The following is a 288,358-nucleotide window of genomic DNA, read 5'->3' on the forward strand; positions in this document are numbered from 1 at the left end:
AAGTTTTCAGTTTGTGGGTGTAGGGGTATTTGTAGGGTTCAGGGTCAGTTTTCAGTTTGTGGGTAAAGGGGTATTTGTAGGGTTCAGGGTCAGTTTTCAGTTTGTGGGAAAATGAGTATTTGTAGGGTTCAGGGTCAGTTTTCAGTTTGTGGGTGAAGGGCTATTTGTAGGGTTCAGGGTCAGTTTTCAGTTTGTGGGTAAAGGGGTATTTGTAGTGTTCAGGGTTAGTTTTCAGTTTGTGGGTAAAGGGGTATTTGTAGGGTTCAGGGTCAGTTTTCAGTTTGTTGGGAAAGGAGTATTTGTAGGGTTCAGGGTCAGTTTTCAGTTTGTGGGTGTAGGGGTATTTGTAGGGTTCAGGGTCAGTTTTCAGTTTGTTGGGAAAGGAGTATTTGTAGGGTTCAGGGTCAGTTTTCAGTTTGTGGTTGTAGGGGTATTTGTAGGGTTCAGGGTCAGTTTTCAGTTCGTGGGTAAAGGGGTATTTGTAGAGTTCAGGGTCAGTTTTCAGTTTGTTGGGAAAGGAGTATTTGTAGGGTTCAGGGTCAGTTTTCAGTTTGTTGGGAAAGGAGTATTTGTAGGGTTCAGGGTCAGTTTTCAGTTTGTGGGTAAAGGGGTATTTGTAGGGTTCAGGGTCAGTTTTCAGTTTGTGGGTAAAGGAGTATTTGTAGGGTTCTGGGTCAGTTTTTAGTTTGTGGGTAAAGGGGTATTTGTAGGGTTCAGGGTCAGTTTTCAGTTTGTGGGTAAAGGGGTATTTGTAGGGTTCAGGGTCAGTTTTCAGTTTGTGGGTAAAGGGGTATTTGTAGGGTTCAGGGTCAGTTTTCAGTTTGTTGATAAAGGGGTATTTGTAGGGTTCTGGGTCAGTTTTGGCCTTTAGGGTCAAGGGGTCTTTTTAGTGTTTTGGGACAGTTTTGGGTATTTTAGAGTGCTGATGTATAGTTTAACTTAACAGTGATACATTAAATTTATTACACGAAAATAGATATTATTATAACTTTACATTAGTACACTTTATTTAGATAAAAACAATTTATGTATTAGCATGTTTCCAGACAGTAGCTAGAGTGGAGTTGGAATTCTAATTATTAATTGGTTGGTGTCCAGCACCATCAGTAATATTACCAACACTGGAGTTGGATTAATAAAAATACATTGGTTAGTCTCCACCACATTTTATGGTATTACCTTGAGTGTAGTAGGAATAGTAAAATAATTTTTGCTAGTGTCCTGCAGCTTCTATGATTTTAGATTGACTGGAGTAGTAACAATACATATAAAATTGGTCAGTGTGCAGCACATTTGTATACATTTGTTCATTACTGTGTTTTAATAATAAAAAATTATGCAACATAGATGTTTTCAAATTAGTTTATTAAACAATTTTTAATTTTTTTATTGTGTACTACAATAAAATCAAAAACAAATATAACATCACATTTTTTTTTACTTTTATTATTCACACAATAACATCTTTACATTTATATACATGTGGTCAATGTAAACAATAATTTGGATTACTAGATTCTTTCAGTAAATTTTACATATTCCCATCAGTCATTTACAATTTAAAGTATTTATATAGAAATACATTAAACAATGATTTGTTATATATTTCTTACATTAATATTTAATAATGTTAATATTAAATATTAATATAATAAAATATATAATACATATTTCTTTTTAACAAGTAACATGACTATTATTACATTTCTTAGGATAAATTGAAATACCAAAATAAATTTTCTTGGTGTATATTTCACACAATGTTGTTTTTACATAAAACATATAAATCGCTTTGGTTGTAAAGTTTATAATTGTATAGGGAAACAATATGTTTAATTATAATATCTGGTATTTATCAAATATTAGTAAAGCAATTATATAATTTTGTTATAATTAGAAATAATTATATAATCTTTTTTTACTAATTAATAAAAATAATAATTATTTTAATAATTATTATTATTATTAATTAATAAACATAAACATTCATTGATTATTAACAAAAATATATATATTCACAGATAAAATAGAGACTTTTTTCAGGCCATTCTTTATATACTAAATGGTTCTACTTGTTATATTAATAACAATAAATAAGTTATATTATTTATCATTATTAATTATTCCCATAAACATTTATAATGTTTTATACAAATTATACACAAAATTATTCATATAAATATACAGAATAACTAAATATTTACATCTTTTATTCAAAGTTTTACATAATTATTTTATATTATTAATATATAATACATATTATATATTAATTTATATTAAATATATTATTTTTTGTTAATAAAGGAAAATTGTCATGAGTATAGTGTATTAATTTGTTACATTATACATGTGTATGTATTATATATTTTTTATTTCACATTGTTTATTCTATTATCCTTTTACACAAATGGGTTAAGGGGACTACTTTTTTACCGCGTAAGGTTATTGCGCTCCATTCAGGACTGGAGAAGCTCGCGGTTGGGAGTTGCTTCGCGTGGAGAGAGGTAAGGTTATTTTTTAATACAAATTATAAGTAAGTGGTCATGTTTGAGGGTGTAATCAAACTCTGTAGTGTTTTTTGGTGTATGTATTATTAGTTTAAGTAGCGTTTGGGTGAAAAGTCTGCGTTATAGATGTGTCGTGCTTTTTTTCCTTCAAGTCTAATTTTAAGTGTTCGGAAATGTCTTCTTACATGGTTAATGTTAATTGTTAGTATATTTACAAATGTGAAGGGGGTATTTGTGGGTGGCTTTCGTTATGTATGTTATTTTACAGGTTTCGGTTCCTCGCATGAAAACTACATGGAAGGAAGCGTGTTTTTTAACGGAGAAACAAATGTTTAAGTTATTATGCTTATATTTTGACTTTTATCTCCTATTTTTCGTGTTTGCCTGGAGCGGTTTTTTCACTTTTTAAACCTTTTTCGGGTTTTTTGGAGGGTTTCGAATCGGATTGATACTTTGATATGCGTGACCGTTTTTTTAAAATTGTGTGTATATAACTTTAAATCCTAACGTGTACACACTACTGTTTTCGGGATTTCCTGGAGCGTTTTTTTACGTTTTACAATTTATTTTCGGGTTTTTGAGGGTTTCCCATATTGGAATTGTAAGATATTGGATTGGATTGTATGGATTGATTTTTCCTTGATTGCGTCTCTCAATTCCAAAAATTGTAAGTATTTATTTTACAATTTTGATTGGGTGGGAAATGTCGATTTCTAATGTTATGTGTATGTTATAAAAAATTATAAACATTGCATATTTGTTACGAATTTTTTTACATATTTTTTAAAAGTTTGTCAAACAAATATGTTTTATTTATAATTCATTATATATGTTTATGACATGTGATTTTTATTAGTATTGTAAGAAGACATTCGTATCTTTACTTGACATTTTTATAGAAGACTTTTTGCTATTATTGCCAGGTATTCTAAACCTCTAGTTGTAGGGTATAATGTGACTTGACTTTGAAGTAGTTGGAACATTTGTTGGGTTTGTTTAGTGAGTTTGGGCCCTATTTGTGACACTGATTGTTCCATTCTTAGTTCCTGATAGCTTTGTTCTTTTTTCAAAGCTTCAAGAAGGTTGTGGAATGTGGGTTTGCCTCTGTTTGTAGTTGCTTGGAAAGCATTATGCCACCCTTCAACACTGTTGTTGGTTTTCGCCTCTTGGTTTAAAGTACTGAGATAGACATTCCACCAAGGGATTTGGAATTTGGGCTGGCGTCGATGTCCTGATCTGTGCAATCTTCCCACCCAAGTGTCTTCAAAATAGTCTAGCAATGGTGTTAGCTTATCCTCATTCCTCTTATAATATGCGCTGTCAATTAATAAATTGTAATGTTCAGCAACATCTGTAACAGGGACGTAGGCCAGGGCTATTAACTTTTTAACTTGATAGGCAAAGGTGCTATCTGTAGAGTATAGTACACTTAAAGTAGATTTTTGGAGATGCCTCCATATACTCTGATTAAAATGATAATAGCAACCCTGGATTGCTGTGTGGGGAAATGTTCTCAAAATGCTATTTATCATAGCTAATTCGAAATCAATAATTATTTTTTCGGGAAAATAATTATTGATTTCCGTTTTGAGAACATTTAAAATTTCGGTGTAGGTTGTTTGCTGTTTGTTGGGTAGCAAACAGTAAATGAAAGGTATGTTAGAATGATGGTATAAACCGTGGATGGAATACAGTTGGTAAAAAGGTTTTGGGCAGGGTTTAAATGTTCCATCCATCATCCATTGGGGACACTGTTGGATTTTTCGTAAATTACTTGCAGTTGCAAACATAATTATTCTGTTTGTACTGCTTTCATTATCAAAAAGAATAAATTTATCTTTATTGTGTGTGATGGCCATTTCGGGTGAAATAATAATTTCTTCAAAACAAGTTGGGTTGGGTTGGGTTGTGCTAGTGAGTCGTTTGGTGCGTGCAATTGTGCGTTTCAGGGAATCAATAGAGGGTAGTTGCCCTGAAGCATGGTTAGGGATTTTTACCAGTTCTTCTTTAAGTATTTGGGTGGTGGGTTTGTCACTTTGTGTGCTAGCACTTTTAATACTTTCTAAGGCATCTCTAATTTCAATTTCGGTGACATTTGGGGGATGATTATGTTCTCTAGTAAATAGCACATTAGTTTCCTCGGTAGTGGCCCTCCCATAACATTTGTTGGAGTAATATTGTGTACACTTCCAAAAAACCTTTCTACCACTTTGTCTCTCCTGATTATACACATAACCCATGTAGCATAATAGCAATTTATTTTTCTGAGACATGACAAATTCTGCACCTTCAGTCATTTTGATTTACTTGTTCTAGGAAAGAGTAGAAAGAAACAAAATCAGTACACATTTTTTTACTTATGTGGTGCTAACATCATTAGTGATGCATTTATACTTACAGTTAATCAAAGTAGTAGTCACAGAAGCAGAAATGTCTTTTGAATGATGTTCTTGTATGTATGTCTTTATTTGCTGTTGGTATGAAAATATAGAAAAACAACGTTAATGTTTATATATAACAAACGTATTTCCTACTCAAAAGCAGTTGTCATTTTTGTCTACTAGTGCATTTGATGTAAACATTACATATACTTACTTGTTTAAATAGTAGAATAGTAGTAATTGCTGGAGTTCATCAATTTACTACAGGTATGATCTGTAGAGTAGATAGAAGAAATAAAAGCAAAATAATATAATTTTAATACTGAACCGTTTGGAAATGTAACAGATTTAAACGTATACTAACTTCTAAATATGTCGTTTTCTTTGTTGTAGGTAGAATAGCTGTATGATGTATTCAGAATATCTGTAGAGGAAATATAAAATAGATAAGATGTTGTTAAGAACATAGACTGTGTTATTTTCGGCAGTTTTACAGAAATGATAAATATACTTACATTTTTTACAAGGCGATTCTTCTATATTGGTATATTTTGTGTAGGATGTTTTCATATGATATGTAGAATAGATGTATGATGTTTTCTGAATATCTGTAGAGGCAATTTAAAATAAATAACATGGTGTTAAGAATATAGTTAGCGTTTTTTGTGCCCACATTTTAGCAAATAACAATTATACTTACATTTTTCTGAAGGGTATTTTTGTGTTTTGCTATAGTTGATCTTGGATCTTTCAAATGATCTATAGGGAAGATGTAAAAAGCAAGATATGTTGTTTAAAAATGTGCATTAATGAAATTGGCCGTTTTATAACAAACACATCTATACTTACATGTGTAATTAGGTTAGTTTTATCGTTTTTGCTGTAGAAATAGCACCATTTCTGTATATCTGTAAATATAATGTCAATGAAAAATAAATACTCTTGTAAATTAGTTTTTAAACAAAGCAGTTGGTGTGTAACAGATAATTATTATATACTTACTATCTGATTTTGCACATGAAGAAATATGACCATGTAATAGGAATTGTGTTGGAGTAGTTTCTATCAGAAAAGTAGGAAGACATGAAAATAAAATAAGTCTAAGAGTTAGGAGATGTAAGGAAAATAGTGCACTTCTAATGTAGTTTTCTACTAAAATGCTGTGTTACTTACTTGATTAATTAGCTAGTAAGCTGGATCTTTAAAGATGTTTATTCTGCAACAAAATCTTCAAAGTGTTGGCATCTACTTTCCAGATAGGTAGCAGCAACAAATGGTAGAATGCATGTAGCCCTTTTATAGTATATGTGTTATGTGTGCTTTGATTTGATTGGTTGTAGGATGTAAGGAAGCATAGTATAGGCTAGTTTGAATTTTTTTAAGTTAATTGGAGTGTTTGTTGATGTGAGAATGGTGGTATGTGGTTGTTCCCGCATTAAAGCAGGTTCGTGTTTAAATGAAATATATTTATATGTGAAAATAAGTAATGAAAATGTTATTTAAATGCAAAGAATAATAGAAAATGATAAAATGCATGTAATAGAATGTATAGTAAATGTGGATTAATAGTAATTTTATGTAAGAAACAGGTATTATATGTGAAAAGTTTTTTTTACTGAGAAATGACTTTTATTGATGATAAAGATGGTATTTTAGAAAGAAAAGTGTGCAAACATGAACTCGATATTATTTTTTTAACGATATTGTGGTAGTCTATATTTTTGTAGTCGATATTTTTGTAGTGTTAGGGCTAATTTCATGTCCAACGATATAATTGTAGTCGATATTTTTTTAAGCGATATTTATGTATTCGATATAGTTAGTACTCGATATTTTTTACTCGATATTTTTGTAGTTTGTGTAATAAGTATAGTAAGTCGATATGTTTGTTGTCGATAATTTGTCAACGATATTTTGGTAAGTCGATAATGTGTCCGTCGATAATATTTCAGTGATCCAGCCTGAAGGCCACAGATACAAGTACACGTGGGCCTTGTTTTCTTTGCTCATGCTGGGAGCATCACAGTATAAATCAGTGGCCATATTCTTTTAAGTGCTGATTTGAGAGACTAGAGACTATTTTTTATTTTTATGCTGAGAACGGCCTATTTACAAGACCTACTAAGAATTAAGTGCAACCTTGTTCTAAATGAAGTGTTTAACGTGCAACCTTTAAGCTAGAAATGCGATGTGTTTTAAAGAAGTGATTATCATGCAACTGCTTCATTTACATGCTGAAACTAGATAAAGTTATATTTTATATATACTTACCTGTGTGGTCTCAGTTTGTGGTGGATTGGGAATTACTGTTGTGTTAAGTGCAAATGTTATCCACATTGCCTCCGAGTTTAGCCTAGACTGCTCGCGCCATGCTACCTAGAGGGTGAGCAGGGGTTATCTCAGAGGGTTATTCCGTCGCCCTGACCAGAGCTAGGGGTCCCTACTTGGGCCAAGGTACTTACCTTTGCCAACCAGAGACTCCCGGTTCTAACAGTCGCATTTTATAAATCCTGATTGATTGATTGATTGATAAACGCAACTTTGCATTTGTAGGTTTTAGTGAGTATCCTATTTTAGTGGTTTGGTTATAATTGAGCACGTAGATGTTGTACTGAGCGGAAATTCACTCCGGCATCTCAACAGCTAGGACAGGGAGTATCCTTTAACTTGCTGATCATTGTCAAAGTAGCAATCACTTTTCCATTTGTTTATGTTTCAAAGAAAAAGATCAGAGCGCTGGTGCCGTTTGCAGGGTGCTATCATCATTACAATTACAGGTATTTTTTATCTGAAAATCATTGTAGTAATTGGTGGTAGGCCATTCCTATAGCTTGAGTTAACAGAGAGGTGCACAGTGCTATGGGTCATGTTTATGGCCAATTTATGCAATGCAGCATGTCACCTTTCTGCGCTGCACTGCATGACAGGGAAAGGGCATGAATGTGCCATATTTGAGTCAATCCAGCACGTTCCTGCCTTTTCCCCTGCTTTGGTGTCCTTTTGGCTGTCTAGCACCAACGCCTGCTTTGCAAGGTGGATTGTTTTTGTGCAGGAAAAGGGAATCATCCTGCAAAAAAGTAACCCCCTGAGGCTTTACCCTCTTTCTATATCTGCTGCAGAATGCAACAGACATAGAAAGAGGAAAAAACGAGGAGAAATTAATATATTTCTCCTGGTTACGCCTCACCTGGGGAGGCGCAGGTTTTTGGCTCATTCCTAGGTCTACCACCTCTGGTAAATCTGGGAATGCATCAAAATCTATGGATGGTGCATGTGAACACCCACGCAATGGCCATGGAAATGCTTTTCTGGCACACAGTAATGCAACCCAGCTATTTGTGCTGTGTTGCATTACTCGAGATTGATGAAGCCGCTCAGGGCCACGCAAGGTGGATGTGCGTGGCTTCATAAACCTCATTTTTAATTTGCGTCGCTCTTGCACCAGGTGCAATAACAACACAAAGGGGCTTGTAAATAAGCCTTTAGGTGCCATGAAAAGAGGGTTTTAAATGAAGAGGCGCGCTAGAGAGCAGTAGAATATCAAATCAAAGTGCTATTTTTCCTAATGGCTGTGAAGGCCAAACATTCTCAGTGTTCAAAAAATGAGGACAGTTGATAAAGGTTGGATGCCATAAATTATTTTGTTGCTGTACCGGGATACCTTTCAATGACAATGGGCGTCTATGTACTTGGCGATGTGCAAACGATGATTGTGAATTGCTCTGTTCAAGGATAAATAAAAAGAAGTTAAAAAAATATATATATGAAAGGTTCCCAAAGTGAATCATGGACACTAAAGGGCATATTTATCATTAAGTCAATCGGTGCAGGGTAGTGCAGAAAGCCACCTTGCTGCGCTGTATGACTTGGAAAGGGCTGGAATGCACCATGTTTAACATTTCCTGTCTTTTCCCAGCGCTGGCGCACAATGTGCTGCCTAGCACCAAAGCAGACACTCTTGCACCATGGTGCAAGGGTGCCTGTGTTGTAAGCCAGATTGTTTTTGTGCAGGAAGGGACACCTTCCTGAACAAAAACAATCCCCTGAGGCATTTTCCACTTTCTATGTGTGCTGCAGAAGGCAGAACACATAGAGTTAATAGGCGGAGAAATAAAGATATTTCTCCTAATTAAGCCTCCCCTGGGGATGCGTTGCATTTTGGCGCATTCTCAGGTCTATCAGTAATGGTAAATTTGGTAATGCACCAAGATCCATGGATGTTGCGTGGGAACACCCCGGTATCACCCATGGAACACCTCCCTGGTGCAGAATAATGCAACAAAGCGATTTGCGCTGAGTTGAGTTACTTTATCAAGCCACTGAAGACCACACAAGATGGCCTTGCATGGCTTGAAATATTGCACTTAAAGGTGGTAATTGCTTTTGCACCCTGCTGAGTGACACAAAAATCACGCAACCCTATAAAAAATATGCCCCTAAATCTCTGTTCAGTTAATTTATATCTGTGTGCAGAGGAACTCAGAAATATTATGTATTGATGTTGCCATCAACACCTGTGTGGAAATGTTTTGCGGAATTCAGGGCAGTCATAGGTTGCCGGGCTCAGATTGTGACAAAATAGAACCTCTTACCACTGGTTTACTGGAGCTAAAAGCTACTTTTCTTCGCCAGACTGAGCACAAGGTGCACAAATTTAACCCCTGACCCTCATGGTCGAGCCGTCCAAAACCTACTTTTGGAAGTGGTGTGGGGTTAGAGACTCGGAAGTCAATAGTACAAACAACATAAACTAATAACTACAACCCTCTACCTCAGGTATCAGTAGGATATAGAAAATATCAAATAGGTTACAGTGTGGTTAGGGCTTGTGTCACACACGCTCCCCACATATCCTCTAAGCACAGTGATACACCTATGTGACATCCATGAACCTGGATGCAGGCGAGCTGCAGACCAAATGTAGAAATGTGAGAGAGGCTGGTAGGTGACTCTCCCAGTCATGGACAGGCAAAAAGGGCCCCTTGCCATTATAATCTCATTGGTGTCCCTATTGTCAGCCCTCTACTGCCCAGCTAGCTGAAAGTTATCAGGCTTAGTAAGAAGAGCACACGTGGCCTTCACTTCACCACAGTGCAAGCCTCAATGCATGTGACGAACAATACCGTTAGCACACTTGCATGAACATGCTGACATGGGAGTCAGAAATCTAAAGCTTGATGCGATTAACTCAAGGCAGTGGAGCAAACTCTCTACTACCATGCAAAGGACCTTTCGCCATCCCAAAATCTTGTTTTAGACATTTTCAAAGTTACCTTTAACATTTTAGAACCGACATGTGCAGTGCTACTGGTATTCATATAGCCAGTCCATAAATGCCCTGTTAGAGTTCATTGTGATTTGCAATAGCTATTTTCACTCGTGATATTATACTCTTGGAAAACTAGGACTCGCCTGAACCTTGCTTATGTATTCTTTTGGAGTTCAGTGTGTGGATCTTCTACTTTCTTGCAAATACCCCACTTACACTTTTTTCCACGCCTGTCTTAATTGTGTGAGAAGTTGACACGATATGCCACATGTGGCTTCAGTGGCGGTTGGTGACTTACAAAAATGGTGGCCGCTATACAAAAAAAATACGTACATAAAATACATCAAAATAAACATTTAACAAATAAAAAATAAAACTTTCAGTTACCTTGGCCTGACCTGGGAAGAACTCTACCTCCTTCCACTTCCCCCCAAACCGGTTCCATGTTTAAATATCGATAACAAAAATATAGTTTACAAAAATATAGATGTAAAAATATCGATTACAAAAATATCGACTCCCTATAATTAAACAGGTAAGTACAATAATATCGACTCAAAAATATAGATATAAAAAATATCGACTTTAAAAAATATTATAACTTAAATTAAATAATATTAATATTATTAACAAAATAAATTACATTACATTTATATTTTAACTATTTATAACAAATACATTTAATTTAATCAATATAAACTTAATAAATGTGTACATATACATATATTTTCTTAAATACATTTTATTATTATCTTTATTTAATTGATAAACTTTAATAATTATATAAAAATAAAATAAAAACATATATAAAACATTTAGAATAAAATAAAATATTCTATATTTAATTAACACATAAAAGTATTTAAAAAATAATAATACATACATTTAATAACAAAATTAAAACATTAGTAGTTAACATTTGATAGCGAAGGGGTAAAAATTACTATTCCCACTCCAGAGGGTGCAACAGTAGGGAAAGCGTTGGATAGCATAGGGGTAAAAATTACTATTCCCACTCCAGAGGGTGAAACAGTAGGGAAAGCGTTGGATAGCGTAGGGGTAAAAATTACTATTCCCACTCCAGAGGGTGCAACAGTAGGGAAAGCGTTGGATAGCGTAAGGGTAAAAATTACTATTCCAACTCCAGTGAGTGCAACAGTAGGGAAAGCGTTGGATAGCGTAGTGTTAAAAATTACTATTCCCACTCCAAAGGGTGCAACAGTAGGGAAAGCGCTGGAAAGCGTAGGGGTAAAAATTACTATTCCCACTCCAGAGGGTGCAACAGTAGGGAAAGCGTTGGATAGCGTTGGGGTAAAAATTACTATTCCCACTCCAAAGGGTGCAACAGTAGGGAAAGCACTGGATAGCGTTAGGGTAAAAATTACTATTCCCACACCAGAGGGTGCAACAGTAGGGAAAGCGTTGGATAGCGTAGGGGTGAAAATGACTATTCCCACTCCAGAGTGTGCAACAGTAGGAAAAGCGTTGGATAGCGTTGGGGTAAAAATTACTATTCCAACTCCAGTGAGTGCAACAGTAGGGAAAGCGTTGGATAGCGTAGGGGTAAAAATTACTATTCCCACTCCAAAGGGTGCAACAGTAGGGAAAGCGCTGGATAGCGTAGGGGTAAATATTACTATTCCCACTCCAGAGGGTGCAACAGTAGGGAAAGCATTGGATAGCGTAGGGGTAAAAATTACTATTCCCACTCCAGAGGGTGCAACAGTAGGGAAAGCATTGGATAGCGTAGGGGGAAAAATTACTATTCCCACTCCAAAGGGTGCAACAGTAGGGAGAGCGTTGGATAGCGTAGGAGTAAAAATTACTATTCCCACTCCAGAGTGTGCAACTGTAGGGAAAGCGTTGGATAGCGTAGGGGTAAAAATTACTATTCCAACTGCAGTGAGTGCAACAGTAGGGAAAGCGTTGGATAGTGTAGGGGTAAAAACTACTATTCCCACTCCAGAGTGTGCAACAGTAGGGAAAGCATTGGATAGCGTAGGAGTAAAACTTACTATTCCCACTCCAGAGGGTGCAACAGTAGGGTAAGCATTGGATAGCGTAGGGGTAAAAATTACTATTCCCACTCCAAAGGGTGCAAAAGTAGGGAAAGCGTTGGATAGCGTAGGGGTAAAAATTACTATTCCCACTCCAGTGAGGGCAACAGTAGGGAAAGCGTTGGATAGCATAGGGGTAATAATTACTATTCCCACTCCACAGGGTATAACAGTAGGGAAAGCGCTGGAACCCAAAACAATAAAAATACAAACTATCACATTTTTTATTAAATTTAATTTCTAATATAAACATAATTAATATATACATTTAAATATATTATTATTAACAAAGATAATAACAGAATATTTAATTACACATTAATTAACACTATAATATCCACCACACACACCTAAAATTAATTACACATTTACATTTAATATTTACTAATTAATTAATGAAAATTAAAGTATTTTTTTAAATAATTAATTAATTATTTAATTGACAACTTTCACACCAAATACACTTATAAACACCACAACACAAACCTAAAATAATTATACATTTACAATTAATAATTACTAATTGATTAATGGTAATTAATTTATAAATTATTTAATAATTAATCTATAACAATGTAATTACTTCACACCATTTACACATATAAACTCCACTACACACACCTAAAATTAATTAAACAATTAACATAATTAATTAACATAATTAATTAATTAACACAATTAATTAATAATTGACTAATTGAAATTAATTAACAAATAATTAATAATTAATTAAACAATTAACATAATTAATGAACATAATTAATTAATTAACATAATTAATCAATAATTGACTAATTGAAATTAACTAACACATAATTATTAAACAATTATTAATAAATTAACACATTAATTAATCAATTAATTTTATATATTTAAATTACTTCCCACCCTACTCCCCTGTAAACCTACAACCCGCTACGGAACTATTAACACAAAATTCAACATAATATACATTAATAACTAATAGAATTCTACACGTAATAAAATGACAAACAATTCTCATTAAAAACACTAAAATACATAAATTTATTAAAAAATCGATATTTTTGTAAACGATATTTTTGTAAACGATATTTATTACAACTATATTATTGTTATCGATATTACTTACCTGTCAGTCGATATTCTGGTCAAACTATATTTTTGCTGTCGATATTTCTTCAATTCGATATTTCTGCGGGGATATTTATGTCAGACGATATTTCTCCGTCGATATTCCTGCTCTGCACCCCCAAACCACACCCTACAGTTACCATAAAAGCACAAGAGGTTAGCAAATAGCACATGCCTATTTATCTATGCCTGGGAAAAGTTTTTCATTATGCTTTTAGCCCAGTTCCCACTGTTTGCTGACAACTCATTGTGAGAACAGGGGCATGGCTTGGTTAATACTATTAGGGAGGGGGGGGGGGTGAGCCTGGGGTTTCCCAACAAATAACAGGGTTTACCCAACTACAAAGGACAAGGACAGTTGGTAGGAAGGGTAATGGGTGGGGGTAGGGATGGATAGGGTTAAAGGGCATGAGGTATTTGAAAAAAGTAGGGAGCATTCTTGGTAGTATTAATATATGCATATAAAGTCATGCGTTGATGGCAATAAAACTATTCACCTTTACAGCCGCTGAGAACAAAACTGAACACCATACCTAAGTACGTCCTACGATACAAATATATGGGGAATTGCAGCTAGAAACACTATAACCTTGCACCTCCTAGTGTCATGTTTACAAACTCCCATAATGCAATGCCATATCCACATTCACATGATAGGCACTATAACATATGCACTAAAGGCATTCAAATTCGACACTCTGTTGTGCACTTGGCTTGGTTCACTGAATTGTGCTATATTATAAAGGGTGCTTTAAAATAGGTCCCAGTTTTAAAAAGTGCTGATGCCATAGCTCAAACAATCCCACAGTGCATTTGTGGGATCCAGATGTGTTCTGCGCCAAACATGCCACCCTCTGTACAAAAGCTAACTACTGAGGTAGGAATTAATTCTTACCTGATATTAACATTGAAGTGTTTTCAGGCTGGACAGTGGGCTCGTCTCTTGCCTGGATGAAGTCATTTCTGGAGAAACTACCTACAATGTCCAGTTTGATTGTAAACCAGTCAGCACAGCACCAGGCTGGACTGACCTTGTCCACACAAGCCCATTTCCTTAGCAAAGGACTGTAGGGCATGGAGGCTTCAGAGAGAAAGCCTGGCACTAGCCTAATTCTAGCATCAGTAGACAAGAGTGATAGAGGGCAGCTAGAACAAGCATAGTAGGAGCCTCGGCAGGCCAGGCCTACTGTGGTGGAGTTGAAGTCCAGGAACAGTAGCAACAAGTCTTGGGGGTGGGGGGAGCCGAGGGATCATTCACAGACTAAATGAAAAACAAACATTACAAATGCTACTTGGTAAAACTTGTAGGGCAACAGTAAAAGCGGTTGTGTAACTAGCAGCATGCAACTACATAATGAACCCACATTTCCAGGGAAAATGTACGAAAGCTTCACAGTCCTCGGAGAGGTTACTGGTGATCATTGAAAGTGGTGAGCTGTAATATTTGTTCTAACTTGCAGTGGCCAAGACTGATTTTTTCAAGAAGGGTTCTACCTTAACAGGAAGCAATGTTACGTTACGTTAAAAGCATTTTTACCGCGCACGTTCACCAAGCGGTTTCATGGCGCTCCTGACAAAACGGCAACTTGGGCGGAAGGTTTACTCAAAAGCAGAATGAAACAGAAGGGTTTTTAGCAGTCTGCGAAAGCAGTCATAGCTAGGACAGAGGCGAAGCGCTGGAGGGAGGGAGTTCCAAATGGAAGGGGCCATGGCAGAGAAACTCAGACCTCCATGCTTTTTCCGTCTAGTTTTGGGAGCAACAAGTAAATTAAGAGATGCTGAACGGAGCTCTCTGGGGGGAACATAACGGGTCAAGCAAGAGGAGATAAAGGCAGGGGCTAGATCTGATAAGGCTTTAAAGATAGTACAAGCCAGCTTGAAAGTGCAGCGTTTGGTAACGGGGAGCCAATGGAGACTATGCAGAAACATGCTGATGTTTCGGCTGGTGGAAGATCAGGCGGGCTGCCTGGTTCTGTACCAGTTGTAGCCTGTGGAGGTGGAAAGCTGGGATCCCGACATATAGAGTGTTAGCATAGTCGAGTCTGGAGGTAATGAGAGCTAGAATGACTAGAATCAAGGCATCTCTGGTGAGGAACCTGCTAATTTTGCGGATCCTCCTTAAATAAAAAAAGCAGGATGAAGTGACTGCGTTGATTTGTGGCCTCATAGAGAGGTCATCAGAGATGACCACCCCCAGACTCTTCACAGTGCTAACAGGAGTGGGTGACACCCCTAGTGAAGAAGGCCAAAAGGTGGAATTCCATGGATTAGTGGGACCTCCCACTAGTACAAGCTCTGTTTTAGTGGGGTTGAGTTTCAATTGACTATGAAACATCCACTCTGCAATGTTAAGCATGGTAGACTGAAAAATAGAGCGGGAGGCAGGAAGGGAATCAATGGGGATAATTAACTGGAGATCGTCTGCATAATTGAAAATGGTGACCGGGGTGCTACGGAGGGAAGCTAAGAGGGGCTGTAAATACAAGTTAAACAATAAGAGTGAAAGCGCAGAGCCCTGGGGGACCCCGCAGGTTAGGGACGAGTAGGGTGCAGAGAAGGTGGATAGGTGCACCGCCTGAGTCCGGTGGTCCAGAAAGCATCTAAGCCAATCAAGGGCTACCCCCTGGATGCCGGCATTGTTGACACGGTCGATCAATATAGTATGATCGACCGTGTCAAAAGCCGCTGACAGATCCAAGAGGACAAGGGCCTGTGAGATGTTTTTATCGGCTCCTTTCCTAAGGGCATCCATGACGGCCACTATGACCGCCTCGGTGGAATGGAGGGGTCTGAAACCTGCTTGTTGGGCATCCAGGAAGGAGGAATCCTCAATAAAGGTGCTCAGTCAGCGGGTGACATATGTCTCCAAAACTTTTCCCAGATAGGGGAGAAGGGAGATGGGTCGATAATTGCTTAAAGTAGTGGGATCAGCATTAGTTTTTTTAAGAATAGGTATGACAGCTGCCTGTTTGAAAGAGCACAGGACCTCCCCAGTGGCTAAAGAGTTATTAAGCAGGGCCAATGGGGGGCCAGGGCATGCCAAAAAGGCCTCCCTCAGAATCTGAGGGGGGCAGCAATCGTTAGGGGAGCCTGATCTAACTTTCTGAAGTAGCGAAAAGAATTCTTCAGGAGAGATTGGCGGAAACTCTACCAATCGACTAGGGTTCATGGATGGAAGGGGTGGAGGAGAAAGGGATGAAGGGGAAGGAATATTGTTTTTAATAGTAACGATCTTGTCGGTAAAGTAAGAATTAAGGGAGTCACACAAGGTTTGGGTCGGTTGGGGTAGGGGTGTAACCCTGTCAGGCAAGGAGAGCTTGTTAACAATGGAGAAGATATCTTTTGCTTTATTGTTAGAGTCCAATATTTTTTGAGAGAAGTAGGCAGTTTTGGCTGATAAAATAGATTTTTTTGTAGATGTTCAAAGATTCAACATAGACAAGTCTAAGTTGGGGATCATAATTGCGCCTCCAACGGCGCTCTGCCTGCCGAAGAGCAAGTTTATCAACCTTAAGCTGGTCGGAAAACCACCGCTGAGCGTCATGAGGACGTTTAGCTTTAATAGTTTTATAAGGGGCAACTTTGTCGCAGGCAGATAACAGCCATTCTTCAAGGTGGACAGCCTGGTCAGCCACCGAAATCGAAGGTGTAGGGACGGTGGAGGCCAGTAAGGCATGGAAATCGGTCATGTTAACTTTCTTCCAGTTACGAGCAGAAAGATTGTTAATAGGAGGAGGGGGACAGGATATAGAAAGATAAAGAGAGAAAGATATAAAGCAATGGTCGGACCAAGAACAGGGAAGTACAGAGGGAAGTGAGGTGTCCAGATTGGCCGTCCAAAGTTGGTCTAGGATATGACCTTTACAATGAGTAGGAGTATTAATGTGCTGGTGAAAATTCATACCTGCTAACAAGTCAGTGAATTCCGCAGAGATATGGCTTTCGCGGGCGTCGGATGGCCAGTAATTAAAATCTCCAATGATCATGATACTAGCATGATTAATCGTGAGTTGGGAAATAAATTCACCGAAGAGTTGAGGGAAGAGGGGCATGTAGTCAGGGGGCCTATAGACCAGAACACAAACAAAGGCGGACTTAGGTGAGGAGAATTTAAGAGTGAGAGACTCGATTTTGGGAATACGAGTCATAGTCAACTCTGTGAATTTATGTTCAGAGCGAATAATGGCCGCCACCCCGCCACCGATCTTCCCGGCAGGTCGGTTGGCTTGCATGATATAATAACCAGCAGGGATTGCTGCGAGGATGTCAGGAGCTGAATCCTCGGTTAGCCATGTTTCGGCAAGAAGGAGGATATCAATAGCACTGTCATGCAATAATTGAAATATTTCAAGCTGATGGCTCACTAAGGAGCGGGTATTAAGATAAGACACCATCAGAGGAACAGGTTTCAGGGTCGTGGAAGGGGGAAGAAATAGAGAGGGTTCATGGTGGGAAGGGGTTTCCAGAGCAGGAAAATCAGAGGGGACAAGGATACCATTGGCCTGGGCTGCCCTGGCAGCACTAACAGAAATAGGCCCTGAGAAATTAAGTCTGTGGAGGTCGATGGAGGTATAAGTGTGAGCGTGGGCATTAGGAATGAGCCCTGGGCCCGGTCGGCCTCAGACGGGCTTGACTTATGCGCGACTTCGGCGCGAAGTCGGCGCTCCCGCTGCGCTCGTCCGCTGCGCTTCCGCCATACCGCCATTTTATACAAGAGGTGAGGGAACACTAGACCGCTAACCTGCGATGAGTGGGTGCAGGGCGGAAGTAGTGTCACGAGCAGGAAGTGACGCTCCTCTAGCTGACCCTCCGCACAAACGGCACAAGCCGAGGCGGAACGGGGCCACGAGCGAGTCAAAATGCAGGTAAGTAAGAGCGCACCAATATGCACACCATAAATGCAGAAATAATTTTTTTTTTAAAATAACATGTCAAAAGTGCTTTTAAAATCAGCAGTTTAAACGTCAAGCAGCATCCAGAGTATGCACGCTACCGCAGCCTAGCTCGCCGCGTTTGTCACTGGGCAGGTGCTGGGAGCGAGGAATAAAAATATAAAATATTACATGTGAAGTCCATATTTCGCATAACTTTGCCAAAATGCTGTAGGCTCTTGGAAAGCAATTCTGATTGTTCCCAGTACTTTCATGGTGTGGCAAGCAAACATGACCCTGTCCAGGACTGTTGCACCCTAAGATGACTTTGAAAATATAGTATACAAATTTTACAGTTTTTAGGGCAATTTCTAAAAAGCCAAATGTGACAGAAGCTGCACATAAAATATAATGTTACATGGCCTCTTATTCACCATGGTATCTAGTTACACTTCTAGATTTCACTCTGTTTCATTTTTCCAATCAGCTTCTTCCATATAGATTCTCTATCACATTTTGTGACTAAGAATGTCCTTGGAAGGGATGGGGAGAAAATACCAAAATAAACAAATCCTTCAATCTCAGGTAATCACACCCACTGAGTGAGAATGTGTTCATCCATGTGAAACCTGCACTCAGTAGTGAGACAGTTCACCAAGATGCAAGACTTAGATGAAATGAGTAAGTCAAATCAAAAATAAAAAGCATCTTTATTCGGCAGGAACACCCGCCATAAAAGCAGTCTAAAATGCATACAGAGACGATAAAAATATCAACATCAACGTCGAACAGCATGTATCATATAGAACATAAGTAAAAGCATGGCATACATAATAAATAGTCTAAAAAAGTACATGAGGTTAGTCAAAGTGCATAGTGCTTCTTCAGTGTTCGGATGCTTTGAGAAACAAACTTACACAATGACAGGCTTTAATGTCAGTTAATTCTTGAAAAAAACTAAACGTTTGTTGGCATTTGCGATCATTTATGAGCCTTACAAAAGGCGCTAAATACAGTCTTGTGAATAATTGGTAATATCCACCGAAGAAATTAAAGCGAATCATGGTTTGCTTAGATACATTGTTGTTCGGGTGAACTTGTGAGCACAAGATGTACTGGAAACCTCGCGGGAAGTAAAGGGAGTATGTCAAGGTCCCTGCTTTAAATCGAAATAAAAGCGAGCGCACCAAACTCCCACTAGTATTCATCAGGTAATCAGTTGGCACAGCACCAAACTGAGCAAGAATGCTATCCCCAATACTGGGTTTCCGTGCTTCCTCATGCAAGCTTATACCTTGCAATTTTTCTAACAACAGGCTTGTGCTCGCTTTCTGCTGGGTAGCTCACCTATAACTGACTCACAAACAGCAAACCTTACAGCAGCCCCTTCCAGTGACTTTATATAATAGGACAGCCAGGGAATAGAAAACCCTAAGTCACAGGCCAGGCAGTCAAAAAGCATCTTTCTAGTAAGTGAGGCTTCCACATTGCTCAAAACTGAGAGCCACAGCAACACAGAACGAATACGTATTTGGGCATGTAAATAATTTAATGCTAACTCTTTATGCAAATAAAATGTGAGGTCGATGCAGGCACCATTAATAAATGACTGCAGAAATTGCTTTCATACATTTGCAGTGACTGCGGGTCACTAAGCCCCATATTGAAATGAGTGAGTAAGTTTGTTCTTAAAGGTGTTGTATTCCCACCAAATGTGCATTAATTTGTGAGACTTACATCAAATAAGTGAGGTTATGTTAAAAAAAGTGTAAGTTGCAAGCCATTAGTGAGGCTTTTCCTTAAGAAGCGACTCTTCTCTAATGTAACAAACTCACACCCAATGGTGCAGTAAATTGTGACGCTCATATCCAGTGCAGGATACTTTGTACCAAGTTGAGGGACTTTAGGGTCATTAGCTTGAAACTGAGCTTTAGCAGGTTAGTTTTTAAACAGCCCCTGGAGCAACTGGATATTCATAGAATTTGAATCTTGAATGTGGTGGTAGTGGTCAAAATATTTGGGTGATCTGGGAGTGTAGTGTTTTGTGTGGGCAAGTTACATTTGACCTCAGTCGTCAACAGTTATTAAGCCAATAGATCTGTAGGAGTTTCAGAGAACATTTTTAGGTAGGGTCATTGGCCCCCAAAACTGGGGTACCCAGGAACACCAGAAAGGAATATGACATCTCTTGCTCAAGGCATGCAGGGCTTCACCAGTGTACACAATTGTAAACTTTGAAAGACTGTCCAAAATTCCCGATATTTCTGGACACTCTCAAAGCTTAACATAGGTAAGTTCTTGACCCTGCAGGATGGAGGCAGGTTGGGAGGCTGTGGTGCAAGATATACATGCCCTGAATGGGAGTTATTAGAAATAGGGGTCTCTAGTTGGCAGAGATAGGTACCTTTGTCCAAATAGTGACCCTTGCGTCTAGTCAGGGTAAGGGGGATACACACTTTAGATAACCCCTGCTCACCCCCTCGGTAGCTTGGCACGAGCAGACAGGCTTATCCCAAAGGCAATGTGTAAAGTATTTGTACCAACACGCACAGTAACACAGTGAAAACACCACAAAAGGAAACCACACCAGTTTAGAAAAATAAAGTATATTTATTTAAACTAAACCAGACCAAAATGACAAAAAAATCCAACATACAGAGTTAAAAATATGACTTTCAAAAGGTTTCAAGAACTTGTACCACAGAAAACTCTGGATGCGTGACTTTTCACCAAAGTACCTGTAGATACGTCAAAGTTCCAAGGCCAAAAAGCCGCAGAGTCGGAAAACAAAGAGATGCGACACTCCTGAGACCTTGGGGAGGCGATGCGACAGTTCTGCGACACGCAGAAGACGAGTTGCGTCGAATCCGGTCTGTATAGGGAGTGATGCGTTGATTCTTCATGATGGTTCCTGTTCGCAGGTGATGCATCGGGAAATGTGCTGCATAGGTACGATGTGTGGAAATCTGGGATGTGTCGGCAATCGATGGGGCGGCGTAGAGCAGCTCTGCATCGGTCCTCTTCAGCCGCGATCCCTCGATGCGTTGATTCTTGCAGCCACGACTGGTGCTGCAACAGTATTCACAGCAGCACAGCAATGCTTGGAAGTTCTTCTCGTGCCGTGGAGATGCGTTGAGAAAACAGCCGCAAGAACAGCAATGTGTCAGCTTTAGCAGTTCTTCACGTTTCTTCTTTCTTCCAGCTCCCAAACAGCAGCAACAACCTACAGAGGCCCAAAACTGGCACAGGCAATTCTAGGCAGGTCAGAACTCACAACAGCAGTGTTCAGGGGAGCTGGGGGTGAAGTCATTGTTTCCCTGAGACTTCTGAACAGGAGGCCAGCTCACTTCAGGCCCTTGGAGATCTCCTTCAAGCAGGGAACACAGGACACAACAATGTCCTTCTCCTTTCCTTGGCAGAAACAGCAACTGCAGGCCAACCCTAGACACACAGCAAGGGCAGTACTTCTCCTCAGTCTCTCCAGTTCTTCTCCTTGGCAATGGTTCCTCTTGATTTCCAGGAAGGATCTAAAGTCTGGAGTTTTGGGTCTGATACTTATACCCCAAAATGTCTTTGTTCTCTTGGTGCAAGGGACTCTGAGCTCAGTTCAAACCAGTTCTGGGGAACACTCTGCAAGTGCACAACAACATCCATTGTCACTGTGAGCCTTGACTCCAGACAGACCACAGGTGGCAGAGCCAGCATTGTGGAAGGCAGGCACAGCCCTATTCAAGTACGGGTGCTATTCCTCCCACCACTCCAAATGCAAATCAGGCCTATTCAGCCTAGTGCTGACCCATCCAGACTCATGGAGCCACTGCACCTCCCCAGCCTCTGCCACTCCAAAGCCAGACTGGCAATCCACAAACAGGCAGAGGCACACAGGATGGTTGAACAAGAAAATAGCAACTTTCTAAAAGTGATATTTTCAAGCACACAATTTAAAACCATCTTTACTAAAAAGGTGTGTTATTAAATCCTGGAACACTGCAGTTTTCCCTGATTCGTGTTTTCGTTCTGACCAGCAGCAGCGATCAGCGGCAGCAGCAGTAGTGAGCGAGCAAGCGGGAGGGCTGAATGAATCCCGATTCCCAGCTCCCGGCCCTCGCCGTGTCAGTTGTTCGGTCTTCTTCTGTTCTGGTTCCTCCGCCCAGTCGGGCACAGATTGAGGGGGGGGAACATGGATTTGGCTTTGGCGGGACACCAGTGAGCCAGCGAAGCGTTCTTCTGGGAAGCCGAAGGCATTGCCTGAGTGGGTCTCTGAGACCGACTGGTGGAGTCGGGACCACGCCAAGCAGCTGATAGTGGCTGGTAGGGAGGCGAAGCTGGGCTCAGTGAGGCGGGGCTCAGTGCCTGGAGCCAGCTGCCTGGAATCAGCAACACCACGCCACTCTTGTCCCAGAGCTCAAGTCCCGAGTGAGCTTAGATTTACAGCCAGCCAGCCAGTTACCTCCAACTGCTGCAGAGAGCGAGCCTCAAGGATCCACGGAGGTGGTTTGGTCAATGGCCGAGAACAGCCGGAATAGCGACCGGCACAGTGAGGGATCAGCCAGAGGTGAGGGGGCCGCAGCACAAAGCACCTGGGTGAGAGAGAGCAGAAAAAGCCTGAACGAACGCTGCCCCTCCCCCCTCACCTTCCCCACATAGCCCGGACCCGGCTCTGCTCCATCATGGTCCACTAACCACGCCAAAATCCTGCAGTGGAAAGAGGGAAGACTCTCACCAGGAGGGCCGGAGAAGCACAGGACATCTGGCTCGCGGCTACCAGTGGGGGTTCCTGGAGTAAGCAGTGTGGCAAACGGGAGTGCACGCAAAAGTACAAAGGGATAAAAGCACATAAGTAGTGTGACAACGGAGAAGGCTGCAGGAGTTAAGGCAGGAGTTAAGGCACTCTGAATTTAGGCTTACATAAACTGTGGGGCAAGGAGCTCGGCCTAAGCAGCGCACATAGAAGAGTGTGATCAGGAGCACCCTAAAAAGCTAAGGGAGTCGTTTTGCCAAATCCTTTTCTTCAAATCCCCAAACACCCTCTCCTGGTGCAGAGGGAAAATGCTTAATGGAAACCCGATCAAATCAAAGAGGTTGGACTCCGACGAAGATGCCCACAAGTGTCAAACAATAAGGGTGACAAGAAGTGCGGCTCGGAACTTTAGACAAGAGTCGCACAAAGCGAGCCCTCTTCTACAACCTCCCCCAACAAGGGCTCATCACCCATTACTTTCAGACGCCGGGCAGCTCGCCACACCTGGGTATGCCTGCTGGGGGGGTTGAAGAGCCGGAAGAGACCACTGCGAGTAACCCCCAAGCTTTGCGGCCCGGCCAGGCACTTATCAAGCAACTCAACAGCAAAAAAAACTATCTGGGGGAGGATGCCTCCGGCTGCCCGATGAAGGGGACCAGGACTGGGCGCAGGAAACAGGAGTACAGGGAGGCCCATATTCCCCCCTTCGAGAGGGCACAAAATGCAAGAGGCAGAGGAAAACAGTATAATATACAAAGAAAGTATTGGCAACACTGACCCCGGATGCTTCACAACAGTTGAAGGGATCGTAAGGAAGCCCACTGACACGCCACATAGTCTTGTTTCGATCAAAGCCCTGACCCATTGGCCTCAGGAGGAGGTCATGCAGGAAGTTATCAAGGGCAAAGACCCAGCGTGCATCAGCCCGCGAGATACCTCACCATCGAGCATAACAGCCTCATCTATTGGACACCGACAAATTGATTCGCCAGAGACAGGAGAACTCACCAATTCCGTTTTACAAAAATTAGAGCAAACAACTGAAATGACTTTGGACCTTATCCCCCACCTCATCGGGAGAGGGGACGTAGCAAATTGGAAGAATTGAAGGCAATAATCAATCACAACCAGGCAATGATAGCTCGGACAAGTTCATGTGCCGATATAATAGAAAAGTGGGCTGAGTTGCCGGAAATATTGGAGGATATAGTGGCATTAATCAAGAGCAAAGGTGAATCATCAAAGACACCAGAAACAATTGAATCGCTGGCTAAAGGCAATCACAAAGTGGTCACCAATGGAGAATACAGCCAAGCAAGGGATATGGAAACAAAAGCCAGAAGAAAATGAGCACAACAGCCAGGAGACTCTGGCACCCTGACAAAGAGTGATACTGAGGAAACCCTGGCAAGATCAGTCACAAAGGAAGTCGAAGAGCAGAAAGTGACCTTGGAGGGGGAAACTGGAGCTAGATCAGAAGCACCCCTAACAAGGAGAGCGCAGAAAAATCTGAAGAAACAGCTGAAGATATCAAAAATGAAAAGAAGATCTATCCTGCGGGCAATGCTGAACAGACAAAGACCCGAGGAGAAAAGCAACTCACTGCCACCCTATCCTATTTTTATTCTCAAACAGAAGATTAAGAGCCAACACATACCGGCAGACAAAGAAAAGGCAGAAGAAAGAGAAAGAGATGGTGTGACACAACAAGGCAGGGTTCATGAGGACCAGGCGGACCAGGTCGACCCACCACACCCAGCAGGGTTAACACCTTGGGCTACCCAGGTGACAACAAACAGGGTCAGCATGGGAAAGGAGGATGCCGCCACACAAATAAGGCTCTGTGATCTACTGGAACTGGAGGGTCACAAAGGCCTTATGGTGCACACTATATCTCCACTGATGGAGCAAAAGCAAAAAGCTAGCCCGCTGGGAAACAACAACAGGGCGGAGGGGGAACAACACTGGCGAACCTTGATCAACCCCCCCCCCCATAGTTTGAGATCACACAGCAAGTGCAATGGGGGGGCACACAAACAAAAACCTTGGTGAAACACCCACAATATAAGAGGTGGCGCTCACCCCCAGGTACCACATGGAAGGTCCTCACGACATCTTAAACAGAACTAACATCCTCTGACTTTTTGGCCGTGTCAAATCCCTGTCTCAGATCACTCCGGAAAATATAGAGTGGGTAAAGTTCAAAAGGTCACAAGGAGATAGCTATGTCGATTCAACCCTTCTGGGCTCTAGTGAACACTCTCTACAACTGGCAGTCCTCGGTGAAGCCCAACAGCTCACAAGCTGGACCATAGAAGTAACAGAACACAATCAGCCTAATTATCCCTTTGTCCTCATACCTCAAAAAGAGGGGCCGGGGGCCACATCAATCTTGAAAGGTACCACCTACAACAGTAAACGAGGAGAACATATCAACAAACGCCATAAAACACCAATAAATATTTCTATCTTTCAAAGAGATAACCTGCAAAGAGTGCTAATCGGTCAAACTAAGGCTACAAGAGGCGAGAGCTGGCAACAGCACCCCTAGCCAAAATCAAGTCCTCGTCAGAGAAGGAAGGGTAATGTCGGTGCGGGAAGATCAACACCAAGGCCATAACTCCCCCAAGAACTAATTCTTATATCATGGAACATCGCAGGATTAAATAAAAAAGCTGGGACGAAGGAAGTACAGGACTACCTCGCAAAAGGGGACATCGTTTGTTGTCAAGAAACTTGGTCAATGACTTCAACAACCATAGTGGGCTTCCATGAACATCAGATAAATGCAACAAAGAAAAACATCTTCGGATGTCCGTCTGGGTGCCTTTCAATCTTCATAAGCCATGTGCGTAAACTAAAATCTACAGAAATAAGAGTGTACTCCCCAGACCTGCAAGCAATGATAATCGTTGGGTCAAGGGAGGGTCACCTGCCGTATAATCTGCTGCTCATAAACTGCTACATCAACCTGGCACTGACCAACGCCAGTATGAAATCATTTACCAACACGCTGGAAGATATATTACTTAAATATAAGCACTACAATGTAATAATTGCAGGAAATTTTAATTTGAGAGGTTTGGAAAGTGCCCCGGGCAAACAAAACAAAGGGCACAAGGCAGGCCCATTGCTATGTCTTCTCAAAAACGTTAAACTCTACTCAACTCACTTCCTGATGAAACTACGATCACCCTGGTGTTGCCTCAAACCATCATTTCGGAACATATCCACTATTGACTACATTTTAATCAACGAGAAAACGGCCGATATGATGAAAGAATTTCAGGTTGATGATAGAGGGGAAAGTGACCATAGGTCTCTATGTGCAACATTCTACTTAGGAATGGAATCAGCAGACCCCCAGAAAATGATGGGAGAAGCCACAGGGGATGAACGCTTCAGAGCCATTAAAAGAATAAAATGAACAACCAATCTTGAAGGTAAAATGCAAGAGTGGGCACTAACGTGGCAAGCTCAAGGATTGTGGGAGACCCATTAAGAGGTGATTGGTCTCTGGGAAGCACTGACAGAAGACCTGTGGTGGAAGCTGGGTAAAAAACACTGTAAAACAACTCTTTACCACAAGGCCCCTTCTTCAAAGAACCCACAGATACCGAAGAGCTTGAGCCAATGTAAAGGTGTTCTTATGAAGACACTCAGAAGAAGGAAGAAAAGAGGAACATCGGCAGAGGGGGCCTCCATAGTTGCACTGAGAGCCACCTACAGGAGGAAAGTAGGCGAGCAGAAGAGGAAAAAAATGGAAGCAAAATGGCTCACAGTATTTGCCCTGTTAAAGTAAAAGAACAATGCCAAATTATGGAGGTATTGAATCGCCTGAGCACTCAGCCTAGGAGCAAGGAGAACAACATTGCGAGCAACGAATGGGAAGTGTATGTAAGGGGATTATACACTAGAGGTACAGCAGCTACTGAGTACGCTCCTGCTAAGAACATCTGGGAAACAGGCACTCACACAGACACTCTCCACAAGTACACAGATGAAGTTTGACAAACGACGTTTGAGGCCAATGGCTTCACAGAAGCAGAAATAACGAGGGAGATCAGAAAAATGAGGAACGATGGGGTGCCAAGCCCTAATGGTATTCCAGCCCTGGCATTTAAATTAGTCCAATCATTCTTTGCCACAGCCCTTACCCCTTTATATAACTTTGCTTACTCAATGGCAATAATTCCACAATCATAGAAAGGATCAATCCTCTTTCCTATTCATTAGAAAAGGCGACCACTCTAAACCCGCCAACTATAGGCTAGTGGCCCTGCTGGATGTAGAAGCCAAAGCCTTTGCCAAATTACTATTGAGAGATCTAGAGGACTGGGCTAATAACAACGAAATACTACCTTACTACTAGACCGGCTTCAGGACAAACAGCGCATCAACGGACAACATCATGGCCCTGGCTCACCTTTCAAAACGTGCTGTGAAAGACAGGCAAATGCTGTTGTTTTGCTGTTTTATTGACTACAGTGCCGCTTTTGATAGAGTTGACAGGGGCAAACTTTGGGGAAAACTGTCAGCCTGGGGGGGTCCATCTAAGCTATTGAAAGCCATCATATCCCTTCATGAGGGGACCTGGGTACAAGTTAAGATAAGCCCCACAGCTCTATCAGCAACAGTCAAAACCAACAACGGACTGAAGCAGGGCTTCGTCCTGGCCCCCCTATTATTTAACCTTTATACAGAAGACATGGGGGAGCTCTGAAAAAGGCAAGTCTAGTTCCAACGAGACTAGGCACGGCGAGACTGGCAATTCTTCAGTACGCAGATGACACCATAGTGATGGATAACACAAGGGTGGGCCTTCAAAGAGCATTAAAAGAGCTGGGGAAGTACAACAAGGAAAATCATTTGACAGTTAACCAAGGTAAAACAAAGATAATGATATTCGGCAGATACCCCCACAAAAAACAAGCAGTCTGGAATTTGGGAGATTGCTAAATTCGGACCACCACAGCCTATATTTATCTCGGGGTTTGGCTACACGAGAGGGCAACACCAGCAGCCCATATAAAACACTTAACTGCCAAAATCAACAGTGTTATTCTATCAATGAGACGCCTAAGTCAACGCTTGACCAGCCCTACAGCAGACCCCATGCTGAAGGTCCTCAGGGCAAAACTAATCCCGGAAATTAACTACGGTCATTTGGCATTTCCAGGAGCCTTAGACAAACTCATAGCAGCCGCGCACGTCAAAGCCCACTGGATCGTGCTGCAAGTACCCAGGTACAAAAGGAACACCAGGTTACGACTGAAACTAGGGCTCAGCAGACCTGAACTGGCCCTCCAAGGGGATCTAAAGTATTATATTAGGGTCCTTATAGCACCGTATAACTCTCTCAAACACCACCAGGTAACAATCTTCAGAGAAGAGGACTCTCCCTGGCACACCAAGTTGGGAAAAGCAGCAGAGAACCTAAACATCGAACCTAATAGTTTGTCCCTAACAGACATCCTGCATAAGGCCTGGTCAAACATCGTGAGACAGCAGTTCCGCTACATTTCGTATGAAAAGGATTTAACTACACTGCGACTTAAACATAACACCTTTATGAAGGCTTTGGACATATCTTACACCATGGGGAAAGCTCAACCATACCTAAGGGAAGCACTAGGGGCCCAGGCCTGCAAGAAAATCCTTTTTATGAGGCTAATGGCCCTTAGAACTGTGGAATTTAACCCAGCATGGGCGCGAGCAGATGGAGCCATTTTCTGCCGCCTATGTAACTACCAAAGGGAATCCTGGCCCCATTTATTATGTTGCTGCCCCAAATCGACCAGTGAATGACAAAGGCTGCTCCGTCCAATTTTTAGAGACCTTTGCATCAGAACATGCAAGGAGGCATCAGATTGGTGCTCTCAGAAATAAAAACCCACCAACGCAACTTAATTAAGCTCCCGGTATGAAGGAAAAAGGGATCTAGCAATACAAGATTGACTATCAGAATCAGGGTTTTTAAAGTTAATAGGAGGTCTGGGGAGTGGGGGCGGCAGGGGTGGACGGGCAAGGAGGGTTGGGTTTCAATTTCAGCATTCTTACTGTAATGATTTTAAATAATCGAACGGTTAACAATAAATCAACCAAATCCTGAGTTAAGGGATACCAAACTCCATTTTTCCATCTATCCTTGTGGGAAGATATGCTTGTAAAATGTTACAAAGCATCCCCCATTCTGTCCTATGGAGCAAGATAGCCTTTCAATAGTGAAAAACGAAATTGGCAATATTTCACTATCAGGACATGTTACATACACCAGTACATGTCCTACCTTTCACATACACTGCACCCTGCCCAGGGGGGTACCTTGGGCCTACCACAGGGTTGTCCTATGTGTAAGATTAGGTAAGGGTAGGGCCTGGCAAGTGGGTGCACTTGCCAAGTCGACATGGCAGTTAACAAATTGCGCACAGGCACCGCGGTGGCAGACCTGACACGTCTTTTCAGGGCTACCCATGTGGGTGGCTTAATCAGTGCTGCAGGCACCCTAGTAGCATTTGATTTACCAGCCCTGGCACACTGATTGCACTTTACTAGTGACCTACTGTTAAATCAAATATGCCAATAATGAATAACCAATCAGAATAACAATGTACACAGAGAGCATATGCCCTTTAGCACTGATCAGCAGTGGTAACGTGCCTAGAGTCCTACAGACAACAAACACAAGTCAGAAAAATAGGAGGAAGAAGCAAAATGTTTGGGAATAACCCTGCAATGAGGACCATTTCCAACAGGCGTCTACTTGGGAGGATTGGATAGTTCAGGGGCACCAGCTTGCCAGACAGTCACTAATCCAAAGATGATCGCTTGCACTCTTGTATATTTTTCTTATCATTCACCATAGACCTCTGGATCCACTCCACTGCTATCATTATTTAATTTATTCAGGCAGTGTCTGTGACTGCAGAGAAGGAGCTCTTTTAATCTTTTCTTGCCATCATGAGCAATATTCCAGATGAAGGGAGGTGGGCCACAAAGACTTTCACGTGTTGAGGGCAGGGCAAGTCCTGCAGGTGAACTTCAAGGTCAAATAGAGCTCCAATTAGATGATGAGCTTCATTCGAAAACTACTCTATGGACCAGAAAGTCAATGTCACTATTATGTTCTTTAGTTGGAATTGAAAACCAATGTCAACTGGAAATGGGTGTTGGTGCCCATTTTACAGCTAGACACATACAAAATAAACTATAAATTCTACTGTTGGAGGGATTTGTGGTACGGGCAAAAGGACAGGATTTCATAAGAACCCCTCCTGATGATGTTAGGATGGTCATATACAATACTGATCCTCCTCTTGAGAGTGACCGTGCCAACCTAGCCATAATACATGGACACCTTTGAAGGGGAAGGTGCGATTATAGTGGGGTAACAATACTCATTGCAGTGAGGAAGAGATCTCAGACGTGAACCTAGTTTAAAACGCATGCACGCATTAACATGCACAGCAATACATATAGTCTCCCTCCCTTTTCTCTTTTCACTCTATCTCTCTCTGATTGGTGGTGGCAACAGTGGACTTTACACAGATAGTCCCAGGAATACAAAAAAATGATGTACCCCTCACACCTCAAATCACAGTGCCCTCTCTACCAGCTGCGGTCTGTGCAGGTAACAGCGGTGGTGGGGCCGTGTAAGGGGGGATTTCGAGGGACGATGCAGAGGGAAAATTGATTATTATTGAATTTTCCCTCTGCATCGTCTCTCGAAATCCCCCTTACACGGCCCCACCGCTGTTACCTGCTCGGACCGCGGCTGCTATCTACACAGTGACAGTTAGTTTTATAAATTTCACTCCTGACTTTCAGAACGTCTGCAATCCAATCGGGTCACACACAGCTCTGCAGATTCCCTCCAGTCCTGACCCCCAGTGCGTCATGTTATTCCAATCCCAAGTCATAAACAAAGGGGTCTACCAACGCACCTTACTTGCAGCACCCTTTGGTATCTTTTTGAGTCACACACGATTGTGTCAATCCCCTCAGTACTGACTTGCAGGTCACAGCTCTTTCTCTCCCACACACTCACACACATGTTCTCTCTTTCACACACTCTTTCCCGGTTGACACACACAGTTCTGTCATGCACTTTCCAACATTTAGCATGCCCTGCTACTCAATGAAAAGCCACACAGTTCTGCAAGTGAACCATTTGCAGACCTACAGCACTCCACTTAACTCCAGTCCTGTGTGTAAGACAGGCTGCTAATTTGATAGGTGCAGCACAAACCCTTCTGATCTTTCTCCCTTTCTCTCACTCACTCCTGACACACAGAAACACAAAGCTCCACTTGTACACTCATGCCTGCCACTAGCTTTACATGCCGTTCTACACCTGATGGAAAGATGTGTCCAGTACAGCTCTATAGTCACAACCTGTTAAGCGCACTGACTCCTGAAGTTGTGAGTGCCAAACAGAGCTTAGCCCTGTCAGTTTTTTTTTTTTTGCAGAGTTTTATATAGCGCGAACTAGACCCGAACCGAATCAGGTATCAGAGCGCTTTACATTTTTTCCAGTTACGTTACATTTTACGTTTCCAGTTACTTTCATTTTAGGCACGGGGAGATTAAGTGATTTGCCCAGAATCACAGGAGGTTTTTGGCGTCGTTACCGAGACTCGAACCCAGATCCCCAGGTCCGAGGTCGAGCGCCCTAGCCGTTAGGCCAACTCCTCTTCCTCTTCTTTATTGGGGAGGTGAGAGGGTCGCTCACAGGAATCCAGAAAAGCATGCATGCTGCAAAGCTGTAGTTACAGGTAAGTAACCCTTTCCTTTTGCAACAAGAATCTTTTCTGAATTCACATGCTGTGCATATAACATACTGGGATTTGCTGGGTTTACAAGGTTGGGTTGAAGTCCTAATATGTGGTTGTAAACAGGCATTTCAGTACCTTCTACCTTACCTAAGCTTCTTCTTAGTGTGGATATCCACACAGTAGCATTTGTAGAAAAAGAATGGGCCATTGAGAATGAGGTAGCCTTGCAAATGTTGGCTATGAATGTGTTTGTCAAGTAGGCTGGTGTGGACTTTTTCCTTGGTAGAATTTGCACAAAGTAGGGGGTCTAAACTGGGGCTGCCATCTGCTGCTAGCAGCAGAGGCTGGGGGATCGCATTGCAAAGGCAGCAGGCCATTGAAGCTTTCCTCTCGAGCGCTGTGCCAATCCTGGGGGAGTAGGTGTGACACCTCCGCCCAGGATGTGCTTTGTTTTTGGTCCCAGAGAGCGCAGCTCTCGACCCAGGGGTCCGGAAAACATGTATGGTGGTGGCAGGCTGCCTAAAGTCAGTCTGCGACCACACCTCGGTTGTTGGGTTTTCAGTGGGCACTGCTGAGGTGCCTTCTGAGTACATGTTTGAATAAATCCCAAACTGTCATCAGTGTGGGTTTATTAAGAGGAGTTGTTTGGTACCAAACCAACATGGGTTCAGTGAAGCCATCAAGAGATGCTGGGGTTGCTTATCACCAAGGCTAACTAGTCTTGAGAATTCGAGTTGTCGAGTTTCCAGCCCATGTACTCTCCACAACTTCCCTGGCACTTACAGTATTTAAGAACAGACTTAAATATTGCAGGGGCATAACTGTTCATTCAGATATGCCCACCCGGAGATATAGTGCTCCCTGCCTTAGGGCTTGTAAGCCCTGCAAGAAGGGTGACTTACCTATACCTTAGGCAGTGCTGCTTGACACTGCCATGACAACTTTGTCATTTTTCTCTGCACCAAGGCATGCAGGCAGCAGTGGCAGTTTTCATGGCCTTGGTGAGGGATCCCTAGGGGGTCACTCTTCAGCCCCAATGCCTTAGGTACCAGGGTTTTCTGACTGGCTTTAGGCAGCTTGCCACCACCAGACAGGTTTCTAGGCTCCTGGGGTGAGAGGCCTTGCTCTCTGAGGCCAGAAACCATGCCCATCCTGGGCGCAGAAGTCACATCTTCTCACCCAGGAAGGCACAGTGCTTGGGAGGGAGGCTTCAAAGGCCTTGCCACCTTTGTTATGCAAATTCAAATTCAAAAAGTCTTTAATCGATATTTTTCAATCATAAAAAGACATTTTTACAAATTAACCCCCCCACACCCAGCAAAATGCAAGATCCACAATAATCCATTTCAGTTATATCTTAAAAAATAGCAAAATAGCTCATCCATATTTACAAAATTAAAATATATTATATTAAAATGAGTAAAACAGATATTAAAAGCAAAATTCATTCATGCTAAATGTTTCAGTTGCTTTATACAATGTCCAAAGTCGCATAGCAGCATATAACAACTGGGCCTAGCATTATTCCAAGCTTATTTTACGGGCCCGAATTATCCACATCCAATGAAGAAATTTCGACATGGCTATAACAACTGGCTGAGAGGTATCAGTTCTTAAAATCCTGATGGCCTCACTAGCCGTTTTAAATCCTAACTGGACACAAATCGGTTTTTGCCAAGATCGTCTGGGTGCGTTATATTCTGGACATGCAAACAACACATGCCCAATATTTTCCTTTTGATCAGGACAAAAAGAGCACCCCGAGATTTGGTTCCCATGCCATTTTACAGTTAAGGCATTTAGTGGTAATGTCCCCACCCTCAATTGATGATACTTCTTGCGATCCCCTGGGCTGGTAATCCAATCCCAATAAGGTTCTAGGGCCGGTGCATGCTTGAGTTCTAAGAAATCAGTAGTAAAGGACGGTTCGATACGACCTCCAAATCTCTTAGCCACAACCATGCTCCAGTACAAATCACGAAGTATTTTCTTAGGTGGAAAGACATTCCTCACAGGGTCATCCCATAATGAAGATAGACCCATAGCCATATAGATTGTCTTAACCTCTCAAATCCATAAAATTTTATGAGCTTTATCTGAGGCTCTAACCTCAAGGAAGCCTTGGGCATACTGGGAGAGTTCCGGAGTTACCCACAATCTCCTCCAGTAGGCAACCAACCTGTATTTGGCCATATCCTCAAAACTATGAGTTCCCAGGTCATAGTGGAGAGGTATCAAAGGAGTGGATATTGGTAAACCAGTAATGTTACGTAATTTTTTTTTTGGGGCAACCGTCAACTTTGTAAGGTTACTGGGCCCCCAGAGTTCAGCCCCATAGAGGACTGCTGCACCAAACTTTGCATTGTAGATCTTCAAGACCGGAGTAATAGGTCTAGTGCGTGAGGAATAAAATCCCTTGGTGAGTGCTCCTGTCAATTGTGCATGCCTCGTAACCTGCTGGTTAGTGTGCTGTGACCAATCTAGCTTGTATGACTGGGTAATGCCCAAATAATTAAAAACTTGAGTCTGTTCTAATTGGACCCCGTCCATGGTCACCTTCCCTCTGACATGTTTCTGTTTGTGCGGAACCATGAATTTCTGCCAGGTGTAGGTGACTAGCTGCTCTAGTCTAGGATTTTTCTTTACATTCTAGGACTTGTAGTCTTGTTTATCCCACTATAAAACCAGGACTACTTGTCCCAGAATGCCACATAAATTTGGACAATTGCACTAGCCAGTCATACGTAGACCTTGGAAACCTTTCAATTCTTGAGTTTTGATAATGAAACCGGTCCAGATCTCTGTCTGTCTGTCTCTCTCACCCTCTACCTCTCATCCACTCTCCTCCCTCTCTCTCTTTAGTCATGCAAGAAGAGTTGTGCCAAAAGTCTCTCCTGGACCACAAAAAGCATCTACCTCCCAGCCTGGATAAGTCATTGGTATCTATTCCTCAATGACAAATGATTAGCTTTGCCATGACACTTAAGACGACTGCTAAGTCTTGCCATTCTGAGCTAACAGTCAGGCATGCAAGTTGAGACCAATGAATGAAGACACACGCACTGTTATAAATACAAACAGGCACATAACCAGGAATACTATTTAAGATGGATTTAAACCAGTGACAGGAGATTAAACACATAGCTCCCCAGCATGTGCATTAACCACTTGAGTTACTGAGTACCACTGGCAAACATTCATTATTTACCACTCTTTAGCATCAAAATGGGAGCCCTGATAAACAATTACTATCTGCTACAACTTCCTGGTTATACTAGTGCCTATCTCCAAGAACGAAATGACTGGTGTGCTTAAATGTTTAGACATGGCGACATCCTTAGCATCCGAGGCCCACTGCCTGAATATCAAGTGCAGGGAGGGAAGGCTGCACCACAATTGTGGTGCCCACTAGAAGCAGTAGGGGACAGTGCTGTGGGCACTCTCTTATCCGACTGCTTAGACTGTGTCTAACTGACATGCAGTAACATAGAGTGAGAAGAAGCTCCCCTCACAAAGATGTGCGCTCAGTGACGTGTGGAACCTATCGTTCCTTCGAGTTTCAAAACTGATTATGATCCAAACAATAATCCTCTTTTTGATGATTTAAACGTTTATTTTCATGTTCCAACATTCATAATGGTCATCTTATGATATTTTCATCATTTTCTTCATTTTCCCAATCTTCCAAAAACCCTATGCATTTCGGGTCAAACCAAAAGGACCCTTCCTCAGGGGTCTTTAGACTCGTACACTGCTGCTCCGTTTCTCTGCTTTGTGAGGGGAGCTTCTTCTCACTCTATGTTACTGTTGTTCTAAGGCACGGATTGACGACGTGCAACAGACGTAGCGCCAACCAGAACGTTTGAAAATGTTATTAAAGTGTAATACAAAACGAGTGCACAGGGATAATACAGATTGGATAACTGACATGCAGACCACAGAGAGGGGGCATCATAACGCCTTCCAACTCCAGCAGCTGCATTTTAGTTAAAACACTGGGGTCAGAGAGGGGGCGGTGTGAATGTCCAAGGGCTGACTGAAAAAAACGTTTCTAAATTGGACCACCGTCACACACTGACAGGGCAAACGCTCACCCTGCAGCAGCACACTCTATAACTTGACACTAGGATCAACCCTACTAGCACAGCACACCAGACATTTTACCTGACTACAAGCATTTTTTTTGGGGGGGGGGGTGGTGGGGGTTGTTCCACACCATACCCCCCTAAAGATACACCCCTGTGTGACAAAGTGGCGTATTAGTTTAAATTAATGGTAGTCCTCGTGAATTAGTAATGGCACTGTACCTTAGTAGGCCCAGTTAGGTCTCGATAATTTAGATCTGAGCTTAAGAGCACCTGTCTCACTTTTCCAATACCATGCAGCCTGCCCACTGGGCATTTAGGAACTACCTTAGAGATGAGTTGTAAGCATTAAAAAAGAAGGTTTAGGCCTAGCAACAGGTTTACTTTACTAGGTCAATCTGCAATTTTAAAACCTGCACAGTCAGGCTACAGAGGGAGGCACGAAGACCTGCTTTGCATTGTCACTTTAGTGGTGGCACAATAGGTGATATTTAACTTATAGGCCCTGGGTACACTGGGTATCATATACTAGGTAGGTTATATCTGCCAAACAGGATTCTAACCAACTCAACAAGTTCTTATGGGTCACAGCACATGCACTGGGGCCTGGTTAGCAGGGTCCCAGCGTACAGGGTCCAAAAACCAACAGCATCAGTTAAAAACATTGGGTTGACCATGCAAAAAGAGTCATGCTCTCACACTCATGTTACTCGTTTTACTCAAGGCTTACCTAACATAACAAGTCATATGAGATACTGCCAGGAGAGTGGTTTACGCCAAAAATGTCTCTCAGTGAGACACTTTATACAAAAACTGATCTACTGCACGAGAAACTTTAGCAGAATTGCTGAACACAAAATTTCAAGAAAGTGTTTGAACTGCACGTAACACTGGATTCGAAAATGTAACAAACTATGCAGCATCATTAAAAATTCGCTCGAAAGGGTCTGTGTTGAGGGAGCAATATTCTTCTATGGTTACTCTAAATGTTGGGAGGTATACTTAGGGAGAGGTCTGTAATACGTGCAAACTTGAGAATGGCCTACCGTCTGCTCAACTAGCAACACATCAGCCGGACACTTTTCTAGAGTGTAAAAATTGCCTTGAGTGTTGCAATCTCATTTTGGATGCTATCCCATTTGACCCCCTCTTCTGGTGATCAGATGCTTGTCCCATGGTTAGTGACCTCAAGGCCTTCAAAATTGTATGTCTGGATTCAAAATGCAATACTGATATCCACAAAATGAAAGGGATGTATTGTGCAAGTGCGTTTGTTATACTTGGCAGTGATCTGCAGTACACAGTAGTTCAAAGACAGCAAGACAGTAATTTACTGTTCAGACCTAAACTGAGCTGTGTTTTTGTGGCCTAAGCGGTACATTTCAAGTGAATGATTTTTAGAATAATCACTCACTTGTAATATTCTTGCGTGATGGTTTGAAATATTTCTCAAAAGCAATATCACATGATTAAAAAAGAGCATAACAGAAAAGAGGTCATCCTCCCTGAGAAAATCACAGTGGCTGAAAACATTTTCCTACTTCAGTTGGTCCTTTTTCTTACTGAGATGCCCCTAAGTGCAAAAGGTATAAGGAACAGGGGCAGCCCAAACATAATCTGCAACCAGAGGCATACAAACACATCCGCAACAAAGGTTCCAAGTGGAATAATGAGATATATTTAGGTTAAACAATCAAACAGATAATAAAGTTTATCATATGTATTAATAATTGCAATTGTAATTGCATTTGTTTAGCGCTTCCTAGCCCTGTCAAGGCATCAAAGCTCTTTTCGGCGAGCAGCACGCTACTCCAGAACCCCAAAAAAGGATTAGTGGTGAATTAGTATAGGGAAATATGAATTATTTTGAGTGGTGGACATATGAGTCAGTTAGTTGGATTGAAAAGGATAATGGAAGGGTAGAAGAGAGATGGGCCTAGAAAGTGTTTCTTTAGAGATCATAGAAGTAGGAAGAGGTTTGGGAGGGGTAAAGCAGAGATGGTGGGGGAAGAGTATCGAGAAGTGGATTAGGGAGAGAGATCATGTTTCGCAGGAGTCTAGGAGGGATACATGAGAGAAGGGTTTAGAAAGGCTTGTTTGGGAGCTCTCAATAGTAAAAGAGATTTGAGATGATGCAAGGAGGGGTAGAGGAGGGAAGAGTCGAGAAAGGGTTATTTTGGGGTTCCTAGTAGTAGAATGAGGTTTGGGATGAGTCTGAGAGCGGAGGTAGAGGATATATTGAGAGAGGTATAGGGTGAGAAATAGAGTAGTGCATTGGAGAGGCTGAATTAGATTTTTTAACAGTAGGAGTAAAGTAATAAATATTGAAATACATAAGTACGTGGAAGGTATATATGTATACAGAAGGTAAAATATCAATATTTAAGTTATATTTAATAAACTCTGACTTTCAAGTGTTGCTGTACTTTGAGGTAATGTATTTGTGTTTAATTGTGTAATTCTTTTCTTGTTTTCTGTTAATAAATCGATAGTGAAGTAATTGTAGATAAATAGTTAGGATACAATTTACATATTGTGATAGATAAATAAATGGGTAACCATAAGCATCTAATCAAATAATTTACATGTAAACTATGCAGTGAACTAGATACATGTTAAGCATAGAATAATATAACCATAAGTAATATGTACATTTGTTAAGCAGACCTAATTAATATCTATATATTTATAAACATAATTATTATACACTTTTATACACAGGAATACTCATATCTAAGTACAGATATATAATCCAAATAAAGGCTTACATATGCAGGGATATGCTGCATATTTATGTTTGAGTATGGTGGTTATATAGGGAAGAGCCAACTCTTGAGTAGTCTTTTGAAGATGAGGTAGTTATCTGTAGATCTTATGTTCGGGGTAAAGAGTTCCATGGTTTGCCAGCTTGAACAGAGAAGGATGTGCCACCTATGGTTTTTTCATGTATGTGGGATTTTGAGACTAGAATGGATGTTCCTGATGAAGAGTGACCCTGTTCCATGTATTGTGTCCTGGGTGATACAAAGCAGCTTTAATGTGGATCTTCTGGCAACCAGTAACCATTATAGGGCCCTCAAGGTAGGGGAGATGTGGGCATGTGGCTTTACATGTAGGAGTAGTCTGGCAGCAGAGTTCTGAATCCGTTGTAGTCTTTTCATAGTTGATAAAAATGATCCGTGGTGGAGGCCATTTGCATATTTGAGTTTAGACAGTACAAGAGAGTTAGTAGCCTGGACCCTGTGTGGAAATACCAGGTGGAGGAAGATGAGTCACAGAGTTTTATAGTAATGAAGCTTGATCTTGCTAATTTGTCCATTTGGGAATTCATTGATAGCTTCGAGTCCATGGTAATTCCAAGGTTTCTTCCTTCCTTAGATACTGTAGGGAGTGTTCCCAGATCAGGCCAGGCGGCAAGTGGGTCATCATTTTTCCAATTGTCACATATGAGTGTTTCCGTTTTGGAAGCATTCAATTTGAGATGGCTCCATGTCATCCAGTTATCAACGGATCTAAGGCAACTGAAAATGTGTGAGTATCCAATGTCTTTGTGGCTTTCCATGTTTAAGGAGTATTTGTTTGTCATCAGCATTGTTATAGTATGTGAGATGAAATTAATTGGACAGTGCCAGTAATGATTTAATGTAGATGTTGAAAAGCATGGTTGAGATGCTAGATCCTTGAGAGACCCCTGCTTTTATGAAGTATGGGTTGGATGAGAAAGGCGAGATATGGATGACATTTGTTCTGTTTTGAAGGTTAGCTGTGCTCCAGTCGAGAGCAGTGCCCTCTATTCCGGAAAGATACAGAAAAAGAAAAGGTTGGACACAATCATTCAATTTATAGTATAACGTTTATTGGTAACAACTTGGGACAAGATTGTTCTGTGCTCAGGTGATCACACACTGAAGAGTACCAAATTAGCTTGGACCAGTATGTACAAAGCATATGACAATGAATTAATATAAAGCAATAGCATTCAGAGCATTTCTCTGGTCCTGAGGGGCAAACAGTCCATCAAGTCTTATGTTCACATTATTATGGTTGTCAATCGTGTTTCAATCTTTTATCACTAGAGGGTCATCAACAAGACTAGCAGCATTTCAGTGATGCAAGTGCAATGTTGGAAAAAGTTCACTGGGGTATGAATTGACAAGTAAATCTAGTAATTTCATAGAACATATTATCAAGGGTCCTAACTCAATTGATAGGATCTTTGAAAAGCAGTTTAGCATGCCAGAATGGGCGTGCTCTCTACTCCACGTACCATCAGCTGATCCTTCAAATCCAATCCAACAAAATGGCAAATGCACTTTTGGAAAAGAGGTTCTTATCAATCCAGTGGAAATTTCCATATGGAGGATTCAGCCCTCTGTGATGGGGAGTGGTTGGAGACAAGGGCCTCTACCAAACCAGAGGGATAATGCACTGTCTTCTGCCAGCCTATAAATGAGATGCCAGTCATTTAGTGGCTAGCAAGTGGCTGGGAGAACATTTGCAACCCCTGGCACCTATTAAAAATAATTGCTGTACTGGGGCATCCTAATATTCTTCGACAAAACTGGAATATGTTTTAGATGAATTAAATATATTTTGAAGTGGAGAGGAATTTGCTGAAATATTCTAACTTGCTTGAAAACTAGAGAACTCATAAGACACCTTTGGCTGGAACTAGAGACAAATATTAAAAAGGGATACCTACTACTATATAAATACCCCCATCTGAAACTTGCATTCCTTTATAGTCCAAGAGTTCTCAAATTCCACTGAATATTACCATAGACATTAATGTTGAGGAAATTATACCGCTCCTAGACTCAATTGACTAATCCAACTTTGTTCCCCATTCTGCTTTGAAAGCGTCATACACTTTTTACACCCCAGTAGCCTCCACTCCTCATGTTCAACCTTGGATTATAGCCCACAATTTGTGTTTTAGGAAATTGCCTGTGTTTAAAAACAACACTTTAATCGCCCCATGACTATGAAATCCATCTATTATGCAGTCAACACTCATAGCCAATGGCCTTGCAACCTTTTTCTCCTAAATATTCCAAAATCACCATCTTCTATCTGATTCTCCTGTTATTCCCTCCACATTCACTCTCTATACACTCTTAGTAGCTGAACTAATTTCTCTCCTTCTTATCCCACAGCCTCTCATGGCTTTTTGACTATCATCATTAATTTGTACCTACCTCCCTCCCCGCATTTCAGGACCACAGTTGATAAGTCTATACCTAAAATCCAGCAGCTGCTCGGTGGCCACTTCATTTAGACCAAATCATCCCATAACTTGCCTCGAAGATCCTGAAGATACCAGCCTTTGGCTCACCACCAATAATCTCTGCAACCTGGATTAGTTAGGGATGTGTAGATTGTATTCAAATGAGGAAGCTCCCTTTCTCTACATGTTTGATTAAGGTGAGCAATATAATATTAACATGTGTCCTATATGCACTATGGACATTGTAGTCTATGGGTTTGCTTCTAAACTGGCAGATTACTATTGCTTTACACTGTAGTAAAAATGTAATGTTTTCAGCTTTAGCCATACCATAAATAAATACCAGTTTACAACAGCTACATAATATGTACAAGTAAAGATATACAGTTCCAACCAACTCTATGACACTCAATTAAAAAGAAACATAATAAAATGATTGCATGGATGTGGCATCCATACTTAAAAAGGAATACCCATTACTATTCTTTCCTTGGCATGAACCGTGCAGACCATAAAAAAGAAGCGACTTGCGAAAACAAGTGAGACGTCGACAGTCCTGTGACATAATGGTACAGCGCCAGGATACTGCCTACCCCATTGTTCTGAACTAAAGAGAAAAGCCACTTCCCTCTTAGGCCATCAGTTTAAGAACATAAGAGCATAAAAAGGAATATTGTTTCTCTACCCCCTTGCGTACAATTACAGAGCTGTGACAATTTGTGCATCCCAAATTGAATGGTAATCTCTGAAGATGCACCCATAGTTGCCGGTCTTTCGGTTCCTGTGCTACTTTATGCAGACGATGCTGTACTGATGTCAAGAACTACCATCGGCCTGCAGAGGCTGATGGACACGTTAGTTAATTTTATGGATGGGAAGAAACTGAAGATTAATAGCACTAAGACATTCATGGTGATCAATGGGAAAACGCCCTGAAATGTAGAGTCCATTTCATAAAAGGCTTCCCTATGGTGAGGGTTAACATGTTTAATTATCTGATCATATTATGTGCTAGCAATGGTTCATGGGAAAATCATGTAGCAAACCTTAGATAAAAAATAAGCAAGACTTCCAAGGCCGTATTTAGATTATCTAGTATGCATGGTAGTCACCCTATCAGATAAATGATTAACATATTTAAAGACAAAGCATTATCAGTTGCTATGTATGGAGGAGGCATCTGCGGCCATGCACCGTGTGCCCTTCACAGGCTGAAGAGAATGCCTTCAACAAACGTTTGTTAAGTATCCCTTCCACTACTCTGACATATATCACCCTTAAAGAAGTCAGGCTAACCTATCTTGAAGATTTACCTACACTTAAGCCTATTTTGCTTTGGTGGTCAATTTGGGCCAAACCCTAAACGTCCTATACATGATATATCATCATGGATTGCTTAGCCCTTGATCATGCCTTTAACATTCCCTAGGTACCCACATTAATGTTACCCTTAGTGAGTTGCATTGCCCAACTATGATTACATCTCCCATAGTGTGTTGGCCTTGCATAAGAAAGAAATTAAAGCCCTATATTTAGGCAAACTGTCAGAGAATAGGACGATGAGTGAGGGCATAAAACCTATGGTTGTACTGTATATGTCAAATCCCTCTGAGGAAGGCTTTCAATAATATCTGATCATGGCTTCACACACCAGCACCGATTTGTTTTGACCAGGTAGTGTATAGATATATTAAACTTTTTAGTATCCTTTCTGGTCGTGAAAGAGCGACCCAGCGATAGGATCCAGTGCCCATGCAACGGCATCTCAAAACAGATGACTATGCACTTTATCCTTTTCTGCAGGTTCTATTGCGGACTGCAGAGATATTATCTGAAAACATTTGCTGTCGCAAAATATTTCAGGAATTATAAGACTGCCCTAAAACTTGTACTCCTATCAATTGTTATGTTTCAGTATTGCCTCATTGGTATGGTATGCAGTTCACATTAGGGAAATCATTATCTTATAAGTTTTTTAGGTCGATAGCAGTGGGCGGAGCCGAAGATTTTATGATTCTTAGAGGGGGCTTCTCCATTGGTTGGCTTCTTAAACGGAGGCCAGCCATCGGAGGAGAGGGGCATCACTCCTTTTAAGCTTGCTCCATGTGGCAGTTGGAGGGACTGGTTTTTGCAGCCAATCCAGCCCCTGCAGAACCCTGCGGTCAGCCCAGCCAAACCCCCACCCCCTTCCCGCTGCACGGAGGGGCCAGTTGGACCAAAGCGAGGCCAAATAGTTAAGGAGCCAAGGAGTTAAAGGGGGTGCCTACTCCTCTACAATCTAGACCGACCTCCCTTAAACCGCCTGGGAATCATTGAGGACCATTGGTGGTGCACCGGAGGGCCAGAAGACAGTAGCAGCAGGCAAGCTCCATCTTCAGTTGGGTCCTCCATAGTTAAGAGAGTGACAGGCCCCGGGACACAACTTACACCAATGTTCCGTTTCAGAGCACAACCACACTAACTCAACACTTAACCACCTGAGATTCACTCCAGCGCTAATCATTCACCAGACAGTCACCGCCATAGCTCCCATAGCCTACTGAGTAGAAGACTTATCCTTTTCATCAAGAGCTACCGTACGAGGAAGCGAAGGCAAAGGCTGTATCAAGGGCACCACTAAGGACAGCATCAAGGGCGCCCAGGTTTGTACATAGCAAGTGGGAGAAGTAGGCGCAACCAGCCTCAGTTATAGCTACAACCACTGCATGATGAAGTCAAGAAGAGTACGGAAAGAATCAGCAAAACACCGTAAGAAACCCAGTACAGAACCCACCATAGACTCCCCGAATCCGGAGGGGATTTTAATGCCCTCTACGTCAGTGTAACGCACCTTGCCTCCCGGGCATTCAGCATCCATACCCCAGATCCCTGTCCATAACTGGACCCCTCATACTCTTGGTTGTACAACAGTCGTGGAAACAGACACCCTAACAAGTTATATTATGTTATGTTAAATGGATATTTGTAAAGCGCGCAGCCACTCATTTGAGTGTCCCGACGCTGAGGCGTGATGACTACATTAACTGTGCGCTATGACCACCAGGTTGAGTATTATAGCTGGAATAATCAAGTTTTCAGTAATTTCCTGAATGCAAGAAAATCCTGCGTCAGTCTTAGTTCCGATTTTGGAAAAGGGGGGTGGTGATGGACAGAGTTTCTGAATGATGCAGAATACTCTTACCAAGTCAAGAGATCGTGAATTTAATCCATCACTGTTTTTTAGCTCAATGCACCATCCCAGCTCAGAACTTGGCTATATGCAAATTAGTCTGTTCCTGTCCCAGTGCATGCTGGGAACAGGGCAAACCAAACTACCAAGCCAATTCTTATACTGGGAAGGAAACAAGCTTCCGGGGACCGGTTTCTGGCATCACAGCCTTCTTCGGCCCGGCTTGCTTGAATCCTGATGGTGCAAAGAGCAAGGGACTCACGTCTGAGCATACCCTCCCACACATAGTGTGGATAAAACCGATTTTGGAAAAGGGGGGTGGTGATGGACAGAGTTTCTGAATGATGCAGAATACTCTTACCAAGTCAAGAGATCGTGGTTTCAATCCATCACCGTTTTTTAGCTCAATGCACCATCCCAGCTCAGAACTTGGCTATATGCAAATTAGTCTGTTCCTGTCCCAGTGCATGCTGGGAACAGGGCAAACCAAACTACCAAGCCAATTCTTATACTGGGAAGGAAACAAGCTTCCGGGGACCGGTTTCTGGCATCACAGCCTTCTTCGGCCCGGCTTGCTTGAATCCTGATGGTGCAATGAGCAAGGGACTCACGTCTGAGCATACCCTCCCACACATAGTGTGGATAAAACCGATTTTGGAAAAGGGGGGTGGTGATGGACAGAGTTTCTGAATGATGCAGAATACTCTTACCAAGTCAAGAGATCGTGGTTTTAATCCATCACCGTTTTTAGCTCAATGCACCATCCCAGCTCAGAACTTGGCTATATGCAAATTAGTCTGTTCCTGTCCCAGTGCATGCTGGGAACAGGGCAAACCAAACTACCAAGCCAATTCTTATCCTGGGAAGGAAACAAGCTTCCGGGGACCGGTTTCTGTCATCACAGCCTTCTTCGGCCCGGCTTGCTTGAATCCTGATGGTGCAATGAGCAAGGGACTCACGTCTGAGCATACCCTCCCACACATAGTGTGGATAAAACCGATTTTGGAAAAGGGGGGTGGTGATGGACAGAGTTTCTGAATGATGCAGAATACTCTTACCAAGTCAAGAGATCGTGGTTTTAATCCATCACCGTTTTTTAGCTCAATGCACCATCCCAGCTCAGAACTTGGCTATATGCAAATTAGTCTGTTCCTGTCCCAGTGCATGCTGGGAACAGGGCAAACCAAACTACCAAGCCAATTCTTATACTGGGAAGGAAACAAGCTTCCGGGGACCGGTTTCTGGCATCACAGCCTTCTTCGGCCCGGCTTGCTTGAATCCTGATGGTGCAATGAGCAAGGGACTCACGTCTGAGCATACCCTCCCACACATAGTGTGGATAAAACCGATTTTGGAAAAGGGGGGTGGTGATGGACAGAGTTTCTGAATGATGCAGAATACTCTTACCAAGTCAAGAGATCGTGGTTTTAATCCATCACCGTTTTTTAGCTCAATGCACCATCCCAGCTCAGAACTTGGCTATATGCAAATTAGTCTGTTCCTGTCCCAGTGCATGCTGGGAACAGGGCAAACCAAACTACCAAGCCAATTCTTATCCTGGGAAGGAAACAAGCTTCCGGGGACCGGTTTCTGGCATCACAGCCTTCTTCGGCCCGGCTTGCTTGAATCCTGATGGTGCAATGAGCAAGGGACTCACGTCTGAGCATACCCTCCCACACATAGTGTGGATAAAACCGATTTTGGAAAAGGGGGGTGGTGATGGACAGAGTTTCTGAATGATGCAGAATACTCTTACCAAGTCAAGAGATCGTGGTTTTAATCCATCACCGTTTTTTAGCTCAATGCACCATCCCAGCTCAGAACTTGTCTATATGCAAATGAGTCTGTTCCTGTCCCAGTGCATGCTGGGAACAGGGCAAACCAAACTACCAAGCCAATTCTTATCCTGGGAAGGAAACAAGCTTCCGGGACCGGTGTCTGGCATCACAGCCTTCTTCGGCCCGGCTTGCTTGAATCCTGATGGTGCAATGAGCAAGGGACTCACGTCTGAGCATACCCTCCCACACATAGTGTGGATAAAACCGATTTTGGAAAAGGGGGGTGGTGATGGACAGAGTTTCTGAATGATGCAGAATACTCTTACCAAGTCAAGAGATCGTGGTTTTAATCCATCACCGTTTTTTAGCTCAATGCACCATCCCAGCTCAGAACTTGGCTATATGCAAATTAGTCTGTTCCTGTCCCAGTGCATGCTAGGAACAGGGCAAACCAAACTACCAAGCCAATTCTTATACTGGGAAGGAAACAAGCTTCCGGGGACCGGTTTCTGGCATCACAGCCTTCTTCGGCCCGGCTTGCTTGAATCCTGATGGTGCAATGAGCAAGGGACTCACGTCTGAGCATACCCTCCCACACATAGTGTGGATAAAACCGATTTTGGAAAAGGGGGGTGGTGATGGACAGAGTTTCTGAATGATGCAGAATACTCTTACCAAGTCACGAGATCGTGGTTTTAATCCATCACCGTTTTTTAGCTCAATGCACCATCCCAGCTCAGAACTTGGCTATATACAAATTAGTCTGTTCCTGTCCCAGTGCATGCTGGGAACAGGGCAAACCAAACTACCAAGCCAATTCTTATACTGGGAAGGAAACAAGCTTCCGGGGACCGGTTTCTGGCATCACAGCCTTCTTCGGCCCGGCTTGCTTGAATCCTGATGGTGCAATGAGCAAGGGACTCACGTCTGAGCATACCCTCCCACACATAGTGTGGATAAAACCGATTTTGGAAAAGGGGGTGGTGATGGACAGAGTTTCTGAATGATGCAGAATACTCTTACCAAGTCAAGAGATCGTGGTTTTAATCCATCACCGTTTTTTAGCTCAATGCACCATCCCAGCTCAGAACTTGGCTATATGCAAATTAGTCTGTTCCTGTCCCAGTGCATGCTGGGAACAGGGCAAACCAAACTACCAAGCCAATTCTTATACTGGGAAGGAAACAAGCTTCCGGGGACCGGTTTCTGGCATCACAGCCTTCTTCGGCCCGGCTTGCTTGAATCCTGATGGTGCAATGAGCAAGGGACTCACGTCTGAGCATACCCTCCCACACATAGCTTGTTTCCTTCCCAGTATAAGAATTGGCTTGGTATTATCAGGATTAATGAGACCCGCAGCACTGATAACCCGAATGGCATGAATTAAAAGCAACAGCCAGTCAGATGGGGCCTCCGGGCCAAATGGCTTACCTCAGGTTTGGTACAAGGTGGACATCGACTTGTAGGCTAAACATCTGGCACCCCTATTAACCTATTGTTGGTCCAGCCAGCAATTTCCAGAGTCCTGGCATGGAGCCACAATCCATCCAACCTTTAAAGGAGAGCTGACCCTAACATTACTGGATGATAGCCCTTTTGGACGTTGAATCCAAATACTACGCTAGTCTTTTGCTTGAAGAGCTGTCGTCCTGGGCCACCGACAATCACCCCTTACTCTTTAACCAGACTAACTTCGTGGCAAAACCAGGAATCACAACAAACCTGCTCGCTCTATCAGTACTAACAGAGAAAGCATCGACCTCAAGAATGCCACTCCATTGTTGCTTTGTCGACTTCAAGGCAGCCTTTGACCATGTGCCCAGGGGTCTTCTATGGCAAAAATAGGGGATCCCCACCACGCTCCTAAAGGCCATAATCCAGCTTCACTCTAACACCTGGATCCGTCTAAAATTGGGAGTCGGATCCCACATCCCAAGGAAAGTACAAACATCCTGTGGGGTAAAACAAGGGTGCGTGTTGGCACCCTTCTTTTTAACCTCTTCATCCCAGATTTAACATAGCTACTAGATGGAGTTAATTCCCATCTTCGAAAACTTGGTGGTACCCACGTAAGCAACCTGCTATATGCAGATGATCTCGTCTTGCTCAGCCACACAAGGGTTGACTTGCAGAGGCTTCTCGACCAGCTGCTCTCCTACACAATCTGCAACGAGCTGGAATTAAATCTATCAAAGACAAAAACAATAACCTTTAGGAAAAGGAAGCTGCTTAGTGGATGGTAGCGTTTCAATGGCACAAGCATCGAAAGTACCGCCTCTTAAAAATATCTGGGGATATATGTGAACTCAAGGGGCACTTTCTCCAAACAGAGGGAAGTGGTCAGGGCAAAGGCTCTGTAAATCAAGGTAGCACTTACAAAACTTGGGAGGCAGTTATCCGGCCCAAGTGTGTCCCCTCTTTTAACTGTCATGAAGGCCAAAACCCTTCAACTACTTATCTTATGGCCAGGAGATTAAGCTGGGGAAAGACTACTGTCTGGTGAACAAGATAAAAATAAGACTCGAGTTCGGCCTCCTAGACCATCAAGGGGTTGGGGCCAGCGCTTTTATCAAGCTGTGCAACAAACTGCGCACTTCAAGTGAAGGAAGCCTGAAGGTTATACTGTTGCAAGAAATATCAACCAGCCAAGTGAGTTGAAAACACCGCTGCTATTTAGAACACTCACTGCAAATGCTGGTCGTGACTAGAAATGTAGGGAATTAACCTATCCTAGCAGGCCCTTAAAACGTACATTTATAAAAGAGTCTGGCTCTGGTCCTTTCACTCTGACAGGGCACAACTGACAAAACACAAACATGCCTGGATGGTTTTAACAGGGTTAAAGCCAGGGACCGCATCGCCATGTCGATTGTGCACCTATGGAGTAGCATGGAAAAAAGATTTCTAGCCCTCAGGATAGGTGAAGGGCCTTTCTTGCACCAGCTACCAGATTGGTGCCGCTCAAATGATAATACAATGTGCAGGGGGTGTGGGTGTACTACAGAGTCGAATGAGCATGTTGTGTGCGTTTGCCCTGCCATACTCGACGACGGAACGTTGCTACTACGGGGCAAATTGAATAAACTTGGTGTTTGCTCCTGCCGCTAAGCCGTCTTAGCAGCCATGAACCCAGAGAACCAGATGCTCAATATCCAATTCACCAAGTTCCTCAAAAGAGCGGCAAAAAGGTTAACACAGTGGGAGAGCCAGTAACCAAATCTCCATCTTATTGCACTGCGTCTCTGCCTACTCATAAATGCAGTCAGACGCCACCTTTTTTTCTCTGGACCAACATGTTAGCGGCCCTGTGTGGTTTACTGGCTACCCACTTCACTTCATGGCCCCGAATATTTAGCCGAGTTACCACAGTGTCCTCCCCTCTCCATGTAGGGCCCATCCTCCTTTTAGGTTGAGCCCTTAAGTTAGTGGATCGGCCAGTTAGACTTTTCTGGTCTTGTGCCTTGTCCGTTTCTTTTTCTGTATTTTAACGGTATGGCTTCTTTTTAGCAACAAAGTTACTCTGGCCTTCATGGCACATTTTCTTTTACAGAAACCACATGCTGTCAAGAAAATTAAGAAAAATTAGATCCGGTATCACCTTGGCTCTATGTAATTATGCTCCGTCAAACATTTTAACTTTTGTATTACCAAATCTCTTTTTATTATCAGAGTGTTTTCTTATTGTAAAGATTTAAATTAATTGAACAATAAAGTTCTTCTTACTCTCCCATGCATGCGCCAATTGAGAATACAGTGAAAATGCATGCCTACATGGTCAAAGTGATCTACCCTTTCAAGTGGCACACGGTTTATTTCAACTGATCTTTTTAGAGGTAGGACAGTTTTTTTCAGCATGATCTTGGTTTTATGCACATGAATGGACACATCCTTCTTCCTGCAATAAATATAGAATTTCTCTATCATATCATGAGTGTTCTGTCAGGGATAGTAAAACTACATCATCTGAATATAGCAAACTTGGCACTTCGATACCAAGCAGCTTAGGGACATGATAACTGAATTTTAAAGTTTATAATTAGGCTAAATAAAAGGGGGCTAATACATGGCCTTGGCGTACTCCAGATGGAACTGAGAAAGAGGCACTACATTATCGATTAGGCCTAAAATAGACCTGAGCAGTGTTTGTATTATGGAGACCTCCTATTGCTCTTAATAGGGTTGGGTCAATTCCCAGGTGAAAAAGAGTATTTCAAAACCTGATTCTACACACCAAGTCATAAGCATACTTTGAATAAATGAAAGTAAGGTATAGTGGCTTTACTTGTTATTAGCTTATTTAATAAATATTAGGTGAAGGCTACATGCCCACTCAATGGTTTCAAATTCCTTTCCAAATCCTTCTTGGGCATTAGTTAAGATGCAGTTTGCATCTACTGTACATTGTAAATGGTTTAGGGGCCTCAACATCAGATTTTCCAACCCCTCCAAATAGGAAATGGATCTGCAATGAGACGGGTTCATGTGGCTTCCTGTTTTTATGCAGTGCAACTATAATGGCAGAGCACCAGGAAATTGGAATACAATTTCACATAAATGCTGCATTCTAGATTTTGGTAAGAGTATCTGCCCACAATTCTGAGTCTACTAAGAAGAATTCCACAGAGACCAAATTTGGGCAGGAATCTTTGTTGGGCTTGTTTTCTCTTATTGCTTTTACTTGGTCAGGAAGGGCGTAACACTTTATTAGATGCACTTTCCATATTGTCTGAGTTTATAATCTTTGACGTGTGTCCAGGCCTGTATCAAGATCTTGGTTGTACATATGCTGTAATGCTCTATTTTTGTGATTTTGCACATTCTGTCACACACACATCTGGCATTGTTTGATTTTGCAGCGTCAAGAAGTTACGTCCAAAATCTAGTTTGAACTGCTCTCTTTTTCTTTATTATTAATTCTTGAAGCTTCTGCTCAAGTGCAAAAAGTGACCTTCGGCCCTGCCCAAACACCATTGATTGACCAGTGCAGAACAGAGGCTTTTTACCCAGCATTCTGCATTGAACTGTTCAATAATGTTGTTTACCTTTCTGTTATTGCCTCTCAATAGTTTATTTTCTTACTAGACAGGTGTAATCTTCCCTATCATTGTTTGAAAGGAGTCAAGAATTTCCATTTCCTCATCCAGTTTGGCTACTAAGATTGTTTCTATACTGACAGCTAATGTTGCCATTATTGTCAGGAAGTAATTATTATACGTTTCCTGATTCCTCGGTATAGACCTTCTATTTGATCTCAATAATAGATCCAATGGGTAATTCAGTATATGATTATACGACAAATTGACCATGAAACAGTCAAATACAAAGCTTAATAATAAAGGATTATAATCATCTCTCTGGCCTATTCTTTATCTCCAGCTCAATCACTCTACTACATGCCTCTACATTAATTAAGACATACAGCCTGATTCATGAAGCGAAATAGCGCCCGCAATCGCAGCGAAAATGCAATTGCGGGTGCAATTTACGGAATTGGCATTCAAGAACAAAATAGCGATTTCGCTAACACATAATAGCGAATACGCTAACACATAATAGCGATTACGCTATAATAGTCGCAGATTCCCGGTAGTCGAGCATTAGCGATACGGAAATAGCGACCAACCACAGAATCTGCGAAATAAATAGCGAAACGCAATATATTCTCAATCGGCATTCATGAAAAATATACAATTGCGAAAAACCCCAAAATCGCAGTTTGCGCGGCGCAAATTAAGGACAACTCAAAGCAGGTGGTAACCATAAAAGCCATGATTAAGTAAAATTTGAAAAACCGTTGGCCAATCTCCAACAGGTTCAGGCCTGACCAATCACACATAAGGACATTCAGCAGCAGCATTAGGCGTTCCACAATGCCAGGAATGTACATGGTGGTGAGGCGGCGAAGGCTACAGCGAGCAGCACGGAGGAGACGCATGAGGCAGGAAAGGATTTACCGGCAGCGGGTCACCTTGCTGGGCCAAACCAGAGAACAGATATATGCTAAATACAGGCTGAATGGGGAAATGATCATCTGGCTGATACATGAACTTGACCCCCTCATGCAGCACCCAACAAGGCGAAACAATTCGGTGCCTACACATGTGCAGGTATTGTGTAGCCTGCACCTCCTGGCCTCCGGGAGTTTCCAGGGCATAGTAGCGGCTGCTGGGGGGGATATCCCAGCCCACCATGTCACGCTGCCTCCACACTTTCGTTGACGCCATGCTCACCCAGCTCCACCGTCACATCACATTTCCCACGAGCCAACAGGAATTGGACCTGACAAAACTACAATTTTACAATGTAGCCCATTTTCCCCATGTCCTCGGCTGCATAGACTGTACCCACGTCGCCATCTGCCCACCAGCTGCCACGGAGTATATGTTCCGCAACAGAAAGTCCTACCACTCCCTCAACATACAGATGGTCTGCAATGCCAAGACCATCATCACTGACATTGTCGCCCAGTACCCAGGGAGTACCCATGACTCCTTTATCTTCAGGCACAGCGGACTCCACACACGACTGCTCAGGGGAGAGTTTGGGGAAGGACACCTACTTGGTAAGTACACTTTGTCGACAATGTCACATTGCTATGAAGTAACTGCGCTGCACAGGCAATCAACATCTGCTCCTCTCATTCAGGTGACAGTGGCTACGCCCTACGGGAATACCTCCTGACCCCTTACCTCAACCCTGCCACACCTCAGCCACGGCGCTACAATGTTGCGCACATCCGGACAAGGAACTGTATAGAAAGGACATTTGGGCTGCTCAAGAGCAGGTTCCGTATACTGCACAAGACAGGTGGGGCCATGTATTACAGTCCTGCTGTGTGCTGCCGCATTGTGGCTGTCTGTGCAATGCTTCATAACATTGCAACCAAGCGCCGGATACCTGTTGACATCTCAGGCAGTGAATCAGAAGGGGACGACCGGCCACCAGCACATGCGCACCATGCACGCGGGGAGAACCCAGCTGAAGGCCACAGACGTCGCAACCACATCACAGAGAACAATTTCTAGCCCACCCTCTTCCCTCACCCCACAAATCACAATTGCATGCAAAATGTAATGATTACACAACGCTAATGTGTGCTGCAAAATAAATATATTTGTTTCATTCACAAAAAAAAGGTAATCAGTACAACTATTTACTACTAACAGTATTCCTTCATACTGCAGTGTGAAAGGACAGGGCAGGCTTATAGTCAGCCTGTGCCAGTGATTGTCTGAAAGAGTCAATTGCGCCTCCTGCGCGTTATGCCCAAGCGCCTCTGAGGCTCTTCCTCTTCCGGGGCACCTGTACCTGGCGTTGCCCTGGTGCTGCGCCTAAGTGGCGGGACTAGTGTGGCAGATTGGCTGCTGACGCTGGAAGCCCCCTCACTGCCATCGTCACCCCCTACAGTGGCAGGTAGAGCAGGAGGGTGTAGTGCCGTTACCGCCGTGGTGAGGTGCTCCAGGACCCTGGTGATGTCCTCACAGCACTGTACAAGTTGGTGCTGCTGTGTGAGTGACCGCCGCGACAACTGTGAGGTGGCATTTGCAGCCACATAATTAGACCTGCTGTAGGAGGCCAGCCGGCTCATGAGCTGGTGGTGGCGCCGGCTTGCTGCACTGCGCTGCTTAATCATCGCAGCAGTGTTTGCCTCCATGGCTGCAGTCATGCGGCCCATGGCCGCCGTCATGCGGTCCATGCGGTCTCCCACTCCGGCCACATTGCGCCCAATCTTGTGTAGCTGGAGCTGAATGGCACCTTGCTGCTGTGACTGGCGCTGATGGATCCTCAACATGCGTCTTTCTACGCTCAAACAGGCATGTCTCTGTCCATTGCCCCTCCTGCTGATTGCAGCAGTGGTGTGATGGCGAGAACTCCCACGCCTGCTCTGCTGGCCTGTCACTGTGGCTGGCCGCTGTGTTGGCGCTGTCGCAGGCCCAGATGTCGTAGCACCAGCTGCAGGTGGTGTCACAGCAGGCGTTGCTGGTGCGGCAGGGACTGGAGGCACATTAGTGGGGTGCCTGGCTTTGGCTGTGGGTGGAACGGCAGATGCAGGGGCCACAACAGTGGGGTGCCTGGCTTTGGCTGTGGGTGGAACGGTAGATGCAGGGGCCACAACGGTGGGGGGCCTGGCTTTGGCTATGGGTGGAACGGCAGATGCAGGGGCCACAACGGTGGGGGGCCTGGCTGCTGGTGTTGTTGCAGCGGCAGGGGCTGGTGCCTGGGTTTGCGGTGGAAAATCCTCCTCCTGGGCCTCCTCATCTATTTGCAGCCTTTCACTGTCGCTGCTTTCTGCGCCACCTGTGAGGGTAAGTGGATACTCATTAGTTGCATGTGACTGTCAGACGTGCTGATGTTACATGCATACTGGGTGACATTCCCTGGATGGCTGTGGATTTGCGTACTTTGGAACCTGTCTGGCTGCATTGTGGTACTACTACATTGTGGACATACTACATCTCCCACAATGCTTCAGGGCATTTCCCGATGCGCAAAAAAGGCATGACTAAGGGACATTATGTGAGCCTATTTGGTCAGGGACGGTCATAGGGGACAGGGTCGCATGCCACTTACCTTGGGTGTCTTGGGTGGGGCGGGAGGAGTCCAGAAGTGTGACGCCAACGCACGCCTCCCTCTCAAGGGTGTTCTCCATCTGGTCCTCCAAGGGTGTGTTGGGAGGGACTGTAGGTCCGCCACCTCCAGTGCCCGATGCCTCTCCAAGGCGCTCCGCCACCCTCTCCTTGGCACGACCTCGGAGGTCATACCATCGCATCTTGAGCTCCTCCAGTGACCTATCGGCCACACCCACGGAGTTCACACTGGAGGCTATTCCCAGCCAGATCCTCCTTTTGTCTTGCTCCGGGACCTTCCTGGAGTTTATCCCAAAGAGTCTGTCATGGTTGGCCACCACCCCTTCTATCAAATTTTCGAGCTCCTGCTCTGAAAACTTTAGCTTCCTCTTCCGCCCTGTGCTGTTGCTGGGGCCAGGAACAGGTTCCTCGGACATGGCAGCAGAGTAGTAGCAAATTCGCAATCACCAGAATAGCTGCTGGTTTCCAACTTGCTCCCTCGAGGTCTGCCTCACTGTGGTGAATGGGGGTGGGAACTGCCTGCTTCCTGGTTGTGATGTCATCACTGTGCTCGTAAAGCGACTTCCCGTTTTCCCGATCGCGCGAGATTGCGATTCGCATTCCCGATCGCGCGTGATAGCGAGTCGCATTCCCGATCGGGCGAGATTGCGATTCGCATTCCCGACGCAGGTAGCCGGAAATAGCGATTATTCTGCGATTATCGTTAGTCGCTAACTGATTTTGCGCCCGCGTGCGAGTCGCATTTTTTTTCCGGTAATCTTCATGAATTCAGATTTGCGAGTTCTCAATAGCGGGTCGCATTTTATCGCTATTTGAGACTCGCAAATCCCGTTTTTCATGAATCAGGCTGATTGCTTCCCAACTTACATACACATTTGCCAGGCAATCAGAGGTAGTACCACTGTTTAAAATTGCATGATGGTTGTAAGTAGTAAGGAGATGAATTGATCATGCAACATTATTAAATGCCACCAAACAGTTGTCCTTAAGCTGGTACCCTGGTGGAATGTAAACATTAATGATATCCCTAAACTCCAATGTTGGGGTGCATTAAGTCAATCTCACTTGCAAGACATTTGAAAAGATTGTATGGACAGGAAACTGGTTGAAACTAAAACACAGAGCCCTGCCAATGGTCTTCCTCTGGCTCCCTTTTATACCAGCTTATGGAACTTTGCGAACTCGTCTAACGTTATCTCTGTTAAATCCCACATCTCTTTGAAGCATAGTATATCTTCCTCCTTTACAAATGTTAACCAATCGAGATTGTTCGTTTTTACACATATGCCTTTGATATTCCATGAAAAGATGCATAGGCCCTTCAGATTGGTACCACAGCTCATTCCCTCATTTTCTGGCAACTTAGGAGACATAGGGAGTGTTTTAAAAAAAATCAATGGCCCTCATTGGCCATGATGGATTTTTCTTGCATTTAGTGCTGTCCAGGAGACGTGGTAGCGTCGACCAATTTTCTACAGCAGTATTTTCAGCAGAATCAAGAATAATTGTTTGTCCCAATTATGCCCATCTGATATCTTCCTTCTTGGTGATAATCAGCTAGCTTTAAAATTAATTCCCATGGATTACGTCATAATTGACAGACTCTGAATGCTGTGCTATAGATGTAAAGTTTCCCGAATAAGTCTTGTTTATCATCCTGGGTTTTTAGTTAGTAGTTATGGTTGCTTGAGGGATCACATCTACTACCATAATTTGAAAGTGATCTATATTATTAAAAATGAGTTAGCAACTTTTATGCGGATAAAATTTGACTTTGGGATCTCTGCTGTAATTTCCTCCTATATACACTTAGTCAATTTGGTTTGATCCTTTCCTATCATACATATGTAGCTGTGGACCTTAGAGATGGTATGGAAGCTTAGCAATTGCATTTTGTTCAGAGGTTTACAGTATTGCACATCTGAAAACAGGTCAATACATTTGAGGCAAAGGCTGGCTGGTATTTTTTCATAACGTGGCAGGGTTAATGTGGGTTTAAAGGCCACATCTGCGGATGTCTTGAACATTTCTTCTGCAAAGGAGATTACCAGAGGGTCAAGTGGCAGAGCTGCTGGTAATACGAGGCTAGAAAAAAGCTGGACATGTTTGCTTGCAACCACTGCGCTAGTAACACAAACTGTGTTGAAAAAATGTTTTCCTTTTGGGCAGCTTGTGAGGAGACTTTGGATGAATGGAAAGCTCTTCTTTTAGATAAAGACAATCAGTTTTCTCTTTTTTATTGTTTACTCTTTTATAGCTATACTACTCATCTGCACTGTTTGCATGTAATTTCTGCCAGTTGCTGGGCTCTGTAAATAAAAAAGTATATAAGCATGGATATTTGTGTTTGTCAGTGTATGTACAAATAGCCCGTGCAACATCTAGAGGCTCCATAGTAGCAGTGTGGTCTTCTATAAACAGATTCTTGATGGAATACACAAGATCTAACTCTGTCTGATTAGGGCTTCTCATCTGACTTAATTTTTTATTTTAATTTTAATTGGAAGCATTTTGTGAGTTGACATTTCATCTGTGAACTTTGTATCTGTTTTATCTCTATTTTTTAAAAGCATAGCCAGTACACCTGCATAGCCGGTACACCTTAGATCTTTAGATTGCTCTTGGCTCTTCAGATTAATGCCCTGCTTAATTTCCAGTGCTTTAGTTTTAGTCTAAGATTTACTGCTCATTGATAAATTACAATGCTTTGTTGGCACGAGGGACACCTAAAATCTTACACCCCAAAAAGACATCTCAACAACACGCGCACAGGTGGGTAGAAAAAGACACAGTGATAACCCTCAATTTCACAAGTCAATGTGTCCCATGATAAGGTGCAAAACAGCATAACAAAAAATACAATCAATTAAGTAAGAACAGGCTCATATAGTGAGTTCTAACATGGAATTAGAAATTTAGAATGATATATTATGAAATTCATAGGGGTACAATATAGAAATCGTAAAGTGCAGATACATAAATCTTTGCAAACACAAGGAGATGGACGGAGCCCTAAAACTTTTCCGACACTAACCCCAAGTCATGGATCTGGGTTTGAATCCATCATCATTCTTTAGCTCACTTTGCAACGCCAGTTCAGACCCAGCTATATGAAAGCCAGTCTTGACCCTGTGCCTCATGGGAACAGTCCAGACCGAACTACCAAGCCAGGTCTTCCCTGGACCGGAAACAAGCATCCTGGGACAGGTTTAGGGGCAACACTCCTCATCAGCCAGGCTAGCTTGAATCCAGTGGCAAAGTGAGCTAGGGACCCACTTCTGGGTATACCTTGGCAACTTAGGGCAAACAAAGCAAACACAAAGAGAGCACTGAAACTTTCCACTCACCCCCAGTCATAGATCTGGGTTGAATCCATCATCATTCTTTAGCTCACTTCGCCACCCCTGTTCAGACACAGATATATGAAAATCAGTCTTGAAGCCTCTTAGCAATAGAGTAATACCGAAAATTAGCTAAAATCAATCATATTTAAAATCCCAAATAAGTAGCAAAATCAGAAACAAATCTGACAACATCCCTAGTAGACTTGGAAAGTGATCTCAGAGTTTTGACTCATACCCAAATTTGAGAGGTCATATAGGAAATATTCTCATAGAATATAATAAAAACTGCAGATTCTTTCTAAGAATGCAGTACACTTAGAAAGAGGAAACAACAAGGCGAAACATATTTATTTCTCGTCATTGTGCCTCTGGTTGGAGGTATTCAACTCTGATGCATACCAAGGTCTACAAGTGTTGGTAAATCTGGGAATGTTTCAGAATACATTGGTGGATGCATGGAGACAACCACGCTCCACCCATGTAATGCACCCACCACTCATATAATGGTTTGCATCCACTTGTGCTGCCTTGCATTACTCCAGATTTATCATGCCACAAAGGGCCACAGAAGGTGGCCTTGTGTGGCTTGGTAAATCTCATGCTAGGTTTTTCATTGCTCTGTGTTCCCATTCGTGGCACGATTGTATGACATAATATCGACCACAAAAATATCGAGGTACAAAAATATCGCAACAAAAATATCGAGGACAATAATATCGGGATCCTATCTCTAAAAAGGTAAGTACAAAAATATCGAAAAATATATCGATGTCAAAAATATCGTTTTTTAGAAAATATCGGTTTTTTTAAAATGTAAATAAAATGTAATATTATCAAAATAATACTTATAAATATAATAAACATAGTTAAAAATATATTATAATATTTTAAATTAATAAATGATGTAATAAAAACTAATAATAATTCAAATATAATACATAGTATATACTTAATTAATTTTAACTCTAAAATATTTATTTTAATAACTTATAAATAAATTAAAATATAATAAATTACAAATACATTTATATACATAAATTAATAATATAAATAACAATTATAAATAATGTAAAACTAATTAAAAAAATTAAGTACATTTTGGATAGCGTAGGGGTAAAAATTACTATTCCCACTCCAAAGAGTGCAACAGTAGGGAAAGTGTTGGATAGCGTAGGGGTAAAAATTACTATTCCAACTCCAAAGAGCGCAACAGTAGGGAAAGTGTTGGATAGCGTAGGGGTAAAAATTACTATTCCCACTCCAGACACTGCAAAAGTAGGGAAAGCGTTGGATAGCGTAGGGGTTAAAATTACTATTCCCACTCCAGTGAGTGCAACAGTAGGGAAAGTGTTGGATAGCGTAGGGGTAAAAATTACTATTCCCACTCCAGTGAGTGCAACAGTAGGGAAAGCGTTGGATAGCGTAGGGGTAAAAATTACTATTCCCACTCCAGTGGGTGCAGCAGTAGGGAAAACGTTGGATAGCGTAGGGGTAAAATTTACTATTCCCACTCCAGAGAGTGCAACAGTAGGGAAAGTGTTGGATAGCGTAGAGGTAAAAATTACTATTCCCACTCCAGAGAGCGCAACAGTAGGGAAAGTGTTGGATAGTGGGAGGGTTAAAATTACTATTTCCACTCCAGAGAGTGCAACAGTAGGGAAAGTGTTGGATAGCGTAGGGGTAAAAATTACTATTCCAACTCCAGAGAACGCAACAGTAGGGAAAGTGTTGGATAGCGTAGAGGTAAAAATTACTATTCCCACTCCAGAGAGTGCAACAGTAGGGAAAGTGTTGGATAGCGTAGTTGTAAAAATTACTATTCCCACTCCAGAGAGTGCAACAGTAGGGAAAGTGTTGGATAGCGTAGGGGTAAAAATTACTATTCCAACTCCAGACAACGCAACAGTAGGGAAAGTGTTGAATAGCTTAGAGGTAAAAATTACTATTCCCACTCCAGAGAGTGCAACAGTAGGGAAAGTGTTGGATAGCGTAGTTGTAAAAATTACTATTCCCACTCCAGAGAGCGCAACAGTAGGGAAAGTGTTGGATAGAGTAGGGGTAAAAATTACTATTCCCACTCCAGATAGTGCAACAGTAGGGAAAGTGTTGGATAGCGTAGGGGTAAAAATTACTATTCCAACTCCAGAGAACGCAACAGTAGGGAAAGTGTTGGATAGCGTAGAGGTAAAAATTACTATTCCCACTCCAGAGAGTGCAACAGTAGGGAAAGTGTTGGATAGCGTAGTTGTAAAAATTACTATTCCCACTCCAGAGAGTGCAACAGTAGGGAAAAAGTTGGATAGCGTAGGGGTAAAAATTACTATTCCCACTCCAGACACTGCAAAAGTAGGGAAAGCGTTGGATAGCGTAGGGGTTAAAATTACTATTCCCACTCCAGTGAGTGCAACAGTAGGGAAAGTGTTGGATAGCGTAGGGGTAAAAATTACTATTCCCACTCCAGTGAGTGCAACAGTAGGGAAAGCGTTGGATAGCGTAGGGGTAAAAATTACTATTCCCACTCCAGTGGGTGCAACAGTAGGGAAAACGTTGGATAGCGTAGGGGTAAAATTCACTATTCCCACTCCAGAGAGTGCAACAGTAGGGAAAGTGTTGGATAGCGTAGAGGTAAAAATTACTATTCCCACTCCAGAGAGCGCAACAGTAGGGAAAGTGTTGGATAGTGGGAGGGTTAAAATTACTATTTCCACTCCAGAGAGTGCAACAGTAGGGAAAGTGTTGGATAGCGTAGGGGTAAAAATTACTATTCCAACTCCAGAGAATGCAACAGTAGGGAAAGTGTTGGATAGCTTAGAGGTAAAAATTACTATTCCCACTCCAGAGAGTGCAACAGTAGGGAAAGTGTTGGATAGCGTAGTTGTAAAAATTACTATTCCCACTCCAGAGAGCGCAACAGTAGGGAAAGTGTTGGATAGAGTAGGGGTAAAAATTACTATTCCCACTCCAGATAGTGCAACAGTAGGGAAAGTGTTGGATAGCGTAGGGGTAACAATTACTATTCCAACTCCAGAGAACGCAACAGTAGGGAAAGTGTTGGATAGCGTAGAGGTAAAAATTACTATTCCCACTCCAGAGAGTGCAACAGTAGGGAAAGTGTTGGATAGCGTAGTTGTAAAATTACTATTCCCACTCCAGAGAGTGCAACAGTAGGGAAAAAGTTGGATAGCGTAGGGGTAAAAATTACTATTCCCACTCCAGAGAGTGCAACAGTAGGGAAAGAGTTGGATAGCGTAGGGGTAACAATTACTATTCCCACTCCAGAGAGTGCAACAGTAGGGAAAGAGTCGGATAGCGCAGGGGTAACAATTACTATTCCAACTCCAGAGAGCGCAATAGTAGTGAAAGTGTTGGATAGCGTAGAGGTAAAAATTACTATTCCCACTCCAGAGAGTGCAACAGTAGGGAAAGTGTTGGATAGCGTAGGGGTAAAAACTACTATTCCCACTCCTGAGAGTGCAACATTAGGGTAGATGTTGGATAGCGTAGGGGTAAAAATAACATACTTATAAATAAATGTTTTATTTTAAATAATAAAAATATTAACTATTAAATAAATATAAACCATTTACAAATACCAATACATAATTATTAAAAACATGTGAACATAATATAAGTAATTAAAAAAATTATTAAAAATACCATTTCATAATATTTAATTAACAATTAATAATTAATTAACAATTAGATAATTAACCAAACAATTAATTAAAGAACATTATTACTTAATTACATTTAAATTACTTCCCACCCTATTCCCCTATAAACCCACAACCCACTACAAAACATAATTATCAATTAATCAATTAATTAAAAATATTTAGCAATTAATTAAAAATATTTAGCAATTAATAAATATTAATTTATAATTCCTAATAATTAATAATTAATGCAACATAATTAAAATACTTCCCACCCTATTCCCCTATAAATCCACAACCCACTACAGAACATATCTATCAGTTAATCAATTAATTAAAATTAATTACCAATTAATTAAAAATAATTACCAATTAATAAATATTAATTTATAATTCCTACTAATTAATAATTAATGTAACATAATTAAATTACTTCCCACCCTATTCCCCTATAAACCCACAACCCGCTACAGAACATATTTATCAATTAATCAATTAATTAAAAATAATTACCAATTAATAAAAAATATTTACCAATTAATAAATATTAATTTATAATTCCTACTAATTAATAATTAATTTAACATAATTAAATTAGTTCCCACCCTATTCCCCTATAAACCCACAACACGCTACAGTACTAAAATACAAAATGTAATTACATTACATAAAAATACATTAAATACATAATAAATACATAATAATATACACAAAAATAATTTAAAAATCGATATTAGTAACATCGATATTACTGACATCGATATTACTGACATCGATATTTAAAACTTCGATATTAGTAATATCGATATTTAATTTATTGATATTACTCACCTTCTATATTTTGTCCCATCGATATTTAAACTTCGATATAATTGTATATCGATATTTAAATATCGATATTTTGTCTGCATACCTAGTGGCACAAGGGCGATGCAATGCCGTAATAAATCTGGGCCCCAGTGTTTTTTATACTGATTTCTTCAGAACAGAATGCCTATCACAGCCTTCCTCTTGCTGCACTATGTGCACAGGAGTACACCATTATTAAAGGAGGTCAGATACCTATTTGGTGAAGGACCGCTGAACGAGATTTGCTGCTGTGGACAAGAATGTAGTAGAAGTAGCTGCAATGTTAGGCTGACCAGTGATGCACGTTGGCTGATCAACGAGCAGGTTGGTCCCAGTCTTCCCTCAGTTCTTTGAGCAGTATTAAGCCAAAAATGTTCTACATCCCAAGTTTGGTATTTTGGCTATCTGAGCGCCTTTAGCACCACAACCAAGGGTCCAGGAGTGGTGGGACACCACTGGGGGGTTCAGGACTCGCTCAGGCTGGGGGGAATGCACAGCAGGCCACAGCATCAGGAAGTCCTCTGAGAGTTCTTCCACAGATCCAGAAAGTGAACTGAAGAGTGGGTCTGTGGACCCTATGTTTATACCTGGTGTCGCCTTTGATGTGGTAGCAGTTTCTAGAGGTTTCCCTTTGAAGTGCTTGGAATTTCCTGAATCCCTTGCCCTGGCTCCAAGCTGGCTGCAGAGAAAATACATTGGTGACAAGCCTTTTGTGTGTAGGCAGAGCACAACCTATTCAGTTGCACAAATGTTATTTCATATCTGGCTTTATCATTAAAGAGGATTTAAAATAACAATTTCATCGATACCAAACATGAAATGCTTATCTGTCCCCAATCAAACGTTAGCACTTGTTAAATGTAATAGGGCAAACCAATATTGTCCTATTAGATGGATAGGCCTCACAGTAGTGTAAAACACATTTAGGAGTTTTTACTACAAGGACATATAAAACTTAAAAGTACATGTCCACCTTTTTAACTACAATGTACCTTGACCTGTGGACTACCTAGTGCTTACCCTTAGAGGTGACATGGCTTATCTGCAATAAAAGGGGAGTTTAAGGCTTGGCAAATGGGTTACACCTGGCTTATGAGGGGGTAATACCCCGAAACCGGTCCCAGGATGCTTGTTTCCGGTTCAGGGACAACCTGGCTTGGCAATTCGTGCTGTACTGGTCCCATAAGGAACAGGGTCAAGATTGATTTGCATATGGCTGGGTCTAAACTGGGGTGGCATGGTGAGCAAAAGAACGATGGATTTAACCCAGATCTCTTAACTGGGCGTGAATGTATGATTTATTCAACATTCCGTCCATCATTTGTTTGCGTAGCACAGAGGCCTACTAGAGCCATTTAATTTACAGGGTCTGGGTATATAATACACCACTCTACAAGGAACATATAATACATTGAAATTTGATTTGATTTGAGTTTTGTAGAAGCATGGCATCTGTCCTAGGGTATCTTGGTGCTGCATTCCAGGAAGAAAGGGAACTGATATGGAAATTTACAATGGAAACGTAACAAGCCAGGTGTATGCCAATAAGGTTTAAATCAATTTTACCATGTTTAAGAGAGAGAGTACAATCACTTTACCACTGGTTAGCAGTGGTAAACGCACAGAGTCCTAAGAACAATAACAAGCATTTGCAATGCAACAGGTCTCGCATTAGTTAGAGTTAGAGAATTTGGCATTGTTTATATTTAGCAGGATATGTTTGCTGGTTTGTGTACTGTGTGTGTCAGGGAATGGCAGGTTTGTATGTATTTGTGGAGTAAGTATGTGTATTATATCGTTCCCATGCCATGTTTACATTGCCAGTGAGGCTAACAGTAGACATATACACAGAGACAAACATACAGAGAGACACATGCACCGATACACACATAGAGACAAACACACACAAACGCACACAGAGAGACAGACACGCACATAGAAACATACACACAGAGACGCACAGACAGTCACGCACACATAGAGGCTGACACATGCATAGAGACGCACACACAGAGACAGGCATAGAAACAAAGATGCACACACAGAGAAGAGACGTACTTACAGAGACAAATACACATATCGAGACGTACACACAGAGATAGAGACGCACACACAGAGAAATACACGCATATAGAGACAGGCACACACCGAAACAGAGATGTGCACCGAGAGTCAGAAACACGCACATAGAGATGCACACACAGACACAGATACAGAAACGTGCACACAGCAAAAAACACACGTAGACAGAGATAAGCACACAAGACAGAGACATGCACACAGACACAGAAACGCACGCACAGAGACAGAGGCGTATACCTAAAGAGAGACGCACACACAGAGACAGACACGCACACACAGACTGAGACACACAGAGATACACAGACACACAGATACAGACACACAGACAGATAGTTTGGTAACTAAATGGGCTAAGGCATCCGCTACAGGGGCTTGTGCTTAACCTTACGTTTACAGTTGTTTTTAACTGTATCCCCTCCTCTTACTGACCTTGCTCCCACAGGTACTGATATGTTGCCCCTCTGTGTTTAAATACAGTACAAGGCAATAAAATATAGTTAATTGCTGTGGTGTTTATGTTTGGGCGATGTGTTTTAATGTAAATGCACATTTTGCGAAGTGCTTCAAAAGGTGTCTTTCACTTGGGCAGTATCAGCGATACTCCAGATGAAACAAGTACTGATGCTTTAAAGCCACCGCCGCTTTTATAGCTTCAATGGGACAGATAGTGCCATATATTCTGGGGAGTAAGTATCGGGAGTTGCGGAGCACCTACCCGACTTCAGTACAGGGTAAGGGGGCTGGCATTTCTAAGGAGCACAGCAATATTATTGATAAGGCAAGCAATGCCAGCGGTTGAGCTCACAGCAGGTACATACACTGTAAATTCTCCCTTGAAAGCACTGGAGAAAGGGACCAGGAGACAGCAGAAGCCTGCAGGGGCAGAGAGCCCCCTCCCCTGCAGCTGGAACGTCCAGGGAGATCTGGCTTGCGGGCAGAGGGGAGTGAAGCAACAGGGTGTCACGTGGCCCGTAAGGAATGCAAACTATGCCATGACTCTTCCAGCTTCTTTCTGTAGAGTAGTGTGGAGCTAAAGTTATAACCAGAGCACAGCTGTCTCATGGCACCAGGCCTCGGGGTTGTGAGTCCAGCAGATCGCACCAGGCCTCGGGGTTTAAGGCAGAGACCCCCTGGGGTCAACAGGGGTTAAGAGAGGTGCCCAGATGGGCAGCAGCGGCCACCACGCTACATAAATAGCTCCCCGTACCTAGGCGCTGTAAAACAGTTCGAAACAGCCCATTAAAGCAGTTGTGAGTGGAAACGTTTTACTCCTGCGAGAGCAGGAACAAAAGACACGAGACACTAAAAGTACACTAGAAACAGTAAAGAAAAGAGACGAATGCATCTCCCGTTTCACACCGTAGGTAAAGCCGAAACACACATCCTATAAGTACATCTTTTTGCTAACCCGCATCATTCATGCTTAGCACCATATCATTAGTCCTGGGCTTCTTTTAATAAAAAAGATAATTTCGGGGGTTGTAGTTTTCCTTTGTTTACCTCAAAAGGATTATTCATGAAAGGGAGTGCTGACCTGGAAACATATTGATAATAACCACTTATTTTAATATAGTCATTCATACCGCACTTCTGCAAATTCTAGGCGCTGCAGGTAACAATTTACCGACCCCAGAAGAATTGAAGGCTGTGGCGGCCTTGGCAGGATTCACCCTTCCGACGAGCAGATCACTGCATGTTACAGCAGCGAGCGAGCCTCCTAATGTGACATCCTCACTGGCCGCACAATGGCTGACGTAGATAAAGCCGTCTTCCAAACTTCTGTACCTCACACCTTAACCACAATGACAATAAATTCAGGACGTGAAAGTACATCTTTCAGTGAGCACTCACCACTGACAAACATGAGATCAGAAGGTCACAAGATCAAAACCTAGGACAGACTCCGGGTCTCATCTTTTCGAGCACTAAAAAAGGGATGTATGACGGTACCACGCGTACTTTTACAACGCGTACCGTTACCACGCTACTTTTACCACGCAAGTCGTTACCACGACTTGCGTGGAGGGGCGCTGGATAGTAAATTTTTTAATTTACTATTCCAACTCCAGTCCCCGTGGACTCTAGGGAAGGAGTTGGATAGTAAATTAAACAATTTACTATCCTGGAGCGCCCCCCAGCGCAAGTCGTGGTAACGACTTGCGTGGTAAAAGTAGCGTGGTAACGGTACCGCGTTGTAAAAAATGCGTGGTAACCGTTGTATACCATACAAAACACACCGCACAAACACTTGACTCGTAAATACGATGCACAAACACATACTACGGCATACAATCACAACAGGCATTCAAATAAACGCATGAGCACGCACGCAAATACACACACATAAAAATCCATGCAAGCACACACATGCTCATAAACACACAAACTAGCATAACAATGCGCAAACAAACACAAACAGCCATATGTAAACAAAGCAGGCACCACAATGGGCACCCATGCCTGCAGAGAAATGAGCACAAAACTACACATGTGCACTTACATATAAACTAGCATTACACTTAGTACGCAAGCACAGAGGCACAAATACAAACAACCACACAGAAATATGTACCTACTTATGCAAGTATCCAAAAATGCAGAAATATACACAAAAGCACATAAACATACAATGCAGCATAAAAATGTGCAGACACAGAGGCATAAAACAGAACTATCAAAACAGGTGGTGCGCAAAAAGAGGCACAAACACAACACAAATCAACTCAGGAGGCTCACAAATATGCTTACACATGCATGCAAGCACCTACACATATACACTAGAATACAAGTGCAGGCACTCATGCACACAGTCACAGGCAGCAGCGCTCCTCGTGTGATCACCTCTCGCAGTGAGAGGAGACACATGTTGGTGAAGTTCAAGACAGAGGCAGGGAGCAGAAGGAAACCCGTGAGGGAGGAGCGAGGGGCATGCCAAGACACGGAGCTTTAAGCTAAGGAGGAGGGACAAGGCAGTGTCCACAGCTGACACACGTTGTGAGCGAGAGGCGCATGGTACCTCCCTCCATAGACTTCATGCTGACAAGGTGCGAGTAGAGGGCGGTGTGCAGCTCCAGGGCTCCTGCGGGGTCCAACGGGCTGGAGAGGGCAGGTCCGCAGGGGCGTGGGGCAGCCCAGCCCGAGTCAGTCCCAGCAGATATTCGGACAAACTTTGCGCCTCTCAATAGTTTAATCTAACTGTAACTCACTGCACCAAAGAGAGCTCCGAGACCTGGCAACTACTGTAACTGGCAGCGCCCGGCCCCTTTCCACAAGCAGTCTGCAAGACACAGAACTTTAAGCTAAGGAGGAGAGACAGGGCAGTGCCCGCAGCTGGCACACAGTGTTGGCGCAGGTGGGCGCGAGGCGCACGGTACCTTACCTGTGAACTTTCCAAAAGATTTTCACAAACCTCCACGCTTCACAAACGTTGAAAAGTTTGCAACATTATAAAACAAGCAGAGCTTGGGTTATGAGATCGCGGCTCAGCGCACACCATGTAAAAGACGTCATCGTTTGTTTCTTTAGTTTCTTTGCCGTGAAATGGACCCAAAAAAAAAGAAGCTTGTGAGTGGTGCGCGCGCCACTGCGAGCATTTGTCTTCAATTATTGCGGCCGTGTCTGGCCGCGATAATTGAAGACATATGGGCTTTGGTGCGCGTAACAGACACCAATAGGCCATAGGCGGAGCTACGTGACTGCATATGGCCTATTGCGGATGTATGACGGTACCACGCGTACTTTTACAACGCGTACCGTTACCACGCTACATTTACCACGCAAGTCGTTACCACGACTTGCGTGGAGGGGCGCTGGATAGTAAATTTTTTAATTTACTATTCCAACTCCAGTCCCCGTGGACTCTAGGGAAGGAGTTGGATAGTAAATTAAACAATTTACTATCCTGGAGCGCCCCCCAGCGCAAGTCGTGGTAACGACTTGCGTGGTAAAAGTAGCGTGGTAACGGTACCGCGTTGTAAAAAATGCGTGGTAACCGTTGTATACCGCTGTGTGGAATTTCCAGGTCCATTTTTTAAACCCCTACAAAAGGGCTTTTCGCTTGCGAGCCCTAAAAACGAATTTAGTAAAAATAAAATGGAGGGAAAAGGAAAAAAGTTTGGGGTGGCCCGGCAGAGAGTGCCAGATCCAACAATGCATAAGTAGGATATGCTGCTGAAGAGAAACAATGTAGCTAACTATTATACAAGACTGTGAGGAACTGGAATATTTCACGTGCTATCTTTCAGAAATGCATGTAAAATATGTAGTTTGTTAGTCAATCTAATTAGTGAAATTTGCAGAAAATTATTTTTGTCCCCATATTTTAATAAATATTCCTTGGTGGGCCTGCTTTCAACCCCCCTTTGAGAGGACAAGGATTGCTCGCGGCATTTGTCCACTGGGTGCAATTTGGGTCTGGCATTAAAACATTTTCCTGGACTGCTTTGAACTATCGGTCCAACATTGTTGCTCGTGAAATATTCAATTATTTCACTGTTTGGGCCAACTCATTACAACTTTAAATTTTTTAGAGCAATTAAATACGTCGCCCTTGCAAGATATACGCCAAGATCCTAGCCACTAGGCTAAATAAACTGCTCCCACAGCTGATTAAGAACACACAAGTAGGCTTCCTGAAAACACGCATGTCCCACGATAACACAAGACTTCTTTACTTTGTAATCGAACACTCCTCCAAATCTGACAACCCGGTAGTAGCAATCACACTAGACGCTGAGAAAGCCTTTGACAGAGTGTCCTGGCATTTCCTAGAACAGAGTGTGTGAGCATACAACCTAGGAGAAAACTACATAAGGAAGGTAATGGCACTTTATAAAACCCCCAAGGCACAGATATCCATACATGGGTCAATATCACACCAATTCAATCTTCACCAGGGAACGAGACAAGGTTGCCCCTTATCACCAGCGCTGTTCCTGCTAGCACTCGAGCCCCTGATTAGAGACATCTTGGCCAATAGAAGTATGAAGGGAGTAACCATCAACAACACCACAACTAAAATCGCAGCATACGCGAACGACATACTCATAATGACAGAGGAACCGGAAACGTCCATCATAGCACTGATGGACACCATAGGAGTGTACTCTACCCACTTCGGGTACAAACTAAACAGGGACAAATCGGAGTGTATGCCTCTCAACATACACACAACCAGAGAGGTAATAGGCATCTCAGGGCTAGCCTGGCAACCCGGGTTTGTGAAATATCTTGGGATCCAATTTGGAAATGACCTGAGGATTACTCTCGAACATAACGAGAAACTAACCTTAGGAAAGATTAAAGGGCTCTTGGAAGGCTGGTCGCCCAAATTTATCACGTGGTGGGGGAGAATAGACACCATAAAGGTGATGATCACACCGGTGGTAAACTACCTGGCAGGAATGCTCCCCCTCACGCTCAGACGAATTCCACCGCAAGGTAGACCAAATGATTAACAAATTAAAATGGCGAGACAAAAAAACAAGAATAAGCCTTCCAAAACTAAAGCTAGAGAAGCGACTGGGAGGACTAAACATGGCGGACGTCAGGACATTCCAAACGCCTTCATAGCTAGTCAGGGTATGTACTGGGTATTGCCAAACCAAAAATACACACCAACCTGGCTCTCCATTGAGAGGGCCATTCTAAACAATACTGACCCCATGACTCTCCTCGCCACTAACAAGCAGGCACAAAAGAATAACACAATACTTAAAAACACAAGACACGCACTTCTTAAAGTAGATCAGAAACTTGAACATAGCATCAAATACTCGAATTGAGAATCCCTATGGTCGAACCCCAAGATTAAATACAGAGGAAAACCACTGGACATAGAATCATGGAAAAAGCTAGAGATCTCAATTCCTGCTCATTTGGAAGACGAGGGGGAGCCGTGCACATTCAACAACCTTAAAACACGTCATAACCTACCTGACATAGAACTCTACAACTTCCTCACAATCAAAACAGCCATAGCAAAGTCAAAAATAACGAAGCACAAACCCTCGATCATCCAGTATATGTAGAAACTAAACAAAGTGGGCCACCAGGTGTCCCACTTATACAAACTCCTCCGTCCCGGCTCCTCAAAGCTTAACAACAAGAACACCAGTTACTGGGAATCCCAACTAGACACCACACTCACCGAACAAGAGGTATACAACCTGTGGGCGTCCCCAGCGAAAAACATGATCTCCCCAGTGCTAGCACAGACAAAATTCTGGTTATTGCACCAAACATACTGGACCCCAGCGCGCCTAGCATCGATAGGACTTAGAGAAAACGACAGCTGCTGGAACTGTGACTCAGAAAAGGGTGACCTTGCGCACCTTATATACCACTGTGCTTAGGTTAGTAAGTTCTGGAAAAAAGTCTTCGCATTCATAAATAAGGCCCTAGACTGTACTCTAAAAGAAGAATTTGCCACAATCACCACGGCGTTCCTAACAGCGGACATAGCCACACAACAAGACAGAAACCTCCTAGACTTCCTCTTAACGACGGCAGCCAAAACGGTGCTTGCCAAATGGAAGGACACGGCCAAAGCCACGTTCAAGGGGTGGCTGAACTGGGTGACATTCCTTAGAGGAGCCGACAACACAGCATTAAGAAATGCCCCATGGAAGAACCCCAACAGATGGTTGTGGACAACCCTAGACAAGTTCCTAGGCCCATACGATCCCCCATGAACAACGAGATCAGAGTCCTCTAGCAGGAGACCACGAAAAAGCCAGCTGGTGCAGAACGGTATAGTGAAGGGTTAGGGGGACTAGACTGACTGGAGAGGAGGGTGACTGGAGTGGCAGTAGACTCAAACTTACCCTCCAGATTGACGGTCAACCATAAAACAAGCGCCATCACTTCTACGTTTTATGTTTTATGTTATTTGTTGGAACCTATATATATAGCCTAGAACAACCACAGAACAACCACGAATATCTACATGTTTTATGTTAAATGTCTGGCAAGTCAGAGGGGCATAGAAACAATGACAGATACGCTACAAACCTAAACCTAACAACAATCTACAGCCAGAGTCAAGGACGTGAGCCCAGGCGAGAACATCCGCGCAGCACTGTGATTTGTTATATGTCATGTATGTCCTATCCTGTATTGTGAAAATACCAATAAAAATTATATTAAATACGTCGACCTTAACTTCTTTACCTTCTATGCACAGTCCTGTCAGACACACCTGATATACCTTACAATAAAAATGATAGCTCAGTGGATTAAGCACCAATCATAGACCTTCTGGTCAGAAGCATAAATCCATTAGATTCAGCTGAGCCCCTTTATCACCTGAGAGTAAATTGTGTTAGATAATTAAAACACCTACTAACCAAACCAATTGAAACCATTCAGTTTGTTGTTTCCACCTATTTATATATTGAAAATACTTTCTTACGTTTACACACAATAATGCATTCAAAAGTAAATAGGAAAATACAAAGTAGCCACACCACTGTACATATCAATACAACTACATAAGTATAAAGCGCACACAAAAATACATGCCTACACATTCCAACAGATCTTTGTACATCAGGTCTGGCAAATTCTTTCAGAGCTGGCTGAGAGCAGTATTGATTTAGCATTAACAGATTGGATGGCTGGGCTAGTTTCATCAGGAGAACCTTTATCCAACTTTTGCCATTTTAAAATGTTGTTTATAAGCGTAAGTCTACAAAACTAGGCATGCAAAGCGCCACTTAAAAAAAAAGACAAAGGTGGTCATTTAAAGACAGGCGGTCAGCCGAGGCGGCCTGCCATGTCAGCTGAGGATATGTTCTCTGCTCTCCTGGCAGAGCATCACCCATTTGATCAAGAGATCGCCGCCTTCCTGGCAGGGACCTCTTAGCCTACAGTAGAGTCGCCGATGCAGAGGTGCCGCTGTGTCTCAGTGGAATGCCAAGAAGGCGCATGTTCTCTTGGCCCTACTCTGCATTTAATCATAAGCCCTGCCACACAGGGAGCTTCCTTCTTCCACAGCATAGAGGCAATTTACACGTTTCCCTGCCAAGTTAGGGTGGGGTGACCACCGCTGTGATCTGGTGATTGAATGCCAGATGGAGCACCAGGTCAAGGGAGTCCATCCGCAGAGCCAGGTGAGGCCCACCACTAAATGGGGTGTGAGAATGGCAAATTTGACAGAAAGAAATCTGCATATAGCATTTTTGGGCAGATGCACCATTCCCACAACTATTCCGCCATCTCTTACATGAGCCCAAAGAACAGGATAAAGGTAACTCTGCCATCCTTAAACGATAGGGAATGTGCACAGTTCAGGAATGTAACAGACTAAATTAATCTGATTGTCTATGACAAAGCATGACGCCATTTTGAACTGTCAAACAGCCACTATACATACTTGTTTAAGAAGAGGTAAGGCAGTTAGTGCAAGGGAAACCAGTGCATTGATGAACTTAAGATTCAGGGTGGATGGAATTGGCGAGGTTTCATTCCATGGAATTCTGCAGAATTACATTAAAATTCCACGAGATTCCACGGAATTCCACGAAGGGGCAGAGTGAGCATCGAAATGTGCAGTGCATCTGCTTTGGTGCCCTTACATAAGCATATAAGGGCATCGAGAAGTATCCACTCCAGTGCAGTGCATAACCCTCAATGCCCTTACATATTTATGTAAGGGCAAACAAGCGTATGGGCTGCACTGCAGTGCAGTGCAAACCTCTAGGTGCCCTTGTATGCAAATGTAAGGGCACCAAGGGGTATCCAGTCCAATGCATAACACTCAGTGCCCTTATATATTTATGTAAGACCACGGAGGAGTATGAACTGTACTGGAGGAGGTTAAACAGGGCTGAAGAGGCAGCAGCCCCTCTATGTTTATATCACTCCAGATTAAAGTTTAATATGCAGTGTTTTTTAGGTACAGTGGGACGGCTACCGCTTCCAGCTCTGTTAAAAAAACAATTACAATGCTGAATAGTTCCGCCGGTGGAGCAGTGGAATTTATTAGAAAATTCCACATCACATGAGTAACGAGGAATTACTTAATTCCTCCTATTCTGCCGGCAGAATTAAAAATTCCGCCCACCCCTAGATGGCAGATATTTTAGAACATAAGAGAGAAGAGCTCTGGGAAACTAACCTGGAAGTCTACTGAGATGTACTGCATGTATGAATTGTAACCTCTCCTGTGTCTTGTCTATTTCTTGAACGTTTATCGGCAATTCATTGTCTGTACCCTTCCACAGTACGAAAAGGGTGAGTTCTTTATTTAATTATGGAGGTGTTACCATAGCCCAGGGCAGCACAAGCTACAAATTTAGTTTCCTTTAGTTGGTGGTAATATTGGTTTTGCTCAGCAAAATTTTGGAAATGCAATAATTGTCGTAAGAATGTTTTTTTTATGTACATTGAACTGACCATTACATTAAACACACAAAAGGTGAGGGAAGGAAGCTTGCAATAAGTCTAACCACTGGCAATTGCTCGGGGTAGCACCTCAACCTATCATTCTGTTGCCCACCATGCCACCTCAGATAATACCCAGCCAGGCCAGGTCCTCTTTGAACTGTAACACAAGCCACCGAATACATGTATAACCCTGTTTGGGGCTCTTCAGTTAGGTGTAACTTGTTCCAGTGGTACAGTGAGCAAGGGACCCACGTCTGGACAAATCCTTGGCCACTTACGGTATAATATCAATCATACAAAAGGTGATGGGAGAATAGTCAATATTGTAAACTCCAGTTTACAGTCCTTAGGGAGAGAAGCAATATCAGTGAACTGCACCAAGTGCTTCAAAGTCAGTTACTGAAAAAAAGTCAAGTAATTTTGCACTTATAACACTGCCAAATCTTATGGAAAGGAAAGACTTCATGTGTCCCATAAATATGTGTTTCTATGACCCTATACGTTAGTCCACCTGAGGACACAGCATTATCCTGCCAACATCACTGATCCATCCTGCCTGTAAACCACCATGTGTGACTCCAGCCTCACAAGGCACAGAAGACATGTGATGCCCGCGGGCCACTGTGGCTTGATCAAATCAAATCAAAATCAGCTTTATTCGGTTTTCACTTGATTCATTTAATACCATAAAAGCACAGTCTTTTAAAAACTCATCAAAAGGATTCGATTAACATAAAAACAGTCAATTTGAGCACCAGTATAATTGAGTATTCTAATTCATCACAATTTTACAGTAAGATTGATAAAATTACTTTTTAAAATTACAACGAAAATTGTTACATTAAAAATAAAAATTGTTAATAACAATCAGCCTAGGAATGCGCTCTTATATATTCAATTATTCAAAGATGCTTTCTATGTTTGTGGCTTGATCAGTCATGGCAAGTTGACTCTCAGAATGTTTTGCCACGTTTACAGCTTTTATTTTTTAATTCGAAGTTTTACAAAAACGTAAATGTCCTTCGTTTTACATGGTGCACCCAGCCAAGACTCTTGCTATGATGTGGTGCCATTGACTGACTTTTATAGCATTATCTGATAAAGGCTACAACATACCCCTCGGCCAGAGTACTTTCACAGTACTCAAGAAACTAAGTCTGGTAAAAAATGTAAATTGATAATAATCACCAGTAAATCTTATTTCATGGGGATTTTGTTTCTCCTAAAATAGAATTGGTCTAGTTTCTCTGTTGATTAAGTTGATTTAATTTCATTTCAAGTTCAAAGTCCTCGTAATTTGCAAAAAAATAAAATAAATAATGGACCAGATTCTGATGCTGCCAAGCCTCCTAACTTTGAACCTATTTTGTTTTTTTATGCCTAATACTCGCCTCTGCGTCTTCATTAGGTATTTCCATCATCAACGCTTGGAAAAACCACATTTCAAAACAAACACTATCAATGGAACCAATGTTCAGACTAATGCTGTCATAGTAATGAATAATTTTACAGTGTATACATGAACCTAAATTCTTTCTTGCGCTGTCTACTATTAAAGCCAAAGGTGCTTACATTATGGATTCCAGAAACATAAGAGAGTCAGCTAAGGAGGCCATGGGCATATTTAAATCTGTAGCCATCAAGTTATGTACCCCGTCTTCAACACGTGACCTACCCATTGAGATTTGTTTTATTTCCTGCTTTGCGAATTTGAAGAATGAATTTTGATTAGATATCACTCTCAATGCTACTATAGTTACCTGGCTGAGCTAGCTCTGTAGAAGACAAGGGGGCTGTTGGAGTAGCACCCAGACCTATAGGTGACACTTCAGGTAGTTTGTCAAGCATGATGATGGTTCTCCTAGCCATTCGCCGCGGTGCGCAGCTGACCCACATTAGCAAAGGCAGAATGTAAACACAGGCCTCCGGCAGCCATGTTTTCTGCCTGCCCCCTGGAGGCGCGTCTGTGACCTCTGTGCCTGGGGTAGTAAGAGCAGTAGGATAGGGCAGCATAGGCCAATGTATGCATAGAAACTGATATCACTGGCGACCCCCAAATGACGTCACCGAAACCGGTCCGTTACCCCCTCTCGAGTTATATAAGGCCTGGGACAGGGGGAGAAAAACCAACAAGAACAAGAAAACATTCCCACTCGACCGTATTTCTTGTAGAAGAAATACAGGTCGAGTGGGAATGTTTTCTTGTTCTTTTTGACCCCCAAATGACGACCACGGCTTTTTCATGGTTAAATATTCCAGTCCATTAATAAAGGCACTGTGGCACTTTAAGGTCATAAATAGGTTCAAATACAACCATGGCCTTCATGTTTCTTCTTTCACACTGTCGTCTTTGACACACAGAGCATTAAACGTATATGAAGGATAATGGATTTCTATAAAATAGAAGCTACGCGCAAAAAGCATTTTTATTTCTGTCTCCATTTATTGCAGGTTATGGCACAGTCAATATAAATTCCATAGCAACTAACATAGGCCTCCTAGCACCAACTACAAACAAGAACAAGTGCAAACAAATCAACTATATCCAGGCAGGTGCCAGTTCAGGCCTCCTTTTGCAAATGTGGCAAAGATAGAAACAAAGAGATATAAACGGTATTCAGCCCAGAAAAAACGCACTCCGCTACCATGCGGGGGTTGGGGGCGACTAAAAACACAAGCTGGCAAAATGTTGACGACAGACCCACACATGGGCTGCAACTAAACTTGGCCCACATTAGATTATATGGTTAGGCCACAGCTATGCTCCATCCAGCTCTGACATCAGCCCATTGCCTGTAGCTCAGTGTGGAAAGGCCAGAAAGGCAGAATAGCCTGGTGCAGCTCCTCCACAATGGCGGAGGAGTGATGCCCCACTGCCTGGCACAGAGCCGGCAAACGAAAAATAAAACAATGCTACGGCATCGTTTTATTTTCCGTTTGCTGGCTCTGCCAGTTTGTGCATGGAGGGGCGGGGCATGGGAGGTGGGAGGAGGAGTGCTTGTGCACTCCCTGAGTAAGCATATGTGTTTAGCAGGCCGGCTCAGGCCGACCAAAACACACACGCGCACTTAGGTTTCTCCAGCACGGCTGCATTTAGCAGCTGGACTGAAGAAACCCCAGCTATGCAGCACGGGGATTGGATGGGTGTATGTTCCAGGGGCTGTTGGGTCCAGGAAGAGGCCAGCAGGAGTGACGCGATGTGCGAGGTGGCTGGCGGCATCCAGTATGTTTTAAAAATGTATTATTTAGAACATGTTCCCGTCCCGTCCCCTCTCCTGGATCCAGACTCACTACAGGGGTATGAAGACAGCTTTGTATGAGGACAGGCACAGCCCTATTCAGGTGTCAGTGACAACTCCTCCCACCACTCTAGCTCAGGAAGGCCCATCAGCCTGGTGAAGGCCCATCAAGATATGCTAGGAACACCTCAGCTACCTATGTGTGACTGCCTAGAGTGAATGCACAAGAGCCCAACTGTCAGCCAACTCAGCTGTGTCTTCTCCACACAGGCAGAGGCACAGAATGGCTAAGCAAGAAAATGCCCACTTTCTTGTTAAATAATGAAAAATTTAGTTCACTTTACGAGGACAGCTTCCTCATTTGAGCAGTGCAGCAGTTGGGGGCACCCATTGTCGCCCTCTTGTAAATCCTCACTTTCTAAAAGTGACATTTCAAACATGCAATAAAAAAAATCACTAGGAGATGTATTCTTAAATTGTGCATTCAGAGGCCCCAAACTTCAAATCTCTATGGGCTCTTAATGGGAAATTACAATTAAAAGGTATTTCAAGGCAATTCTCATGTTTCCCTAAGCGAGATAGTCTTTGCAACAGTGAAAAACAAATGAGCAGTTTTTACAGTTAGGACATGCATAACACAACAGTACATGTCCTATCTTTTAAATACACTGGACCCTGCCCAAGGGGCAACCTTGGGCCTACCTTAGGCGTAAAGTACATGTAGCAAAAGCAAAGGTTTGGACATGGCAAATGGGTGCACTTGCCAGGTCAAAATGGCAGTTTAAAACTGCACTCACAGTGGCAGGTCTGAGACATGTTTTCAGGGCTACTTATAGGGGTGGTACAATCAGTGCTGCAGGCCCACCAGTAGCACTTGATTTACAGACCCTGGGCACACCGGGTGCACTTTACCTGGGATGTATTAGTAAATCAAATATGCCCTCATGGATAACCAAAAACTGCCCAGAGTCCGGAAACCAGCAAAAAATACAGGAGGAAGGCAAAAGGTTGGGGATAACCCTGCAAAAAGGGCAAGGTACAACACAAAACAATTTAAAGAACAATAAAGCATTCACCATGCAGGACCTTGGCACCCTTAAAGGGTGAACTACAAATAAACACTGTTGTATTCAAGGTGTTGGTTGATACCATAAAAACACTTTTCTTTTGGGATTATAAACTATTCCGGAGGACAGAAATCTTAAGCTTGCTCAGCCGAAAGCTGTAGATGACATAGGTAACATCTAGGTTTGCACATAACGAGAGGTATGACAAGATATTTATGCTATCTAGGACTGTCCCTCACCCTCCAAACCTCATATATATACATACAAACTAAATACAGATCTCTCACTAAATGTTTTATAGATTATGTTAATGGAATAAGTCATAGGTGGTTGCAATACTATCAATGTGACACCATACAATAGGTGGTTAACGCTATCACCCACATAGCATGGCAGAGCTCTCCATCTAGCATTGGGGAAACTTCTCATATTGATAATGTCACTCATGTCAAACAGCGGAAGGAGAAGGAAGCCCATCTACTATGCTGTGTCCCCATCCTTATTACATTAACTGCATGATTGCCTGACTTTATGAAGTGTATCCACTGGTCTACTTATGTGGAACTAAAAATGTTTATTGTGGGCAAAACAGAAATATTGATGCCCCATTCTACATGGTTAAAAAGTGAGGTATGGGAGCGTGGCCAGTAGAGAAATGGAGAGGATCTGATGGTGAGTGATCGCTCCTTCCCTGGTTAATATCAGAGTGTATCAGCACCCCCCGTCCACCCACGAGGAGTGCTGCTGATGAACGGCACTGACCTCAGAAACCCAACCCTGGTCCACATTCAGCTGATTTACCAGACTTTCTGCAGTGGAGTGCCTGAAGCGAGGGTAGCTGTCATTTTGAGCACAGAGCCCAATCCAAATAAGAGAGCAGCAGTAAACCCTCGGTGTGGACAACTGAGATGTCTCCCTGACCATTAGCAAGAACGGTGGCGGGAACGAACAACACAGAGCACCCGTGGAGGCATATCCTTTTATGATGTCTCAGTGAACAGACCTGACATAATTATCGGCACTCTCTATGATTCAAACGATTATTTTGGTCATCATGAAAGTGCCAGTATTTGTGGTGGGATGGTGGGATGCCATTACCTAGTACATGCATTCACACCTGCCAAACCAGTGCCAACCAACATGGTGGTGAAACTAGGGCAGTGCTGCTGTCCTACACCTCCCTGCCATTCCCAGCCCCTCTTTAATGATGAGAAGGATCCAGAAGAACCAATGATAGGGCAATGGTGGATGAATACATGCATCTTCACCCAGACCTAAAACATAGGCTTCAGAGCGAAATTTACCCAAGTACCAAATGCTATTTTCAGTTGCATAACACAAAGGGCCAGATGTAGGTGGCCATTTACCGACCGGTAACGGCCGATTTCGGCCGTTACCGACCGGTAAAAGGGTATTTGGGATGTAGGGGGCCAATTTTACAGATTCGGTAAATTTACCGAATCGGTAAAATACAGAATCGGTATTTTTACAGATTCGGTAACTTCTAGATGTAGGTGGGACTCTTCTGAGTCCCAAAGGCCTTTCAGATTCGGTATTTTCCCACCCAATCCAATTGGGTGGTAAAATACTGAATCCAGGTGTGAATGCACATGTGTGCATGCACACCTATGCCATGTGACAGACAGACATGCCCTTAGGGCATGTCTGTGTGCCACATGGCACACATGCCTGTATTTGGGGTGCTAGAGGGTGTCAAAGTGACACCCCCTGCACCCTTGCTTGAATCGGTATTTACCGAATCGGTAAATACCGATTCGGTAATGCCCATTGATTCCTATGGACTTCAATGCCCATAGGAATCAATGGGCATTACCGAATCGGTATTTACCGATTCGGTAAATACCGATTTTTACAGATTCGGTAAATACTGATTTTTACAGATTCGGTAATTATAATAATAATAATAATCCACATTTGTAAAGCGCACAATCACTCGTAAGGGTCTCTAGGCGTTGGGGGCCGTCGGGAAGATTAAGCGAGCTATTGCCCAGAGTCACATGGTGCTGGGCTAACCTGCCGCCGGAGCCGGGGATCGAACCCTGATCCCCAGATTCCAGCGTCAGTCGCCCTGGCCGCGGCGCCACACCTCTTCAATTACCGAATTTACCTAAATCTCCCTCCTTCTATTTTTCCGATTCATAAATACCGAATCGGTAGAATTCGGTATTTATGAGTCGGTAAAATAGAATTACCTACATCTGGCCCTAAATGATGATTGCGGCACCCCTGCAGTATGTGATGAGTAGCCTCTGTACCTCCCATATCTCACAGATATTCATTGACCTTGAGCTGAATGGGGCACCCTTGAACGGTTGGGGGCCCCCTGGACGATTGCCTACCCCCTCATCACCCCCCTCTCTCCCCCACCAATGCACATCAGGGGCCTGTGTTATGCGCCAGCTACAATTTGTCTTGAAAGCACATTGCAGGTCTGATGTAAATCACTAAAGCATAATCAGTACAATAAAACAAGGCATTCTCAAGAGAATACAGCAGGCATCGTGAAACAGATACAAATATAAATCAAGGCTCTGCTAAAAAAAAAAAAAAGTTTACCTCTTTTAGGAATGGAGCAATGGAAACATTGCGTGTCCCCGACTTTGCCTCAGCAGTTAATTTACAACTCGCTCAAGATATGCTGCTAACGCGAGCGGTTTCATATGTGGATGCTACTACACGGAACAAGCTACAGAAATATTTTATTATCTCACACGAGGATCAAGTGGGGTAAATAGCAACGCACTGTACATGGTTATCAGAGAACACACTGCTTACATTTTTATTGTTGTCAAGCATTTTACATCGGTAATCGTGAGTGCGAGAATCAATCAATTCTGCAGCGGGATAAAAGGCATTTTACCTTTTCAGTTCCAGGACGATACATTTGCGAAAGTATCTTTTTGTGAATTATAGTTCAGTTTATAAAACTATGGATGTGTATCTTTGTTGATGCAATCATGTCAGAAAACATCGAACTAATCAGCTTAGTGAAAAAAGCCTGACCAGCAGGTTTTTTTTTTTTTTTTTTCAACGTGCTTTATTAGCAAGTTTTTTTATACATACATAGTACAGTAATAGCGTTGGCGGTGGCTCGCGGACGCCCTTAGGGTTACAACGACCAGCAAGTTATAACTGAAAGAAAGTACACACTTGATAACAAGAGCTCCAGGAAAACTCTGAATCCCTCTGGAAAACTGAGAAAAACATTCCATCCATGAAGAGGGATTCTGTCACATGCAGAACAGAAAAAGAACGAGCTTATGTAAAAGAGACATAGGCTGGAAGAAGAGGGAGGGAAGATAAGGAAAAAGGACCTAGAAAGTAGGGAAGAGGCGTCTGAGGAAACTGTCCATCTCTAAGCACTAGTGGCATTGTTGCTGGTGATGTAGCACAAAATCCAATTTTCATTGTAGGGGTACATTATAATAATCACATGTGTAGACTGCATCCACATGTAATCTTTTGTTGTGTTAACCTGAGTGTTAGAAGATCCTGTAATGTAATAACATGAATGTGACATGTGTAGGCTAAAATGTAGAATACATGAAGATTCAGGTAGAAAATCAAATGTAAAACCCAGAGAACACTAACAGAAAGCACACGTGTTGTGCAACTTACAATCATTTTTTAATACTGAATGTGTTTATTAATCGGGTCATTTTATACGTAGATGAAATTATTAACCATATATGTCTCAATTTCTATGTAACTTCGTAAAGCTCATGCTCATTTCTCTTATGTTAGCTGAATAATGTAGGCCTGGAATACATTTTCCCTGGAAGCTCTAGCACTAGAAAATAATGGTTGAATTCTGCGTGCATGTTAGATTCTTTTCTTTATCATGTTTATGTTGCAGGTGCAAGAAGCACCCTTGTTAGCTAGAATAATGTATTTGTTTTAGAGGTTATGCAAGGAAAGAAGATGATACAATTGGGAGATAACACCGCTAAGGAGAACTGTAGTACTTTCTCACGGAAGAAGGTCTGGGTATCAAGGTCTTCAAGCTAAATTGTTGTCCCATGGAAAAATACCTACGAGAATATGGTGTGACCCAAAATGCATCTAGGGAAGATACCTGAGATAATGGAAATATTGTAAGGAGGGAGAGAGCCCACCTCTTTTCTGCCTTTGGAGAGAAAGCATCTTAGAATGAGCTCTGTCTCTGTAGCTTCATGCTATTTGACCCAATAGAAATGGAGAACCTTCTAAGGAAGACTCCACACGCTGACACCTTAGCTGATCCTGCCCATAAAATGCTAATTAGGTATGCCACGTCAGTGCTAGTATAGGGATAGTTTTATGTTTTATTCCCATGAACCATTGATGCAGGGGAATTTGGACTCTTGTTCCATGATATTTTGTATCCTGAATCTTGAATTATTCGTCTTGTGTATGCTGCACCTCCTTTACTTTATTCGTAAATTTGGCTTTGTACCAGTCCCAATGTATTTCTATACACTCGTCTTGAGATGCTTATATATCCAGTTGTTTTTGGCTTTGTCATAAATTAACTAACTTTATTCGGTAGTCTGTGTTTCTTAATGGCCCTAGAGAACTGCAATTGGATTGATTGACATTACTGACGATTTCTCTCCATCCTACGCTTTCGTGCTGAGAAAAAGTTCCATCGACTTGAGGTTTTAGAACATGTCCATCCAGCTCCTTCACTAGTAGTAGAAATGCATAATTCTCAACACATTTTTCATTGCACGGGTGGTACCACCATTCTCAACGTAGGCACTCTATTATCTAGACAAAGTCAGATACAGACTGGCACATGCTTCATTCCACTCAATAATATAAATCAAATAAATTTAATCCGATAAGACTCGCTCTTACATTTCTGGGACCAATACGCACAATTTTACACAACTTGGGCAGAGTGATCTACCACTTTGGGGGAGAGGAATTACCTAATGTTTTCCTGTCCAGCTTAGTAGGTGGTAAAAGGTGTTTTACCAAAATATTGTGGAGAAAAAATTGTTTAACATAAATAAAGTATCCTAAATAACACCTACAAAAGTATTGCCTGGTCGAGGTCATAATCGAAAATCTACACCCAATCTGGCTATGTTCTTGTAAACCATATTTGGGACCTGATATATATGACATGCAAAATTCTCTATACATACTCTGACATACCACCTGGGGCCGTATTATGAAAGCGCCCTAGGGCACTTGAGTATTACAGAAGGGACCGCAAATGCATCTTCATGGGGCATTCCCTCATTTACATGGGGGTGTGTCCCCTGCAAATTAGGGAATCCCTTTGCCTCTCCGTCCGCACTGTATTACCGACGTTGGCACAGAGGCAAAGAAGCTCTCAGAAGGTGCACTGACAGAGCTCCACCTAAATGGTGGCACACTGTCATTGTGCCCCCTGATGACAGGCCCCTGGAGGGGGTGAAGGGGGTCCCATGGACCCCCAAAACATCCCTTTGCAGGCGGGTGCAGTCACTGACTGTACCTGCCTACAAGGGGATCCCTAATCCCCATTCAAATTGCAGGGGGGTTGCCACCTGCACAGTGAAAACACAGAGCGGCTTCAAAGCAGCCGCTCCATTTTTTACCTGAATGAGCTGACCCCAGAGCAGCTGCCTTGGGGGCAGCGCATTCACTATAATGCGGCACATTTTCCTGGTTTGCTCTGGGCGCACTTTTTCAAAGGTGTGTTCAGCAGAATGATGGAAAATGCGCCATATGTGTAATACGGCTCTAGGTATCCTATTTGGTAGCTAGCCTGGCAGCCACTCATGTGGTGCTCCAATAGTACTCACACAGAGGTATCAGCCTTCCAGCCCTGTGGTAGTGGAAGGGACACCCAGCGCCGATGTAAGTAGGTACGGGAAACTGGGAAATGGGCCCTAGTACAACCTTCAAAATGTGCACAGAAAAAGAATTGTGTTAATTTACTATCCTACTTCTGGTGGATTACAGTGCTGTTCAGGTTCTGGGGAGCGAGCCCCTTTTCCTGGAGCATATCTCCATGCTGATTAAAAAAATATGGCAGCTAAGAATGGATTGTGGTTCTTCAAACAAGGATTGCAGCAACCAAGAGGGGCTCACTTGAGTGACAAATGGAGTAGTCATCTCAGATTCTGTACGTTACAGAGAATTTCTGTGAAACCTGTGCAAGACAACGAGATCCTGAGACTGCGTGGCAGGTTGAGCACCAGTCCTTTAAGATTTCAGGACACCCAGGGTGACCAGAAACAAACCATGCATGGTATTCCTAAAACAAGAGCAGTGATGAATGACAGCAACTGACACACTATCAGCTCCAGTGATAAGGGGGAGGAAGTGTCTTCACTTGTCTCTGAGGGTTGATCATAGTACCACTGGTGTCTTAAGTAGACTTGTTATAGGCAAAACAAACAAAAAATAAAGCGGTCCATTCTACAGAGGATTGCGGGTCATATACCCAGTTCTCAGGCCAGTGAGGGAAGACAGGGGAGTAAGAACTACACTTCCCTACAGCCCCTGCGGCGCGCACGCTGCCTACGACGACGAGAGCGCCAGGAGGCGTCCAAATAGTGGCCAGGAGCCTTTGAACATTTACCTCCTTTGTTTGTGCCACAGCAGTCCGTTCTACATCGTTTTGCCGGTCATATCCCCGGTTCTCAGGCCAGCGAGGAAAGACAGGGGAGTAAGAACTACATTTCCCTACAGCCCCTGCGAGCGCCAGGAGGCGTTCAAATAGTGGCCAGGGCTCCCGCAGCGCGGGACTCGTGCGGGTGTGACCAGGTGAAGTCTGGGCCAAGGGCGGGCCCGTCTGCGACTGAAGGAGGCCAGGCTGGGCCATCTCTCTTGGTCCCCCTAACGGAGACTATGTTCCGGAACTCTTACCGGTGTGATCCTGTTCTTGCCTGTTCTAGCAGTAATAGTGGCTGAATGATTGTTGAGGTGGGGCAGAGTCTAGCTGTTCATGGTCATCTTTTGTACTCTGTACTGGTACTATTACTGTGGTCCATTGATTGTGTAGGGGTTGGCCTGTAAAGTGTTTATGTGTGAGAAGGCCCTCTGTATCAGCCCTCTGTATCAGCACTACTTGCGGAGCTCCTGTAGATTAGTGGAGTTGCACTTTAGTACAACGTTATTGTGGGTGACCATGTGAACATTTAAAAAAAAATTGAACTTTTATTTGAGCACTCCTCACTGTCTGCCTACGAGAATGGTTAGGCGCAAAACAGCACTAGCAGCAGTAGCTGGAAAGCCTGCGACAGGTATCTCTGCTGTGACCACTATGGACTCTTTTTTGCAGCGGGCGGCAGCTGTGATCGATAAAGAAATTAAACTTGTTAACAGACGTCTCTCTAGGTCAACCGCTGCCATCTTACATCCTTTGCATTCTGATACACTTGTGCCCTTGATCAACGTTAAAGATGACCACCTGAACCAGTGTAACATTAATGGGCCCATGTTGGTAGATAAGGACAGTCTTAGGTCCCCCAGCCATTTAACTGTTCCCTCCTTGCTTCTGCCCTTCTCCTCAGTGGTTATTATAAGCAATAAGTCGGGTACCGAAGCATCATTAAACCAGGTGAATAGAGTATGTACATTACCTGCCCACAATAAGCATCTGGAGTCCCTATCAACAATCGGGACAGGAAGTCCATCTTTGACCGTGAGCATCAAGAGCGGGAGGGGGTACTAAAAGGAAATCTCAAGTGATGGGGGGTAAAGTTAAAAGATCTAGACCCAACGTGCTGCCCAAAAACCCAGTACCCTCTCATTTAATGCCCATTGCTGACATAGCCGGCACACTGGACTCCTTCCATGTATTGATGAAGAACTTGTTGGACTCAAAGCTGGGCCAGATAATCAGTCACTTAACTGCTATTGAAAAGTGTTTAGAAGCTCCAAAATGTGGTCACTCATCTTCATCTTTGGGAGGGACCGGGGATCAACAAGGCCAATGCAGTGCGCAGCCACCCATTATGATTAGTCCGCCTAAAGCTATTAGGGGCCAGTTACAGACAGTTTCACTTACAGTCACAACTACCGGGGGCAAGTATCTGCAAGCCACGTAACAGACATGCAAGGGGGCAGTCTACGCTCTATTAGGGCAGTAGCAACTTTAGGGGGAAACCACAACAGGGACATCTTGCCAAATCAGTTCCAGTCAGATCCAGTTCCCCGAAGAGAACTAACTAGAAGGACGTTAGGTAGCCAGTCCCAGGGGGATTGGGATCTCCTTCTTCAGCAGTTACTGACCATTCACTTGCCACCAGCATCCACTCCTTATGTAGTGGTATTGGGGAATGTGCCAACTCTCCCTCATGGTTCCAGGGAGAATTTTTGCCAGTTAAAAAACAAGGTTTTACACTGGTTTTTGCTTAATACCTCACTGGGAACTAGGTTGGAGAAAAATCAACATGGTACGTAGAGTAAGTTGGGTAGGTAGCTCATGCAAAACAGGCCCGGTGGATTGTGTCATTGTTCATTTTAACAAACAGCATATAGCAGAAAGGATACTGTATACAGGGTGATACCCTGTTAATTGAGGATCAAAGTCGACCATTGTGGCCTTACCACTTGGTTACTTTTATAAACCTGTCCCACCGGGTGAACAACCTTTACAACGCAACTTTTACCACGCAGTGCCTTTACGACGCAACTTTTACAATGCAAACCATTACAACGCATTGCGCTGGAGGCGCTCTAGGATAGGGAATAGGTTTAATGTACTATCCAACACCTTCCCTACTATCCATGGGGACTGGAGTTGGAATAGTAAATTAAACAATTCACTATCCAGCGCCCCAAAGCACTATGCGTTGTAAAGGCAGGCGTTGTAAAAACCGCGTTGTAAAGGCATGCGATGTAAAAGCATGCGTTGTAATGTCATACATCCGTCCCACCGGGGTGCAGTAACATATCTACTAATGATGTAGCTCCACCTGATAGTCTGTTACTACAAATCCCACCTGCCAGCTTGGCTACCAGCACCCGCCTCCGTGGCTAGATTTTCCAAGGCAGATGCCTTCACTGTGGCAGAATATTGGTCCCCCACCTGTGGAGCTGTCTAATAGGTTTACCCCATTGGCTACGCTGGAGGCATGTGATTGACATATTCGTCCTGCGCCCACGGTCTCTGGTAGGCTGCATCCCTGGCAGGGCTCTGTAGTGTTGTTAAGGGGGACGTAGGGGGGTCTGCTAGTAATGTAATATCCTGGAATGTTGCCGGTTTGGCGAACAAGTTTTCTCATCCTATGTGGGTGGCCTATGTGAAACAGTTTAGTGTTATATGTTTCCAAGAAACATAGTTACTGGACCGCAGCTTACATTTTGAGGGCTACAAGGCCTTTTTCGTCCCTGCTTTACCCTCTTTGGCTGGGAGACCAAAGGGTGGTCTTGTAATAAATATCTCAATGGCACTGAAATGCCAGATTCAAATTTTGCCCTCAACTAGCTCATGTTTACAGTCCCTGGTCCTAAGTAGAGGGACACACAGAATGGTTTTTATAAACTTTTATAATGGGTAATCATGCTCTAGCGATGGGTGTACTATTACATTGTTAGGAACTTTTATAAGATGACACATCATAGCAGAGCTGCACAACCTTATGGTTATGGGGGACTTTAATATGTACCCTTGTCAGGAGCCTGGGATTACACATTTACCCGACTTTGGATTTCCAAGGGCAGAGGGGATTCACTGTGGACATTCTGTTCAGGGGGATGTTCTGAACTGCCTCCTACACAAATTTAACCTGATATCTCTCATGTCTTTGGGTGATCCGTTGAGCATGGCCTTTGTCCCCTCTTTTAAAGGGAGATGTAGTGGCACATTTATTGATTTTATTCTAGTTTCTTCCCTCTTACAATTTTTATTTCAAGGTTTCATAATTGAGGATAGCTCTTTCAGTGACCATAGCCCCCTCTGTGTTAAACTAGGAAGCCCTTTATTGACCACCCAACTAAGAGTTGAACCAATGGGGGTGATAATACCGACCAACGGGAAAAGACCGTCACGTTGGACACAGATCTCTCCTGAGAGTCTTTATAATTCGGTGAAAGAATCGCGTTCCAGTGAATTTGCACTATGTACCTCATTGGGTACTTCCCCAGAAGAGGTAATAAGTGCTTTTAACACTATCTACCTTAAAGTAGGAGAATTTAGTGCTACGGTATGCAGCACAGTTTTCACAACTCCAAAATGGTTTGATTCATCCTGTTCGCTGACTTCAAGAAAATTGTGGGCGGCCCTTGATGAGATTCCTAGGAACCAGGTTTTGGTTAGAGCATGCACCAAAGATTATAAACTGAAGTTAGCTAAACGTAAATCTATCCTGAAGGATGAAGCACGGAGGGCGTTGTTAGAAGCTAGTACCCTGAACAATGGCTCCAGGTTCTGGAGCATTATTAATAGACCCTTCCAAGCCCATGCTGAAGGTGGGGACTTGGGTGCACATATTACCGAGGACGAATGGGTGCTCCACTTCCAAACTATGGGGCCGATTATGATGGCGGACGGACCTGAGTCCGTCCGCCACCATAGCGTAGGAGGGAACTTCCGCATTGCCTGCGGAGTTCCCTCCTGTGCAATTAGGATGTGACCGCCACCCTGGCGGTCACATCCTCAATCTTTAACATTGCGGTGGGTGCAGCTTCAAGCTGCACCCGCCGCAATGTTAAAAGTGCATGCACAGCATTTGCGTGCACAAAGCAGCAGGCACCGCGCGGTGCCTGCCGTTTTGTCCTCGCAAATGCAGGGGGGTACCATAGGTACCCCCCATGTGCATCCCCCCACCCCCCTTCACCCAGGGGGCCCGCAACGGAAAAGCATACTTTGTACTCCATCATAATATGGATGGCGGTGTCTGATAGACACCGCCAGCCATGTTAATGCTTTTCCGCCGCGGGCGGAATCCACCCGCGGCGGAAAAGCGGAGGACAGATTGTAAGACCCACCAGCCATCCTAATATGGCGGTGGGTCTTTCAAGGCTCCGCGGCGGATTTCCCGCATCCTCCGGGCCGGCGGTGGCTTCCGCCGGCCCGGTGGATGCGGGAAATCTGCCATCGTAATAGGCCCCTATGTTTGAAAGTTTGTTAGAGCAACCATGTCAGCATAGTCAAGGGGCAGCTGCACCTGTGTTAACCTTCGAACTGGGGGAGGTCCTGGAGGGCATAATTGGCTTGATACGTAACAATGCACCGGGCCTGATGGTATGCCCCTGGACCTTTTTGAATCTAACGTACCCTTCTGGACTCCTGTGCTTACAGTAGTTATTATTGCAGCTGCTAAGAAGCGATGGCCGGAGTCCTGGGCCATTTCTACAATTGTGGCAGTTTTTTAAAAGGGTAACCGAGGTAGTACACATTGTTACTGGCCCATTTCGCTGCTGGACTCAGTAGTCAAGGTACTGGCTCATGTGCTACTTGATATATTAACTATATATATATATACTCTCAGTGGTTCAATATGGGTTCCGCTCAGGCCGGTCAACCATCGCCCAATTTAATATTTAATAAGTACACGGTGGCACGATCTGGCACTATTTATCTAGCCTTCATGGACTTGTCCTCCGCATTTCATCGTGTGAATAGGACAAAACTGTGGCAGTCCATGAAGGACATTGGTTTGATACTTCTGTCGTCAATTTTTGGGCTGACCTTCACCGGGCTACTAAGGCTAACTTTAGATTTTCAAATGGGCTCCGGGTGACCCGGAACTTTGACATTAAAAGAGGTGTACGCCAGGGGTGTATTTTGGTGCCTTTTTTGTTTAATCTTTACATTAATAATCTAGATAAAGCTCTTTTATCAACTGGGGTAGATTATCCTGCGCAGGCCGTCGAGGCCTCCCTGTTTTACTTTATGCGGATGACGCGGTCCCTATTTCCAGGACCGCTAGGGGGCTTCAATCTCTGCTCGTCGCTTTTTCAGATTTCATGTCAGAACGCAATCTAACTATTAATAACTCAAAATCTTTTGTTGTGGAAGTAGGGATATGCCCGAAAAAGAGTTTTCAAGTCTGGGTAGGTACAGTTAAGGTACCCTGAGCCGATGCTTTTTCTTTTCTCGGGGTTATCCTGGAAGACCAGCTTAAATGGGGTCCACTTAAACAAAGGAAGAAGGGGGACCTGGCGAATGTGAACACAGCTATTTTTAACTTTGCCTATAAACTGGGCAATATACCTATATCTGCCCTGCTGAAGATCTACCCGGCAAGAAGTGTAGCCACAGCCGCCTATGGGAGTGAACTGTGGGGGTATATTGCTACAGATGTTTTTCAGGTAGCCCAGAATTCCTTTCTGAAGCGCATGTTAGGTGTACCCCAGGGCACGCCCAATCTGGTGGTACACAAGGAATTGGAGGTACCTTATCTAAGCGACACTTTGGCATAAAGACCCCTGATTTTTGGGATAAAAACCTGGTTAAAGGGCCTAACACTTTGTCATTTGATTTTAAAGGATTGTATGTCCCTGGACCATGCGATTATTATACCTTGGTTTAGACACATTAAGAGTAGCTTTGAAAAACTGGAACAAACTGAACTTTTGACTAATCCTGATTTAATAACCAATAAGGATGTGAGGATAGCAAGGGAGTCCTTTATCAGTTTAAGAAAATTGGAAAGGGAAGAGCGGGAGCTGCAGAAACCAAGCATTCTTAAATTTGTAATGCTTAAGACAACCTCATTAGCTGAGCCGTATCTCCTGGGGCTTTTGTCTGTTTATGAATTATTTTTATTGACAAGGTTTCGCTTGGACCTCTTTCACCTCCTGCATGCCTTCCCCAGGGGGTGCAGTAGAGGCCAGCAACTTGCATCCTGTGGCTGTGACAGTGAGTCTCCACAGGATCTGCTACACTTTATGTTCTTCTGTAAATTTTATGAGGTTCCGAGGAGTCTTTATAAGTCCCTATTTTAAAGAAGCTGAATTTTGCTCAAGTGCACCCAGCTCTCCTGTATCAACAACTGCTTAACCTCTTCCATGCTCATGACGAGCTGAGCTCATCATGAGCCAAGGCGCTCCGGTGCTCATGACGAGCTCAGCTCGTCATGAGCCATGGAACGCTCGCATGCGGGGATAATTCCACTGCTGTGCTGAGCGTTCCACGGCAGGTAATGCACCTGTGACGAGCTGAGCTTGTCATGAGCATAGGAGCGCCGTGCCTCATGACGAGCTCAGCTCGTCATGAGCATGCGGGCGCCGTGCGCGCCCCCCTCCCCGCAAGCACAGCAGGAAAATAACCCCCGCAGCGAAGGGGTTAAGGATGATTGTATTTTCATCTTTGTTGGTTATCTGAAATCTGTAGTGAAGTCCAGGGCTTGTCTTGATGAAAAAGTGTTGAGGGTTCTGGGCTTATGGTTACCTTTCCAAAATTGTATTTATTCTTATAAAACAGGACTCTTCTATTGAGGGAATTAATTTAAAGAAGAAAATGCTGATTTATGAATTGTAAATTGATGTTACCAAACAATCGGATTTATGGTATACCGTCATTTTATAATGTTTAATGGTGCTGACTTTTTACAATTTTATAATACTTAATGGTCGTGTCACTCTGTTTTATGGTTATTATGTTACAGGCGACCATGGGACCACTGATGATAAATTGTGCTGCTATTCTGAACATTTAATTATTTTTATGTTTTGTCAGCTTTTATGGTTTTATACTTCAAAAACCGAATAAAGTTTATATTGATTGATTGATTGACACACTATTTAAAATGACACACACAAATGATTAGCATTGAACCCAAAAGTGGATTGCAACTCGGAGTAAAAAAATTGTTTACGGCTCAGAAAGAGATGTTGCCTAAAGTGACAAGTCCATTTGAGAAAGAATTGATGAAGCTCAGATTGCTTGCTAAAGCAGATTCTGACATGCACCCTATTTTATGCTGACAACTTTAAGATGATGAATGGAACCCGACATACATTTTTAGGTCTCACCTACTAGACAGCAGATGCACTGTCTGTTGCAAGGCATGTCGTGGACTTAACAAAACATACAGGTGTTTGGAGTCCATTCCTGCTTGCCATTAGGTGGCTTTCCTGTCACTCACTTGATTCTTTCTTATTTGTGTCTCAGCTTATCAATCTTGGATTTCTCCCTAACACAGCCTCTTTGCCATCTTGAATGGCTGGCTTCTGTGCTTCTACTGCTTGTTTTTCAAGCACAACATTTTCTCTCAGGGTAAACATTCTATGGGAGTACATGTGTTTTCAGCTGTCTCTCCCATGTACCTCTCGCCCCATGTACTTTGTGGTGTTCTCTGTCACTTGTGTGCTTTTCCCCATCCCCTCCATCTTGCTCTTGCCCTCCTTCACTTCATCCACCCAGTTGCCTTCTCACTTTGCTGTCTCTTTGTGTAGCTTGAATCCCCCACCTGATCCCTCCATGTTGCTTCTTCATCCACCTGTGACCCATGTTGCTTCCACCCACAACACTGGTGCTCCAGGGTTACTCACACCCCCACCTTCTCCCCGTGTTCCTTCCGCCCACTGTATTGCGTACTCCCCCTCTGCCTCTGTGTTGCTTTCATCCCTCACCCACATAAAAAAAAAACAATGTCACCATTTTTTTCTTTTTAGTTACCGATCCAATTCATATCAGTGGCTAGAAATAAAAAGCATCTGCTTCATTGTGTAGTGTGCGCGACTACAAAATGACATGGCCGGTCATGTCAAAGGCATTTAAAAAAAAATACTTTAGCCATGCTGCACACGATCATAGATGTTATGCAGCATGGCTAAAAACTATTGGACGAGCCAATAGATCCCAACGGCAAGACCTGTCTGCTTTACCAATGCTTGTCATTGTAGTTTTCACTGTTGAATACTGTTAAGCCACCACACAATGCTGAATGATACAGGGAACTATCCAATCTGTTTGAAGATTGATGCCTACTTTGCCCAAATTGTAACTGATCCACGTTACTGAATTATTGCACCCTGTCCCATCCAAAGAAACAGATGTGTAAATATAGCTTGGTATTTCACAAATGTAAACCAATCCAATCCAAAAAATCTTTATTTCGGTCGTTTAGACCATAAAAGATACAATATAAATCACAGTTAAAACTTGGCTCTTGAAAAAACACAATACAACAATTACTTCCCATAATAGTACAGGCATAGAGGGGGGTTGGAACAGTTCATGACATTGACCATACGTTCAGTGATTTTTTTCTTATCTGCCACATTGCCATAAAAAACTTTAGCAACCGCAAAAACTATTTGAGGCAGGGTACTGGTTTTCCGTATTCTGTAGGCATTCAGATGACTCCTGAAACTCAAATTCCTGCATAGCGGCACCAGCCAATATTTCCTAGGTCTATTATAGGCTGGGCAGTAAAACAGGAGGTGAATTTCATCTTTATCTTGAATTCTACAGCATGGACAAGTTTTATCATCCCCCTTTAGCCATTTACAGGTAAAGCTTTTAATGGGCAAAGTGCCCCACCTCCATTGCATAAACAATTTTCTTGCTAGAATGGGAAAAATAATATCCATAAATCTTCGAATAAATAAGAGTTTTTGGATTCCAGAAAACGTTCAGTAAGAGTGCCATTGCCCCGTGCTGACACCAAAAGGGCTAGTCTTTTCTCCTTATGGATCTGTACCAGTCTTTTACGGGGAAGCCTCTTGCAGCCTTGTTCGGGATCCTCCCACAACTCAGACAATTTCATGCAGTACAATTCTTTTTTTACAAAAGCCAGCCAAGGGATTCTATCACGTTGGTTCAGGTTCATAACATGAACAAGGTCTTGCCTATAGTGCACGAGCTCACTGGTAGACCAGAGCCTATGCCAGAACCTCAATGGCTTTAACTCAAGCTCCTCGGCAATAGAGGGGAGACCCATATCTAATCTTAGGGGGAGCAGTGGCGTACCTCGAGGGAGAGCCAAAAGGCGTCTTAGAAAATTATTTTCCACTCTGGCAAGTTCTTGCCCTGCTTTATACCCCCATAATTCGCTACCGTAGGTTGCAGCTGCCTTTGCTTGAGTTTTGTAGATTTCTACCGCCGGGCTAATAGGTTTAAAGGTTGAAGTATTTACAACCTTCAAGATTGCGCCCGACAGTTGGGACAACTTTAACCGGGATATTGCTATCTGGGGGTCCCAGGATACATTTTCATGTAGTGTTACCCCCAGATACTGAAAAGTTGTTACCCTTTCCAAGCTGACAGAATCCAGTGTGGGGTTAGGTCTGGTTTTGGATGAAGGATTGAATATCATGAATTTGGTCTTCCCTGTATTGATATCTAGACCATGTTCTCTACAGAAAAGGCCAAAACCATCCAAAATTCGTTGGATCCCCATCGGGGATTTGGAAAGCAGGAGGGTGTTGTCAGCAAACATAATTGCCGGCACCCTCCTGCCCGCCAAACATGGGGCGTCATTGTCCCTAACATTGTCTAGATGGAATATGACGCTGTTAACAAAGAGGCAGAACAGGGTTGGCGCCAGGACAAAACCCTGCCTCACCCCTCTGAGAACGGGGAACCTTGATGACAACACACCATCCCTCCCACACCTAACCCGTGCATAATTGCTCTCATGCAGCCTAATTATAGCTTGCAGTAGTTGGGCAGGTACCCCCAACCTCTTCAGGACCTCCCACAATTTCTTGCGTGGGACCAAGTCAAAGGCTGACCTCAGGTCCACGAACACCATGTACAGCCTCCCCCCCTCAATCCTCACCGTTTTCCAATACTGCAGGACGAGGCGGAAAATCTGGTCCATGGTGGACGTGTTTTTCCTGAAGCCAGCCTGAAGGGGACTCAGAATTTCATTGGCCTCCATCCCATCTGAAAGGTGGTCCAGGAGAAGGCGAGAGAATAGTTTTTGGGGAACATCTATAAGGCTGATCGGCCTGTAGTTGGCTGGGAGAAGAGGAGAACCCTTCTTAAAAATAGGCACTATCTCCGCCCCCAGCCAAGTTCAGGGGATCTCCATGCCTCCTAAGATGGCATTAAAAAGAATAAGGAGGTACAGGCCCCAAATCTCCGGTAGGTGTCTGAAAAGATCACCAGGTAGTCTATCAAGACCAGGGGCCTTCCCCACTGCCAATCTCTCTATTGCACTGACCACCTCACCAAGGGTGAATTCCAAGCCAACTGAAGGAATAGATATGGCCTCCGGGGCCACAGCAGTGGCAGATGGAATAGTATCTTGATACAGTTTGCCAAAGTGGACCTCCCAAACAGATGAAGCAATGTTGGGCTCCACTGCCACTTTGGGTTCTCCTGTACGAGTATTCACCAGGGACCAAAATTTTCTAGAGTCCTTGGCTTCTAATGCTGAGGAAAGGTTGTGCCATCGATTCCAGTCCCACTCGGACTTGGCCAATGACATGGCCGCCTTATAGTCCCGCCTAAGTTCAGCGACCTTAACCCTATTTGAACCTGCTTTGATTGTGGCAATTAGCTCTGACTTAATCCTCTTGCAAGTAGAGTTGTACCAAGTTGGATTTCGGGTCTTTTCGTTGCGTGGTGCTACAACTGGGTAAAAAACCTCGCCGAGACCTCCCACTAGGTCCGCATGGATTTGACCTCGTTTCTCATTGTAATCTAGGGGTCTAGGTTGTTCAATCAGTACATCCAATTCTTCGAATTTGGGGAGTACTATTTCATAGATTCTGGTTATGCTCCCCTTTGCATTTATCAGTTTCCCCCATTTTACTCTTCGTCTATTGGAGGTGAGGACCAGATTCCCTGGGTCATCACTCGATTTAAAGGATAGTGACCCACCAGCCGGTGCAGGATGTTGCAACTCCAGTAGAAGCGCGTTGTGGTCGCTATCTGTTCTAGTTACCACCCTAAAATCCTGGACCTTAGACCACAAACTAATGTTTATAAAAATATAGTCCAGCCTCGACTCATGGTCCTTCCAATTGAAGGTACACAATGAGGGGCTATCGGACGGTGTACGACCATTGCAAGCCCTTATCGAAAAGTTTAGGGTGAGTGACATAATTTGCAATGCGAGTGGGGACCACGATTTAGGGTGGGGAGATAAGCATGGTGGAACACCCCAGAAATCATCCTCCGCAGTAAGGGCACCCTCTTTTAAGCCTTCTAGGGGTTTGAAGTGGCAATTAAAGTCTCCGCCCATCACTATCTTATAGTCACTAGGCAATTGGCCCAAAAAAGACGATAAGTCTTCAAGGGTAGATGATTCCATGGCCACACTGACTGGACGAGAATATACATTAATAATTGCCAAATTTAGAGAACCAGGCCATTTGAGTAGTACACACTGGATGTCGGGCGAGAACGTAGGGACGTTATCCGCGTTACATCCAATGTGACTAGCTCCCCAAACCGACAAACCACCCGAGGGCCTCCCCTTACCGATCCACTGGGCTGGAATTTCAAAAACCGCAAATGTAAACCACATGGTGCAGAGACTTGGGTGCCCACTTGATTGCATAACCTTTTACTTGGAAGAGTCCCTACATGGCTCTTTATAATATGGACCTTTGACGTGGGTGGAAGAATGGTTACACTACCTGTAACAATTTGACTTTACAAGTAGTGTTTTCCATTCTGTTCTGTGCATTTGCTTAGTGCTTTCTACCATTAGTATTGTTATACTTGTTATTGTTATTGCTATTTAGGTCAAAGCCTACCAGACAGAACAGTGTGATTTACTAACGACATGTTGGGACATTCGGAAAGCTTCCCTGGGAATGCATTCAACACGTTGCTTACCACTGACTTTTTGGTTTGTAACTCATATTTTCTTGCTTTCTATTTGCTGGCTTTATTTGTTTTAGGCTGACCAGCTTTAGTTCGTCCCTTCCCTTGCCCAAACCTTATTTACAGTATCCTTCCAAGAGCTCCCTTTCTGTAATCAGGTCTTTAAATCTTGCTCTTATCTTGTCACATATGATGTGCATTCAAAGACAAAGGTCAAATGTCAGGCTCTATTTCCTTTTCTTTCTCTGACTTCAAAGTGAGAGGATTTATGTGGCAATCATGCTGGCTGCTGGGGGTTATTTTGAAGTGTGGTGGAAACAAATATTTTAATACCATCAAAACAAATCAATACACTATGTGATGACATTTCCACAAGTAGTTTGTGCGCTGTATACTTTTATCAGTAAAACTGTATTTCTGTGCAAATGCGATGGTCAATTCAATTGAAAATGTGTTGTCTGTAATGGCAGTGTCCTACCACACCATACTCACTCCACTCTACTCCAATCTGCTCCACTCCATGCCACTGCCCTCCACTCTGCACCACTCACACTACGCCACTCCACTCCACTCTACACCACTACACACTGCATCACTGCACTATACTCTGCACCATTCCACTTTACACAACTACATTTTACACCTCTCTATTCTGCATCACTCTACACCAATGCTCTCTATCCCACTTTACTCTACTATGTACCAGTGCACTCCTCGTCACTGCACTCTAGATCACTCCACTTTATGCCACTCCACTTTATACCACTCTACTCTACAACCCAAGGCACTCTACGCCAAGGTACTCTACTCTGTACCACTACACCCTATGCCAGTGCACTCTAAGCCATCCACCCTATGCCACTCTAATCTACTCTGCACCACTGCACAATATGCGGCTGAATTCTACCCTGCACCACTCCATTCTACTGTGCACCATTTCAATTTATACCACTTCACTCTACTCGTAATCAATCTACTCTGCACCTCTCCAACTCTACGCCACTACACTCTACCCTGTACCACTGTACACCACTGTACTCTACTCTAACCACTCTACTCTGTGGCAATGCACTTTACTCCAGCCATGGCCGTCTAGGTAAGAGCGGGGGGGCAGTAGGGCCGGGGGGGGGGGGGGATTACATCAGACAATGACAATGGAAAATTAAATAAATAATTAATTTTCCCTCGTCATCGTCCATCAAAATCCACCCACCTGGCCCCACCGCTCTTACTTGCACGGGCCGTGGCTGCTTTACTCAGAAAAAATAAACTCTACCCCACTGACCTCAATGAATCTACTCTGTATCACTGCACTCTATACAACTATACTCTGCTCTGAAACTCTCCACTCCACTGCACTCTGCATCATTGTACTATACGCCTCGGCACTCTATGTCACTCTGTTCTACTCTGCACCACTGTACTCTATCCCACTTCTTTCTACACCACTCTCTTCTGTACAACTTTCCTCCACTGCACTCTACGCCAATGCACTACGCCACTTTACTATACACTGCACTTTACGAAAGTCTACTCAGTAACACTGCACTCTCTGGCACTGAACTCTACGCCACACTGTTCTATGCCACTCCACTCTATGCCACTGCAGTCTACTGTGTACTACTCTTCTTTATGCCACTCTATGCCAATACGCTCAATGCCACTACACTCTGCACCCCTCTACTCTGAATCACTCCACTTTACATCACTACACTCTACACTACACCACTCCACTCCACTCTGCACCACTACACTCTATGCCACTGCACTCTACGCCAATCCCCTCTAAGTCACTCTAATATACTCTGCACCACTGCACTCTACGGTAAAGTACTCTACAGCACTCTGCTCTTTGCCACTGCACTCTATGCCGCTTCACTCTACTCTGAAACAGTCTACTCTATGGCACTGTGCTCTATGCCACTGTATTCCAGGCTGCACTATTCCACTATATGCCACTCCTCTCTATGCCACTGCACTCTAGACTACTGCACTCTATGCCAATGAGCTCCTCACTACTCTACCCAAAATCAATACAAGAAATGCCACTGCACTGTATGCCACTATACACCTCTCTGCAACATTCTACTCTATGCCATTGCACTCTATGCCATTGCACTCTATGCCATTGCACACTGCAGCAATATACTCTAAGCCACTGCATTCTAAGACACTGAATGCTCCACCACTTTATTCTACTCTGCATCACTGTACTGTACGCCACTGCTCTCTACAGCACTCTACTTTGCAACACTGTACTCTACATGACTGCACTCTACGCCACTGCACATCTATGTCAATGCACTCTACAGCACTGCAATTTAAGACACTCTACTCTGCAAGACTGCACTCTCCACCACTGAACTCTATGCTACTCTGCACCCCTGAACTCTATGCCACTGCACTCTACTCTGCACCACTCTTCTCTACACCAATGCACTCTACGCCATTCCACTTTACTCGACAGCTCTGCACCACTTCCCTCTACTCTGAAAGAGTCTACTCTGTGTCACTGCACTCTATGCCATTGCACTCTGTGTCATTCTACTCCACCCTGCGCCACTCCACTCTGTGCCTTTGCACTCTATCAGCTTGATTCATCATCGAAAAATGGGCTTGCAAAGGGCCAGATTCTGAGAATCTGGCCCTTTACGAGCGCAATTTTTGCATTTGGGATTCATCATCCCAAATGCAAAAATCGCTAATTGCGTAATTGCATAATTGCGAGGAATTGCATTTAAGGAATCTCTATTTGAGATTCCTTAAATGCAATTCATTAACCATTTTTAAATTGCGAATTCGCTATTTCTGGCTGCTATTTACCGCGAAGTCTGACTTCGTGGTAAATAGCGAAAACTTAGAAAAATGCACTTTAGTGCATTTTTCTAAGTGGTATGTTGCACACACACATGTCCTTTGGACATGTGTGTGCGCGACATCAGGCTAAATTTAGATTTCAGGGGTGCTACAGGGTGTCCTTTGGACGCCCCTGGCACCCTTGAAATCGCATCCTTATTTGCGATTAGCAAATTGCTAATCGCAAATAAGGATGCTGTAGGATTCGCAGAAAAAATTGCGATTGTACATGATTCCCGTTTTGCGAGTCTGTAATAGCGATTCCTTAAGAATCGCTATTACAGACTCGCAAAACGGGACTTTGATGAATCTAGGTGATAGCCACTGCAATCTATGTCACTGCAGTCTATGCCAATGCACTCTACAGCACTTTACTCAAAACCAATGCACTCTCAGCCACTGCACTCTGTCAGTCTACTGTACTTTATGCCACTTCACTCTAGGCCACTCTACCCCACTCTACCACACTACACTCTATGATGCTCTACTCCATTAAACTCTATTCCACTCTATGCCACTCTACTCCACTCTATGCCACGCCACTCTGCACCACTCTTCTCTACACCAATGCACTCTACGCCATTCCACTCTATTCGACAGCTCTGCACTCTATCCTGCACTGCTCCACTTTACCCTGCACCACTTCACTCTACTCTGAAAGAGTCTACTCTATGCCACTGCACTCTATGCCATTGCACTCTGTGTCATTCTACTCCACCCTGCGCCACTCCACTCTGTGCCTTTGCACTCTACGCCACTGCAATCTATGTCACTGCAGTCTATGCCAATGCACTCTACACCACTTTACTCAAAACCAATGCACTCTCAGCCACTGCACTCTGTCAATCTACTGTAAGTTATGCCACTTCACTCTAGGCCACTCTACTCCACTCTACAACACTCCACTCTATGATGCTCTACTCCATTAAACTCTATTCCACTCTATGCCACTCTACTCCACTCTATGCCACGCCACTCTACAACACTCTATCCCCCTCTATGCCACTCTGCAACACTATTCCACTTTATGCCACTCTAGTAATCCACTCTATGCCAGTCCACTCCACACCACTGTATGCCTCTCATCTCTGACACTCTATGCCACTCAACTCTATGACAGTCTACACCACTCTATGCCATGGCACTCTGCTACACTACTCCACTCTATGCCACTCCACTCTATGACAATCTACTCCACTCTACAACACTCTACTCTACAAGACTCTGCTCTACTCTATGCAACACTCTCTATGCCACTCCATAAACACTCTATGCCATCTCACTCTATGATACTCTACTCCACTCTGACCCTCTACTCCACTCTACACCCTAACACTCTGTGACACTCTACTCCCTCCACAACACTCAACAACACTATGCCACTCCACTCTATGCCACTCCAGGACACTGCACTTCACTCCACACAGCTCTACTCTATACCACTCCAGGACTCTCTATGCCACTCCATAACACCCCACTCTACTCAATGACACTCCACACCACTCGCCTTAACGCCACTAACTTTTAGCCATGCTGAACAGCTGCCAAGCAGTTGTAGAACATGACTAAAACATATTGGCAAAGCCAATTGCTCTTGCGTAGGCGAGACTTATTGACTTTGCCAATGCTTGTGGATTATGGACACCATTTGCAGTTCAGATGTAAAGTCAAAATGATCTTGATGTGTTTCTCAGTAGCATAATGGAACTGAGGAACAGTTTGTATGTTTGTGCTTGTTTCCTTAATCAGCTGTGGGTTTGTGACCTTGCCACCTAATGGCCCTGAACATGCAAGGAATTGCACCACAAATGAAGAGGGGAGATGGAAAAGAGAGAAAATATTGTACAGTTTCTGAGTGATCCATCCAATAACTCTGCAAGGACTTTTGTACATAAGTGAAAGTGAATTGCTTACATCTGTTTCTCTATAAATATTGCTCAAATCTCCAATTATTGCCCTAATTATCCCCTTCCCTCAACCCCCTTACCACACCCCTGGATGTGGTAATCTCAGAGGGGTACTAGCTGTAGGGACTAGCAGACCATTGGCTACTTGCTCCCACACCCCTAACTCTCCAAAATCTAGAATTTAAGGGACACCCTTGACACAAGAACCTCAGTTCTGCATCAAAGAGGACAGAAGAAGAGAGCCGTTACTGTGACAACAGGACTTGCACAAGGCAAAAGAGGGATACCCTGCACCTGTGGCAATGCTCCTGGAACTGGCTGATTGAGACTCATCCTAGGCTATCTTTCAGTTCCCCCAGACAAGGGGACCCCTGTGGAAGCCTGAAGCATCCTCAGACTCCCCTGAACTAGTGGCACTAGTCCCCTGCAAACTACTGGTAAAGCAATGCTTTAGATCCAAAGAATCACTGGCCCTCTGGCCCTCCGAGGGATTGCCCAAATCCAGATGGTCTAGTGCACTGTGGGAGCTGAGGTCCTGCCTTCCACGAAGTTACTGGCAGCTACTGTACTGCCGGGTACCACCAGACTTCAAAGTAGCTTTCTGCTCTACTTACCGCTGCCAAGGCTTGTTGGTTGCCAGTCCGGCAACTGACCTCTCCACTGACACTGCACCTAAAGGGGACTCTATCTGACCTTCAACCAATGTGAGAAACTACCCCATTGTTGTTTTTTTGCATATTTTTCCCCCACAGCAGTTTCATTGGTAAAAGCTGCTCTACCACAGCTCCAGTTGAGCACTAGGAACAGCCCGGACAACTTTGAACCTGGGCTTCACAGGCTAGGTAGAATTTAACTGATTCTCAAGGCTTGGTCCTGAGACCTGGTTCACCTTTACCCTACAAGGTACCAAGCAACTGGACCTGCAAATGACCAATTGTCACTAATGGTTTTTCTCATTGACTGCAATGATACATTTTCTCTGTATTATTTTGCACTGATTTTATATTGCATCAAAAATCTCTAACTCCGGTTATATGTGTGCTATTCTGTTCATTTTTGTGTCTAAATAAAGATGAAAATACACTCTATTTTAGAAACTGATGTCCAATTTCTCCCGACTCGTATCAATTACTTATCGCCCATGTTGCTAATGTGAAATGCTTACCACATGTTCCTCGAGTGAAGCCTGAAGGCCTGATTACAAGTTTGGTGGTCCGACCGCCAGAAAACCGCCGCTGGGTCCTCTAGAAACCCGCAGACACCTTATTTTTACACCCATAATTTAGTTTCTATTTGAACCATATTGCTTCAGAAATTTTAAGCAAAAGAATAAGACCAATTACTCAAATTAACACAATATTTTAGTGTGAAACATACTCCCAACTACATTGTCAAACCACTCACCTACTTTTGCAGATCTCTTTCCATTCTCACTAAGCCAAAAACAAACCATACTCTTCAAGAGCCTTTAAATCATGTGAAACATAACCTACCTATTCATTAATACACTTACTGTTGTAACTATTGTAGGGGATAAAGGTGCAACATTGTTGCAGACTCTGCCCTCTTTCCCAAGCAAAATGTTGAAATCTAAACGATTTTGCATAATCATAGCGTGTAAAGCCATTCATTCTTCATTAATGTGAGTGAATGTCCCGGCAGTGCTAGAAGCAAGGCAATCTCTAAACGTCTTAATTTTCACATTATTCAAAGCCACACCAACAGATGGAATCATAGCACCAAGCACATTTAACACAAATTGTCAAAAACCGTGGTTCTCCCTTCTCAAACCAACAGTATCACTCTTTAAAATTACACGGAAACCCAAGAGAATGCCAACGTAAGATAGCAGCGTCCCACCCAATTACAAGGTAGGCTAAAATAGGCAGTCTCACCCCAGACATAACAAAACTCCTCTCAGTATAGGTTGTTCAGCAATCAAATACTTAACCTCAACCATTTAGCTTCTGTCACACTCCCTTTCTCCAACTAGTTCTATTAGACTACTACTTTGAGACAAAGAAAGAGATAGCGATCTCTTTCATATTATATACCCATCTTTTCTCAATTGCTCTATTCTGAACCTAGGATGCGCTTTCGAATTTCTATTCAGCTTATTTTTACATCTTAATATTGCTCCAATATGCCTATTTTTCATAACTTTCACCCTTCTTTCATTATATTCCTTAGTAAACTCCCAATTTTCTTCACTGAAACTACACACATACTCATTTTTAGTTTTGTTAGAATTTGAGTTGTGTTGTGTGATGGGATTTATATTGTTAGCAAAAATCTCATAATTCGTAGGATCCCCAGTTGCAGAATGGTATTCCAAAGAGGCATTGAAGTCTGAAAGAAATTTACCTAAGAACTCTCTCCATTGAAATATTTAAAAAAAACATTGCTTGAAAGTTAGTAGCTGAGAGGTAATTGTAAATATGTGGATCCCTCAGACACTGACGTAGGAAAATAAGTACAAACATAAGAATTCTTTACATGTAAGATATCAGCCAAGAAATTTGAATAGATGTTCTTGTTAAAATTGCCTTCAGACCTCTCTCTATGTGTTAAATTCCCATTTACTAAAGCATTGTGTGCTGTAGATAATTCAAATTGTTATGGTGAAGTATATCCAAGTGGAGAAATCAAGCACAGCAACAGGCCAACTAAAATTGTTATCATTGTCAATAAGAATATACAAAAAATTGTGTAGCATTGTAACTTACTCTTGACGTAGAGGGGAGTCGCATAGTGTTGTGGAGTGTCATGGAGGGAGTAGAGTGTCGCAGAGTGTTGCGGAGCCTTTAGCCCATTGAGCTGGGGGAAGTTCACCTTCTCTTGCTGACCGACTGCCTGTCGATTAGCAGGCTAGTACTGCAGGGGGAATGGACATACATCTCAGATGGCTGAACGGATGGGCAGTGAACGTGCGCAGCCAACACACCAAAGGCAAGCCCATCTTCACCCGTCCCGGCCTGGACTGCGCCATGCGCCAGAACCCCTGCCATTTTTACTGGAGAAAAGGCTTCCAAACTCACTTACTCCAGAGAGCCTGCTCTTAAGTGTGCAAAATCATGGCACTCTTTCACTTACCACTCCCCCATTGATTTTAATTTGAATTACTACAATGATATCAGCAATTGCACTTTGTGTAATTTTAAGGTTACCTCTTAGGCACCGACTACTAGTATAGCCCACAAATCTCTCATGATCCCTCTTCCCAAAGAACTGATTGCTCTTAAAACCACCAATCATCTGGGATTCCTTATCAATGCCAGATCTCTGGTCAAAAATAAAGTAGAGGTTGTAGAGTTTATTATTTCTCATGGGCCGGAGTGGGTCTTTGAGACAGAGACCTAAGCAAAGGAGTCATCTGATCCTGACTTGGTAGATGCCATCCCTCTCCAGGGTACATATTACTCGACTTGACAGAACTGGCAGAGAGTGGGGGCTAGCAGTTATACACAAAATAAAATGTACATGCTTTCTGGAATCTTTCCACAACTCAGCCCACTGTGAAGCATTATACTTTTTTTTAAAACTGCGGTCTACCAACTTGTTTACAGGGATCCTAGTTTACAGACCTCCTAGTTCTAGGTCCGTTTTCATGTCTGAGTTTGCTCACCTACTTAAACACTACTTAGGCAAACACTACATTACTCTTCCGGGAGACTTCAATTTCCATTTGGAAAATTAGATATGCATGGACTCTTGGGCCCTCAAAGACATGATGACATGCTGTGTTTTTTTGCAATTAGTAAGGGCATCTATTCATGAAGCAGTCCATATTATGAATGGTATCTTCTCCAATGATCTTCGTCTTAGCCTCTTCCCCTCACCTGGTCTGATCATTATGATGTTCCCTTTTCTCTTGCCTGGAAGTAATAGAATCCTTAAAATAAATTGCAAAGGGCTAAATGAAGAATCTTTATCCCAGGCCTTGAACAACTGTAAGTGGACAGACCCATGACACATAATTGGCAGCCATAGAATATTCCTCTTGGCTTACTTCAGCCATTAATTCTGTGACCCCATTGAAGGAAACCGATATGCGGAGGAAGACACCTACTTCTCCGTGGTTTTCAGAGAGACTTATATTGCTTAGGCAGCCCTGTCGTCGCCAGTAACGAGGTTGGTGGAAGTGCTACAACTCTCATGAAAGGGACAGCTATAAGGCCATGTTGGCAAAATATAATATAGCCGTTAAGCAAGAGAAATCTCTCTATTGTAGCAGCAAGCTTGCTTGAGCTAAATCATCAAGAGATCTCTTTACGTTAATTAATCTTTTAGCTGCACCCTCAGCTTCCTCCAGTATAGAGGGTTCCCAAGCCTTTTGCAATTGCATGCCAAACTTTTTTCACACCAAACTTCTTGAGATTTATAAAGACCATGACGTTCTGGATTCAGAGACATGCACTCTCTTCCAGCTGGTACTTATGCTGAGTCAGTTCCATCAGAGACTATGATTACCAGAGAGACCCTGTTGCTTCCCTGTCCAGTTTTACTCCTCTTACTTACGAACTGACAGAGTCGTATCAACTCAGCATGAAATCATTTCCCCACTTGAACCCTGCTTGCCCAAAGTTATGCAGCTAGGGGCTAATTATATTGTTCCCCATTTTACAGCAATTTTGAACAAGGTTATTATTTCTAGATTCTCCCCCAAATCTAGAAAAAACTGTTGTTAAACCTCTTCTCAAAAAGCCCAGTCTGAACCCTTACAATCTAAAAAACTATCGCTGAATTCCTTGCCGTCTGTACCCACCAAAACTTTGGAGAAACACCTGAATGTCCAGCTGATGTCTCATCTGCAAAAACATCAATTGCTCGATGTCTCTCAGTTCGGATTTAGGACTAACCATGAGACTGCATTGGTATCAGCGCTCAATAATATCCGTTCCTTTGGTGGATGAAGGGCTGACTGCGGCTCTGATCCTTCTGGAACTATTCTCAGTCTTTAATACCATCTTTCCTATCCTTCTTGTTGCTTGGCTGCAGTATACGGGGGTCTCAGATATAGCACAGAAGCAATTAGCATCCTTTCTAAATGATAGGTCTGTCTCAGACAGTTATTGTGGATCAGTTTGGGTCAGAGTCTACAGCAATCCCATGTGTGGATCCCTAGGGCTCCTCCTTGAGCCCTACTTTGTTTAACTTGTATGTCTCCCTGCTGGTGAAACTTGAAAGGTCTTTTGGGCTTCAGGCCTTGTCCTATGCTGGCGACAAATAAATAATTGTATTTATCACTAAGAACACAAAGGCAATAGCTACCAATTTCACAAATTGTAGGCAGGCACTGGCCATATGGATGGGAAAAAACAACCTTAAGCTTAATGGAGACAAGACTGAGGTCTTAATCTTTGGTAGGCAACTGTCCATATGGAACTATATGTGGTGGCCAGATAGGGTGGGTAAAATACTCTGCAAAGAACCTTGGAGTTCTGGTTGACAACAATCTATTCTTTGATCTCAGGTTACCCGGTCGGTTTCAACCTGTTTTTCAGGTAATCAAGACTCTTAGGAAAGTGTTTCCATTCATTTACTTCCCGGCACGTAAGTAAGTGACCTTAGCATTGATTACCACCAGGTTGGATTACTGTAATGCGCTATACCTTCGTATTAATAAGACTGTCATATCCAAACTGCAGCTTGCCCACAATGGGGCAGCAAGATTGATTGTCGATGTTCCCAAATTTCAATCAGCATCTGCAGGGATTCGGAAACTGCATTGGTTGATGGTAAATAAACAAATCATCTTTAAGGCTCTATGCATTGTCCACAAGGCACTTCATAAAATGAACCTGATGCCATTAAAAATTTCTTCCAACAGTAATTTCCTTCCAGACTGCTGCAATATGCAGAGAGAAATCTCTCGATTATTCCTAAGTACTGAAAAACTAGATGGGAAAGAAGAACCTTTTCAGTGGCCGCATCTAAGCTTTGAAATTCTCTTCCTCATTCCATCACCAGTTTGCAAACTTTTCGTAAGGCCTTAAACACCTGGCTTTTTACTCTCTAATGGATTCCCAGGGCTGGAGTTTGTGTAATTCTTCTTCCTTCTCATTCCTAAGACTAACCGCTATCTGCTCCTTGACCCTTCAGGCATTTGTTTGCACTTTACAAATTAGTTGTAATTCAATTCAAATGATTGTAGTGGTTCGTGGGACCACTGACTGCTCCTAAAAAATATTTAGTGGAACATTTTCAAAGTGGAGGGAGTCCCGAGAGGACCCCATCACCATTTGTGAATTGGTTACCATCACAAGTTATTAGTTAGTAAAAGATTAATGTTTTGTGACTGAAATTTGGTCACAAACATTAACACATACCATTCCGATTTGGTATTTGAAAGGGATAGCCCTTCCAAATATATACATATATATATATTTTTGGTCAATTAATAAAGTTAACATTTTACCTCTACGAAGTCCAATGCTTTCCCTACTAAGAGTAGTAAATCTTACTTTTCCAGAGTCCAATGCTTTCCATACTGTTGCACAAATTGGAGTGGGAATAGTAAATTTCTCCTCCCCGAAGTCCGCTTTCCCTACTGTTGCACAGACTGGAGTGGTAATAGTAAATGTTACCACTCCGAAGTCCAAAGCATTCCCTACTGTTGCACAGAATGGAGTCAGAATAGTAAATGCACTTTATCCCTCAGAAATCCAATGCTTTCCTTACTGTTGCACAAACTGGAGTGGGAATAGGAAATATTACCCCTCTGTAAGTATGGGCGAATTTTGCGAATCAGCGGTCTGCGAATTTGCTCGAAATCGCAAACAAATCTGCGAATTCGCGGATTTTCCAGCGAAATCGCGGATATTTTTACGATTTGCACCATACTTAACTGGAGTACTTTCTACTGGCTAATCAGTAAGCGCTACCTCGTTGGGTAAATCTATCTTGCTTTTCCTACACTACAGCTGCGTAAAGGCCCAGAAGAGTTGTCTCCAGTGACCCCGTGTGTCTGTAACTTTGCCACCACCCCCATAGGCGCCGAGGTCCCTCGAGTGAACTGTCCATCACAGTGGGGGAAAGGGCGGGAAGAGGTGGCATAGCATAGTGTGTGTGGGGCTGGGCTTCTGTGCGAGTTCACATGCCTCTCGTTTATAAAGGGTCAGAGACCGATCAGAGCAGCAAATGAGGAGAAAGCAGTAAGTGCTACCTCGTTGGGTAAATGTATCGTGCTTTTCCTGCACTACAGCTGTGTAAAGGCCCAGAAGAGTTGTCTCCAGTGACCCCGTGTGTCTGTAACTTTGCCACCGCGCCCATAGGCGCCGAGGTCCCTCGAGTGGGCTGTCCATCACAGTGGGGGAAAGGGCGGGAAGAGGTTGCATAGCCTAGTGTGTGTGGGGCCGGGCTTCTGTGCGAGTTCACATGCCTCTTGTTTATAAAGGTCAGAGGCCGATCAGCGCAGCAGATGAGGAGAAAGCAACCGCCTGGTCACTGGAAGTACAGGGGGATTGCGCTCGAGAAACTCGTGGATGCATAGACCCCCATCACGGATTAAAGCTAATTGTAGACGGTAGATCTGGGGAGGAAGCACACCTGCCTAGCATCGACCGTGCTCACTAGATTCTTGGGCTGATATAATGCGTTACTGAATTTGAGCTTCAACTCGGGCACCTGTTATCTGTAAGTGCTTCCTGCTGAGGTTTAATTTTAGTGACAGGAGCCTCATTGCCTAATTCTAACTATTCTATGACCCTGCTTCGAGGGTCAGAGCAGGGTCAGAGAATAGCTGCAAGTAGGCAACGAGGCGCCGCTCAGGAAGCACTTACAGGGTTACAGCAGGTGCCCAAGTTGAAGTTAATTTCTTTGTAACCATTTTGTAAATGGTTACAAAGAAATTAGCTTCAACTTGGGCACCTGCTTTAACCCTGTAAGTGCTTCCTGAGCAAAATTTGTCCCGCTCGCGGATTCGCGGATTTTGCTGCGATTTCTCGCGATTCACGGATCGTGAAATTGCGGAAAATCCGCGAGCGGAATGAATTTTACGCCCATGCTTACTCTGGAGTCCAATGCTTTCCCTGCTGTTGCACAAACTGGAGTGGGAATGGTACATTTTACCCCCACTGGAGTCCAACACTTTTCCCACTGCTGTACAGACTGGAGTGGGAATATTAAATTTAACTCCTCCTAAGTCCAAACCTTTCCTTAATGTTGCACAGACTCGAGTGGGAATAGTAAATGTAATCCCACCAAAGTCCAGCACTTTCCCTGCTGTTTCTTAGACTGGAGTGCTAAGAGTAAATGTTACCCCTCCAGAGTTCAACGCTTCCCCTACTGATGTACAGACAGGAGTAGGAAGAGCAAATTTAACCCCTCCGAACTCCAACACTTTCATTACTGAAACACAGACTGAAGTGGCAATAGTAAATGTATTCCCTCTGAAGTCCAACGCTTTCCCTACTGTTGCATACACTGGAGTGGAAATAGTGTATCTCTTATTCACAGACTTTAATAATTTTTCTAATATTGTTTAAATATATGTCATATTATTATTTGTTTGATTTTATAATATTTGTCTATATATATATGTATATATTTTTGTATATATTTTTACAAATATTTTTACTAAAAAAATGGTATATAAATATTCAATTTGGTAATTTATTTAATATTTTGCATGGGATTTGGTATTTTGTTTGATGTATTACGTGTTTTAACAATATTAGTGTGAAATGATATTTTTTCTAGATTTTTGTACTTACCTTTATAAGTATAGTTAAATGGCATTTTTGACACGATATTTCTGTAGCACTAAATTGTTGAGATCAATATTATGTCAGTGATCCTTCATAGTCAGCATAGTTTGTTTCGCTGAATGTATTCTCTGACATAAATCTTCTGCTATGGACCTAAAGTGAGGATAGTACCAATATATATTTTTTTAATCATCATTATATCTTGACTCATGTACCTGACCATGGATCAAACTAGCCATTGCTGGAAACAGTGAGTTTGGGAGAACATATTTATTGTTTACTGATATACAAACATCATTAAGATGTATTTTTCAATCAGCTGTTTCCCATTTTTTCTTTTCAACTTCTAGAACCTTCTCTGAAAGCTTTTTATGCTCACTCAATGTTGTCTGTGCACAATTCAGCAAAAAACAAATTACATTATTAGATTCATCACTCTCAGTTTCAGTTTCACATTGTCCTTTCTCTTTTGAATTGCGACAATAGGTCTCCGCAGAACACGTTACACTTTACAAAGTTTGGGGGCGTGGCTTGGACGCCATAGCATGATGGCGGACATCGTGTGAGCTCCACTAGGACACGGAGCCTCTTTGATCTTTATTGCCGCAATAATACAGAGTTTACGGGCATGGATGGTAGCCCCATACTCCTTAAACTCAGGTGCGTGTAGAGGCCGCTTTCATTTACCGGCAGATGTAGCGCGAAGCCTGAAAGCTGTGGCAGTGAATTCTCCCTCAAGGAAGCGCGGGTGTCCGCCTTTTTAAGACGCGGCGCTTGCGTTCCGTTTTCCTCAGGCAACGAATGCTGCCTTCATATAATGGCCTTCACTATCATGCTGCCAGTATGTTGCTTTCATTGCAATAGTCTCAAATGACTTCACAATTAATGCTGCTCCTTTTTCTGCTCTTTTTTCTTACTATGGATGGCATGAAGAGGGAAAAAGGAAAATAGAGACAGTTTTATCCAGTTATTATGAATTCTTCATGTACCTGCATGCTATGGAGGCAGCCTTGAATAGGAGCTTACTTTTGCCAATTTGCAGCAGTTTTGCGGATCATGCTTGAGGAGGAACTCTTTGCTGTTACTATTTTGCACTGAATGCGTATCTTTCATTTTTTGAATTCTAAAACTTACACCCTTCATGTTTTTACATAGTACTTATCGTATTTTTCATGGGGACGGCATCTCTTCGTACTGAGGTAATATTGGATATTACTCCTTTTTTCTTCATTGACTATAGTAATATACTATTGTGCCTCTATTTAATCCAACACTTTTACTAGTCTTTGGATGGTCACTATTTTTACCTTCTTCTCCTGTGGTGTATGGGTCGTATTCATCAGCTATTAATTACTACTCATCGATCTCTTCAACAACTCAAGATGGCGAATGACCTTGACACATCATCTCGATCTTCCTCCTCAGGCGCTAAACCTAAGAGACGTAAGAATGACCCACCCTCCCCATTCATACCTCATAAAATCCTGTTCTGGACTCTATTTTTGAGGTGGTACGTGGTCTTCAGCCCATTATAGTTACTACTAACGGTAAATCGAAACAAATTGAAGGCCGATGGATAATCATGGAGGGCAAGGTCATGGAGCTTCAACAACGTGTTGAGGACCTCCAAGATGTCTCTACTAAAATTCCTTTGTTAAAGCAAGAAATTCATAAACGTAAACTTCATACCGAAGACTTGGAGTATCGCAATCGAAGGAACAATCTTCGCCTTTATGGCCTGCCAGAAAATATTGAGGGTCCAGAGATGCTATCCTTTCTGAAGAAGTTTCTGCCGGATCTCTTAGATCTTCAATTTTCATCACCTCTTAACATACAACGGGTGCATTGTTTGGGTCATTTTCAACCTAACTCTAACAAGCCACGTGGAATCATCATGCTTTTCTTAGAATTTACTGAATTTATGCATGTCTTGAAAGCAGTTAAATCCAAACGATGCCTCGTATGGTCAGGTCATAATATTTTTATCTCACAAGATGTTTCATATGCAACGAACGCACGAAGCAAGGAATCTTTGGCTCTCTGTCCCCAGATGAGACTCTTGAACATACAATATGGGATTCTCCAACCATGTCTCTGCAAAATCACTCATGAAGGAAGGTCACGTTCTTTTGATGTTCCCACTAAACTAAAACTCTTTCTCAATAATATCTCTTCGTAATATGGAAAACTAGTGTTTTAACTTTTTCTTAGTTTAACTAGTTAATTGGTTGTTGTCATTCCTATAAATATACCTTTCTCCTCTTTCTCTTACTTTTTCTTCCTTTATACTATTTTTTTATTTCCTCAAATCTTTTTTCTTCACTCTTTATGTACTATTATTGTTGCTCATTCTCTTATTTCTAAGGCTTTAAACTATGTATTTATTCGTACCGCTGTCCTCGCCTGTGTCGTCACCTTGCCCCCTACATCTTGTTGCTTGTTTATCTTCAGATCTGGATTCTTTTCCTTAATCTGCTTACTTTCCTTATTTTTATGTTTTTCTCTCTTTTATCTCTTTCTATCTTCTCCTTTCATCCTATTGTCTTTCTACTTTTTTTCCACGGTGCATTTTCATTATCAATTTTTTATTTGTATAAATGTCTTTTATTTTTTCAAGTGCTTATTTTTCTTTAATATGTTTTTTGATGCTTGTATCTATTAGTGTTACTTGCTGTTGTGCATTTTGTTTTTTGTATTTGTCTAATAAGTGGTGTTTTTTTGCTCCCCGTTATGCTCCTGAAGTGTATCATCTCTATTCATGTTGTTCCCTCCCTTCCCTACATTACGTGTATTGTTGTCATGTGGAATGTTCGTGGTCTTGGAAACCCCGTCAAAAGACAAAAGGTACTCTCTCATTTCTCTAAATTAAATTCTCATGTTTCATTTCTTCAAGAAACAAATTGTAATGATGTAGAATCACTTAAATTGAAAAGACAATGGGACAAAGAACTTGTTTTATTGAATATGTACGACCCTGTTAAACCAGACCCGGACTTTTGGAACAGTATTAAGATCTTACTATCCTCTATTGATGGCCCAAATATTATTGTTGCTGGAGACTTTAATCAATGGTTAGACCTATTTTCGGACAGGCAATCTAAATGTAAATTTAATCCTGACAAAACTCATAAATCATTTGCCTCTCGTTCATTATATGATGTTTGGAAGACCTGTAACCCTGATACACTTGAGTTTACTTTTTTTTCTAATGTTCACCATACTTGCTCTAGAATTGATTATATTTTGGTTAGTAATCTACCTACTCAATCTTCCGAGATTGGATCTATTTTAATTTCTGATCATGCCACCGTTACTTCTACTATTGATAGTTCCCTGAGTTCTCCAAAATTTGGTCATTGGAAACGTAAAATTTTTTTATTGTCAGACACTGCTTTTGTAACTGAAGCTACTACCTTTATTAACAAGTTTTTTACTATTAACAACCCTTTACACACCACCATTTCTAACAATTGGGATGCCTTCAAGGCTTCTTTCCGTGCTTTTGCTATTACATACTCAGCAAAAAAGAAGAAAACAGCTAAAGCCAAGTATGCAACTTCATTACAACAACTGAAACTATTGGAACATAACTATTTTACTTCTAAATCCTCCTCTGTTCATTATGAATTGATTAAAGCAAAATCTGCTCTTAACAAGGTTGCCACAATTGATGCATGAAATGTTGTTCTTAAAATTAAGTCTCAATATCACGGGGCCAAAATAAAGCTGGCAAAATGTTGGCCAATTATTTAAAAATGAAATCTGTACGTAAAAATATAGGTCCTATTTTAAACGAGTCTACTAATAATTTGGTGGCCTCTGATGATGATGTTGCAACTGCATTTCATGATTATTATCAATCATTATATTATGATGATACAAATCCCTCTGCTTAAAATTTCCACTCCTTTTTTTCGGGCCTGCCTAATCCACCTTTGCACTATGCAAATGTCCTTTATCTGGGCCTGCCTGAATACCTCCTCCAGCGCTTGCAGGTCACCCAGAACGCTGCTGCGCGTGCAATTTTCGGCCTTCACCGCCGCACCAGTGCCTCCAATCTCCTTGTATCCCTTCACTGGCTTCCGGTGCGGAAGAGGATACTGTTCAAGGCCATGACTCTCGCTCATAAGGCCTTGCACGGCAATGGTGCCAAATATCTTCAGAGGAGGCTGGATTTCTATCGACCTGTCCGATCCCTCAGGTCAGAAGCTTTGGCTCTAGCTCGGGTGCCACGCGTCAAAAGGGCCCGGCTAGGCGGCCGGTCCTTCAGATTCCTTGCTCCTCAGCTATGGAATTCTTTACCGGTGTCCTTGCGAAACACCGCAAACCTGCTTGCCTTCAGGAAAGACTTAAAAACCTGGCTGTTCGCTGGATAATCTGTCCCCTCTTATAGGCCCTTGCTCTTTTAGTGTTATGTTTTTCAGCTCTTTTCTTTGGTCTGGAGCTCAAAGCGCCGGGACACTCCTTTGGAGTAGCCGTTGCGCTATAAAAGTCCCATTTTAACATAACATAACATAACATAACCTTTGCCTCCTGATAAATTTGTATTACTAGAATCAGAGGTTACTCTTAAGGAGATAATGGAAGCCATTAAATCCTTAAAAAATCGAAAGCACCTGGTACCAAATGTCTTTCTGTTGAATTCGTTTCCACTTTTTCCTCTATATTTGCTCCCAAACTTCTGGCCCTTTTTAACTCATTCATTAGAGACTCCAAAGCCTCTGGCTCTTTTATGGAAGCTTTATTGTCCTTATTCCCAAACCCGATAAGGATTATTCCCTTTGTAAAAATGATTGCCCTATTTCATTAATCAATCAATTATGACTGTAAGATATTTGCTAAAATCCTGGCCACTCGCCTTGAGAGTATTATTCCACTAATGGTTAAGACAGATCAAACTGGTTTTGTTAATGGCAGATTGGCTTCAGGCAATGCTCGCATATTTGCTAATGTTATCTCTAAATCCCCACTTGCAGCTTTGTCATTAGATGCCAAAAAGGCTTTTGATCGCATAAACTGGCAATTCATGTTCACTACACTCAAATGGTTTGGTTTTGGTCCAAATTGTATTTCTTATTTTATATTGTTATATTCTTTTCCTGGTGCCAGTATTTTTGTTAATAACCATTTTTCTAAATCTTTTCCGTTACATAGAGGCACACGCCAAGGCTGTCCCCTTTCACCTTTGTTATTTGTTTTATGTCTTGAACCTTTCTTTGAATGTATTCAAATCAATTTATGTATCGCTGGCTTCTCACATCATTCTATAGAAACCAAATTGTCAGCATATGCTGATGATATCCTGGTATATATGTCTGATCCTAATACCTCCCCACCTCCCTTTTTGGATGAAGTTCGGTTATATTCTAGTATCTCTGGATATAAGTTGAACTTTCTAAGACTGCGGTCCTACCCTTGAATTCTCTTTGTTATCAATGTATGTTTAATAATACTAGTTTTACCTGATGTCCCACAAAAAATAAATATCTTGGTATTTGGTTTTCCTCTACCTTATCTACTACCATTAGTTATACGTTGAATGTCCTAATTTCCAAAATACAATCACAACTTCTTTCTTGGTCTCCCCTTCATTTATCATGGTGGGGTAGACTAGATACTTTTAAAATGATGATTGTACCCCATGTTGTCTATACATTATCCATTTTTTTTTTACTCATCTCATATGATCTGTACCACCTCTGATGCGTGTTAGCTTGGTGATTCCATTCTCAACTGATGTTCTTTACGGGGGATAACCATAACATACAACCTATGCTGACCAGAGGTTTTAATCCTTGGGTCATTGTCCTGTCCCTACATTCAACCAGATGCTGCATCATCCAGAAGAGCCAAAAGATCCCAAAACTGCCCCTTATCTGAGCTTTCCCTATAAACATTTACTTTTTGATCCAGCGCTCTGAAATATCTAACAGAACTCCACCAAGCATTCCAAGTGGGAGATGTCATCTGACGCCACAATTTACAAATCTCCCTGCTAGCCAGCAAAATCAGGTAAAAGATCAGTCTTTGTTGTGGCCCTATCGGATCTGAAACTCCCCCCCAATGCTGGAGTACAACCAAATAATATAAGAGATGGGCTTACCTCCACAGTGCGACCCAGGGCTATAGAGATAGTCTTACCCACATTTATCCAAAGGGAAGAACCCAACTCAGTGTCAGTCATACCGACCAATTTCTTTGCTAAATGTTGACTATAAAGACTTTGCTGGAATCCTGAATGGTCGGCTTAGTAAAGTTGTTGGGCCAATAATCCATACGGACCAAAAGGGCTTTTTGCCAGGCCGACAGATGTCAGATTTAATACATACTTTAATTGGGTCGATCGACTTGGCTTTGACGCAGGGTCTTCCTCTCTCAATCATCACTGTTGATGCAGCAAAGGCCTTTGACCGGGTGAACTGGCACTTTTTAGATAGGGTTCTGAAGGTCTTTGGTTTTGCCGATAGGTTTAGGGAAGTGTTGAAAGAAATATATAAATCTCCACGGGCCCAGATCCTGGTTAATGGCAATCTCTCCCCAGTAGTCAAGATAGGGCGTGGAACAAGGCAGGGCTGCCCCATTTCCCCCATTTTATTTGATTTATATATAGAGCCGTTATCTCAGAGTATAAGGTTAAACCAGAAGATTGTTCTTTTGGAAATAAATGGGTTTGAACGAAAATTAGCATTGTATGCTGACGACTTGATACTTTTATCATCCAATGTCAGTACTTCACTTTAAGAGCTTGAAGTTGAAGCCCAAACCTTTGGAAGCCTGTCAGAGATAAACAATGAGAAAACTGAGGTTATGGCCTGGAATATAACTGATAAGGAGGGGAATTTTGCCAAAGTACTTAGATACTTAGGAGTTATAATTACTCAAGACCCCGCCAAAATCCCTAAGATCAATGTAGATAGAGTCTCAAAGGAGGTTGATGTTTTGCTAACAAGATGGCAGAGTATCCCATTGTCATTGTATGGGCGAGTTAATTTGATCAAGATGTGTGTCCTCCCAAAATACACCTACCTTTTCAACAACATCCCTTTAGAATTCGGAAAACCTGATATTCTTAAAATCCAGGGCAAGATATCTTCCTATATCTGGGCAAGTAAAGCAATCCGGATATCCTGGAAAAAACGTAGGCGTAAACTTCAGCGAGGGGGGGTGGCCCTACCAGACTTCCAGCTGTACTGTTGGGCTTACCAACTAAAGAATTGTAGAATGTTATTGCTCTCCCCGGATAATTCATTGATAGGCTGCATGTTTAAAGCCATGTTAGTAGGGGAAGAGGAGTTAGGTTTCATGTACAAGTTTGGCTCGCCTAAATATTTCAAGAAAATCCGCTTGAAGACTCTGCGTTCGGCGGCCAGGTTGTGGTCTGACTGCCGAAATTATTTAGGACTATCCAATTATAGCAAGTGGGCGCCAGTTTGGGATTCTCCCGGTACACCTGACTGTCTTTTGAACTCCCTTGCTCACCCACTGAAAAGAGTCAGGGATTGTATATTGGAGAGACCTTGTACTGGGTGATGAATTCCATTCTTGGGAATATTGGAACCATATTACCAACTGCACTCTGTCCAGGTTCCATTTCTATCAGCTCTCTTCCTGGTGTAAAAGTCAATGCTGGCCAATCACAGACGATAGCAGTATGGAAAGCGAACTACAGGATCTAGCTCCTAGGAGAAAAGAAGTGGCACAATGGTATAACCATCTCTTGGCAGCTACGGACAGCAAGATGGATCAACCATACAGAATCTGGGAGAACTACTTGCCAAGCGAGGTGCTGGAAACCTTATGGCAAGTATCTCTAGATACTCTTTACCCCTTGATTAAATCTGCTGCACTCGTAAAAAACACTTTTTTACACTCCATAGAATCTATTGGTCTCCCCTCAAGTTATCCAAGATAAAGGGTGGCGGAGAAGCCAGCTGTAACAGATGCGGCCCTCAGAATGCAGATGATGTCCACGTATTTGTTTCCTGCCCCAAGATACAAGAATTTTGGATATACATTATTCATGTTAACTTTCCGGATTCCTGCTTCATATTTTTCACAGATTAATTCTATTTGCACAAAGTTTTTATTGAATCACAAACACATCCGATTTGCTCTTATGAAACTTAAGCGTCCCAAAACAGAAGGAGGTGTACATTTTCCTGATTTTGAATCTTATCACTCTGTGTTTTTAATTCGTAAATGTTTTGCTTTGACTTTTGATTTTGCTGATAGCCCTATCCCTTGTTGGGTTGTTTTTGAGCGCTCCCTATTAAAAGATAATTTATATGTCTAACTGCACCTTCATATCAGATAATCCTATTTTAAAACATTCCCGACAATTATTATATAATATTTTTTCCGACGGTCTAGATTCGTATCAATGTTTTTTGTCTTCCACTATTTGGTATAACAAATTTATCAAATATAAACGTAAATCATTTTATTACAAACATTGGAAGGAGAAGGGAATTATTTTTATTCATCAACTAATCCAACATAATTCTGTTATTCCCTTCCATGAGTTACAATCACAATATAGTTTACCTGACTCATTCTTTAATGAGTATCTTTTAATATCAACAGCTTTGCAATCTTATTTACCTTCCAATAATTTCCCTTTAACTGCTTCCTTACTCACCTCACCCTCACCTTTATATAATGTTTCCCAGGAGCATAGGCCTAAGGCTGCCTTTATTTATAAGATCTTGTTATCCCCTGTTCCTGAACATCCTAAATCCCATGTCCAATTACTCTGGGAAGCAGATTTATCTTTATCACTCGCTTTTTCTGCTTGGGATAAAATATGGCTCAAGTTATTTAAAACTCCTATTGATGCACATATTACTCAATCCCTTTACTTTATTTATAGTAGAGCTCTTATTACCACTGTTTATACTCCAAGTTTTCCCCTACTTCCTCATCCCTATGTTGGTCTTGTTCTAAATCTACTGGGACTTTAGTTCATCAACTTTATGAATGTTCAAATGTATTAAAGTTTTGGCAATCTATTTGGTCTAAATCTATGATAATATTTCAATGTAATATTCCATTAACGATACAAAATGTTTTTTAGGTTCCTACTCACCTGATTTTGATGTTCTTAATCATATATACTTTGTTGTTCAATTTATTTATTGCTATAGCATTTAAAGTGATTTTGTCCTGTTGGAAAGATAACTCTAAATTATCGTTATTAACTTGATGGAACTTTATTTGTGATGAACACAGAATTTCTACTGTTTCTTCTCCCTCTTCTTCCCAGAAAATTAAATCTGACCTACTTTGGCTACCTTTTACCTCTTATCTTTCTTCACATGCACCTGCATCTTAATTTCTTACTTTCTCCTAATGTCTAACTCTTTTCTCCTTTCTTTTCTTCTTCTCCTCTATATCTCTTTCTTTCCTCCTCTTTTCTCCTTTTTTCTTTTTTTTTCTTTTCACCTCTTTTTATCTTTTTATCTTTTCATCTATTAAATTATTTACTCATTATTTATCTTTTCCTCTACTAACTGCTTACTCATATTTTCTGTTTATATTAATTGTTATGTTTTGATCATAATGTGTTCATTTAATTACTATATGTTCTCTTTTTCTGAAAACACTTTACAAAGTGTTGTAGTTTTTATGCTGCTCCCAGGTAATTATATCTTCTTCCTGTTTTGAAGAAGGTGATTTTAATCCAGGTGCAACCCGCCCTTATTTATTTGCAGATGCTTACAGAAGATATTATATTTAATGTACTTAGTTTTTTTAAGTCACCATAAGGTTGAGGAAAAGCTGTAATTGAATCTTTTTGCATTGAGTCGTTTTTAAAAACTGTGGCTTTTATATGTATGTTTTAGGTTGAATTTTATTGGAAGTGCTACGTGATGTTTATATTGCTGTTATGGTTTTTATTCTCAAAACCAAATAAAGCTTATATATTTGATTGATTGAGTGAATGTATTGTTACAGTTTCAAGAACACATTACCTTGAAACCTCATTTGCACAGTGATTGGCCAAGTTGACCATGCCATCACCCCTCTCATTAGCAATATACTTTTCAACAGATATTTCTTTAGGTTGCTGCAAAGCTTCTAGTAAGTCTGAAGTGTATGTTTGATTTCCTATGGGGGTACCAGAAGATGTCATATCACCCCTTTGTGACTACAGCTACCCAAAATCATGCACCATAACAAAACCATACTGGCTATCAGTGTAAATTGTCATATTCAATTCAGACAGCATGCTCTTGTAAGGACAGTGAATTCTGCTACTTGGGCTGAGGTTATGTTACTTAAGTAAGATGCTTTAACAATTTCTGAAATGGAACAGGCTGCATATGCCACTCTCAATAATCCACAATGGTCTCTCAGAAAAGAACTATCCACACAGTATTAGATCAGCCACTTCAAGTGGAGAATCTTTTATGTCTGGCTTTGGTTTAGTATATAATTCAGTCATATGGGTAGTCATTGTCTCAATCCTCATCACCTTCATCTTTGTTTGGAATCAACAGCAACGCTGCAGTATTCAATATTGTACCATCAGATTGTTGTCAGCTACCAATATCATTTGATCATATTTTGTCCAACAGCTGTTTGTAATTAGCTGAGTATGTGTACGAGTCATCAGAATCTCAACTGAAGGAGGAACTAACACAATAAGTGTAGTGCCCATCATAATCCACCACACTCTGTTCAATTGCAAGGCAAACAGCTGCTTCAGACTTCAAACAACCATTAAAAGCTGCAGCTACTGGATATACTATAGCAAAGAAGTAAGTGGCAAGCCACTTTACTACACCCTACCTTGCTTCTTTGTTGATATAGTGTCCCAAATAAATCACTTCTCGTATACAGTATTGCGTTTTTGTGGGTGACACCATATGAACTAAGAGGTCATTGATATACTTTGCCAGCACTGAGTAACAGAGCAACTGTACATTTTCCAAATCTTTCTTTTGGAGCTGAACAAAAGTTGAAGGGCTTTATCTATACCCTTGTGGAATTCGACACAAAACAAAGACTTTATTGAGAGATGTGAATGCAAAGAGATACTGACAATCCTCATGAAGAGGAATGAAGAAGAATGTTAGGCATTTACACAGTCGATGACTGTGTTCGATTCTGCATCCACAGAAATTTGAAATAAAATCACAGCAGAATTTGCTACGACTGGATAACATGGAACTGCAATAATATTAATCTTTCTTAGGTCTTGGATCACCCTCCATTAGTCACTCGGCTACTTTATGCACATTACAGGCGAGTTGCATGAGCTACCTAGTACTTCTTACCTAATGTCCTACTCTTAGATCTTTTTCTGGGTTCATACCCTCTTCTACTTCCAGTGTAAGCTTGTATTGAGGAGTTCCACAGAAGGTTGCATCTGGTTTTACTGTAATCTTCTCAGGCTCTGCACTTTTAATTAGCCAACTTTCTTTACCTGTGAAATCTCATAACTCTGCTTTCCCTGTGTGTCTTAAATCAAGAGGCAGGTCTTCTTTTGTAAGAACCGGGAATAACTGGACCTTTGACTCTTGTGATTTTATTTTGAATTCTAAATCTTCATCTTGAGTTTGTTTTGCAACATCAGCCGGTGTACAATAAATCATGCAATTCACCTTGCAAAGCAAGTCCTTACCTAGCAAAGAACTTGAATCACACAATATAAATTGGTGATCATTCTCTATTGAGACAATTTTATAGGAACATTTGCTATAACCTGTTTAGTTATCAGCTTATCGGAGATCCCTATGACTTGGACTTCCCTTCCTGAGAGGGGTAGGTTTGGGACCTTATTGAATGTACCATGGAGCGGGTAGCACCTGTATTAATCAAGAATGATACTGGGTGGCTATTCACCTCACCATCTACACATAGGCCACTCTGGTCTTCCTTTAGGACTGCACTAAACATGCAATCTTATTTCCTGCACTGTCACTAGGAATTAATCACATTTGGTTAAACTGTGGTAATTCACTATTGATGATCAGAGGCTTTTGCTGAAAACCCGAGCTCTGCTGAAAGTAAGTCATATCAATTTAATTCTCATGTTTCACTGCGTCACTAGAGCTAAATGCACATTTGTATAGAACTGCCCTTGGTTTTACCACATTATTCATCAGTCTGTTAGGTTGGGTTATTTGACTGTTCCATGTGATTTGCATTCTGCTGCATCTGGGGAACAAAATAATTTTGGACTAGATCTGGATTTGATTTGCACTCATGTTTCCCAGTGCCTAATTTTCCAGCAGAAATGACAAGCAGGCCTCTTTGTGAGCATGTTAATGTCCACATTCATTCCATCTAAATTATTCACAAGTGCTCTACCTTTGTCCTTTGAACCACATTTCCAATCTGTCCCAAAAACAGATTACTTCCTTACACATCAACTCCTTGTGTACCAAAACTGGCACCAAAATTTAATCAACAAAGCCAGATTCAGAAGCCAAATTTACAATCTGAATTTTGCCATCTTTTCGGAAATAGTTTGTTTGTGCACCATACATTTTTCTTTCAGCCTCCGCTGTTTCGCATCGAAAGAGTCACTGCAGTACTTTGAGTACCTGAGGATGTCATTGATACTCTTAGGCTGCCAACATATTACACTCTGCTGAAGATGAGAACTAAGCTCTGGACGCAAGCCCAAGACAACAGCTGACACAAAACCGCTACTTTCTTCTGTGGGATCTTCGACTCCACAATACTTTCTAAGGATCTGCATAAGCCTCTCAACATATGCATGCACTGACTCTTTTAGCTCTTGAGGAGCCCATTCACTTCTGCACCACAGCCCAGGGGGGACTACCCCACCCAGCATTCCTCACACCTGGAGGTGCCTAGGCAATCCTTCTGCGCCAGGAGGCACTTAAAACCGGCTGAGGGCTCCCACAGCATGGGAGCCCGTTCATTTTTCTTGCTGCTGCCTTCAGGCCGCAGCCCAAGGGGGACTACACTACCCAGCTTTCCTCACGCCTGGAGGTGCCTACGCAATGTTTCTGTGCCAGGAGGCGTTTAAAACCGGCTAAAGACATCTGCAGCACGGGAGCGCCCGGGCGAAGCCATGCCCGGGTAAAGTCACGCCCATCCACGCCCGTCGGAGCCCAGAGGAGACTGGACTGGGCCTACCCTCTGATGCCTGTGATCCGGGACCATTTAAGTCATTGCATCAAACAAGGTACTGTCACGAGTTTTCCAGTCAACTGTAGCCAATTCAAATTGTGTGTTTTCTTTTCTATATACCGTATATTTACCCAAAAGAAAGAACTAATGGCAAAAAGGAAGACTCGTGCTGATCAGACAGTAGGGAGTGTGGCAGGAACATTAGATGCTTTCCTAATAAGGGCGGAATCGGTACTGACACAGGAAATTGCACTAACTGAGAGACGCCTGTCCCTGGATTCTTTGACTGTGCAGAAGCGCTCCTCACTTGGTATATACCCCACTACCACCGTTTTTGGCCTCACCTTTTATTTCATCAATACCACTGGTGTCTCCCGTACAAGCTGTTGCACCAGTGGGCACTCACCCACTCGATGAGCTTACTATCAGTCCAAAGTTACTAAGAGTAAGCCAGGGGCCTCAAGTGGGGTCTGATAAAAGCAATGAGACCACAGTGAAGCGCAGAAGGGGTGGCGTACTGGTAAAGCAAACGGTGAAGCAGAAATCTCAGCACAAAATATTCAAAGGGAAGGAAGGAACTAAAAGAACTGACCCTGGACCCAATCCCACTCTGCCTCCTGTGATAAACAAGGACTGAGTTTCCCTGCCATTAACAGAGGGTGATGATATGTGGAAGAGGCTGGAGACAATGATCACTGTATTGTTAAACCCGCTGCAAACACAACTGAATAGGATTGATGAGCGAATGTTGAATATGGAGGGTTTGGTCACATCATTTTGTCACCCCCCCCCCCCCCTCCCCCACTTGGCCTACCCACCAACATACTGGACCTCCGACACTTTTATGTAATGGTACTAAACAGGGGAACCAACCTACCCAGAGGGGAGAGGGAGGGTCCGAGCTTCTCAACACAAAGGAGGGGAATATAAATAGACACCTCATTCCGAGTTGTTTGCCACCCACTGCCCAAACTGAGTCGCAAGCACAAATGGTACACCCTTTACAACAATATCAATCTCACCAGAGAGATAAGACCCCCCCAATTCTTGGTTGTGATATCTTTTATTATCGTTAATTAGGATGTTGATTTAATTGTCGATTCCATAGATATTATTGTACAGCTGATAAATGTACGAGCAACTCGTTCTTATGAGTAATGAGCCTGTGTATGCTCACTGGATGTGTTCTTAATAGTATCAGGGATATTCTGACCATACCTGTTGTAAATGTACTTGTGAGTACTTATACTTGATGTACTTGAACACAGTATTTAATAAAAATAAGTAAAAAAATAATTTGTACAGACTATTTTTTTACTGTGGGTAGGAGATTTCAATATACAGGCATGCAACATCTCCAACCTCCAGGCTTGCTTCCCCATTCGCGGTGATGGGGACGAAATTGACCACTTCTGCCATAATGAGTATGGGGAAACCTTAAACCAGATGATATCCAAATATGATCTCCTCTTACCATGGCCAAAACGGGGTTGTATTTCCAACCTTTACAGGGAGAAATAAGTACACAGTTATTGACCACATACTAGTGTCTACGTCGGATATATAAAGGTGTGGCAACCCCACTGTTGTTCCCTCCATTTTGAGTGACCATAATTTATTGGCCCTACCTATGTTTTATTGGGGCTCTAAGAGTGAAGTTTTTACTCTAGTTGACAATATCACCCAATTAGGAAAAACTAAACTAGAATAAAGTGTTGATCCAAGTAGGACACTAAAGCAAATATTAACACACAATCAGTGCGAAATAGCCTACTGCCTACAAGAGGAGATCTCCCTAAGCATACTAATTAGAAATGTTAACTGTATTACCATGTATATTAAAACACTTTTAACTAGGCAGACCAGTAAAATATCCACAAAAAAGGGATGGTTCAACAATACCTGCACTAAGGCACTTCAGGTGCTTAAATATGCAGTGTCCAAAACACCGCGAGACGCACTGGTGATTAAATCTCTAAAACAAGACTATAAAATAGCTCTAGTAGCCTGAAAAAAGGTACTACAAAATGAAGCGTGGGAAAACTTGATTACCTCCACAGTAACAAGGAACAATAAACTCTTCTGGGACACAGTAAATGCCCCTTTTCTAAAAATTGAAAATATACCAGAGTTTGATTAATTTATCCCGGCAAAAAATTGGATGGCACATTTCTCTGGAATTTTTAACAATGAGGAGACAGTAGGGGGGCTAGATCAAGAACCCCACGTAGAGAGGCTGTGCATCCTAGACATCACATGTGCAGAGGTTCTCTAGGCAATTCAGGAGAGTGCTGGGAGACGGGCACCAGGTCCTGATGGAGTCCCAGTGATGTCTATAAATCTGAACCAGAACTATGGAGACCTATTTTAACTAGAGTTTTCAATTTAGCAGCATTGGAAGAAATACCACAAACATGGGGCAAGTCTATTATCCCGATATACAAAAATGGGGACAAAACCGACCCAAAAAACTACCTCCCGATTTCCCTCCTGGATACTTCTTTAAAAGTCATGAGTAGGGTCCTACTTAAAAGGCTGGAGGAATGGGCTGAGGAGTATCATATTTTAACGCCTGTGCAGGAAGGGTTTAGGAAATGTTTGGGGACAATTGAACAATGCCTTAATTTGGAGCTACTCATCGCAAAATACACTAAGCCAAAGTCGGGCTCCCTTTATTTACTCTTTGCCGATTTGAGTAGTGCTTTTGATTTAGTTGCCTATAAGTTACTATGGCAAACCTTAAATGACCTGGGTGCCCCCGGGCAATTATCAGTTTTCTTTCCCGTCTATATGAAAAATAACCAGTAAGGTCCGCTTTGGCCCTCGGGCCGAATGTACATCTAAATTCAAAGTGGGACGGGATATACGACAAGGATGCATGTTAGCTCCAATTTAATTCTCCCTTTTCATTAATGAGGTTGATATCTATTTACGAAAAATAGAAGCTGATGCACCCGGGTGGGCTGGTCGTCTGATACCTGTATTATTATATGCTGAAGATGCAGTACTATTGGCATGAACATCAGTAGGCCTCCAAAGACTGATGGATGGTTGCTCATGTTTTATGAAACAACGGAGGATGATAATTAATAAATCGAAAACATTTACTATGCTATGTGGGCCCAAAAAGAAACCCAGTAAAACCTTTTTTATAGATGGTACCCCAATCTGTACAGTAAACTCCTTTTCTTACCTTGGTATACTATTTTCAGATAATGGTACATGGTCCCAACATATTGTAAATACAAGAGCTAAAATGAGTAGGGCCAACGAAGGGATCTTTAAATTTGCAGCCAAATTGGGCATCCGACCGATCATGGAGATGGTAACCATTTACAAAGCTAAAGCAGTAAGTACTGTTATATATGGGGCTGGTCGTTGGGGCTACACAAACAGTGTTGCACTGCAAACTTAAGAAAACTGTTTTTTAAAGCTCTTGCTGTTTTTACCATTTTCTGTTTCAAATACCATCGCACATCACGAGGTGGGGTTGCAATTTTTGGAGGACATCCTGATGGTAGGGCCTTTACTATTATGGACCCAAACAATGGCAAAACCAACTCTCACCTTGACTTTGTAATCCTACACTAAATGACGAAACTCCTTTTACCAGGTCTATTATATTAGATTGTTTAAATCTGGATGATGCTCCGAAAATCTCCTGGTTGTACTACATTAACACCACAATGGGGAACCTGTTTAATATATCTGTGTGGTCGGAACCTGAAAAAACACTAACCTTAACAAAGAAGGAGATCAAGGCCTCTTTTCTGTCATTTAGGCAGAATCTTAGAGTAAAATCGGAATTGAGTAAACCGACTGTGGCCTTATACGAATCATACATGTTAGAAGAGGGAGTTAATGGTTATTTGTCACATGTGACTCATGCACAGCATCGATTTGTCTTACTGACGCTGAGATGTGGTATTGTACATTACTGTGTCGCTTTTCCAAAAATTGAAGACACGCCCTCTAGATAGGGTATCCTGCCTGTGCGACAATAAGAGTAAACAAAGCATGTTGCAATTTTTGGTATTTTGTAAATTTTATTGTAATTTCAGATACTTTTATTTGAAGCCCTAGTTTCTTAACCATGCAATCAGGTCCCATAAAACTGCAATAACATTCCTTGTAAGCTTGGAGGATCCTTTGACATGTTATAACGCTGCCCTGTTCATTTTAAAATTGATTGTTGTAAGGGAAAGTATTGTGTTATAAACTAGTAATGAATGACATCAAAGTCTGTACCTTTCAATATGCTTTTTATTGTATTATATCGTGTGTGCTTTTATGGCTGTTTTTTTAATAGTCGAATAAAGATTTTGATGATGATGAGTAGCTTTCATGATATTTGACCAGTTCACTTCTGTCTCTGGAAACTTGTGTTTTAAGTACGCAATCACTTGTTTGCAATTATCCATAGCAAAAGCAGCAGACATATTATGATAAAGCACCCTTGGATATTCCTCTGTTGGCCAATCTACAGCTGCTTTACATTCTGCCCACAAATCATTTATAATCATAATTTCAATAATGGATTCAACTCAACCCAAAGCACTTTTGAGATTGTCACTAATCTATCAACTTCTATATACAGTTTCTCTGGTTTCTCTCTAAGCATTGGAAAGTCACGATGCTAGGACATCAGATCTCCTTCAAGAATAAGCACATAACCACCTTCATGTATCTCTCGCAACAGATATCCAGTCCCCACTAATCCCATGTCAGGAACACTCATAGACGCTTTTGATTATATTGGTGTCCATCTTTTTTCTTTTTAGCTCTAAAACTTCCTTTCTAAATTTTTCTCTGAAGCTTTTCAAAACTGTTCAAGTTTAATAATATTTATTAATTCTTTAATTTGTGCAATCAGACCCATTTCATTCACACCATCATCATCCAAAAGTTTTGGTGCCATTTTTTTCTATTGTATAGATTGGCATCATACTCTCCTGCCAATTACTCAATTCTCGGATATCCACCACAATCGCATCTAGCTGCTTCATAACTCAGGAATCTCAACTCATCTATATCATAAGACATCAATTTTTCTGTACTAATTGTACCCTGAAAAATGTCTCCAAATTTGATTTTCAGTTTGAGGACCTCAATGTCTCTCCTTCCTGGTTTGACTGGTTGAATTACAGTCACAGTAGTAATTACATGAGAAGCAATCCTACAAACAGTAGAAGTGGAAAGAACTCTACAAGGACTGGCTACATTTGCAGATGGAGCAGTTGGCAAGGGAAATGTACCAATGATTGGCTCTCCCACTCCCATATCTTGAGGTGGTCTGGGTGTTTGCAAATCACACAAGAAGGTCTGTTGTCTAGTAAATCAGCTAAGAAATTATCCTCCTCATCTGAATTGTTTTCTTCATTTTTCTTTTCTCTGTCATTTTTCTCTTTATCAATTTTATTAATTTTCCAACCATTCAGTTCACTGGCAATCAGGAAACACAGCCACACACAGGTGTTCTACAGTAAAGGTAGCAAAGTAAATTGCCAAATACCTTTCAAAACTATGCATTGGCACAAATAGACACCACATCACTAGTATTAGAGTTACCACATCCAATTACACTCTAACGAGAAAAAAGTTGAAACTGATCACCGACTTAAACTCTAAACTATTTACAACTGAATAACCTGAAGAGGCACAATAGACGTCAGACCTTACTAACTTAACTTTTACGGCAGTCTTTGAGACTCTTTGGACTGAATTGGGCATCCCTCAAAATCAATGTAGTCTAGCTACAAATGTAGTCTCTCAAAAGGAATAAAGTCCCTGATCCAAAGAGTTTCAGGTTGCCTTCTACTTGACCTTCCTGAAATTATTGTCTGTACCTTGGATGATGTCAATCTTTGACTCAAGTATGGCTACCCAAACAATGGCAAAACCAACTCTCACCTTGACTTTGTAATCCTACACTAAATCCTCATGGTTCAATTCATGTAGGCTTAAACATCGATATGAAAACATATTCTAAAGATCATTCTTCTTCTCTTCCTCGTATCCATTGAACAGGCAAGTTTCCATAAAAATAAGTGAGCATTTGAGAACACAGGAAAAGTAATTGATGCAAAAGAAGTAACCTAAAAAACTGGAATCTGATTTTCTGATCTGTCATAGACTCAAAGAACACGTTTGACTGGTCGGGCAGGAGCCTTAGATTGTTCGTGTTTGATACATTTTGCTTTAGCCTATTCTTCATTAAAGGTTTTCATATACCACTGAAAATCCTAAGGGTCAATATAAAACTTTCATACTGCTGTTGGTAGAGCTCACTGGGGCCCAGTTTTACCAAACTGTCACACAACGCAGCAGAGCAACATGGGCTGCTACGCCGCAGTGAGTGACAGTGAGAGAGCAGGAAAGCACCATATCTACAGACATATGCCTCAATCCTGCTCTCTCTCTTGTGCTAGTGCACAATCAGGTGGCGAGACGCACACACTTTTACACCATAGTGCAATGGCGTCTACGTGAGTCTAGCACATGTTTTGTACTGGAAGGGACCCCTTCCAGTACAAAATACTATGCTTATAATAACTTTAAATCTTTTCCCACTTCAAATGTTTGCTGGGCAGTGCAGCACCCATTCATTTCTCCTATTTAACAACTGCTTTAAAGTGGTGTTAATTTGTTGTGCAAATCCCTATCTACTATTGCTCGCAAATAGGGCTTTGCACCAAACACCATGGATAGTTGCATGGGAATGCCCATGTACCACCTATAGAACGCCCCCTTGATGCAGAGTAACACAAAACAAAGCTTTGTGTTACTTTCAGGCAAAATACGTTTTGCACCGGAAAGTAAATCCAACAAAAAAACAATTTGCGCAGGTTTGCATTACTTTTGTGACGCAATCCCGATATCTTGCCCTGGGTGTGCTCTTTGGTTCCAGTGCCTTCTCACTCGGCCGGATATTGTTATATATTCTGACTCTTTTGAATACATCCCAATTTTTTATTTTTTTTTATTTCAAAGTATTTTATTAATTTTATAGGCAAATACATTAGCATTTCTGTTACAAGGTTAGCCAGACGTTGTTTATAGAGCAGTGTTTACAGGCACTTGAAATATAAATTTAGCTAATGAACATCTTTGAGCTGGATTAAGTCGGATCACATCACCCTCGTTAGCTCCCAAAATGAAGCATCATCAGTGGGAGCCAAGCAAAGGTATACAAAATAACCCTAAAATACTCAAAGCATATCACGGGGGCTTGTACCAGTGCAAACAGATCATCCTGAATCGCTTTGATCTATTGCTGGGCTGTATTTCATGCTGTATGAAAGGAAAGCCCTGTGTCAGCTTATCTCTCTGCTGGAACATTTGTGCCTGCAGAGCATGTGTTTGGTTTTGCTATTGATACTAATTTATGATTCCATCGCAATGTTCTTGAAGCAGAAGTTATTTCAAGAGGGAAATTGGAAGAGCCACAAACAATTTGCATTGCTTTCTTAAGGCCACTCTCTCAAATCTTAAAGCACTTCCAATGTATGCGGTGCACAGCTTTGACATGCAGGGCTCGTGCATTTATACCATGGGTTCAGCAAGTTAACCAGACACTAAAGTCCAGCAAACAGGTTTAAAAACATATCTGGAAAGTGAGGAATGAAAGAGGTGAACCTTTTATAACTAGAGGTTTGCAGGTGTAATCTCTTTTTTTTATTCCTGAGTGCTACACTGGCTAAATATTGTTTTATCCAAGCATCTATTTTTTGGGGGGGATCTAAATATCATACTAATAATAAAATAATGTGCCTGTGCCTCCATGCAAGGCACATCATTAATTGCTGGTTGTGGAAAAGTAAATTTTGCCATGTTCTGTGTCCCTACGTGTCATCCATCATATGTTATGTGTGCATGATTAAATATGCATATGCATTCCCCATGTTCGATTAATGACGCAATTACAGTTGTGTCCACCTCTAGTATGCCAGTTTCCAGTCCTCGTGAATACTACGAATATCAGGCCTATGTAAAGCTACGTTGCCACGTTTCTCAGTGTGCACGTTATTCTATTATAAAGTCCCCGTTTCTAGGCCTCAAAAGGGCCTGGACACCAGATTCAGCTCCTGTCTCCAGAAACCTCGCTGAGGAGCGATACAGCCCCCACCTGTATCCTCGACCCTTCACTTACTTCCTGCCTCGCAGTGCCCGGCCCAGCCTGGCTCAGTCTCTGAGTCTGCCAAAAGTATGTTATGATTCCAGTTATCAGTTCAGTCCTCCTTCTCTGCATTCCTAAGCTACTGAACTGCATCAATAGTTTCCGTCATTGTCTAGCCTTCACGTCTCCACGTTAGAGAAATACTGCATTTAATGGTCATTTAATATTCTTCATCACGCACTACATGTAGAATAATGCATGGTCCAGTCTTAGAATCAAGTTAGCCTTTCCCCTCCTAACTTCTAGTTTATATCAACATGTTCTCTAAACATCAGATACTAGATACTGTTTAGGTACATGTCGCCCTGACTCTCCAGACTTCAGTCTCTGCTCCTAGCACAGAGTTCATAGCCCCCAGCTTCTCCTAGTGATACGTCATTGCTAGTTTGCGCGCACCATCAGGTTAGAGGTCCCGGCTCCTTAGGTAGCCCCCTCCATGGTTTCCGCCCCATTCATGACATATTCTGTTACGTTTGCATCACATGTCTATGTATACGCCCTGTTACACCTCTTTTCCCCCTTATCTTTCGCGACTGCTACGCGTCACGCCTTCTGCTCCACCCACTGCTCCGCCTACTGCAATGTAATGCTATGTGTTTGCGTTATGTATATACACTCATGTATTGTTATTAAAAGTCAGCGCGCTCATCCCAGACCCAGCCCCAGCAGCTGCTGGGCCCTGTCATCCTATTCCTATGCAGGTTGTCCTGTTCCTGTCCTTATGCTGTATTAAACCTGCAAAACTCCTACTACCTCGAATCTTGACTCTTATTTATTGAGCTATCTGTTATGATATATGTCTAGTCAAAAAGAGAGGTATTACCACATAATGGCGCCCGAACAGGGACTTGCCCTTTCCCCACGCGTCGGTGAAGCCACGCCGACCCCCTGACCCTCTGCAGTCGTGACGGAACTCTTCTGCGCACCGGCAGATATTTCTGCTTCAAGTATCCCTCAGGCCCACGGAGGAGACGGAGGAGGCGGTCCAGCATCCAAACGAGACGGTGGAGGAACGCGGCGAGTCCCGACCAGAGCCCAAGCCAAGAGTCCAAGGTCCGAGGTATCCGGAGGCCCACCCGTAACTGAAGTCCGAAGTTCGTCGTCCGTCGTCGTAGCAGTCCAGTCCAGTCCGAGGTTTTCCGTTCTTGCTGCCCGGTGAGTACCATTACTGGGGTAGTATCTAGACAGGGTCAATCTAAATTGACTCTGGTCCGTGGGTTGGTGGTACACAGACTCACAAACGAAGTGTTCACCTAGGTGGATACGGGTCTTGATGCGTCCCTTTATGGGACCGGTATGTTCCGTACTGTTTCAGCAGTGCATCCAGTAACTCTAGTCTGTTCCGTTCTCGAGAAATTCTTGTGTTTCTGTTCTCAGTATTCCAGGTAATATTCTGTCCGAACTGTTATGTTATGATGTTGTTCAATGTATTTCCAATGTCGTGGTATGCCTGAATTGTTTTCCAAGTTGTTATTGTTTCTCGTGTATTGTATTGTGTTCCGATTCAAGTTTACAATGTCTCTCTTTTCGAGATTACGTCAGTTAAAAACTAGAAAGGGTTTGTTAGAAGAAGCAGTTCCTGTTCCGCCGAGGGACAGTCCAGGTCACTTTATGTATCAGAAGCATGGCATAAGCGCCATATTGTATCTAGATTTATGGGTAGAGTATACCAAACAGTTAGAAGAAAAGTATAGATGGCCCGTATCGGGTACATGGGATGCCGAGTGCATCATGCGAGTAGAAGAGGCATTATGGAAAAAGAAAGCCAGACAGTCACAGAAAGATGCCATCGAGTTATGGCGTAAAGAAGCTCATAAAAGAACTGAAAAGGAAATCAGAAAGTCAGAATTAAGTAGAGAATCCTTAGAACGAGCACAAGAAAAAGAATTAATCGAGATAGGTGAACAAGTCAAAGCTGAACAGTCAGACAGACAGAGGCATGCCCTTATTAGGGGTATGTATCCTCTCCTTGCCGAGGGCTTGCCAAAAGCGACCCCAGAGGCATCCAGAAATTTCCCGCCACCATTAGTTCCGACCAAGCTACGTCACAAACAGACCGCAGCTGATATTTTTATTTCGGCCTATTTGGACGACACAGTCCCAGAATATGCAAATCCTGTTCGCGCTCCACCAGTCCCTGTAAATCAGGCACTTCCCGCTCCTCCAGACACCGGAGTACCTGTTACGGTACCCCCGGTCCAGTCCGTCATACAAGTCCAGCCTGCATTTCCATTTCCCACTCTGCCAGGACGAAGAGCCTCAGTAGACCTAGACTCCAGTTTAGGGGCCGCAGGGGGAGGTACTCCTCAAACCCCGCCGCCACACAAGCGTTTAACGTTAGCCGAATTACATGCACAAGCGTCACAGCGTACGCCCAGACATCAGACTGTAGCAGAAATAAGAAAATCCCTTGCCGAATGCGGCTATGATCCAGTCCCAGGCGAGGATAATATGGTTTTATATTCATTCCGCGTAAGAAAGGTGGCCGAGTATCTAGTCACCTTACCGAATATGAAAGAAGATCTAGACAGAATATATCGTTTCATCCGTACAGGAGATGATCCAGAAAGTATTAGCGAGGCCATGTCTCAAAGGAAAGCCGAGATCCAGCTCATGATATTAAAGTTTCTGATCAATTGTCCAATAAGAGAACAAGATTACCCGTCTAAAGATCCGGCCGAAATGAAAATCCTGACAAGGTGGAGTGATAATATAGCCGAGGGTAAGCACAAGACCGTCGGTGCTATGGAGAGTATGTACAAGAAAATCCGTAGAGAAATAATAAAATTACACGAACAGCGTAAAGCAGCACAAGTAAGCGAGAAAGAAAGTAACTCTGCTACTGAAGAGGTAGAGGACGAGAATCCCGCCAGAATAGCGTATGTAGGAAAATCTAGATTTCCAGATCGCCATTTACGCCTAGAACACAAGTCTATTTTTCATTCTCCAGCACCAGAACAAGGTTCACTAGAACAAGTGTTTCAAGCTACCGATCACATTCTGAAATCACGAATCGGTTACAGTGAGTTAAGTACCATGCATGAACAAGAACTAGCCCGATCAGCAGTCCGATGGATTACTGATTCTACCACTTTTCCAGACGAAATAGTGGCACAAATGTTTCTGAAACTGCCCCCAGCCGAGCAACGACTGATGGGTATGTATATGATCCAGCACCTCATCACTTTGTATGAGGGTCAACACTCTGATCCAGGTCCGTTACATGATGTCCTGAACGAGTTACTCCAGTATAGATGGAAAGGTCTAGGTACCGATTTAATTAGTGTCATTCTAGAACAGCGTCACAAATATAGAACGTTTCTGAACCCGCATTTTGTTCATGCCTCACCTCCAGAAGGTAAACCATTTTACATGGAAAGACAGAATCCGTTACGAGAAGTCCACCCAGTTAAAGGAACGGATGGCGAAATGCAGCGAGTGTTTGTATACACTCCGATTACAAAGATGGAACTCCTCGAGATGAAGAAATTAATTCCCTGTCATGACAAAGATCCAGCCGGGTTCCATAGAGAATTAAAAGACATGCTCCGTATGGGAGAATACACGTACCCAGATATAATTAAAATGTTAAAGGTTCTGCTGCCCGCAGGGGTGTATGAAAAGCTCAAGGAAAAAGAATGGGAGGTGGGAGAGAAAAAGATCGATTGGGCAGTTCTAGAAGCTGAAGACAAGGCACGAGTACCAGGTACCGGTCTTGGAGATAAATGTAAAGAATTACCAGAATTATTAATACAAGTTTTACCCAGATTATTGACAACTAGAAAAGAAGACTGGGATGCAATCTCAGCCTGTAAACAGAAGCAAGACGAGGATATTAGTGATTTTTATTCTAGATTTGAAAAGTGTTTTAGTATCAACAGTGGCCTCAAGACAAGTAGTGAGTCATACTCTCACCTTTTTGTTACTAAATTAGTCGAGAATTCAAGTCTACAAATTAAAAATCGAGTTTTGAAAGTCGAAAGTACCTGGCAAGCTAATACCCCGTCCCAGATGTTGCAAATGCTTCAATACCACCAGAACAGAATCAGGGAAGAGCAAGAACACGAAAGAAAACGTATGAAAGACACGAAAATGAAAGTACTAGTTGCACAATCTGTTCCTCAAGACAGTCAGAAGAGGGGTCCGAATCAGGCCAGTCATCCTGCAGCTCCCGTTAAAGGGAACTGCAATTATTGTAAACAGCCAGGTCATTTTATAAATGAGTGTGCAGTTCTGAAACACAACATAGCTACTGGTAAGACTAAAGAAAGACCACGTCCGCCTAGACAAGAACAAGTTTCGCGGATTCCTCAGCCACAGAATGCACCACAGACAGTTACCGCACCGCAGCCTATCGCTGCAACACAGCACGTTACATCGCAGATGTACCAGTATGCACAGTCTGAGTATCCAGAGTACCAGCAGTATTCATGAAACAGCCTAGAGAGGGAGGTAGGCTTGCCTCTCATCGAGATACCTGTAGATCAAGAAGGTCCCTATGTTCACAGTCAAGTATTAGGGAAAGACAGAAAGTTTTTGATTGATACAGGGGCAAGTAGGACCACAATTAGTCACGCCGAAGTTCCAGGGGCTCCGCTCTCAGGCTCAAGAAATGTTTCCCTTGGATTTTCAGGAAAACCTATCGTAAATGAGATTTCAAAGCCAGTTACTCTAGAAGTAGGTCCATTGTCCCGCACTACTGATCTGTTACTTACTAAGTCATGTCCAGAAAACCTATTAGGCATTAAGACACTGAAAGAGTTGGGTGCAGTTATATGCTGTTCCCCAGAGGGAATACGATTGTTCCTACGTGACTTCAAGGGTCACTATGTATTACGAGATTTTGATTCAAGACTGTCTAATGTTCCACAGCATCTATGGGCGCAAGGTCCAACTGATGTAGGTTACATGCAAATCACACCCTATCGTGTGACTCTCAAGCCAGGTGTAGTGTTACCACGAATCAGACAGTACAGATTGCCACCTGAGGCTGTAGCAGCCTTATCCAAAATTATTGACGAGCTCATGGCTCAAGGAGTGGTTGTAGAAACTGACTCCAATGTATGTAATTCTCCGATCATTCCAGTCATGAAACGTACTGATCCAAATGCACCCCCAGTATATCGATTAGTGATTGACCTACGAGAGCTTAATAAATGTATTATTCCACAGTACCCAGTTGTCCCAGACATCTCTTCCCTATTAACGACCATTGATTCCGAAGCCACGTTCTTAACTGTCATAGACCTCAAGAACGCATTTTTCAGTGTCCCTATTCATCCAGACAGCCAGTTCCTTTTCGGATTTTGTTTAAATGGAAGGAGCTATATGTTTACACGAGCTCCTCAAGGTTTCACAGAAAGTCCTAGTATTTACAGTCAAGCACTCAAGAGACAACTAGACAACATTCACATGCCAACTGACACTGCCCTGCTCCAGTATGTCGATGATCTACTGATCACAGCCCGTTCTGAACGTGCTTGCGAGCGAGCATCCCTTACAGTTTTGTATTTCCTAGCCGAGATGGGGCACAAGGTGTCCCCTTCTAAGCTTCAATTCTGTGTCCAGCAAGTGGTCTACTTAGGACACTTACTGTCCAAGAGGGGTAGGCAGTTGACACCAGACCGTATCCAGTTAATAGCGAGTCTTCCTCAGCCCAAGACCCAGAAGGAGGTACGTGCTTTTATCGGCCTCACTTCTTACTGTAGACAATGGATTCCCCAGTATGCATTTCTAGCCAAGCCACTGATACAGTTAACGACACAGGAGGCAGCCGTATCGACTGTCCTCCCTTGGACATCTGAACATACACTTAGTTTCAATGAGTTAAAGAAAGCCCTATGTCAAGCTCCAGTTCTAGCGACACCGAACTACAGTAAGCCTTTTACACTTTTCGTCACTGAACGCGAAGGTACAGCATTATCTGTTCTCACACAAGATCAAGCAGGACAACACAAGCCCTGTGCTTATTTTTCGAGCACATTAGATCCTGTAGCCCAGGCTCTGCCTGCGTGCCTCAAGTCAGTTGCAGCCACAGCCCTAGCTATCAGACAAAGTGATTCCATAGTCTTAGGACACTCCTTGACAGTACAAGTTCCACATTCTGTGGAAGTTCTTTTAAACCGAACACAAACTCAGCACTTGACAATTGCACGTTTAACAGGTTATGAATTGACACTGTTCCAGCCACACATAGAAATCAGACGCTGCAACATTTTAAATCCTGCTACACTGTTACCATCAGTTAATTCAAATTCTGCCACACATGACTGTGTGGAAGTAGTTAACATTACGACAAAGCCAAGACAAGATCTGACAGATATTCCGTTACCAGATCCCGACCTGACACTTTATGTGGATGGTTCATGTATGAGAACTAGTACAGGAGAACTAGTCGCCGCGTATGCAGTGACTACTGACACCGAAGTTATTGAAACACACCGTATTGATACCCTGTCCGCTCAAGCAGCAGAGCTAGTTGCTCTGACACAAGCCTGTATACACGCCAAGAACTTGAAAGTTAATGTTTACACAGATTCACGTTACGCATTTGGAGTCGTACACGACTTCGGAGTGCTCTGGCAGGAGAGAGGCTTCATGACTTCTCATGGAACCAAGATTCAGCATGGTCTCCTTATTCAAGCTCTGTTAGATGCCATACACTTGCCGACATCTATTGCTATCATGAAGTGCAAAGCACATACGAAAGTTACTGACATTATTTCCCAAGGTAATGATCTAGCAGATCGCACAGCCAAGCTTACAGCACAGACTCCAGACATTCAAGTTAATCCGACACAGACACATGCTCCAGATCCGACTACATGTATGACAGTTAAGGACCCTACACAAGATGTCATAGATATCCAGTTACATGCTACTCCCGAAGAAATCAAGAAATGGTCCGAACAAGGAGGGGTCCAGACAGATCAAGGATGGTTAACGAAGGGTAGAGCCACATGGTTTCTCCCCGACTCTATGGTTCAAGTCATTATTAATACCGCACATAGTCCAGCACATTTAGGAGAAAAAGCTATGTTAGACAGTATCCAGAACATTTGGTTCAACAAGCATTTACGAGCTGCAGCCAAGCAGAAAGTCCGTACCTGTATGATATGTTGTCAGTTTAATCCAGGTAAAAGTGTCCCGGTGGAACAAGGTGGATTCCAGCCCCCTGACCACCCTTTTGAAGTCCTCCAGATGGATTATATTCAGATGGAGCGATGTCGAGGTTTCAAGTATGTCCTTGTAGTTGTATGCGCTTTGTCCAGGTGGACAGAAGCATATCCAGTCCCAGATTACACAGCCGCGACCACTGCCAAGCAGTTGGTTCGTGAGTTCTTCCCTCGTTATGGACTCCCTAGAGTCGTATATTCTGACAACGGCCAGCCATTCTCATCTGAACTCATGAAGCATGTTTCCCTTTTGCTAGGGTACCAGTGGAAGTTTCATTGTGTACGCCATCCTGAAGCAGCCGGTCTCGTAGAGAGACATAACCAGACCCTGAAAATCCGTATTGCAAAAGTGTGTAAAGAAAAAGGTGTGGACTGGCTAGTAGCTCTGCCAGTCGCTTTATTTTATATGCGCATGGTCGCACATTCCAGATCAGGTCTGTCCCCGTATGAGGTCGTTTTCGGCCGCCCCCCTAACATGTGGGGTACTCCTAGACCCCGAAGTATTACCGATGTTTCAAGTAATATGCTGACAGATTACCTAGCTTCCTTGATGTCTGCCCTCAACTCATGTCGTTCACAGGTTGCCGCCGCATTTCCAGACAATACCGAGGTGGCACCGCATGAAATCGTTCCAGGATCCATGGTGATGGTCCGCAACTTTGACAGATCAAGTCTGCTGGAGCCTCGTTGGAAAGAGCCCCGACAGGTCCTCCTCACCACCCGTACAGCCGTGAAGTTGGAAGGACGCAAGGCTGGGTACACCTTTCTCATGTCAAATTTTTTAATGGACTGAAACCCGTCTTAAAGAACATTTCCCAGGATTTGAAGGATTGCCAAAGCATTGTTCTCAAGGACTGTCCCGCAAAAGACATTGCTACAACCCCTCCCCTGATAGAGAAAACTCCACAACAGGAGTATAAGCTAAAACTCCGGTCTAGTAAAATAAGTCAGTCAGTTTGATTGTCTAAGTCCTCCCCTAGGTGAAACGGTTAGACTGTTTCTGACATGTATAAAATAGACCCCCATAGTGAGAGAGTTAGTCAAAACTCAATCCAATGTATCGTTTTTCTATGTTTCATATTATTTCTCAGCCTTATGATTTCCTGCACCAGTTATGCATTTTTCTTGTATTTCCCAGTTCTTCATGTAAATAAGTCTGCTAATGCTACAGTAGAGCACACGTTTAGTGATCTGCCTCCTCATGAACTCTCTTACCGCCTCGCTATGCGAAATAACTCATTTATCCGTATGTTACATTACTCACACCAGACCAGCAATGCCACTAATTGTTGGGTGTGTGGTCGACTCCCCCCTTTCCAGACACCGAAGGGAGTTCTGCCACTTTTTCCTTATCCATTTTCACATAATGGTTCGTGTGGAGCATGGTCCACGTTAACGTCATCCTCAACAGATATGTCTTTTCTTAACAGTACATGTTTTCCAGACAAGCAAGGTCTCTCCCACAGAACAGGTCTAGATCTAGAAAATGAAGTGTATAATTTAGGTAATTATTCGTCGAATTTCATGGTCCTGAATGTTCAGTCTGATACTACTCCAGACTTACCTGCTATTTCAGTACTACCAGTCAAAGGCGAATTATGTGTCCGAAATAAGGGTTCCATACACGTAGGACATAGTGATTGTACTACTATTGTCAAGTATAGTGACAGTGGGAAATCTATTTTCAAAGCTTCACGTCATTCTTATTTTATTTGTGGTCAAACCGCATATGTTCGTCTGCCCCTCGATTGGGAGGGAACCTGTTACATTGCCTTCCTACTGCCACCAGTTTTCCTAGCCCCACCTGATTATCCTAGAAATACACATCTAGTACACATTAGACATAGAAGGGAGTCCCCAATTGTCGATTATACTGAAACTGCTCTAGAACAGTATACAGATTTCAACAGAGGTTTCTTTTTCTTTATAGGACCTATCCAGAACAGTAAGCTAATCCGTAGGTTAACCAGAACCCTTGAAGCTGTAGTAAATGAGACTGCCTCTGCTCTAGGTAACTTAACCGAAGAGCAATCTGCTATGAGATTTGTCGTTTTACAGAATCGTCTCGTCCTTGACGTCATACTGGCCGATAGGGGCGGGGCCTGTAGAGTCATCGGATCTAGTTGCTGCATTTTCATTCCAAATAACGCGCCGTCTGTTTATTCAGCTATAACCAGACTCCATAAAATTTCCCATCTGATACACCAAGACCCAGGCACCTGGACATGGTCCGGTTGGTTCTGGAATATAATCTCCGCATGGGGATGGAAAATATTGTCCTTTCTAGGTATTGCAGTAGCGATCATATTCAGCTGCTGCCTCTGTATACAATGTGGCCCTGCGATTTGCGGCATTTGTGCTACCTCTTGTATTCCTAGTCCCAAGCCCCGTTCTAAATCCCGTTCCAGGATAATTCGAGACGAGCAAATGATACTGTATGAAATAATAGACGGTATCATGAAAATTGATGTTTCCTGATGGAAACGTAGTGACAAGGAGGGAATGTGGAAAAGTAAATTTTGCCATGTTCTGTGTCCCTACGTGTCATCCATCATATGTTATGTGTGCATGATTAAATATGCATATGCATTCCCCATGTTCGATTAATGACGCAATTACAGTTGTGTCCACCTCTAGTATGCCAGTTTCCAGTCCTCGTGAATACTACGAATATCAGGCCTATGTAAAGCTACGTTGCCACGTTTCTCAGTGTGCACGTTATTCTATTATAAAGTCCCCGTTTCTAGGCCTCAAAAGGGCCTGGACACCAGATTCAGCTCCTGTCTCCAGAAACCTCGCTGAGGAGCGATACAGCCCCCACCTGTATCCTCGACCCTTCACTTACTTCCTGCCTCGCAGTGCCCGGCCCAGCCTGGCTCAGTCTCTGAGTCTGCCAAAAGTATGTTATGATTCCAGTTATCAGTTCAGTCCTCCTTCTCTGCATTCCTAAGCTACTGAACTGCATCAATAGTTTCCGTCATTGTCTAGCGTTCACGTCTCCACGTTAGAGAAATACTGCATTTAATGGTCATTTAATATTCTTCATCACGCACTACATGTAGAATAATGCATGGTCCAGTCTTAGAATCAAGTTAGCCTTTCCCCTCCTAACTTCTAGTTTATATCAACATGTTCTCTAAACATCAGATACTAGATACTGTTTAGGTACATGTCGCCCTGACTCTCCAGACTTCAGTCTCTGCTCCTAGCACAGAGTTCATAGCCCCCAGCTTCTCCTAGTGATACGTCATTGCTAGTTTGCGCGCACCATCAGGTTAGAGGTCCCGGCTCCTTAGGTAGCCCCCTCCATGGTTTCCGCCCCATTCATGACATATTCTGTTACGTTTGCATCACATGTCTATGTATACGCCCTGTTACACCTCTTTTCCCCCTTATCTTTCGCGACTGCTACGCGTCACGCCTTCTGCTCCACCCACTGCTACGCCTACTGCAATGTAATGCTATGTGTTTGCGTTATGTATATATGCTCATGTATTGTTATTAAAAGTCAGCGCGCTCATCCCAGCCCCAGCCCCAGCAGCTGCTGGGCCCTGTCATCCTATTCCTATGCAGGTTGTCCTGTTCCTGTCCTTATGCTGTATTAAACCTGCAAAACTCCTACTACCTCGAATCTTGACTCTTATTTATTGAGCTATCTGTTATGATATATGTCTAGTCAAAAAGAGAGGTATTATTTATTTATTTACCACATGGTGAAAGCCTTTTTTATTACTATCTGCTGAGTTTTCATTCTTAATAAAGAGTTGAGACCAGATTGAATGTTACATGCAAATGCTTGTGTTAATTATATAGTTGCATAATTTGCCTATGCTTAGAAACACACCGGCATATATTGCACAACAGGTTTTCAGTTGCTACTTAACGCTGAAGTTAGACGTTTTCATCGTCTATTTTGAAAAGTGGTGGCAGTTGGGCAAGCAAACTGTATTTTCCATGACAAAATGCATCTCTTTGGACACTTGTTGTTACACCAACAATAGCATTGTTTCAGAGATTTTCTAAGGAATTGTGTTGCACGTAGTAAAATGCTACAGAAATGATGTGTTTATTTACATTCTACTGTTAAACAACTAAAGAGTGACTTAGTGAAAAAAATACAAACATTTTTTTAAAGAAAGTTTTAAGTGTATATACGTATTCTCTTCTCTTTAGCCCCCTAGAAAGGCAAACCAGAAATAATAAAACACCCAGAAAGGGCAAATACATGGTTGTAACCTATAAAAAATTTGTAATAGAGGTCAACCAGTATTGAGTTAAAATCAGTGCAAGGCGGACAAACCCAGGTTCTGTATTAAGAAACCCGTGTCCTGAATTCAATTGGTCAACATGTTTCTGCTGTTAGAATCGCTAATTCGCTCAGCATTCGTCAGGGCCTATATAAAACCTAAAAGGGTCCTCCGGTGGTGTGCGTTTGCTAAGGCGCACCCTCCCGTGAGGATCTCAGTGTGAAAAATAGATTTTATTCCCAAAAGTGATACTCACGGATATTGCCCGTGGTGACTCACTGAACTTCACAGGAGTCAGAAAAAGGCCGAATGCTGAGCGAATTAGCGATTCTAACAGCAGAAACATGTTGACCAATTGAAATCAGGCCCTATCACTAAGGTCCATATGTATCAAGCCGTTTTTTAATCGCAAAGGTCGAAATTCGCAGAATTTCGGCCTTTGCGACTCACAAAGGCCGTTTTGCATGTTTTGGGATGTATGAAACATTTCCAAAATAAGGAATTGCAAAGTTGTGCGATTCCTTATTTTGCCATAGCATTTAGGGAATCGCAATTTTGCGATTCCTTAAATGCTATGTATGTAGCATTTTTGGCTAGCGAATTATGGTTAAGAATTCGCAAATTACCACCAACTTTTAGTTGATGGTAACTTGCGAATTCTTCAAAAAATGCATATTTTGGCATTTTTTAAGGTGGCATGTGATGCACACACATGCCCATAGGGCATGTATGTGCGCCATATGCACACACATGTACATTTCAGGGGTGCAGCAGGGTGTCTTTGAGACACCCCTGCACCCTTGAAATAATTCCCAAATTGCGATTAGCAAATTGCGAATTCGCTATTTGAGAATTATTTCGCAATCATTCCTTTGGGCCTCCTGGCACATAGGAATGCATTGGAAATTATTCCTTAATTGCGAATTCGCAAATAAGGAAGATTAAGGAATCGCTAAAAAACTGCGATTTTTTTCATACATACCATTTTGCAATTCCTAATTAGCGATTCCTTAAAATTCGCTATTTAGGAAATGCAAAATAGTTTGTTGATACATATGGCCCTAAGTCACTCTTTAGTTGTTTAACAATATTTGATAGGGGTATAGGAGTGATTGTCCACGCTCTTACTCTCTAATTGATGTTCTTGTATTTACATTCTACTACATTTTATATTCACATACATTAGACCACAATACTCTGCATCAGTCCTTTACCTACACATATTCCTATTTGGAAAGGTATGGGGATAGATGTATGAAGCACTTTTGCAGTCGCAAACAGTCCCATTCGTAGAATTGGGCCATTTGCAACCGCAACAATGCTTTTTCTGATGTACAAAACCCAAATTGGATTCAGTAACTTGTTACAGAATTGCAATTTGGGTTTTACGATTCGGTATTTGGAAGGGGCGTGTTTAGTGCGTCCCTTCCTAATACCGATTGGCAGTGTTAATGGTGTACAAATGTTTTGTGACCGAAATGCCGCCAACTCAAAGCCGGTGGTAACTCATTCGCAAATGGATATACGTCCCCAAAGGACTCTTTTCCCTTTGAGAATCGTTGAATAGACATTTACTTTTTAGTTCTAAGGACCGCTACCTACTCTTAAAAAATGAAACTTAAACACTTCATTGTTTAAAATTTAAATGCATCCTAACAGGCTGCATTAAAAAAAAAAGATTACTTTATTTAATATATCTTGTATCCATCGGGAATGGTGGTTGTGATGTCAGGTGCAGAGTTGCCGTTGGTCCAGGTTTCCGTGAGGAAGACGACATCGGGCAAGTAGGTTTTGAGGAGGTCCCAGATTTCTATGGTGTACTTGTGTAGGGAACATATGTTGAGGAGGATGCAATTGAGTGGTTGGTGAGTGGTGACTTTCAGTAGGTTTGGAGATGCTGCTGGGGTACGGAGGTGGGTGAAGGAGCAGCAGCAGTACAACAGGAGAGAGGGTTGTGGGTGCTGTGCGGCGTTGAGGGCTGGCAGTTGTTGTTGCGTTCAGGGTTGAGATCGTGGAGGGTGCTGGAGTTGTATCCGTGGCGGTCAAAGAACCAGGGTCCCTGGCACTGGTCGCAGAAGAGTGCAGGCGGGCTGCCCTGAGGTCGCCCTCAGTGCGCCAGCGCGTACCGCAAAGCGACCACCATTAAGTAGGGACTGGGGAGGGCAGGTCAGGTCAGCTGGGAAGCGGGGGCAGGAAGATCACACTGGAGGGGGGTGGGACTGTTAGGCAGCAGCGGGGGGAAACAAAGGAAAATGAAGGAAAGAGTGAGAAGAGTGAGGAGAGTGAGAAGTGAAAAATTGAAAAGTAACAGAAGGACAAATGGTGAAAAGAGAAAAAGAGAGCACAAACGGAGAGAGGCAGAGGCAGAACAGCAGAAGAGCAGAGTGCTCTCCCACTGGACCACCAGGGATGAGCCGCAGACAGGAGTCTGCAGGTGGAGGAGGGCCTCGAACACCCTACAAACTGAGAGCTCAGAGGGCAGCACTTAGTGGTGGAGCTGTGCGGGGGAGAGCAGTCACACTGACCAGGTCAGTGGTGTTGCTCTTCCTGCAGTGCAGCTGACGCCATTAAGTAGGGATCGGGAGGAAGGCGGGTCAGCTGGGAGGCGGGAGAGGGGAGGGGTTGTGGGGGCAGAGGGTGTAAAAGAAAGGAAGACGAAGGAAAGAGTGAGAAGAGCGAGGAGAGTGAGAAGTGAAAAAGTAAAAAGTGACAGAAGTGCAAATCGAAGGCAAGAGAAAAAGAGAGCACACAAGGAGAGAGGCAAAGATAGGCAGAGGCAGAACAGCAGAAGAGCAGAGTGCTTTCCCACGGGACCACCAGGGATGAGGTGCAGGCAGGAGCCTGCGGGTTGAGGGGGGCCTTGAACACCCTGCAAACAGATAGCTCAGGGGGCTCGGGTGCAGCACTTAGTGGTGGAGCTGCGCGGGTAGAGCAGTCACACTGACCAGGTCAGTGTGACTGCTCTCCCCTGCGCAGTTCAATTGAATGGTTCAATTATGCCATCTTGAGGCTCTGGTGGCACTTATGAACCAATGGCACTATTCGACACTATTGCACAGCTAGCTACAATGGGCCCAATTATGAGACAGGCACAGAGGTATTATCGAGTGGGATACTACTCTGCCCGATCACAAGTGTTCCTGGACCCGGACTTTCCAGGGGTGGAAACAAAAGGCCTCATATAAGCGGTTGGAAATCTGCCTAGTAAAACCTGATAAGGATTAGGCAGGGGTTTTGGACACAAGTGCAGCCCAGGCTCTACCTCAATACCTTCCTATGACCTATGGAGCATGTATGGCCCATCTGCCTGGCTCCAGTCTGTTGTGTCCGCTGAAGGCTAAAGAACCCAACACCCCTTCTCCCTACCCACAGAGACACCCCCTGCCTTCATTTGCCACCTGCTCAGAACAACTGTCACTAGGGAGTGGAATTGTCCCTGCAATAGGGATTCTGCTTGTGGAAAAAGGAACGCTGAATAGGTAGATATAGATGCAAACAACACAACTGGAAACATTACACCTAGGCCACCCTCCACCCCTGTAGTTAAATCCACCTAACTTGCAATCAGGCCCTAGTTACTGTGCATCATGGTCACTGTATTGATTAATATTGCATAGATTTCAATATTAAGAGATGGCATAGACTGTCATACCAGAACACTACAATTTAATAAATACATACAGAGCTGGACTTCTCATGTCTCTGTTGCAAGTTTGGAATAACATCTACATTAAGGACTGTTCACTGCTTTTCGCATTGGCCTGAATAACAAAGTTATACAGACTATGCAAGCAATAATATGGGTGGTTTAGCGGTGGCTCCATGGTATGTAGAGCGCGGCTGGGTATCTTATCTGGAAAGTTACCGCTGCCAAATAGTGGCAGCAGCTCTTTGATGTGCAGTAACAGCTCGCCTGATATTCTTGGATCCAGACATTCTTTGGCGCTGTCCCAAGAATTCTCGAATTTCTCTGGGCTTCACCTCTGGATCGCATAACAAATAATTAAGACCACTGAGCAATAAATCATTGCGCCATACTAACTAGATGCAGGTTGGCTTGCAAGTGCAATTAAAATAGGTCCAATTCTCAAAACCTACGTCTTAGAAGTCGGAAATCTACTCCTATGAGTTTTTGCCAACGTTTACAGAATATTTCTGATTTTCATGGGATTTGTAGAGGATCCCAGAGGCTGTATCATTAATCTGTTCTTCGCAGAGGAAGCAAAGGGGGGCATGTATCCTTTTTGTACGAAATGTGCCATCTACAGAACCTACATGACCTCAGTAACAATTTTTTTTTTCAAGAAAAGTTTTTATTAATCATAAAATGAGGTATCAATACATAATAAAGCAAAAGAAATGAGGGAAAGAAGGGGGGAGGGAAACAAAGAAAAAGTAATCAGGATATGCTTACAAGAAATCAAATAGCAAAAGACGTATCATGGGCAATAAGAATAAAAATAAGGGGTACAATAGGTATACATCAGAAACAGGTGCAAATGAGGACAAAGCAGATAATAATGCAGAAAAATACAGGAAATGAAAAGGGTATCAGGGGGTTTGGAAACCTCCTGCTGAGCAGGTCGTGGGCAAAAAGAACGAGTCACACAATTATCCAAATACATTGTAATAGGGAGCCATAGGTCTGCACGCTTGGTTGCCAATTGGGCAGGGAAAACAAAAGCAGTATCAAGCCTATGATTATGGCAAACATTGTACCACCACGCTTTAAAAGAAATGTCAGAAGAAGTCTTCCAATTAACAGTAATCTGCTGGAACGCAACAGCCAAAAGCAAATCAACAATGCGAACATGTAGCGTAGTCCCCTCCCAACAGGGAGAAAGGCTCCCTAGGAAAATATCAGTGTGAGACAAGGGAATACATGTATGGAAAATGACATTAATTTGAGCCCAAACCTGCAACCAAAAATCATGTACATGTTTGCAAAGAAATTTTTCAATTTCAATTCAAAGTGCTTTATTCGAGTATTACTCATAAAAGCAGACATACAAACACATAATAAAATACAATTAAATTACAGAGATCGAATATATCATAAGCACGATGAACACTAAAAGATACAATTACATTTCAGCAAATTCATAGAATCACAGATGTAAAGTTCATATAATAAGAATCAGGTTAAAAAACAAATCCAAATTCACTATTAAAAGTCAATAAAAATGCACTATTAAAAGTCAATAAAAATGTCCGTCCGAGAAGACACATCGCGTAGGACGGAACAGAGAATAGATAATCTAGCAGTCTCTGATCAACTAAGCAGAGAGTAGTTACCCTACTAGCAATCTCTGCCTAATTACCCACGCCCACCCCAAATACTTTGCAGTCGCTATTATAATCCAGGTTAAGGAGGTGGATTTTACAATACGCAACGCTACCATACTACTTTTAGTACCCAGGTTTCTACACATAGGTGCCAACCAAACACGTCTCAGAGCGGAGTATACGTGACAGGAGAACAAAAAGTGTCCAAGCGTTTCCTTTCCTTCCCCACATGCTGGGCAAGTAGCTGGACCTCCGTCTCTCCACTTTGTTGTTAAGTTGCGGAGAGGGAGAGAACCAGCCCTCAGTTGGAAAAACAGTTTCCTATCCATGGGTTTCGATATATAATCCCAGTACAATTCATACATAGGAAACAGCTTAGCCTCAAGGAAAGCAGTAGTCATGGACCCGTTGTTAGTGTTGAGCAAACTCCTGTTTTCAACCCGTTCCCAAAATAAGTTTTTTAAGGTTAACTTAGAGGGGAAGGATGACCTGGCTGGGTCAGACCACAATACATTTAATCCTAGTTCACATAATGCTAATTTTAGTGATTTAAACCATCTAATTTTTTTAAATCGGTCCGTTTTAATAACATCAGCAAACCCTTCTGCGTAATGTGAAAGCTCAGGGGTGGTCCAAATTCTACGCCAATATAATATCGGACGTAGTTTACCCATTGCCGAGATTTCTTTCCTGCCAAGCTCATATCTCAGAGGCAAAAGCGGACTGCTCTGTGGGGTACCTGTAAGTTTCCTTAGGAAGTTATTCTCCGATGTTTGTAACTCCTGTAGGTTCTCTTGCCCCCACAACTCAGCCCCGTACAATGCTGACCCTATTGCCTTAGCCTCATATATGATCAAAGGTGGTTTAATCGGTTTGGTCAATGATTTACTGTGTTCCTTAACGATGGTACCAGCCAATTGCTTGTGTCTCAATACTGCAATGTTTAGATGTTGGTTCCATCTATTGTCATTATAAATGTGTATCCCCAGGTAAGTAAAAGAATTTACTACTTCAAGGTAGCGCCCACTCATGGATATTTTGGATTTAAAATTTCTATGAGGATTAAAAACCATGAGTTTTGTTTTAGAAGCGTTCACCTCCAAGCCGTGATCACCACAAAACTTATCAAAAATTACCAGTGCTTTTTGCAGACCGCTAGGGGATTTAGATAAAATTAAGGTGTCATCGGCGAACATTAAAATAGGAACTTTTACACCTGCGAGAGAAGGAGCATCCACAGCCTGAGATTGCATGCGGGAAACAATGCCATTGATAAAAAGGGTAAACAATGTTGGTGCCATTGAGCATCCCTGTCTAACCCCTCGCTCAACAGGAAATTCAACAGTGTCATTTCCATAGCCACCCCATTGGATTTTAGCGTAAGTACCTTCATGGAGTCTCATAATCAAGGTCAGCAGTGTCCCTGGGACCCCCAGAGCTGCCAGCACGTCCCACAATTTTGCCCTTGGTACCAGGTCGAATGCAGCCCGCAGGTCAACAAATGCTGCATAAAGACTACCTCCACCCAGTACCACAGTCCTCCACTGAATCAGTTGAAAACGGAAGACCTGGTCCACAGTGCTGGTTGCTCTGCGAAACCCAGCCTGAAAAGGAGATAGAACGTTCTGGTCCTCTGCCCAGTCAAGCAAATTGTTAATAATCACTCGCCCCACAACCTTTTGAACAGTGTCAATTAAGCTGATAGGGCGGTAATTACAAGGTTGGGCACGATCTCCCTTTTTATATACAGGAATAATGACAGCGCCCAGCCATGATACCGGGGAAGTTAATGTGGGCTGCCATTGGGGGATTCAATGCAGGGGTAGGGATAGATCCACTAGTTACTACAGTGGCTGGTTTGCTCAGAGTAGACTCGATCCTAGATAGAACTATTTCCGGGAGTTTGCCTACTTCTCCCAGGGTTTTTTCTAGTAGGCCCTCTAGCCGATTAACCTCAGAGGTTAACTTATCTATTTTACTGACCAGTGGTTTAACTGCACCTTTAATTTTTGTTTCCATCATGATCAATAGTTTTTGCAAAGAAATAGCATATGAAACAGAGTAGCGTCAGGTGAGGAGCAGGACCAGCAAGTGTCTGAGACAGTAGAGAATCTTCTGTTAAGGGTAAAAGGGGTATGGAGCAACCTGTTGTAAATGAAAAATAAGGATTGCGCCAAGGACGCTGCCCTAGACGTTTTACGAACCTTTGTCCATATCTTGTCCCACAGGGATATTGGCCAAGACACAGCAAGGACACAGCAAGGACCTCTACTAGACTTAGGTCTAGTAGAGTTATGAGCATGGAGATGCTTGTAAATAATGGAAGCTTTAGGAGTAGTATGCAGGAGAGAATGAAGTTGAAGGGTAAGGTCAGGAGAAGTGGAGGAGGGTGATGCCTGCAAAAGTCGTGTGTAGACCTCCATGACCGCTGTTTTAAGTAGAAGGTATTTTGGGGCAAAGGATGAGGGTAAATCAAAGGAGGATCAAAGAGTGTGAAAAGGTAGAAAAGTAGAATGTGAGAACTGTTACAAAATATATATGAATATCCATATAAATTCATTTGCATGTACTTCAAAAGAGTGCATGAGTATATAAGATCACATTAACATGAGGCCTGGAGCTCAAAATGGCTTCCTATCCGACCTTGACTGGACAAGCTTCAACAAGCTATTCTGTACACCCTTACAGGTCACCTTGCTTGTCTTGACTACATGATATGCAAATGTTACACAGTGCAGAACCTGCCTTTCTGGTCTGCCCATATCTGGCTGTTTTGCATGGTGCAGACATTGCACATCCATGTCAGCCATATTTGGCTTGGTGCCTTATTCTAAGTTCCGCTGACATGGCATTGCATACAGTATATAATACCTAGAAACTTGTCACTCTGGGAAGAAGTGGCCTGAGAGCCCCTAAGGTTGCAGATCTGACTTCTTCCTTGCTAATTAGCAATGATGCATGCTTTTGGTACCATTTAATAAATTTCACTCTGTTTCTGAGCAACCTGCTATGTCTGGTGAATTTCATTCATGATATGCTCCTGGGAGGGTGCCAGCATTTTCCTATCAGAATGGTGTCAGAAGTGGGATATATTGGAGGACTGTGATGTCACCAGTTGATAAGTGAGATGTAAGTTAAATAACTAACTTGCCTTGCTGCAAGTGACCTTTCAGTCTTTCAAATATGTATTTAACTCATAGTATTAATAAAAAGGGACATTGACAATAGACAGGGGACTGTAGAGAATGTTTTTAAAAATATTCTCTGTATCAATAAACAAATTGGTATGTGGATACACTGCAGGAGAGCCTGGGTTAGAGAATAATGTATGTGCACCTACACATATAAGAAGTAGTGAAGCAGGTGACTGATGAGTAACTAAGTTACTTTATGTCAATAAATATTGACAAATGGCTAGACTCTTTGGGAGTTTTATAAAATCCATTTCAGGAGAGCTCTGCTAGGAGGGGATATTAATTTTGCCCACAAACAAAACGGAAAAAAAAAACACTCCCAGAATATAGTGAGTGGAGCCTCTGATTTGCTGGTTGCACCGGAACACAGGGAAAGAATTTTGAAATATGCGTAGTAATGTCATGGATGAATGACTGCATTTGAATAGGTTATTGATCTTCAGTACTGAAGGTATATGCTTCAGGATTTATATAAAAATAAAGAGCATTAGTGCATGAAAGAAAGAAATTGCCCTAAACACTTTTTCTTTGCAGGAGATATTTTGAATTTATCTTTCAGGGTATGAGCACATTGTAAGTACAAAGCAGACATCACAAGACAGGATCTTAGATGAAAATAATGGTAAGCGCACTAGAAAGCTGTTTAAAAAGCCGTCAGGAGAGACAAATTCAAATGAAGGTAAGAATATGAAGTAAAGTAATATGGACAGTGAAGCAAGTACAAAGTAGGGTTGGAATGCCCTTTTGAGTCTGTGCAAACATAGTGACTTGCGTGTTTAAGAGTTTGCACCAATTCTTCTAAAATATTCTCATAATGAGAGGGTTTGGAAATGTACTCTTGATAGTGGCAAACATAAAAGTTCTTCCAGTGTTAGGAAAAAGTGGTGGGAGGAAAAGTGAACTTGGAAACATTTAGATTTTCACATGAGCAAATGTACACATGCAGATTTACTCATGGAAAAATTCAGTTCACAAATATTTTCTAGGAGTACTATTTCTTGGCCTATATATGCAAGGATAAACACCATGCATGCACTTTTTGAGACTTTGGTTATTAAGTGGGCTTTTAATTAGGCCTGGCGTTAGCCATGACTTTTTGTGTATATTAAAAGTATGCCTGTCACTCTCTGTCTCAGCTGGCATCACTGTGAGTGACTGTATTCTGCTCTTGCACAAGGAGCATATAGACCCACAAAGTAGTTTTGTACAGTGCACAGAATTCCTGTTGCAATGAGTACTTTTTGAGACAAAAAACGATTTTTGCTTTTGCCAATGCTTGTTAGAATGATGAGATGCCAATAGCTCCAACACTGATATGGTTTTAGAAAAACCATGCTTAGAAAAAGTCATGCATTGAAAATAAATAAATAAATAAAAAGACCTCCAATTTCAGACCTACTGGCTTTGGCAATGCTTATTAATATTGTTTTTTTATAAATGTATTTAGACTAATTAAACTGATTTTCCAATATAAGTATTTTGGGAAATACTAGCATACATCCTCATGTTACTAGGAGCATTATACATAGCCTCACTGGAATAACCTTCAGTAGAATAAGAAGATTTTGGCAGCAGCTGTTGGCCCAGGACGTGACAGAAAGGGCAGTGCAGGGCCTGTGGTCAAGCTTTAATAGATTTGTGAAGGGAGGGGTGTTTAGGAGCACGGAGCAAGATAGTGCGGAGGAGAATATGGGATTGATTCACTTTTTTGGCTGATGCAAACATATAGATATATTTTTCCCCTCAAAATCCCTCCTTTTTGATAGCAATATCTATACCATTGTTGTATTGTATATCTATGGCAGTTAATTGAAATGTTTCTTTGTGTGCTTTCTCTACATCCTGTTGTATTTGGAGATATTTGTAGACTAGCTACCGCTCTGTAGGAGGTAGAATTCTAACTACGGAGATTGAGTGGGTGCTTTTGCTGCACCATTGCTGTGACATCTAAAAAGGCAATAAATAGGAAAAAAGTAGGCCTCACAGAGAAAATAGAATTTGTGTGTTTCTACAAAACTAGGACATAACAAATATAAAAAATAGACATTGATGTGGAATAGATTTGACTATCCTTAGATACATGATATTACATATTAAAAGGCATTCACATTAATTGGTGGCTGCTCAGGGTGGCTGCTCAGAGGATGAGCTGCTGTAAAATAAAAAATGCTAATAGATTTAGACTGGTTTGGAATATTTAGCACTGTTGAAAATTATTCTGTGCAAAGTATATCAAAGTATATATCCAGCTTTTTAAATGTGCACATTAAAATTTATCTCCAACTGGTTAAACTATGTTGTTGCACCACATGAAAAGTGTGGATATTACTTTATCTAACAACACCAATATTACTGTCTCTTAGTGACAAACTTAAAATGTAGTATGGCCTAATGGCTGCAGTGTCAAATACAAAGGCTTTCAAAAGAAATGCAGAGTAGCTCTAGAGACCTGCATTTATGCATTTTTTTTGCTTTCATGCACAAGAATACTGGGAGAAAATTATAGCATTCTGAAAAGTGAAATATTTTGAGCCACTTTTTAGGTTACTAGAAAAGCTTAGTATACAAGAATAAAAAAATGAAAAAAATAAGTAATAAAGATCCTACCTTAAAAGAAAGATATATGGGCGTGCTGGCACGGAGCAGCAATATTTTTCAGCCATGCTTCTCGAGAGATACTTTCAAATGTGATCGTACCTTTTAAAATATCACCACGGAGGCACGGACCCTCAGTCTTACTTCTGGAGAGGTTCCTTCAACAAATAACACACATAGGGAACACCTTGGAAGAACAGCTGCTAATAGGTTAGAAGGTCGAGGTCCACATTTAGAAGCCTAAAAGGGCTCAAGAGCAAGGGGTGTCTTTGACATTTTTGACCTCTCAAAAACTTTGAAAGAGGAGATGGCGGCGCAGGGAGAGACTGAGAAGTTTGCGTACTTTGTTTTTGGCCAAAGCAAGCACTATATGCACTGATGCTAGGGTAAATGCTGTTGGATATTCAGGTTTAAATGGCCTAAATATGATATTTACTTCCTCAAAGTTTGTTTATGCCCAGTTTCTACAAACAGTGGTCGATAGTGTTGACAGAAGTGAAAACAGTTTCAGGTTTTCTACTTTCAAAATGGGGCAAGGTGGTTAGCTCCTGTACAAATTAAGGGTCAGAAAAAATGTGGTTGCTCTCTCCTTTTCTCAATATCTTTTGAGCCTGTCTAAACTGTCTATGAAATAGCCATGAGACATTTAATTGGCTATTCAGTAATAAGGTTTTAAAAAGTGTTAGCATTGATAAAATGAATATATATATGCTATGTTACTGCCCATCCAGTCTGATGTTTTAATAAGAGGATAAGTAGTCTACATTGCTTTATTAGCTAGTCTGTGTAAATAAGCTGACCATGCTTATTAGAGCTGATGTTGCATAGTTTGGATCTTGAAGAAAATGTACCGACTAGAATGCCTGTAAAATTAGCAGTTTGGGATTTTCCTGCTCTAGGTACTTTTATTAAAAGAAATAATTTCAGAAATGTCTGCAGTCCTGTACAAGTAATGTGAAGTTTGTCCACACAGGGAGTTTTGAGCATTTTTTGCTGAGGTTAGCCGATGTGTGTGTGTATTTGTTTCTATTTTGGCCTATAGCAAATAACAAGGTTCTAAAAAAAAAAAAATAGATGTAATACCTGCTTGTAATGTTGAAGAGTAGTTTAAACAACTTAAAATTCCTTTATATTAATTGATTCTACCATTGTAGGGTACAACACTACAGGTAAATGTACATTTTGCTCTAATGATGTCTAAATATATAATGTGCCTATGGAAATTAGGGTCCAAATTAATTCTCAATGCATGGTAATAATATTAGGGATATCACATTAGCCTTCCTGGAACCACATTGGACACCAAAGATCTGTTTAGGTACCATTAGCTAAAGGATAAATTACATTGTTTTAGGAGCAGATGGGGATATAACTGTTTTTTGAGAAATAATAAATTTGCAGGAGATATACAGGGTGGGTTTATTCCACTGAATAACATTATCAAGGGGTGTAGCGTAAATACCAGAGAGTAGATAAGAGTATGGTATCAGTTTTATTGTTGCACAGTGTATCAGGATGAAGATATCAGACATGCCCAAGGAGAATATCATGGTTCCACTAAAGTGGAAGGTGTTTCCACTAATGTGGGAGATACAGGGATACATTTCACAACTTTAATATAAATAAATATAATTTGGCAACAGTATATATATATTTTTTTTTAATAAATGGAATTTATTCACAAATGCCTAATGATAGGTTAGAACAAGGCAAGTACTGATTACAGCTTCAGTAAGGATTCTCTGTTGTATACAACCTCTGTAGTGCACGTATGAATGTGTTGAGAGATGATAAATGATACTGTTAGACTGCAGTTTGTTACATTTGAAAAGGAAATGGATGGATGTACACATAACTAACAAGAAGTTTATAGATATAGGGAACGGCGAGGTTTTGGATAAATGTATATACCCTAACGCTAACTACTCAGGCGTTAGGAATATATTTTACCTTAATCACCGTAGATAGCACATTACCTCCCACCCCAGATTTGCTTTTGCTGCTATAATTGTTACTATAATGTCAACTGTTTAATCTTCTATGTCTTTAGGTAATTCCCCTTTCTAACCTCCCTAGATAGCATACTGCCGCTACCTCTATATATGTTTTGCTGCTATAAATGTTACTATAATGTCAATCTGTTTTCCATATGTTAAGCGCTCTGATACCCACGGGTCATGTCCGCGCTATATAAAACACTATAAATAAATAAATAAATTTATTATAAAGTTTTTTATAGTGCAAACTTGATACTGAAGGATATAATGCCCTCACAACAAAGTGATATTTAAAGTAAATAAATAAAAAGTAAAAAAAAAAAAAGAGAGGCTGGTGAAAAAATGCAGTCCCCATAAAGTGATTACCTTGAACTTGTGGTCCCCTTAGAGCCTGTTGTGCCTGACACCAGTACAATATTATTATTTATACCTGTAGAGGCAGAGTATTTCTCTCTCCTCAGTGGGTTTTAGCATTAAAGTCCATCCACTGGGTGAAAAAATCTTTGCCATCATACTGAGATACCAAATCCACTATGTTCACTGTGAGTGCCAATGTCAATGCGCAGGCAGTAAAGAGAGACTTGGGCCACCTATGCCTGGAAGGCGGTAGATTGTCTTGCAGTAAGCTGATAAGCTCCTTGTGACATCTCCATCACTTGAGGCCTGTGAAAGACTGTGACAAAAGACACTGTAGCTCTGCTGAACTACCTCCAGGAGAGAAGAGAAGCCTCATTGTCAAAATGCCAGTGCTGCCAAAATGAGTTGACTTACCTGGGTTTTGTGATATTCCAAGGTACCCGCAGCATATCACCTGACAGAATTAAATGCTTGTTTCCTTCCCAGTGTAAGAATTGGCTTTTGTAGTTTGGTTTGCCCTGTTCCCATCATGCACTGGGACAGGAACAGACTAATTTGCATACAGCCAGGTTCTGAAACTGGGATGGTGCAATGAGCTAAAAAACGGTGTTGGATCTAGCCCTGATCTTTTGACTGGGTGAGAGTATTCTGCTTAATTCAGAGACTCTGTCCCTCACCACCCCTTGTTGTAAATATTTTTGTCCACCCTAAGCGTGGAAGGGTATACTCAGACATGAGTCCCTTGCTCATTGCACCATCAGGATTCAAGCAAGCCGGGCCGAAGACGGCTGTAATGCCAGAAACCGGTCCCCGGAAGCTTGTTTCCTTCCCAGTGTAAGAATTGGCTTTTGTAGTTTGGTTTGCCCTGTTCCCATCATGCACTGGGACAGGAACAGACTAATTTGCATACAGCCAGGTTCTGAAACTGGGATGGTGCAATGAGCTAAAAAACGGTGTTGGATCTAGCCCTGATCTTTTGACTGGGTGAGAGTATTCTGCTTAATTCAGAGACTCTGTCCCTCACCACCCCTTGTTGTAAATATTTTTGTCCACCCTAAGCGTGGAAGGGTATACTCAGACATGAGTCCCTTGCTCATTGCACCATCAGGATTCAAGCAAGCCGGGCCGAAGACGGCTGTAATGCCAGAAACCGGTCCCCGGAAGCTTGTTTCCTTCCCAGTGTAAGAATTGGCTTTTGTAGTTTGGTTTGCCCTGTTCCCATCATGCACTGGGACAGGAACAGACTAATTTGCATACAGCCAGGTTCTGAAACTGGGATGGTGCAATGAGCTAAAAAACGGTGTTGGATCTAGCCCTGATCTTTTGACTGGGTGAGAGTATTCTGCTTAATTCAGAGACTCTGTCCCTTACCACCCCTTGTTGTAAATATTTTTGTCCACCCTAAGCGTGGAAGGGTATACTCAGACATGAGTCCCTTGCTCACTGCACCATCAGGATTCAAGCAAGCCGGGCCGAAGACGGCTGTAATGCCAGAAACCGGTCCCCGGAAGCTTGTTTCCTTCCCAGTGTAAGAATTGGCTTTTGTAGTTTGGTTTGCCCTGTTCCCATCATGCACTGGGACAGGAACAGACTAATTTGCATACAGCCAGGTTCTGAAACTGGGATGGTGCAATGAGCTAAAAAACGGTGTTGGATCTAGCCCTGATCTTTTGACTGGGTGAGAGTATTCTGCTTAATTCAGAGACTCTGTCCCTCACCACCCCTTGTTGTAAGAATTAAATTCAGGGCATTCAGCTCCTGCCCACCAAGAAAGGAATGATGTCCTTCCTGGGGATAATGAACTACTGCCACCAATGGATAATGAATGCAGATGCTATGACTGTTACAAAATGAACTTGCAAACTGTTTCAAGAAATTGAAAGAGACATTGTGTACTGCAACTTCATGGGGACTGCTGGACTGCCTGACTACAAACTGTCTTTCCATCTCTGTTTCAGAGCAAAATAACATTGCAAATGAAGTGATGCTGCCAATGATGTGCTGACACAGCTGGAAAAGAAAGGCCTGTGGGACACAACTATGTGACTTTGCTTTCTGCAGTGACATGGGGTCAGCAGCTGTGATGGTGGAGAGGGTGGCTCTCATTGTGTTGGACTATACCTGTATTGTCTAGGTGCCATATTTGGTGCAGTGGTTGCTGTCTGGATCGACACAACATTTTTCTGCTAGCAGGCACACAGGTTATAATGGCACCATGTAAAATGCCCACCTGTTAATTTGTCAAACGTATTACCTGTAATAAGTTATTCTGATTAGATCCATTCTCTTAGAAACAGATAAGACCCCCAAGTAAGTCGGTGTTGAGATTGTAGAAAAGGGCACCACGCCAAGATTAGACACCATTAAAAAAGGTAGACTATAGGAGCGGTACACTGATGGTTCCTCCAGCAGACTGATAGACACTGTTTCCTGATAGACACTGATTTCAGAGCAGGGTATGCCATAGCAATAGCTGAGGTGCAGCTCTGCCACTTGGAACATCTACCCAATAAGATGAGCTGTTTGCTGTGACAAAAGCATGAATACTAGTCAAGGGTAAAACTGTTAACATTTAAACTGACTCACATTATGCTTTGCAGTTCTTATTTGTGGCCATTGTGGAAGTATCACAGATTCATAACAGAAACAGGGCGCCTTATTAAAAATGGTCCTTTACTAAGGATCTTGTTAAAGAAAATACTATTGTACACTAGGATAGCGGTAATAAAATGTGAAGAATACCCAGGAGCTAATACTAAGTTAGCCAAAGATGATGCCATTGCTGAACCAGCATTAAATGAAAACATGTTACAGCCAGTGCAGATGGGACTAATGAACAAACATTCCAAAAATACAGCTCATTCAGAGACAATTGTTGTAAGCTAATGTAAAGGAAGTAAAATGGTCTGCAACAACAGATGAACATAGAGGGAGGATTGATGATGGATGTGAGCTGAATAACGAAGAGAGTATAGGCCTACCAGGATGAGATAGAAGTCTGTGTCCCTACGCAGTATGTTACTTTCCCTTACAAGACTGGAGCAGGGACCCTCTGATATTGCACAAGGGAGGATGAATGTGCAGATGCATGTTGCTTCCCAGTGAAGGGATTTAAATATTTACTGGTGTGGGTGGATATGTTTTCAAAATGAATGGATGTGAATCCAACAGGGAAGAATAATGCAGCAACTGGGGCGCAGTACTTCAGTAAAGCCATCTCTCCAAGGTTAGGACCCACTAGGGCATAAATAGCGATAAAAGGGGATCACTTAGTGACTACATTTATGCTGAAGAGGTTATATCTGGGAAGTATAACATGCATACCCCATACCACCCTCCAACTTGAGGCCAGGAGGAGTAAATTAACTCCAAAATAAAAATAAAAATAAAGAAATAAATTATTAGTAAAAGCAACTGATGGAACATTCCTGAAAGGGCCTGGTGCTCTGAATTTAGGACTGCCTGCAATGTGGCAAGGACTTCTAAAGTGATTATGGATACATGGTCATTGCGAGAAAAATAAAAGCTGTTTCTTTTAGTTCTAGGTGGACTGGACCACAGATGGTGAACAAACGCCATGAATGGATTGAGGGGAGAAGATGCAAGGCAGCGCCCCAACGCCTGAGAGGACGGTACCAGTAAGAGATGACCATCTGTCACCAGAGGACCTGAGCAACACAGCAGTCAAGAAGAGGACAGACCAGACCATTTCCACGATCCATGAGGGCCCATCATACAGTGTCAGAGGGACACAACATCTACATCTACTGATGCTGTTGAGTGAAGTACACATGATGGTCTGCACCTGCACCTGCAGAAAAATAGACTGAAGAGGACAACGCAGGGCAGGTCTGTGACACTGCCCCTGAACAAGACGACTGCGGACCAGGAAGAGAAGAAGACGACCGCTCACTGCGTGCCTTTAAATTACTGAAACTTGCAAAAATGCCCAGGAACTGTGTAAAAAGTGTCACTGTAGCACTATGCATTGAACGGAGAAAAATATTTGTTGGACACTTACTGCTGGTATCACAACAGCCTGCTGATATAATATTGATATCCTCAAGATGTATCAATGTGACAATATATGCATTTTATGCAAAGACTGTGTAATGCCATTCAAAGATATGTAACTAATGTTTCCTACATATATAGACATATATATATTTTGGTGTTACATTAATGTTGGATAGGTATATCCAAAAGGGGGGATTGTTACAAAATATATATGAATATCCATATAAATTCATTTGCATGTACTTCCAAAGAGTTCATGAGTATATAAGATCACATTAACATGAGGCCTGGAGCTCAAAATGGCTTCCTCTCCGACCTTGACTGGACAAGCTTCAACAAGCTATTCTGTACACCCTTACAGGTCACCTTGCTTGTCTTGACTACATGATATGCAAATGTTACACAGTGCAGAGCCTGCCTTTCTGGTCTGCCCATGTCTGGCTGTTTTGCATGGTGCAGACATTGCACATCCATGTCAGCCATATTTGGCTTGGTGCCTTATTCTAAGTTCCGCTGACATGGCATTGCATACAGTATATAATACCTAGAAACTTGTCACTCTGGGAAGAAGTGGTCTGAGAGCCCCTAAGGTGGCAGATCTGACTTCTTCCTTGCTAATTAGCAATGATGCATGCTTTTGGTACCATTTAATAAATTTCACTCTGTTTCTGAGCAACCTGTTATGTCTGGTGAATTTCATTCATGATATGCTCCTGGGAGGGTGCCAGCATTTCCCCGGACTTTCCAGGGGTGGAAACAAAAGGCCTCATATAAGCGGTTGGAAATCTGCCTAGTAAAACCTGATAAGGATTAGGCAGGGGTTTTGGACACAAGTGCAGCCCAGGCTCTACCTCAATACCTTCCTATGACCTATGGAGCATGTATGGCCCATCTGCCTGGCTCCAGTCTGTTGTGTCCGCTGAAGGCTAAAGAACCCAACACCCCTTCTCCCTACCCACAGAGACACCCCCTGCCTTCATTTGCCACCTGCTCAGAACAACTGTCACTAGGGAGTGGAATTGTCCATGCAATAGGGATTCTGCTTGTGGAAAAAGGAACGCTGAATAGGTAGATATAGATGCAAACAACACAACTGGAAACATTACACCTAGGCCACCCTCCACCCCTGTAGTTAAATCCACCTAACTTGCAATCAGGCCCTAGTTACTGTGCATCATGGTCACTGTATTGATTAATATTGCATACATTTCAATATTAAGAGATGGCATAGACTGTCATACCAGAACACTACAATTTAATAAATACATACAGATCTGGACTTCTCATGTCTCTGTTGCAAGTTTGGAATAACATCTACATTAAGGACTGTTCACTGCTTTTCGCATTGGCCTGAATAACAAAGTTATACAGACTATGCAAGCAATAATATGGGTGGTTTAGCGGTGGCTCCATGGTATGTAGAGCGCGCTGGGTATCTTATCTGGAAAGTTACCGCTGCCAAATAGTGGCAGCAGCTCTTTGATGTGCAGTAACAGCTCGCCTGATATTCTTGGATCCAGACATTCTTTGGCGCTGTCCCAAGAATTCTCGAATTTCTCTGGGCTTCACCTCTGGATCGCATAACAAATAATTAAGACCACTGAGCAATAAATCATTGCGCCATACTAACTAGATGCAGGTTGGCTTGCAAGTGCAATTAAAATAGGTCCAATTCTCAAAACCTACGTCTTAGAAGTCGGAAATCTACTCCTATGAGTTTTTCCCAACGTATACAGAATATTTCTGATTTTCATGGGATTTGTAGAGGATCCCAGAGGCTGTATCATTAATCTGTTCTTCGCAGAGGAAGCAAAGGGGGGCATGTATCCTTTTTGTACGAAATGTGCCATCTACAGAACCTACATGACCTCAGTAACAATTTTTTTTTTCAAGAAAAGTTTTTATTAATCATAAAATGAGGTATCAATACATAATAAAGCAAATGAAATGAGGGAAAGAAGGGGGGGGAAGGGAAACAAAGAAAAAGTAATCAGGATATGCTTACAAGAAATCAAATAGCAAAAGACGTATCATGGGCAATAAGAATAAAAATAAAGGGTACAATAGGTATACATCAGAAACAGGTGCAAATGAGGACAAAGCAGATAATAATGCAGAAAAATACAGGAAATGAAAAGGGTATCAGGGGGGTTTGGAAACCTCCTGCTGAGCAGGTCGTGGGCAAAAAGAAAGAGTCACACAATTATCCAAATACATTGTAACAGGGAGCCATAGGTCTGCACGCTTGGTTGCCAATTGGGCAGGGAAAACAAAAGCAGTATCAAGCCTATGATTATGGCAAACATTGTACCACCACGCTTTAAAAGAAATGTCAGAAGAAGTCTTCCAATTAACAGTAATCTGCTGGAACGCAACAGCCAAAAGCAAATCAACAATGCGAACATGTAGCGTAGTCCCCTCCCAACAGGGAGAAAGGCTCCCTAGGAAAATATCAGTGTGAGACAAGGGAATACATGTATGGAAAATTACATTAATTTGAGCCCAAACCTGCAACCAAAAATCATGTACATGTTTGCAAAGAAATAGCATATGAAACAGAGTAGCGTCAGGTGAGGAGCAGGACCAGCAAGTGTCTGAGACAGTAGAGAATCTTCTGTTAAGGGTAAAAGGGGTATGGAGCAACCTGTTGTAAATGAAAAATAAGGATTGCATCAAGGACGCTGCCCTAGACGTTTTACGAACCTTTGTCCATATCTTGTCCCACAGGGATATTGGCCAAGACACAGCAAGGTCCTGTTCCCATTGCTCCTCCACCTTAGACTTAGGTCTAGTGGAGGTATGAGCATGGAGATGCTTGTAAATAATGGAAGCTTTTGGAGTAGTATGCAGGAGAGAATGAAGTTGAAGGGTAAGGTCAGGAGAAGTGGAGGAGGGTGATGCCTGCAAAAGCTGTGTGTAGACCTCCATGACCGCTGTTTTAAGTAGAAGGTATTTTGGGGCAAAGGATGAGGGTAAATCAAAGGAGAATCAAAGAGTGTGAAAAGGTAGAAAGGTAGAATGTGAGAACAACTGCGAAATCCAGAGCAATCCTCTGGTCCGCCAGAATTTCCAGTAAAAGGGTCTATTATGAATTAAAAGATATTTGTTATGCCAAATGGCAGACGAGAGAAAGTCAGCAATAGTCGTGGGGGGAGGAGGACTAGAAGCTAAAAGGAGCTTGACAGTAAATTTATGGATGGGAGTAGGAATCAAGGAGGGTTTACGGGAGAAAGAGATATACTCAGCGAAGGAAAATGGAGAAAGGAAAAGGCGTTCAACTTTAGTCCACAAAGGGCAGGGGAAGACGGGATCATGGAGCCAAAAGGAAGCTTGGCGTAACAAAAAGGCCTTTTGATAGGCTGGAAAGTCCGGAAAATTGACTCCGCCTTCAGAAGCAGGGCGAATTAGTCTGGCAAGGGACATTCTGGGTTTCTTGTTATGTCACAGGAAAGAGGATAGGATCGAATTAATTTTCTTAAAGAATTTGGTTGGGATAGCAACAGGGATATTGGAAATTGTGAAGAGGATTATAGGACACAACATCATCTTAATGGTGTCGAGGCGACCCCACCAAGACAGATATAGAGGATGCCATTGAGCTGTAAGGTCGGAAAGTTTCTGAGAGCACTTGGTCAAACAGAGGGAAATGGTGTCTGAGATGGAGGGAGTGATGTGCAAGCCTAAATATTTAATATGAGAGGGACTCCAGGTAAAATTGGAAGTACTAAAGTCAGGTTTAAAGGTGAACGTCGTCAGGGGCAAAATCTCACACTTGTCATTGTTGAGCTTGTAGCCAGAAATTGAGGAATAATTCTGCACTTCCTCCAGGAAAGCGGGAATGGAGTCTGTGGGATTAGAGATGAAGAGTAAAATATCATCTGCATAGGCAGCAAGTTTAATGGAGGAGTCCGCAGTTTGAAAGCCATGGATGTTGGGATGTTGGCGAAGCTTGGACAGAAAGGGCTCTAAAGCGAGATTGAAAAGGAAAGGTGAAAGGGGGCAGCCTTGGCGAACACCTCTACCAAGGTCAAAATAAGAGGAGATCTGACCATTCGCATAGACCGCAGCCCGTGGGCGAGAGTACAACAGTGAGACTAGGGAAGTGAATTTAGGGCCAAAGCCGAACCATCCAAGAGTAAGAAAAAGATATGGCCATTCGACCCTATCAAACGCCTTCTCGGCATCTAAGGCGATCGCTGCAAGGGGAGTCTGGAGGTGGGATGATTTTGACAATATGTTAAATAAAAGTCTGGTATTGTCAGTAATGTATCGACCCTTAACAAAATAAGGCTGCTCTTCGCCTAAGAGATCGGGAAGTAAATGATCCAACCTTATCGCCAATGCCTTAGCGAAGAGTTTGTAGTCAATATTGACAAGGGAAATGGGTCTGTAATTTTTGCAATGCTTCACATCTTTTCCCTCTTTGGGTATTAAACAAATATGTGCATCAGAGAAGGTGCCTGAGGAATTACCTAAATCAACAAAGGTGGTGAGGAGAGAATGTAGCTTCGGGATTAATAATTTGGAAAAGTGGAGATAGAATTCAATGGTAAAACCATCTGGTCCAGGGGCTTTATTAAGTTTGAGACGTTGGAGTGCGGTAATCAATTCCTTCTGTGAAATGTCATTCTCCAAAGAGGAAAGATCGAGAGGAAAGTGTGCAGGCTTTTGGATATTAGAGAAGAAACGTGTGAGGGAATGGAATGAGGGTTGGGTTTCAGAGGTGTATAGGGTTTTGTAGAAGCGGGAGAACTCAGTAAGAATGTCGGCGTCTTTATACTGTAAGTTAGAATCGGTGTCATAAATAGATTGAATGTTCAGTCGGTTGTGCTTGACCTTCAAATAATTGGCAAGAATCTTCCCAGCTTTATTTCTCCCACCGTAAAACCTAGCACTAGACTTTAGCAAATATAGGGAGGCATCTTCTGTGGACTTTTCATTGAATTTTATCTTGGCAGCGACAAGGGCCGTCAGACTATCGTGTGAATGTGAGGTGAAGTAGACATGTTCCAATCTCTTAATGTCAGAAGGGAGATTTTTAGTGTATAAGCGGGCAGTCCTGTGTTTCTTTGCAACATAGCCAATTATAAAGTCGCAAGCTGCTGCCTTGAAAGCATCCCAAATGGAGTGTTTGGAAAGGGAAGGGGTGACCTCAGTAACTATACAAGTAAGAACTTGAGATGGTGGCACCACCACTCAGTAACACAGTACTGTGGTTGCTGCTGGTTTGCAGTAAAATAAAAATATTGTGGAAAAAGTAGACTGCAAGAAAGCAGTGTCCAAAATGTTGCCTACTCATAAAATAGAAAGAAAAAAGTTGTGGCTGAAAAAGTAAATAGAAGAATTATGTCCTTTGAAGGGCAAATCTAAGTGTAATGGGAGAATGAGCAAGAGGGTATCCTCCTGCTAAAGTAGAGAGGAATATTTACAGTAAGATGGGGAAGTGAGTGGGGGAATTGCAAGGGGTTTTTAGGACTCAGAGAAGGTAGTGAGAGATTGGTGGTGTCCAAGGATTGGTAGCATTGAGGGTATTTAAGGGCTTTTAGGCTTCAGGGAAGAGCACAGTTAAGGGCAAGTAAGAGTTATTTAGGTTTCTGGGATGAGTAGTAATAGGTGGTGGTTCAGTGTTTTTAGGGTTCAGAGATGGGTAGTGTAAAAGGGTAGTAAGGTGTTTTCAGTGTTCAGAGGAGGTAAGTATTAAGGATCAGTAAGGTTTTTCTAGGGTTCAGGGAAGGTTAGCAATGTGGGAAGGTGAGAGGTTTTTATGTTCAGTGAAGCATAGCATTAAGGGATAGTAAGAGGTTCAGGGAAGGGTAGCTGACCGTTCCATCGGGGTCTGAAGTCAGGTATAGTCAGTGCAGTACTGACTGATAGTGGGACAATTTTTTTGCCATGTCAGATGATCAATAACATAGTCATTGCGCTTAGAACTAAAGTTAATTAAACTCAATTCAGTCATTATCGATGAGGAATAGTAACATTTGCCTATCAATGCAGCATTTGCCACACATTTCCCCAAAGGTGCAGAGGGGGATAAGACAATGCCATGTATAATTCCATTTATGTTCTAGTCGCCAATTTTATATAAGGGGGTACTTTCAAAACACATTTGACACACTCTTCTTTAAAAAAAAGTATTTTTACAGCATATACATGTGAAACCAATACTTTGAGCTGTTTTGCCAATGAAAATGAAGGCGCCATCCCTGGGGTTTCAGTTTAATTCTAAGACTCCAAACCCACCGGGTGCCATTTTATTTTACAAAGGAGATCATTGGGAGGTAAAATGGCGCACTGACAAATACCAACTCATACCAAAAATGAAATCCATCCCAAATAAAATTATTTTGTGACAAGTGACTGCAAGTTTGCAGCTGATTCTCGATAAATAGCTTAAAATAAAATTGTGCTTAATAGTTAATGGATGGTGGTAGCTTTTTACACAAACTTGCGTATTATATAAGCACGACCAGTTAATTAGAGGGTGTAATAAAGGAATGAAGAGAGATAAAGAAGGGATGGGACTACAGAATGACTTAAATTACATACAGTTTCACTGACTCGTAACTGATTACATGGTTGTTTTTCTCCATTGAGCCCCGCTCTTTTCTCTATTAAAGATGAATATCTATCGAAACCCACAATTCAGGTTTTCTTTAATGATGTTTGAATTTTTGCAATGTTGGTTACACGTTTAGGATTTTTCCAATGTTTTGCGATTATCAACCCGGTACAAGTAACATACAAGGGGCCTGATTCACAAAGGTATGCTTACACTTTTGTGTGAGTTTATGTTTATTTTGGATTTCACAAACTCCTATTTAATAGTATGTTTACAACTCCGCAGTCAGGGCGGAGAACTATAAAAAGATAAGCATGTGTATATCTAACACTTGAGAATATCTTATATATCATGCTAATAGTTAAAGTCCAAATATCATCACAGACAAATATTTCCTCAGAACCCTCATTAGCCATCTACTCTCGCAAACGAAAATAAAATTCGAAATTTGTGAGTTGTTTGAAATTTGCGATAAATGAAATGTATTGTTATCCCACATTACTGGGAATTTGATGTGCTAAGGCATGTTAAGGAACTTCTGAATATCACCCTTATCTGAGTGAAATAGTAAATCCTATGTTTTTAAATGGGAAACAACCTTTCCAACGCAACTTTTACAACGCACTACCATTACAACGAAACTTTTACAACGCAACATCCAACACATAGCATGCCATTACAACGCAACCATTACAACGCATGACACTACAACGCATACCATTACACCGCATATCATTACAACGTAGTCATTACAACGCATACCATTACAACGCATACAATTACCATCCAACACTTACCCTACTGTTGCACCCCCTGGAGTTAGAATGGTAATTTTTACCCCTACACTATCCAACACTTACCCTACTGTTGCACCCCCTGGAGTTAGAATAGTAAATTTTACCCCTACACTATCCAACACTTACCCTACTGTTGCACCCCCTGGAGTTAGAATAGTAATGTTTACCCCTACACTATCCAACACTTACCCTACTGTTGCACCCCCCTGGAGTTAGAATAGTAATTTTTACCCCTACACTATCCAACACTGACCCTACTGTTGCACCCCCCTGGAGTTAGAATAGTAATTTTTACCCCTACACTATCCACCACTTACCCTACTGTTGCACCCCCTGGAGTTAGAATAGTAAATGTTACCCCTACACTATCCAACACTTACCCTACTGTTGCACCCCCTGGAGTTAGAATAGTAATTTTTACCCCTACACTATCCAATACTTACCATACATGCAATGTAATGTTATGCGTTGTAATGGTATGCGTTGTAAAGGTATTATGTGTTGTAATGGAATGCGTTGTAAAGGTAGTTTTAAAAAATTCGTTGTAATGGCATGCGTTGTAATGGATGTTGCGTTGTAAAAAATGTGGTGTAAAGGTGTGCGTTGTAAAAGTAAGCGTTGTAACATCATACATTCTTTTAAATACTTGAGGAAGCTAAACAGTGTGAGATACTCATCTGAGGTTTGATGGGTGCGTGAGATCGGGCAGAAAAGTTGATCTATCATCCTCGAATCGATGAAGAGCAAGTGAGTATTGAATTATTGTCTAGACAGTCAATCAATCAGGGTTCTTATGAAGAGCAGCAAATCACCCATTAGGCTCTCAAGGGTGGGGGCGTTCTGCAGATCAGTTGAAGAACCAGGTATTGATGTCCTTCCTGAATTGAGGCAGTGAAGAGGATTGCCTGAGATGTAGAGGTAGAGAGTTCCAGGTCTTCGCAGTGAGGTCGGAGAAGGATCTTCCTCTGGCCAAGGTCTTGTGGATCAGTGGGATGGTGGCTAGGGCCAGTTGGATGGAGCAGAGATGTCTGGTGGGCGTGTAGGAGATGCGGTAGTTGAGATATGCAGATCCGAGTTTGTGGAGGGCTTTGTAGGCTATGGGGGGAGCTTGAAGGTGATTCTTTTGTTGATTGGAAGCCAGTGAAGGTATCTCAGGTGACAGGAGATGTGGCTGTGGCGGGGGATGTCCAGGATAAGATTGGCAGAGGTGTTCTGGATGCTCTGCAATTTCTTTTGAAGTTTTTGAGTGATTTAGGCGTAGTCGAGCTTGCTGCTGATAAGCTCCTGGGTGACTGTTCTTCTGGACTCGGTGGTGATCCACTTGAAAACCATCTGGAGCAGGTGGAGCATGTGGAAGCAGGCGGATGAGACAATATTGATTTGGCAATTCTTTGAGAGCGAGAAGTGGAGGATGATGCTGAGGTTACTTGCCTGGTCGGTGGGTGGGAGTTTCCGAGCGCTGCAGGACACCAGGTGTCATCCCATGTGAAGAGATTGGTACCCAGGATGAAGACTTCAGTTTTGTTGGTGAAGAACTTGGTAATTTCGTTCTCAGGGAATACTTACTAATATAATAAGAACTTGGCACAGACTCTGAAAATATGAAAAAGACATCTTTATTAAACACAATTAAGTGAGGCTACGTCACCCAACTGCCTTAGCAATTGAATGAGGCAGTCTGCTGAATAGTCTCAGCACAGACCTTTTATACCATTTATTATGCCCTAGGCACACATTTTCTCTTTGAAGTACATTATTGTTGGTCACTCCCAGGACGTGCACACAAACCCACTTTTCAGTTTGTCCAGCCCAAAATTAATCATCAAACAAACCCATAATAAACATTCTTCTTTAGACAAGCTGGACAAGACCCATACTGAAAAGGCTCGCAGCCCACATCATAAATAGACCATAAAGAAGGAACAGAAACAGATAGGAGCAAGATAAAGGGGTGTGTGCGTGTACAATAAACATTGCAATGTCCTGCTCTTTGATCTCTATCTGACCAGCTGCCTAACAAGGAACTGGCTCAACGAGGTCAGCCTCGGGCAAGGGAGTCAGCTTTTCGCCAGGTCATGCAGGAGTCAGCACAAACCCATGCTAAGGTTATGTCCTTAAATACTTGTTCTGCCACAGTGAGGGCCTACTGTAAGGGCAATCCACAAAATGGCTGCCGTTCACAAAATGGAAGCCAAGGGTTCAGGACGAAAATGATGATTTCGAGGTGAAATCGTTATTGGAATATGACGAAAATGCTTGTACATAGTGTACTAGCCATTCTCGGTCTTTTGATATAAAAATCGTCATGCTACGACAAAGTTTATTACACGAGTCCAGAATTTTCAGTACCACAGACGCTCCTTTTGCCCTTACATAGGCAATAACCTATACTCACGCTAGTCTGAGTCCAGGTCTATATTTATCAAATCATCAAGATGTTGCTGAAGCATAATCCTATTACTTAGCGACTCTCTCGGGACAGGTCTCCTTACACATGCAGTAGCACAAAGGCCATATATGGCAGGACCAAATAGGGAATGCCTCTATCTGTAGTGTGTGGTATAAGACCACACACCCAACAATTAGTGATGCAGAAACTGTACAAAAGGAATTATCAGTAAACTCTGACCTCCTAACTAGTCCATGTTCAGGTAAAATCTGGAAAGAATGCAAAGAAGTAGAAGTAGGAAGAGACATAGGTTGGGAGGTGGGTACAGATGTGAATTGGGCAGCAAAAAAAACAATCCCACCCATAAACGACAATGCCATGTTTAAAAAAACACTAGAAAACACGTCATTAAGAACATATAGACAAAGTAGTGACCGCTATTACAAATGAATCATAATTTTCCACAACCCTAAGCAAAAAGTAAATCCTAAATTTATCTAGTACATTTTAGGTCTTCCTATGCATTTCTGTAATTCATTATATGTTCAAGTGAAACAGTGGTGACCCTCATTAATGCTCTGAGGTGAAAAGGGGATACTCTTCCACAGGAAATGGACTTTATTCTGCTTTTTCTAAACAGAATACTACTTAAAAATAATGCCAGTTGAACAATAAAATCATTCTCCTAACACTTAGTCTATACCATCACACGGAAACCTCTTGTGAAACCAACTATGCCCAGAGTCTGTTCAAAAAGCCTCTCTGGCAGACTTCTATTGTCCAATCAAGTCTGCTCCCGTTGTTGCATGGGCCTTTGGATTCAGGCCTCCCATGCTCTTGATGTTCAGTATCTGTTGGAGTGCCCTCCTGGCAAACACTCATAGCTCATTCACAAAGTCTCAATGTCTCAAGGCAGTGCACCGTATCTCTCCTCTGCGGCAGACACTACAGATATTGTGCGCTTCATTGGTCAATGGGCACAGATCATCTCGTGCAGACCCGGGACCATTCTCAGACTCCAACACTCATCATTCAGTGTCAGAGGACGCTCAGGCAGCTCTTTCATGGGTACCAGAATGGAGTGCCTTTTGCCGCTCTTGGATCCTCCGGTGCACTGCACTTCCGTTGAAGCAAGGGAAAAAGGGGTGCGTGGCCAAAACTCAGGCCAAGGGGCTCAAGGGACTGCACACTGTCAGAGGTTAACCAGCACATAACAGGCGCTCTTTTGCACTGCTCAGGGGACTGCACACTGTCAGAGGTTAACCAGCACATAACAGGCGCTCTTTTGCACTGAAATCTCAAGGGACTGTGGCAAAACCAGCTCCTTCTTCTTTTCTGATGTTGAACGCCTTCTGATGAAGCAAGTGCGATGCTTTAAACAGTTCATTGTACAACAAGGGGACTGCAAACAGGTGGCCTGCGATCTTCAAAGGAGTGGCCACATGCCATGGGACAATTCTGCGTTGAAATACACTGCCATTCTCAAAGGCAATACGAAAACAAAGGCAATATGCAAAACAGTGCCTCTAGGCTCTTCAATTGGGTTTCCGTGTGAGAGCATATCTTTCATCATCATAGCGACATGGGAATTCTATCTGAATGGATGTCCTCACACATAGTGGCATGTCTAATGGGGCAAACACATTTTATCTCAATGATACACATAGTTGTTCCTAAATTCCTCATCTAGAACATCTCAAAAGCGGGATCACATACATGTTATCATAATAATTGTGCATCAGGTGGGACTATGCGATGCAAAATCTAATGATCAATATGTGGGAACAAAAGACAAGAACTAGAGAGTCCTGGTATTTCCATTATTTAAAATACATCTGGTCCATTAAAATTAAAGCAGCAGAAAAAGGAACTAAAAACCAAATTAGAATAGGCATTGAATTTGTCGTATTAATAAAAAAATAAAAAAACGTAAAAGTGTCTCCTATTGAGATGGAAAGCTTATTATATCATAGTATTGAGTCAGTTAATCAGTCCATGACTACCTTAACAGACAGACTGGAAAAACATCAGAATAGGCCTAAAGAAAATTCTTAGAACCAGTCTAGTTCTGCAAAAGGGAATTATACATAAGATGGGGTCCATGGTACATTACTGCAATCTGAAAGTGTGAACCTGAACAATACGCTAATAATAATAAAAAGCTGACTGGTGAAAGGAATACAGAAAAGAGGAATGGGAGTAGAAAAAATGAAACCTGGTTTCTTTTACGGTCCAGAGCCATAGGAAGGCCACTTAGGAAGCAGAATAAAACTGACTAATGTGATATAGAAATTAGGTCACCATGTACAAGAGTCACAAATCTATAATTTATCCTTACGTCCAATCAGGATACATAATTTTAGGGCTGCCTGTTCCTTACAGGAAGGCAGTATTGTGACTACAAATGACACAATTTGCAGTTTATTTTTCTTCAATACTTATAGCCAAATTTTGACATACACTGGTGAAGTGTTGTCTGTCTGGTTCACAATCAAAAAAAATCATATCTGTGAATTTCAGTATCAGCGAAAATTTTACCCAACTGTTGACAGCGACACGTATTGTCATACATGTCACAACAACACGGGTGAATTTGTAATAATTTCTTAAGCAGCAACATACAACATAAAACATGCAAAAACGCACAAAACGGACGTCAAGCCATCAGATATACTCGCTGTAAAACAATAGCATACATAAATGAGCGGTGACACATAATACCGTGTAAGGATACCCTCCTTTTTGACAGTAGATCCCCAATAGTGGGTATCTGCTGTCAAATACAACTTTCTGACACACAGAACCAGCAAGAACAATTCATGATAGATGAAAATACACAAACATGAAAAACGCATGGACATTTCTTTTCAAAGGAGTTGCGCAAAAAAAATATCTCATTTCAACCAACCAAACTCACTTGTCTTGTGCCTTAAAAGCCCCCAGAGCAATCCATGAATGATCTGTGAGCAGAAGTGAAAAGGAAAAAAAAAATACACAGCACACAAAAGAGAGACATTTCTGACACCAATTCTAACTTTTAAGCAGAAGACAAAACATGATACACATTAAAAAAACACAAAAATAAATGTCCATTACTTAACTGTTACCATCTTGTCAGTCACCTTGCAACATGAAGCCTTTTTAACTTTTTAGAGGTAAAATCCTTTCCCTGACACCTAAAATTAGCCTTGTGTCACAATCTCCATGATAAAAAAAAAAACTTCTTAATTGGCAAATCGTTCTTACTTATTCATGTAGGCTTCAAAATTTTAGTAAAAGGCTGCATCTTATTTTATTTGTCTAAGACGTAATGGAACACTTCGTTTTCTGTACTAGCAGACAATATTTTTGTAGAGCAGAAATCCTAATGTCATGATGTTGGGACTTTTAAAGAAACCTTTCAAGAAACCTTTTTTATATTTCCCTTTGGAATTAAGTCTTTAACTTTAAACCAGAAATTCCACCTTTCAGAGGCCTGTTTAGCAACGTTATTCTGCATTTCACAGAGACAAGGCTCAAATTTAAAAGGTCACAAATGTCAGCATGACAAAGACAGAAGGCCTACTACATTTACTGTGAATGGTTCACACATACCAGTTTTTAGAACAAATTCTTGGTACCGCTAAAGTTAGAACCTTCAACCCTGATATTAACACAAAGTTCTGCACCGGGCACATTGGCTCACCGAGCTATGAAAAACAACCTCAATAACAACCCACAAGTTTGTATTATGCACAAATGTATGCATTTACTGAAGCCAGAGACACTCTCAAGCTATGGTAATTGACAAGAATCTGTGTTAAAAAAAATTTCACTCAATTTCGACTTTTATCTTTGGGGCACTAAAAAATAAAAATCCTACAATTATATTACTTATTAATCATCCTCAGAATGTGCTTTACACATTGCAGAGACTGGACATTAAGCATATCACATCTAATTCCTTTGAAAAAATGAGTATTTACGCCTGCGCCAAGTGAAAACCAACATGCAAATTACCTAATTACACCGTAACACATAACTTAAATCAAATGTTAATACTAAGAGGTCATAGTATGAGTATTAAGCTTTATAAATATCAAAAAACGATTTTAAAAAACACTTATTTTTTTTCTCAAATAATTTTTCCATAATTAATAAATTTTCGTTCAATGAAACCAATTATCTGTTTTTATGATAACTCCACATATAAAGGTAAGCTGCATCCCTTGCCTATCATTTTTAGATGCATTCATTTATGCGCCTACGCACAAAAAGCCTAACTTAAAACATGACATTTTTCGCGCCATTTTTAAAGGACAATCAGTATTTAGCGACAGAACCAAAAAATATACTTCAAAAATGCTTTCAGAGAGAAAAACCACATTTGGAATGTCTTCCAGTGATACAAAGTGATGAACCTTAATTTTGTAACCCTCTAAAACACTATTCTGAAATGAAAAAGGCCAACTGTGATTAACTAAAGGCTAATTCCTTGGCTAAATAAACATTCCAATGCTATTTATGGCCTTCGAAAAACAACATCTGCTGCCTTAAGGCAGGAAAGGCTGAAACCTGAAAGAGTGCTGAAACCTGAGCACGCTTTCAGTTTTACTGAAAACAGACATTTCAAGTTTTTAAAAATGCGCGTGCAAAAAGACGCATTTAAATCTAGCAAGAAAAAAATGTACTTTAGCTGAGGTGTTTGCCTTTTACATATACTATAATGCATGTAAGTAAAGACGCTATAAATTCGTTTTGCTACAAAACACACAATTATTTTTGAGGCCCTTCGTATTCCTAGTGAATGTGAAATTTAACTGTATCTATTTTAAGCATTTAACAGTTTGCACATATGCGTTTTTGCCTAGTCTGTAAATTAAATGCAAAAACAACAAGTGATGGACTGAATGTGGATCAATGTCACACACTCCCCCAGTCAAAAGATCTGGGCCCAAATCCATCGTTTTTTTGCACTCCACACCACCCTGGGTTAGACAATGGCGATATGCAAATCAGCTCTGACCCTGTTGCCCCATGGGAACAGTCCAGTCCGAACTACAAAAGCCATGTCCTTCCCAGAACGGAATCAAGCATCCGAGGACCGGACCGGTTTCGAGGTAACACCTCTCTTCAGCCCGGCTAGCTTGACTTCAAGTGGTGTGGAGTGCCTGGGACCCACGTCTGGGCATCCCCAGCGCACTTAGGGCAGCAATTGCAAAAACAACAAGTGATGGACTGAATGTGGATCAATGTCACACACTCCCCCAGTCAAAAGATCTGGGCCCAAATCCATCGTTTTTTTGCACTCCACACCACCCTGGGTTAGACAATGGCGATATGCAAATCAGCTCTGACCCTGTTGCCCCATGGGAACAGTCCAGTCCGAACTACAAAAGCCATGTCCTTCCCAGAACGGAATCAAGCATCCGAGGACCGGACCGGTTTCGAGGTAACACCTCTCTTCAGCCCGGCTAGCTTGACTTCAAGTGGTGTGGAGTGCCTGGGACCCACGTCTGGGCATCCCCAGCGCACTTAGGGCGGCAATTGCAAAAACAACAAGTGATGGACTGAATGTGGATCAATGTCACACACTCCCCCAGTCAAAAGATCTGGGCCCAAATCCATCGTTTGGGAAGGACATGGCTTTAGTAGTTCGGACTGGACTGTTCCCATGGGGCAACAGGGTCAGAGCTGATTTGCATATCGCCATTGTCTAACCCAGGGTGGTGTGGAGTGCAAAAAAACGATGGATTTGGGCCCAGATCCTTTGACTGGGGGAGTGTGTGACATTGATCCACATTCAGTCCATCACTTGTTGTTTTTGCAATTGCCGCCCTAAGTGCGCTGGGGATGTCCAGACGTGGGTCCCAGGCACTCCACACCACTTGGAGTCAAGCCAGCCGGGCTGAAGAGAGGTGTTACCTCGAAACCGGTCCGGTCCTCGGATGCTTGATTCCGTTCTGGGAAGGACATGGCTTTAGTAGTTCGGACTGGACTGTTCCCATGGGGCAACAGGGTCAGAGCTGATTTGCATATCGCCATTGTCTAACCCAGGGTGGTGTGGAGTGCAAAAAAACGATGGATTTGGGCCCAGATCTTTGACTGGGGAAGTGTGTGACATTGATCCACATTCAGTCCATCACTTGTTGTTTTTGCAATTGCCGCCCTAAGTGCGCTGGGGATGCCCAGACGTGGGTCCCAGGCACTCCACACCACTTGGAGTCAAGCTAGCCGGGCTGAAGAGAGGTGTTACCTCGAAACCGGTCCGGTCCTCGGATGCTTGATTCCGTTCTGGGAAGGACATGGCTTTAGTAGTTCGGACTGGACTGTTCCCATGGGGCAACAGGGTCAGAGCTGATTTGCATATCGCCATTGTCTAACCCAGGGTGGTGTGGAGTGCAAAAAAACGATGGATTTGGGCCCAGATCCTTTGACTGGGGGAGTGTGTGACATTGATCCACATTCAGTCCATCACTTGTTGTTTTTGTAAATTAAATAGCAACATATAGCGATTTTTAGCATGTGACATAGAAAATTGCTGGAGTGTTATTTAATTTCTACTTAATTTTAATTAATCTGACATTTTACTTAACAGACTGAAAACATCAAGAAACCTACAAACACATATTGAGAGCTCATTGCAGACATAAAGAGAAGGTATTCAAACACTCAAGGACACACAATACAGCGCTGTAGCTATTACTGAAGTTACACTAATGAGAAAAACCACATAGACATTGAAACACACATTGAACCCACAAATCGACACTCAGGACGAAAACAAAGCCATTTGTAAATACTAGCTGTAAGTCATATTTACAAGAAACACGTCTCAATAGTGTTCCAAAATACTGCAAAAACCACAGCCCAGCAGACTGCTGTATGTGCACGAAGCCACAATACACTTAATTCACTAGCTTTGGCTGGCAGAACACCAAAAATCGTTACTCCATTCATAAAATTGCGCAGAACAAAGGATCCTTGTTTTGTATTATGTCATATTTCAATTCCCTGGGGATACAAAATCACCAAGGAAGAAATATGTTTTATAAATCTAAACCTATTTAGATATCCCCTTTAGGGGAAGTCGGCTAATCCAAACGTATACAAAGTTGGCCAACACAAAGCTCCAAATTTGCTAAGATCAGGCATCTTATAGCTCACTAATCTAGCTTCAAACTTCAAGGGGCTATCTCTATCGATACACTCGTAAATATACAAGACCCTCGGTTTTCGAAAATTGCAATATTCAAATAAAAACTAAGGACAAATCAAACTAAGAACCAATCAAAATCAAAGAATCAAAGAACAAAGGACTGGGAGCGACCCACTTATACTTAACTCTTACTTTTACTAATCAAAAATGTTATCCAGATTCTAACTGTCAAGTTCTACATGAACTAATGGTCTTTTTAAGAATACTCACGCCAAAAAGGTTATCAGTCAGGAGTGACATCATGTGGAGGATCAAAAATCAGGAAGGTCAGAAATATACTGGGCTGCAGAATCAAAGAATCTCCAGAAACCCCGTGCACAGAGTACCTTCTAAGTAGAATCTTGCTCTGTCCTCCTCAGTTTATTTCAGTCTCCTGGCACGATCACTCCCACAGAAAGTCACTTCTCTGATGATTCCCGCGTTAGGGCGCCAACTGAAGAACTTGGTAATTTCGTTCTCAGGGAATACTTACTAATATAATAAGAACTTGGCACAGACTCTGAAAATATGAAAAAGACATCTTTATTAAACACAATTAAGTGAGGCTACGTCACCCAACTGCCTTAGCAATTGAATGAGGCAGTCTGCTGAATAGTCTCAGCACAGACCTTTTATACCATTTATTATGCCCTAGGCACACATTTTCTCTTTGAAGTACATTATTGTTGGTCACTCCCAGGACGTGCACACAAACCCACTTTTCAGTTTGTCCAGCCCAAAATTAATCATCAAACAAACCCATAATAAACATTCTTCTTTAGACAAGCTGGACAAGACCCATAATGAAAAGGCTTGCAGCCCACATCATAAATAGACCATAAAGAAGGAACAGAAACAGATAGGAGCAAGATAAAGGGGTGTGTGCGTGTACAATAAACATTGCAATGTCCTGCTCTTTGATCTCTATCCGACCAGCTGCCTAACAAGGAACTGGCTCAACGACGTCAGCCTCGGGCAAGGGAGTCAGCTTTCGCCAGGTCATGCAGGAGTCAGCACAAACCCATGCTAAGGTTATGTCCTTAAATACTTGTTCTGCCACAGTGAGGGCCTACTGTAAGGGCAATCCACAAAATGGCTGCCGTTCACAAAATGGAAGCCAAGGGTTCAGGACGAAAATGACGATTTCGAGGTGAAATCGTTACTGGAATATGACGAAAATGCTTGTACATAGTGTACTAGCCATTCTCGGTCTTTTGATATAAAAATCGCCATGCTACGACAAAGTTTATTACACGAGTCCAGAATTTTCAGTACCACATTGGAGTTGAGTTTGAGGCAGCTGTCTTTCATCCAGGAGGCGACTTACTTCATCCCATTGTGAAAGTTGCTCTTAATGGTTGGAGGTTCGTCGGTGAGGTGAGGTGTCGCCAGCGTAGGAGACAATGTTGAGTTGTGGTTTCTGACGATGGCTGCAGGTGGGGTAAGTAGATGTTGAACAGGGTAGGCTTCAGAAAGGAGCCCAGAGGAGCTTTTCAGCTGATCTCTATAGGTTATGAGGAGAACGGTGAGAGCTTGACTCTCTAGGTTTGGCTGGTAAGGAATGAGTGGATGCACTCTAAGGCTTTGCCATGGATGCCGGCGTTGTGGAGTGTTGTGCAGAGGGTGTGATGGGAAACGATGTTAAATGTGGCAGAGAGGTCCAGGAGGATGAGGGCTGCAGTTACCTCAGTTGAGCTGATTGCGGATGTTGTCTGTTGCGGTGAGGAGTGCAGTCTTGGTGCTATGGTTGCTTTTGTAGCCTGAATGAGTGGGGTCCAGGGTGTGGTTTGTTTTGATAAATTTGATGAGTTTGGCGTTGATGGACTTCTTGATGACTTTGGCTAGGAAGCGGAGCAGAGAGATGAGTCTGTAATTCTTGAGGTCCATTGGGTCGGCAGAGGTTTTTTTCAGCAGGGGGTTGATCTCTGCATGTTTCCAGTCTTCAGGGAAGGTGGCAGACTCAATTGAGCAGTTGATGGTGCAACAGAGTTCGGGGGCGATGGTGGTGCCAGCTCGGTTGAAAATGTAATGGGTACAGGGGTCTGAGTGGGTTCCAGAGTGGACGGTTTTTATGATCCTTAGGGTGTCGTCAGTGGTGAGGGTGGTCAAGTTGAGCAGGATCGTCTGGGATCTGGAGCATTTGGGTGTGGTGGTTGTGGGTGGGGTGAGTGTGTCTTCTGTTGCTAAGCTGTCATAGCTATCTATGATCTTGCACTGGAAGAAGGTGGCAAGGATGTCGCGGAGGTCTTTTGGTGCGGGGATGTCTGTGGCATCTGTACTGGGTATCACGATCCCACTCACCTGAAAACCAGGAGCTGCGGAAATAGAAATAGCCCCTCCTCTCACCTCCAGACCAACCCTCCACGGTGAACAAGCAGCTTGGGCAATTTGTCCCAAAGGGAAAGGAAGGAAAGGAAGGAAACAATCAGTTGGGGAGAAGACGTTAGAACAGCTGGGCCACAGAACTCCCTTTAAGAGGACTAGGACACGGGATGGGGGTGGTGTATCTTTGTTTTGGCTTTGGGTACCGCCACACTCTGGAAAACACAAAACACAACCATACCAGAAACAGATTGGTGGTAGGAAAACATGCAACATAGAAGTTTCACTCACTTATAATCCTAACACTCACTCCCCCTTTTTTCCTCATTTCAATAATACTACTCACTACATTCAAAAGAGGAAAATGCAACCACCAAGAATGTATCCAGGGAAGGTGATTGATGAACATGGGCAAATATCCCTATTGCCAGTGATAAGGGATAAGTGTCCAGTGGTAGCAGCATGGAAAGAAGGAGATAAGCTCCAAGGGACTCCAGACAGAACCTAATGTTAGTCCCCAATCAACTTGCTAGAGAACAAAAAATACCCCCGAAACCAGACAGCAAGCCTATAAGTCCAAAAGGACAGTGCACTGACCCAATCTATGCTGTTTTCAGCATATCCAATGAGAGACATCCGTTCCGTGTGCGGCGAACCAGGGAGCACATGTATGAGATGAGGAAGAACTGCCCCGCAGTTCTTGAGGAACAAGGAAAATAAAGGAGGAGAGCGTGATAATGAGTTTTGGAAGGCTACAAGTTGTTTAATATACCTGCAACCCCTTCGAGGGCTGGTCGACCCAAGGAGGGCTTCGCAGTTTATGTGTCAGTCAGGATAAGTCGCTCCATTATGGACTTGAACACTGACAACCCATGCCTGCTGTTCTCTCCTGGGTCATGCAGATTACTACTTTCAAACTTTTATAATGCTACATCTTCCTTCCCTGAGGTTTGTAACGTTACCCGTTTAGGCACCTTCTTGACAAACTTTATTGCCTCCCTCCTTAACACCTGTAACATCATTCTTTTAGGGGATTTTAACATTCAGCCTCGTGGGGACCTCAGGTGACAGGGTTTCAGGGGTACTGAGGGCCCACCCTGCCCTTGCGCTGCTGATGCGCACTTTGAACATAGCGGACAGGGGGATAAACTAAACTCCCTAGTTTGTGATCTGGACCTGCAATCAGCTATGGGCAAATTGGACTCAGATAGGAGGAATTTCATTCCTACCTTTAAAGGGCTAGGTCGTGAACCCTCCTTCATCGATTTTATTTTAGTTTCCACCCTTCTTTTTTACGTGATTTCCGACTTTTCAGTTACAGCCAGTAACCACACCGATCATAATCCGCTGTGTATGAAAGCTAACTGGTCTATATTGGGTTTGAAAAGGAGAAGGAGTGGAGTAGTGGAGGAGGAGCACTTCGGCCCACTGATGGCGGAAGAAGGCTTAAATGAGTGCTGATTATTCCAGGCTCCTTCCTTGAGTCCCTTTTGGTGAAGTGGCAGAACGAGATTCAGATTTGTCGGGATACAGAGGCAGTGCCGGACGAGACCATCATCAGCGTCTTTGAATCTATCTCTCATTCTGTCGCTGAGCTATTAACGGTTCCTGCACACAAAGTCCAACAGGAAAGGGTACCTAGATGGTAGATAGTAATAGTCATGTTCTAGGACTACTTGGATTCAGTGATTGACTGTCAGCATGTAAAACTGGCCTACTTCTTTTATATCCCTATGTTCTGCTCATTTGTGCCAGCCACCCCTTCTATGTAATCCTTTGATTCAGTTCCTACCGCGCCCTAGTCCTCTCTGTAGAACCCACCTACACTGAATATGTTGCTTGCATGTATAAGTGATGGATCAGATTTAATCTGGAGCCAGGCATTGTTTATTTTTGTGCTTCAGACAGACTACATTTAAATTGCCATGCAAGTTAAAACACATGGCCCATGAAAAATAGGAAAGTAAGGCCTAGTCAGTCTGAAATGCTTGTGCTGAATTAACATGTGTTTTTGCAGTGTAGAGAAAAGTGGCCTTTTTAGCTTTGAAGGTTAATAGAATGTGTTTCTCTCTTCCCAGCTCATCCCTTGTAATCTAAATTCACTATTTCTGTCTTAAGAGACTTTGACTTATTGCATATTTTGAGAAACAAGTTTAGTTTAAAACACCTCTTTCTATAAGGTGTGTGAATTAACAAAGCACCAAACACTACATATGGGGCTAAATGCTTTTTGCATGAAAAGCTATCTAAAACATTAAAGCATGTTGCTGTGTGCGCTGTATTAACTGTGTGCGCTGTATTAACTGTGTGCGCTTTTACATTTTACACTAAAGCATAATAATGCTATGTTGCACATTGCACATTTATTTTGCTTGTTGTCATACATAATAGAAAAGCTGCTTGAAACTAATAGCTTGGCTAGGTAAACAGTTATAAGGGGTATTAGTATGAGGGAGGAAAACATAATGGGCTGATTTACATGAAATTAATATTCTCTTTTGTGTCTGTTTTGTTTTTGGGCCTCATTTAACACCAAGGAGGGGAGAGGGTCAACAAGTGTACTCCATCACCCCGAACCCCCTAAACAATAATACAAGCACATAGAGGGTGGGGAGAAAGAAAGCCATAAAAGACACAGACAATGGGCTGAAAGAAAATCAAAATATTTTGAAAAAACTGCCCTCACTCTCACACAATGTGTGTGACATGCTTCATCATCGGGTCTGCTTACAATACGCCCCCGCGTAGCCACGCAGGGGGCGGAGCATAGGGAGGGGGAAACAAAAACACACTAAAGACAAAAACAGAACAACACAAAAGTGGCAAACAGTGATCACACCAATATGTGTTGTCCTCAAGGACTGGGTGAGTGGTAGACAAAAAGTGCAGTTAGGTCGTGCTCATTAAAACTGGTTCCTGGATACCCGTTGGTACTTTATTCGTGGGTTCCAGGGTCAGGATTAAAAGGTGTGAAGGATGGTTAAGTGTTTAGGCAGGAAGTCAAGATCCTAAAACACTCCTCCTTATACTGTGATGGTCAACATGTTTCGACCGTTTTAAAGTGCCCTCAACTACGTGGGTCACGTCGGTCTTCTTCAGGACAGTCCATCTGTCCCAGGCCTTAATCACCTTTTACCTTTAATTTGGTAATTTGTCAGAGGGTTACCACGTGGAGGGTACTTCGACACCCGTGGAACATTTGTTACTACAAAAGACATAGGAAGAAACAATAAAGTATATGCTAAGTGTGAAATGTAATTCTTATGTAATAACAGGTGATAAAAGTCGTATCACCCAAGGAAAACAGTTAGTATGTATATAAATGGTCCCTTAAAACCATAAATTCCAGTGAGATCCATATACAAGTGGAGGTATTCCAATAGTAATATTTTTAATGACCTCCCGACAGCCTGTCGCTGTAACAAATTAAAAGCACACACGTGTCGTAAAACAAAGAGGTCTGCGGGCGAAGCAAAAATGCCTCCCTGTGCAAGATTAGTGAATAACGAAGTCCTTTTGTATATTTACATGTGGTTGCGTGAGCATTAATATACCCTTTCGAACTCTTATTGTGACAATGTCTTACTGAGTCTATTATTTCTTAAGGCTCGAACTGGCGTCGGGCGGGTGGAGTCCCAAAGAACACAACCTGTGTTCAAAGAGAAACAGTAACAGTACATATACAATTCAAGAAGTTATTCTTATTAAAAGAACACTCTGCCTGTAAACCCTATCTACAGCCATCTCTGCGTGACGAATTTCACAAAATTAAAGAGACCCCCGCGGCTATCCTCCAACCAAGGGAACGGGGCTTAGTCTCCCAGCAAAGTTACGTATGTTAGCCTTCAAGACCCCGTGTAAAATGAAATAAAACCATAGGAAGCCCCCTGCGTAGGCGCCCGCTTACTGTTTCGGTGGAGTTCTCGAGCAGCAATGGTGCCCGCCGTTCAAAACGCCGTGAAGGATTGCGGCGTGCGAGTGCTTCCGCCCTGAAAAGTGAAAGGGGCCGGCAGCGCGTCACGTGTGAGCCAACCTAAGGACGTCACTACGTGCATCGAGCTGTTGGAAGATGTAGTTTGAATCTCCCAGCGAGTCCGATATCTTAAAAAAGAAGTAAGGGTGCACATGGTTATCATTCCTAACTTCGTGATCTTTAAACTAATAACTCAAAGAGGGATGAGGTGCATATTCTAATCCTCAAGCCTGTGCCGTTTCGTCAGTGACTACCTCTATAAGGTTACAGGAGGATACCACGATGATAGTCATGAAAGGTTCCCTATCGATAATCAAATGATGTGAAAGAAAGTACGGGAATCTTTATTCTTTATTACAATCTTTGTTTCGATCAGTATAGATCATAAAAATTACAGCAATTTTACATGATTAAAAGGTGTCGAATTAAAATTTTTGGGAGAATAAGTAAAAACAGTACAGGTAAACAGAGATTAAAAGATTACAAAGGCAAAAAGTAACAATTGCAGTGCATTACATTTTTAAAAATCATCAAGCAATGCTTTTGTCATTATTTAGCTTAATGCAACGGTTACGAATGTACCACATAGCTGTTAAAACTTTCGCCACTGCAAACACAATAGGAGGGGATAGATCTGTCTTTAATATTCTGAAGGCTGGGAGCTAGAGCCTGAAGCCGAGGTTTTTTAATAGGGGAACAAGCCAGTGTTTCCTGGGTCTTTGATAAGCTTTACAAAAAAGTGAAATGTGCAGATCATTTTCATAAGGATGTCGGCAAGCTGGGCACTGTGCGGAGGGCTGGGACTTGCCCCAACGTTCCGTGAAGGCCCCAAGGGGGAGAGTGCCGTAGCGCCACTGCATGAATAATTTCCTTTTCAGGACGGGACTAATTCCATCTAAAACAGGCTCTAGGAGGTATGAGTCCTTGGACATGGTGAACAGATTAGTTAAAGACCCTTCGTGTGTACTCTCGATCGAGACAAGCAACTTATGTTCATAAACTTCTCTCGAGAGAAGTTTGCGTGGGGTTCTGCCACAAGCATTACCCAGGTCAAGCCATAGTTCCGGCCTTCCCAGTGACTCACATGTTTGCCTGATATATCTCAGCCAAGGTATCAGGGTAGCATTAGGTAGGCGTAGGATCTCCATGAGCTCAACCCTGTAGCTCGATAGTTCAGGGGAGCTCCAAATTCTGCGCCAGAAGGATAAAGGTTTCAATCCCATTTCTTCAGTAATGGGTCTGAGACCCAAATCTAATCTCAGTGGGAGGAGGGGGGTGCTAGGTGGTAGGGATGCCAGCTGCCTTATGAAGTTGTTCTCGCTAATCTGTAGTTTTTGGTGATTGCATGGCCCCACAGTTCTCCACCGTAGGTAACGGCCCCTCTTGCCTGCATTTTATAGATGTGAATAAGGGGACCAAATGGCTTAAAAGTCGACCTACTTGCCATCCTACAAAATGCCACCCATTAGCTGAGCCAGTTTCATGGTGGCCTTGGTGCAGTGTGAGTCCCAAGTCATGTTCTGATTAATGGTTAGCCCCAGGTATTCAAAGGTGAGAACCCTCTCTAATCTCAACGGCCCTATGGAAGGGCTTGGGCGAGTTGAGGAGGGAGGGTTGAAGATCATAGATTTTGTTTTCATGGCATTGATCTCCAGCCCTCGCTCCACACAAAAGGTCGAAAACCCGTCCAAAACCTGTTGTATACCCATGGGAGACTTGGCTAGCAGCAGGGTGTCATCTGCAAACATGATAGCGGGCACTCTGCTACCATTAAGCTTGGGAGCGTCAATATCAGCCAACCTGTTCAAGTGGTCGATCACCCCGTTGACAAAGAGGCAGAACAGGGTCGGCGCTAGCACACAGCCCTGTCTTACCCCTCTGCCAACGGGGAAGCTACCCGAGAGAGCCCCACCTCTGCCACACCTAACCCGGGCGAAATTCCCCGGTGTAGTCTCATCAGAATTGACAAAATATCCGCCGGGATCCCTAACTCCGCCAGAACAATCCACAGTCTATCTCTCGGCACTAAATCGAATGCGGCTCGCAAGTCCACGAAAACCGTGTATAAGCTGCCACCCTCGATTGTCACAGTCTTCCAAAACAAAAGGTTCAAACGAAAGATTTGGTCCGTTGTAGAAACCCCTCTTCTGAACCCGGCCTGGTAGGCACTTAGAATGGCACGCTCCTCTATCCAATTTTGGAGGCGACCAAGTATCAGCCTACCAAAAATTTTCCGAGTTACATCGATGAGGCTGATAGGCCTGTAGTTGGCTGGGAGCAGAGGTGACCCCTTCTTGTAAATAGGGACAATCTCTGCGCCCAGCCAAGTGCCCGGTATATCCATACCCCTTAAAACAGCGTTAAATAGCGTTACTAGATATGGTGCCCATACATCGGGCTCCTGTTTGAATAGGTCACCCGGTAAGCCATCCAATCCAGGCGCTTTGCCAGATGTCAGCTCTGCAATGGCTATTCGCACCTCCTTTTCGGTAAAAAGGTCCCCCTCTAATACCGTGCTAATGATCGGTGAGGGTTTGATAAGGGCGCCATCGTCAACCCCGTAAAGGGACTGAAAGTGATCTTGCCAAACCTTAGATGAAATGTTGGGTTCGATTGCCGAGGCTAGCTCCTCAGACCCCGTATTTACAATGCACCAGAATTTACGTGAGTCCCTACGAGTAAATGAGATTGTGATATTTTCCCATTTCTCCTGCTCCCATTCACTTTTAGCATGTAAAATCAGGGACTTATAAGCCCTTCTCCTGGCACTGATCACGGATCTGTCTCTGCCTTCCTTGATCGAGGTCAGCAGGTCAGATTTAGCCTTACGGCATACAGCATTATACCAAGTGGAGCGGGTATGGTGACCACCACCACTCTTTCCTGTCGAAAAGAAGACATCAGCCACAGACTTAACCATTTCCTCGTGCAACAGCCACAGCTGCTCATTAATACCCGGTATGCTAGGTTGCTCCATTAGTGTGCAAACCTTTTCAAGTGTGGGAATAACCCGGGCATAAAGCCCTGATACCTACTCTGGATTAGAGGCAAGCTTCTCCCACCTAACTCTCCGTCTATTATTTGTTAGTGCTAACCCATTTCCAGGGACGTCCGTCGCCTGCCCTCTGTCATCAATGCCTGGGTGGGCATATTCCAGTTCAAATGCGTTGTGGTCACTATCCTCCCTAGGTATCACCCGGAAGTCATTGATGTGGGACCACAACAAAATTGGAACTAGAATATAGTCTAATCTCGACTCCCTACCTATTCTATTGTAAGTGCATTTGGGAGGGATGTCAGAATTGGTGCGTCCGTTGCAGGCCCGCACACCGAGTTTAAGAGTCAGACCAGTGATTTGAACGGCCAACGGAGTCCAGACTCTGGGTGCAGGTGCTGCCGTTGGAGGTACAGACCATAGAGCATCCTCCTCTTGGGAAAGTCCATCCACTAAGCCCAGGAGGGGTTCAAAGTGGCAATTTAAATCCCCTGCAATCAAGAGGGGAGTGCCCTGGGAAATGTCACTAAGGGCAACCGAGAGGTCGTCGATGGTACGTGACTCCTGTGTGATGCCCACCGGCCTAGAATAGACATTTAACACCACAAGTCTACTTGAATTCGGCCACTCTAGCAAGAGACCAAGAATTTCCTCTGAGCCTAGTGAGAGCACGGCAACCATGCATCCCAAATCGGCCGCCACCCAGGTCACAAGGCCGCCTGAAGGGTGCCCCCTACCCCCCCCACTTTGCAGGGACAGAATAAGATGCAAAACCTGTGCGGTATACTTCCTCTCTCGCCCAGGTTTCTTGGAACATACATATGTCCCTACCCTAAATAAATAAGCTCCAATCCGGGGAATTAATTGTATTCCCCAGTCCAGCCACATTCCAAGATAGTATGTTTAGGATGGGCGGTCTGGGGTTTGGGGTCAGAAGGGGAGCAGTGCCCATGTCTGAGGGGTTCGTTAAAGGCGTGTTACTAGAGAGACTTTCCCCATGATCATGTATAGTTTTCACTCAAACTGGGGATGGTCCCGGCTATATCTGTGTGAACCTCACTGGTGGAATGTTGCACCTCGGAGCGAGTTGACCCACGGGAGATATTAGAACAAAATTTAGAGGTAGTGGCTCCCCTTTCCTTAATGCCCCTTGGTCGCTCTGCTGCCTCCCCCCTCATGGTCCCACTCTGTCAGTCGACTAAATCCAAAGTACTATACCTATTAAAGGTTGGAATATGGACTGGATAATGGGGAACAGGACGAAATGTGGCTCCTCTCCCTCTATCGCCCCAGCTTCCCTGCCTCCTATGGATGGTCTCCCATCGCTCCTCATCTCTCACATGGGTCGCTGGTGGGTAAAAGAAAGATAGAGGTAGAGACTGAATAGATGTCCCAAGGTCAGGGTAGGACCATTTGCAGATATGTGCGACGGTCGAGGGGTCCCTAAAATTAATTAGGACACAATCCCCATTGATCGATTTTCGTGTGTTACCTAACCATGGGACTCTCCTCACCATAAGGACATCACTCGTTATTCCCTGGGGGAGGGGCCTATTGATGGAAAGCCAACTGACCACCTTATTTTTGAGGGCCATAACGTGTTCTTTTGAGGATGGTTTTAGCTCTGGAACCCCCGCTAGGATAACTGTGCATGGACTCGCCTCCGGCGGTAAATTTACTACCCTGTGTTTTTTGTTAATGCCCTGGTCTCCCTGTGCAACTACAGCTGACCTTTCAGGGGGACATGAAGATGTGACACAATCGGTCAGCTGAGGTGCCACTATGTGTGGTGCGGGCTGTTGAGATTGTGAGGGCTTGGAAGCCGGAGCTGCCTCCTTCACCACCTCCTTTGCTGGTGGCGTGGATACAGGCTTCTTATTCCTAGCCCCCCCCCACCTTTGGCAACAATGCTATCTTTTTTGGTGGTGTCTGCTATTAGGATCGTAGCTTTTTCAATTGACACTAATCTGGCTTCGATCTTAATTAGGCGCGCTTCCAAGGGGCTTAATAGTGACTTCAGAAGAGCGCCGATGTCAGAGAGGGTGATATCTTCGTCACATGAGGTTACATTACAACTAGGTGTCTGGAGTGGTGTTTGAGGGAGGGGATCTGGCGGGGGTAAAGGCGTCTTTCTTCTCAGTGGTGTATGTCCCTTGCTACCAATTCCGGGATTGGTTCCCTCCACTGATGGGTTTTGCTTTGCTACCTTGGCCTTACGTCCCCCTGGGTTTTGCGGCCCTCTTTTCCTTTTTGGAATTGCTCCTTCTCTTTCCCCCTGCGTAGGGCAGCTAACTTTGTCAGTAGTGTCATCCCTGTTAGCCAAACTGACAATAACATTAATAGGGGGAGGAGGGGGCTGGGGTAGGGGTAGGAAGCTTAACTCTACAGGGGCGCTAGTATCGATATCGTTGGTTAGTAAGATGGAAATGGTTGCTTCAGGTGTGTCTAACACACCACTAGCTCCAAACTCCCCGGTGTCAGACTCTATACAATCCAGTCTATTTTCCGGGGTCCTGGCCTGCGCTATTGTGCCCATGGATGATCGCCTCACCCAATCTATTTCTTGCAATATTCGCCTTTCCAGAATCGTGATTTCATCTATGAGGAGAGACCCCGCCTTTGCAAAATAGGTGTCCAAAGTACCTTTTGAGGTCCCAGCAGCTAGCGTGCTCTTACTCCTTGTCTCTCTCGTGGCCATGGTTTCAAAGTTTGGTGAGTGGCAAGGATGATTTGAAGAAATGCAACGGGGGTAGCCCGGTCCCAGTCTCTGCCGTTCTCGAACGGCCTCAAACGGCCCGCCCTTTGCCCGGGCTTAGCCCGGCGCACGCCCGCCCGCGTCCCGCGATCGCGGTGGAGGGCGTGGTCATATAGGTGTAACATGGGGCGGGAAGAGACACCAGGTGCGCTGCGTTGGTAATGCGCGGTGATCCCTGGGTCTCGCAGTCCCGGCCCCTTGCAGCATGCGGCGGTAAATCCGAGGGTTAGCAGTTCCTCCCAGATAGCAGGCTCCGTAAATCCGGAATAGTAGTCCCAAAGTCCTTCACCAAATGAACGGCTGCGAGCGGCTCCCGCGGAGCGGGGGCCGCGAGCCGTAAATAGCCGAAGGGGAGCAGGGGGCGGGAAGAGACACCAGGTGCGCTGCGTTGGTAATGCACGGTGATCCCTGGGTCTCGAAGTCCTGGCCCGATTGCAGCATGCGGCGGTAAATCCGAGGGTTAGCAGTTCCTCCCAGATAGCAGGCTCTGTAAATCCGGAATAGTAGTCCCAAATTCCTTCACCAAATGAACGGCTGCGAGCCGCGCCCGCGGAGCGGGGGCCGCGCGCCGTAAATAGCCGAAGGGGATCAAGGGCGGGAAGAGACACCAGGTGCGCTGCGTTGGTAATGCGCGGTGATCCCTGGGTTTCGCAGTCCTGGCCCCTTGCAGCATGCGGCGGTAAATCCGAGGGTTAGCAGTTCCTCCCAGATAGCAGGCTCTGTAAATCCGGAATAGTAGTCCCAAAGTCCTTCACCAAATGAACGGCTACGAGCGGCGCCCGCGGAGCGGGAGCCGCGAGCCGTAAATAGCCGAAGGGGAGCAGGGGGCAGGAAGAGACACCAGCTGCGCTGCGTTGGTAATGCGCGGTGATCCCTGGGTCTCTCAGTCCTGGCCCCTTGCAGCATGCGGCGGTAAATCCGAGGGTTAGCAGTTCCTCCCAGATAGCAGGCTCCGTAAATCCGGAATAGTAGTCCCAAAGTCCTTCACCAAATGAACGGCTGCAAGCGGCGCGGTACAGGAATCACAAAGGCAGATAATCTATGTTAAAAAGGGCGCAGTATACAACAATAACAAATAGTCAACAAATGCTCAGATACTAGGATTAGTGTTGATATAGTATGACGAAACCAATGGTACACCTCAATGCAAAGGGATTGTGACATAAAGACCTCACAATACTTTGCATAGCAAGCCATTCAATTTACTAATAGGATATAATCACATATTGATGGTAGGTAGTAGATTGAAAATCCCATTCCCAACAGTATATCCTATATTAAACCTGAGCCCTGAGCCCGATGGTTTATCTACTTAGGGCATGCCACGGTATGTCGTCATTAAGACCATGTAGTTCGCTGCGGAGACGGAAAATCCATTTCTGTTCCCTGACAAAAAATTATCTGTTTGCATCCTGTCCTTGGGAAACTGACCTAGGTTTCTCTATAACCGTCCATCTCAGATCCTCCACAGTATTTTTGGGCCTACCATTAAATGTCTGCCTGTGAATCCAGCAAGGCTGTGACTTGCATTAAAGAGAAGAGAGCATGCGCAGACTGTGCCAGCTTTCCTCATGACAAGAAGGAGTCAAGGCCACTCTGAACTTTGAACGTTCTTGTGATTCAATCAATCAATCAATCAATGCATTTCTAAAGCGTGCAACATACCCGTGAGGGTCTCAAGGCGCTGGGGGGGGGGGCTGCTACTGCTCGAAGAGCCAGGTCTTGAGAAGTCCTTTGAAGGCCGGCAGGTTCTGGGTCTGTCGTAGGCTGGTGGGGAGAGTGTTCCAGGTCTTGGCGGCGAGGTGGGAGAAGGATCTGCCGCCGGCGGGTGTTTTCCGGATGCGTGGGACTGTGGCGAGGGCGAGGTTGGCTGAGCGGAGGCTTCGGTTGGGGGGGTGGAAGCTGAGTCGGTTGTTGAGATAAGTGGGTCCGGTGTTGTGTAGTGCCTTGTGTGCGTGGATGAGGAGCTTGAAGGTGATCCTCTTTTTCACCGGGAGCCAGTGGAGGTCTCTCAGGTGGGGTGTGATGTGGCTGCGCCGGGGGACGTCGAGGATCAGTCGTGCCGAGGCGTTCTGGATTCGTTGTAGTCGTTTCAGGAGCTTGGTTGTTGTTCCTGAGTAGAGGACGCTTCCATAGTCGAGTCTGCTGGTGAAGAGGGCGTGGGTGACAGTTTTCTTCGTGTCGGGAGGTATCCATTTGAAGATCCTGCGGAGCATTCGGAGAGTGTTGAAGCAGGAGGTGGAGACGGAGTTGACTTGTCTGGTCATTGAGAGGGTGGAGTCAAGGATGACCCCCAGGTTGCGTGCGTGGTCTGTGGGTACCGGGGCTGTGCCTAGCGATGTTGGCCACCAGGAGTCGTCCCAGGCTGATGGGGAGGTTCCGAGGATGAGGACCTCCATCTTGTCTGAGTTCAGCTTCAGTCTGCTGTCCTTCATCCAGTCGGCTACGGCCTTCATTCCTCTGTGGAGGTTGGCTTTGGTGGTGTGGGGGTCTTCCGTGAGGGAGATGATCAGCTGGGTGTCGTCGGCGTAGGAGATGATGTTGAGGTTGTGTTGTCTTGCGACGTTGGCGAGCGGTGCCATGTAGATATTGAACAGCGTCGGGCTGAGGGAGGATCCCTGTGGGACGCCGCAGATGATCTCGGTGGTTTTTGAGCAGAAGGGTGGGAGGTGGACGCTCTGGGTTCTGCCAGAGAGGAAGGATGTGGTCCAGGCCAGGGTCTTCTCCTGAATACCGGCGTTGTGGAGGCGTACTGCTAGGGTTCGGTGGCAGACTGTGTCGAAGGCTGCTGATAGGTCCAGGAGGATGAGGGCGGCTGTTTCTCCTTTGTCCTGCAGGATCCTGATGTCATCAGTGGCGGCGATGAGGGCGGTCTCGGTGCTGTGGTTGCTGCGAAAACCGGATTGGGAGGGGTCCAGGATGTTATTGTCTTTGAGGTAGCGAGTCAGTTGTTTGTTGACAATCTTCACTGTTACTTTGGCTGGGAACGGGAGCAGGGAGATGGGCCAGAAGTTCTTGATGTCTGTGGGGTCCGCCTTGGGTTTCTTCAGCAGGGCGTTGATCTCGGCGTGCTTCCAGCTTTCCGGGAAGGTTGCTGTCTCAAAGGAGCTGTTGATTGTCTTCCGGAGGTGGGTGTGATGGTTGTACTGGCTTTGTTGTAGATATGGTGGGGGCAGGGGTCGGATGGTGCTCCGGAGTGGACGGAGTTCGTGGCTTTTATGGTTTCTTCGTCGCTGACATTTGACCAGGCGGTCAGGCGGCTGGTGCGGGTGGTGGTCGCAGGGGTGGTGGTCTCGGTGGTGGGTGCGGGGGTGTCGGAGTTGAGGCTGTCGTGGATGTCGGCGATCTTGCGGTGAAAGAAGGTGGCCAGGGAGTCGCACAGGTCTTTCGATGGAGGGATGTCGTTGGTGTTGGAGCTGGGCTTGGAGAGTTCTTTCACGATGCTGAAGAGCTCTTTGGTGTTGTGTGCGTTGTTGTCTAAGCGGTCCTTGAAGGCGGTTCTCTTGGAGGTCCTGATGAGTTGGTGGTGTCTGCGGGTGGCGCTTTTGTGGGCTGTATGGCTGTCAGGTGTTCGGTCGAGGAGCCATTTCTTCTCCAGTTTCCGACAGGTGCACTTGGAGATTCGGAGGTCTTCGGTTAACCAGGCGGCTTTCTTGTTAGGGTGGTTGGTTGTGGAGGTTTTGAGGGAGGCGAGGGTGTTGGCGCAGTCGTTGATCCATTGCTTGAGGTTGGTCCCGGCGGTGTCTGGGTCCGTGGGGTCGGCAGGTGGTCTCAGTGCGAGGGTGGTAGCCAGTTGGTCCTTGGTGATCTTGCCCCAGCAGCGATGTGGTAGCTGTTGGGTGCGGTGGTGTGTGGTGGGTTTCTTGAAGGTGAAGTGGAGGCATCTGTGGTCCGTCCAGTGGGGTTCGGTGATGTGGTTGACGGTGACATGGGGGCTTGTGGAGAAGATGGGGTCGAGCGTGTGTCCGGCGGAGTGGGTGTGTGTTGTCACGAGCTGTTTGAATCCGAGGTTGGCGAGGTTGTCAATCAGGGCGGTGGAGTTTGCGTCGTTGTTGTTCTCGAGGTGGAAATTCAGGTCCCCGAGGAGGATGTAATCTGTGGAAGCGAGTGCGTGGGTGCTGACGAGGTTCGCGATGGTGTCGCAGAACTGTGGTCGTGGTCCGGGTGGTCTGTAGACGAGCGTTCCTCGGAGGGTGGTGTTCGGGTCGGTGTGGATCTGGAAGTGCATGTGCTCGGCGGTGGTGAGGGTGTCGTCGGTGTTGGTCGAGACTCTGAGGGTGTCCTTGTGGACGATGGCGATTCCCCCTCCAACTCCGTTGGTGCGGTCTTTGCGGGAGATTTTGTAGCCCTGTGGGATGGCTATGGCGATGTCCGGTGCTGAGGTGTCGTTCAGCCAGGTCTCCATCAGGAAGGCGGCATCGGGAGCGGTGGAGTCTAGGAGGTCCCAGAGTTCGATGGCGTGCTTGCGAGCGGAGCGGGTGTTGAGGAGGATGCAGGTGAGGTGGTTGGGTCCTCTGGCTGATGGTTTGGCTGGCTTGATGCTGGTGTATCTGCAGTTCTGGCAGGTGAAGGGTCCTTGGGTGCGCCTCGGGGTTGCCCGGTAGCAGGGGTGGTGTCGTCCGGTGTTGAGTGCGTGGAGGGTGCTGGAGTCGTAGTGCAGTCTGGTGTTACGAGGGAGGCAGGGGCCAGGGGTTCTGGCACTGGGCACGGTCCAGGCACGGACGGGCGTAGACGGGCTTGCCATAGCGCTGCGCTGTGCCAATGTACCAGTTAGCTCAAGTATCCTTCTAGCCTGCGCTGTGGAAGGAAGGAAGAGGAAAGGATAGAAACATTTTTCCTAGCAAATGTTGCAAACTTATAATATGTATTTACTCATTTATGCCTCTTTTGTTAAAACTGGTATAGTCAGGATTTTAGAATGAATCAGGATGGGGAGACATCATGCCATCGTGGCTGACCAATCAGGTACAAGCTTTTTTGAACCTGAAGCATTTTTGTGTAGTCTGCCAAGAATTAGAGTATAAATAATGACCTCTTTGGAGGCGTTGTTGGCTTCTAGGCTCATTAGGCTTTGGGGGGGCGTGTGAGCTCTTGAGAGAAGGAACAGATTAGACCAGACATTCTATGGATTAGGTACGAGATCGTCTCGGGTGCAGCCTTGGGCGTCCGAGGAGAGTTGGGGGGTTCCCTGATCATTTTTTCCAAAGTCCTTGGACATTATATTTTGGCACCAGGCCACATTCCTTTAAGGTCTGTTGAAGGAGGGGTGCTTTCAAGGAGCAGCTTCTATCAGAGACACAGAGATGCAGAAAGTGTAGCTGATTAGGATAGAATTGGATGCTAAACTTTAAGTTTATGCTTTGACTAATTAATTAGGTCTGAAAAGATTTATTTGTCTTTAGCATTTATTTCTCTTTATGGGAGATTTTTGCAAACTATTTAATTATTGATTAGCCTTGCAAGACTATTTTTCTTACAAACTCTTTAAGAGTTTTGACTGATACTTTGCGCCACATTTTCTTTTCTACATGTGATGCTTATATGCAGAATGTAATGTGTTGTGTATTAATGCTATTTTTCCTGTTTTCCAAATTCTGTAACCTGATTGATATTTTACTAATGAATAAAGGGTCAGAGAAAAACTTAACCTTTGACTAGAAAATAAAATCCTTTAAAATACTCAACAAATCTCTTCATCGACTTAAATAATAATTTAATTTTTAACTGTTCATGTTTATTTAAAGTCTCCTGAAGGTAATACATGGTGTCAAGGGCCCAACACCTTTTTTCAGCAGTAAAATAGAGGTAACATGAGGGTTTTGCATTGAGAAATTACCAGATGAAATTACCGCTCTAGCACAAGAAACACCCATGAGGAGACCACCTAAGCACATGGGAGTAGAGAACAAAAAATATTTTTTTCCCTTCTTTATTTCTCTCTTTTTACCTTTGCTTTCATTTCTACGAAAAGAAAGATTGTTAAACTACAACTGTCAAAAAACAGATGAATAACTTTCCAATCTTATTAATTACCCGCAGAAAATGGACTACATGTGTACTTAAATCAGAGTCCACACGGTGTTTTGCTCTTAAAGCTAAATTCCTATTCAAGTTATGTTTTTGATACTGACACTAACTATCTGCCTTCTTTTCTGCTGCAAAATACACACCATGTGGAATTGCCGATGATCACTCCACATTTAGGGGTGTTGTGAGAATGTCTCATAACCATAATCTCTAAATTTGGAAGTGTATTGACTACGTTTCCACGTACACTGATCTGAGTGCTTAGAAATACTGACAAGGATCAGAAAGCCGAACGTCTTGTATCAAAAATATTTGCATGTGTTGATTAGGCCTGAGCATACTTTTCATTACCCAGCATAATTTGTCATAATCTCAGTAATTTCACATAATGAAATGCCCAAGATTACGCCATGATACCACGTTGTGTAATGCGTATTCAGTTCAGTTCATAAACTTTTATTCGGTTACACGTAATGAAACCATAAAAAGTACAGGAAAGAAATATTACAATGCATGTAAAAAGACACAATGAATGTTACATTAAAAACAATAAAAAACTTTTAACATTAAAAACCATTGATTTAAAAACAATTCATTGGGATACCAAACTGGAAGACAGGAAAATAAAAGTAATGCGTATTCAGTTTGGGGAAAATTCCCAAGGTGATAAGCATGGGACCAGCACGATCATCATGAATACCAGCAGCATTTCCCGAACGTGAGTAGCAGTTTTTGAATGCAGGTGGTCAGCATACATTTCATGTTGATTTTTAACCCAACCTGGCAATTCCAGTCATTATTAGAGTGGCAGACTGCAGTTCTGAATGTGAGAAGCAGTTCTTTTAACACTCACACCCTAAAATCAACTCCCATTGACATTTTCGATTTGAATTGTTCGGTAAATTTGTTTAGTGCAAAACATTTTTCTTTTTCTTTTCTTTTTTTCGTTACTGGAAGAAGGTGCCATATAAACTGTGAGGCTACTGTACATACAGTAGCATCTTCTTCTTGTTCTGATGACTCTCCCACTGCTTTGCTCTTCCTTTTGTTATTTTGGATTTGGATTTTGGAGGGAAAACTTCACTCTTTTTTCTGCAATCTCTGCTGCACCCACACCTTTGGATTTTGTAATTTTTGGGAAAAACAAGTAAAGTCAATGGATTAATTTGCAAATATGTTTTTTTGTTTTATGGGAAGGCGGGTACCATTGTTTTTCATCCTTTTTTTGTTTTGTTTTTCTTTGTTGCTGGATGGCAAGCACTTTTGCAGTAGGGGCTCATGGGGATTACATTTTTTAAGGGCTAGTGTTTGCACATTATTGTGAATAGATACACATTTTCTTAATTTCATTGCATTGTTTGTGAATTTTATCTAGAGTTGCCTATATACTGTGGTGCAGGCCTTAGATATATTTGTAATATCTGTTTTTCAAATCCTCATTGCTTGTGTGCTAGATATATCTTTTGTTATTTTAGTGGCTTCTGTTTGGCCTTGTATTCATGCCAAATGTAGTTTGTTTCTGTCTGCATGTGACAGTAGTTGTCTTGGGTTGGGGGGCTCCAGTAGTCCAGGCCCATGTACATGGGCATATTCCTTTGTTCTTCCCCATGTATTTGCCCCCATTTATTAATGCACGTTTTGCTTGTGTAAGATGATAGACTGATTGTTTTTTTCGGCTTTTTAACAGTATTTAGTAGTGGTAATCGTTGACTTGAGATGTTTGGATTTGGACCATTTTCAAGGTTTATTTTACATTTTTCACACTGTCTCCATTTTGCTGTGCTGTTGAATTTATTGTTGCTGTTTTACTGGTGGTGCACTAGGCCCACAGATAGAACCAGTTACATTTTGGGTATATATGTGTGCAGTCCTTACCCTGCAATTCTGCATTTTTTGTTGATAGAGGGGGAGGAAGTAGCTCCAGCCAGGGTAGTGCAGCCATATACTTAGTTTTCACTGCCTACATGGTGTGACTGTGTGTGTGGAGGTGTGTGTATGTAAGTGCCATAAGTGGCCATTTTGTCTTTTTTTCAGCATGCCTCCTTCCTTGCTAGCCACACCGTAATGGCCATTTTGAAGAGCATATCTATTCATCATATGTGGCTATCTTGTACTTATTATCCATGCCACCTTCCTTGTTGACCATGCAGAAACAGCCATTTTGTCTTTGTTCTCTAAGATTCCTTCCTTGTTGAGCAATGCCATATGGTGAGCGACTACCATTTTGTTGTGCCACTTTTTTTTTATTATTCATCATTTTATTGAAAGTTCTAGGAGTATTGATATTAGAGGAAGCTCATGTCATTTTTGTTCCTTTTTTATTTTTACCTAGTTTTATCCAGATAAGCCTATTGATGGTTACGGCTGATTGTAGTAGTCTGTGGTACACAATTGCTGTTTTTGATTTATTTACTTTATTTGTACCTCCCCCCCCGCCTCTAATAGGGGCCCCACTGACCCTGGAGGGATCCAGCTAATACTTATTTAATTTATTAAATTTTTGCCTGCCTTCGATAGTGGTCACATCAGCCCTGGAGAGACACTACAGTTAGCTTATGCATGTGCACACTATTATTAAGCATTTGTAATGATGATATGTTGTGTTACATTGACTAGATAACCCAAGTCTCAGTGTCTTGCAGGTGCACTACATGTTACACACAATACTTACATGGAAAGAAGTCTGCAAAGTTACTGACAGTGACTTCAGAGTCCTCTACTAATTGCTTCTGCGCATTCTAACCCGTAAAAGATGTAAAGAAGATGAACTCATATAAGAAGATTGCTGGCAAGAAAGTGGCCACTGAGAAAAAGGCTGTTGTCAGGGCTACCACTGGCCTGGCCACACGAGGCGCACATCATAGAATACTCAATTTGCAGCAAGAAAGTTTGTTGTCGGAAGCCAAGTGGGCAATATGGTACCAGGGGCCAACTGGCCAATCTGAAAAGTTAACACACAATCGTGTGAGAAGAGTACCTCAAAAATATGGCTCCTGGAGAGAGAGAAGAAGTTGTTGAACTGATAGAAGGAGGTGGGGGTGAGGAAATTGATGGCATGAGAAGTATCGCTGTGACTGTTGCTCGTAGTGTGCAGTCGTCACCTTCAGCGCACTCAGAATGGCACCAGGACAGAGGGATACAGTCACCCCAAAGCACCCAAACAGCCTACCTGCTTCCTGTAGGTCAGTAGAGTAGGTACCACAAAGAAAACAGTCACAACAATCAACTATTAAGGCTATGTTCATCAAGGAGTTGTTGTACCATCAAACCCATGATAAAGTACATTTATACAAAGGGAAGTTGGCCACAATGCTAGCGTTTGATGCCCTCCTTTTTTCTTTCATGGAAGGAAAGGGGTTTCTGGAATTGTGGGAACCCTCTGTCCAATTTGGAAGGTTCCCAGCCAGACCAATTTTTCCACTGTCGCTATGACAGCACTGCACCACCAAATGCTGCAATTGGTTGACAAAGATATGAAGGAGAGTTCTGTTCAGTACATCCACTGCATGACAGACATATGGACCAGTGCCTAAGCAACAGATTACATGTGCATCACTGCACCCAGGGTTTCTTTCAAGGGAGTGAAGCAAAGGCTAGCCACTGGTCGCACCAATGATGTTGCTTTTCAAGGAATTCGGTGGCATGCAACAGTTGCGATGCTTGCAATGGAGAAATCACAGACAGTTACTAACATCCTAGAAGAATTTAATACTAAAGTCTACAAATGGCTTCAACCAAGAAAGAGGTTCCATCATTGGATTCGTTGCCACTGACAATGGCAGTGATATTGTTAAATATGTCCCTTAAGAGTACACCACTCAGTGTACTCAACACGGTGCACACAACTATTGTGCCCTATGGGTTCCTACATGCAACCTAAATATTTAGAAATTCAAAACACTATTTCAACCTCGTATCTACTTGTATTTACAATTCATAGAAGACTGATTACAAGTCTTCACTATGACATCTTTACACTGATGTATATATGCAATTATAAATGTTACCTCACATTCTTTATGCAAACATCGTTATACATTGGATGGAAACAAAGCTTCTGAACCAATCCCAATGCACTTCAGGTTACTCACCCTTCTTCAGAGGAGCTGTAAATGTGAACATAATGATCATGTTACCATTGTACTGAAACAGCACTCATTTTAGAATCAACAAAAAATAGTCCCACAAATCTGCGTCATAAAAAATAACAGCATCATCGTCTCAATGTATTTATTTAATATTTATTTATTTAAGAGTTTTATAGAGCGCAAACAGACCCGTGAAGGTATCAGAGTGCTTTACAGGATTGACAGGTGGTATACAAAAGACTTAGGAGGAGTGGAAGCCATTGCGACAAAGACAGGTAGAAACAATATATAGGGTAAACAAGCAGTCTCAGTACCTGGATACATTTGACATAAGAACAAGTCGATACATTGAACAAGAAAAAAAGCAGTCTCAAATCCTGGGTGGGATGCCCGGAAGAGCTGGGTAATGCCGTAGTAGTAGGTGGAACCAGGTCGCGGAGGTGATTGTAATGTGAGCGTTAGGAGAGGAATTTTAACATTAGGAAAGTTTTGGCCTCCTTTTAGAAGCGTGCCAAAGACGATAGTCTTCTGATGGCGGGCGGGAGTGCAATCCATATTCTTGGGGCAGCCCCAGAGAAGGCCCGATTATACTTTTTTTTCTGAAGCATGCGAGTTGGAGTAAAAGGTCTCTGGCGGACAGGGAGTTTCTGGCTCCTCCTGATATCACGAGTTTCTGGGCAAGAAATGCAGGGGACTTGGAGTAAAGGGCCTTGTGAGTGATGCAAGCCAGTTTAAATTGGATCCTGGCCTCAAGAGGAAGCCAGTTCAAAGCTTTAAGGCGGGGCAAGATGTGATTGAATTTCTTTGAACCAGTTAGGAGTCTGGTGGTGGCGCTGAGGCAGGCTTTAAAAGGGGCCAGAGAGTTCTTGGGTAGACCTGCGAGGGTAGCGCATCCATATTCTAGTCTGGAGATGACTAGTGCCTGAATTGCCATTTTTCGGTCTGGAGTGTTGAGGAAAGGTTCCAGGTTTCTAAGGTAGCTTAGGTGAAATCTGGCAGTTTTGGCCATCGAGTTGATATGGCCACGCATGTTCAGGCCATATTAATTCCAAGGGATTTAGCAGAGTCCACAATGGTAAGAGAGCAGTTTAGCGCTGTGATACCCTTGATTCATTCTTGAATGTCTGGATTGGTTTTGGGTGGTGAGATTAGGAGGAACTCAGGTTTTTTTGCGTTGAGTTTGAGCTGGTTAGAGGTGAGCCAGTGAACAGTCAGCTTCATGGCCGCATTTTGGGAGAGCAAGTCCTCAGGAAAAGTGATTTTAATGTAGAGCTGTGTGTCGTTGGCATACATGTGGTAGGAGATATTGGCGGTGCGTATCACCTCTGAGAGCAGTTCAAGGTAAATATTGAAGAGAGTCGGGGACAGGGTTGATCCTTGGGGGCCTCCAACCATGATCAGAGAGGGAGCGGATAGGTTGCTGTTGATCAGGACTCTCTGTGAGCGATTCTGGAGGAAGGACCTAAACCATTCAAGAACGGTGCCATCCAGGCCCATCCTGAGTTTGAGGCGTTTAAGGAGTGTTTCGTGGTTAACCGTATCGAAGCCGAGGATAGGTCAAGGAGGATTAGGAGACAGGTTTTGCCTTGGTCAAGGGCTTGGAGGACATCATGCACGATGTGGAGGAGGGTGGTTTCCATGCTGTGTCCAGGTCTGAACCCAGATTGGAAGTCGTCTAGTAGGTGGAAGTTAGTGATGGGTAGGCTCAACTGCTGTTGCACACATTTCTCCAGAACTTTAGCTAGGAGTGGTATGTTAGAAATAGGTCTGTAGTTGTCAGGCGAAGCAGGATCTAGCGTAGGTTTCTTTAAGATGAGGACGACTTGGCTGTCTTTAAGAGAGTCAGGTGTCGATCCCTGTAGGAAAAAGCGTTGATTATTGTAGTCAAAGAAGGGATGATAGCCTGAGAGGCGGCGGCTAAGCAGTTAAATGGAAGAGGTTAATTGAAATGATTGTTAGGGATTAAGGAGGGTAGAATTTTTGAGATGGAGTGTTCATCATAGACTTTGAAGTTGGACCAGTGGGCTTGGTTTTTGGGTGAAATATGAATGGGCAGCACGGAGTGAAGAGGTGGAGCCGGTGGAGTTTTGGAGTAGGTTGCGGACTTGAGTTCCTTTCCTAGGGCAGAGATTTTGTCACAGAAGAAGGAGGAAAATTCCTCGCATGATATTAGAGATAAAGGGGTTTCTTTGGAGGTTTTTGCAAGTTTGTTCGATTGATGTTTGACCAAATCGAATAGCTTTCGAGGTCTATTCTTGGTATCCTCCAGTTCTATTCTGAAGAATTCTTTTTTAGAGTTGAGGATTTTCCTATTGTAGGCATTTCTGGCCTAGCGGAGAAGTTTTAGATGGGGTGCTGTTTCCAGTTCCATTCTATCTGCTGGAGGGATTTCCTCTCTCTGTTGAGGGATCCATTAAACCAGGGGTTCCTGTCTTTTATCTGAGTTTTTTTTGTTCAAATCATAAATCATAAATTTTTGTCATCAGTCAAAACCATGCTTGTGACCTGAATGAAAATGCAGAAGAAAATAGGAGAAAACACGGGCTTACACCTACAAAGAAGGTGTGGAAAGCTAAAGCACATATATTAGTGAAAAAACGCAAATCAATACCATGATCGCAACAAGTTAAAGCAACCTCCTCACACTGTTCCACAACCACCCTTTACCCTGAATGTGAATTGTGTGGGACTAATACTCCCAACATTCACCACAATCCTTACTTGATGTTAGGTTCAGTATTCAGTATTACATTAACGATGCAGTAGTAGCTGAATTTCTGTGGAACTGTAACAGTAAATATAATATATACCCAAGTTGTTATATATTCATGTGTGCATGAAGAGGGCTACACTTGCTGCTTTCTCAATCAGTACTCGCAGGTAGTCATGCACTGCAATGCAGTGAAACCATGGGACCTTTCAACATTAGAACTAAACATGAAACTACCAACGGTCCGCAGTATTGCCAAAAAAAGCATACAAAGCTCGTAAATGAAAAACCTATGCTGTTTATTGCCAAGATAATCTATTCTGCTAGTTTCATCTCATTCTACTTGTATCTCCAGATTCCGCTTCTAATCAAATTAACGGTCCTCTACATAAGCGCGGTTACAAGCCCATCGACGTTTGTGTTAAAAGACTTTCGGACACACAGGGCATGTGCTCTACTAGTTAATGAACCATGAAGACAGACTACCTGGTTATGAAACAATGAGACAGGTTACAACACTATGCACCCACAGTCTGAGATACTCGTCACCAAATTTCACAACCAATGTGAACCAAAACCTAAAAACCTGAAGAACTATGTAATCTTACAAGTATACGGTGAAAACAAAATGTTGCCAAAACATGCACGTCGAGTCCAGACGAGTATGCAAAGGAAACGCACAAACAATACCAATACATAAAAAAGCAATAAAAAATATATTTAAAAAATACATAAAAGGGAAAGCTGTAACTGAGATGTTACGTACAGATTAAATTTGGTGTACAATCACAATTGCTAAATATAGATTACAAAATCTTTGCGGGCGTGTTGGCAGGGAGATTGGCCAAAGTAATTAAGTCTGTGGTCCATGAGGATCAGAGGGGGTTCATGCCTGGTAGACAGCTGAACGAGCTGACCTTCCAGGCAATTGCTGCTATCGATTATGCCACAGAGGAAAAATCTCCATTAACTATCGTAGCAATTGATGGCGCCAAGGCCTTTGACCAGGTTAGTTGGTTGTACTTGTGGGAAGTTCTGTCAAAGCTTGGTATTCCAGCCAACTTTATAGCATCTGTTAAATCATTATATCTACACCCCAGGGCCAAATTTCTTGTAAACAACTCACTTACAGACTGGGTTCAAATAACTCGCGGCACCAGACAGGGATGCCCCCTCTCTCCCTTATTGTTCAATCTTTATTTAGAGCCCCTGGCTATCCAGTTAAGTTCGGATACTCTAATAAAGCCTTTCCGTATGAATGAACTAGATTTAAAACTTGCTTTATACGCGGACGATCTTTTATTGTTTACATGCAATCCCGAAATATCAATTCCGCGATTATTTCATCATGCGGAAGCTTTTGGGGAGGCTTCAGGGTATAGAATCAATAAAGAGAAAACCGAGGTCATGCAATGGAATCAGGTGGTTCAATTCCCTGGAACAAAGCCTCGGATGAGATATCTAGGTGTACATTTGCTACAGAACATCTCCGAGATTTCCAAAGTCAACTTGGACAGAGTTTACAAAGATATAAGTGTACTTCTACATCGATGGTCGGGACTGCCATTAAACATTTTCGGGAGGGTGAACCTAATTAAAATGGTTATTTTGCCAAAGATCACATTCCTTTTTAACTCGATACCTCTGTCATTTAATTCCAAGGATATTGCTAAATTGCAGGGACTGATAGGATCTTTCATCTGGAACTCTAAATCGCCCAGAATTTCCCTGAAAAAATTGAGAAGAAAGCTGAAGACAGGTGGACTTGCTATGCCTGACATCCTGCATTATTGCCATGCTTTTCACTTTAAAAATTTTAGACTAATGGCCGTCAAAGCTGATACATCTTGCTTGGGTCGGATATTTCAGGCGCTATTGCATTGCATCCCCCTAGGGCATGAATCCTTCTTATTTAAGTTTGGAGACCCAAAATTCTACAAGAAGGTCAGACTAAAGGTATTGGGCACGGCCCTGAGAAAGTGGGTGTTTCTGAGAAAAAAACTAGATATCCCTTATTATACACCTCTGGCCTCTATATGGGACTCTCCGGGAACACCCGAATGTCTCAGGGATCAATTATCACTCCCCCTCAGAACAGCTGGTATCATGCAGTGGAAGGATCTCCTCGATGACTCAGAGTTACTGGGGTGGGATTCACTCTCCCGTCTGACAAACGGAACTCTTACCAGGTTCAAATTTTATCAGTTATCTAGCTGGTGGAGTACTATAGCTTGGGGTCTAACAGCTAATCCTAAGTTTGATCTGGTAAAGAAAAAAGGGAGCTGGAAAAAAGAGATCTCCTTCTGGTACGAGGCTTTAAATGAGAAGGATGAGGTCACAGAACTTGAACTTAATAAACTATGGGGTGAAGCAACAGCTTTGCAGGGCGATAAATTACCAGCTCTATGGGGAGATTCTTTTAAACTACTACATACAGTCGTGAAATCAGCCCCCTTAAAACGAAATCATCTGTTCACCCTGTACAGAGCGTATATATCCCCTAAGAAACTGGTTAAGTTTACGAACCTTGAATATTGCTGCCCACGCTGTAAGGCTTCTACTGCGGACGATGTGCATATGTTTGTTGAGTGCCCAAGACTATCGCTTTTCTGGACCAAAATCGAAGAATTTATAACAGAAGTTTTGGGTACTCATATAGTCATTACACCCATGATTATCCTTTTTGGTCTAGGGGAAGAGTACCAGCTTAATGAGATGAGGACCAAATTCTTATTTTATATAATGGTATTGGCTAGACGGGAAATATGTAAGTCCTGGAAATCAGAGAAGGCTCCCACCTTTGCTGATTGTCTAAGTTATATTATATATGTCAGTGAATCTGATATTGCTTGTGATGGCTCAAGCCTTGTTAAGATCTGGGCGGCCTTGGTGGCTTGGCGGAACAGATGAGAGGATTCCTATGATTTTACCCGGGTACTGTCGGTGCTTTGTCTCCTACCCAACCAAGGGTCTTCCAGATTAAAGGGTATGGAGTGGACATAGCAAACAGTCCAGCCTGGAGGGGATTCTCTTTTCTCTCCTATTTTTGGATTGAATTCTTCGAATTTAATCCTGGTGGCCGGTACATCGTAATGGCGAGAGGAGGAGATACCCTATCCAGAATACCCATCATTGGTATATGAGGAATACAAAAAAAAAACAAAAAAAACAATCACAATTGTGGATTCAATCTAGTGTTACAACCAATGAAACAATGGATTCTGTTAATAAAAAGAAACCCTTCATTATTTATGATGCACTATGGTGTGAATCTGATCTTTATATGTTAATGGTTGTGTCCCTTATTGCAAGAAACAGGGCATTTCAAGTTTATCAATAAGTCCTTTAGGAATTAAAGTATCTAAGTATTTAATCCAAAAGGTGTCTCTCTGTGCTAAGATTTTATGCGTGTTGAGGTGTGGTAGTGGAATTAATCTTTCTAAAGCTGTAAAACGAAGTTGAGGTATGTTGTGATTATTGTGAATCCAATGTGTCACTGAACAGAAATTATGATTCTTAGTCCTAAACATACTCTTGTTTTTTGTAGTTCTTTTTTTAACTATGCGTGCTGTTCTACCCGCATACAGTCACTGTATCTGACTTACAATTGAAGTTATGACGTAACTTAAGGGTTTTGCCTGTATGAGGATGTGGAAGAGTATTTTCCATTATTACATTACTGCAGTGAGTGCGGTTGAAGCATTTGCACGTTCCTTTATGACTTTTTGTCTGAGGAATAGACAGTGTGTTTAACATTTCTTTGAGGTTTTTGGAGCGTGAGTGTGCAAATAGGAGTTTTTCTTTAAAAAGATCTCCGAAATCCGATTCTTGTTCTAGCACTTCCCATCTTCTGTTGATAATACGTTTGATGACTAATGACTTGGTTGAAAGTTTCATTACATAAAAGTCTCTGAATTGTGTGGTTTTAATAGATTGCTGCAATAAGCTCTTGTGTTCCATGGTTTGCACTCTCAGGACTGCATTATCCAATACTTTGGCTGGGTATCCTCTTTTCTCATATTCTGAATGGAACTTCTGTATGGCGGAATCACACATGTCTGTTTCTGAGGTAATCCTTTTAACTCTGATAAAATGTGACAGAGGCAGGTTTTTTTAATGCTGTTGGATGAAAACTATTGTGTAAACTGGATTTATTCAGAAGCTTTGTTTTCATCCAATGTTTAACGATGTTGCATACACATTGTGATGTAACATTGCTAATTGCATATGTACATCATTGTAAAGATAATGTCATAGTGAAGATTTGTAAACACTCCTAATCAGTCTTCTATTAAATATAAAGACAAGTAGATAAGAGGTTGTTATAGTATTTTGAATATCTAAATATTTAGGTTTCGTGTAGGAACTTATAGGGTCCAACAGTAGTGTGCACTGTGTTGAGTACACTGAGTGGTGTGCTCTTAAGGGACATAGTTAGTAACAGAGATGAGCAGTCTCTGTCATGAGGCAGCACACACAATTTGATTACCAACAGAATAGAACAACTCAATGAGAAGACTCGTGAGTGCAGGCTAAACTTCAACTTTATTGCAATTGCTGTATGTTTGTCCAGAACGCGTGCTTTTTGTGATTTGGTGTAAATCCATTTAGCAGTTACAGAGAAATTAAAGTGTAAAAATATAGAAATCTGGGATGTGAGTCCTTGCAGTGGACTCGCGGACTCGCGGATCCCACTAAAATTTGATTGGCTGCCATGATGGCAGCCATCTTGGGACTCAGCTTCAAGCCGAATCCCGGAAAAAAAGTAAAAAATTAGGAAAAGGGGTGAGGGTAGGAATACCCTGCCCCTCAATATGCTGGGGAGGTCCTACAGGGACCCTGCTGCAGTTTTAAAGCTTTTTTTAAAACACGTTTTGCCACTGACTCGCCCTGATACATGAATCTGTGCTGCAACATTTTAAAAAAAGAGACACACTGGTTCCTGTGCGTCTTTTTTCTAAAGCCCAAGGAAAATGTAGGCAGGGCCTACATGCAGGATGCACTGTTCCTAGAGAGAATAATTCTCAAACATTTTCATACAGTTAACCTATTCTAAATAATATATAATCAATTAGTTTTTCTTTGAAAAAAGAAGAAATTTATTTGCATTAGAATATTTTCCGAAGTAATGCCATTATCTTCAATTAATATGATTAGATAACAGAAGTATAAATGCCTATATCTCACTGTACATTAATTTTCTTAAATGGATACAACGACTCATAGTATTCCTATACATATCACTGTGAGTACATAAAACATAATTTCATTTCTCAGTAACTAAACTTGCGAAGAAGCGTCGCCCTATGCATTTCGGGAAGCCCTGTTCCCTTCTTCAGGGGAGAGTACCTGTAAGAAAACATACCATAAATGCATCATATTACTGTCTTGTATACATCTGATATTTTTGTTATATCCACATAGAGGAGATACTGACTTCATGGGTTGGCAGTAAGACACACAACCAGCGCTTCCTATCAATATTATAAAACATGATTCTAGACAACAATCAAGTCTGACTAACGTAATATGTAATAACTACGCAGTAAACTGAGGAATAACTCCACTAGCTAGCTAAAGATGTTACCATAGGGGAAAGAAACATGATAGCTAATAACAAAACATGGAAATAAACGATAGTCTTCTTGCACATCAAGTCATTAATACGAGCACACATAGTACTTATGTAGAAACCTCATGATGCCAATAAAGTGGGAAATGTGACTGGATCCGTCGGAATAAGCATACAAAAACGTTCTCAAGGATAACGCTTTACACACATACCTGTGACCAACTCACTGCACGTATGAGTGTCAAACCTTGTCAATAGGTACACATACGAAGATTCTACGAGATGTAAGAAAAACAACACTAAGTATGTGTAACATTATCTAAACTTGACAACATTGTGTATAATGTTATTGCATACCTGTGAACCCAGTTCAAGAAGCTGTGTATACGGAATGTTCATCAAGTTCGTTATAGAGGCAAAATGCACGGATAGGTAAAATGAAAGAGATTCTGTGAATAAAAAACTCTCATTAACTAGCTATCCGAAAAACGAATCTGCCAACTCAGTAACTCTTGCAACGTACTACTGCACATCTCCTTACTCTCTTATAAGGTGGATTTATAACCTGCTGTATTTACCTACATTGTTAGTGAACAATGTCAATCTATTGTCAATTCAGCGGCTACTTCTACAGAATATATACTGTGAGAGACATTGTTTTCACATCGATACTTAAGGAACTACCTAGACATCTGAAGCCTATATCTTCAGTAATTCTGTCATTGATAGACAGTAATCGAACAGACCATGTGTACTAGAATGTGTGTAAAAAAGAGACACTTTTTGGAGGATACGCTAAATAAAAAAGCTTTTAAAAAAAACATGTTTCAACAGATGAACCAGTTAATAACCGAGGATAATTACCTAATGGCTCAGAACTGGAGCCAAACTATACATGATATCCAACATTAGCAGCAGCGGTAGATAGGGGAGTTCTAAAATAAACAAAATCATACTTAGCCCCTATATTAATGACATGTGTGAATAACTTTGGTACAATGAAAATTACTAATCATGCGTACCTTGATACTTGTAATGATAGACGGGATGAACTCTGTGATTATGTGATTATAACGCTGTTCAAAGCCTCTTTTCGGCAGCCAATATCTACAGACACAATGTATGAGGAATATTTTAACTGATAAATCAAGACCAAGATACTTTGGTTGCAAACACTCGGAGACTTTCTTACCGGCTTCTAGTCTATGACTACTACACCAACGCTAAGTCCGAAGAACCGCGGAAGGATACCATACAAGCTTTAAATAGTGCATGTATGAATGCGATACACTTAAACTAAATGTGAAATTCTGGGACGTGTAGTGCATTAACATAGTTGTCCTTTATATTAGTGACCCAAAACTCTCCTCAGACCATAATAGATACTACAAAACAAAAACGTACAGGTAGCACCTAAATAATGATATTCACGGAAGTACAATGACCCGACACGAGAAACTGAATAGAATGACTGACTAGTTTCCCGGCCAGCTATAGCAGTGTGCCAATATTGGTATCAAGTTGTGGAACCTAAATCCTGTTTACAAAACAAACATGTCTCATAAATTATATGTAACAGTCCGGATGACAGTGTCCACTATGGTTCAATATGTAATGTTCATAGTTCAATGCATCATGTATCGACCTCCTAATATATCTCACTTCCTTGCCTGTTAAAGAGGGGAATTCGACCTAACTCTCTACATAAAGTAGTCACAATCTTCAAAGCGGTTGGTGTCCAAATGGATTAAGTACTTAGGTCTGATATAATGTGCAATCAAAGAAAATAGGACAAAATATTAGTGCATACATCAAACAATCAGAGAGGACGTACATAGTTATCTGCGTAAGTCTGGTCAATACCACTACGAGTTTCCTATATGATGAGCGATTCTGTACCAACTTGTGTACGTACATATACCTAGTAAATCTCATAGTACAATTTCAGGACTGCTGTTCACAAAACTTAGTTAAATAAGAATTCTCAGCTTACTGCTGTCAGATGGACTGTACCCTCTACCTGCGGTAGTCACAATCTAATAAACCAAATATATAAAAGTATGGTATGTGAATTCCATGCCTGGTTTCATCACATTATAACTGTTGGCTAATCCTAACCCCACATGTGAAAGATAGTAAGTCTCCCTAACGTTGGTGAATCTCATTACCACTTGAGCATCCCCACTAAAAATAAAAATCAAATTAAAAACATGCGTGGTGGTGTTATATGTTGCCGTATGTCAGAAATTATCATTTCCTAAAGTGTCATATATTGCTCATGTATAATTGAATTACAGGAAGCAGCTGTAATCAATTCTATCATTGAGACCACGTGGAATAAGAGTGCACAGATGTTCAATCCAAAACAACTCCCTTTGGAGAAGTTTAGCTTGATTGTCCTGGCCTTCTCGTTTAGCTACCACTTCAATGATTTGAGCTCCCAATTGCGCGATGTTATGTTTTTCTTCCAACCAGTGGTTGGCTACAGAAGTAGTTCTGTTTTTGGTCCTGAAGTTACTTTTATGCTCAGTGAGCCTAATTTTCAGTTTACGTTCTGTCTTACCTATATAGAGTTTACCACACGGGCACTTCAAACAATAGATAATGTTGGTGGTGTTACAATCTCCTGTGAAACGTAACTGTATTTTGTTACCAATCATTGGATGTACTAAGGTATTACCTATAATGATATTATTGCAATGTATACAATTTAAGCAGTGCATGGTGCCCTTATATGTGTCCATGTTATCCTTTTGTCTAGGAGTTCGCATGATGTCCAACAGGTTCTTACCCCTGGTGTAAGCGAAAATTGGTTTCTCCATAAAAATGCCTTTGAAGTCAGTTTCATTTTGTAATAATTCCCATCTGTTTAGAATGACTCTTTTACTTTTACTTGAAGCTGTTGAATATTTCGACACAAATGTAATTCCTTTCTTTTGTTGCTTAGACGTGGGATTAAGCAACGTTTGCCTATCCAAGATGGTCAATCTGTCAACTGCTTGATCCAGTATATCAGATGGATACCCTCTTTGTGCAAACCTTAGGCGATGTGTTTCAATTTGATTGTGAAGTGTCACCTCATTGGAACATATCCTTTTAATTCTTAAAATATGCGAATATGGCAAGTTGGTGATAAGACTTTTTGGGTGAAAACTTGTAAATAACAAGGTATTATTGCGATCTGTTGGTTTCGTGTATATGTCTGTACAAAGTACAGATTTCTGATCATCTTTTGTGATTTTTACATCCAGGTAATTCACCTCTCTCGTACTCATAGTGTACGTGAATTGGATTCTTGGATAATTCTCATTAAGTTGTGTTATTAATCTCTGCAGTTCAGCTTGTTCTTTCGACCAAATCAGAAAAATGTCGTCAATATAACGACAATATTGAACAAGCCCAGTTTGCCACATCTCATCAGTTAGAATATGCTCTTCCTCAAATTTGGACATAAATATATTTGCATATGCCGGTGCCCCAGAGAATCCCATACTTGTGCCAGTCATTTGACCATAAAAACGGTCCTTCCATCTGAAGTAGCTGTTGTTAAGGCAAAAATGTAATATTTCAGAATGAATATGCTTTTCTCCTGTGGTAGATCTAGTTGGAGTAGTGCCCATTCTGCTGCTTCCATTCCTTCCTCATGGTTAATTGACGTGTATAGGGCAGTCACATCAATGGTACACAATATCCAATTTTCACTGTACATGTCTTGAATAGTCTCGATTTTGTTGAGAAAATGCGTGGTATCTCTGGTGTACGTACACCATTTTTGAACAAATTTCTGGAGGTAATAATCCAAATATTTACCAACTGAATCAAATATTGAATCACATCCTGCCACTATGGGGCGGAAGGGTGGGTCAGTGGGGTGCTTATGTATTTTTGGAGTCATGTAAAGATGAGGTCTCTTCGGATTCTGTGTGGTTAGGTAACACTTCTGGTCATCATCAATAATACCATCATCCTTGGCTTTACTCAAATAATTTTGAAGAATACCCTGCAAAGTATTAGTGGGATCATCATCAACCAAAATGTACGTGTTAATATCATGAACATGTTCATCCACTTTGTGTGTGTAATACTCTGTGTCCATTACAACTAGGGCTCCTCCCTTATCTGCTGGTTGCAATGTGAGCTTCTCATCCTGTGTGATGCCTCGAATAATCCTGTGTTCATATTTGTTGAAATTGGGTCTATGAGTTGACTTGTACTGAATCTTCATGAGATCACGCTTAACTGATTCTTCAAAGAAATCTATCATCTTATGGGACAGCGAAGCTTGATATGTGATTTTAGGTCTGAATATACTTTGCTCAACATCAATGTTCAGGTCCTCACTCAGTTGAATGATATTGGAAAAATAATGACGTAATCTTAGCTTACGAACAAGTTTGTAGAGCGCCACTTTGGTATCTAGTAAGGTCGTATCATTTGTAGGAACAAAGCTCATCCCCTTATTAAGGGTCATAAGTTGTTGCTTTGTCAAATTGGTGGACGAGATGTTGATGATCAGTCTACATTCTTCCCACTTCTTAGTACTTTTCCCCTGTCCTCTCCTGGTTGGACGTTTGCCTGATCTTGTATGGGTATTTGTGTCTGTGTTAAAGGTGGTGGTTGACCCAATAGTGGGGCCTGTTCTAAAAAAGACGTCACTGTAGTTGAAGTGGAGCTCCTGATGTGCCACTCACATGTTTATCGGTTACTATTTCAGTCATTTCAGATGGTGTTGTTTTAGAAAGAGGCGGTCGTGACGCCGAAACATCCTGATCAGTGGTGATACTCTCTTCACTGGATATATTCACTCTTGGTTTAGTAAAACGTTTCTTCGCGTAGATTTCAGCCCACGTATAAACCTCGTTGAGTTTATAGTCGATAGTATCATAGCGATACTTTCTGATCTTCCCTTCTTGCAGTTCTTTACTATATTTGTCTAACTTCATATTCAAATCCTCTAGTGTCTTGGCTAAAGTTTGTTCTTCTATGCAGATCTCCAATTCTTTCTTGATGTTAAATATCTCCTCATCGAGTTCTCTAATGGTGCTAGACAACTCCTCAATGATCAGCAGTATCATATCTAAGGAGCACTTATTTAGTATGGAAAACCACTTGTCCATAAATTTGGGGTTGAGATGGAACCTGAATAACATTGGTCGCAGTGCTATTCTAAGCCCTCGTGGAATTCGTTTCGCACGATGATATTGCACTAACGTGGATGCGTGCAATCGTTGATTAAGTTGCCTGCGGGTCAAGTATTCTAGCTGTTTTAGTCTTTGTATTGTAGATCCCCCCTGTGTGTCTACTAATTTAATCTTGTTGATAAGAGCATAAATGTCAGTTGCTTCTTCGTTCGAATAAGTCATGGTGTTTGCTCTATTTTCAGTGATGCGTGTTATGCTATCAAATGACGCCATATTATTATCCTATATTTAAATATCTTAAAGATTACGGTGCTACCTCTAGGTGCCAAAGTGAATATACTGAACAAACAAAGAATAAGAGGAGCACTCCAAATTCAACACTGTTTTAACAAGATATACTTATATACTAAGGGTGCACACTGCTAACTGTGTGGCTACACAGTATGTGAAAAACTCAAGGAAAATGTAAGCAGGGCCTACATGCAGTATGCACTGTTCCTAGAGAGAATAATTCTCAAACATTTTCATACAGTTAACCTATTCTAAATAATATATAATCAATTAGTTTTTCTTTGAAAAAAGAAGAAATTTATTTGCATTAGAATATTTTCCGAAGTAATGCCATTATCTTCAATTAATATGATTAGATAACAGAAGTATAAATGCCTATATCTTACTGTACATTAATTTTCTTAAATGGATACAACGACTCATAGTATTCCTATACATATCACTGTGAGTACATAAAACATAATTTCATTTCTCAGTAACTAAACTTGCGCAGAAACGTCGCCCTATGCATTTCGGGAAGCCATGTTCCCTTCTTCAGGGGCGAGTACCTGTAAGAAAACATAACATAAATGCATCATATTACTGTCTTGTATACATCTGATATTTTTGTTATATCCGCATAGAGGGGATACTGACTTCATGGGTTGGCAGTAAGACACACAACCAGCGCTTCCTATCAATATTGTAAAACATGATTCTAGACAACAATCAAGTCTGACTAACGTAATATGTAATAACTTTGCAGTAAACTGAGGAATAACTCCACTAGCTAGCTAAAGATGTTGCCATTGGGGAAAGAAACGTGATAGCTAATAACAAAACATGGAAATAAACGATAGTCTTCTTGCACATTGAGTCATTAATACGAGCACACATAGTACTTATGTAGAAACCTCATGATGCCAATATAGTGGGAAATGTGACTGGATCCGTCTGAATAAGCATACAAAAACGTTCTCAAGGATAACGCTTTACACACATACCTGTGACCAACTCACTGCATGTATGAGTGTCAAACCTTGTCAATAGGTACACATACGAAGATTCTACGAGATGTAAGAAAAACAACACTAAGTATGTGTAACATTATCTAAACTTGACAACATTGTGTATAATGTTATTGCATACCTGTGAACCCAGTTCAAGAAGCTGTGTATACGGAATGTTCATCAAGTCCGTTATAGAGGCAAAATGCACTGATAGGTAAAATGAAAGAGATTCTGTGAATAAAAAACGCTCGTTAACTAGCTATCCGAAAAACGAATCTGCCAACTCAGTAACTCTTGCAACGTACTACTGCACATCCCCTTATTCTCCTACAAGGTGGATTTATAACCTGCTGTATTTACCTACATTGTTAGTGAACAATGTCAATCTATTGTCAATTCAGCGGCTACTTCTACAGAATATATACTGTGAGAGACATTGTTTTCACATCGATACTTAAGGAACTACCTAGACATCTGAAGCCAATATCTTCAGTAATGCTGTCATTGATAGACGGTAATCAAACAGACCATGTGTACTAGAATGTGTGTAAAAAAGAGACACTTTTTGGAGGATACGCTAAATAAAAAAGATTTTAAAAAAAACATGTTTCAACAGATGAACCAGTTAATAACCGAGGATAATTACCTAATGGCTCAGAACTGGAGCCAAACTATACATGATATCCAACATTAGCAGCAGCGGTAGATAGGGGAGTTCTAAAATAAACAAAAACATGCTTAGCCACTATATTAATGACATGTGTGAATAACTTTGGTGCAATGAAAATAACCAATAATGCGTACCTTGATACTTGTAATGATAGACGGGATGAACTCTGTAATTATAACGCTGTTCAAAGCCTCTTTTCGGCAGCCAATTTCTACAGACACAACGTTCTACAGACGTATGAGGAATATTTTAACTGATAAATCAAGACAGAGATACTTTGGTTGCAAACACTCGGAGACTTTCTTACCGGCTTCTAGTCTATGACTGCTACACCAACGCTAAGTCCGAAGAACCGCGGAAGGATACCATACAAGCTTTAAATAGTGCCTGTATGAATGCGATACACTTAAACTCAATGTGAAATTCTGGGACGCCAGGGGTAAGAACCTGTTGGACATTATGCGAACTCCTAGACAAAAGGATATCATGGACACATATAAGGGCACTATGCGCTGCTTAAATTGTATACATTGCAATAATATCATTACAGGTAATGCCTTAGTACATCCAATGACTGGTAACAAAATACAGTTACGTTTCACAGGAGATTGTAACACCACCAACATTATCTATTGTTTGAAGTGCCCGTGTGGTAAACTCTATATAGGTAAGACAGACGTAAACTGAAAATTAGGCTCACCGAGCATAAAAGTAACTTCAGGACCAAAAACAGAACTAATTCTGTAGCCAACCACTGGTTGGAAGAAAAACATAACATCGTGCAATTGAGAGTTCAAATCATTGAAGTGGTAGCTAAACGAGAAGGCCAGGACAATCAAGCTAAACTTCTCCAAAGGGAGTTGTTTTGGATTGAACAACTGTGCACTCTTATTCCACGTGGTCTCAATGATAGAATTGATTACAGCTGCTTCCTGTAATTCATTTATACATGAGCAATATATGACACTTTAGGAAATGATAATTCCTGACATACGGCAACGTATAACACCACCACGCATGTTTTTAATTTTATTTTTATTTTTAGTGGGGATGCTCAAGTGGTAATGAGATTCACCAACGTTAGGGAGACTTACTATCTTTCACATGTGGGGTTAGGATTAGCCAACAGTTATAATGTGATGAAACCTGGCATGGAATTCACATACCATACTTTTATATATTTGGTGTATTAGATTGTGACTACCACAGGTAGAGGGTACAGTCCATCTCACAGCAGTAAGCTGAGAATTCTTATTTAACTAAGTTTTGTGAACAGCAGTCCTGAAATTGTACTATGATATATGGTATATGTACGTACACAAGTTGGTACAGAATCGCTCATCATATAGGAAACTCGTAGTGGTATTGACCAGACTTACGCAGATAACTATGTACGTCCTCTCTGATTGTTTGATGTATGCACTAATATTTTGTCCTATTTTCTTTGATTGCACATTATATCAGACCTAAGTACTGAACGCATTTGGACACCAACCGCTTTGAAGATTGTGACTACTTTATGTAGAGAGTTAGGTCAAATTCCCCTCTTTAACAGGCAAGGATGTGAGATATATTAGGAGGTCGATACAATGATGCATTGAATTATGAACATTACATATTGAACCATAGTGGACACTGTCATCCGGACTGTTACATATAATTTATGAGACATGTTTGTTTTGTAAACAGGATTTAGGTTCCACAACTTGATACCAATATTGTCACACTGCTATAGCTGGTCGGGAAACTAGTCAGTCATTCTATTCAGTTTCTCGTGTCGGGTCATTGTACTTCCGTGAATATCATTATTTAGGTGCTACCTGTACGTTTTTGTTTTGTAGTATCTATTATGGTCTGAGGAGAGTTTTGGGTCACTAATATAAAGGACAACTATGTTAATGCACTACACGTCCCAGAATTTCACATTGAGTTTAAGTGTATCGCATTCATACAGGCACTATTTAAAGCTTGTATGGTATCCTTCCGCGGTTCTTCGGACTTAGCGTTGGTGTAGCAGTCATAGACTGGAAGCCGGTAGGAAAGGCTCTGAGTGTTTGCAACCAAAGTATCTCGGTCTTGATTTATCAGTTAAAATATTCCTCATACATTGTGTCTGTAGATATTGGCTGCCGAAAAGAGGCTTTGAACAGCGTTATAATCACATAATCACAGAGTTCATCCCGTCTATCATTACAAGTATCAAGGTACCATGATTGGTTATTTTCATTGTACCAAAGTTATTCACACATGTCATTAATATAGTGGCTAAGTATGTTTTTGTTTATTTTAGAACTCCCCTATCTACCGCTGATGCTAATGTTGGATATCATGTATAGTTTGGCTCCAGTTCTGAGCCATTAGGTAATTATCCTCGGTTATTAACTGGTTCATCTGTTGAAACATGTTTTTTTTAAAGCTTTTTTATTTAGCGTATCCTCCAAAAAGTGTCTCTTTTTTACACACATTCTAGTACACATGGTCTGTTCGATTACTGTCTATCAATGACAACATTACTGAAGATATAGGCTTCAGATGTCTAGGTAGTTCCTTAAGTATCGATGTGAAAACAATGTCTCTCACAGTATATATTCTGTAGAAGTAGCCGCTGAATTGACAATAGATTGACATTGTTCACTAACAATGTAGGTAAATACAGCAGGTTATAAATCCACCTTATAGGAGAGTAAGGAGATGTGCAGTAGTACGTTGCAAGAGTTACTGAGTTGTCAGATTCGTTTTTCGAATTGCTAATTAACGAGCGTTTTTTATTCACAGAATCTCTTTCATTTTACCTATCCGTGCATTTTGCCTCTATAACGGACTTGATGAACATTCCGTATACACAGCTTCTTGAACTGGGTTCACAGGTATGCAATAACATTATACACAATGTTGTCAAATTTAGATAATGTTACACATACTTAGTGTTGTTTTTCTTACATCTCGAAGAATCTTCGTATGTGTACCTATTGACAAGGTTTGACACTCATACGTGTAGTGAGTTGGTCACAGGTATGTGTGTAAAGCGTTATCCTTGAGAACGTTTTTGTATGCTTATTCCGACGGATCCAGTCACATTTCCCACTATATTGGCATCATGAGGTTTCTACATAAGTACTATGTGTGCTCGTATTAATGACTCGATGTGCAAGAAGACTATCGTTTATTTCCATGTTTTGTTATTAGCTATCATGTTTCTTTCCCCAATGGTAACATCTTTAGCTAGCTAGTGGAGTTATTCCTCAGTTTACTGCATAGTTATTACATATTACGTTAGTCAGACTTGATTGTTGTCTAGAATCATGTTTTACAATATTGATAGGAAGCGCTGGTTGTGTGTCTTACTGCCAACCCATGAAGTCAGTATCCCCTCTATGTGGATATAACAAAAATATCAGATGTATACAAGACAGTAATATGATGCATTTATGTTATGTTTTCTTACAGGTACTCTCCCCTGAAGAAGGGAACAGGGCTTCCCGAAATGCATAGGCCGACGCTTCTTCGCAAGTTTAGTTACTGAGAAATGAAATTATGTTTTATGTACTCACAGTGATATGTATAGGAATACTATGAGTCGTTGTATCCATTTAAGAAAATTAATGTACAGTGACATATAGGCATTTATACATCTGTTATCTAATCATATTAATTGAAGATAATTGCATTACTTCGGAAAATATTCTAATGCAAATAAATTTCTTCTTTTTTCAAACAAAAACTAATTGATTATATATTATTTAGAATAGGTTAACTGTATGAAAATGTTTGAGAATTATTCTCTCTAGGAACAGTGCATCCTGCATGTAGGCCCCGCTTACATTTTCCTTGAGTTTTTCACATACTGTGTAGCCACACAGTTAGCAGTGTGCACCCTTAGTATATAAGTATATCTTGTTAAAACAGTGTTGAATTTGGAGTGCTCCTCTTATTCTTTGTTTGTTCAGTTTTTTCTAAAGCCCTCAGGTGGGCCAAATCCAGGGGGCATCAGGGTAATCAAGGAGGGGGGCTCATGGGGCCCCCCTCCTTGACTTTTCTTAAGTACCTGGGACTGCCACCTTCCGGGGCACTGAACACTATAAATACGGAGGCTGCTATGCCTTCCGCCGCCCCGGGGACAACCACTTCCCTGGGGTAGTAATAATAGCCTCTGGGATCACCACCTCCCAGAGGGACATAAACATTTTATTATTTAGAATGTGTGGGAGGCCATGCATCCTCCCATGCAGCCCTGGGGACTGCCACTTCCCGGGGCCCAAATAACATATTTGCAGGGTGCAATGCGGCTCCCCAGGAGACTGCCACCTCCTCGGGGTTACAATGAAATAATGAAGGGGGTGCATTTGAATCCTTGTCCCCGGGGAACGCCACATCCCTGGGGGCAAATTCAAAGAAAGGGGGGCCGTCACCCAGGCCCGGCTCCAGCAATGTCGCGGGGTGCTCATTGCAGTTTGCCACTCCCTCCAAGCCATAGCAAACCTGCTCTGCTTCGGGCAAGCAAGAGCAGAAAATGCTCTCATTTGCTGAAAGTGGAGCATGTGTGTTTCCCTGCCTGCTGTTAAGCGAGTGCGTGGAAACAGACAAATTGCTTTGAGATCCAGGGAGCTGCATGTTAGCAGCTCCTTGGGTCTCAAAGCATTGCCGGCTTTTACAACAGGCGGGGAGCCAGCAGGGACAGGGGGGACTTCAGGTTTCCCCTGTGGTCCCCATGGGTGCCCTTGGTAGGACCAGGGCACCTAGCCTACAGGCCAGGCCCCAGGGGATGGAGTCCGTGGGGCTGGAATTGGCCCAGGAGGGAGGCCGTTCGGCCCCTCTCCCTTATTTTAAAAAAGAATGTAAAAGGGGCAGGCTCTGAGTGATGGGGTCTCTGGGGCCGAAATTTACTTTGGGGATTTGGCTTGGTGAGTGAGTGTGTGTATGGCTTTGTTGGTGTGTGAATAGATTTGTCAGTGGTATATGGGTGAGTAACTGCATATGTGAAACGCAGTATCGGTTAGTGTTGGAGTATATGAGTGAGCATATGTGTGACTGTGTGATTGTGAGAGAGGATGTATTGGTGAGTGTGTGCTTGTCTCTGTATAGGTATGGGATCTACTGTGTGATTGACTCTATAGGTGAGAGATTAGGTGTGTGAGTAGCTTTATGAGTGAGTGACTGTGTGCGAGTGCCTGTTTGGGTATATGAGTGGATATATCAGTGGCTGCATTAGTGAGTGAGTTGGTGTATGATTGACTGTATGGATAGGTAGCTGAGTGGATGTGTGTGTACACCTATGAATCAGTGAATGGGTGTGTCAGTACTGGTACGAGTGTGTCAATGGTTTTGAGCATGCTAGGGTAGAAGTTGGACTGGGTGTATGAAAATGTATATTGGGGTGTGAGTGGGTACGTCAGAGAATCTGTGGATGATGCCATCAGTGATGTCATTTGAAATGTCATCAGTGATGTCATGAGTGGTGGAATATGTGAAGTCATAAGCAGTGCATTGCTATATATGTGAGTTAGTTGTTGTATTAGTGGATGTATGGGTGAGTTGATGTGTAAGTGGCTCTATGGATCAGTGAATAAGTGTGTCACTGTTTGTATGAGTTTGGGAATGGGAATGTCAGTGGTTGTGTGGGAGGGGTTGTATTAGATGTTGTATAGGGGTGTAACTAGGTGTGTGACTGGTTCTGTGGATGATGTCATCAGTGATGTCATATGAGATATCACCAGTGAGGTCATCAATAATATCATTTTAGATGTCATTAGTGATGTCATGAGTGATGTCACTGAAAATGTCTTGAGTGAGATAATATGTGGCATCATAAGCAGTGCACTCATCTAACTATAACTGCTGAATTTTTCTGGTTTTGTACAAGTTAAATGTGAGCGTAACTATGACATTCCTGTAACCTTTGATTTTTTTCAGTGATTTTGTAAGTTTTTTTTAATTCTATTTCCCAACTTTAACGTCCCTGTAACCTTTGTTTTTTCAGTGAATTTCTAAGTTTTTAAAAATTCTATTTCCTAACTAGTGGAGAGAGTGGATGGGCCTCCCACAAGCTCTCAACAATCCCACTGGATGGGACTAACTGGAGGTTATTGGCCCTCAAGGACCCTCAGCTTCCAAGGGGACTTAATGCCCCAACCGATGCTTGGAGGCACATTTTCTGAGTGGTGGAGAGAGGGGGCGTGGCCTCCCTAGACCTCACAGCAATCCTGCTGTATGACACTTACTGGAGGTAACAGGAGGGGTAGTTCACCCCTAAGGACCCTTAGCAGCCAAGGAGACTTCATCCTACAGCCAGGAGTGCATCAGGAAGCATGTTTTCATAGTGGTGGAGAAAGTTAGCGTGGCCTCTGAAAACCTCTAAGCAATCCCACTGTGTGCTACTCACTGGAGGTAACAGGAGGGGTTCTGTGCCCCCAGGGACCCTAATCATCCAAGGGGACTTCATCCCCAGCCTAGTTTCCCAGTAGGTTTGTTTGCAGATTGGTGGAGAAAAGGGGCGGGCCTATGTTGATCTGTCAGCAATCCTGCTATGTAAGACTTACTGGAGCTAGCAGAATGGGTAGTTGGCCCCCAAGGACCCTCAGGAGTCAATGGAACTTCATCTTGCAACAAGTAGTGCACCAGGAGGCGTGTTAGCAGAGTGGCAGTGAAAGGGGCGAGGCCTTCAGTGACTTGCAGGGCCCAGCTTTTTTTACTGTTTTATTAGGAGAGTGGGACTACATGGCTCCTATTCCCTGGGCTGATTTTGGCCACGGGGACCACATCCCCTGGGGCCAGGCCTTTTTGGAATGTGGTAGAGGGCCATGCGGCCCCCTTCCTTTGGCCGATTTCAGCCCAGCCACTGAACCACCTCTGTCAGCTTCGGTGGCAGAGCTGTCAAATGAGGATACATTTTGAAGTGTCCAAAGGGGTAATGTGGTAGAGGAGCCCTGGAAGTTGCTTTTGAGGGCTTTAGGGATTTGGATGTATTGTCAACAAGCCAATAACCCTAAGACTATAAGATGAGACTGGAGGGAAGCCAATAACCTTAGGACAATAAGATGGGACTCTGTGGGAAAAAAAACAGTGGCCCTTGTAATTGTAAAGAATAGACTAAGAAAGGAGATGGCTCTCCTGTCCTCCCTTCCCCAAGAAGCCAATGTAGAAGAGATGAATTCTATGCATGGTGCATTATATTTGTTTATTTGGAACACCCTGGGACAAGCAAAACAGGTGTGGAGAAACCCAACAATAGCAGCAGCTTGGTATAACCAGGAGTGCAGGAAGGCAAAGGGAATGCTTATATCTGCAGCCAAGTCCAACTCACCCAGGATTTGGTGAAGTGCAGAGCTATGTATAGATTAACATTGGAGCATGCCAATAGGCAATGGGAATGCTCGCTATGGTCCACTCTTCACAAAACCTTAGTAGGAAAAGACAATAAGTATTTTTGGAAGAAAGCAGCATTATGTTTAAATGGCCCAAAGGCTGCCCTCAAATTTACTGTGCAGCTAAATGAGTGGGTGCATCACTTTAGTGCATTGTACTAATGTGAATTTAGCGAGAATTAATCCAACTGTACCACTTGGAAAAGGATCCATCCACTAGGTCAAATGCCCTGGTACTCTCCCAAAGAGACCCTTGCAGCTTACAATATGTATTTTTCACTAAGCGTCCCAGGCCCGGATAGGATCCTGAATGGTCTATACAGGGAAGACCCAGAAGCGTCTGGTTTCACATTAACCTTCTGTCAAATGCCATTCTCATGGGTATGGAGATTCCTGCTTCATGGAAGTTGGCAGAGATCTTACTGATCTTTAAAAACGGGAATAGGGCAAACCCTGCTAGTTACAGACCTATCAGTCTAATTGATTCTCTACAGAAAATATTTCTTAAATAAATATTGGCGTGACTCCAGGAGTGGATTTTAGAAGGAAATATTTTGTCTGATTTGCAGGTGGGGTTTCATGCCAACATTAGCACTCTGGATCAAGTTTTTGTTTTATATGTATTTGTTAGAGAGAAATAGGAATAGAAGGAGACAAACTGATGGTAGCGTTCATGAATCTGTGAACAGCCTTTGATTAAATACAAATGGGTACATTTTGGAAGGTGTTGGCTGAGATTGGGATCCCAGATAATTTATTGGACATTTTGAGGCGACTACATGTTGATAACATGGCCCAGGTTAGAGGGCGGGAGGAGGGGCAGTTAACAGAGCCTTTTAAGATCAAGTGTGGAGTTAGGCAGGGGATGCGTTTTGGCACCCACCCCGTTTTCACTATTCATTAATGGAGTAGTGGGTCAGCTTGATGGAGATGGGTGCGAAGCCCCAAAAATCGGAAAGAGAAGGGCTCCTGCTCTTCTCTTTGCCGATGATACTTTATTAATATCAAAATCTCCTCAAGGGCTCCAACAGTTATTAAATGATTTTAATTCTTTCTGTGACGAGCGAGTGCTGGAATTAAATAATACAAAGACAAAGTTCATGGTGTTTTCTAATGGTGTTTTCAAGCCTTTTAAAAAGAGTAGGCTAGGTGGGGCAATCCCATTGAACTGGTCCCCACCTTTGATTATTTAGTCATCCAACTTACCACAACTCTGCTATGGGCTCACTAGCAGGAGAAAGCACACCTTGCACTAATCCAGTAAACCTCACACATAACTTGGGATTCATATAAGAACTGTGTCTGGAAAAGTGGCTCCTATAACACCAAGGCCCTAGGCTCAGCCTTGTATGGAGCAGAACTGTGATGAAGTAGGAACACTGACAGCTTATCAGTGACTAATAATCGTTTTATTAGACCCCTACTCAATCTTCCAGCAAGCACCCCTCTAACCACAGCTTTTTTGGATCTGACTCAAAGAAAGATTGCTAAAAAAAATTGAGCGTAGAGTAATAATGTGTATGACATCGGGTATGGTCTACAGAAGCACTTGCCTCCTACTGTGTGGGCCTTATGGATCTTATTCAGACTCTTTTTGTAAGTAAAATTCCCTGGCTATGATCTCTTAGGGCACTGCTGAGGAAACTGGGGTTCGGAAAATTATTTGACGGACCCAGAGAAGATGGTTCTGATTCCGAGAGTCAGGATTAAAGAAATCTACTGGGAATTTATTCAGAAGGAATGTGTGACCAAAGTTGAGGGAACCCTTATTTTAGTATTTATTGATTTTAAACCCTATCTACAATACAAATCCCCATTGATGAGATAGTCCCAGTCATGGCGTGGAAATTGTTCCTCCAATATTTATATAATACCCTCCCTACCAGGGCTTTTTGCAGTAGATGCAATCCCAAGAATCACTTGGTGGCCAGTGGCCAGCATGCAAAGGAAAATCCGAATCCCTGTCTCATCTATTTTTCTTTTGTCCCTTCAATATAAACTTGAGGTTCAAGTGGACTGTCCCCCTATGTAGGTATATTGGCTCTAAACACTATTTTGTGGTGTTTTAAATTTTCAGTACTGACACTACAAGAGTTGTAGTATTTGGCCTAGCTAGATTTCTGATGGCCCTATGGAATAGGCGCAAGAAGTGTATAACGTGTCCTTTTTAGGTCTCGTCTATTATATCCCGCTGGAATAAATGGGCGAGATTATAGTAAGCGGAAAAGAAAAGTCTACCTAGCCTGCGGATCGCATACAGTTCATGTGAGCTATGTACATGCACAGAGCTAGCCACATCACACACCACCATTTGTCTGTGCCTCGGCATCAGACTTCAAAGGCTGCCGCTCCCCCGCCCCCCCGCGTGCACATCGCACACCACCATTTGTCTGAGCCTTGGCATCAGACTTCGAAGGAATGCGCTCCCCGCCCCGCCCCCGCCACAGCAATGCTGAGAGCTTGGGTTTTTTTGCATCCATTTCGCGGGGAAGCCGTGTTTTGTTCGGCGTTCTCTGCACCTTTCTCGTTTTATTTTCTGGACGAAAGTTAAAGCCTACCGTGCTTTTTTACAGTAGCCTTGCTCCTCAAATGCTGTTGCTGTGTTGCCATCTCTCTAGGGACACTCAGCTTGAAAACACTCGACTTGCTAGCTGCAATGCTACATCCGCTGTGCTTTGCCTCTAGACACGTTGATCCCTCGCAGACTGTGCTGCCTCTGCCCCTCCTGATTTTGAAACTGACCAACGCAGTCACGACGCAGTCTCTTCTCTCTGTCTTCTGATGCCTGCCCTGCCACCATTTACTTCGGACCCTCACCCTCACATCTCCTCACACACCCTCACACCCTCTCACCCTCACACACACTCACTCACCCTCATACCCTCATCCACCCTCACACACCATCACTCACTGTCACACCCTCACCCTCACACCCTCACCCCCTCACCCTCACAACCCTCTCACCCTCAATTACCCTCACCCCCTCGCACCCCCACACACCCTCACCCACACACCCCCTCAACCTCACCCTCACACCCCCTCACCCCCTCACCCTCAAACACCTCCTCACCCTCACACCCCTCACTCTCACACCCCATCACCCTCACACCCCCTCATTCTTACCCTCACACACCCTCACCTTCACAAACCCTCACCCTCACACACCCTCACCCTCACTCACCCTCTCACCCTCACACACTCTCTCACCCCCTCTCACCCTCACACCCCCTCACCCTCACATCCCCTCACCCTCACATCCCCTCACCCTCACATCCCCTCACCCTCCCTCACACCCTCACCCTCACACACCCTCACCTTCACACCCCCTCACCCTCACTCACCCACCCTCTCACCTACCCTCACCCTCACACCCCCTCACCCTCACACACCCCCTCACTTCACACCCCCTCACCCTCACACCCCCTCACCCTCACACCCCTCACCGTCACCCTCACACCCCCTCACGCACCCTCACCCTCACACACCCTCACCCTCACTCACCCTCTCACCCTCACACATCCTCTCACCCTCACACACCCTCTCGCCCTCACACACCCTCACCCTCACACCCCTTCACCCTCACACCCCCACACCCCACCCTCACACACCCTTACTCACCCTCTCACCCTCACACACCCTCTCGCCCTCACACACCCTCTCACCCTCACACACCCTCTCACCCTCACACCCCCTCACCCTCACACCCCCTCACCCTCACACCCTCACCCTCACACCCCCTCACCTCCACACCCCCTCACCCTCACACCCCCTCTCACCCTCACACACCCTCACACACCCTCACCCTCACCCTGTCACCCTCACACACCCTCACCCTCACACCCTCACCCTCACCCTCACACCCCCTCACCCTCACAACCCCACCCCCTCACCCTCACAACCCCACACCCTCCCCCTTACACACCCTCACACACCCTCACCCTCACACGCCCTCACCCTCACACCCTGACATCCTAGCACCCCTCACCCTCACACACCCCCTCACCCTCACACACCCTCACGCTCACTCCCATTCTCCCTCACACACCCTCACTCTCACACCCCCTCACCCTCACACCCTCACACCCCCTCACCCTCACAACCCCTCTCCCTCACACCCCCTCACACCCTCACCCTCACACCCACTCACCCTCACACACCCTCACACCCTCACCCTCACACCCCCTCACCCCCTCACACCCCCTCACCCTCACATTCCCTCACCCTCACACCCCCTCACCCTCACACCCTCACCCTCACACACCCTCACCCTCACCCTCCCACACCCTCACTCACACACCCTCACCCTCACACACCCTCACCCTCACACACCCTCACACACCCTCACCCTCACACCCCCTTACACATACTCATCCTCAACAAAGCATAGCATAGCATAACAAAACACAACAAAACATAGCATAACAAAAGAAAGCATAGCATAACATTACAAAGCATAGAAAAACAAAACATAGCATAGCAGAACAAAACATAGCACAGCATAACAATAAACAACAAAACATAGCAGAACAAAACATAGCAGAACATAACAAAACATATCATAACATAACATAAAACAAACCATAGCATAACAAAACATAGCATAACAAAACATAGCAAAACACAACAAAACATAGCATAGCATAACAAAACACAACAAAACATAGCATACATAACAAAACATAGCATTGCAAAGCATAGCAAAACATAGCATAGAATAACAAAACACAACAAAACATAGCATAGCATAACACAGCACAACATAGCATAGCATAAAAAACAAAGCTTAGCATAGCATAACAAAGCATAGCATAGCATAACAAAACATAGCATAACAAACATAGCATAGCATAATAAAACACAACAAAACATAGCATAGCATAACAAAATATAGCATAGCATAACAAAGCATAGCATAGCAAAACACACCAAAATATAGCATAACAAAACACAACAAAATATCGCATAGCATAACAAAACAAAGCATAGGATAGCAAAACTAAACACAGCATAGCATTACAAAACAAAGCATAGGATAGGATAGCAAAACAAAACATAGCATAGCATAACAAAACATAGCATAACATAACAAAACATAGCATAACAAAACACAACACATAGCGTAACAAAACATAGCTAAACACAACAAAACATAGCACAACAAAACATAGCATAGCATAACAAAGCATAGCATAGCAAAACACAACAAAATATAGCATAACAAAACATAGCATAGCATAACAAAACAAAGCATAGGATAGCAAAACTAAACACAGCATAGGATAGCAAAACAAAACATATCATAGCATAACAAAACATAGCATAACATAACAAAACATAGAATAACAAAACACAACACATAGCATAACAAAACATAGCAAAACACAACAAAACATAGCATAGCTTAACAAAACACAACAAAACGTATTATAGCAAAACAAAACATATAATAGCATAGCAAAACATAGCATACCAAACACAACAAAACATAGCATACCACAGCATAACAAAACATAGCATAGCAAAACAAAGCATAGCATAATAAAACACAACAAAACATAGCATAGCATAACAGAATATAGCATAGCATAACAAAGCATAGCATAGCAAAACATAGCATAGCATAACAAAACATAGCATAGCATAACAAAACACAACATAGCATAATATTACAAATCAAAGCATTGGATAGCAAAACATAGCATAGCATAACAAAACAAAACATAGGATAGCAAAACAAAACATAGCATAGCATACAGCATTTCTCCCCACCACCACAGCATCACTCAGGGGCACCACAACATCACTATGTGCTACCACAGCATAACTGAACGCTACAGCATCACTCGTTCGCCATCACAACATCACTCAGCACCACCACAGCCTCAATCTGTGCAACCATTCAACAACACCTGGTTCAAATATGTTCTCTCAATGTTTCAAGCTTTATAACAAATGTAACAAAAAGATGTTAATATTTCACTTCTGTTCTTGGATTTTCGTCACAATAAAATACACTGAACATAATATTCACAAAAGTTATTTACAAAACTTCAGGCTATTGCCATTATAAATTACGATAACTTTATTTAAGTATTAATTATTGAAAACAAATTAAAAACCATTGTTATTTGTAATATCAATACATGTAAGTCACGTAAATACAACACATATTGCATTACAAATGCTATAGGTGTCACTGTTGCGAAAGTTATAACTATTGACATTGTAAATGACAAAGCTATTAATTTCGCTATTTTCAAAATCAAAACATAAATAAAAAATTTGTCATTTACAATACCAATAGCTCAAACTTTCCTAATGCGAGACCTATTGCATTGCAAGTGCTTGTTAATTTATGGTACTCCTTTGCACTCATTTTTATTCTGCTCAATATTGTGTGATGGTTTTTGGACTATCCTATCTCTCGAGATGCAGGGTTTTAGATGTTAGTCCCCTAGTTTTATTATTTATTTATTAATTGGGTGCTGATTCTGTTTTAAAAATTCGATTAGGGGAGCACGCGGTGGCAGCGAAAGAAAATGGCCACTCGCTAGAGTCTCTCTGACGCATCGTAGATTTCAACCGTTCGGAGGGCGTTTTTTTCTACACGGTGTCGGCATGCTGACACACCAGTGTGCAGCGGAGTTCACCGGGAGCGGTTTGGTACATCTATAGACCTTGTAATGGTCTGTTTGCCCTAATTTGGCCTTTTTCTTGCTGTCTCTAGTGCGCCCCGTCCGCGACCACCAATTTAAGTGCTTTCACCTGAATCTCCTCAGGAGCTGGTGCCCCTATGGTCTTCCTCCTCATGAAATCGTCACGTGAAACTAATTCTAATGGGAATTGTTTCCTAATTTGCGGAGCTTGCTTTGTCTATGCGCATCGTTCGAAATTTATATGGGCTGAATAGCCGTATTAGCGTTTACAGTCGCATTTTGTGGTCCTGACAGGAACATATTCTTTTAATTACCATGTTGGTGAGGGACTCTCACAACTTCTACTTGTCATTTTATTGATCTGTCTGCACTATTCTTTGAACTGAAGTCATTATCTCCCTGTCTTCATGAAGCCTGGAGGAGTATATACGCCATCTCATCAGCGCTCTGCAACTCACTAAAATATGGAAATGGCGCAGTTACCTAAATCTCCTCCTATCGGCAATTTTAATACTAGCACTCGCAAAGAACCTGGAAGTAAAGCTGCAAAAAGAGGCAAAAAAGATCCCATCTCTCCTAACAAATCACCTTTGCCTCTGACTCTGGAAGATAAAAGGACAAATTGAAAAATATTAAACCTTTTATGGCAGATACTCATGCAGCACTTCAGAGAATTGAAGATAAGTGGTCTCATTTGGATTCTCGGCTTACAGAGGTGGAACAAAGCATTAGTGGTGCCCAGGATGTCACTCCAAAGGTATATACCATATTCAAAGAAGTTACTCAATTAAAGAAATTAACTGAGGATCTCAAAAACTGCAATCGGTCAATAATCTATGTATTTATGGCATATCAGTAGGTTCCCAGGATCCCGACATGATAAACTTCTTGAAGATTTACATACCAAAAATTGTTGGTATACTCACTCCTGTCGATCTTAACATCGAAAGGGCTCACAGGATTGGTCCATTGGGTGCTTCAACCTCACAAAGACCATGAGGGATCATTGCCTATTTTCTTCAATATACAGACTTGATGTCAATTCTCTCTGCAGCGAGAAGCTCCTAATTCCTGTTGAGAGGTCAGAGGAAGTTGGCGGTGGGCTGACGCCGGCTGCGAGAGCTCTGTCCCGAGCGAGTGAATGCCGAGACGTATAGGAGTGCCTTGACGCGGAAAAAACAGAGCTAGATGGCTCCAACTAACATTTTAATGAGGTAAGATTACGGGGGGCTTTTCAGCCAAAACATTGAATCACTTCTTTATGTGCTAATCGGCTCTGTGCTTTTCGTTCTTCCGAGCTCTTTGCGGGGAAGCGGGGAAGCGGTGAGCGCTAAGACCCTGGAGCCCGCAGCGGCTCGGACTGAGAGGCGAACCCAAACGCGGAAGCAAGGTAGCAGATGACGTGGCATCGGACGGCGAAGGCGGAGGCAGAGAAAGAGAACAGTAGGAGCAGCGTGTTGTTCAGCGCATGGGGCGCAAATCGTTCCAAAGCCTGGTGCAAAATTCGTACGGCAGCAGCAAGGGTCTACCCACGACATGCGAGGCATGCAACTATAGTGGTGAGCCAGTATTGTCCCAAAATTAGTCTGGAGAGCTCAAATTTTGATGTGGAGGTGGTGGTTAAGGCAGAAGGGGAGTCAGACGGTTTAGAGCCGGAAGGCAGTAGGGGAATGGACATTACAACTGAAGGTACCCCCTCATGTACAAGTGGAATCTCCTGGTCAGAGGGGAATTCAGAGAAGTGGGGTAGAGGTTGGAAAGGAGGAGAGAACAGTAAGGGCTGCGGTTCAGTCAATTGTACCAGCTCAATCAGCTCAACCAACTCAATCAGCTGCCCCTGTGGTTAGGAATAGATACCTCCTACGTTCACAACCTGAGAGAGACTTGCTAGGCTCTGCGGCAGATCAGATTATTAACCAACAGTTTCCTTTGACCCCGCGCGGGAAGAAGAGGGAGAGAAGGGAACGAAGCAAAACAGGGGAGACAAAAAAATCAAAAGGTAGGTCCATTACATTAAAACCTAAACCGGCTCCCTCATTAAAGACCTATTTCAAAATAACGGAAAGAGCTGTATCAGCTGCAGGAGGGGGTGGTAAATCAGCAGAATTGCAATTAGGGTTAAAGAAGGTTCCTCCACCTCAGAGTAAAGCACCTGTTGTCCTGCAAAATAAATATGCCCAGCTTCTATCTGAGCCGGAGACTGACTTAGATGGGGGTGATCTATTAGCTCTGGATCCAGAGTGTCCGGAGGTTAGCATAGAGGGAGACTCTCAGCCTCTGCTCCAGCCACGTATGGATCCACCTTCGGAGGCTAACTCTCAGCCCCCAGCTATCCCCGTAACCGTATCATCCATAGGGATACAACGCAAAGAAAATGAAACTGGTAACATGGAGAGTTTCATAAGATCCCTACATGAAGATCTACTGGCTAAACTACTCCCAAAATTTGACATTTCAGAGGGAAATCAGAGAGAGCTAGCCGAAAAATGCACCAATCTTGAGAGCAAATTGGATGACATCTGTTCCCGGACGGAGGTCTTGGAAGTGGAAGTGGCTGTCCTCTCTAGGGTCTCCCAGGCGCACTCCAAGACTATTTCCGAACTAAAAGCTCAGAATAAATCTCTACAACTTGATATGGAACGTCTAGAAATATATGCCAGGAGGAATAATCTCAAATTTTTAAAAATCCCTGAAGGAGCAGAAAATGGAGATGTGAAATCCCTAATATGTAAATTACTGAGAGAAGATGTTTTGAAGGACAGACCTGATATCAACCTTCAGGGTGAGATTCAATGGGCACATAGGGACCCTTTCCGTCGACATCCACATAGAAGTGCCCCAAGGAAGATTCTGGTCAATTTTCAGACATATTCTGTAAAAGAGGTAATATTGACTAGGGCTCTGGTAGAGTCATCTCTTCAGATTCACTCCTCTAAATATTTAATCCGTTCGGATGTAGGGAGGGTCACTGCACAAAGACAGTGGGAATTGGGGTATCGTATGACCGATCTGAGAAGCCAAGGAGCACAGGTCATGATGAAATTTCCCGCAGCATTAAAAGTAGTTTGGAGGAATAAAACATACAATTTCACCTCCACTCAAGAAGTCGACAGTTTCCTAATTAGTATGAAAGAATCACATTAGACAAGTGATTTTTTTATACATCTAATAGCGATAGCCCCTAGGCTAAATCAATGGATTTTGGAAAATGAAGACGGTAGATTAAGACTCTTTGATTTAACGTTTATTAGTATATAGGAGTAGCTAATCACATAGGGGTAGATAGGGGTAGATAACCTTAGTAGGAACATGACATATCACATTAAATGGGGGGAAAAAATGGGGGGGGGGGGAAGCAGCTAAAATATTCACGTTTAAGGGTGATAGGCACATCACTTAGTAAATACACGTAAGGAGGCAGGATCTGAGTTTGGGACAGGGTCTCACAATGATGGTATGATCGCCAAAGTCCAAGAGGGGGGGTTCCTCAAGGGGGTGGGAGTGGGAGGGGGGGAGGGGCTGATAATAAGAAAATATATTACTCATAGAACCAGAAAATTGGAGAAAACTCTATCAAATAGAAATATTAGGCCTAGTGTTGAGACACATTTGAAATATCTATCTAAATCCAATGGTCAGTACTACTAATAAAGTAAAAATAATAACTTGGAACGTGAATGGCCTGAGGGAGAGAAGGAAGTTGAATAGAATTTGAGAGTTCTTGAATAAATCGGGGGTGCATATTTTGTTGTTAGAAGAGACCCATCTTGAATTACTAGAATGCAGGGAAGCTTTTAAAAATCAAAAGTGGACTCAAGACTTGCTTTGCTCTAGACAAAGTGGAAGCACTAAGGGGGTGGCAGTGGTTATACGAGCTAATTGTGGGATCCGGGTAGAAAGGTATGAAACAGATTGCTCAGGCAGATGGTTAACCGCCTCTTTGATCAAGGATAATGTGAGATTTGCCTGCGCAGCATATTATGGACCAAATCAAGACTCTTCAGAGGCCCTCCTAAATTTGAAAATTAGCCTTTCTGCTATGAGTATACCTGTCATCCTTGGAGGCAATTTTAATTTAGTTTTTGATCCAAGTTTAGATCGTACCTCCAAGGCCATTTTTTCTCCTCCTTACAAATCGAAAAGAGAATTGAAAAATATTATGAAAGACTTTTATTTATTTGATGTCTGGAGGATTAAAAATAGGGAAAAAAGGGATTACTCGTGTTATAGCCATAGACACAGACACCATTCACGTATCGATTTCTTCTTAGTAGACCAAGGTCTTTTCCCCGCGATTGATACCATTTCTTATATCACAGCTATTCTATCTGACCACTCAATAGTTGAGTTAGTAATTAAGATCCAGCAGGAGACGCTGAGTAGACGGTGGACTCTAGATAGATCCCTACTTCTCCAAGAAGATTTAAAAGATGGTATCTTGAAGCAAATGGCTGAATATTTCAGGTTTAATAGTGCCACTGCATCCGACCAAATAGTGTGGGAAGCTTTTAAATCGTACTTAAGGGGTTACTTTACTACTGCCATGATTAGTAGGAATAAGGCCAGGAGAAAAGTGGAGGAGGACTCTGTATCCTCAATAAAACAAAAGGAACAGCAGCTGCAGACGGCATCGTTAGATCAGCAGGAGAACCTGGTCTCTATTCAGAAAGAGCTGGAGGGATTAAAAGCTAAATATCAGGCTAGTCTTGACAAGATCATTAAGGATAGGTTTGATGCGAGTAAGTTGCAGAAATTCTCTTACGGAGAAAAGTGTGGACGTCTCTTAGCATGGAAGGCTAGGACGGATAGGGCCAGAAACCAAATAAGTGGGTTGAAAATCAATAGTACAGGTACCATATCGTATAACAACGACCAGATATCCGAAGAGGCTAAAACTTATATGCAAAAGTTATATACAGGCAATAGTGACCCTTTACCCCAAAGTGCCGGGAATTGGTTGCAACAACTTGACCTACCTCAGATAACAGTGGCGGATAGTTCCTTTCTGAGTTCTACTATTAAGGAGGGAGAGGTATATAACCAGTTGAGAAAAATGGCAAAGGGAAAGGCAGCAGGCCCAGATGGGCTTCCAATTGAAATTTACCAAATAGGTTCAGATATCGTTGTACCTGTCCTTACAACCTTATTTAATAAAATATATTTGACAGGAGAACCTATTCCTCAAACTTGGTTGGAGGCCACAGTTACGTTGGTCTTGAAACCTAATAAAGATCCTCTGGCTATTGTGTCCTACAGGCCGATCTCGCTGCTTAACACGGATTATAAAATCTTTGCGGGGGTGTTGGCAGCGAGATTGGCTAAGGTGATTAAATCTGTTGTGCACGAGGATCAGAGGGGGTTCATGCCAGGGAGGCAGTTAAATGAATTAACTTTCCAGGCCATTGCCGCAATAGATTATGCCACTGACAAGAAACTCCCCTTAACAATTGTGGCAATAGATGCCGCTAAGGCATTTGACCAAGTTAGTTGGCCATATCTTTGGGAAGCATTGACTGGGTTTGGATTTCCTAAAAATGTTATATCTTCAATCCAAACTTTGTATCTAAACCCAAAAGCCAGAATCTTAGTTAACGGCACTCTCACAGATTGGTGCAAATATCTCAGGGTACAAGGCAGGGGTGTCCCCTGTCCCCTTTATTGTTTAATTTATACATTGAACCGCTGGCCACCCAGTTAAGATCAGATATGTTGATTATGCCTTTTCTTTTGCATGAACTCGTTTTAAAAATTGCATTATATGCAGATGATCTTTTAATGTTTACTACCAATCCTGAAGTGGCAATTCCCCGACTTGTCGATCAGGCTGAGGCCTTTGGTGAAATTTCAGGATATAAAATAAACAAGGATAAAACGGAGATCATGCAGCAGAACCAGGCAGCAGGATCGCATATAGCTAAGCCACAGATGAGATATCTCGGAGTTCTTTTGGCACAAGATATCTCAGAGATATCAAGAACTAATTTTAGCAAAGTTTATAAAGAGGTCTGCGGGCTCCTACAGCGTTGGTCTGGCCTGCCCTTAAATATTTTTGGGAGAGTAAACCTGATAAAAATGGTTATCTTGCCTAAAGTGACCTTTTTGTTTAATTCAATACCACTGAGTTTTAGCCCCAAGGATATAGCAAACATTCAGGGGAAAATAGGTTCCTTTATATGGAATTCAAAATCCCCTCGCATCTCCTGGAAAAAACTAAGGAGAAAATTGAGAATGGGAGGGCTGGCATGGCCGGATATATTAATCTACTGTCATTCATTCCACTTTAAAAACTTTAGGTTAATGACAGATAAAGCGGACACGTCCTCAATGGGTCGGCTATTTCAGGCGCTACTGCAGGGTATTCCCCAAAATATTTCTTGTTTAAATTTGGGGATCCTAGATTCTATAAAAAAGTGAGGTCGAAGATATTGGACACAGTCCTGAAGAATTGGGTATTCCTCAGGAGAAAGCTAGGAATCCCATATTACATTCCTCAGGCTCCAATATGGGATTCCCCAGGGACACCTGAATGCCTGAAAGACCAATTATCAATTCCCCTTAGAATGGCAGGCATTTCACAATGGCAGGATCTCCAAAATAACTCACAGCTCCTAGATTGGGATACCATTTCTAATTTGACGGGAGGAACCCTAACCCGATTTAAGTACTACCAGCTGTCCAGCTGGTGGGCTACAATATCATGGGCCCCGGATGATCTAGTATGTAAGTTGGATCTGGTAAATAGAAAGGGGAGGTGGAAAAGAGAGGTATCCTATTGGTACGAGGCTATGTTGGAGATAGAGAGAAATATGCAACAAGAACTCCATAAACTATGGGGTGGGGTAGCGGTTTTGGACTGTAATAATTTAGAAGACTTGTGGAAGGATTTATTTACTATGTTACATGCAACAGTGAAGGCCACACCCCTTAAAAGGAATCACTTATTCGCTCTATACAGAGTATACATTTCACCAAAAAAACTCGCCAAGATCACGAATTCAGAATATTTCTGCCCAAGATGTAAAGCCCCCGCTGCGGATGTCCTACACATGTTTATAGAATGCCCTAGGCTCATAAATTTTTGGTCACAAATAGAAGGGTTCATAGCAGAAGTGTTGGACATACAATTTTTAATTACTGCTGGGACGGTTTTGTTTGGGCTGATTCCAGAGTACCAGCTTAATGATTTGAAGACCAAATTTGGTTTTTATGTAATGGTCTTAGCAAGAAGGGAAATATGTAAGGCCTGGAAGAATATCAATCCACCTGTCTTTGCTGAATGTTTAAAATACATTATTTACATATCGGAATCGAATATAGCCTGTGATAGCACCAGCCATGATAAAATCTGGGCGGCCCTAATGGCGTGGCGGAATCAATGAGATAAAACTATATTCCGATGATTTCACCTGGGCTCTGTTGGTGCTAAGCCTCCAGTTAAACCGAGGGCCATGGATACACGAAGGACGAGTGGAGCAAGCAAGCAGTTGTGACCAGTGGGGTCCCCCAATCTCTTTTTCACCTCTGTTGTGCATTACTGAGGGCGGAACATAGTTACATTGGAGAGAGGAGAGGGGTCTCCCCATCTGGTATACCCATTATTGGTATATGAGGAATAAAAATACATAAGAAAAAAAAAAATTCTCTCAGCAGCTAAACAATGCAAACAAATGCTGTGGTCTGGCCAAAACATTTTCTTCAGTCAGGATGTTTCTGGAGCAACGGCACAACATCGAAAAGAATTCTTAGATCTCAGACCTATGTTGAGATCCATGAATATGCACTATGGTCTTAATCCTTGCTGCATCAGGGTCACGTACAAGGACAGGACCATCACTTTCGCAGATCCCGCAGAACTCAAAAAATTCATACATATGCACAAGGGAGAAGTTATGGAACATAGTAATCCATGAAATGTTGTCACTCTAACTCTTTTCTCTTTTGCAGGTCCTTGGATCTCTCTTGTTTGATGTTGGTGTCTGTGTTATATATTGATATATAGTCTATTGTCCGCATCTTACTTTGTTCCACTGTTTTCCCTACTGTTCGGTAAGTCATAATGGCACCGTGTCTTGTATTTTCCTCTTATCATTTTCTTTCCCTCCTAACTGGGCGATATTTTGTTTACCTATTTCTGGTGTTTTGTTCTCCTTGAGTGGTATCCTTCTCCTCTTTTTTGCCACCTCAGTATTATTATCCCTTTTGTTCTTCATTCTTATGACTAAAGTATTTTGTCTTTTTGGCATCTCTTCCTTCAATATACATTGGGATAGACCTTGTTCTTCTCTATATCTCCCTTTTTAGGTCCCGGCTAGTAACGCGCTGAAAGCGCGTTCTCGCTAGAGAACTATTGTCGGCGTCTCAGCAGTCTGAGAACACCGAAGTGAGACAAGACCTGGCCGCGCGCAGCGTTTTCCCATAGGATAACGTTGTGCGCGCGGCCAGGTCTTGTCTCCACAGCAGTTAATGCATCCCGGATCGCGTCGCGTGCCTCTCTGGAATGCAGGGGGAGTCTGCAGAGAGGCGCACGGCGTGTGAGCTTGTGTTTTCACTCCAGCGCGCATTCCTTTCTCAGACCCGGTCCCTGTTCCGTCCTGCTGGAGCCCCCACGCCTATCCGGGGAGTAGTCCACTCACTGACTGCTGAGTTTCTTGCCTGTGCATGGTCCTTCTCCCTGCTTGCTGACAGCCCACCTCAGCGCTGCTTGCTGAACGGCCACTCTGCCTCCTAAGCACCCACGCACTACACGACCTGCCTAGCGTGAGCTCGCGGCTTCTTTAGCTCCCGCTCACTGCCTGATCGCCTACTCACTGCATTCTGAATGGCCACTCACTATCTGATGAGCTCGTGCACACTGCATGTTGAGCCTTCTCTCCCTGCCTGTTGTGCTGAACTCACTACCTCTTCTAAATGCTTCCTGAACATCCAGTCTGTCGGGCACGTGATTGACTCAACCCCATCCCAAAACACCTTACAGATGCACGCGCTAGTCGGCAGCTCTCTCTCCACTCGTCCACGCCGGCCCATCTTTGCTGGGACATCTTACAAATAAGACCCCCAGGTGAGCCCTCTTGGCTCTTCACTCTGTGTGCGAGGAAAGCTGTTCATAGTCTCCGCTGGTCAGGGTATGCGCCTCTAGCCGAGGGCTCTCGGCTGTGACCCAGGAGCAGCTCTCCTCACTGGGCTCCGCATCAGGATGCGGTTCATGGCTTTACTCGGCTGGCACAGCAGTGGTGGAGGGCCCAGTTGGCCTGGTGGTGCCTCTGCTGTGCTATAAAGCAAATTGAACACACGGAAGATGCCACAGGTCTTTGCACAATCCAGACACACTTAGGAATCTATAAAGTATTCCGCAGGAGGAGCTGGGGTGACAGGATAGATAAAGAGATACAAAGGATGGAAAAGTACCCATCAGCCCACTCAATAGTGGAACCTCGTCATTTGGGATTTCAAGCTTGAAAAGTTGGTGTCCAACAGGCACTTCCTCGAGTAGACACTGAGGCTAGCCTAGGACCCAATGGTTGAACCCTCAACCAGAACAAATGACAGCGTTTGAGGCCGATAGGGCTTAGTTGCAGTGCTTAAAGAAATTATATAAGAATATGTGAGGAAAAGGAAAATGATCCATGTGATTTAAAAATGCCTATCTTGACGTCAACAAGGAAACTTTATTAAGTGTGCCCATCAAGATGGTATGGTTAAAAAACAGAGTGATATAGCAAGAAAGATGGTTTGCTAATTACTATAGATGTTCTCTGGTCAACATGTTTCAGCCTTGAAAGGCTTTCGTCAGGACCTATGAATCACTACTGCAACACTTACTTCATATATTGTGAAAAAATACAGATATTTTCATGGGTGGTGTATCCCCTCCTGTCAAAGGAAATGAAATGAAAAAGGAGAAAAGAAGAAGAGAAGAAAACAGAACAGACATCAACGAATTATGTTCATTCTAGTAACAGTTGTGTATATGTACATTGATTTGCACAATATGCTCTGTTTAACAACTTACCCAAATTTATGGGATCAGGAACCTCACCTCACCTGGCGACAGCTCAGGCTAAAGGAGGCCACGCACTAGAAGAGATTCATTCAAAGTGGTGTTTTAGGTTATTTAAGTTCATCTTTCAAGTAGTTATCTTACAGATTGGATACAGGTAGGTGACTAGGGTAGCCATTGGTGAGAGATGTGTATTTATTCAAAAAAGATTCATCACCTTAAGATCTCTATGTCCGCTAAGGTAACATTAAAACCTCAAAAAATATATATATATCGTGAGTTTGTTTACATTCAACTCACAAAAACAAAATTGGCACACATTGTTCTAGATGCGTTTATACCAATAGTCAGTCACAGCATACTAGTTTTATGCACCTTTAAATGAGTTGAAAGAGTCTTCTTGAGTCAGCCCTTTGTAGCCCAAGGAATTAGCGTGATAAAGCGCTGTCATCCATAAGGATGACGCGTTCCTCGTTACCGAATCCCCCAAGGAAAGATAAACAAAAGACTAAGTCAAACCCGTCGCTTCTTGGACACCTACCTCTCCGTCGTTACCTCTGGCTTACACTGAGCCGAGGGGGAGGTAGTGTTCCAGTGCGGGTTGCGAGTTTTAGAAGGGACACGGCGGACCAGAGAGAGAACCGTCTCCTCTGCATTCTGATAGGTTCAACATGACGTGCCTATGTCGCCCAATCATGTGCTCCCAAATGGCAAGCCCCGCATGTAAATGTAAAGTCGCGCTTCGTTTCCTGTGGAGAACGAACAGCCTACAACAAGCGGACCGCTCTGAGACCCGGGCATAGAATCGACCTGATTGGTCCATGACGATTACAGGAAGTACTTGGAACCGCCAATGGAAATACGATAACAAGCGTGTATTTTTCGCAACTGAACTTTCCTCAATGCTTTTGAAAAATAAAATGAATATTTATGTTGGTCAATAGTTCGTCGTAAGACAGCGATACAGATGATGTTAGTTAATCTGATGTCTTGTACAGATAATTACAGTATCCTAGTTCACTTCGTAAGGACATTGTATGTGTATGGTGTAGTATGCAATATGTACTTAGTTAGTGACAGCCAAGCCGATGACATCGATATCTATCATTCAGTTGGCTAGTTTGTCTTTGAAACCTTATACATTTATAGTGTGACAAACATCTTTCTGTGGTAAAACCCAGAGCGTTGTTCCCTAGCCCTTGAAGACAAAGTACGCACCAAGATGGTATTATGTAGGTCGCAAGCTGACCCCAATGACTCGTTATTGGACACAGACGAGGACGCTGCACTGTGTCCGGGTAACACCAATGTGTGGACAGACCTTACAGTTCGAGCATTTTCAGACACACAGCCGATATATTCACAGCTGCAACCAAGGAATGTCATCGTTCAGTCCCTCTGAATCACACTTCAATTTGTGGACCCATCTTTGCTCTTTCCGTAAAAGGAACTGGGAAACATCTGTGATGTGCTGGGGTATGTACGGCTGTTCTAACACCACCCATTGCAGTTCATCTGGTTGGTGTCTTGCAGTGAGGAAGTGAGAGGTGAGACGGGTCGCTTGTTTGTTGCGCCTGATCGTACTCTTATGTTCTTGTATACGTAGCTTGATCTTCCTCGTAGTCATTCCTACGTACCTCAGACTACACGGGCAGGTGATTAAGTAAATTACTCTCTCACTGTTACAGTTGGTATGGCGTTTCAATACCCATGGTTTGTTAGTGCCAATGTCAACATGAAGAGTCTTTCTCGTCTGAGGACAGACTGAGCAGTTTCCACAGGGATGGTGTCCCTGAACTGGAGGGAGATCCCACAGAGTGGCAGTTGGTGCCTCGGGAGTTGTTCGTGGTCTTGTGTGCACTAGTTCATCTTTGAGGTTGCTGCCTCTCTTGAACGCAAAAAGGGGCAAGGGGATGTTTTCTCCGGTGCTATTCAAAATACGCCATCTTTGTCGTATTATTTTCTGGATCTTGGATGACGAACAGTTGAAGGTAGTCACACATGCCAGTCTTTCCAGGGGTGGTTTGTTGACTGGGGGTGCTAAAAGGGCCTCTCGATGATTGTTTTCTGCCCGCTTCTTGGACTTCCTAATCAGAGTACCTGGGTATCTCCGTGTGAGCAATTTCATCGATAGGTCTTTCGCTTCAGACTGAAAATCCATCTTGTCTGAGCAGTTCCTGCGAACCCTCAGGAACTGCCCAAATGGGAGGTTCTCACGAAGAGACCGAGGATGATGGCTGTCAAATCTCAACAGCGAATTCCGTGCCATAGGTTTCCGGTACAATGAACTGGCTAGATGCCCATCTTTAGGGAAAATTTGAAGGTCCAGAAACGGGAGTGACGTTTTACTGTAATCCAGGGTGAACCTAAGATACGGATTCTGACCATTCAACCAGTCTTTGAAAGAAAGTAGAGATTGTTCATCTCCACGCCATATTAGCAAAATATCGTCAATGTACCTTCTCCACACCATCAATTGCTGATGGTGTGGATTGGTAGTCGTAAGGACACATTGAGTTTCAAACTGGTGAACATATAGATTCGCCAAACTGGGCGCAAATTTGCTACCCATTGAAGTACCTGATATCTGTAGGTACAGATCATCTTCAAAGGCAAAAAAAAATTCAGTCATTGCTATCTTTGCCAATTCCATTATGAAATGGATCGGTGTTATGGTATCTGGGGCTGAATCCTCCAAAAGTTCTCGTACTGTTTCAAGGGTATCCAGTTGGGGTATACAAATATACAGATATTCGACATCCAGGGTTGCCAGGATGTCTGTGTCTGTATCAAACTGTACCTCTGGAAGTAAGCGAAGTACATCTTTTGTATCCTGCAAGTACGATGGCATTTTTTTCACCAGTGGACTGAGGAACACGTCCACAAAGGAGGACAAGGGTTCAAGAAGAGACCCTATGCCCGAGATAATCGGACGCCCTAGCGGTGGTCTCGTTGGTTTATGTATTTTGGGCAAGGTGTAAAAAGACGGAATAGTGGGAAATTTAGTGACTAAGAAAATAGCCTCTTGCGCTGTGATCCAGCCCTCGCTATTTGCTTCCTCCACTAGACATTTGATCTCATTTGTCAGTCTCAAAGTTGGGTTTTCATCCAGAGGAGCATAGAAGAGGGTGTTACCTAGTTGTCTGAGGCACTCAGTCCTATACGAAATTGTATCTTGGACCACTATGGCACCCCCCTTGTCGGCTGGCTTGATCACAATAATAGTATCCTTTGACAAAGTTACGAGTGCATTCCTCTCTGACTTGGACAGATTCTGATAATTGCCTCCCTTTGAAAAATCAAGTGATTTCAAATCATGCAGTACCGCTGCTTCAAAAGCACCTACTCTAGATGGTACTTGGTGGAGTAGGGGCATGAAGGTGGACTTCACCCTCAGGCCTGTGTTCTTATCAACGGTCGAATCTTCCGAGTCTTTTTCTCTGAAGAGGTGATGTAGCCTTACGGTTCTGAAAAATCTCTCAATCTCACCTCGAATCTGGAAGGAGTCTCCATTGTTAGTGGGTACAAACCCAAGCCCTCTATTGAGCAACTTACATTCATTGACGGTCAATATCCGAGCGCTAAGGTTCACCACAAGGTCTTCTTCTGTCTCTGTGCCCGTTGCGTCTGACCTTATTTGTTGCGAGGCATTGGGTTCTCTGGTTCGTCTGCCCACTGGACCTGGCTCTGGCCTCTCCGCCTGCCCCGGTTCCAGCCTCGGCCCTGTCCTAAAAAAGCCTGGCTATCAAAGTATTGAGGCTGCATTGGATAGTGTGACATTGGAGGGGGGAATTGGGGGTAGCCCCACGGGGCTGGTGGCCACCATGGTCCGGGTTGGTACATATTCCCTCGCCCATTGTATCTGCGATTAGCTCGAACCTGTCGGCCCTTCCCTCTCCATTGATTGGTGTTACCCTTTTCAGTATCAGATGATTCAGAATCTGAAGAAGTGGCATAGGAGGAACCAGTTGTTTGTTTCTGTTTGTTTGAGTCATTCGGGTTATAGTTCTCACTTGTGTATGGGTATATCTTCTCATGTGAGAACTTTTCTAGATCTTTCTTGAACTTCTCTATCTTTGCAAAGAATATTGGGTCTCTGTATTCTTTATTGGCCTTGTTTGAGTCTTCTTGTTGTTTCTCAAACTTTTTAGTAGTAAGAGTGGTCTTTATCTGCCCTTCTAGGACTTGTATTTCAACTAGGATGGCATCTGCTATTCTTTTGGCCGTTGTAATGATAAGAATGAGCCAGTCCCTAGTACAACGCCACGCTATTAGTGACCAATCTTTGATAAAGGCTTTATCCGTCAGGAAAAGCCTTGGTGCGTTAGTTACTATCAGTCCTGTGGGTGCGCATTTACCATGTAAATATTCTGCCAGGATCTGTCCATGCACTGATGTACGGGAAAGACTTTTCTTAAGATTAAGTACTGTTTCCCAATCTCCTACTATCGTTGGAGTCGTGGTCGGTAGTTGGTCTAGCATGCTGGGGTTCTCACTTAGAATGGATGATAGAATCTCATCATCATAGCCTAGGCCACCAAAGTCTGCCATAGTATCACTGGAAAAAGATAAACTACAAGGCAAGATCAATGAACTCTATTGCCTTAATGAACAAAGAAGAATAAGAAAAGCTAGGGCCCGCAGCCGTAGCTGCACAAAATTACATAAAACTACAAAGTGGAGAGGGGCCCGAGGGGAAATGTTTTATAGACCTATCGGCATCTTGTCCCCCAACTATACATACTGAACACACGGAAGATGCCACAGGTCTTTGCACAATCCAGACACACTTAGGAATCTATAAAGTATTCCGCAGGAGGAGCTGGGGTGACAGGATAGATAAAGAGATACAAAGGATGGAAAAGTACCCATCAGCCCACTCAATAGTGGAACCTCGTCATTGGGGATTTCAAGCTTGAAAAGTTGGTGTCCAACAGGCACTTCCTCAAGTAGACATTGAGGCTAGCCTAGGACCCAATGGTTGAACCCTCAACCAGAACAAATGACAGCGTTTGAGGCCGATAGGGCTTAGTTGCAGTGCTTAAAGAAATTATATAAGAATATGTGAGGAAAAGGAAAATGATCCATGTGATTTAAAAATGCCTATCTTGACGTCAACAAGGAAACTTTATTAAGTGTGGCCATCAAGATGGTATGGTTAAAAAACAGAGTGATAGTAGCAAGGAAGATGGTTTGCTAATTACCATAGATGTTCTCTGGTCAACATGTTTCAGCCTTGAAAGGCTTTCGTCAGGACCTATGAATCACTACTGCAACACTTACTTCATATATTGTGAAAAAATACAGATATTTTCATGGGTGGTGTATCCCCTCCTGTCAAAGGAAATGAAATGAAAAAGGAGAAAAGAAGAAGAGAAGAAAACAGAACAGACATCAACAAATTATGTTCATTCTAGTAACAGTTGTGTATATGTACATTGATTTGCACAATATGCTCTGTTTAACAACTTACCCAAATTTATGGGATCAGGAACCTCACCTCACCTGGCGACAGCTCAGGCTAAAGGAGGCCACGCACTAGAAGAGATTCATTCAAAGTGGTGTTTTAGGTTATTTAAGTTCATCTTTCAAGTAGTTATCTTACAGATTGGATACAGGTAGGTGACTAGGGTAGCCATTGGTGAGAGATGTGTATTTATTCAAAAAAGATTCATCACCTTAAGATCTCTATGTCCGCTAAGGTAACATTAAAACCTCAAAAAATATATATATATATCGTGGGTTTGTTTACATTCAACTCACAAAAACAAAATTGGCACACATTGTTCTAGATGCGTTTATACCAATAGTCAGTCACAGCATACTAGTTTTATGCACCTTTAAATGAGTTGAAAGAGTCTTCTTGAGTCAGCCCTTTGTAGCCCAAGGAATTAGCGTGATAAAGCGCTGTCATCCATAAGGATGACGCGTTCCTCGTTACCGAATCCCCCAAGGAAAGATAAACAAAAGACTAAGTCAAACCCGTCGCTTCTTGGACACCTACCTCTCCGTCGTTACCTCTGGCTTACACTGAGCCGAGGGGGAGGTAGTGTTCCAGTGCGGGTTGCGAGTTTTAGAAGGGACACGGCGGACCAGAGAGAGAACCGTCTCCTCTGCATTCTGATAGGTTCAACATGACGTGCCTATGTCGCCCAATCATGTGCTCCCAAATGGCAAGCCCCGCATGTAAATGTAAAGTCGCGCTCCGTTTCCTGTGGAGAACGAACAGCCTACAACAAGCGGACCGCTCTGAGACCCGGGCATAGAATCGACCTGATTGGTCCATGACGATTACAGGAAGTACTTGGAACCGCCAATGGAAATACGATAACAAGCGTGTATTTTTCGCAACTGAACTTTCCTCAATGCTTTTGAAAAATAAAATGAATATTTATGTTGGTCAATAGTTCGTCGTAAGACAGCGATACAGATGATGTTAGTTAATCTGATGTCTTGTACAGATAATTACAGTATCCTAGTTCACTTCGTAAGGACATTGTATGTGTATGGTGTAGTATGCAATATGTACTTAGTTAGTGACAGCCAAGCCGATGACATCGATATCTATCATTCAGTTGGCTAGTTTGTCTTTGAAACCTTATACATTTATAGTGTGACAAACATCTTTCTGTGGTAAAACCCAGAGCGTTGTTCCCTAGCCCTTGAAGACAAAGTACGCACCAAGATGGTATTATGTAGGTCGCAAGCTGACCCCAATGACTCGTTATTGGACACAGACGAGGACGCTGCACTGTGTCCGGGTAACACCAATGTGTGGACAGACCTTACAGTTCGAGCATTTTCAGACACACAGCCGATATATTCACAGCTGCAACCAAGGAATGTCATTGTTCAGTCCCTCTGAATCACACTTCAATTTGTGGACCCATCTTTGCTCTTTCCGTAAAAGGAACTGGGAAACATCTGTGATGTGCTGGGGTATGTACGGCTGTTCTAACACCACCCATTGCAGTTCATCTGGTTGGTGTCTTGCAGTGAGGAAGTGAGAGGTGAGACGGGTCGCTTGTTTGTTGCGCCTGATCGTACTCTTATGTTCTTGTATACGTAGCTTGATCTTCCTCGTAGTCATTCCTACGTATCTCAAACTACACGGGCAGGTGATTAAGTAAATTACTCTCTCACTGTTACAGTTGGTATGGCGTTTCAATACCCATGGTTTGTTAGTGCCAATGTCAACATGAAGAGTCTTTCTCGTCTGAGGACAGACTGAGCAGTTTCCACAGGGATGGTGTCCCTGAACTGGAGGGAGATCCCACAGAGTGGCAGTTGGTGCCTCGGGAGTTGTTCGTGGTCTCGTGTGCACTAGTTCATCTTTGAGGTTGCTGCCTCTCTTGAACGCAAAAAGGGGCAAGGGGATGTTTTCTCCGGTGCTATTCAAAATACGCCATCTTTGTCGTATTATTTTCTGGATCTTGGATGACGAGGAGTTGAAGGTAGTCACACATGCCAGTCTTTCCAGGGGTGGTTTGTTGACTGGGGGTGCTAAAAGGGCCTCTCGATGATTGTTTTCTGCCCGCTTCTTGGACTTCCTAATCAGAGTACCTGAGTATCTCCGTGTGAGCAATTTCATCGATAGGTCTTTCGCTTCAGACTGAAAATCCATCTTGTCTGAGCAGTTCCTGCGAACCCTCAGGAACTGCCCAAATGGGAGGTTCTCACGAAGAGACCGAGGATGATGGCTGTCAAATCTCAACAGCGAATTCCGTGCCATAGGTTTCCGGTACAATGAACTGGCTAGATGCCCATCTTTAGGGAAAATTTGAAGGTCCAGAAACGGGAGTGACGTTTTACTGTAATCCAGGGTGAACCTAAGATACGGATTCTGACCATTCAACCAGTCTTTGAAAGAAAGTAGAGATTGTTCATCTCCACGCCATATTAGCAAAATATCGTCAAGGTACCTTCTCCACACCATCAATTGCTGATGGTGTGGATTGGTAGTAGTAGAAACAGAAACAAACAACTGGTTCCTCCTATGCCACTTCTTCAGATTCTGAATCATCTGATACTGAAAAGGGTAACACCAATCAATGGAGAGGGAAGGGCCGACAGGTTCGAGCTAATCGCAGATACAATGGGCGAGGGAATATGTACCAACCCGGACCATGGGGGCCACCAGCCCCGTGGGGCTACCCCCAATTCCCCCCTCTAATGTCACACTATCCAATGCAGCCTCAATACTTTGATAGCCAGGCTTTTTTAGGACAGGGCCGAGGCTGGAACCGGGGCAGGCGGAGAGGCCAGAGCCAGGTCCAGTGGGCAGACGAACCAGAGAACCCAATGCCTCGCAACAAATAAGGTCAGACGCAACGGGCACAGAGACAGAAGAAGACCTTGGTGGTGAACCTTAGCGCTCGGATATTGACCGTCAATGAATGTAAGTTGCTCAATAGAGGGCTTGGGTTTGTACCCACTAACAATGGAGACTCCTTCCAGATTCGAGGTGAGATTGAGAGATTTTTCAGAACCGTAAGGCTACATCACCTCTTCAGAGAAAAAGACTCGGAAGATTCGACCGTTGATAAGAACACAGGCCTGAGGGTGAAGTCCACCTTCATGCCCCTACTCCACCAAGTACCATCTAGAGTAGGTGCTTTTGAAGCAGCGGTACTGCATGATTTGAAATCACTTGATTTTTCAAAGGGAGGCAATTATCAGAATCTGTCCAAGTCAGAGAGGAATGCACTCGTAACTTTGTCAAAGGATACTAACATTGTGATCAAGCCAGCCGACAAGGGGGGTGCCATAGTGGTCCAAGATACAATTTCGTATAGGACTGAGTGCCTCAGACAACTAGGTAACACCCTCTTCTATGCTCCTCTGGATGAAAACCCAACTTTGAGACTGACAAATGAGATCAAATGTCTAGTGGAGGAAGCAAATAGCGAGGGCTGGATCACAGCGCAAGAGGCTATTTTCTTAGTCACTAAATTTCCCACTATTCCGTCTTTTTACACCTTGCCCAAAATACATAAACTAACGAGACCACCGCTAGGGCGTCCGATTATCTCGGGCATAGGGTCTCTTCTTGAACCCTTGTCCTCCTTTGTGGACGTGTTCCTCAGTCCACTGGTGAAAAAAATGCCATCGTACTTGCAGGATACAAAAGATGTACTTCGCTTACTTCCAGAGGTACAGTTTGATACAGACACAGACATCCTGGCAACCCTGGATGTCGAATCTCTGTATACTTGTATACCCCAACTGGATACCCTTGAAACAGTACGAGAACTTTTGGAGGATTCAGCCCCAGATACCATAACACCGATCCATTTCATAACGGAATTGGCAAAGATATCAATGACTGAAAAAATGTTTGCCTTTGAAGATGATCTGTACCTACAGATATCAGGTACTTCAATGGGTAGCAAATTTGCGCCCAGTTTGGCGAATCTATATGTTCACCAGTTTGAAACTCAATGTGTCCTTACTACTACCAATCCACACCATCAGCAATTGATGGTGTGGAGAAGGTACATTGACGATATTTTGCTAATATGGCGTGGAGATGAACAATCTCTACTTTCTTTCAAAGACTGGTTGAATGGTGAGAATCCGTATCTTAGGTTCACCCTGGATTACAGTAAAACGTCACTCCCGTTTCTGGACCTTCAAATTTTCCCTAAAGATGGGCATCTAGCCAGTTCATTGTACCGGAAACCTATGGCACGGAATTCGCTGTTGAGATTTGACAGCCATCATCCTCGGTCTCTTCGTGAGAACCTCCCATTTGGGCAGTTCCTGAGGGTTCGCAGGAACTGCTCAGACAAGATGGATTTTCAGTCTGAAGCGAAAGACCTATCGATGAAATTGCTCACACGGAGATACCCAGGTACTCTCATTAGGAAGTCCAAGAAGCGGGCAGAAAACAATCATCGAGAGGCCCTGTTAGCACCCCCAGTCAACAAACCACCCCTGGAAAGACTGGCATGTGTGACTACCTTCAACTCCTCGTCATCCAAGATCCAGAAAATAATACGACAAAGATGGCGTATTTTGAATAGCACCGGAGAAAACATCCCCTTGCCCCTTTTTGCGTTCAAGAGAGGCAGCAACCTCAAAGATGAACTAGTGCACACGAGACCACGAACAACTCCCGAGGCACCAACTGCCACTCTGTGGGATCTCCCTCCAGTTCAGGTACACCATCCCTGTGGAAACTGCTCAGTCTGTCCTCAGACGAGAAAGACTCTTCATGTTGACATTGGCACTAACAAACCATGGGTATTGAAACGCCATACCAACTGTAACAGTGAGAGAGTAATTTACTTAATCACCTGCCCGTGTAGTCTGAGATACGTAGGAATGACTACGAGGAAGATCAAGCTATGTATACAAGAACATAAGAGTACGATCAGGCGCAACAAACAAGCGACCCGTCTCACCTCTCACTTCCTCACTGCAAGACACCAACCAGATGAACTGCAATGGGTGGTGTTAGAACAGCCGTACATACCCGAGCACATCACAGATGTTTCCCAGTTCCTTTTACAGAAAGAGCAAAGATGGGTCCACAAATTGAAGTGTGATTCAGAGGGACTGAACGATGACATTCCTTGGTTGCAGCTGTGAATATATCGGCTGTGTGTCTGAAAATGCTCGAACTGTAAGGTCTGTCCACACATTGGTGTTACCCGGACACAGTGCAGCGTCCTCGTCTGTGTCCAATAACGAGTCATTGGGGTCAGCTTGCGACCTACATAATACCATCTTGGTGCGTACTTTGTCTTCAAGGGCTAGGGAACAACGCTCTGGGTTTTACCACAGAAAGATGTTTGTCACACTATAAATGTATAAGGTTTCAAAGACAAACTAGCCAACTGAATGATAGATATCGATGTCATCGGCTTGGCTGTCACTAACTAAGTACATATTGCATACTACACCATACACATACAATGTCCTTACGAAGTGAACTAGGATACTGTAATTATCTGTACAAGACATCTAACTAACATCATCTGTATCACTGTCTTACGACGAACTATTGACCAACATAAATATTCATTTTATTTTTCAAAAGCATTGAGGAAAGTTCAGTTGCGAAAAATACACGCTTGTTATCGTATTTCCATTGGCGGTTCCAAGTACTTCCTGTAATCGTCATGGACCAATCAGGTCGATTCTATGCCCGGGTCTCAGAGCGGTCCGCTTGTTGTAGGCTGTTCGTTCTCCACAGGAAACGGAGCGCGACTTTACATTTACATGCGGGGCTTGCCATTTGGGAGCACATGATTGGGCTACATAGGCACGTCATGTTGAACCTATCAGAATGCAGAGGAGACGGTTCTCTCTCTGGTCCGCCGTGTCCCTTCTAAAACTCGCAACCCGCACTGGAACACTACCTCCCCCTCGGCTCAGTGTAAGCCAGAGGTAACGACGGAGAGGTAGGTGTCCAAGAAGCGACGGGTTTGACTTAGTCTTTTGTTTATCTTTCCTTGGGGGATTCGGTAACGAGGAACGCGTCATCCTTATGGATGACAGCGCTTTATCACGCTAATTCCTTGGGCTACAAAGGGCTGACTCAAGAAGACTCTTTCAACTCATTTAAAGGTGCATAAAACTAGTATGCTGTGACTGACTATTGGTATAAACGCATCTAGAACAATGTGTGCCAATTTTGTTTTTGTGAGTTGAATGTAAACAAACCCACGATATATATATATTTTTTGAGGTTTTAATGTTACCTTAGCGGACATAGAGATCTTAAGGTGATGAATCTTTTTTGAATAAATACACATCTCTCACCAATGGCTACCCTAGTCACCTACCTGTATCCAATCTGTAAGATAACTACTTGAAAGATGAACTTAAATAACCTAAAACACCACTTTGAATGAATCTCTTCTAGTGCGTGGCCTCCTTTAGCCTGAGCTGTCGCCAGGTGAGGTGAGGTTCCTGATCCCATAAATTTGGGTAAGTTGTTAAACAGAGCATATTGTGCAAATCAATGTACATATACACAACTGTTACTAGAATGAACATAATTCGTTGATGTCTGTTCTGTTTTCTTCTCTTCTTCTTTTCTCCTTTTTCATTTCATTTCCTTTGACAGGAGGGGATACACCACCCATGAAAATATCTGTATTTTTTCACAATATATGAAGTAAGTGTTGCAGTAGTGATTCATAGGTCCTGACGAAAGCCTTTCAAGGCTGAAACATGTTGACCAGAGAACATCTATGGTAATTAGCAAACCATCTTTCTTGCTACTATCACTCTGTTTTTTAACCATACCATCTTGATGGGCACACTTAATAAAGTTTCCTTGTTGACGTCAAGATAGGCATTTTTAAATCACATGGATCATTTTCCTTTTCCTCACATATTCTTATATAATTTCTTTAAGCACTGCAACTAAGCCCTATCGGCCTCAAACGCTGTCATTTGTTCTGGTTGAGGGTTCAACCATTGGGTCCTAGGCTAGCCTCAATGTCTACTCGAGGAAGTGCCTGTTGGACACCAACTTTTCAAGCTTGAAATCCCAAATGACGAGGTTCCACTATTGAGTGGGCTGATGGGTACTTTTCCATCCTTTGTATCTCTTTATCTATCCTGTCACCCCAGCTCCTCCTGCGGAATACTTTATAGATTCCTAAGTGTGTCTGGATTGTGCAAAGACCTGTGGCATCTTCCGTGTGTTCAGTATGTATAGTTGGGGGACAAGATGCCGATAGGTCTATAAAACATTTCCCCTCGGGCCCCTCTCCACTTTGTAGTTTTCTATAAAGCAAATTGACAACATAGCTCAGAGTTGTGCCTGACTAGTCTGCAGTGGCTGCCAGTAGTGGGGTCAGTGCATATGCGTTCGCCTCGTATATCTGCACATCACAGGTCCGGATCAATGCTTCATCTTTGAGGCCGAGTAACAGAATACCATTGAGGTAGCATAATCTACTAATGGGTTACAAACGTATACAACCCTGGCAGCAAGCGCCATGAGGAATTCAAACCAGGCATATTATGAAAACAGGCCTACTGAACACAAAACGTGTAAAAAAAACACCATCATACTTCAATGGATGACAAGGCTTAGCTGGTTAATGCATCTGCTACAAAGCCTTGCTTGTAGCCTGTCACTGGTTACGGTTCTAGTGGAATAGACGCAGCCCTTCACCTATCTGAGGTTGATAAAATGAGTCACATGAAGATGAGGAATGGTGTACAGCAGGGTCAGACTGGGACAAAAAATAGGACTGAGCACCTATTAGCGAACCACATAGCTGAAAAAAGTGGCCTACATTTTCAAATCAAGCCTGTTTTGAGCTTGTAAAGTCACGCTGCACGAGTATCTTGCAAGGCGTGTGAGAGAACTTCATGTATTTGTCTTTACAGTTTTTTTTTATTATTTTACTTTACATAGTTTTATCAACAAACATAAAAACAATTACCGTTACCATAAAACATGAGTACATTGTAGGAAGGTGCATCAGTACAAGAAATCACATCAGTACAGTAAGATGCAGGCAATGGTTATGGTAATATCAGGTCTGGAACGGCGCGTGAGCTTGTTTTTTCACTCCAGCGCGCATTCCTTTCTCAGACCCGGTCCCTGTTCCGTCCTGCTGGAGCCCCCACGCCTATCCGGGGAGTAGATGCAGACGAGGGGCTGGAGAGAGCTCCCCCCCCCACCCCCCCTTGGCTTCAGGGATAAGAGAGAGGAAGGTTGCTGCTGTGCCCCACTACCAAAAGGCTGGAAGGATGCCCTCTTCTCAGGGACCCTTTATCCGTCGGAAAGTATCATGTCTTTCCTACGCAATTGCAGAGAGCGTTCATTTTCAGGAGAATAAAGCAAATCAACGAACGTAATAGTGTGCACGCCGGATGTGTGGAAGACTAGTTATTTTTCCTGCTGCTTCTGCTTAATTTGTGCCTCTGTTGTCCTGTTCTTGTTTTTGCCCCATTCTGCTGCCTTTTGTTTCCCCCTCTTGCCTTCTGTACCCCAGTAATCTCCCGCCTCTGCTCCCCTGCGAAGATTGAAATACTGCATCAGTACTGGGAGATGTACGACTTTAGCACCCGGCTGAAGACTTTCACCACTCGCTGGCGTTTTTTTTTCGCGCAGCTTGTTTATTTGTTGTTACACAAACTATCACTGCGCGATGACGGGGGGAAGTTATCGGTTGTGTTATTTGGAGACTGGAGTGAGTTTGTGTTTTGCTTCTTTGGATGCACCATAAATAAAGGTAACAAAAACATTTATTTTTCGTTTACTTTCGATTCTGTTGTACTGTGGCCCGTGTGGTCACCCGTGGTCAGGGTTGACCCAAGGGCTTGCGCAGGGGCTGGATGCGCAGCAGCGATATATGCACACCGACACCAGAGCTGTACTCGGAAGTGACGTGCTCGAGCGCAACGTCCTTCTTTTATTGACGCCGCAGGCCACGCCTGGCCTGCGGGTGTAGGGATGCGTGCGTGCGTAAGCTAGACCGCTCACGGTCACTACATCCCTATCCAACCATACAATTTGTTTTCTTTTAAATCAAGGAAATCAAAATCAGTCTTATAATACTTCACACCACAATGCCTGAGTACTTGCGTGTCCCTTGTTGATCGATTCAGGGTCTCAGCAGGCAGGCATAGTCTTTCAACCTCTGGCTCGGCGGTGGGTTGGGTCTCAGGTTGTATCTTCGGCCGCTTCCCCTGCCATCCTCATCATTCTGATGAGTATCCCTGGCTGTAGCCGCCGATGTTTGGGATGATGCCGTGGATTCCTGATCTTCTACTTGGCATTCTGGGGGGTTTGTATTGTCTCTTCCAGGAGTCGCCGCCCCATTTGGCTGGTTATCCTCTCCTGCTGTCTCCGATCGTTGCCTAGACTCCAGCTCGAGGGCTTTGAACCACGAGGTGTTTCGTGATACCTCTTCACCTTCCTTTTGGGCTGTGACCATAGTGCCTTTTGTTGCCGTCACTGTCCACGTGCCCGGCTCGTAGCGGGTTTAGAACTTCCCTCCCGGACGTCTGTTCCTAATAATCACTTGTGTGCCCAGGCTTAGGTCTCTTGGAGTGGCCCTCCTCTGCATGCTGATGCGCTGATTCCCTTGCCGTCTCCGTGCCTGGGCTTCTTCGGTGTCAGCCAGGGGTGGTGCCCAGCCTGGGGCTGTGGGGAGGAGGTCTCTCCGGGGTCCTTGGAACATGAGGGTCCATGGGCTCCTTTGGGTTATGCAGTGGGGAGTGCTCCGATATTCTCGCAGGAATTTGTGCAGTCTTTGTTCGGGGTCAGCATGTTCCACTAAAGCGATTCGGTATACTTTGTTGAGGGTCCGCATAAATCTCTCCACCTCTCCGTTCGCCTGTGGCCACTGAGGTGTGCTGCGGCGGTGTCGAATTCCTCTTGTTGTGAGAAATGTGGCGAATTCAGCCCCCTGGAATGGTGGTCCGTTGTTGCTTCGTATTTCTGCGGGGTAGCCGAACATGGAGAAGATCCTTTCCAACGCCGGTCCTACATGCGTGAATGCAGTGGAGACTACTCTCTCCACTATCGGGTACTTGAAGTACGAGTCGATGACTACTAGGGTGTGTCCTTCCCCGGGGAAGCTTCCAAAGTCTATGCTCACCTTGGTCCAGGGAGCTGTACAGGCGTCTTCCGTGATTATGGGCACAGGTCTCTCCGGGTCACTTGTTAGTTGGCAACTCATACAATTCCTCACGTACTCTTCTACCCTGGTTTCCAGGTCCGGAAACCACACCTTCTCCCTCATACGTGCCTTCATCTTGGTCGTGCCTTGGTGTCCTCCATGGGCGAGCTGCACCGCCCGGTGTCTTAGGCTTCGGGGTATGACTAGTCGTGTTCCTCTTAGCAATATTCCGTCATCTGTGGCACTTAGCTCGTGTCGTACTCGCCAGAATTTGGTGAGTGATTCCTTGTCTTCCGCGGCCCAGGAGGTGGGTGGGCGTAAGTAATCAGCCCATGATCCATCTTGGACTGCCTGAAGCGATCTCCGGTATGTATTGTCGGTGGCGGCGGCTTCCTTAATATCTTCCATAGTCATGCTGTTCGGGCATGAGGTGAGGGCCACCCACTGAGCGTACTCCTCGCAGTCATCGTCCGCTGGTTCAGGGTCTTGTGGCGAGGGGTGGCATGACAAGTAGTCCGCAGGATTTTTGGCCCCTGGGCGGTAAGTGACCTCCATCTCGTACGATTGTAGCTGGATCACCCACCTTCGATGCGAGGTGGCGGATGGGGAGCAGTTCCCTTGAAGAGGGGCACTAGTGGTTGATGGTCAGTGACCATTACAAACGGGTGGCCTTGTAGGTATAAGTGGAAGTGGCTGCAGGCCCACTTGATAGCAAGGGCTTCTCGCTCGATCTGGGCATACCTCGTCTTGGTCGGGGTTAGGGCCTTGCTGGCAAACGCTAATGCCGTCCACTGGCCAGGTACATGTTCTTGGGTCAGGACCGCGCCGAGTCCCACCGGACTGGCATCAACAACCACCTCCGTGCGTTTTGTGGGGTCGAAGTAGGAGAGTGTGGCTTTCTCCAGGAGTGCATCCTTGATCCCTTGGAATGCTTCGTCTTCTCTCGAGCCCCACTGCCATGGGGCGTCGGCTTTAGTCAGTGCTCGTAGCGGCTCACTCCTGGTGGCCAGGCCCGGTATGAATCGGCCACAATAAGTGGCCATACCGAGGAAGCTTCTCACTTCTGTCGGGGACTTTGGCGCTAGAGCGTCCTTGATGGCCTTCGATTTTCTCGGGTCAATCTGGATGCCCTCCTGATTGAAGACATAACCAAAGAACTCTATCGAGGGCTGAAAGAACTGACATTTCTCTTTATGGAGGGTGGCTCCGTGGGTGCTCAGTCTCTTCAGGACATCCCTCAAGTGCTTGTGGTGTTCTGAGGCAGTGGCAGAGTGTATCAGGATGTCGTCGCTGACATTTATGACTCCCGGTAGTCCCGAGAGGAGTTCTCGGATGGTGTTCTGGAACACCTCCGCCGCCGAGGAGATGCCGAAGTTCAGCCGCTTATAGCGTCGGAGCCCCATGTGGGTGCTAAAGGTGGTGATGAAGCGACTTTCCTCCGCTAGGGGCAGCTGATGGTATCCGGCATTTAGGTCTATCTTTGAAAACCACTTCGACCCATTTACATCAGCGACGATGTCATCCATGGTTGGGGTCAAATGTCTCTCCCTTCGGATCGCGGTATTTGGAAGCCGCATGTCGATGCACAACCTGATTGCGCCTGGCTGCTTGGGTTTCTCCACAATGACAATGGGCGACACCCATGGGGTGGGCCCTGTGACTTTTTCGATGACGCCCAGTGACTCTAGTTTCTCCAGTTCCTTCTCCACCAGTGGGCGTAGGTGGAAGGGTATCCGGCGGTGGCGCAAGGCAGTAGGGGTAATCGATCTGTCGATGTGCAGTTTGACAGGTGCACATTTGATGCAGCCCAAGCCTTTGAACAGTTCGGGGAAGCGGGCCAATAGCTCCTCTACTTGATGTGCCCTTATGCGGTTTGCAAAAGCTATAAGTTTCAAGTCCTCGGCTGTGTGACTGCTTATCAATGTGTCGGCCTCCCGGTTGATAATGTGGATCGTTGCCATCACTTGTGACTCATCGGCCTGGATTGGTATCGTGATTTTTCCCTTGAGAGGTAGCGGTGTGTCCGCTCCGTAGGCGAAGATTCACGTCTTGGATGGCATTACCTCAGGCCGTGGGCGTAGTTTGTTGAATTGTTGTAAGCCCATCACATTTACCGTGGCGCCGGTATCGATTATGGCCTTGACCTCGTTTCCCGCCATTTGTACGATGCATGTAGGCTGTGGCCGTCGTCGTTGTTTAAGCTCTCGTGCAAATGAGACAATGTATGCCTCCTCATCCTCCGACTCTGAGTCATCATATACTGTGGGTAGGAGTTTCTCTGCCCTGGTTGGCGGTGGGTCGTTTAGTGACAATTGGCGGACAGCTTTTGTGGGCATCCGTGACTTTCTGAATGTTTTTGGCGTGTTTCTCTTGCGACATACTGACGCAAAATGGTTTGGTATTCCACAATTTGCGCACGTCTTCCCCTGTGCCGGGCAATCCTTGGCCGCGTGGGGTTCATGCCCACTGTATCCACATCGTGTTCGAGTTGGGTCCCTTCGGTATTCCTTTTGCAGTGGTCCACGTGGTTGGGATCGTACTGCATCCGCCCGTTCTACTTTGATAGTTTCTACCTTAGTTTGTGGCTTATGTAATGCCTGTTCCATGGCGGTGGCTCTGACGCTTGAGAGTTCATGGGATCTAGCGAGGATTAGGATGTCTTCCAGTGAAATGCCCGGTTTTCGTAGAATCGCCCCTCTCAGTGTCTTGTCTCTACACCCTTGAATTATCTGCCTTCTTATGGCTTTCGGCTGGTCTTCGTCAGTGGAGCTGGCCAGCTCCCTGACACGGGCATGGAATTGGTCCATCGTCTCGCCTTCCCTCTGGCGCGCTTGCCCCAATTTGAAGACCTCGAAGTCCACATTCAGTTGGGGGTCAAAATGGCCGTTCAGAGCGGCGACCGCTGCGTTATAGTCAGTCGTGGGCCCCGTGTTGGGCAGGTGCTTGAACAGCCTAAATATTTCATCGCCTGCGTAGTGCAGCAGGAGCGACCGCTTCACTGCATTGTCTGTCTCTCTTGTCACCACAAAGTAGTTCTCTAATCTTTCAAGCCATATTTTCCATCTTGGGGAGGCCGTAGGTGGGTCGGTCGCTTCACTGAATGGCGGGAGCACCCCAGTGGCAGCATGTTGGAATGGGATGGTGACGATGGGTGCGGGCGCGTCTTCGTCCCCCATGGTGACGATGCGTTGGGGCGGTATCCGTGGGTCCCTCCTGGCTCTGTCCCTCTCCTGCGCTGGCCCTGCAACGGCCACGTGGTCGCTGTGCGGCTCACCTCTGTATCTTCGCGATATCCGAGGACCTTAGGGACGCCTCGTGGTGTTCACGCCGTAGGCCGCGCTTCTCTCACGGCGACGTCAGTCGACAGGCAGCGTGTGGATGCCGCGCGCTGGTCCAGAGGCTTCCCCACCCCTTAACCCGGGCAGAGGGCGATCTGGGGTGCAGCAGGTACACCCCCAGCAAATTCCACAGCTCACCCTCAATGCGGGAGCCTTCAGCAGGGTGATTTTCACTCTCACGCGCGATGCGTGAGAAATGGCAGGGTTCAGTGCCGTTCCGCGTCTCACGCGAGATGCGTGGGAAACGGCAAGGCGTCGCAGAACGAAAAACCGGCTCCGCGCGCTCCGGCGCCACTGTCTCCGCCAGGCCTCGTGGGAGTCGCCAGGTCTCGTGGGGGTCGTCGTGGACCCAAATGGAGGGCAGAGGCCAGGCACGCAGGCCCCAACGTGGCAGGGACTGCTGAGCGGGATGTCCGCGGCAGGCACCGCGGAATGGAGCAGGACGCTCCGACGAGGCACATGTGTGCGAGCGAGGGTTGGGCCCCCTCCGCTCGTCGCCAATGTTGTACTGTGGCCCGTGTGGTCACCCGTGGTCAGGGTTGACCCAAGGGCTTGCGCAGGGGCTGGATGCGCAGCAGCGATATATGCACACCGACACCAGAGCTGTACTCGGAAGTGACGTGCTTGAGCGCAAAGTCCTTCTTTTATTGACGCCGCAGGCCACGCCTGGCCTGCGGGTGTAGGGATGCGTGCGTGCGTAAGCTAGACCGCTCACGGTCACTACAGATTCTATGATCTTGGCCTGCAAACCCTCAAATTAAGAGTAAACGGAACTCAACGGAGCTTTCACCTAGAAACTGTGCAGTAAAATAAAACGAGAGCAAGGTCAGAGAGTGGATGTATGTGCGAGCCACGGCGAACTGCGTCACTCCAGGAACACCTTGCAGAAACAATGTGAATGTTTGTGGGGGAGGGGCGGATGTGTAGTGAGGTCTGAGCCACAGGTCCTCTCCAACCCAATGATCAGTGCAGGGCTGTGACCAGCTGCGGATGGAACCAGTGCGTGTCTCAGGGTCCCTCTTATCTCACGCAGCGCTCCACTCAATGGGGCCCCAGCCCGGTTTTTCTTGCAACCAGTGTATCACTAACTCCTAGCCCAGGGTAGCACAGTGCAGCCTGAAAATCCAAATCACATGAGCACCGCAATGAGCCTTCTGCCAACTGAAATACCACAAACAAATCTACCACATATGCACAAAAACTAAGGATGTGCCACCTTTGTTTTTACTTGTGACAGGCGTCCATCATCATTTCTGCATAGTATGTAGCCTTCCAGTGATCAGTGCAATGCTGTGACATATCAGCACAATAAGTGTAAGGACCATGTCCCGCCTCTCTGCACGGCTCCCAGGATACACTCAGAGGAAGCGAGACCCCGGCCAGGGACACAGGAAGCTCCGCAAGAGCTGTATGAGCCTAACTGCTCTCCTCTCTCGTGCACCTACGTTGCCTGTCCCAGGAACACTCAAAGGAAATTCAATAATGCAAAGCCTGCAATCATGTTTGTTTTTTTGCAGTTTTATATGAAGCGAACTTCAGCCCAAAGCATTGCGAGAACCAGACCAGTTACACGTTTTTAGGAACGGGCTAGCACGTGATTAATCCAGAACCAATGGGCGTTGAGCCAAGACTGCAGGCCACCTCATCTTTCAAAGAGCGCAGAATGCCAGATTTCTCTTTGGCCACTCGGAGTTAAGGTTTCATTTAGCTGTGCAGCTAACTCCAGATTCACAGGACTTTGTGGATGAGAATGGCGCTGTGAAAGTGTAGATCACGTCCAGGCACAGGTGGAACCAGACAAGCAACCATGTTCAAGAAGTCCTGATCCCCAAAATTAGCGCTGGTGCTCACCACGGGCACCTGCACAAATTAGCTGTTTTACTGTCTGCAGACCCACATATAACTCAACTAACCATGTCTGTGATCATTGTCTGAGAACTGGTTCTGGCTTTCACAGTACCCAGCTCGGTTTCTCTAATGGTTTTCAGTAACAAAGTAGCCCCCCCCCACCTCCCCCTTTCGCTCCACTGACATACAAGCATTAGTGGGCTTCAACTTGAGGAAAAAAACAAGAACAATGTCGGGGTGGGAGTAGCCCATTCATCTAAAGCGCAGCATGCCACCATTGCTACAAAAATAAATACACATTTTTTTGGCCTACAATTTATAGACTTTTGTTGCTGTTGGTGTTGCAATATTTAGCAATGCCAATAGCTCAAACTTAATTAACCCGAGACCTATTGCATTGTAAATGCTTGTTCTGTATTCTCATTTGTCTTCTTTTCTTTCCTCTCTTTCTTCTTTCCCTTTTCTCTGTCATGTAACAAACTTTCCTCATTTAATTTCTATTTGTTGTTCTTCATTATTTTTATCGGATTCTTTACCGAAGGTTACATTTCATTTTTAATGTCCTATCTTCTTTCATCCCCTCTTCTTTGTATATTTTAACACTCTTTGATTTGCTTACTCCTGTCTCAATGATTCTCTATTATTTTTTATCTGATATATTTTGTTTTGGATAACATGTTGACTATATAATTATTTTTTTCTCTATCTTTTATCTTGCTTTCTCTCAACTCTTCTACGTTAATATTTCTTCCTTATTTACTGATATTTATATACATTTTGTTTGGTATTATTCTATTTTATTGGTGTCTCAGTTGATTTTATCCTTTACCTATTTTGAGCCTCATTTATGCAATTTTTTTATTTATATATTTTTTATGCTCTTTCCCATGAGTAACGTACGTATTGTCACATGGAATGTTAAAGGTCTTTGTTATCCGGTTAAAAAACAAAGGGTTTTATCTCATTTATCAAAATTGAAATGTCAAATAGCCTTATTGTAATAAACTCGCCATAAAGAGCAAGACTTACATTTTGTCAAAAAACAGTGGGTGGGTAATGTTTTAAGTCCCCCTGTGGTAAATAACAAAAATGGTGTGCTTATAGTGTTTCATAAGTCATTAAATGTTCAGTTGTTAAATACATTTAAGTATGATGCCAGTAGATGGCTTTTCATAGATGTTAAGATTAATAATACACAATTTTCAATTTTTTATTTTTAATGTATATGGCCCAAATGGGGTGGATCTTTTATTCTAGAATACATTTTCTACTATGCTACCCTCACATTCATCTGAAAACCTGATACTTGGTGGGGATTATAACCAATTTATGGATCCCTTTTTGGACTGTAGTTCTCAAATCAGATTTGTTCCCACCAAAATGCACAGAACTTTTCAGAAAGCAATATCCGCTAGAGGATTGGTTGATGTTTGGAGAGCATCACACCCTGATGTCTTGGAAATCACCGTTTTCTCCCCTGTTCAATTTTCCCATTCTAGATTAGATTATGTATTTTTTACTCAACATACACTTCAATTTTTAACACACAGAAATATGTTCAATTCTTATTTCAGATCACGCTCCCGTTATTGTAGACCTTGATTATCCCAGCTTTATTTCTCCCACTTGTAGCTGGAGATTTAACAATTCTCTTCTTTCGGATCAACAATTCACAGAACAATTTTCGTTTTCCTACAGGATTTTTTCACAATTAATTTCCCTCAGATTCTCAGATGAATATTATCTGGGATGCCTTTAAACAACTGCAAGGGGATTTATCATTGACTTTGTAGCTAAAAAAAAGAAAAGGGCTCTAAAAAATTCCTCACAGCTCTTAGATCAGATTAAGATTTTGGAACATGAATACTTCTCCTCTGAAGGTAATGATACGTTAACTAAATGTATACTTCTACCTCTATTTGGGTTAATGGCAAAGAATCTGATTACTTTCCCCTACATAGAGGTACTAGGCAGGGTTGCCCTTTATCCCCCATCTATTTATTTTATCATTAGAACCCTTCCTGGAAACAATTTGCTGACCTCTATATTTTCTGGATTTTCAAATTAAAAATCTAAATATTAAATAAGCAGCATAGGCTGATGATATTTTATTATATATCTCTAATCCCTCTACATCTTTACCAGAGTTTTTCTCACTATTAAACACATATTCAGCAGTTTCAAGTTATAAACTTAATATTGAAAAATCTGAAGTTTTACCATTAAATAAATATTGTCTTCCGGAAGTGTTCAAAGATGCTAATTTCAAATGGAACTCAAAAGGTATTAAATGTTTAGGCATCATCTACTCCAACAATATTAAATAAATTATTAAGATTAACCTTAAAGAGATTATGACCAAAGTTAATGCACTTATTGAAGTTTGGTCTCCTTTATTTTGGTCCTTGTATTTGTATTTGTATGTTGGATTTATATCGCGCCAATCACCTACAGGTCTCTAGGCGCGTGGAAATCGACGGAATTTATACAGATGGAATTTGTACCATAACTACATACAACACAAAAGATTAGTACAACAGCCTATACTACACCCAAAGCCTTCCCAAACAACCATGTCTTTAAAGACTTTCTGAACCTTAGGAGGTTTACCTCTCTACGCAGTGCCTCTGGCAGCTTATTCCATAACTGAGGGACCAACACAGAAAAGGCTCTCCCTCCCTTAGTCACCAATCTGTACCGCGGGCAGATCAGCAGCTGAGAAGCAGAGGATCTAAGTGTTCTTTTTGGATTGTCCAAACGGTCTTTAATATAAGCCGGTGCATGGCCGTAAATTACTTTATGAGCCGTGCATAGACTCTTGAACTCTACCCTCTCCTTTATGGGGAGCCAGTGTAAGCTCTGCAACAAAGGAGAAGCTTTAGTCCTTCTTGGGAGTCCAATAATCAATCGCGCCGCGTCGCTACCTTGTGGTGTAGAATGGCTACAATTAAAATGACGTTGTTACCTATCGTTGAGTTTTATTTGTCAATGCTTCCAATATCTCTTCCCCACACTTTCTTTAAAACCATTAATCATGCTTTGATTCAATTTCTATGGAACAAGCGTAAATCCAGAATTGCTTTGACACGTCTTCAACAACCCAAGGATTCAGGTGGGGTGAATTTCTCTAACCTTAGAGTGTACCATTCAGCCTTCACATTAAAACATATTTGTGTTTCCCTTTCTGATACCCCTTCAGACTCATCAACAGTTTGGAGGCAACTTGAGCAAGCACAACTTTTACCCTTTGCCTTCAAGGATGCGATCCATATCATCCAACCTCCAAAAGGATTTCATTTCTCCTATACTCGCTCATTCCATAGCTATCTCCAAACCTTTGATATTTTCCCCTAACTCCCCTTCTGAAAGCATTTTACAAACCCCAATTTGGTATAACTCACACATTAAATTAAATAATAAAATTCTTGTGTGGAAAGAATGGATGAATAAAGGTACTATAGTAGTTGGACAGTTATTCTCTAGAGGCTTTCTTTTAGATTTCACCGAGATACAAGGAAAATATAATATATCTAATAAATATGCTTCTCATTTTCAGCACTTCAAATCTATTCTTCTCTCCTACACATCCCAAATATCCAGACATGCAACCTCCTTCCTTGATAGATTTTTCTTCACAAATAAGAGCATCTAGCATATACAGACTATTGCTTGATGCATCTAAACTAACTACCAAATCTAAAATAGAGCTCTTGTGTGAATCTGATTTACAACAGGAATTTTCAGCTCACACTTGGAAATTAATATGGGCTAAAATCCATACCTCATCCTGCTCGGCTAGCACAACACAAACACTACTTTAATTCTATAATAGATTATAAATCACTCGCACAAACTTATATAAGTTTAAATTCTCTCCTAATTCTAAATGTTGGTCCTGTGCTCATGACAACAGTGATCTTTTACATATGTTTTTTTAATGTCCTTTCATCCATAAGTTCTGGACATACGTATAGAATAAACTGAACAAAATGTTGTCCACTAATTTTACTTTTGATGTTGTACACATTTTCTTGGGGGGTGTTTCCCCCCTATGGATTTCTCAGCATATGATCAGGAAATTTGTTGATCTGATGTTTGCATTACCATTTCAAATTATCACATCTAATTGGAAAGATACAACCAAAATCTCAAATTTGGCATGGTGGAATTTGTTGTGTCATCATCACCGTTTGGATCGAGCTCATTGCTACTTCACTTCATTCAAAGATTAAAAAAGATTTACTTTGGTCACCTCTTACACCATATTTATCCAGAGACATTGCTCGCCTCGTATCTATGGTTAGTAACTATGAACCTCCTTAAAGACTAGAATTGTTCAGTCATTGTTTATTTATAAACCACATTGCTGTTGCGAAATTGCCTGTTTAAATTCTAAGTACTACATTATTTCTTTCTCTTTCTTTCTTCCTTCTCCTTTTTCTTATCTTTGCTTTTTCTCTTTCCTTTCCTACTTTCCTTTGTTATTCCATTTCCCTCACTCTCATTAAATACTTAAAATGCACTTGGTTTTTTTATGCATCATAGTCATGTTACTCAGTTAAAGCTTATTTGGTCTATAATCTTCCTTTTGTTTTTAGAATGTTCTATTAATCACATATTGTATATTTTTTATTGCTTGGACTGATCTTCAGATGTTTATCTTATCCATTGCAATTGCCTTTTGTCTTCTAAATTCTTTAAGAAAGCATTTTAAATGTAACATGAAAAAGAAAATGTGATTAAGAAGGGTAACTTCACCCCAAAATAAAGGTGTGTTAAATAGGCCTCTCTCCCTTGTCCTTTTTTAAGGAACTGTTGTTGTCTTTTATTGCTGATTCTGTTTTAAAAGGTGTGATGTCGTGTTTGTTGTACCAGGAACCACTTCGCACATATGGGTTTATATTTGCTTAGGAAGTGTAATATCCCTCAAAATAATGTTTCTGTTAAATAGGCCTCTTGTTCTTGCTCTCTTTTAGGGAATCATTGCTGTGTTTTATTGCAATTTATTTTTTGATTATTTTAAATTATGATTGATATATCTAGAATAATACTGTGATATGTACTTTATAAGATCTAACTGATCAAAATAAAGATGATGATGATGGTAGAGTGTAAGAATTGGCTTTTGTAGTCTGGTCTGCCCTGTTCCCATGATGCACTGGGCCAGGGACAGACTAATTTGCATACAGCCAGGTTCTGAAACTGGGATGGTGCAATGAGCTAAAAAACGGTGTTGGATCTAGCCCTGATTTCTTGACTGGGTGAGAGTATTCTGCTTAATTCAGAGACTCTGTCCATCACCACCCCTTGTTGTAAATGATGATGGTAGAGCAGCGCAAAAAAGTGGCCACTTTAAATGATGTAACTTTCCAGAACATCACTGGATGGAAGTTAATGTGTTACTATTCAGCCCTTTTAAATGCAGTGTTTTTGAATGCATAAACAGCCTACACTCTGAGGTACAACACCATCTAAGAATTGGCCATGCAACGTCAGATGTGATCTGGAAGGATAATAATTGCTCTCAACACACACGTAATTGCTACTTTCCACACTGGGGTTGCATCTACTGTTTCTTCCTTGTAAATCTAAGGATGGTTACTGTACAATTTATCTTGCACCTCTTTTTTAAACTAAAGCTAGAATTGCCTAATATTTAATTATAAAGGAATGATAAAGCAAGAAACATTGGAGAGCCACACTTTTAAACATTATCTCTCATCCAGATAAAACTGTGATGCTTGAATTCTTTCTCATTGTCTCCTGGCGAGAGGAAATTCTGTTATACTCCCTTTTAAATAACCTAAGTATGCAAATGTCCAAAATGCATAGCACCACTCAGACACCCACTCACATACATATACAGGCACTCACACACCCACTCACAGACCTACACAGGCACTCACAGACCCACTATCAGCGCCACACAGTCACTCACACATCCACTCAGACACTCATAAAGGGACTCACAGATCCAATCACACACCCACATAGGCACTCATACAGCAACTCACAGACTACAGACACTCACACATACCCAGAGACACACACATGCACTCACAGACCCATACAGGTACTCAGACACCCATACAGGCACTCCCAGACCCACCCACAGAGTCACAAAGGAACTCAGACACTCACACAGGCACTCACAAACACACACGGGCACTGAGAAACCCACTCACACAGGTACTCCCATTCACAGACACTCACACACACAGCCACTCACACACCTACTCTCAAAGGTGACAGGTTATAGTTAGGATTGCAAAAAAATGTAAAGTCAAAATTAACTGAAAAAAACAAAAGTTTAAGGGACGTTATAGTTAGGAAATAGAATTTAAAGAACTGTAGAAATTTACTGAAAAAACAAATGTTACAGGGATGTTATAGTTAGGAAATAGAATTTAAAAAAACTTAGAAATTCACTGAAAAAACAAAGGTAACTGGCACGTTATAATTAGGCTTACATTTCACTCATATCATTCAATGAATTTCTAAGGTTTTTTAAATGCTAATTCCTAACTATAACATCCCTGCAACCTTTGTTTTTTTCAATGAAGTTCTATGTTTGTTAAAGTAGGACTTGCCTTTTCAGAGTGGTGGAGAAAGGGGGTGGGGATTCTGACGTACTCTCAGGAATCACAAATTACATCACTTGTGACATGGTCAGTGACATCACTGATGACATCTCAAATGCCATCACTGATGACATCATCCAGTGAGTGTGAGTGTTTTCTAAACATGTATGAGTGTGAAACGTATATACCTAGGTACTACAAAAGTTAAAATAGTATAGTTTCTGTACTAATAATGAGTGATTCCATTTATTTTTTAACAAAGATTATGTGAGTGGCTGGGTGACTGTGTGTATCTGTGTGTGAGTGGATGTCCAAGTGGCTATATGGATGCATGTATGGGTGTGAATGGCTGTATGGGTAGGTGTGGGTGACTTAGTGGCTGTGTGGGTGAGTGAGTGGTTTAGGGTGTGCGCAAGTGACTGTACGACAGAGTGAGTGGGTGTCTGAATGACTATATGAGTGAGTGACTGGCTGTGTGAGTGGCTACATGGGTGAGTGACTAGCTGTTTAAATGGGTGTTTGGTTAAGTGAGTTGCTGTGTGAGTGGCTATATTGTAGAGTGAGTATCTGTGTGAATAGATGTATTGGCGCATGAACAGATGTGTGAGTGCTTGTATGGATGTGTGAATGGGTATGTAAGTGGTTGTGTGGGTGTGTGAGTGCTTGTATGGGTTAGTGAGTGGCTTTGTTGATATGCCATATAGGTGAGTGTGTGAGTGGCTGTATAGTTAAATAGGTAGGTACATGAGCAGCTGTATGGGTGAGTGTGTGTTTGTGTGAGTGGGTATATTATAAGTGACCAGTTGTATGAGTAGCTTTATGGATGAGTGAGTGCTTATGTGAGTGGCTGTATGAGTGAGTGAGTTGGTATGTGAGTACATCTATTGATGAGTGAGTGGTTGTGTGAATACTTGTATGGGCCTGTGAATAGGTATGTGAGTGGTTGTGTGTTTCTGTGGGTGGGTGTATGAGAGGTTGTATAGGGGTGTGAGTGGGTGTGTGAGTGCTTCTGTGGATGAAGTCATCAGTGATATCATTAGTGATGTCATCAGCAATGTCACTGACCATGTCATTAGTGATGTAATATGTGCAGTCATAAGCAGTGCATTAAGGCGGCGTTATAGTTATTTTTTTTATTTTTTTTACAGAGTTTTATACAGAGCGAACATGACCCGAAGGTATCAAGTATCAGATAGCTTTACATAGTACCAGTTGCGTTACATGAGCACACATTCATTTTTGTTAGGCACGAGGAGATTAAGTGATTTGCCCAGAATCACAGGATGTTCAGCATCATTACCGAGACTCGAACCCTGTTCCCCAGATTCGAGGTCGATCGCCCTAGCCGTTAGGCAGCTCAAGTAACTATAATTGCTGAATTCCTCTGGTTTTATATGAGTGAAATCTCAGCCTAACTATAATGTCCCTGTAACCATGCTCCATAAAGACCTTGGCTTCCGCACTCTCGAGCGGGTGCTTGGTTGGGCGAGGGTGCACTCCCAAATTATATATCGCTCAAAAAACGGGGACCAGCTCTCTCAGGAGAAAAAATATCCAATTTAATGAACGTTTTGTGCACTTTAGAAGCGTTTTGGCAAAGTGCCTTTCTCAATTTAGGCGGCCACCATACTTTCTTTCATTTTAAAATAACATCAATTACGTCAAGTTCATAACATAAAAGACGGACTTCAATGTTAAGTCAACCTGAGCGCCATCTTTTAGAATATTCATTCATTCAACATTTCATTCATATGACTGTTTCTTCCAATTAAAATTCCACAAACGTATTACATCAATTATATGAAAATATTTACATTTTACACGTTATTTGTATTTTAACAAACTGTTTGTCCCATCCTCCAGAATGCTCAGTTCCGGTATTTTATCACTTGATCTTGCCCACTGATGGGCTCTCCTCATGTTAGATTTTCCGCACATGTTATATACATATCAAGTGATTAAAAAAAGTATCTTGAGCCTGTTGTATGTCACCAGAGAGCAGATTCCTCAGCCATAAAATTGGAGATATTCAAAGCAGTCTTGTAGTCATAAATTCTCCCGACTTCTGTCCTTCCTTTCCTGCTAAAATTAACTGTGCTCTCACCTCCTTCAACCCCATTTTGTTGAGACTCGCCATACTCAATTTGGGATTGGGATCCCGCCGATCCTTGCCCTCTATCTCTCATAGTGAAGTGAGTTGATATTATCAAACCCATGTTAAATTCAGCTCTCAATAAATCGCTGGCATCTGGGTTTATTGGCCAAGACTTTGCCTCTTCTTAAAAAGTCCAACGCTGATCCCAACATCCTAAGCAACTACAGGCCATTTTTCTTGTTACCTGCTTCATCCATAATCGTGGAGAAGTTTGTGAATCGTCAGCTTTCTATCTAAATAAAGTCCAACAGACTCCTTCATCCACGCCAGTCAGGGTTCAGACCCAAATTCAGTACTGAAACTGCCCTTCTGGAAGTCTTTGAGGAGATTAAACTCACTTTAGATGCGGAGCAAAGCAGTCCTAATTTTGATAGATCTTTCTGCCACCTTTGATATGGTTCCGAACTGGGCATTCTCTTCAGTCTTCCAAGTATAATGATACCTTTTGTGGGTGGGCGAAGGGCCTGTGACTGGGAAGGGCCCAAAAAATAGGGATTGAGGGGATAGCACAGCGCATTCTAAGCACTGTATTTTTTCAACAAATTAGATTTTAGGCGATTCGGCATTGGACACTCACACAAGTGAGGTATCATTTTTATCGTGAGAAAAAGGGGAACGCTGTGTGGTAGGATATTTGTGCCATGATTATCTCTCCCAGAAATGTGAGGAAAATTTGATTCTTTCAGCTGAATTTGAGGTTTGCAGGGGATTCTGGGTAGGAAAACGTTGGGGGATCAGTGCAAGCCACACATCCCTGGACTCCCCCTGGTGTCTAGTTTTCAGAAATGTCTTGGTTAGGTAGGTTTCCCTAGATGGATGTTGAGCCCGGGGCCAAAATCCCAGGTGACCCCCCCTTGCAAAACCAGGTAGTTTTGTGATAGGTAATTTTTTGTCTCCACAGTACGTTTTGGGCCCATCCCTGCCACAAGTACTTGGCCCACCCACACAAGGAATGTTTACGTTTTATCAAGATGCATTGGGGAAAGTGGGATGTTTGGAAGTTTGTGGATCCACACAGATTCCAGAATTTTACATCACAGAAATGTGAGGAATATGTGTTATTTTTGACAAAGTTTGAGTTTTGCAAGGGAATCTGGGTAACAGAACCTGAAGAGAGCCACACACGTCACCCCGTCCTGGATTCCCCTGGGTATCAGTTTTCAAAAATGTATAGGTTTGTCTGTTTTCCCTAGATGCCAGCAGCGCTAGGGTACAGACTCCACAGCTAGGCACATTGAAAAAAAGGGTCAGTTTTCACTGGAAAAATGTGATGTGATCACATTGCGTTTTGGCCCGTTTCCTGTCATGAGCACTAAGCCTACCCACACAAGTGAGGTATCATTTTTATCGGGAGACTTTGGGGAATGCTGGGTGGGAAGTTTGTGGATGCACGCAGATTCCAGAACTTTCAATCACAGATATATGATGAAAATTTTGAATTTTGGCTAATTACTGGGTCCCATCCAGGGGAATCCACAAACCTGGGTACCTTTAAAATCGCCATGATGTTGGAAGAATAGGACGCAAATTTGGTGTGGATACCTTATGTGGAAAAAAGTTACAGGGGCCTAAGCGCAAACTACCCCAAATAGCCAAAAAAAGGCTTAGCATGGGGGGAGGGAAGGCCTAGGAGTGAACTGGTTAATAAAATCAAGATGCTCCTTCACCAACTGTCTAAGAAAATCTGTGATTTAGCCTCAGGTAGTGGGTGATAGGTAGGTTGAGAGGCAAAGCCGAGCCTAGGGGGACCGGCAGTGTTTATCGCCGGACAATTTAATGTGTTGAGATGCTAAGCGTGAGAGTCCTTAAAAGGCTTGGAATACTTGGAAGGTCGGACACAGTGGCATCAGAATGTAAAGCGTCAGTAAATTTGGAAAACACTAGATTCATCCATTTTCTAGTGCTACAGACTTCTTACTGAGTCTGTTGTGATGCCTTGTTACCCGCTTCATCAAAGTCATCGTGATGCCGATTCATAAGCTGTTTATCTGAGGTTGAGACTGATTCTGGGAAAGGACTTTAGACATTTCACTCAGCCCCCACATTACCTACACACTATGGCACTTGCTGCATCATCACCAAGCGTGAAGATGCCCAGGCCAGAGAAATCAAGCTTGGCAGCATTGGTTTCAGAAGTTACTTGAGTAGATGGAATATAAAATAGTCCTCCCTCAGTTTTGACAGCACATTTCTTCCTTGTGAAGTAACAAGCACAACAGACAACACCAATCCAGCATTTGTCACACCAGTAAAAACTCATATACGGTCTAGTGCCCGCAACATCCACTCCCCTTATGTTTATATGCACAAGCCTCTACTTTCTTCCCTTCGGGTTAATAGACCTCCTCCTTCTCGCGGTCCTATTGTCAGAGCTCAAACAGCCACCTCAGACGTCGGCCATCTTCCTCCCAAGTCATCATCATGGTTTACTGGAACATTTCCCAGTGTTCCTTGCACACTGTACTTTAAAAGGCACCACTTCCTAACAGCAATCACAAATAATTGTAAAAGGTAGAATAATACTACTACTTTAAAGAATACTACAAAGTTATTTAGATTATTTAAAATCTCACAATGTAGTGCCACTTTTAGGAGATGTAAGAGGGGAACCACACCCCTGTACAACCACAACTACCTTTCAGAGTGTAGTTGTTCTTTGCAGACATGTCCCAGAAATGTGCAGGCCTGTTGCTAAATACCACAGCTGCCTTGTCTTATTTAAAACTCATACCCCCCTCATTCACCACCTTGAGAACATTTTCCAATCAAGCTTTCTTCTTTTGCTGCTGTTTTCTTATCTTTCTCTTCCTTCTTCTTTAATGTATGATTCCCGAAAATCATTTACAAAAGACAATGTAAATTACATCATAAAACATTCATCGAATGTAAAAATATAAAATGTCACAACATTTGTTGCCCAAACGACGTAAACAGCATCAGGAACTGCTACGGCCCAGTAATGTGGGAGCAACAAATAACACACAGTTATTTTGTGTAACTAATACAAAATGAGGCATCGGTGGGCAAAGCCCGAAACTCTGAAGTTTTCTCTTTCACTCTGGGTCAAAGTCTGATGATTAAAAAACTAAGGCATATTTCCAAAAGAAAAAATAACCACTGTGCCCACCACCAGCAACCACTGGCAAAAATGAAGGGGCTGATTCTTAGTTTGGTGCCAGAGGGTACTCCGTGGGGTGGCAGAGGACATTGCCCCCACCATCCTGAGGACCTTCACCCCCCAAATCTAGAATTGTCCGCCAGACCCGTGGAACCGCCCTCTCGGTTAATATTTACAAATGAAGTAACTCCAAGCCTTATCTGTTGCCCAGTCAGTTTCAATCAGATCACGTACATGCCACGTGCAACGGTGCTTTCTTAATGAATAGACTGAACACAGCTGAACAGATGCTGCCTTGCTTTCTAAATATGGTCGCTAATATCGCATTTTTAATTATAAAGAACAGGCCTATACTCTTTCCTATCTGATCTAACCCGAGCCTGTCACTATATCCTGTGTTATAAGTAGTTAAATATTGACAGTAGATTTCCCACCCCCGTCGTGGATTACTTTTCAAATGACGGAAGTCATTTAAGGAGACTGTTGATTTGGAAACCCCTTGCCATTTTTCTGAATGAAAGAAGTACTCTGTAAAGCAGTAAAACATGCGAGTGGTACAGATGTGTACATTGTGCTCATTAGCATGAAAGAATCAATTGTGCACATGTGTTTATTAAGCCATGTACCTGTCATTTTAGTTTTGGAAAATGCTTGTGCAGAAAAGTGCCATACGTAGAAATGGATAAAATGAATTAAAAAATTAGTTGATTGAAGTGCCTAATACAATGAAGAACCGTATTCTGGGGCACAAATATGTGTCCATTATTGTACAGTGAAGTACAGAGGACGTCGAGAATTACTTTTTATTAACTTATACAAAGAGGGAGGGGAAGCAGATAAACAAGGGGCAGATGGCGGACCACGCTTTAATGCAATAAAAGACCCTAAAAAAGGGGCACAGTCACAGAGGAGCCACTAAACAGGAAAAAGAGAGAACATATGAAAGGGGTGAGAAGGTTGCTATAGAATGACAGGAGAGTAAAATGTAGAAAAAGGAAGGTGTAATAACTAGCCAAGAAATTGAAACACAAAATTAGAAAGTCACTCAAAGCAAGAACAAAGAGAAAGAGAAAAGTGCAGAACATAAACAATCATTGGCAAAGCTAATAGGTCTGGGTATAACGTCCTAACACATGCAGTGTAAACACATTAGAGTGAGCAGGAGTCGTCAGAGGGGACTATGGTTGTAAAGTGTTCAGACGTGCAGTTCAACGCAAGCACTGAAGTGAGAAAGGAACGATACAATCAAACAGCTGATTGCATTGGGTGAGAGATGAATACTCCACTGGGCTGAGTCAAGAAGTAACTAACAGTCTCTGAAACCAATGGTCAAAAAAGGCAGGCCGAATAAAGCAAATGATGACGATGATTATGAATGGGATTTATAGAGCGCACAGAGGCTCAGAGGAAAGTCCCAGCTCTAGTCTTTTCAGGTAGGAACTTACCGGCTGAGCAAAAAAAAAACATGGTTTCGGCTTCTCCTTAAAGATCTGTTCCATTCTTGCAGACGAAGGTCCAGAGGAAGTTTATTCCACACAGAGGAACCCAGAAAGAAGAAGGAATGACCACATGACCTTGAACGATAGAACCTTGGAACTGAAGTTAGGGCCATATTAGAGGACCAGAGATTCCTAAAAGGAAGGTCAAAGTGAATTCTGGTGGCCAGATATCCGGGGCATGTCTGATGTAAGGCTCTATAACTAAAAACTAGTATCTTTAACAAAATACGTTTCTTTGCAGGGAGCCAATGAAAAGTGTGGAGCTGGGATGAAACCTTGGATCTCAAGGCAAGATTGAGAAGCAGCCGTGCCACAGCTTTCTGAACCACCTGTAGCTTTTGGATTACATGGTCTGGGAAGCCAAGGTACACAACATTAACATAATCCATCCTAGAAGTAATCAGGGCCTGAATTACTGATTTCCTGGGTGGAACAGACAGAAGAAACCAAAAAAGTTTTCAACAAGCAGAGGAGATCAAAACAGGTCCCTCCCTACCACAGACCTGACTTGAGGCTGAGCAAGAGCTAATTGTCAAACTTGAACCAACCCTGGGTTCTTAACCCCCTTTGTTTGAAGGAGCGGAGTAGGGGCTCCCTCAGGTCAGCAAACCGACCATTTAGGGGGTGCATTCATGCCAAAGAAGAGTATTTCTGTTTTGTTGGCATTTGACTTCAGTCGGTTCTGATGCATTGAGGCACACATTGCAACCAGGCATGGCCTGATTAAGTGCAGGCGATGTCTTCACCTTTATTAAAAGAGAAGATCACCTCAGTGTCAGATGCATACAATATAATCTTGGCTTCAAAGGATCTCACCAGGTAGGCAAGAGTGGTGAGGTAGATATTAAAGTGCTGAATTTATTAAAAAACAACTACGTTTCAGGGACCTTCATGGGGCACCGCTGCAGCATGTACCACCCCTCGCCCCTGCAGGCACTGCCAAGGACTGAACAACCTCAAGTACTAACCACCTCATTCGTACAAGTGTGACAATTCAAATTATTTCAGGCTACTAAAAGCTATAATAATGGTGTGAGTGGCAAGTGTTATTAATTTATAATGTATATTGACTTTTAAATACTTTTGTGCTTATCTCAAATTTTGACAGACAGTGCCACCATGTGGTGGATAGTCACTAGGGCTGGTGCTGCCAATTAAATGCCGGTGCTGAGCACCAGATACCACAGGCTCAAATTAAGCATTGGGCAAAGGGCTGAGCCTAGAGGGACCCTTACTCTTACAGCCTTATTACCTGATGAAAAAGGAGGGGTCCAGACCTCTTGTCCTTTGTTCCCTAAAATAGAGTCCATCCGGCTCAACACATCACCCTTCAATCTAATCTTTTAAATACAACATAGAAGAATCGAGTTTGGAACCGTATCAAAGGCTGCTGAAAGATCTAACAAAGTCAGCACAGCCTTGCAGTCTGTATCCAAGGTACATTTGATATGCTCAGGAATCTCAAGGAGAGCCGTTTCAATGCTCAGATTCGGTTTGAACCTCAATTGACTGGGATGCAAGAGATCATTGAACTCCAGATAGCAAGAGGGTTGGATGTTTACAAACTTCTCTAGGAGCTTTGACTGTACCAAGAGAAGAGAAATAGGCCTGTAGTTGGCCAGTACTTTGGGGTCTGACAAAGTTTTTTTTTTTAAATGCGAGGATTTTTGCTTGTTTTGAAGCAGGCAGAACCACCACCAAAGCTAATAAGTCATTTAGCAATTTGTTCATCAATGGGTTAATCACCTCTGCACGCATGACTAACAGCTCTTTAGGGCAGGGATCCATTGATGAGCCAGATTTAAGACTTCGAACAGCTACAATAGCATCCTCCAAGGAAATAAAGTTAAGAAAAAGGGAACATTCTGCAGCCTCTGTCACTACCTTGGGGAGGATTCAGCTAACATCATCCAAAGTAGAGGTAGCCAGATTGGGTAGAAATTTGAGAATCCTATCCTGGAAAACCGAGGCCAGTTTTTCACACAACTCTCAAGGGGGTGGCAGGCTTCTAGCACAAGCCATACATTTTTTTACCATGTTAAATACTTCCCATGATTTATTACAGTTCACTTCAATCTTATCTTCATAAAAGGCTTTTTTAACAATCTTAACTGAGGCGTGGTATTTCCTTGAGCTCGCCTAGTAGATAGCTTTATCTTCCTCCTTATTCCTTTTGCACCAACTTCTCTCTGCCTCAGTAGCTGCTGGTGTTCGCGCTGAGTGGCGGGCGGGGAAGGGAGCGGGGTGACTAACTACTACAACAAAAAACAAATAAAAAAGCTTTAAAACAACGTACTTGCCTGTCCTACCACATCGGAGTGCTTCTTCTCCTCAGCACAGACTCCCAGAATACCCTGCAGCCAATCCTGACACTGCTCTCATTCATTAGAGCAGCGTCAGGATTGGCCTGAGCACTCTCGATTTGCTCTCCCATGGAGATTGGGAGCCTGTGACTGCTGTCTCTGACCCAGCATTGCAGCGAGCTTCACTGCACATGATGCTTTGGCCAGTCTGAGATGGCTGGCCGAAACAACACGCACACTGAATCACAGGGCTCACCACTCTCCCTCCGTGACTGCCCCCTCCCCTGTGATGGTCCCACCCGCAAAATTCGCCAGAGAGAGAAAAATAAAGTAATATTAAACCTGGTTTATTATCATTTTATTGTTCAATTTTTGCAGCTTTTGGGGGGGACATTCCTCCGCCATAGCGGAAGGGCCACAGCTGCTCTTCCTTTTCACAGAGTTTTTCTGCACCAAGCCTTTCAGTGAGCCAAAGTGCAGAAGGTCTGTTTTTACAAGGTTTCCGAATTGTAATATGAGCAAGTTTGAGACCTTAGGAGTAGTCTCTGTTAGGGAGCCAAAGAGCTCACATGGCTCGACTTTACTATATGGCCTCTAACCGCAACCTGTTCACCCATCCGGGATGTGGAAGGCCAACTAAACCTAATTAAAAAGTGATCTGTCTATATTAGGGGAGGGGGTTCAACATTTGCAGCCTGACATTGGAAAAAACTAGTCAATCATTTGACCCACCTGACGAATGGGCTTTAAAACAAATTTGGTTGGGGGCGTGGCTAGCACCCAGGGTCGATGGCAGCAGTTCCGTGACTCTCCTGCGGTGGCGGGGACTCGGACAAGACAAACACGGAAATTATTCACAAGCATCCTTTCTGAAGCAGGGGATATGCGATGTGAACATCTACAACTCTAGGAAATCCCTTCTCTGCAGTTTTTCTTCGCCGACGGACGGAGTTGTGACACCAGAAGTTTGCGGCGCAGCTTCGATGTATCTGCGCCCGCCATTTTGTTGCTCCTGTAGTCGCTGATGGAGTTTTCCCCAACGCAACATTTCACTGCCACGGCTCATTCCTGCTTGCTGACGCTCTCGGCGGTCCTTTTGGGATACGGCAAGTGCTTTCAGGCTGCTTTGATACATGTAGGTCGTTTTCTTTTATAATTCCAGTGCAGCACGGCCCTTTTGAGAATTAGTCCGCCATTTTATGGATTTCCTGCATGACGTCTTCTTTCCTGGTGACACCTTTTCATCAAATATCGTTGTAAATAACCACTGCTTATTAACACTCTACGGGCATATTCTTTCAGATGTACTTTTGCTTCATCCTTCCTCTTAATGCCCTTCTATAATCTTGAAGTTTGCCACTTTACTACTAAACACTAATGACACACTTGTCTCAGTAATATGACTGAACTTTTCCTATGCCATATTGCATTGCTGTTGTGCTGATTTCGTCTGCATGTCTTTTTTATGATAACTATGTTATATTCTTTATCCAACTAGAACATATTATAATGTTTATGTTTATATTTATTACATTTAAACAGATGTATGTAGTGGTCATAGCACATTTATGAGGGCACCTATTAGTGACACAATGATAATTCTATTGGTCTCTTTATCAACCCTCTTTAGCATCCTTCTTTTTGCTTATATTTTCTATAGTGATGCGCTTTTGTTAACAGACTACGATATTTTACTGTATAAAGCCTTGATCACTGATTTACTTGCCTATACTACAGAGTTTTCTGGTTACTGCAACTTGACATATGATCACTACTGCTATATGTGGTTAATGGAACTTCCTCCTCAGGTTTATGGGAAGATTATCTAAAAACTTACCTTTTTCTAATCCTACGCATCATATATTTTAGATTCATACCAGTTCTCGCTATAACTGCCTCTCCATGGATGACTCAACCGTCTCTTCGCCTAAAGGTGCATCGACATCTCACACTACTTTAGGATCTCACGCCACTAAAGCTTCAACGAAAAGATTGAAGAAAGATCATCCTTCTCCACCTAAACAATCCACTTCCGTTTCAATGGACTTACTACTAGAAGAAATCAGAGCCTTGCGCCCATTTATGGAGGAAACTAATTCTACACTTCAGATGCTCTCCGATAAATGGTCAAATATGGATCAATGAGTCACTACTTTAGAACAGAATTTTGACTCCTTATCTCCCTCAACTTCCAAAGTAGAGTCTATTTTTTCTCAGGGTTCCATGCTCCACAAACAAATTGAGAATTTGGAAAACAGAAAAAGAAGGAGTAATCTTTGTATTTATGGTCTCCCTGAAGGAATAGAAGGTTCGGATCCACCCACTTTCTTCAAATCCTTTCTTCCAAAACTTCTTAAGCTTCCTGAGAGCACTACTTTGAATATTGAGAGAGCTCATTGATTGGGGCCACCATCATGTCTGACGTCCTCTTCACCAGCACAAAAGCCAAGAAGAGTAATCTTATATTTCCTTGAATATACTGATTTACTGAAGATTCTGTCAGCAGCCAGAGCACACAATCGCATAACCTGGTCAGAAAATTCCTTATTCTTTTCTCAAGACTATGCTAAACCGACTGCTGATCGACGCAAGGAATTTCTAGCACTATGACCGCAGCTTCGCTCAATAGGCGCAAGATATGGCCTTTTTCATCCCTGCTTATTTAAAGTGACCATTAATAATAAAACCACTACCTACGACGATTCAGTAAAGTTGAAGAGTTTTCTACACTCTTATTACACTGATACAATGGACACTAATCCTTCATTTAGCTCTACTTAGATATTTTGTGGTCAGTTTTGGTTACAATTTTTTCATGTTCTTTGAATGGCTTTTTCATTCAATTATTATTTATTAATATGTAAGTGACAGTTAACTAATGTTATTTCTTGTCTTCATTATCTCTGATTCTTGTTTTTGTCCTAACAGGTAGCACCTGCGTGTTATTTCTTTCTTATGTTATGAAGTCCGTTCGTTTTGTCTTCCGTCCAATGTGTGGTCATGGACTCGTCATTGTTCCGTGTGGCCCTCCATTCCTCCATCTCTATTAAGTCCTGGATTATGTGTAAGTTTTTTCTTTCAATTATTCTCTGTCTTCTCTCTCATACTCTTCTTTTTCTTTCTTTTTTTCTTTCTTTAAAGGCTTTCTTTTACCCCTCACCTCCTCCTCCCTTCAGTGTTTGTTATTATGCTCTACTCCCTTTTCTTCTTTCTTTCCTCTCCTAGTTCAATTTTTTCATTCTTTTTACAGTTGGTTTGATGTCAACCATACCCTGATTAATTTAAGATGTTATTCTCATTGGAGTTTTTTGTATCTTCGAAGTTTTCATTTATGCCTTTAAAACTTGTTTCGTGGAACGTCAGAGGTTTACATTCGCCCATTAAAAGACAGAGGGTTTTGACCCATTTAGCTAAATTGGAGGCAGACATTGCATGTATACAAGAGTCTCACTTAACAACTGAAGGATCTGCAAAACTAAAAAGAGTTTGGGTGGGTGATGTACTCTTTTCCCTGGGTGACGGCAAACGCAATGGAGTTATTATTCTTTTTCGTAAATACCTCTCTGTCAAAATTTTATCCCACTGTACAGACCAAGTAGGTAGATGGGTATTTGTTAAATTTGTGGTGGATAATGTTCCGGTCTCTTTATTGAATATCTATGCACCCACAATTGGAGACCCTTCTTTTTGGACTTCCTTGGCCCAACAAATCCCACAATGCTACGATGACAACTCTATTCTTGCAGGCGACTGTAATGACATTTTGGACCCATTTTTGGATCGGAACTCATCAGTTTCCTTTGTACCTCATAAATCTCACAAATTATTTACACAAACCATAAAACAACATAAACTTATAGACGCTTGGAGACTTTGCAATCCTACCTTGAGAGAATACACCTTTTACTCACTAGCACATCAAACTCAGTTGCGTCTTGATTATATCTTTGTGTCTCATAATATTTCTCAATCATTAATGGAGGCGGATATTTGTTCTATTCTGATATCTGATCATGCCCCGGTTGCCATACACCTTGATGTTTACATAAACCCAAATTGCATCGCAAATGGCATTTTAATAATAGCCTTCTTTTAGATCCAGTCTTTACATCATCTTTCGCTTCTTTTTTTAACGAATATTTCATTGTTAACCAAACGGATGACATGCTTTTTCATATAATTTGGGATGCCTTTAAGGCTTCAGCCAGAGACTTTATTATTCGCTTTGTTTCCAACAAACGTAAAAAATCACAGCAAACTAACAATTCTTTATTAGCCAAAATTAAGAAATTGGAACACTCTTATTATGCCTCTAAATCTAAGTCCTGCTTATCTGAACTTCTAAAAGTCAAATTTCAATTTAATGAAGATACTACTAGCAATGCTTCAAATAATTTATTTAAATCCAGCGCTAAATTTTATGGTGGTCAAAATAAAGCAGGGAAATTATTGGCCAATTATTTCAAATCTAAACAGAATAAACTTAATATAGAATCTATTTTTGATAATAATAATTCATTAAAGTTTAAGGATGAAGAGATTTTGAATGAATTCTTTCAATTTTATAAAACATTATATACGTCTGAAACCCTCTCTTCCGACCATTCTATCTCTCAATTCCTTTCCAAAATTCATTTTTCCCCTGATACACGCCCAGATCTCTCCCTTTTAGAATTTGACATCACACAGAAAGAACTTCATGCCGCTTTAAAAATCCTCAAAAAAGATAAAGACCCTGGACCAGACGGCCTTACTGTAGAATTTTTTATTCATTTTGCTTCTTTGTTGATCCCCAAATTACATACCCTGATAGTCACCTTTCTACAATCTGGAGAATCTACTGGATCTTTTTCTGACGCTCTTATCTGCCTCATCCCTAAGGAGGGTAAGGAACCTCAACATTGTAAAAATTACCGGCCTATTTCCCTGGTTAACATAGATTATAAAAAAAATTCAAAAGCTTTAGCATTACATTTGGAATCTCAGATGCCGGATTTGCTGGGGACTGAGCAATCCGGCTTTGTTAAGGCGAGACTTATTACGGACAAGACTCGTTTATTTTTTGACATCCTCTCCAAGGTTTCACGTCTCTCATTCTTTGGCGGCCATAGCTTTGGATGCAGAAAAAGCATTCGATAGAGTCGAATAGCCTTATCTTTTTGGTAAACTCCAGTTTTTTGGTTTTGGTCCAAAAATTCTTACTTTAATTTCTATTTTATACTCTAATCCCAGAGCAGCTGTAACAGCGAACGGTGAGATTTCTTCTTACTTTAACCTTGCTAGGGGAGTTAGACAAGGCTTTCCTCTCTCTCCGTTTCTTTTTAATATTGCCCTAGAACCTTTCTTACTCAGGATTCGTCAAAACACTAACATCCACGGCTTTACATTTAAAGAAGCCAGTGTTAAAATGGTAGTTTATGCTGATGATGTGCTTTTATTTTTCTCGAAACCTCAGGTTTCTCTCCCTGCCTTTTTGGAAGAGGTGGAAACCTTTGCATCTGTGTCTAGTTACAAATTAAATAAAGACAAAGGTGACATTTTACCCTTGGCAAAATATACTTTTAGTGCTGACTTTGCTATTTCAGGTTTTTCGTGGAACCCCCAATTTATTAAATATTTAGGTTTACACTTCACTCCATCCATGGAAAATTGCATGCACAGAATATCTTCTTTAACAGCAAAACGGCATCCCTTATACTTGTCTTGGTGGGATCGTTTAGATACCATAAAAATGATGCTCTCCCCCATAGTCTTATATACAATTTCTAATATCCCGTTGTCGATCCCTCTTAAATATTTTTAAAAAATTAACTCCATTTTATCTTCTTTTTTATGGGGAAACAAGAAATCACGTATGTCCATTCACAAATTGATTCGTCCAAAATCGGAAGGGGGAACACATTTTCCTACCTTTCCCCTTTATCATAAATCCTTCATTTTAACCCAGTCATCACGTTGGCTCTCTGATCCTTCGATAACTTGTCCTCTTTGGACTACATTAGAACAATCTTTCATTTCCCTTTCTCTTTTCAAGAATATTTATCTTTTACGCGCAAACCACAATGTGTTTCCACTCCCATCCTTAAGCATACTTCTAAAATTATTCCAGCGGCTCCTTTGACATCCTTCCTTAACTCTCCTAAATGGCATAACATACACATTTTAATAAATAACAAGCCTTTATTTTGGAAATCTTGGAGACAACGAGGGTTGATCTGGGTGCACCAATTATACAGCCAGGATATGATTATATCCTTTGCACAAGCCAGTACTATTTTTGGTTTCCCTTCCTCTTTTTGTTCTAAATATTCTCTCTTGACTCATGCTATCCAGTCTGCTTACTTTCATTACATATCCAACATCCCTCCTGAATCCACTCATGCAGATAAATTACGCTCTTTATTACTTCGTGAGTCTAAGGCCTCCACTATATATAAACGTTTACATACTCCACCTACTCCAAGAGACAAAACTAAGATGGAATTATTGTGAGAAAAGGAATTTGACACTTCCTGGACTATAGATTTCTGGGATAGAATATGGCTTGAACTGGGGAAATCATCTAGAGCCGCAAACACGACACAAAAACTCTTTTTCATGGATGTATGACGTTACAACGCATACTTTTACAACGCATACCTTTACAACGAAACATTTACAACGCAAATACTATTACAACACATGTATTTACAACGCATGTTTTTACAACGCAGGTACCTTTACAACGCATACCATTACAACGTAAGTATTGGTAAGTATATATTAATTTTTTAATTGTAAATTAATTAAAATTAATATAATTTTATGTAATGTAATTTAATTTAATTTAATTTCATTTAATTAATTTCATTTAAATTTAATTTTACTTTATTTTTACCCTGTACCCCTGTACCCCAAAAACCCAAAACTGACCCTGACCCTAAAAATACCCCTTTACCCAAAAACCCAAAACTGACCCTGAACCCTAAAAATACCCTTTTACCCAAAAACCCAAAACTGACCCTGAACCCTAAAAATACCCCTTTACCCAAAAACCCAAAACTGACCCTGAACCCTAAAAATACCCCTTTACCCAAAAACCCAAAACTGACCCTGAGCCCTAAAAATACCCCTTTACCCAAAAACCCAAAACTGACCCTGAACCCTAAAAATACCCCTTTACCCAAAAGCCCAAAACTGACCCTGAACCCTAAAAATACCCCTTTACCCAAAAACCCAAAACTGACCCTGAACCCTAAAAATACCCCTTTACCCAAAAACCCAAAACTGACCCTGAACCCTAAAAATACCCCTTTACCCAAAAACCCAAAACTGACCCTGAACCCTAAAAATACCCCTTTACCCAAAAACCCAAAACTGACCCTGAACCCTAAAAATACCCCTTTACCCAAAAACCCCAAACTGACCCTGAACCCTAAAAATACCCATTTACCCAAAAACCCAAAACTGACCCTGAACCCTAAAAATACCCTTTTACCCAAAAACCCAAAACTGACCCTGAACCCTAAAAATACCCCTTTACCCAAAAACCCAAAACTGACCCTGAACCCTAAAAATACCCCTTTAAAAAACCCAAACATATAACATTTTAAATATAATTATATACTTACCAATACTTACGTTGTAATGGTATGCGTTGTAAAGGTACCTACGTTGTAAAAACATGCGTTTTAAATACATGCGTTGTAATAGTTTTTGCGTTGTAAAAGTTTCGTTGTAATGGTAGTGCGTTGTAAAAGTTGCGTTATAAAGGTTGTATACCCTTTTTTCATATATAACAGACTATTACTATCTCCCCTTGTCCTTAATAAGTATCATTCCGATATCTCACATAAATGCTGGTCTTGTTCATTACCACATGCTGATCTATTCCATCTACTCTTCACATGCAAGTTTGTTCGAGTTTTTTGGGAAAAGGTGTGGTCCCAACTCTGCTTAATATTTCATTCTAATCATTCCTTTTCTATTTTACATATTTTTTTGTGTAGCTTATCTTCTATTTGGGAACATTCGGACACAAATGTAAGAGTAATTGACCTATTATTAGCAGTAGCGTTCCAACACATAACTAAGAATTTGAAGACTTCACCAAACTTTCATATCAAGCATGGTGGTATGCCGTCTGTTACAATCATAGGCTAGATACCACATTTGTATACCCAACACATTTGGCATCCAAACGCTTAGATTTGTGGGCACCGGTTATACTATTCATAGACACTGGTGCTAAATCCTCTGTTACTCCTTCACCGCTCAGCAAGAAGCCGCTAAACCTCCATGACTTCCTTTATGACATTATTCAGTTATATTTATATTTCACTATGTATTATAATATTTTATAGACTATGTAACTTTCTCCTTTTTCATATTAATGTAGGGTATGATATAGTTATATTGATTATATATGACATGTTTGATTGCTTGTTCTATACCTTAGGTACTCCTCCATTCCAACTGGTACATTATATGTAATCTTACTACATTCATTGTTCTTCATTTTGTACATTATTGTATTATTTTATCCTAATAAACTCCTTTCTGAACTTTAAAAAAACAAACAAATTTGGTTAGGTCGGAACAGGACATAGTATCCAGCAAGGAAACTGTCTCAATAGCTCTAGAGCAGTCCATATGAACATTAAAATCACCAAGAACAATAAAATGTGAAAAAACCTTAATGCCAGATGGTTGAAAGAGCAAAACCCAAAGCCCATTCAATGTAGGTTGTAAGAAAGAGATTTGTTCAAAATCTGTGCTATCAAATTCCAGACCAAACAAGCTGAAAGTGAATTTGAGCAGGAGAGTGGAAAGATTTTTTACAAGGAGAATCGTGCACATAGGGAGACAGGATGTATGACACTACAACGCGTGCATTTACATCGCATGCCTTTACAACGCAAGTATTACAACGCAGTCCATTACAACGCATAGTGCTTTTGGGCGCTGGGTAGTGAATAGTTTAATTTACTATTCCAACTCCAGTCCCCTTTGACACTAGGGAAGGTTATTGGATAGTAAATTAACCTATTCCCTATCCTAGAGCACCCCCCAGAGCAATGCGTTGTAATAGTTTGCGTTGTAATGGTTGCGTTGTAAAGGCTCTACGATGTAAAAGTTGCGTTGTAAGTGTTGTTCACCAGGGAGACAAGCATAATAGGAGGATGAATGATTCCATCCACGGTTCAAATGAGTATAGATATATATTTGAACCACTCAAATAAAACTATAACCATGTGCTTATAAATAAACTTGACTTGAGAATTCAGTGTTTTTGTGCAATAACACAAGATTTCCCAGCCAATATATATAGGCATTGCTTGTGTTCCAATCCCTTGGAGGTTAGTTAATTGTTCCTAATTTATATCTCCAAGTTTCACTGAGAACAGTATGGATTTTATGATTACAGTGATGGGAAAAATATAATAAATGGGAAACCACACTGCCCTGGCAAGGAAGGGGTATTCCCAGACCACTTAGTGAGCACCTTGCCCGTCCTTACTGTGCCACTAGGACCTAGCTTCTCCTAACTGAGGAGGCCCAAATAGGCAAAAACTAGTCTTCTGTTGTTTGTGTTTCTGTTCGGAAATGACCTAGCTTGGCAGTTCAGGCTAGACTGTTCCTGTTGGTGCTGGGCCAATGCTAATTTGAATATCGCTGTGTCTAATTAGAGGTGACATAGTGTCCAAAAAATCAATTCAATGAGATGCGGTCACAAGTAATTACCAGTGGCGGGAAGAAGAGATTTTGCAACACAATCTAATAGATTCCCCTTGGCTACTTGTGTTAAAGCCCATTTTTAACAAGCACGAGGCATGAAAGAGTCCAAGGAACGTGGATATGTTGAATTCTGGGTAAATAATAAGAAGGTGGTGCACTGTGAGGCACTACTGTCGGGGACACCAACCCAGGTGGTCGTGTAAAGAGTGGGATCCTATTTCACTGCTCGAGCGGTAGAACCTATTATGGGATTGTTCATTGTCAGGATCATTTCTGTGGCTTTTATATGGGTGCAGAATTACAACCTGGCGGTTGATTATATGTTCTCTCAGAGAGTGTTTTTAAGTTTACTTTCTCTACAAGCTAAGCTTTGTCTTGAACAATCTTGTTCTTGGAGTAGGTCATCAAAACACATAAACTGTTTTATTGGGCAGTAATCTTACATGTGGTGTGTTAAAACAAAACAAAACATACATTTTTAGAACTTGCTTGGGAAATATTCTTGCAGTGTCGGGGGCCAACTATCCTCACTTGACTTGTATCCTCTTAATGATTTACCAGACTCACATTAGCAGCATACGTAAAAGCAAACTGTGCAGGTGTATGGTGATTAAACAACCTTTTATACAAATTGTGATGTTAGATGTTGGGAGTATCACACTTTTATCTATTCAGTGCCAGATCTTTGCAAAGGTTACTCAATGTCTTTAGCTGCTTGGCACATGGCAGAGATCCTCTCACAAGCTAGGCTTGGATTGTGTGAAGATGAGTGACATAAAAGACAGCAAAGGTGTAGGGGAATCCACAGAGATGATGTGTAAGGATATTAGGACAGACCTCCCTCCAGAGACACACAAGGAAAAGAAGGATACAGTGAACGTTTAAATCAATGTGATCAGTTTAATCAAATGTGCACATATCTGCAAAGTGCAAAAGGTACTTATAGGATATGCATACATTGTGCACAATACACACATCCCTAGTGCAGATGTGGGCTGGGAATATCGAGTCTTGAATATAAATGGGACAGAATATTGTTACAACAATATTGCGGGACATGATGCGGAAAGGTAGGTGTCTATATATTTTCTATACCTAAATCCACATATATATACCTTGGTGATTGATAGATATATATGTATCTATATTACCTACTGGCAGTCGCTAGTAGGTAGTTATAGTTAGGACCTAGTTTACAAAAGAAAAATATTTTTGGATTTTCCTATAACTTTGGCGCCGTTTGACAAATCCTCGCAAAAGTTTCAAAACTAATGGCCCACTCACTTTAGCTGTTGTGTTGAAAGTTACGGGGTGATCTGTCAAGCGGGGGCCAAGAAAAGGCGGGTCCGAAAACCCTTTTTCTCCATGTTAATTTCCATAGGAAACTTTAGATACTGCTACAGCCCCAACTGCTGAATGGAATTACACCAAATTTGGCAAAAGGTAGCTCTTGGTTGAGAAAGCACTCTTTGTTTATTGGTGTAAATCCATTCAGTAGTTCCTGAGAAATGCAAACATTTCTCAGATATACAACTGGGGCCGCGGTGGATCCGCAAACCCTCTTGATCTCGTGCCTGAGATTGGCTGACATTTCAAACCAGGAAGTGTTGGCAGCCGTCTTGTGACTCAGTTAAAAAAAGGTTACAAAACAAGAAAAGGGGCAGGCTAGAAACACACTGATCCCCTAGGCCTATTCAGGGGGTCCCACATGGACCCCCAGGGCCAAAAAAAGCATTTTTTACAAAAAAGAAAATTGGCAGGATTTGCTTCTCTCGTGCTTAGTTTCCTTTAGGCCCCCGGGTGGGCCAGGTCCCAGGGTCTATTGAAAATAGTGATGCGGGGCCTGAATGGGCGCCTGCAGCCTTGGGGACAGCCACCTTTCAAGAGTTAATTTTTGGAAATGTGGGGGGGGGCATAAGAAAATGGCCTGGCCCCGGGGGATGGGGTCCCCAGGGCTGAAAATGGCCTGGGGGTGAAGGGCCGATCGCCCACATCCCTTAAAAAAAAAAAAAAAAATTGGCTGGGCCCCGGCCCTAGGAGGCGGCCACATGGCTCCCCCTCACTTTTTAATTAAATGAATGAAATTATTTAATAATTTCGTTTTTTGAATGAGTCAGGCCCTGGGTATGGGGCCCCGGGGCCCAAAATGGTGAAAGGTGGGCGAGGGGGTGTGTGACTGCCTGCATGGATGAGTGAGTGGTTGAGTCAGTGGCTCTATGGGTTAGTGAGTGCATCTGTGAGGGGCTGCATGGGTGATTGAATGGATGTGTCAGTGGTATATGGGTGAGCAACTGTATATGTGAAAGGCCGTATAGGTGAGTTTTGGAGTGTATGAAGGTCCTCCTCCCCCAACCAGCAGTGCGCCAAGAGGCGCATTTTCAGAGTGGTGGAGAAAGGGGGCGTGACCCCCGACCACCTCTCAGCAATCCCATTGTGTGGGGCTTACTGGAGGTAACAGGTGGCCGTGTTGGCGTCTAAGGAGCCTCAGCTGCGAAGGGGACTTCATCCCTAATCCCAGAAGGTGCATTTGCACAGTGGTGTAGAAAGGGGACAGGGCCTCTGGCGAGTTGCCACTTTTTTTCTATTTTTTACTATTTTTTAGAAAGGGGGCCCGTGGCTGTTTTCGGCCCCGGGGATCCCTTCCAACGGGGTCTGCCCCATTTTAAAAATGTTTTTGAATAAAAAGGGAGGTGGCCGCGTGGCCCCCCTCATGAACCAAAGCCCATCCCCTGGGGCCCAGCCTTTTTGTTTTTTTATTAGGTCTCGGCCTGATCCAGCGCATGCGCTGGTCTGGCCTAAGACATTTAGTAGCTGCTTTTAAAAGTGCTACTTTCCCAGCTACCAGCTTGCTAGAATGTGCACAAGAGCGCACGCGCATGCGCGTAATAGCAAGCTGGTGGCTGGCAAGGTAGCACTTGCGATGACGCGCGTGCGCACCACGCGCGTCACCACTCGTTTTTTTTGCAATTGCGCTAGGCACATTTGCCGCACGCGCACGCAACTCCTGCTTCTCCCCCTCCCCCACCTCATGTGCGACCAATGCTTATTTTTCTTTCTTTTATTGAACTCAATTGAGCAAGATACCTATATTGGCCTTAACTTTCGCTTTTATTTAAAATCATCTTCCAGCTGTAGCAGTCTGAAAGGCACACTATTCAATTTCCTTTCGGAAGTGTCCCGGGTCACCAGGCTTAGCATTGAAGCTCGTTTATGTGTATTCAATCAAAATCGGAGTGGCCTCTT

This window comes from Lissotriton helveticus, chromosome 2_1 (genome assembly GCF_964261635.1).
Source record: "Lissotriton helveticus chromosome 2_1, aLisHel1.1, whole genome shotgun sequence".
NCBI classification, from domain to species: Eukaryota; Metazoa; Chordata; class Amphibia; order Caudata; family Salamandridae; genus Lissotriton; species Lissotriton helveticus.